The following is a 267,871-nucleotide window of genomic DNA, read 5'->3' as shown; positions in this document are numbered from 1 at the left end:
AAACCTCCCTCCTGCAGGAACGGCACCCATCCCTCCCCACAGGTACAGCGGGGGACAGGGGAGGCTTTGTGCTCCCTCCCCGGCAGGAGCAGCCCTTTGTGTCAGGGATGCTGCAGGATTCCAGTCAATCACTGCTGCTGCATCACCTCCCCCAGCCCCTCAGGACAACGAGGAGATTGCTCTGGCCTCCAGATTGGGTAATATTTTCCTGTTGAGAAATACCCCTCAAATCCTCGCGGTTTAAAGCAGTTCTTAAGGTATTTTTAAGCAGATTTTAAGCAGTTTTTAAGGCGTTTTCCCCCACTGGCTGCAGCGAGGTGCTGCCAGGAACAAAGTTCCCATTCTGCTGCTATTTCTACCCTTTTAATTTTATTTTTTTTTTTAATTTTTTTTTAGGCTTTTCCAATTGGAGCAGCGCCTCAAATCAAAATCAGGCTTTGCATTTTTACAGCTCTTATTCATCCCCCTCTGGGGAAGGGCAGCGAGCGAGGGCACAAATATTTTGTCGAGGTCTCCTGAGCAAGGTTTTGGTTTTTTGGTTTTTTTTTAAATTCAAATTAATGTGCAAACCTGAGAGCCCTGAGTCAATCAGCAGATCCAGGAATAACAGCTGCTTCCCAGGATATTATCCAACACACACACACAAATATTTCTCAAGCGGAATCTCACAGAGATAGCAGCGCTTTGCTTGCCATAAAAATAACTGTGAGAAGCAGAGCTCGGCAGATCCCTGAGCGGCCCCAACACGGATTTGTTTGGTTGGATTTATTGGAATATTCACGGCAATGCCCGAATTGGAGGGGTTTTAGCTAAATATCCATTGTTTTCCATGGAATCTGCACGCTGGGGGAAGGAATATGCGTTTCACTGGCGGTGTTGCTCCGGCTGTGTTTTTCCAGCACGCCCTGGATCACAGCTTTGCTCCTGTCACAGAGCCCTGGATCCATCCCAGGTGCCAAAGGTGGGGCGTTCCCAGCCAAATCCAGCCTGGAAAAGCGGCCCTGGAGCACAACAATTGCTCCCCTGCTCCTTTTCCCCCACCCACCACCCCCAGACGCCTCTTTCCAAAGCGCTCCACAAACAAAACAGCCGAGGCAAAAGCTCTTTTTTTGTCTCCAGGAGCGACATCCTGGGAAGGAGAGCGGCAGATGGGAGAGCCCCGGGAACAATGGGATAATGCTGAAGGGGTGCCAAGGACATGGGGGCAAAGGGGCTGCACGGGGAACGTGGAGAGGAGCTGCTCCAGCTGAGCCAGGATTGGAAAAGAAGGCTTTATTCAGCTGTGCTTTCCAGGTTTTGAGGATGTGGCTGCAAATGCTCGGGTAAGGAGGAGCTGTCTGGCAGGAAAGCAGACCTGAAGGACACCTGAAGCGCTGCTGCCAGCTGCCCTGGTGCCAAAAGTGACTCAAAAACCAGCAGCCACCAGTCAGGGTTCACGCAGGCACCAGTGCCACCCGTTCTGCCAGCTGAACAAATAGGAAATACCACAGCTCCGAATCAGAAAGCAAAAACAAAAAAATAAAATAAAATGAATGAGGCTCTTCAGAAAAAGGATGAGGAGCTCAACGTGGACACCGGAAAACAGCACTAATTTCATTAAGGGATTATCCCTCATTGAGGATTTCCTCTTTGACAAGGTTGAAAAAGTTCCCATCTCTGCCTGAGTTCAGTGGGGACGACCCCAAAGAGCTCCGGAGGGAGTTTTCCAGAGTTTCCCATCCCTGAGCAGAACCTGCAGAGCACTGGGGAACTCGGGAAGGATGGAATCTCTAAATACTACTCGGCAAAGCGTTTAAGCTCCTCAGCTTGCTGCTTTGACAGTAATTCTTAATGCACTGCTTTAAGACCTTCCACTGGCATCAGTGGATAATCAGTCGTGACAAGAAAATGCCTCGAGCATTTCTTGGCCTTCAGGTTTGGGATTCCGACCAAAAAACCTGGGATTTGGTTAAAACAACACAGACACAGTGTTCTGGACAACTCCTTTCTTTAATGGCACAAACCCCTAAAGCTTTCCCTGCTCATCAGGCAGAAGAGCTGGCGGTCTGGATGTTTTGACAAATTATTCTAAACACATAGGTATCACGAAATAAAAGCTGTTTTCTAAATTTGTTAAAAAAAAAACCCAAAACCTTTGGATATAGAAAACCCTAATGGATATAGAAAACCCTAATGGATATAGAAACAGATTTGCATAAACAGAATCTGATTCCAAAGTCTGAACGCTCCCAGATTTTCCCATCAAATGTCTGGACACACTGTCATGTCTAAATAATGCACTGTCAAGAGAAGAAATCTTTACAGGTGAAAAAAAAAACCCATTATTGCTTATTTGAAAACAAACTTCCCTGTCTCCTCCAGGGAAGGATTTTCAGGGCTTTCTCAAGCCCGTCCATTTTGGGTTTGCCAGGTGTCCCAGCTCTCTTCTCGGTGCCCTTCAAGGGGAGGAGAAGGTCCCTCTGCAGATCAAGGCCACATAAAAGGTCCCCATCCCTGGCTGCTGTGGCCACCTCCTCACAGAACTCCTCACAGAACTCCTCACAGAACTCCTCACAGAACTCCTCACAGAACTCCCCTGCAGCGTTTCTTACAAGGTTTGCCCACCCAGCCTAAAAAATAAAAAAAAAATCTCTTTCCTCATCATGCAATCCTTAACAGCAAGTTGGGATGGGAATCCACTGAGGATACAGGAAAACGTGGCTCTTTCTGGACAGAAGAGGCTTAAATTCTTTGCTCCCTAAGCGCAGAGATCACTGTTTTCTTGTTCTGACCTTGGTCTGGCGTTTGGGGAGGGCCAGGCTGTCGCAGAGCTGTCGGCCTGCGAGCGGCACAAAGCGACCTCCCAGTGACCGAGTGGGAGACGCGCAGAGCACGGGGCCACAGGCACGGTCTGGGTGAGAAGGACGAGCTCCAGGAAGGCTCACTCCTACCTGGAGTGCCTCCTCACGTCCTCTGCAAACTCAAAGACCCCCGCAGAAGTTCCTACGACGTCAATGTGGGTGTCATAAGGGAGGAGCAGCACCTCGGGGTGCCGGGCTTTTAGCCTTTCACAGAGCTGTTTGTACCTCTGCTTCTCCGCTCTGCTGCGCTCCTTGAAGCAGATCCTTTCCTTCCGGAGAATCTTCTGGAGCTCCACGGAGGAACTTTCAATCATTCTCTTGGCCCTCAGGGCGTGCTCAGCGCCAGCCTTCCTGCCGGCACCCTCAATGCACACCGTGGTGATGTCGCCGTCGGTGACACCAGAAATGACAACGTCGTTTGCCTGCAGGGTTTTGGGATGAAAGCACTTCATGTAGTGGTAGATATCCGTGTCCAGAACCACCACTTCTGCTTCCCTGTGCGCGTCCCGAAGGGAATTCCTCGCCTCCGTGGCACCTCTGTGCTGCTGCGGCTTCCCCCTCGGTCTCTGATGGGGTTTCCCCTCTCTTTTGTCCTCCTCTGAGAGGGATTTTGCCTTGAACAAGAGGAATTCTCTCAGCTCTCTGAGTGCTGGGAAGGAGCCTCGCACAGCAATTTGCCCGTCGGGCTGCAAAGGCCCGAAATTCAAAGCCGGGCTCTGCTTTTTCATCTCCTCCACCAAATCTTCTAAAAGGAAGTGATCCCGGAAAAGGGCCATGCTGAGGGTGGATGTGACCCGGAGGAACACCTGCAACCGTGAGTTGGAGACGTTAAGGAGCGGTTAAGGAGGCAGGAAGCACAATGAGACGGACTGGGGAGGAGCTCACGTTGTGGCAGAAGCGGGTCACTGTCAGGGGGTAGCGCCTGGACAGCCTCTTGTCCTGCAGGAGATGCTGATCCTTCCTCAGAACACCCTCCACAACTGAAAGCAAACCCAGATTCACTCGCTGAGCAGTGAGACGGCCTCCTCCAGGCCCGCTGGAACCCTTCGTGCACCCACACACACACACGCAGGCCGCTCAGTACTCTCCCCTAATATTTTATGTACTACTCCAAATCGCTCAGAGAGACACCAGCCTGTCTCCTTGGCACACTAATTGGCAGAGATTTACTCCCCAGAGCCCTGGCTACAAAAATAATAAGTTATTCACCGGCATAAATTTGCTCCTGCAAAACAAACACGACGAGGGAGCCGTTACCCCAACGAGCAGAAATAAAATCCCGAAACCTGGCCTGATTACCAGGGAGGCTGCAGCCTCCCAGTTCCATAAAATCCCAATTTAAAATCACCTGGCTGGGGATCAGCACTCTGGGGGTCGTTCTTCAGGGGCTGGCTGCGCTTTGACACGTTAATCTAGAAATACCTTCTTGATCCTCAAAGGTTACGTAGGCGACTCCTTTATCCCGTGTGGGGTACGCGACCTCCTCCACGTCGCCGCCGTTGTTCCGGGACATTTGGAAGTGGATGGTGAGGATGTCAGCCATGACATCGTCCTGCAGGAGGCCGGCCGGGACACCGGCAATGACAATTGTCCTGGTGGATCTGGCAGCTCGGCCCGCGGCCTGCGCGGAGATGGCACACAGGGTGAATGTGGCAGGGAACTCCCGAATTCCCACCCCTGGAGGCGCTCCCATTACTCCCTCGGCAACGTGCATTTAGGGGTTAATTAATCCTGCTCAATCAGCTCTCAGCGCCTGCCAGGCTGCCTCGGGCACCTGGATGACTGTGCGCTAGCAAATGGCTTTAAATGCCGTTTAAACCCTCCCGGTATCTTCTCAGAGCAGTGAAAATGAGCACTAAATTTAGGTTTCTCAGCTGGAAAGTCCCACTGATAACGTGGTTTCCTTTGATCCTAACGCTCAAAATCAGAAGAGGATGACAAATTGCGACTGCACGTGGCGCTCAGCAAGGATTCCTTGCAGAGCGGCAATTCCTTGTTAAATTCAGGAGCGCTGGGACCTCGGGCTGTGCTCTGACTCGGCTCCCTCCATTTATTACACGGATAACCTCGTTAAATTGGGAGAGCACAACCCCAGCCAGCCCAGACTCGCGGAGCACGAAACAACCAACCAAGCACACGATGTCCACCAGAGCCAAACCCCCAGGAGCAAACACCAACCCCATCCCAAACAGGATCTGCATCCGTATCTTGTCAGGAAGAGCAGATTTGCCTCCCACCCTTATTACCCAGACGTAAACAGTAACATTTCACTGGGAATATCACGGCAAATTGCGGAGCACCGACTAAATTTAGTAACGGTTCGCTGCCTTTTTGGAAGAAAGGAGGTAAATTTGGTTTGTCTGCAGGGCAGCAACTGCGGGAGCGAGGTCAGTCACTCCATCTGAATTCTTTAAACTTTTAAGATTTTTTTTTCAGGGCCTGGGCCGCCTAAAACACGCTCCCAGCTCCAGCGCAGAGGGAGTGATGTCCGTCCCAAAATCCTGCGGACCACCACGGCTCTGGAGACAAACCCAGCGAGAGGGTTTTTCTCCTTTTATCCCCCCCCCCCCCCCAAAATCAAATTTCGAGAGCCAGGAGCTTTTAATTAATTACAGTAGCCAATTATCCTGGCGGTGAAGCTCGTGTGAGAGCAAGTAAGGAGGCGGCACGCAGGGAATTACAAACAGGGCGCTTCCAAGAAGCGAGGCGGGATTTTCTCACGCCTGGCACAGCCGGAGCTCGGCTCAGCTGCCAGACAGCCCTCACACCTTCCCAGCTGGTGTTTGGGAGCAACACTCGGGCCCGCTAGTGGGGTTAGGGGGGAAAAAAAAAACAAAAAACCGTCAGGAACACACGGTTTGTGCTGAATCGCTCCCGAGACGCGTCTGTGCCGAGCAGCTGCTGCCGGGCAGCGATGGGCGGGCGTGAGGGCCGGGAATGGGCCGGGAATGAGGGACCGAGGGATGCGGCAGCGGCTCCGGGACAGCGCCGTCCTGCTGTGCCTTCCTAGCAAATCCCACTCTGGCTTCGGCTTGGGAAGGATCTTAAACCTCATCCCATCCCGCCCCTGCCATGGGCAGGGACACCTTCCACCATCCCAGGCTGCTCCGAGCTCCGTCCAGCCCGGCCTTGGACACTTCCAGGGATCCAGGGGCAGCCACAGCTGCTCTGCGAATTCCAGCCCAGCCATGATTTCCTTCCCCATCCCCCAACCATCTCTGGCACTGGGAGCCATTCCCTGTGTCCCGTCCCTCCAGCCCTTGTCCCCCAGTCCCTCTCCAGCTCCCTTTTCCACCCTTTTCCAGCGCTCTTCCCCCAGCTCCTCCCGGCCCTGCCCCTCACGGTGCGCGGCTCCCGCTCCCCCGGCACTTGCCATGGCCGCCGCTCCAACGGGACGGGATCCACCCGGGACGGGATCCACCCGGGACGGGATCCACCCGGGATGGGATCCACTCGGGACGGGATCCACCCGGGACGGGATCCACCCGGGACGGGATCCACCCGGGATGGGATCCACCCGGGACGGGATCCACCCGGGACGGGATCCACCCGGGACGGGATCCACCTGGGATGGGATCCACTCGGGACGGGATCCACCCGGGACGGGATCCACCCGGGAAGGGCCCGGAGCGAGCGGGCCCGGCGGGGAAACGAAAGCGAAAGCGGCGGGGCCGCCTCCAGCCGTGCCCGGACACAGCGCGCCCGGCCCGCCCTTCCCGGCTGGAATTGCGGGAAGGGAACGGGCACCGGGATGGGACACGAGGGGACAGGGACACCTAGAGAGAGGGACAGGCCGCGACGGGGACGTGTACGTGGATAGGGACACCAGGGAGAAGGGCATGCATGGGGCGGGACAGGGACTCACATGGACAGGGATACACAGGGACAGGGACACACATGGAGAGGGATACACGGGGACAGGGACACACATGGAGAGGGATACAAGGGGACAGGGACACACAGAGGGATACACGGGGACAGGGACACACATGGAGAGGGATACACGGGGACAGGGACACACAGAGGGACACGCAGGGACAGGGACACACATGGAGAGGGATACACGGGGACAGGGACACACAGAAGGACACACAGGGACACACATGGAGAGGGACTTGCAGAGACAGGGACACACATGGAGAGGGACACACATGGACAGGGATACAAGGGGACAAGGACACACATGGAGAGGGATACACGGGGACAGGGACACACAGGGACACACATGGAGAGGGACTTGCAGAGACAGGGACACACATGGACAGGGACACACATGGAGAGGGACACACATGGAGAGGGACACACGTGGAGAAGGACATGTGGACCGGGACACATAGGGACAGGGACAAGGACACACATGGAAAGGGACACAAGGGAGAAGGGCACGCATGGAGAGGGACACACATGGACAGGGACACACGTGGAGAAGGATGAGTGGTTTGGGACATGCAGGGACAGGGACACACGTGGACAAGGACACACGTGGAGAAGGATGTGTAGTTTGGGACATGCAGGGACAGGGACACACGTGGACAAGGAACACTCCCAGGGATCCAGGGGCAGCCACAGCTTCTCAGGACCCCCCGTGCCAGGGCCTGCCCACCCTCCCAGCCAGGAATTCCTTCCCAAAATCCCACCTGGGCAGGGACACCGCCATGGCACCCCAAAGGCTGCGCTGGCACAGCTCCCACGGCCCCACACAGCCCCGTGTTTGGCTCCACGCCGACGTTTGGGGTGAAAGCCGCAGCTGGGAATTGTCCCCCTGTGTAATTTGGGATAAAAACCTCCCAGCCCGAGAGAAAGTCGCCCCAGCAGGGAGGAAAAAGGACTCTGACATTTATAGTAACATCACTGACGCTTTATTCTTATTTTCCACCGTTAAAACCAGTCTCCAGCCTTTAAAGCACCACCGCTGCTTTAAAGTTTAACAGGGTAAACACCACAAGCCATAATTCATCAGGGACAAAAGCAAGACATTCACAGACATTGTCTTTAGGATGTAAAGAACCTGATTTATTTTCTGGGCTTTAAAACCTGCAGCTTCTCACTACTCGTTATGAGAATTTTAAGCCTGTTCCTTTATAGGGATTTACTTCTCAGTATTTATCAGTCAGATACAGTTGAAATTCATGGCTTTTTTTTACCTTTCTCAGGTTTTTTCCCCTTTCTTTTCAAGGTGTCTGGTCTCACCAAGTTTTTGAGAGTGCAAAAGTGCACAGTCTCCATTAAATTCTTCAGCACTACTTTGTTTGAAGTAATTATTATTATTGTTTTACAATGATCAGGTAATCAATCCCTGCCTTTGCATGCCCTAAACAGTGAGAGGTGCTGCAGTCCCATGTATCTCACTCGACAGCAAATCCAAAATACACCGTGGTGTTTGCAGCCTTTTAATTTTCCACATTCAGCTTTTATCCTTCGCCAATGAACAGTCTGTCTGGAGTAATAATCCCTGAGGTATTTCTGCAGTGCTCTTCTCAGTGCACCCTCCTTTCCCTGCATATCAAGATCTCAAATAACCTGAAAATAAATTCTTTTCAATGTCAGGCTCATGTTAGTTCGCAGTTAAGATTGTTGGGGCAAAACCATTTCAGCCCCCAAGGGTGGCAAAGGTGCAAAGTCGGAGGAGGATTTGTTTTCCAAGGATGACAGCAGCCAAGAAAAAAACACTCCTCCTTGGAAAATTACTCTCTCCAAGCCCTCGCAGCCCCAGCCTGGGACCATCAGATCCCCCAGGGCTGTTCCCTCAGCATGGTTACAAATCCAGGCACAGCATCAGCTCAATCCTTGACTGCAACAGTTTAAAATAACCAAAATCATGAACAAAAAGGAGGAAAAATTAAATTGCAGAAACAAGTATTAAAATCGAACAATAAAGCTGCTAAAGGCAGCAAATGCCAGGGCATTTCTTAAGTGCAATTTCTTGGTTTTGCTGCCTCCCCATTTTCTATTTTAATTCAGTCATTAATTTGATAAGGTGGCTTTTCTGAAATCACAGGAATCTTTCAGGTGTTTGAGTCCTGGGGGCACTCAGCAACCTCAGCAGGACTGGAGTTGTGTCAGAGCCACCTTCTGAAGCTCCGGAACATCAACAGAGCAGGACTGCGAGGAGGCTTGCCTTGGCATTAAATATTGCTTTTGTATCCAGAATGTATGGAATGATCCACTCATCCCCCTCTGGATTGTTTTAAAATCTGCAAGGTATAAAATATGCAAAGTTCCAGGAGATCTGAGATGCTCCAGGGGCTGCTAAGGCTTGGTCTGTGCCTTTAATCTGCACCACAGGCAGGAAGTTTTGCTGACTCCCTGTGCAAAGTCAGTGCCACGAGACAGAAAGGCAGGGATTCCTCTTTTCCAGTATCGATTTCAGAACACTAAAACACGGCACCTACAAAAATCCCCGTGCCTCTGAGGAACACAACCTCAGAGCCTCACGAGGTGGCACTCTCAGCATCCTCCTCAAAACAAACATAGGCTGCTCCTCTGGAGATGTATTGGATTTTCTCTATCTCCCCCCCGCCGTTGCTCGGCTTTTGGAAGTGAATTTCGATCATGTCCTGCACGGTTTCGTCATCCTCTTCCACCTCTGGGATTCCTTTCAGCAGAATGGTCTTCTCAGAAACCCTGTGGTACAGCTGGGGAGGAAAACAAACCCGGGTTACACAGCAGCTCTGCCTTCAGAGGAACTGCCAGAGATGGGAACTCAGCTCCTGCCTCGCTCACGTGTGGCTGGGATCTTTGAGGAGGTTCAGACTTTAAACAGGGGAAATTTCTCTGGGAAGAGCAGGAATTCTGGATTCACTACAATGAAGGGGCCATGAAGGAGCACTTGGTTTGTTGGAGGAGACTGAGGGGGGCCTCATCCCAGGCTGGAGCTTCCTCCTGAGGGCCAGCTCTGATCTCTCCTCTGGGAGCAGAGGAAGAACAGCTGGAGCCCGGCCAGGGCGGGTTTAGGGTGGATTTTAGGGAAAGGTTCTTCCCCCAGAGGGTGCTGGGCACTGCCCAGGCTCCCCAGGGAGTGGTGACATTCCCAAAGAGCTCCAGGAGCGTTTGGACAGCGCTCCCAGGGTGGGATTTTGGGGTGCCTGTGCAGGGCCAGGAGCTGGATCCGTGATCCCGTGGGTCCCTTCCAGCTCAGGAGATTCTGTGACTCCATGACTGGGATCCCACACCTTAACTGGTGTGTCCTGCACTCCTTACTGCACCCACGCTCTGGATTTGGGGATCCCTGATGGCTCCAGACAGCGCCAGCCCATAAAACCCGTGCCAGGACAGGCCCCACCCTGCTGGGTGCCCTGCACGCCTTAATTACAAAGGCCTAATTAGACACACAGCACTGACCCCGCCACCATCTAGTCACGAAGCAGCAGGCAGCTGGAGGGAGGGGGTGATGAGCCAGCTCCGTGTGGAACGAAGGAGTGAAACCAAGGAATCAAAGTGCAAACGTGGACTCCGGGATCCTGGCAGCTCCCAAAGAGCCCAGCACAGCCACGTGGGGAGTGCTGAGATAATTCCATCAAGGAAAGACAAGCACACCCTTCAAAAATAAATCACAGCTTCCACACTGCAACACTGCGTGAGCCCAGCAGCCTATTTCGCACTCACTCTAAATTCACACAAAAGGAGAGAAAATCCTGCCCATTCTCCAGTTTCCCACCTATCTCCTCTATCAGCCTGGAGTAGATTCTTTTACCTGAAACTTCCTCAAGTGAAAATCAAAATGTGGGGAGACAGAAAGGTTGAACATCCTTCCTTCTGCGTAGAAAGGGTATTTAGTGCATCCCACAAACTTGTTGCTTGCTGGAAGAGAATAAGAAAAAGAAAAAACAAAACCCAGTTAATTATTTAATATAATTAAACCAGTATTTTATAAACATTTCCAAGACCAGACTCATCTTTGTGGATGGAGAAACAGGATGGCACGCTTGTAAATTTTTCGTGTGAATTCTGCAAAAAAGTTTATTCAGCACTTCCAGAGAAAAAAAAGCAGCATTATTAAATGCCCACAAAAGCTCTGAAATAAATCCAAAGCAGCTGCTCTGAGTGGATGTGGCTCCACTGATCATGGAATTCCATCCTCTTGGGCAACAGGAATGCCTGTCCAACTTCACTGCCGTGCAACGGGAGCGAAAATCAAACACGTGTTCCAGATTTTCTGTCTGCAATGAGTGTCTGGCGACGCCGAGGGAAAAAACAAAAACACCCCAGGTTTTTTTGGAAAAGCTCTGAAAGCAAGCTCATGAGCTGGGAGCAGGTTATGTCTGCCCAAAAAGGATGAGGAACTGCTTTATTTGTCCACATCTCTGAGGGATTCATGAACTCCCCGTGGGATGAGTTTGCAACACTCAGTGGTTACCCCGGCATGGAACCCAGGATGGACAATTTGGCCTGAATTTGGGCAAGAAAATATTCCAGACTCTACCTCCAGGTTTGAGGAATGTGATGACAGCTGTCCCAGAGCCCTTGCTGTAGGTCACATCTTCTATTTCTCCTCCTCCTGCTGCCTGCTTAGCTTTGTAGAAATGCAGCTCAAGTTTGTCTCTCACCCAATCTTTAGGAATGGGAAGCTCAGGGATTTCTGAAACGCTGATCTTCTTTCCAGAGACAGTGACATGGAGCTAAAAACATCAAATTTTTGTGCACTTCGTGAGTGAAAAGCACTGAAAAAAAAACCCCAGATGCTAAAGCTTTTAGAGAACTCAGATTTTTAGAGCTGCGTGTTTCAGTTGTTTACCTCGAACTGGAATCCCCTGTCAAGTTCAAAAGGCTTCACGGTCACATTTGCTGTTGTGTTGTCCAGTTTCACACAGTGCTTGCCCATCTTTGTCAGCCTCTGGGCAACTGAGGGAAATCAGAGATGAAAAGCTTTGTTTGATCATTGCAAACCCCAAATTATTCCCCAGTCTCTTAAAAAAAAAAATAATAAATCTCCTTTTGCATCAGTAAAGGAGAAATAAATCCATGTCCATTTCCGTAAAATCTCTGTGGTTTTATGTAGGCCAAATAATACAATAACAAAATATTATATGAACTTTAATAATAACGAACAATAAACGATATTGTTACAATAATATACAATAAATATCGCAAATACAATATTAATTATACATTAAAAAAAGTAGATTTTGAGTGGGAATAGTAAAACTTTTAACCTGTCAAAAGATGCTCTTACTCTATAAAATATTAACACAAGGTTTTTTTTCCTGTTCCATTCAAAATACCCCTGGGGGAGGGAAAAACCACACCACCACCAGGTGAAACGCAGCAGAGACACCAATTTGATAACTGAAACACACATCCTACCTTCCTTATCCTCAAAAGTCAGCAGTGCCTGGTTCTGGTTGAGTCTGAAGGGGATTTCTGTGGCTGCCCCAAAAACACCGCGGGTGTTCATATCCACATCCGCCCCGTCATCCCTCACCTCTTCCAGGTGAGTGAACTTCAGCTGCATTTCTGCCACCTTCTTTTCAATCTCCCATTTTAGAATGCACACGGGAAAAAGAAAGCTTGAAAATTTACCAATGCCATGGGTGGGTTTTTTTTTTTTTATTCCACTGCCTTCCATCTAATCAATGTCTGCGTGTTTTCATTCCTCTCACGCCCTCAGCACCTCTTGGATTTATTCCCATATCCTCTGCCTGCTTCAAATTGTCTTGCCAGTGAAAACAGGAAACTTTCAGACTTATTTTTTATTGAAATTAGTACAGGTTCAAATGCTGAACAAGTCTGGCCCAACAGTCTAAGAGGGATAAATTCATTGGGGAGGCTCAGGTTTCCCAGAAAAGCTGCGTCTGCCCTATCCCTGGAAGTGTCCAAGGCCAGCTTGGACAAGCTTTGGAGCAACCTGGGATAGTGGAAGGTGCCCCTGGGGGTGGAATGAGACGGGATTTAAGGTCACCTCCAACCCAAACCACTCTCCGAAAATAAAAATCTGCCCTCCCAAAAATTTCCAGATATTTCACCCTCTTTACCAGATTATCCTTGGAACTGTGTTCTTCCAGGTCTTCTTTGAGCTTTTCGATCTCTTTCTTCAGCTCAGTTTTTTCTTGGTTTAGCAGAAGGAGTTCTTGCTACAGGCCAAAAACATGAAATGCAAGATTAAACACTTAAAATACAGACAGAAATATATTGCAGCAAAATCTGGGCAGTTTCTGCCATGCTGCTGCTCTTCCCTCTTCGTGTCCTTCTCCTTCCTCCTGTCTGCTGTGTAATAATTCCTCCAGAACAATGAATCCTGCTTGGACACCAAGTTCTGCAACCAAATCCAGGATTTCCTGGACAGGGAATGCGACAGGATGAGAAGGAAACAGAGCAGCCACGATCAGAAGGTGGCTCCTGGAAAGTCAGCAACCACTGGAGACACTTGGACGCTTCCCATCGGCTGAAGGCCAAAGCCTGATGGGGATAATGACCTTTCCTGGGTATAAATCCAAACTTTTACCATTAAAGGACCAAAATCAGCTTTCAGAAAATACTCTCACCAACCTGAGCGGGTGTGTTTAAGCTGTTAATTATATTTTAATACCTTGGAGCCATAATTTCTCCCCAGTGATTTCCCAAAGCTCACTGGAAGCAGCCCCCTGGCAGCCTGTGGGAACTCCTGCTGGTACTGCCTGTGGAATATCGAGGGAATGAACCAAGGGGCTCTGGAACCAAGCAGTTCTAGAAGGAAAAACCCTCTTCAATCAGGCCCTAGCTCACTGGCACTTAGGGAATGCTGATCCTTCGGGTGCCGTGACCTCACACAGCACAGGGAGCTGGCAAAGCAGTGGAATCAACCCACCGAGCTTCATCCACTTCACCCAGACCTGAAACTCACCTGTAGGGGAGAATCTTGGAAGGGGAAGATTGGTTTTGTCAGGTTTCACCCCAAAATAGATCCAGTTTACTGCACTCTTTCTTTGCCCGCCAGTGCAAAACTAAAGCGCAGCAAAAAACAAAAATGTGTGGAACATTCGACCAGCAGAGCCTGAACACGGGTAAAGCCATTGAAACTGGGAATATTCTTCCCATTTTCCTAATCCACACCTCCCTCCCCACCCTCCAAACAACCTCTCCATACCTCAAAGATGAAAATTCTGTCCTTACGCCGTTTCTCTTGCTCCTTCATCTCTGTCAGCTCCTTCTCCGCTCTGTCACACTCTGCATCAGCAGTTAATTTGGCGAGAAGAAGGTTAACTTTGACATTTTCAGCCTCTTCAACTCTTTTCTGGATAGCAAAAAGAAAAAAGATTAAAAAAAAAAATTCATAAAGGTTTATTTCTAGGGGAGCAAACAAAACTTTGAGTAAGCCCTTTGCATTTATTTATTTTTAGCACTTTGGGTAAAAAAATTAAACTTACAAGAGTGGGATCAAGACCAGCACAAAGCATTGAAGAACAGAAAAAATCAAAGGTGTTATAAATGTGGGGGATTCGATCTGATTTTAGAAGGATGCGCTAATCTTTATCTTTTAGCAGGTTTCCACGATTCCATGGGAATTCCAACTTGCCTTCCACATCTTCAGCTCCTCCTTAAGTTTTTCCGTGTCTTCCCTGGATGCTCCAAGTGGATCAGCGGGTACCACGCTCTGCAGAGAGAAGAGGAACACGCTGGTTTTCTCCTCTGCCGGGCAACAACCCCAAAAATATTTTAAAAAGTTAAAAAATTTAAACAAATATTTAAAACATCGTTAACTTAGGTCAAATCATCGAATTATTTTAATGGCTGGACACGACAAAAATCCACGGAAATGTGAATTACTGGCCAGACATTATTATTTTCTAATAATCCAGCTGCTAAAATCCAAGGTTAATATTTAGCTAAATAATAAACCCAGTTTTCTCCACGTTCTTCCACACAGAACGAAGCCCCTCAACCCCACAAAGGTTTAGCTCGGTGCTTTCTCAGCAGTTCTTCCAGGAGGAGGTGTCAATAAAAAAAAATAAAAGTGAAAATGGGATTTTGATCTTCCAAGCTCAGGGAGACCGGATAATAAAAGGTAATATCAAGGAAGGTGATAAAAGAACCATTTCAGAATTGAAGTTCAGGGCAAAAGTTCACGAGGGCAGGGAAAACACAAAGCCCAAGGAGAGAGAAAATCTCTGTTCTGCTTTGTTTCTATGGCTGCAGCGTTCTGCAGAAAAAAAAAAAAATACATAATTCCAAAGAGAACTGCTGAAATATTTTCTCCCTTTTTACTCAAGATTACATAAAGCTTGAATGGGAACCGTGAAATTTAGGCATGGAAAAGGTCTAAATCAGACAATCCATGGAAAAGATCTGAATTAGGTGATCTTGTCAGCTCCCTTGGTAATGCTGGGTATTTCCTAAAAATAATAAAATATGAAGTATTTCTTCCAGTCTCAAATTAAGCAACAGGGAAAAATACCCATCTGTGTCTTAGTTAAAATGGGAAAAATATTCCTTCACTCCAGGGATTGAGGGCAGGGAATAAAGAGGATGCACGTGCCAACAGCTGGAAGATAATTAGAAAAGGGATGGTTTTTTTACTTAAAAAATTGGTTTCACACGACAGTTTCCATCCTCAAAGAAGGAAAAAAAAAAACAAAACCCAAAACCAAGAAAACACAAGAAACACAGGAAAGTCCCATCCAAATCAACTGTGCACTGCTGGAGCCAAATCCCAGGAAAAGGGAAATGCCCCTAAAATCCTCCACAGAGACAGAGGAGCAAAGAGAGGCAGGACAGAGAGTTCTAAGAGGATTTGTGATGCAGAATCTTGGGAATGGGATTCTCCCCATGGAAACAGGAGGTGGAAATGAGGAATTTCCCAAGCATTAATTCTGGAAGAAAGTGAGACAAGCAGCAGCAGTGGTAGCACAAACTTTCAGTCAGAGACACAAAAGTCAAATACAGATTTTATTCCCAGGCAACACATCAGGAAATACTCACAAACCCATTGTCTTGCAGAGATAACGGGGGGCTTGTAACATCCATGGAAACCTGAGGGAACAGGAAAAAAATGACAACGTTGTGTGTAGTGTTTGGGGATTTTTTTGTGCAATAGAACATCAGGAACACCAGAAGCTGTGCTGAGCGGAAAGGATTTTTAAACATAAATGTGTAATTTCATAGGCATTTTATTTCCTTACTAAGAAATAAAAGCCAGAGAGAGACGTGAGGGATTCTGCAGTGCACAGCTCAGCTTTGCTGTTGTGGTAGTTCTGCATTCACCTTTATGCTGCTTTTGTGCTGTTGCACACACGGGAACAGCCTGTAGGTTCTCTGCCTGAGAGCCTGGAGAAAAAGGACCTCAGAGCTCCTTGCAGGACCTGAAGGGGCTCCAGGAGAGCTGGAGAGGGACTGGGGACAAGGGACAGGACACAGGGAATGGCTTCCACTGGGAAAGAGGAGATTTGGGTGGGATATTGGGGAGCAATTCCTGCTGGGAGGGTGAGGAGGGGTGGAATGGAATTCCCAGAGCAGCTGTGGCTGTCTCTGGATCCCTGGAAGAGTCCAAGGCCGGGCTGGATGGAGCTTGGAGCAACCTGGGACAGTGGGAAGTGTCCCTGCCCATGGCAGGGGTGGGGTGGGATGAGTTTTAATGCTCCTTCCAACCCAAACCATTCTGGGAGTCTACGAAACCTGCTTAACACAAATGGGAACGCTTTCACACAGCAGACAATTGAAAATTTGGAATCCGTTGCCACAACATTTTGTGGATGCAGATAAAAAGGAATTTGGGGAAGCGCCCAGGCCACAGACCAGGAGGAGATGCCAAGGTGCAGAGGCTCCCAAGCCAATCTGTGGCTGCCAAGGGAAAAGTTTGATCCCCTAAGGTTTAGGCTGGATACTCCACAGGTCAGATACTCTCTGACCATGAAGTCTCAGCAGGAGCAGCCCAAATTCCGGACCCATCCGGGCAGCTCCGAGCCTCTCACCCGGGAATCTCCCCGTGATTCTCACCCCACGCCGCCGAACTTGTTTCACTCAGAGCCTTGAAACAGAGCTTATGGAATCCCTTTCAGGTTTGGATGAAGCAGCCAAAATTCAGAGACTTCTGTACAGTTTCCTGGGGGGGAAAAAATATAAATAAATAAAGAGGAAAGTGAAAGCACAAAAAACAATAGCTCCCCTTGTTTTATCCGCACTCCTCCTCCGCCGTGAGGTACCCAAAGGGCTCCCTGAGCGCTCACCTCCCGATGGACACGGCCGGGGACGGGCTGGGGGCGAGACCGGGGGCTCCGGCAGCTGCGGGCGGCTCCTCAGACACCTCCCGAGCCCTCCCGGGGCCGCCTTTCGCTTTCGCTTCCCGGCCGCGGAGGAGGGAGGAGCCGCAGCCCGGCCGGCCCCTCACACGGCCGCGGAGCCGCGGCGGAGCCCGCAGCGTTGGCCGAGCGTCTCTCGCTGCCTTCGTGTGGTGTGAGGGAGGAGATGCTGCCCCGGCCGCTCCTCAGCCCAGCCCTGATGAGGCACGAAAGTGGAGAAAACTGGGAAATCCCGGGAAGAGGCTGGGAGCGGAGGGCTGGGAGAGGGAGCTGGAGCAGCGCCCTCAGGGCGGGCGTGAGGGCGGCCATCGCCTCACGGCGGAGCCGCGGCCCGCCCGTGAAACAAAGTGACACAAACTTAGCGGACTCTGCTGAACTTGTTTGTGTATTCGTTTGTTTGTTCGTGTATGTGTTGTATAATTCTCCGGAATCACGTGTTGTGTTAAAAGGAATGTGGTTTCCTTCTGTGTCAAAAAAAAAAAAAAAAAAAAAAAAAAAAAAAAAAAAAAAAGCATCCCGGTCAGAAAGAGCCCTTGCGGGTGGAGGTGCCGCATTCCAAGAAATTAATGTATAGAAGAATTCTGGGGAACCGAGTGTCAGCCTGACACCGAAGTGTGACTTCTGAAGAGGTTTCTGGGGAAAATACACCCACTTTGATTCCAGTGGTGATCATTTTGAGGAAGGGAGAGCGCTGGGTTTTCATCCAAGGGAGGGTAAAAGGCCGGAGAGGGACCGGGGACAGAGGCTGGAGGGACAGGACACAGGGAATGGCTTCCACTGGAAAAGAAGAGATGTGGGTGGGAGATTGGGAAAGAATTCCTAATGCCCAGAGAAGCTGTGGCTGCTGCTGGATCCCTGGAAGTGTCCAAGGTCCAGGTTGGAGCAGCCTGGGACAATGGAAGGTGTCCTTGCCCATGGCAGGGGGTGGAATGGGATCTTTAAGTCCTTTCCAATCCAAACCATTCTATGATTCCACATAGATAACTAAAGGAAAGTGTCCATATCCTAGACCAAGAAGAAAAATGAACTATATTACTTTCAGGTTTCTTTTCAAACTAAGCTGACAGATCTTTTAGCGTTCCCCTCAAAATTGCAAACAGACTTGTACTCACTGGCCAAAGGATTTTGTATGGGCTGCAGTCAAACAGCACTGACTGTTCAAGAAATTAATCCCCAAAAATTCAAAATATGCCAAATAGCTGGGGAAAGCGTAAACGCTGACTTTGTCACTTTGCAGATGTGGAGCCTGCTTTTGGAGAAGAAGCAGACGGAGCTGGATAACAGCGAAGCTCTGTGGTGGAACTGGTTGGGCTCTGTGAGCACACTCGAGGAGATCTGTGCTGGAGCAGCCAGATTAAGGGTTTCAGAATTTTTGTTTTCACTGGCTCCACAAAGGGAATCTTGGATCGCCCCCTGCTTGGATAGCGATCACCTCATGCCACTGAATTCACTGGGAGTTTTACCCGCAGCATGATTGTTAAGGCAGCTTCAAAAGTCCTTATCTGTTTCTCCAGACAAGTGGATGAAACTCTGACCCCGCTTTTGAGGGCTTATTATTGTTTTTGTTATTATTATTTTCCGCCTTGACAATGGCTAACAATGTTTACTATTGCTTTATAAACACAAAGCTGGTTACTAATGAGTAAAAGGGAGAGGTTTGCTGGAGTAGCCAGGGAGGAGGAGGTGGTTCTGTTATGACCTAAGTCCCGCAGATTTTCAGATTTAAATGTCAGGGTGGTGGGCTGCTCTCCAGTGACCGTGGTCATGTTGGGATCTGAAGGAGCTTTGTTTCCCCGAGCTCCAGGGAACGAGCAACGTCAGTCTGGTTACACGGCCAGCTTTGGGATTTGAGCTGAACAATGTGTTTGTGCTTGTTTGGTAAAGGGAATTTATTGGAGATGCTGACCTGGGCCAAGTTCCTTCACTGACATGGGGTTGACTTGGAGTTGATCGCTTAGTGGATTTCTGGGTGTTGTGGATTTATGGTGTTGACCACATGTGAAGCAGAGCAAAGGGAAAAGCGTGGATTTCATAACTCTCAGGAGTTTAGCTAAAGGGGGAAATCGAGGGGTAAAATATAGCATGGAGTACAAGAAGCTTTTCAACTCTCTGGGCTGCCTGCATTGATTCCAAACCTGCTCTTCAGGAGCCCGAAAAACTCTGGCCGAGCCCAGGAAGCTGAACTGCAAACCTGAAAAGAAAATCATGCTTAGGACTCATCTCCAACAAGAAATATTCTGATTAAGCTCGAGGAACTTTCACAGCCATACCTTTTGTTGCTGCCAAAACTGCTTGACCATAGCTCAGTTAAGAATCTCATGGCATTACCTTCAGAGGGGGAAAATCTGGGCTCTTGTAAAGTTAGAACAGATTCCAAGAGGGAAGTAAATGGGAATTAGATGCCTGGGAATTAGTGGTGTCTTCCCTGCTCATCTCCAGGATTTCCAGAGTCTGGAAAATGGGCTGTGCTTTTTTGGTTTATTAGTACCTGGGGAAAAAGGAAATGAATTTCCAGGTTCTTCTTTGAAGAGCTCCACGTTATCACACAAGCAGGACACAATCATGGTGACTGCTGCACCACCTCCCATCCTCAGGAACCCCTACTAAATTACTGAGAAAAAAAAAAAAAACCTACAGACCTCAGGCAAACAAAGAAATCTTTCTGTCCTTGGTGCCTTGCCAATGTTGAGGAGCGGATTGGGATCTCACATTTCTTGTGTTCTCAGGATCTGTGATAACTTTGGCTTCAAAAAACAGCGTCAAAATCCATCAGGACAAGAGTTCTCACTGCTGAGGCACCAAAATGTGGAGTTATCAGACCCTGATTGTCAACGAGACTCCAAGAACACGTGGATCCCTCAAGAAGTTTCCTATCCTTCAATTCCCTGCTTCTCCTGAGTACTCACGCGGCCAATCCAGGCTGGGAAATGAACCAGCTTCAAAATGAGCCCAGAATAAAGCTGGGTTTAGAATAAAGCTGGGTTCAGAATAAAGCTGGGTTCAGAATAAAGCTGGGTTTCTCCCCTCCAGCTCACCCTGGGCCACCCCGGGGGGGTGACGTGCAGCAGGGTCAGCTCGGTGAGGGTGAAGGGTAACTTGGCGCAGGGTGACAGGGCTTCAGTCTCCTCTGATGAGGGACAGGGGACCCCAGCACAGGCTCCAGGTTGTGTTTTAAGGGGCCAGCATTGGAGGCAGCACAAACCCAGTCCTGCTCTCAGCATTTTTTTTTTTTTCCTAACAAGGCAAAGGAGGAAAACCTGACAAGGAGCATCGGACACCCTGAGTTTAGGTGTTAAATACCTGCCTCACATAAAAGTGCAATTCCCTTCCCAACACAAGCAGAAGGGTGAAATGAATGTTGTCTCCCAGTCTCCATCCCTCCCAGGAAGGATTCTGAAACGCATCCAGCAGGAGCTGGGGATGTTCCAGCTTCCCTGGGCTGTGTGTCCCGGGAAGCAGCGCTATGAGGCAATGCCCTGGGCTGGGAATTAATCCCAGCACGGCTGCTGGAAGCAAACAATGCAGAAGGAATCTTCTGAGATGCACATTGGCAGGCCTGAATCCCACTCCTGTTCTTCGGAAAATCACTCCCTGTTAATGAAATCACAAACTAATGAATTTAAACTCATGGCAAATGGCATTGTTGGTGTTCCAGAATCTTCTGAGATGCACATTGGCAGGCCTGAATCCCGCTCCTGTTCTTCGGAAAATCACTCCCTGTTAATGAAATCACAAAGTAATGAATTTAAACTCATGGCGAATGGCACTGTTGGTGTTCCAGGGAGGATTAGTGGTTTATTGAGGCAGAGTAAATTCCAAGTGCAGCCCATTTTGTGCTGGGAAGATGTAAATGAGAGGGCAGGGAAAGCAGGAGGGCAGGTGTGGAGGTGTGCCTGACAAAAGTATTATTCTATGGGACACCGGGAATGGCTGGATGGGAGATTGGGAAGGAATTCCTGGCTGGGAGGGTGGCAGGCCCTGGCACAGGGTGCCCAGAGAAGCTGTGGCTGCCCCTGGATCCCTGGAAGTGTCCCAGGCCAGGCTGGACAGGGCTTGGAGCAGCCTGGGATAGTAAAAGGTGTCCCTGCCCATGGGCTTTAATGTCCCTTCCAACCCAAACCACTCTGGAATTCCATGATCTTATTAAAAAAACAAAAAACAAACAAACAAAAAAAACCAAACAACAACAACAAGCACCTTTTCTGTTTCCTGTCAAATTTTGTAGTCAGCAGGACTTCTGAAAGAATACAACTCTGAATGAAAACTACCGAGATAATATTTTTGCTAATATTTAAATAAGTGCCTCAGTCTCTAGAAATAATTTTTTTGAAAGCAGTTATGACACTTCCCCTCCTTTTTTTTTTTTATTCCCCAGAATTATTTTATACAATCCATTCTTCTTGAAAGAAACACTTAACTGAGTGTCAAACAAAGTCTTAAGAGTCTTAAATAGAAATCCATGGTGCAGCTGAGATGAATTAAAAAGCGAATAAGTGCAAGTTAAAACCTGGAAATTGCTCATGTAGATATTTCTAGGAAGGAGGAGAGGGATCCCAGTGTTCTAGAGCTTTGGCCTTGACACATTCCTGGCAAAACTGAGTGGTGAGGACAGGTCATTCCTGGGAAGCTGTTAATGGCAGCTGAGTGTGTTGGGGTTGGTTCATCCACACCCCTGCTTTAGTTCATCCCGCTCCCCAATCCTGCCAAACCCTGGGATCTCATCCCCTTAGCCTGGCATCCCAGACCTTTATCTCCCACTTTACCAAACCTCACTGGGAGCAGAGCCGCCGGGAAGCTCCCGTGTCCGGGGAATGCAGCTTCTCCTTGCAGCCCGAGCCTGAAGGGTCTGGCAGGGGGGAGCTGGGAATGTCCATTTCACATCCTTTGTCTGCCCGGCTTGTGCTGGGAGGCCCAGGGAAGCCAAGGATTGATGGAGGAGGGATTCCTTCCTTCCTTCCTTCCTGTGGGAATCACACTTCCTTCTCCATGGGGACACCTCCGCTGACAGGCAGGAATACAGGAGATTGCAGGGGAAGTACAGGAGATTGCAGGGGTTGTGTTTCCTTTTCCTTCTCCTTTTCCTTTTTCCCTCTTACTTCTCCTTTCCCTTTCCTTTTTTCCTTTTTCTTTTCATCTTCCTTTTAATTTTCCCTTTCCCTTTCCCTTTCCCTTTCGCACTTCTCCTCCTTTCCCTTTCCCTTTCCCTTTCCCTTTCCCTTTCACACTTCTCCTCCTTTTTCTTTTTCTTTCTCTTTCCCTTTTTCCCTTTTTCCCTTTTCCTTCTCCTTTCCCTTTCCCTTTCCCTTTCCCTTTCCCTTTCGCACTTCTCCTCCTTTTTCTTTTTCTTTCTCTTTCCCTTTTTCCCTTTTCCTTCTCCTTTCCCTTTCCCTTTCCCTTTCCCTTTCCCTTTCCCTTTCCCTTTCCCTTTCCCTTTCCCTTTCCCTTTCGCACTTCTCCTCCTTTTTCTTTTTCTTTCTCTTTCCCTTTTCCCCTTTTCCTTCTCCTTTCCCTTTCCTTTATCCATCTCTTTTCCCTTTCCATTTTCTCCTTTCCCTTTTTCCCTTTCCCTTTTATGTTTTTCCATTTTTTCCCAAAATAACCCAGAGCTGATTTGTTTTGGAATGCACTCATATTTCAGTTTCTTCCTTCACGCTTGTACGCAAAGCACCTTCTCAGCCCAGCTCATTTCCAAGTGTTACCAACTCCTAAGAACTGTTTTGTTTTTACAGGAATTCTTTAAATTCTGTTTTTTATGACACTGATTCTGGCTGAAGGTACTTTCCTGTGTCCAGCTCTAAAAGAAGCGGCTCCCAATCCTGAATTTTCCGGTTTAGATCTGACAAGCTTCGTGTTAATCCAACATTAAATGTCTACTCTGATGCTATTCACGGCCTTAAGATTCACTGAATGAATTTGTGTTTTTATTATTTCACCACACAAAACTGAGTGAGTTTTAGGGAGGAGAAGACTTTTTTTAAAAACTTGGGTAAAAAGCAGTTATGGAAAGAAAGAAAATATATTGAATTCCTCGGGAATTACCTTTCCCAGGATGAGTGTACTGGCGGGAAGAGTCCAGCTTCAACGCCTCGGATATTCCACAGACAGGAAATTTTGGTAAATTTGTATCACCAGCTTTTGGGGAAAGATGATTCATTGTGCTTTCATCACCCTGCTCTAAATTCGGGATATCGATTTATTTAATGGGATGCAGCTGCTACTATTCAGGGACAAGAGAGGACGGAGTTTCTGGGATGACGCTGCCGGCTTGGGAGCTCTGAAAATCTGCTCAAGCTGGGCTGGGATTCCTGGAAAAGACCTGGATCTGGTCTGCAAACCTCTGCATATCAAACTCCACACATGTTCCACCAGGATGGAAGCACGAACATTAAAAAAAAAATAAAAAATTGGAAAAGTGGAATAGAACAGAAGGAAACAAAAAATAATCTAAATTTCATTAGGGGAATCCATTGCGGCAATGATGCCAAGGAAAGCTTTGATCATCAGTTTTTCTAAGGCTGAATTTGAATATTTTGAGGTCATGGAATCAGAGGAAAGCTTGGGTTGGAATGGACATTAAAGATCCTCTCGTTCCAAGATACCAAATTCAGCCTGAAGTTTCCTCCTGCTTCTGGCCTGGATGCAAATCCCAGTTTGTCCCTTGAATTGGCCACTTTGGGTCTGTGACAGCGCAAAGTTTCCCTAAAACTGTGAACTCACGGATATCCATCTCTAAATGCACTAGTTCATACCCCACCAGGGCACTTTGGTGCTGTTTAAAAACTCCTCGCACTGAGAAAAGAAATCTTTTTCACTTATTTTGCGAGAGCTGCAAGGATTCTTGTTTTACCTTTTCATCTTCAAGTGGCAAGAAATATAATTTTCCATTTATTATCCCACTGTTATTATTTTTCCTTAGTGCCTGGAGTGAGCGGTGCTTAATAATATTTACCCTTGGGCAAGATAAATATCAGAGGAATATTAATCAATTCTCCAGTGAATAACAGGGAATTGTGTTTTCCAATCACAAGCTGCTGAAGGCTCAGAGTGACTGGGAATGTTTAAGAGCAATTAGCTGGGTTATTTTGATCCATTTTTGACACTTTGGATGTGGTGTTGATTTAAAAGAACTCGAGTCCGTGGATGTGTTTGTACAGTGGGATTAATCTCCCTGAAGGGGATTGGTTTGCCTTTGGAATTGTTATTTAGGGGTGGAGTGTCCTAACGGCCCTCAAGCTGGCAAGATTAGGAGAAGCACAGGCAGAGCATGAAAAATAAAGACAAATTAATACTATAAAAATAAAATGCGATCAGTCACAACCCGCCAAGTGTGTGAACAAAGCAAAGGGGAATTTTAATAAATGCGTAAAGAGGAGGTTGAGGCCACAGTCACGTAAAAAATGACTTCAATGGAGTGATGTTACCGTGGGATAGGATATTCCATTTTATTCCATAATCAGGAAGATAAGAGAGAAGATAGACTTTAAAAAAAGAAGTAAAGGGAGGAGAATTCCAGCTCCATAAAAAACGCACGCACACCAGGATAGTCTGGGAAGGAGACAGTGGCTCACAGGAGATGAAGAAACATCTGAAGCACAGGATGATTGGAGAGGAAAGTGTGAGTTACCCACGGCAGATAATTTACTCAGTATTTACATCAGGCTGAAAAGCTGGGATCGCCTCCTTTGGAAGCCCAGACTTCCAGCAGGTCGTTCCTTAGGGAAGATGCTGATTGGGACCGCCTAGAGGAGAAATTCCAAGCGTTATTTCCGAAGAAGGTGGAATGATCCGTACTTTATAAACCCAATTCCAGCCCAGTTGTGCAAGCAGGAATTTCCAGGATTAGGAGGCAACGCCAGGAGCATGAGCTGGCACCAGGCTGGATGCTGCAATCGTGGAATTCCGTGTGTGAGGCCACTCCAGAGACAGCAGCTGCCTTATCCCGAGCCCACAGGATGGGAACTGTGCCCGTGGATATGAGCAAACCCACAGCCCAACCCTTCACAGAAGTGAGGAAACGGGAGTGACGGAGATCTCACACATCACACTAAAATAAATACATTAAAATACCAAAGAAAAGCTGATAAAATCTTGAGTCATTAGGAAAAGACAGAAAGTTCATTTCCTCAGCAGCTGGAGCAGACAGCGGGACGGAGGAGAGAAAAATCCAGGGGCAGGGGGTAGGAAATGAGAGCTGCAGACGTGGAGGGACACCTTCAGCAGTGCCTGCTGGGACTGGTCCCAGTGTGACATCACCAAATCCACCTCGCTGGGATTCAGGGGGAATTCACCCTCAAACTGCAAACACATCCGTGAGTACGCTCCGGTTTTGTGGAGCTGGAGGTTCTGTCCTTGAGCTGACCTTGTACAAGCACAGGTTCCACCACCACCATACCAGTGTCCATGGTGATATCTGGATTATCCCTGTGGAGAATCCCTGCATTCAGCTACAAACTTTGGAATACCACAGAGAGTGAGGAGTGGGGGAACCTGGTGACGATCTCCTGGAGGACCAGCCCAGGACATGGCACAGGGAGGGTGTTACCCTGGTTTTTCTGAGTTTCTTTATTAGCCTTTTGATTTTCATAAATGGAGTCAGATCTTTTAGTTACTGTACAATATTAGAGCAGTTTTTCTACCTTTCCCACAGAAGTAATATAAACAAATCCTTTGTTTTTCATTCTCTGTCCTTTGTTTGCACATTTCTAACCTGAAAACAATTGTAACTGACAATTGGTCTGGCCACTGAGGCTGAGGGGTGGAAACCCCAAAAAGCCAATCTTCTGCTAGACCCACAAATGTATAAAAGTAAAAGAATAAACAAAGGGGTCTCTTCTCTCCGCCCTTTCAGCTGGAACCTGGATCAGAAGAACCTCTGCAGAAATCTCTTGTCTTCGTGTGATTTCTTTGTGTTTCACGGTGACAGGAGGGGTTTGTCCTGAGCTGTGAACATCCTTTGAAATGAGAGCTGCAGACGTGGAGGGACATCTTCAGCAGTGCCTGCTGGGACTGGTCCCAGTGTGACATCACCAAATCCACCTCGCTGGGATTCAGGGGGAATTCACCCTCAAACTGCACAGCAGATGAGTCTGGTGATGGTTTTCATGAAGCCAGAGGTCCTTGTCTGACCAAGGACGGATTCCGCCACCGCCACATCCGTGCCCAGGGTGATGAGGTGATATCTGGATTATCCCTGTGGAGAATCCCTGCATTCAGCTACAAACTTTGGAATACCACACAAAACACGGAGTGAGGGAACCTGGTGACGATCTCCTGGAGGACCAGCCCAGGACATGGCACAGGGAGAGGTTTTTCCTCGTGATCATCCTTTTCCAGGCCTAGGTGACCATTGTCCAGCTGGGATTCACAGCGTGGGTGGACACCTTGTCCCACGGTGGGCACAGGAAGAGGACAGCAGGTCTCAGCCTGGTTTTTGGGGAAGGAGCTGCTGGCAGGGCTGGAATTCTACATCCCAAGGCATTGGAAGGAATTAAGATCAAGGAATCCTGAGGAAAAAACTGGCAGAGAGAGCCTGAACAGGCAGCTCCTGGAGATGCAGGGATTTTCCCTTTTCCCTGCACTCCAGACTCTTTCTGTGTTTTCCACGGCTCTATTTTTATGGTTGGACTGGATGATCCTAAAGGTTTCCTCCAACCTTGGTGATTCTGGATTGCTCTGGAAAAAACAACCAAGGAGATCAGTGCCCTCCAGCTTTTCCAAAGGAATGTTGGGCTATCCAATTCCATCCTGGGGCTAAGAAATTCCTTTTTTAATCCATCTACCGGGAATATCCATCAGGAACAACACATCAAGAACACGGAGCAGGAGACGTTTGGATGATGGCTAAAACGACCAACTTTCCCAAAGTATTCATGGACCTGTCTAAATCTTCCCAGTTTTCATTGCCAAAAATATAATTTTCTCAGTTTCTCATTCCCAAACTCATGGCAGTATTTTGCTTCTGAAAACTCCCAACCTGCCTATGCACAGCTTAGGGGATGAAAGGAATGGTTATTATTCCGTTCTCAGAAGTAATTATTCCTTTTTAGGCATAAATAATTATCTCTACTATTCCACGCATGGGAGGATTTCTTAGAGTTCCTAATTTTTAAACCTTGGGAGCCTGCAGGGATGTTTATTCCCCCAAACTGCTTGAACAGAGAGTCCTTTTCCCAAAAGATTTTCTCCACGAGCTTGAACGGTCACCAGTGATCCAACTCCAACCTTCCTTTCACCACCGTGAAAATAATGAACATAAAATGCCTTGAAAATTCCTGCAGTGCAAATCCCAGATGTTTCATGTACGTCTGCCAGGCAGTAATATTTTTATTTCTATATCTATAAAAACATAATATATGGTATATAAATATATATTACGTTAGGCCTGCCAAATCCGAATTTTGGATGCATTTTGCTGCTTAAGGCGTCGTCTTGTCAAAGCCATTTTAAGTGAAAGAGGTGTTTGAAAAACCTGACTTATTTCTAAAGGACACTTCCTCCAGCAGCAAATAAAAATCCACAATATAATATTTTTACAGACAGATGACACGTAAAGGGAGAAATGATATCTAACACATATTGTGAAAGGACATAATTTTTAAACCTCTGATCCTTCGGTGTGGATTTAACGCCCAGGGAGCAAATCCCACATCTCCCACCTGTGCTCCTAAAGGCCTGCCCTCCGTTCATCTGACCCTTGGCATACATTCACTTTACACTTGAACATTCGTGTTTTCACAAAACCCCCCACGAAACTGTTGCGGTTGGCTTTGCCCTGGCCGGAGCTGAAGGTTGTTTTTGATTTTCGGAGTTTCTTGGCAACACTTGGAGGCTGTTTGTCTTGGCACCCCCCTGCCCCATTACCTATTCCTCAGTCCCACAGGCCGGACGCTCTGTTTACAGCGCTTTGTGCTTTTCGACCGCATTTCTGCAGTTTTAAAAAGGAAAAACAGAAGGACCCCGCCCCCCCCCCGAGACATTTGTTAATTTTACATCTGTTTTAATACCTGTCCAATATATACGTCTTAAATGTCGATAGGTTCAGCTCTTTTCTCCGGAGCAACCGTCACTATCGGGCTTCAAATATTTGCGCTTGGCAAGCGTTCAGGCGTTTTTTATGAGTGGGTCCATTCTTCTCCGCTCACATCTGCTCTTAATAATCCCAAATGTTTGGGGTTTGTCCGGCTTTCACATGAAGGGTTTTGTTTGCTTTTTTCTCGACCGCTCCACACAATGGTCGATTCTTGTCTCTCATTGATGGTGCCGATAATAAACGGGAATCGGCTTGAAGGAGGATTCGGCCGCAAAGACAAAGGAGAGGAGGTTTAAAAAATATTTACTTCTGAGAGAAAATGTTCTCTGGAAGCTTAACGTAACTCTGGGGCAATAAATAGCAACATCGTTGGCCAAGAAGTTCTCACGTTATCAAATTCTTCTAAAATTGCATCATCTGAAGCCTATAAGGGAGAGAAAAAGTTGGGAAGTGACATAAAAAATTCTCCTGTCTTTCCTTAAGTCCAACAAATGTTGTGAAAATTTTAGAAATCTGGTGTCTAGACAACAAATATCTATAGGACAAGACCTTTTCCAACAAGAAATCCATAAATAGTGATTTTTCTTGCTAGTCTGAACCATAAACGTAAACATTTCATCAATTCTTTCCCCAAAAAACACCACTTCTGCATCACTCTTGGCCTTCACTCAAGCACAAGGCTTCCAAGCAAAGAGACCTTGGAAAAGCAGGTGGATAAATCCAGGCAGGGCTGCCAGACTTCATGGGATGCTTTCACTCTGGATGCGTTTTCCTGCTTAGAGCATCTTCTTCTCCAAGGGGAACCAAAAAAAAAAAAAAAAAAAAAAGGTGTTTTAAAAACCTGATTTGCTGGTTTTGGGGGGAATTTCAGCGGCAGCAAACGTCGTCTGGAGCAGACGTGACTCAGCCCTGTCCCGACAGGGCCCAGCCTTTGGTTGGAGCTCCGTGTTCCACCCTTGGCATGGCCCTTCCAGAGGGATGCAGGACACCCGGGGAAGTGTTACCCTGGTTTTTCTGAGTTTTTCTGAGCCTTTTGATTTTCTTAAATGGAGTCAGATCTTTTTAGTTATTGTACAATATTAAGAGCAGTTTTCTACCTTTTCCCACAGATGTAACATAAACAATTCCTTTGTTTTTCATTCTCTGTCCTTTGTTTGCATATTTCTAACCTGAAAACAATTGTAACTGACAATTGGTCTGGCCACTGAGGCTGAGGGGTGGAAACCCCAAAAAGCCAATCTTCTGCTAGACCCACAAATGTATAAAAAGTAAGAAATAAACAAAGGGATCTCTTCTCTCGGCTCTCTCAGCTGGGAGCTGGTTCGGAAGCACCTCTGTGAAAATCTCTTGTCTGCGTGTGACTGCTCTGTGTGTCTTGGTGACAGGGCAGGAACTGGAACGATCCCAGAGTCCGGAAAACGTGAGCTGCAGGAAGGATGGAAAGAGCAGCCTGGTTGGTCGTTTTTAAGGAGACAGTTAAAACGAGAGGCGATTAAAAGTTGCGACATCATTCTCCCGCTGTGAAGAGGCACTAAAAAAAAAACTTTTGTTAAATTGCTAAAGAGAAAAAGAAATAAGCTGAAGTTGCAGCAGGACAGATTGAGTTAATTCCAGATGTTCTGGGGAAGGAAGGTTTGAGTATCCAGCAGGAGTAATTCATGTAATGATCATTATTTCTGCCATTTGGTTGGGATCTGAGGGCTCTTAAATTCTCCCTGGAGGTCCCGGTACAAGTCTTCAACTTGTGCCTTGTACCTCAGTTTACCAAAAAAATAATAGTTTAAAATAAAATCAGATTGGTTTTAAATGGGATAAAGATAGAAAAGTGGAAGTGGCCTTTTTTTAGAGCACACCAAGTCCAAGTTCCTCCTCAAATATTCAGAATAAATCAGGTGTTCTTCTTGTTTGGCTGTTCTAAAACTTATTCTCAACTTCTGGTTTGAAATTATCTTTGGCTTTTCAGCCTAAATTTAACTCTCAGTGGGATGGGGGTGATTTTATTGTCGGGCTTTTTCCTCTCTTTAGTTTAAATACCTCTTCCTCCATTCCCAGGTTTCCCCCCAATGTAAATTCAAAAGGTAAATTCAATTCACAGCAGCTATTTTTAGGGTTTTTTTTTGTTTGTTTTTTTCTTTTTCTCATAAGAAAGAACTTAACCTTAGTTCTCCCACTCCCTCCTTTCCCTGCACTCCTTTTCCTACACTTCCCTCCAAGTGATTTTTTTCTGAATGGGAATACAGTTTCTTAAAAAAAAAAAAAAAATCCCAATGAAAGGCTTTTCACTGCATTCCTTCCATTTAAATCCATCATTCTTGGGATTGTTCTCAGGATCATTCTCAAAGCCATAAACGACTTAATTGAAATATATCCTATACCACCAACAATAAGATACGAATACAAAATCTAAAAGCTATACTTCACTATAAATACTCTCCCCTGTGTATATAAATAGAAGAAAAGTTTAGGTGCTTGATGTTTAAATTAATGCAAAGAAATTCGTGACCCACATACACAAATTTTTAAAGAATTCCTTCATTCATTAAGCTCCTGTGTGGTTTTTTTTCCTCCCTTTCATCACCGTGGGGATCACACCAGTTTGGGAGTCACCAAGCTCAGGGTTCACTTGGAGCGCTGGTGAAACCCGGAGGAGAGCTTTCAGACTATTTCTTGATGAGGAAAGAGTTAAGGTGTCACCGAGACACCCAAAGCAGCCGCACGCAGACAAGCGGTTTCGCAGAGCAGAGGTTTCTCCGTCCACCTCGAAGCTGAGACAGGGCGGAGAGAGACCTCTTTGTTTATTTCTTACTTTTTATACATTTGTGGGTCTAGCAGAAGATTGGCTTCTGGGGTTTTTCACCCCTCAGCCTCAGTGGCCAGACCAATTGTCAGTTACAATTGTTTTCAGGTTAGAAATATGCAAACAAAGGACAGAGAATGAAAAACAAAGGATTTGTTTATGTTACATCTGTGGGAAAAAGGTAGAACTGCTCTTAATATTGTACAGTAATTAAAAAGATCTGACTCCATTTATGAAAATCAAAAAGACTATAAAAAACTCAGAAAAACTAGGGTAACATCAAGGAAGAAAGTCAAGGGAAGAGTTAACGAAGCCACCTCTCCCCCTCCAACTTCTGTAAGATTTGTCTGGGATTTATTTAAAAGTGGGAAACTTGGAAGCAAGCCGAAGAACGTCGGCTGGAGGCTGCGTCCGGCTGCGGGACGTCTTCCTGGTGGTGAGAGGTTCCGCTGGGATTTGCAGGTAGGAGCTTTCCTTCACAGCTCCCACCGGCTCTGCAGAGCACCCAAAACCTGTGCTGAGCCCTGCAGGGCTTTTCCTGGAGTCCCGGCATCACCGAGGCTGGGAAATCCCTCCAGGATCATCCCGGCTGTGCCCCATGCCCACCCTGTGGGCACTGAGTGCCACCTCCGGGTGTTGCCTTGTTCCCGACCTGGAAGTGAAATTCGGGATAATTTTAGTGAGGAGAGAAAAGATAGAATAGAAAAGTGGATTTTTATTTGAAGGCCTTCAGGGGGCAGTTGTGGAAGGATGCCCGCAAAAGCCGTTTGGTAGGTTTTTATGGGTTTTTAGGAAATTAGCATAATTGATTAAAAAAATCAATTAGTCTATCAAGGGAATGAACTTCACCTCTGAGTGTAACAAATCTCTCAGCAGCTCCCTGACAGGAGGTTGGCAACGAGGGACAGGAGGAGAGGGAACGGCCTCAGGCTGGGCCAGGGGAGCTCAGGGTGGGCAGCAGCAGGAATTTCCCCATGGAAAGGGAGCTCAGGGCTTGGAAGTGCCCAGGGGGGTTTGGGGTGCCCATCCCTGGAGGTGTCCCAGGAATTCCTGGAGGTGGCACTCAGGGCTCTGGGTGGGGACAAGGTGGGATTGGGCACAGCTGGGACTCCATGGGCTGAGAGGACTTTTCCAACCTCAGTAATCTTGGGATCCTGCAGAGCAGAAAACAAGTGCAGATAAATCACCAACCCTGGCTGCTCAGCATTCACCTCTCGAGGGCTGGAGCGATGAAGAACCCTCCTCAGTGGAACAGTCATGGGTGCTAAAATATGCGCGAGAATGCACAGACACCTCCGTGCTAAAATATCCGTGAGGAGGCGCAGACACCTCCACCCTTCCCTTCCCTTCCCTTCCCTTCCCTTCCCTTCCCTTCCCTTCCCTTCCCTTCCCTTCCCTTCCCTTCCCTTCCCTTCCCTTCCCTTCCCTTCCCTTCCCTTCCCTTCCCTTCCCTTCCCTTCCCTTCCCTTCCCTTCCCTTCCCTTCCCTTCCCTTCCCTTCCCTTCCCTTCCCTTCCCTTCCCTTCCCTTCCCTTCCCTTCCCTTCCCAGGGATCTCCTTTGATCCTCACATGCCCACCAGCACATCCCTGTCCGCAGCTCCTGACTCAGAAGTGAACCCCGGCTATCAGCGGTGCGGGGCAGATTTTTCCAAGCGCCGCTGCCCGCCGTGGAGCCCCGGACCATTTTTCCATGCCCTCATCTCTCCCCCTTTCCCCTCTCCCACTCATCCAGCTGCGGGGTTCGCTCGCAGCCAGAAGGGAAGGCGGGCAGACAGCTGTCACACCGTGAATCAGGCCTTCAGCTGCGGTCTGGAGGGGAAGCTCGGAGCTCGGTTTTCCCACTTGCAGGACAAAGAGCAGCTGCCTTTGACACTTGCAGCTCCGTGCCGACGCGGGAGTTTGATTTGCGGTCGCGGATCCCGATTCAAGCAACCGGTGCAAAACACTCCCTTGCAGGCTTCTTTTCATTGATCAAAAACGAGCCCGCCGCGAAAATAAACCCGAGTTCTCGGCGACAGGAGAGAATGTTTAACCGAGGATCGGGGGCGTGCGGGATCTCCTGGATGCTGTGAGGCTCCCAGCGCACAGGCCGGCTCCCGGTTTGATTGCACGGCCCCCGAAAGGCAGCGAGCGCTGAGGAACGAGCGGAGCTTGGCTCGGGCAGGGTCCGTGCGCGCTGCGGCGCCCGGGGACGCGGTGGATTCTCGGCCAGGCTGGGAAGGAGCAGAGCCAGCCGTGAGTCACATGGGCCACGGCAGACACCGTAGCAGCTGGGCAAAGGAGAGCGGCGGCACAATTGGAGCAGCCCCGCTGACCTCACAGCCCCGCTCGCTATTTAAGGTCTGGCTCCCAGATGTTGCGGGAGGATCCAGCCAGCTGCAGAGCCAGCCTGGAGTGTGAGAGCCGGGAATATTCCCAGCCCCTCGCTGCTCCGGAGAGGAGATGATCGCGCTGCTCTTCTTCTCTGCGCTGCTGTGGGGCGAGGCTGGAGCCTGGGGCTTCAAGGATGGGGTGCTGCACAACTCCATCTGGCTAGGTAAGAGATACCTTCCTTATCACCCGATCGTTCGCCGCGTTTGTCCGGCGGGGGAAGGATGAGGCGCCCAGCGCCGCCGAACCGAGCTGCGCGTCGGTATCGGCCAAATTCTGCACGGAAATTTATAGAAATCCCTTTTCCCGGGTAGTGCCCGTCCCTTTTCACGAGCTTGCCGTGCGTACAGTCCCACCGAGCCGCAGGAAAAGGCGATTGCAGAGCATTTCATCTGAACGTACTTTCCTGCAGCTGGGGGTAAAGAGAAAACTGCGCTGGTTAAATAACGGCGGCTTTGTTTTGAGGCAAAACGAGCCTGAAAAGAAACTTTTTTTTTTTTTCTTTTTTTTTTTTTAACCAAAGCGATGAATTACTTTCTGCCTGGGGTCCTGCATGTGAAAGTCAATGACCTGGAAATAATAGCGCTGATATTTCCCGGCTTTCTGGAAAGGTGCAGGAAAAAACCGGGGATGTCTGAGCCGCGGGTTTGTTCGCATCATCCAGCAGCACAGAGGAGATCTCAAAAGGGGAAGGCAGAAACGCTGCGGGAAGGGTTTCTCCTGCCTCGAGTGGCTTTCGGGGGCTCTTTTACAGCTCGTTATAATTCTGACTGACTCAGGGCAGAGCCTCGCGGAGGATGCCAAAATAAAGGCACCGAGCGCTCCGCTTCCCGAATACTCACAGATCCTTCATCCCCTGTAGAGTGCTGCGTGCTTCCCTGAGGATTTTCAGGAATCCCTGGAGCTCGGGGCTCTGCTCAGGTGTCTCATGAGCCACCACGTGGCTCCAGCCCCTGTCAGAGGAGGCTGCAGAGCGCCAGGACACAAACGAGGCACGGAAATGAACTTTTCCATTTGGCTGCGCGTTTTTAATTGATTTCTCCTTCCCCCAACCCCCCAAACCTCGGGCCGTGCCTGTTGTGCCTCACAATTCCCGAGGGTGCTCAGGTGGGGAGAGAACAGCTTGGCAGCTCCAGGATCCGCCTCTGCTGTTCAAAAATTTGGGATGACGGCGATCATTTGAGCAGATTCGTGAATTGGAGTCCGGTGGGAGAAAAAAAAAAAATCTTTTAAATGCTTCAAAATGGAGCAACTGTGTGCTAATTGGGATGCATCATAAAATTCCGTTTGGCTGCACCTCTGAGCATTTACCAGGGGAGTAAATAAAAATAAACCAGGGGTAAAAAAAACCTGATGGCTTTCTCTGAATAAACAGACCAAAATAGAGATGCACCGTCTCGTGTAAGCAGAGCAATAACACGACTGAAATGGACCTCAGAGCGCAGTTAATTGAATTACCAGTGGAATTCAGTGCCTCTGTATGTAAGTGAAGATAAATTTGGCAAATTCGCAGCCATCCAGTTCACGCTTCTTTGCATGATGTAAAATAAAATAGCTTGAACAGTAGAAGAAGTCGCTCCAATCTCAGCCTCAGTGTGCTGGAGCGTCAGTGGGGTAAAACCTGGGGATGCACCGTGACACCTGAGCTTTGCTTTTCTCCTCTTCTGGTAAAGAGCCAAACCCAAAATTCTGGAAAATTTCCCTTTTATCTTTTCCCTCCACAAACCCTTAGCACACACACATATATATAGATATATAAAATCTTGAATTGCTGTCACTAACACTCCCAGCCTTTACCTTTTTCCTCATCACAAACCCTCTCCTGCTCCTCAGCCAGTGCTGCTGCAGCTGCCTCTGCTTCCTTGGGAATGCGTTCCTGGTGCCAATGGGATTTTAGGGATTTTAGTGCTGCTCATTTTTGCCCCCAGCACGTTGTCACCAGGGGTTTATTGTCACCTCTGAGGGGAGGTTGGCACAGTCCCGCCCAGATTTGCTCACAGGCTCCTTCCAGTGCCGTGGGGTTTTCCAGGACAGCTGCTGCGCTCTGTTCACAATTCCAATCCCTCTCCCATTCCCACTCCCTGTGTCAGGGGGGGTTTGGTGAAGTTCTCTGAGTAGCAGAGGCCCGTGCCAGGAGCTCCACATGGTCACCCTCTGCTTAAAAGTGAAATATTCCTCTTCATTCAGCCTTTCGCAGCATATTTCGTGCATATTGCAGGTATTTTATCAGCCAAGTTTCATGCTGCTCGTGTTTGTGCAGCAGAGCTCGGCTGCATTTCACCACCTCCTGCTGCTGAGGGGGAGCTGAGGGTCACTGTCCTGGCAGGATCCCGCTGTCTCTGGGCTCCAAGGGGGCATTTTAGGAAGTGGGAGCTGGAACAAACCTGTCCTGTCAGCCGTGGAACCCACGGCCCTGTGGCAGGTGCTGGTGCTTGCCAGAAAAAATCAACGTTTCCCGCAGGTTTACCGACAGGGCCGCGAGCTCACCTCCACAAACAGCAACTCGTGTGCATTTCCCTGCGGAGATGCACGTGGAAGTGTGTGCAGAGACATAAATATGTAAATGAAGAGTTAACCCCTAGCCCTGGGTTTGATGGTGAGTTTATCTGCACAGCCCCACGTGGAACTGAGGAGCGAGGGAGGGGAAAAAGCTGCCAGTGCAAGATCCCATCAGTTAATTAGGATTTTCTGTCAGGGGATGCTGTGTCTCCAGCTGCGACACCCAGGGCCAGCAGCAGCTCTCAGAGCTGGGGGAGGACGTGTGTGTGTGGTCTGTTTTTCCAGAGGCTGTTTTCCCGTCCTGCAGAGGAATAAAAGAGATGGAACCATGGGGTGGTGCTGCTCTCGGTCTCAGCCTCGCAGACCCTGTGAAGAGCTGACCTTCCCAGCAATATTCTGCCAAATCTGGTGCCTGTCCATAGGGACAATCCAGCAATAACTTTAGAGGGATAAGATCTGCAAATAACATTGCCAGGTGAAAAAAAAAACAACAGTTAAAAATGGAGAGTTTTTAGTGGCGGCTCTGTGAGCTCAAGGAATACCATCAGGGGTTTCCAACCTCCTTCCAGCCCCACTGGGATCTGCAGGGATCACTAATGTGGATTCCAGGCTGTCCCCTGAGCTTCAGGCAGGCCCAGCTCTGTGCTGGTTCCTCAGGGATTTTCCAGCCTTGCATTCCCAATCCAACCCAACGCTCCCAGCTCTGCACACTGAGCCGATTGAGCTTGATTTCTCATCAGCTTAGCCACGACAGACTACTGAGTGACTGAAGAGTAACACCTCCTAGGAATAGATCCTTAATTAAAAAAGAGTTTTTGTAATAGAACGCGCCACCATCCCCCAGCTGTGGGTTGTTCTGGCCAATGGAACCGGCTCCTTCAGGAAGATTTTTCCCTGGAGGAGCTCTTATCCCGTGGCAGTGGCAGTGATACTCCCAGGGAGGCTGCAGAGAGAGGATCTCCCTCTCCAGAGACCGTTGTCAGCATTATAATTTATTTCTCTGGGCACAAGGCCAGCGGCTGCAGGTCCAAAAACCGCCCTGGCAAACGTCATCGTGTGTCTGTTAAGGGCTCTCCCCATTCCCAACCACGATTCAGTGGCTTTTTAAAAAACCTCCCCATACCCAGCCAAAAGCGCTGGCTCCAAGCGCGTCCCTAGAAAACACATTCTTTATTTTTCCTGCTACAAATAACTACAGTAAAAACAAAAAAAAACCACCAACCAAAACCGCTCCCTGCTTCCCATCTTCTCTCCGTCACGTTGGCTGGGCAGAGCTGCGAACAGCCATTCCTCTCAGATTATGCTGAATTTCAGCGAGACCTAAACAAAAAGCCCCTTCAGATTAGAAATGCAGATTGCCGCCGAGACAGATTTCCGTCCATATGGCACCAGCCAAGTGCAGCACGCAGGGATTATAAAACTTGCAGCAGCGCCGGCAGTTTCTAGGTTTCCTTGGAAAGCTGTTTCATCTCGGGATTGCCGCGGCGAAGCAAAGAAAAAAATAACGAAGAAAGCGCTTTAATTTTCCGCGGAGCGGAAATGTCGGCCGGCGATTGTTCTGCTCCTGCCCTTCGTGACACACGCTCAGATATTTTTATTTCATATTTTTTTTCCCCCCTCCCACCTTTAATTCCTGCCTCGCCTCTATCCAAGTAGCTGTGATTTCACTTCTCCGGAGAGTCAAAACAAAGCTCTGATTCATCTTCCAAAGGCTCGCGGAGTTACAGCCAAAGGGATGCAGTGGTGGGGCTCCAGAAGGAGCTTCCCCCGAGCCAGGCGGGATTCGCAGAGCTCGGGATGCCCAACTCCGCAGCGCTCCCGTAACCACTGCCCTCCGAGTCATCCCGGGGAGCCCTCCCAGCTTCTCTGGGTCTTCTGTTGTCCCCATCTGTGCCTGTTTGCCCCTGTTTGCCCCCATTTGTCCCCATTTGTCCCCATCTGTGCCTGTTTGCCCCCGTTTGTCCCCGTTTGTCCCTGTTTGCCCCTGTTTGTCCCCATCTGTGCCTGTTTGTCCCTGTTTGTCCCTGTTTGCCCCCGTTTGTCCCTGTTTGTCCCTGTTTGCCCCTGTTTGTCCCCATCTGTGCCCGTTTGTCCCTGTTTGTCCCCATTTGTCCCCATCTGTGCCTGTTTGTCCCTGTTTGTCCCTGTTTGCCCCCGTTTGTCCCCGTTTGTCCCTGTTTGCCCCGTTTGTCCCTGTTTGTCCCCATTTGTCCCCATCTGTGCCTGTTTGTCCCCATTTGTCCCTGTTTGCCCCGTTTGTCCCTGTTTGTCCCCATTTGTCCCCATCTGTCCCTGTTTGCCCCCGTTTGTCCCCATCTGTGCCTGTTTGTCCCCGTTTGTCCCCGTTTGTCCCTGTTTGCCCCCGTTTGTCCCTGTTTGTCCTCATTTGTCCCCATCTGTGCCATTTGTCCCCGTTTGTCCCCGTTTGTCCCTGTTTGTCCCTGTTTGTCCCCATCTGTGCCTGTTTGTCCCTGTTTGTCCTCATTTGTCCTCATCTGTGCCTGTTTGTCCCCGTTTGTCCCCGTTTGTCCCTGTTTGTCCCCATTTGTCCCCATTTGCCCCCGTTTGCCCCCATTTGTCCCTGTTTGTCCCCGTTTGTCCCTGTTTGTCCCCATTTGTCCCCATCTGTCTCCATTTGTCCCCGTTTGTCCACATCTGTCCCCGTTTGTCCCCGTTTGTCCCCATCTGTGCCGTTTGCCCCCATTTGCCCCATCTGTGCAGTTTGTCCCCGTTTGTCCCCGTTTGTCCCCGTTTGTCCCCATTTGTCCCTATCTGTCCCCGTTTGTCCCTGTTTGCCCCCGTTTGTCCCCATTTGTCCCTATCTGTCCCCATCTGTCCCTGTTTGTCCCCGTTTGTCCCCATCTGTGCCGTTTGTCCCCGTTTGTCCCTGTTTGCCCCCGTTTGTCCCCATCTGTGCCGTTTGTCCCCGTTTGTCCCCGTTTGTCCCCGTTTGTCCCTGTTTGTCCCCATTGTTTGTCCCCATCTGTGCCATTTGTCCCCGTTTGTCCCCATTTGTCCCCATCTGTGCCGTTTGTCCCCGTTTGCCCCCGTTTGTCCCCATCTGTGCCGTTTGTCCCCGTTTGTCCCCGTTTGTCCCCGTTTGTCCCCATTTGCCCCCATCTGTGCCGTTTGTCCCCGCAGAGCGAGCAGCCGGCGTGTATCACCGCGAGGCGCGCTCGGGCAAGTACCGCCTCACCTACGCCGAGGCCAAGGCCGTGTGCGAGTACGAGGGAGGACACCTGGCCACGTACCAGCAGCTGGAGGCCGCTCGGAAAATAGGTCTGGGGAAAGCCGGGGCGCTCTGCTCCTCCCGGGGCTCCTTCTGAGGGTGGCTGCTCCTGTGGTGTGTCCGTTGTGAGCTCTGGGGCGGAGAGATTTGTAAAAAAATGTTGGGGTTTTTTGGTGGATTTTTGTTTAAGATGCTTACTTGGTAACTGAGCACGATGGGTGTCAGGGTGTCCCAGTCCTCCCAGGCAGGAATTCCCAGTTCCCAGTCTCCCACCCATCCCTGCCCTCTGGCAGTGGGAGCCATTCCCTGTGTCCTGTCCCTCCATTCCTTGTCCCCAGCCCCTCTCCAGCTCTCCTGGAGCCCCTCCAGGAGCTCGGAGCTCTGCCTGGATCCTTCCCTTCTCCAGGGGAATATTCCCAGCTCTCCCAGCCTGGCTCCAGCCCTGGAGCATCTCCCTGAGCTCCTCTGGGCTCACTCCAACCACTCAGCGTCTTTTGATTTCATCAAGGTATTTTCCATGCAAGGGAGTGAGCGAGAAGTGGAGCTGAGTGAGGGGTGCCCTGTATTTCCAGCTGATTCCTAATAGGTTCCTCATTCATTCAGAGCACTGGGAAAACAATGGAAAATATCCTCCACTCCAGACATTTTTTCACTCAGCTGTTGAGTCAGAAGCTGGCTCCCAGCACCAGCACATGTGAAAAGGGCACTTTTGTTTCTTCAGAGCCCCAGGATGCCACAAATATGTTCCAGTTCCTCTCCATGAAAACATTGGATGGGTCTCCACCAGAGGGTGAACAACATTGCGTTCTTTGGCTCTTGGTGTTAAGTTCTCAGCCACAAAATGCATTAACGGGATCTTTTTTTTGTTTGGCAAAGAAATCCTTGAGGCATTTCAGGTGTTTAAATTTAAACCGAAAGTGTTTTAAGCGAACACTTGGGGATTTTAGCTGTCTGTAGTATTTGCCTGTAGTATTTTATGTATTTTTAGAACTTAATGCTGAGAACTCTTGAGACAGGATTGAGTAAATTTGTGTGACTTCAAAAGGGAAACAGAGAACACCCTTGGAAAACTCATCCAGTGGATAATCTGATTACAAGTGCTGGTGGAGCACTTAAAACTGACTGTGCAGTCCATCTGCGTTTGATTTGGGCTTTCAGATGAAGAACCAGCAACCACACTGCGGAGAACACAGTTCAGTTTTATCCCCTGCATTTAAAATTATCCTCTCAAGGCTCCCGTGTAGCTCCTTTCCTATCGGGCCAATTACACCCAGGCCACTGAGCCATCAGACTTTGCTGCATAAGAGCAGCCCAGGACTGATCAAACCCACGCCTCGTTCTCCCCCTGCCGCAGGTTTCCACGTGTGTGCTGCTGGCTGGATGGCAAAGGGCAGAGTTGGTTATCCCATAGTGAAAGCCGGAGCCAACTGCGGCTTCGGCAAGACGGGAATTGTTGACTACGGAATTCGCCTCAACAGGAGCGAGAGGTGGGACGCCTACTGCTACAACCCCAACGGTGAGGAGCAACTGCCACGGGGGCTGTCCTCTTCTGTCCCCTTTCGTCCTCTTTTGTCCCCTTTTGTCCTCTTCTGTCCTCTTCTGTCTTCTTCTGTCCCCTTTTGTCCTCTTCTGTCCCCTTTCATCCTCTTTTGTCCCCTTTTGTCCTCTTCTGTCCCCTTCTGTCCCCTTTCGTCCTCTTTTGTCCCCTTTTGTCCTCTTCTGTCCTCTTCTGTCCCCTTCTGTCCTCTTCTGTCCCCTTCTGTCCTCTTCTGTACCCTTTTGTCCTCTTCTGTCCCCTTTCATCCTCTTTTGTCCCCTTTTGTCCTCTTCTGTCCCCTTCTGTCCTCTTCTGTCCCCTTTCATCCTCTTTTGTCCCCTTTTGTCCCCTTTTGTCCTCTTCTGTCCTCTTCTGTCCCCTTCTGTCCTCTTCTGTCCCCTTTAGTCTTCTTCTGTCCCCTTCTGTCCTATTCTGTCCCCTTTTGTCCCCTTTTGTCCCCTTTTGTCCTCTTTTGTCCTCTTCTGTCCCCTTTAGTCCTCTTTTGTCCCCTTTTGTCCTCTTCTGTCCCCTTTAGTCCTCTTTTGTCCCCTTCTGTCCTCTTCTGTCCCCTTTTGTCCTCTTTTGTCCCCTTTTGTCCTCTTCTGTCCTCTTCTGTCCCCTTTTGTCCTCTTTTGTCCCCTTTTGTCCTATTCTGTCCCCTTTTGTCCTTTTCTGTCCTCTTCTGTCCTCTTCTCTCCTCTTCTGGCCCCTTCTCTCCTCTTTTGTCCCCTTTTGCACTTAGCCCACAGTTTATCTGAATGATCTGAGGGCTTTCTGCCCGAAATATGAGGCATGCTGCCTGCAACAGGCTGAATTTAGTGTCAACCCTTCTCTTTTTGTGTCTGAGACAGAACAGCTCTGAAAATGAACGTCCTGTCTGGGACTGGCATTCTGAGGAGCTTGTCCTAGGGAGGAATTGTTCCCTCAGAGGGTGGGGAGGGGCTGGGATGGAATTCCCAGAGAAGCTGTGGCTGCCCCTGGATCCCTGGAAGTGTCCAAAGCCAGGCTGGAGTACCCTGGGACTGTGGGAGGTGTCCCTGCCTTGGCAGGGATGGGATGGGATGAGCTTTAACCTCCCTTCCCATCCAAACCATCCCATAATTCTACCATTCTATGGGTGAAACTCCCACCAGCCCCCAGCAGTGCTTTGTGTGCACAATTAGACGAGGAAAGGTGGATCTCCAGAGCAGATCAGAGTTCCAACACGACTGGCAAGGACCTCAGCAGAGACACCTCCCCATCCCCTCCACGCTGCAGGCAACACCCACGTCCGTGGCTGTCCCTTCACGGAGCAGGGGGCACGGAAAACCTGGCACCAGGAAGGGAAGCAAAGCTGAGCTTGTCCCTGCTGCTGCTGCCTGGCAGAGCCGGACTCAGGCTCGTCCATGCCGTCTGCACAGCTGTGCGCGTTCCGTTTGTGCTCCCAGGCACGGGGCTTGTTTGTGCCCATCGGATAGCTCCGTGGGGCGGGGGCCGTTCCCAGATGTTCCATGCACAAGGAGAGCTGCAGGGAGCCTCCTGCCCTGGGAGTTTCTGCACGGGACCGAGTCCTCTGTCAGCCTCTCCTCTGGGACACGGGGAGCCGCTGCCCAGCTTGGTCAGGGCACAAAAGGAAAGCAGAGCTGCGGAAACCGCGTGGACACGAGTCTCCAGAGCTGCGGGGATTTGTGTTCCGTGGAGCCGGGCAGGGCTGTCTGCAGCCGGGACAGGAATGAGCCTGTGCTCCCCTCCAGGTGGCCAAAGACGGGCAGAGGAGCTTGTGGAACTCTTGGGGTGTCTGAAGTGTTCACCCCACCGAGCAGTGATCGTGGAATGATGGAAGCATGGAATGGGTTGGGTTGGGAGGGATCCTGAAGCCCATCCAGTGCCACCCCTTCCAGTGTCCCAGGGTGCTCCAACCTGGCCTTGGGCACTGCCACGGATCCAGGGGCAGCCACAGCTTCTCTGGGAATTCCTTCCCAATCTCCCACCCATCCCTGCCCTCTGGCAGTGGGAGCCATTCCCTGTGTCCTGTCCCTCCAGCCCTTGTCCCCAGTCCCTCTCCAGCTCTCCTGGAGCCCCTCAGGAGCTCTGAGCTCTGCCTGGATCCTTCCCTGCTCCAGGGGAACATTCCCAGCTCTCCCAGCCTGGCTCCAGAGAGGCTCCAGCCCTGGAGCAGCCCCATGGACTCCTCTGGACTCCTCATCTCTCTGGAGCTGCAGCCCCTGAGCTGGAGCCGGCTCTCCAGGTGCTGCAGCGGAGCTGAGCTGGGAAGTTCTGGGCTCATGGACAATGGACAAGCTCAGGGGATTGATCCATCTTGGTGCTCCTGACTCCTGCGCCCTGAATACCCTGACACAGCACCTCCCTCTCCCCAGCTCTCAGCTGGGATAAATCCTAAATTCGGGCAGGAATTCCCAATTTGGTCAGCCCCACCGCCAGGGAGCTGGCAAAGTCCAAATGGCCACGGATCAAACCAGGAGTGTTTTTATCCCAAAGGGAATCCAGAGCAGCAGGAACAGCAGGAGTACAACAGCAGGTACGTGATCACGAGCTGGTTTTGGTAGAAGACGAAGAGGTTTTTGAAGAAGAAAGGATGAATCTGAGCGCCAGCATGACTTGTACAGCTGTAAAACTTGGGAGAGGCGGAGATCCCAAATGCCTTTTACACAAAACACAGCTCTGGCCCCAAATCCACCCAAGGCTTTTCCTGTGAATTCAGTGAGGTTTGGATCACGCCTCTTGCTTCCAAAACATCTCCTTCCAAAAGCTGGGAACGACTGCCATCCACCGAGTGAATCCGCGCAAACTTCGTCACTCTGGATGTCCCTGTGTCCCCCCCTACACATCTCCAGGTCAAACCACGGCCAGAATTCACACCTAAAACTCCTCCCGGTTGTCTTCCTCCCTTAGGAAAAGAGTGTGGAGGAGTGTTCACGGATTCCAAGCACGTTTTCAAGTCCCCGGGCTACCCAAACGAGTACGAGAACGAGCAGATCTGCTACTGGCACATCCGCGTCAGGTACGGGCAGCGCATCCACCTGCAGTTCCTGGAGTTCGATGTGGAGGACGACACCGCCTGCCTGGCTGACTTCCTGGAAGTCTACGACAGCTACGACGACATCAACGGATTCGTGGGCAGGTAGAGCCGAGTTAATGTGCAAACGCAGGATTAATTTGTCCCCCCTCGGAAGAACGCTGTTTTTACGAATGATAAAATACGCTTACATGAATAACTTCTTTTTTGTAGAATACTGTGAAAATCTGAAGGATTCACTGCTAGCAAAATTTGTTAAAAAAACAAATGATTTTTCCATATAAACTTCTCCTCATTTCTTGCACCCATTTGAACAAACTGCTTGTGCGATTGTTCTGATTATTTCGGAATTTAACGGGCTCTTCTCTCCTTATTTTCCTTGATTTCCCCCCCTCAGAAGAGCTTTACCCAATTATCAGCGCTGAGGTGCCCCCAATTCCTGCAGCAATATTCCCTGATTTGTCTTTTCTGGTAATTTAATGTCATTAACACAGAGCTGGTAGGGGTTTCGGGGAACTGAGCTTTGCCTTTTTCTGCTTTGTTAAGTGAGATGAAAGGAAGCTGAAAAAGTTTTTAGCTCTCTGCTCATCCCAGTTCTCCAGGAAGAACCCCTGGCAGTCTCAAACATTTGTATTTTTTTTTTGAAAGGAGAGGGGTGTGAAACTGTGAACAGAAAAATACATATTTAATTTAAGTTGCTCCCTGCTAAAGTTGTTTTCTAACAGTACCAGAACAAGGGTTACATTTCATCTCTCCTATTATTAATTCTCACTTTCTTTTCTCGGGTGTTATTGTTTTACTCACCCTTTTTCAGCCATGTTTTGGCATGAAGTAATAATTGGAATTATCTGGAATTTGGAATGTGGAATTATCCCATCATTCGGAATGAAAATTAAAGTAATACTTTCCAGAAGAAAAAAACAAAGCAGAAAAAGTGATAAAAACCGAATCCCTGCCACTTTTCGCACCCTCTCTGCAAATCCTGTGCAGCAAAGCAAGGATTCAGTCCATTTTTGCTTTTCCAGATAATTTAAATGGGATTATTTTGCAATGATGTTCCTCTCTTAGCCCTGCCTCGCTCTTCTTTTCCTTAACCCCTCGAGAAATTGCCTTTTTTCCCTTGTTTTGCACCATTTACTTCCTGCAGATACTGAAAACTGGTTCCTCCCCTCAATCTCACCATGGGATGACGACAAAAACTTCCAGGCAATGGCTTTAACACGGAATTCCAAACACTGAGGAGCAAAAACCAATTTATCCCCTCGAGCCCCACGGAGCAGGGCTATGCCATAATTCCCATGTCCTTTAACCATCACCATTTCCCTTTTTTCCCAGGTTTTGTGGGGATGAGCTGCCAGATGACATCATTAGCACAGGTAATTTATTCGCACTCTTCGTGGGAGATCAAAAAAGCCAATTAATTCTCTTCTAAATAAACGTAAATCAGCTTAATTAGAGGGAAGCGTTCCCTGAAAAGAACACCTTAAAACTCCCAAAAATATATCTGGAAAAAAACCCCTTAAAACTCAAAAAACTATATCTGAAAAACCCCTTAAAACTAAAAAAAAAAAAAATCTGAAAAACCCCTTAAAACTCAAAAAAATATATTAGAAAAAGAGTTAAAACCCCCAAAGCATATGTGAGAAAACTTAAAATCCCAAAAGTATATCTGAAAAAAAATCCCCTTAAAACTCAAAAAAATATATCTGAAAAAAGTTAAAACCCCAAAAAATATATATCTGAAAAAAAATCAAACCCCAGAAAATGTATCTGAAAAAAGCCTTAAAAGTCAATACATCTGAAAACCTTAAAACCCCCAAAAATATATCTGAAAAAAAAAGTAAAAAACAAAAAACAACCCCCCCAATATCTGAAAAAAAAACCAATTTAAACCCCCAAAAATATATCTGAAAAAAATGTAAAAACCAAAATATATCTGAAAAAAACCCTTAAAACACAAAAAATATATCTAAAAACAGTAAAAAGCCCCAAAAATATATCTGCAATAAAACCCCTTAAACTTAAACCCCCCAAAATATATCTGAAAAACACTTAAACCTCAAAAAAATATACCTGAAAAAAGGTAAAAAAACCCCAAAAATATATCTGCAAAAAAATCCCCCCAAAATATATCTGAAAAACACTTAAACCTCAAAAAAATATGCCTGAAAAAAGGTAAAAAACACCAAAATATATCTGCAAAAAAATCCTCCCAAAATATATCTAAAAAACACTTAAACCTCAAGAAAATATGCCTGAAAAAAGGTAAAAACCCCCAAAAATATATCTGCAAAAAAATCCCCCCAAAATATATCTGAAAAACACTTAAACCTCAAGAAAATATGCCTGAAAAAAGGTAAAAAACACCAAAAATATATCTGAAAAAAAATCCCCCCAAAATATATCTGAAAAACACTAAAACCTCAAAAAAATATGCCTGAAAAAAGGTAAAAAACCCCCGAAAATATATCTGCAAAAAAATCCCCCAAAACTTAAACCCCCAAAAATACATCTGAAAAACACTTAAACCTCAAAACAATCTGAAAAAACACCCCCAAAATATATCTGAAAAACACTTAAAAACCCCAAAATACATCTTTAAAAAAAACCCCAAAACACATCTAAAAAAACCCCTTAAACCCCCCCAAATACCCCATTTTTACGGCACCTGAAGCCCTGCTCCCCTTTCTCCTGGCGCAGGGAACGTGATGACGCTGAAGTTCCTGACGGACGCCTCGGTGACCGCGGGAGGGTTCCAGATCAGATATTCCACCCTGGACGCGCCGGCCAAGGCAGGCGACGGCAGGAATTCCACGTCCCAAGGGAAAACCAACTTCTTCTCCGGAAAATTTGGGATTCTGTGAGCAGGGCGCACGAAGGGTTTTGTGGTTTTTTTGTTTTTTTGGTTTTTTTACACTGATCCCCCGATTTAGATATTTGCATCTTCAGATATTTTTTTCCCCCCCTCTCCTCCATCTCTTTCTGAGTTTTTCTCTTCCATTTTTCTATGTTTTGGTAAGAAACCTCACTGGGGAATAAATTATAAAATAGGCTTAGGTGGGTAATAGAAAGCTATTTTCAGAATACGAGTACTGTAAAAACCTGCAGAATTCATTGCTACCAAAGACTTAAAAATTATTTTTCTATATAAGCCGCTCCTTCTCCTCATTTCTTGCCTCACTTTGAACAAACTTTTTGTGCGACTGTTCCGATTATTTTTAAACTTAACAGGCTCCTCTCTCCTTGTTTCCCTTGATCTCCACGTATTTATTTTTTAGACTACTGCTGCTTTTTTTTTTTCCCCCCTGTTCTCCACACAGTATTTTCTTTTTTCATTGATTTTCTTGACCTCTGAGGGCCTTCAGTGCGCGCTCCTTTTTAAGACACAAAGATTCATCTCGTGGACGGCCGTGAAGGTTGGGAAGCAGCGCGGAGAGCGCGGGGTCAGCCGGATCCACACTTTAATTTTACCGTCAGATTAATCAGGATGGATCCTGTCAGGGTTTCCTCTGTGGAAGTCACTTCTCTCAGCACAGAATTAAAGGAATGGCTTCGTACTGAGAACAAGACTGGTGAGACGAAGCAGCAGGAGGAACTTCTCACTTCTCGCCGTGTCACGAGGCACCGCCGAGCTGTTGGACGTTGTTTACACGGGTTTAAGACTGTCCTAGTTTAAATCGCTGAACTTAAAAATCCTTCTCCAGATGTTTTTTTTAACTGAAGCAGCATTAAAGCTACCTCTGTTCTAACCACGCCAAGTTCGCAGCGAGTTTTCGTTTCTTGCCAGAGTTCCAGACTTCGGCACGTTTTAGTAGTTTAAAGGAGTAAATAAGTTTTGTTTCTGAGTGTTTTCTTGAGGCCAGATCTGCTGAAATCTGACGCCCACTAAGAATTTTCCCGTGAATTGTACATTTTGTTTGGAGCATTTGCGTTCCTCATCGCCCGAATTCATCGGGAACGGTTTTGCAGAAGAATGGAAGATCGTAAGCTAATCAGCCCCATTTTTGCTTTATTTCTTCTAGCTCTCCATTGTTTAAATTTAATTTCATTTCTGAGCTGTTATTGTAATTTCACCGGGAATATTATCCCCTTTCCTGGCTGTAGCTCCTCTCCTGGTTATTTCCAACACTTCACCCGTGCTCCACGAAACAAGTTCACATCACCACATTTACGGGATTTAACTCTATGTAAAATGTGCTTTTTAATCCTGCCACCTTGTGTCCACGGTGCCTGTCGTACAGCAGCATTCCCGCTTCCCAAAATCAGCAACAGCGCTTGTCCATAGGGAAGAGAATAAGGAAAAGCACGAGGAGAATGTTAATATTTTATATATGACCTCGGGGCGGGGATTTTTGTTGTTGATGTTCTTTAACTGGAGAGCGACAGGTCTTGGGTTGGTATGGATGAGAACCGGGGAACACCTGGAATCCCCGGTGGGATATTTTTTGGGAAGAGACCCTTCCCAGGCCAGGCACTCCGGTGGCACAGGGAACCCAGGAGGTGACAAAGCCTCAGCCACGGCCTGGCTCTAGCCCGGACATCCCAGGGTTTTCCAACACTTGGGATTCGCTGCCGGGATTTCCTATTTCAGCCCTGCATCCCGCCAGCTGGGACACCCCACACGGGGCGCTCAGGGAATTCCGGCTTGTGCCGGCAGTTCCTAGGGAGCTGGAGGTTAATTCCCAGTCATTAATTAGGGGTTTGACCTGACGTGAGCTGACCTACAGCTTCCTCCCGAGGAGCAGCTCCGCTCTCTGTTCTCTGTGACCAAGGACAGGAGCCAGGGAACGGCTGGAGCTGTGTCAGGGCACGTTTAGGTGGGAAATCAGGGAAAGGTTCCTCCATCCAGCAGAGGGTAGTCTGGCACTGACCACGCTCGCCACGGCATGGTCCCGGCCCCAAGGCTCGGGGAGAGCTCGGACAGCGCTCTCAGGGATGCCCAGGGCGGGGCTGTCGGCCGGGGCCAGGAGCCGGACGTGGATGATCCTCCCTTTTCCGCCGCTATTCCCCGAGCCCAGCGTTCGGGGGACCCGGGCCCGGCTCGGACCGAGCGCCCTCAGCGCCGGCTCGGCCCCGCCCCCCGCGCGCCCCGCCCTTCCCGCCGCGCCTCCGCCAATCAGCGGCGAGGGGCGGGGCCGCCGCGGGGCGCGGGAATCTCCGCGCCGCGCTCCCATTGGCCGGGGCCCGCGCGCCGCCGGGCCCGCGCGCGCCGCCATCTTAACGCGGGAGGCGCGCGGGGCTGAGGGGCGGCCGCGCTGAGGGGGAGGCGGCGGCGGCGCCGCCATGAGCGCTCCCGGCCCCGGCCCCGGTCCCGCTGCACCCGATCCCGGTCCCGCCGCTGCTGGTCCCCATCCCTCCGCGCCCGCCGCCGGCTTCAGCCTCGGCCCGCTGCTCCAAACCCTAGGGGACCCGGCCGCCCCGCCGGGAGAGCTGACGGACGCGCACCTCACCATCATCAGGTGAGCGCGTGGCGGGGACGCGCAGGCTGCCGGAGGGGAGCGGAGGTTCCCTGAGGAGCCTGAGGGCTCGGGCCCGGCCGGGAGGGCGGTGGGAGCGGGGAGGCGCTGCCCGGGCTGGGGGCGGCGTGGCCGCGGGGAGGCCGCGGGAGACACGCGGGGCTGGGGGCAGGGAGAGCGGGGAGGAGCAGGGAAGTGAGGGAAGGAAGGAGAGGAAGAGGAGGGAGGAAGGAGCGCTTCTTCCCAGGGTCTGAGCATCCCAGAGCCTCCCCACTCTCTAGGATCCCTTGGGGGATCATCAGAGGTGGGTGAAGAACGCTGGGAAATAATAACTTTAATGACAGAGCCTTGCAGCTTCATGATTGGAAGCGTGAAGCTTGTTGGTTGCGTTCTTCGTTCGGGTTTTGGAGGGATCGTGCCTTGTTTTAACTGCATTTCTTTTTGGAGGGTGCTTCTTCCCAGTGAGGTTGCGCCTTTACCTGCATCTTTCCGATTTTACCATGTGCAAAGGCACGATCTCTTTCTCTCAGTCACTCCTTTCAGTTCTGCAGCGACTTTTAAAGCTGTAACTACTCAGAAACCAGGTTTTACAGGTTTCTAGAAATAGCAGACAGCAAAAAACCAAAAAGTCCTGATGCTGATGTAAGTATTTAGCAGCGAGTTGTCCTCAGGTTGTCCCTGGATGACTGAGCTTAGCACGGTTTGGGTTCTGCAGTGAGAAACTGATGATTAACGTTTTATGGGATAATTGCAGCTTTCCTGCAGGGATGTTCCTCGCATATGTCCAAAGTCATCCTTGCTGCTTGTCAAACCAGGATTTTCCTGCCTCCTGGAACTGCTCTGAACTTTCCTCTGCTTACGAGGAAAGTGCTTTTTCAGCTCCCGCGTTTCTGGTTTTCTGATTTGCAGCAAGTCGTTTAAAGTTTGCTTGCTGAATTTGAACGTTTTTATAGAAGCTGACCGAAAAAAATAGTATATTTTGCATTAATATTTTAATAAATGTCCTTTAGGCAGAAAATGAGCCATTACTCATTTTGTACTACAGCACAGGGTTTTGCTCCTGGGCCAGACCTCGTGGTGGCATTTTTGCTCTTTAGCTCCTTCAGTGTTGCGTCGATTTCCTTCAAGAAAATACACTGCTGCGTCTGTGTCAGAAATTTTAAGTTTAGTCAGTTGCGATGTGTTTCACTTGTAAATACTGTTTGTTCTCCCTCCTGCTCCTTGCAGTCGCTTGACCGGTGAAGGAGGCAAAGCGTTCACTGCAGATATCAGGAAACACTTCCCTCAGCTCTGCAAGGTGTTCAAGGTATGGTTTTTCCATTCAGTTCTCTTACACTTCAGTGAACAAAAATATGTTTTGGTGGGCAAGGTGAGTGGGCTTTGAAAGACTCACATTTGAGTTCATTCAGGGAGTCCCAGAATCATTAACGTTGGAAAAGACCTCTGGGATCATGGAAGCTAACCTTTAACAGGAATATGCAGGGTAGTGACAGAGCAGGAAGGGGGTTTTTTTGGCAAAATAGATATTTCTTGTGATGGGGAATTAGTGCAGAAAAAAAAATAAATTAAATGCTGGGTCTTGGATGTGTTCAGGCAGCATCGCACAGTCAAATCTAATCTTCCAGCCAGAAGAGATAGTGTGCTGTGGCTGCCTTAGAAACACTTCACAATTCAGAATATGCAATAAATGCCAAGGTTTTTGGAGGATTAGTGTAAAGGTTGTTCTCAGCCGCTTTTTCCTTCTGTTTTAGAGGCTTAAAAACAATTGGAGAATCAAGTGAGAGAACATAACATACACAGCCAGAGTGAAAGACTTGGGGTGTTTGGGATTTATTTCATGAAAGATGTTTTAATTACAGAGAGCAGTAAGTTCCTTCAGCACCTCAGGTTGTTGCATTGGTTTGGTGTGTACAGAACTCAGGGAGGGTTTCCTGCATTGGGTGCATTTTTCACCAGCTGTTTGCTTTTGACATCTTCCCAGCAGTGTTGGTATTCAGCCAATAAAGTCAGCCTTCCTCGGTTACTTTTCTGACCTGAGATCCTGTGGATTTGCTTTGTTTTTGTTTTTCCAGGCACACATTTCCAGTCCAAACGTGGAGCTCAGTAATGCAGCGTTGCAGGCCTTGGGATTCTGCACTTTTAATTCAAATAACACAGCTGAATTATCTGGTGAGCAAACAAACTGTGAGCACGAGTGTATGCATCAGAGCTCGCTCTTTATGCTTGTCTTAGCATTTATTGAAATTTTGACCTGGTTTTATCTGTAATGGGAGCGGTGTGATCAGTTCTTTAGTTACATCTTGTACACAAGTGTGGGGGTAATTTTTCATGCTGTTGCACTAATTCTGTTTTACTAAATTCTGGTTTCGTTAAATGCTTTGGTAGCAGTGAGTATAGTGATTAGTTGTGTGAAATTAGTGATGAATAAAAAATATTCTTGTGGGAAAGGAGTGAAGAACCTATTTGTAAGATTTGGGGATGCGCAGTAGGGCTTTTCCACGTTTTCCAGGTTTTTCGTGGAGATTTCTTTGTTCCATCAAATCATGGAGTGCTTTGAGTTGGAAGAGACCGTTAAAGGTCATCTTGTCCAGCCCCAGATATTTCAAATTAATCTAAAGTAATCCAAAATCCTGTGAGCTGCATTCCTAGAAAGTGCTGAATCCTTTTCACAAAAGGTTTTGGTTTTGAGAACTTGAGGCTTTGTCTCAAGGTGCAACCACAGGTTTTCCTGTTTGAAATTGCTGCTTTTGCTTCTTCTCCTCAATTTTTTCCGTGTCTTCTGCTTTCCTATTATGCAAAATTTCCCCTGATTCCCTGTGAGAATGAGGCATTTCTGATAATGTCTTTGTGGGATCTTGCTTTCCTCTCACAGCTCATTTTTTTCTAACCTGTTGGTAGATGACAGTTTTGTTAGAGAACGTCAGGCTCCATAAATCACAAAGCCCTGGAAACAATGGGGAGCTCAAGAAGGAGAGAGGACAAGCAGCCCCTGTACCTCTGGGTGTGCTTTTGAGCGGGGGAGAGGGGTGCAAGTGTCCTTCCATTCCTCTGATTGGGAGGCTGTTCACCCACAGAAGTGCAGATTTGCAATAAAATCAGACTTTCTACCCTTGAATTTTAAAGGAACACGTGATTTCTCCGTCTGTGTTCTTGGCTGGATCTAAGTCCTATATTAACCTTATTAATTTCTAAGTAATGAGATACAATTTTACCGCTTTAATAACAAAAACCTCTTGTAGGCTCCAATATAAATTTATGCCGATTTATGACCAAAATGCTGCTAAATTCGCTTAAAATCCAAGCAGTTTTGAATAATTAAATATTTGATCTTTAGCCCAGGTGTATTTAACCAAAGCTGTCTTCCAATTTTATGGATTCTTACAAGGGTAATATAAAGGCACTGCATTATTAGTAGTTGTATATTAATACATTTTCAGCTTTTTGCCTACTTTGGTAGGAGAGAAGCTGCTCCAAAGCGATGCTTAAGGCAATAAATCATCAGGACTTGCAGCTGAATGGATCCTGGGCAAATCTAAGTGAGCAGAATGACCTGGAACGTGTTGGGACAGGATTTTGAGGGTTTGTGTGTTGTGCTTTCAGCCACTGAAATCCAGGACTTGCTGGCAGCAGTGAACGGCGTCGCTGTGAAATCCTCAGACAAAAACACTCGCACTCGGGCACTTTGGGTCATCTCGAAGCAGGCATTTCCTCCAGAAATTGTTAAAAAGGAGGTGAGTTCCTTCACTTCTCTTTTGGTGGCCCTGTTTCTCACAGAGGGGGGGCCTCAGAAATGGTTAAAAAGGTGAGTTTCTTCACTTTTCATTTTGGTGCTGTCCTTTCCTGGGGAGAGGAGGCAAATTCTTTGTCGCTCTCCACCCAGTGGCTTTTGAATCTGAAGGTTGTTTCCCATCAATTCTTGGAACTGATCAGTTCAATTCTGAGAACCAATTCTGAGCCAGAAATGATCGCTGTCCTTGAGGGGAAAGCTGCAATGTGAGCAGTTCCATCAGAAAGCAATGAAATATCACAGGGGAGAGGAAGGTTGTGAATATTCCAGTTTAAAACAAGACCTGGCATAATCCTGGAAAACGAAATGTCACAGTTCCTCGTGGAATTATTTGCATCTAGGTGCTCACTGTGCTGTTCTCCTGTTTCCTCAGGTCTCCAATATTCTCTCTGCCCTGGAAACAATCCTGACTAAAGGAGAAGTTCAGTCTGTTGTGGTTGAATATGAAGCACTTAATGTCATTATACGGTGAGTGCTCTGCAATATTCAGTTGTCATCCTTTATTTAAAGGGGGAGGAAACTCTTCATACAAACCCTTAGTGGCACTAAAAGCACTGAAGGAAAAAATCTTTAATTCTTCTTGAGCTGTTTATTATGTTAAGGATTGTTTTCCTCCAGTGCTGCCCCGGTTTTGGCTGGGCTAGAGGCGATTGCTGGGTGCTGTGGGTTGGATTTGGGATGGGAATTTTCTTGTTAACACCAGGGCTGTTGTAGTTAATGCTGAGCAGTGTTTGCTCTAAGCCAAGGAGTTGGCAGCTCCTCTCCCCACCCCTGGGCACACTGGGACAGCTGATCCCACCTGAGCAGGGGATATTCCATGGAATTGTGCCCAGGTGTGAACTGGGGAGCTGCTGGGCAGTGAGTGGGAGCAGCTGCACTGTGCACCGCTTCTTCTGTGTGTTACCGTTACTAAATATTACCTTAATAATAATCATTCTGACGGGGAAATTAGACAGCACAGCTTTTGTTTTTAGTGGCTTTTTAGGAATTATTTCCCACCTCTCACCTGTGCTTCCCAAGTCATATTCTTGCATTTTGTTTCCAGAGCCTGCCTGCTTGAGAAATTCTCTGCCTTTATTTGGGGGTTTATTTAAAAATATCCCCTTGGCAACACATTTTCCTGTAACTGTCGAAATTCCTGTTTAATTGTGAAGGTGATTTTTTAGGACCATCTCTGTGAGCCCATTGTTCTGGTCAGCAGAACTCAAATATTCAGACTTTATCTTTACTTAGTGTTCGTTTAATTTCTGTATTAGTAAAGACATTGGGCTTGTACCTTTAGTATTTTTTCAAGTTTTCTCTTAAACTTTTGGCATCTGGTTTGAACTGCAAATCCATTTTAAGTAGTTCCTTTAAACATTTCTTGTCCTCTGGCTTTAATAAAATTACTTGAAAGGCAGAACTTTTCCTTAGCAAATTCTCCATAAACTGTAGGGATGGGGGAATTTGACTTTCCTGGGGGAAAGGGAGGCTCGACAAAATTCCAGGCTTTCTGGATCCAGGCTAGCTTGAATGTGTGCCAGATATTCCCATTTCTGCACGTTTTTGGGGTGTGTGGGATGGTGGAAATGTGTGGAATTTTGTCATGCTGTGCTCTAACGTAAGACTAAGAAGATAGAATCAGAACTCGGTGTTTACAGAGTAAACCTGGCTTGGGATTTTTCCAAAAGCTGCTGGGAGTTGTTCCCAGCTGTGTGGGAGCTGCCTGGGCTCCTGGGAACTCCCAGGGGTGGTTCATGGCCAAACTTCCCTTGGGCATTGTGCATTCGTGCCAGGCTCTCAGCTCCTTTGCCCAAATGGTTGTGATAAAACAGAAAGGACAGCTCCTCCAGTCAGGCTGTTCTGCTTTGGGAGGGGTTTATCTGAAATAACGCTTGAACTTTGCAGTTTGGATACAATCTCAGAATACAACAGATGAGAAAAGTTGGGAATGGTTTCTCTAAATCACAGATTGAATCGGAGCATTTATTGATGATATAAAGATAACTGGAGTGGTTTCTTCTAAATCACAGATTAATTAGAGTGTTTATTGATGATATAGATAGAACTGGAATGGTTTCTTCTAAATCACAGATTAATTAGAGCATTTATTGACGATACAAAGACAACTTGAGTGCCTGAGCTGTCTGTTGGAGATCTAATCCCTGGTTTTTTGTGGGTTTTTTTTTTTTTGGAATCCTGTCTGTTGGAGATCTAATCCCTGGTTTTTGTGGGGTTTCTTTTTGAAATCCTGTCTGTTGGAGATCTAATCCCTGTTTTTTGTGGTTTTTTGTTTTTTTTTTTTTTTTGGAATCCAGCTTAATGGAGCAGACTCCAGCCCAGATGGGAGAAGAGGCTGTGAGGTGGGCAAAGCTGATCATCCCTCTGGTTGTCCACTCTGCTCACAAAGTGCAGTTAAGAGGTGCCACCGCCCTGGAGATGGGGATGCCGCTGCTGCTGCAGAAGCAGCAGGAGGTGGCAGCTGTCACCGAGCACCTGATGACCACAGTGAGTGACAGCGCTGCGCCTTTGGTCAGCGGGGAGCGCTCGGGGAGTGGTTTTTAATGTTCAAAATGTGCGGAAATGGAAAGATAGAACCGCTGCAAAAAGGGTGCCCAGCTGCAAAGGGGATGGGAGATGGAATTTGGAGGCCTGAGAGCGGAGATGCAGGCAGGGCAGCGGAGCAGGGGGTGGGAGATGGAAATTGGAGTCCTGAGAGCGGAGATGGAGGCAGGGCAGCGGGGCAGGGGGTGGGAGATGGAATTTGGAGGCCTGAGAGCGGAGATGCAGGCATGGCAGCGGAGCAGGGGGTGAGAGATGGAATTTGGAGGCCTGAGAGCGGAGATGGAGGCAGGGCAGCAGAGCAGGGGGTGGGAGATGGAAATTGGAGTCCTGAGAGCGGAGATGGAGGCAGGGCAGCGGAGCAGGGGGTGGGAGATGGAAATTGGAGTCCTGAGAGCGGAGATGGAGGCAGGGCAGCGGAGCAGGGGGTGGGAGATGGAATTTGGAGTCCTGAGAGCGGAGATGCAGGCAGGGCAGCGGAGCAGGGGGTGGGAGATGGAATTTGGAGGCCTGAGAGCGGAGATGGAGGCAGGGCAGCAGAGCAGGGGGTGGGAGATGGAATTTGGAGGCCTGAGAGCGGAGATGCAGGCAGGGCAGCAGAACAGGGGGTGGGAGATGGAATTTGGAGGCCTGAGAGCGGAGATGCAGGCAGGGCAGCGGAGCAGGGGGTGGGAGATGGAATTTGGAGGCCTGAGAGCGGAGATGGAGGCAGGGCAGCGGAGCATACTCAGCATTTGCCATGTCCTTTAGGATTCCCCATCCCGTGCAGCAGCAGCCCTTTGGTGGTTTTGATGAAGCTTTTCATGTTCCCCTTCGCTTCCAGGACTGGGCTTACTCAGCTTATTTATTTTACCTCCTTTTTTGCTGAAAAACCCAACCAAACAAGGTGGTGTTTGGGGTCAGGGTGTGTTTTGGCTTTAGAGTTGGAAGAAATGCGAATATTTGAAGAAATGGATTTTGCTCTGTTGGTTGCCACTGTCAGAATAATACCAATTTCAGCTAAAAAAGAGAATGAGGTGGTATCAAATGCTGTGTGGTGCGGAGTGAAAGCCCTCTGAAGTAGGAACAGCCTGCTTGTGTCCCCAGCCATTGGTATGTGTCGTTTTTTTGATATTTTAAATCCATTTCTTGTAGAAAATTCTCTTTCCTTCTGCCTGCAGAAACTAATTTCCGAACTTCAGAAATTGTTCTCGGCAAAAAACGAGACCTTCGTGTTGAAGCTGTGGCCCCTGTTTGTCAGACTGCTCGGAAAGGTAAGCATCGAGGCACCGAATCTCCAAAAAAAAAAAAAGGAGTTTTTAACAGCAGGAACCTCTTTAATTGTGAATTTCTCCCTGCTCAGACTCTGCATCGCAGCGGCAGCTTCATCAACTCCCTGCTGCAGCTGGAGGAGCTGGGGTTCCGCAGCAGCTCCCCGGTGGTGAAGAAAATTGCCTTCATTGCGTGGAAGAGCCTCATTGATAATTTTGCTCTGAATCCAGGTAGGTTTAAAAAAAAATACATAAATACTTACCCTTGTTTTGCCTCCTGTGATACATAACTGGGAAAAAAAAAGAATCTGTTAATATTCAATGCACGATTTGTGTACCACTGGATATCCAATTCGTTGTGTGTAGGCAGAAATTGGAAGTTCTTTGGTTTCTTTGTTGGTTTTCTTCTTGTTTTGTTTTCTTTTTGAGGGGATTGAAGTTTTTCTGTTTCTTTGTTGTTTTTTTTTTTTTTCTTGTTGAGGCAAGGGGGTGGTTTGATCGTTTGTTCTGTCCTGGTTTTTCTGCTGGGAGTGCTAGAAATAGAATAAAATCAGGAAGTCACGTTTTGTAGTGCTGTAATTGATCCAAACAGCATTGAAATAAGAGAGTAAAACATTTGGTATGTTTTATTTTGGATGGTGTGGTTTAACTGGAGAAAGGCAACGCTTCAGGACTCCAGAGGTGGTAAAAAAAAAGCTGTTTAAAGGTGTAACCTAGATCTGGACACGTTTTTAGTCTACTCTGTGTTAAAATACAATATTTTTTAGCTTGACTGTGCTTCTCTGTGTTGTGAAGAGGAATCTCAGTGTTTGATTTTCCGTTCCCTGGAGCAGATGGGACCTAAGGGAGCAAGCAAGAGGGAATTTCTTGTGTTTACCACAGAATCCCCAAATGGGCCGGGTTGGGTCCAACCTCCCTTCTCAAGCAGGGTCGGAATTCAGAGAATTGAGTTTTAATCTTGGCATTGAAGAGAAATACTCAATTTTCCCAGAGTTGTTCTAGGCAATAATTGGAGCAGTAAGAGAATTTGAAAGGTTGGTGTGGTCGAGTTTTGCGAATTACCGGGGATTGAATTCAAAGCTCAAATATATTAGGGAAAAAAAAAAAAAACCCATAACGGTTTAATCAGATTTTGTTTTGAGCTGAGATTTAACAGTTGGTGTTGTTTAAAATGCACCTTTTCCTCCCAGACATCCTGTGCAGTGCTAAAAGGCTGAAGCTGCTGATGCAGCCCCTGAGCTCCATCCACGTGAGGACAGAGGCCCTGGCGCTGACCAAGCTGGAGGTGTGGTGGTATTTGCTGATGAGGCTGGGGCCTCACCTGCCCTCCAACTTTGAACAGGTAACACAGGTGACAACAGTCCTCATCCCTGGGCAGCTCCGGCCCCTCGGAGCCCCGTCACATATCCCTGCTCCGTCCCTTCGTGCTTTGCGGCTGAAATCAAACTCCCTCCAGGAACCAGCTTGTCCTCGTGTGTGGCTTCCAGATTGTGTAAAAGGAATATTTGGGACTGACAACCCCAAAAGATTAGAGAGTCTGTGGGAGTGATCTCTGAAGATCTCCCCTGGGTGCGCTCATGGGTTATAAATGTGAAATAAAGGCTCTTTTCTCCTTTCACCGAGGAGGTGTGGGCTTGGAAAAGGCTGCCGCAGGAAAAGTGATGGAAAGACCAGAAATATTTAGGAAGATAGAAAAATGATGCAGGTGTTTTCATTTCTAGCCACGTTGTAAGTGGAATGAACCTGTTTCTATTCAACACCTGGATTGCATGAAATTAATCTTCAAGATGGGAGTAAAGGGAGGGAAAAGTATTTTCTTAGGGTTATTAAAACACATTGTATCCAGCAGGATTTTTTGTTTGATGAGACATTTCTAATTCATTATAAACACCCAGAAACTCTGATTTGTGAGCGCCAGCCCAGTCTGTGACATTCAAAATGAGGTTTTTATACCTTGTATGTGTCATAGCTGTTGCTGGCATCATACAATTAACCAGAAATTCTGATTTGTGAGCACCAGCCCGGCCTGTGATGTTTGAAATGAGGATTTTTTTGCCTTGCACGTGTCGTAGCTGTTGCTGGGATCCTACAAATACCCAGAAACTCTGATCTGTGAGCACCAGCCCAGCCCGTGACGTTTGAAATGAGGTTTTTATACCTTGCATGTGTCGTAGCTGTTGCTGGGATCCTACAAATACCCAGAAACTCTGATTTGTGACACCAGCCCTGTCTGTGACATTCAGAATGAGGTTTTTTTGCCTTGCATGTGTGGTAGCTGTTGCTGGGATCATACAAATACCCAGAAACTCTGATTTGTGACACCAGCCCAGCCTGTGACATTCAGAATGAGGGTTTTTTGCCTTGCACGTGTCGTAGCTGTTGCTGGGATCCTACAAATACCCAGAAACTCTGATTTGTGAGCACCAGCCCAGCCAGTGACATTTGAAATGAGGTTTTCATACCTTGCATGTGTGGTAGCTGTTGCTGGGATCATACAAATACCCAGAAACTGATTTGTGACACCAGCCCAGCCTGTGACATTCAGAATGAGGTTTTTTTGCCTTGCACGTGTGGTAGCTGTTGCTGGGATCATACAAATACCCAGAAACTGATCTGTGAGCACCAGCCCAGTCTGTGACATTCAGAATGAGGGTTTTTTGCCTTGCACGTGTGGTAGCTGTTGCTCCCTTTGCAGGTTTGTGTCCCGTTGATCCAGAGTACCCTGAGTGTGGATGCTGCCGCTGCGTTCCCGGGAACGCCCTCACGCCCCAACAACTCCAGCCTGGGCTCAGCAACCCCTGGGCAGAAATCAGGTACTGCTGAAATTTCCAGCTGCATTTCACGTGCAGACGCTCGTCTCTTCTGTTTGTCATGTTTCTGCTTTTTCACTGCTAGTTACCGTCCTCGAAAATGATTTTTCTGCATGGTCGCTGCAGGGCTCAGAGGGCATGGTTTAGATTGGATAAAATGAGGCTGTTGAAGTCATTTAAAGTTTAAAAACTTGTGCCAATCACAGTTTGAGGACCAGTTTTTAATGCCCTGAATTGTGTTCTCTGTTGCAAGGGAGCTGTGGTTCGAAATCTTAATTTTCATGTATTAATGTATGTGGTATTTATATGTGCCCTTCTATTTCTGTAGCATTTTTAGTTTCTGCCTGAATAGTAGAGAATCTTGGAATGGTTTGGCTTGGAAAGGACCTCAAAGTTCACCCAGGGATGAGCTTAAAGCTCATCCCAATATCCCAGGTTGCTCCAAAGCCTGTCCAGCCTGGCCTTGGGCACTGCCAGGGATCCAGGGGCAGCCACAGCTGCTCTGGGCACCCTGTGCCAGGGCCTGCCCACTCTTCCAGCCAGGAATTCCTTCCCTGTCTCCCATCTATCCCTGCCCAGTGATGGTGATCCAGCAGGAATTTTCATACTTTAACCACATGTGAAACCACATCTATTTGAGCTTTATATCTAAGTATCCAATAAAGAACTCCTGGTTTTTCTTCCCTTTCTGGAAGCCTGGCATCCGTGGCTTGTGCCATTCTGTTCTGCTGTGATTAGGAACCTCAGGGATGTCCTGCATTTGGGGAGTTTCCCGTGTTCCCTTCTTTTAAAAGTTCATCTTAGACCTGTGAGATCACAGCTGATTTGGTCAAAATACTTTGGCAAGACCTTAAATTTGTGTTCCAGGTGACGATTTCCAATGGAAAATATTTTGTACCGGCACATTTATCCAACAGCAGTTCAGTGATGTGTAACCACAGCTTCCATGGAGATCTGTGTGACCAAAATAAAATTTTGCTGTCTGGGGCAGATATTTAAACGTGAGAAAAATGCCGCTGTGATGGCAAACCCCACTTAGAGAAAGCTGGCTGTCTCAGAGGTGCCTTTCAGCCAGCACCACTCCACGATTTCTCCTTTTCTCGAGGAATTTGGGGGTTTTCCCTGGGCTCTGAGGTTTGATTGGTGTCTATCCCCCAGGTCCTTTCCCGTTCGTGAGCCCGGGCACGCCCAGGATGGCCCTGAACAGCAGCACGGCGGGAGCGGTGCCGTTCCCTTCCATCCAGCTGCTGGGGATCGAGATGCTGCTCCACTTCCTCATGGGACCACAAGTGGTGGATTTTGCTAAGCAGAACAAACTCGTGCTCAGTTTAGGTACACAGATTTTATATGTATTTTATGTATATTCAGCTTTAAAACGTGTGTTTGCGTAATCTCAAACTTTGCCGTATCGGAATGAAGCGATTTAAAGTTTCAAGTGTAAAATGATTCGAGGTGTTGTCACCTTCAAGATGTTTTTGTGTTAAAAGTGCTATAAATACACCAATACTTGAGTGTTTTGAAGGCTTATTTTCCCAGTGAACTGCGAAGTACCAGGCTTGTGGAGTGATTTTTGTTTGTTTGCTCTTGCAGAGCCTCTCCAGCACCCACTGATCAGCAGCCCTTCTTTTTTTTGTAAGCACGCCAGCACTCTGATAAATGCTGTTCAGGATGGCTTTGTTGCGATTGGAAAAGAAGTTCCAGGTAAGAATTCGGTGATGAAATTCAAACATCTTCTGGGAAGTCAAGTGGGCGAGGGAAACACAAGAAAGCAGCACTTGGTGTGATCTCTATCCTGAGGTTATAAAAGCAGAACTGCTCTGACTTGCAGTGAAAGCTGAGTTCTGGCTTAAATCAAACTGTCCTTCAACACAATTTGTATTTTAGCTGCAGTTTTGTTAAATGGTTTTATTGCAGACTTAACAAAAGCCTTGTTGCCTTGCAGATTGCTTGCTGAATGTTATCTGGAAGGACGTAAATGGATACGTAAAAACAGCAATTGAAGCAGGTAAAAAGGGTTGTTTTCTTTAATTTGGCACTGCTCACCGGTCAGAGGTGGTTTAGTTTTAAACCAGACCATAAATTGTTGGTGCTTCATTGCTTGGGTTTAGTCTGAATCAATAATTCTGTTTCCTTTTAAAGCAATTTCAAAAGAAAAACAACCCCTCCTCGAGTCTTTAGTGTTGAGGAATGGAGACAAAAATTAAAGTTTTTGGTGCCTTTTTTCCTTCACTGAAATTCTGTTCCATAGTAAACTGTAGTGTCTGCAGATGGAGAAAAGTTCTTTCCTATTTTAAAAATGTCCTTTAGTCAAGGAAAGTCCAGAATATTCCTAATAATGGGAACTTTTCTCTTGAAAATCAAACAGAAAGTGAAGAAGCTTTCATTGGATGAATACAAAATTCCACAACTTCCATGTATCAAAATTCAAATCCTTAATGAAACAAAGGTGTCTCCATTTCCTAATTAAGCTTGGAGGTTTTTATTTGAACTTTGAAATTTCAGTTACGTTACGAGCAGAACTGAATCTTTGAAGTATTTGGTACATTTTTACAGATTCACACAGAATTTTTTTGCTTTTGCACCGCAAGTTGGAGTGATGCTGGGAGTGCCCGTTCTGCTCTGACTGGAAATGTTCTTTATTCCAGGAAATAAGAAAGAGAAGCAGGGCTCGGAAATTCTGACCATGTTACTCCAGGCCTTAAAAAACACTGTGAGATCAAATTCTCTGCCTGTGCAGAAAATACTGGTGAGTTTTCCTTGAAAAGCATTTTCAGATTTAGCAGCAGGATTGGGTGCTTCAAAAAAAAAAAAACCAACACTTTGAACACTTTGGAGACATTCTTGATGGATTTTTTTTTTATTATTTTTTCTATTTTAACTGAAGGGATTTGCTTCAACTTTGCTTTTATTTGTGGTGTTGCTTAAAATGTTGGAACCCTCAGAGAAAAAGATATTTAAGTGTATTTTTTTTCTTCTTCTCCTTAGTCTCTCATTGATATCACTGTCAAGGAGTTGCCTCCAAAAGTATTGGGATCCCCAGCTTATCAAGTTGCTGATATGGATCTTTTAAATGTAAGTCTGAATTAATTCTGGGACTTTATTCATGCTGAAAGGGATTGGGAAGTGAGATTATTCAGTGTTCCGGAGTGCAGGCTTGGTTTGCAGGCCTCGCTTCTGTGGAGTAATTAAACTGTCCCTAATTAATGGAATTGCTGCAGAAAAAGGGCTGAGAGTCCTTAGTGAATATTGTTCTGTGTGCTGCATCAGAAGGGAGGAACAGATAATCAAATATTTAGAAAATAATCCCAAAAGAACCTGTGAAAAAAAGCTGAAATGCTGCTGAATTTGGGGGATTTTGGTTTGGAGAGGAGCAGGCTCATTAGGAAGGAGTGTGCGAAGTTTTAATTGGCAGATGTTAAATACATTGTGTTAAATACTCTGGACATTAGCAAACCTGAAATATTTGTGATGGGTTTGAACAGAAATTGCCCAGAAGATCTCTTGCTGTAACCTGGGAATGAGCAAATCCCAGGCTGTGGCAGCATCTCAGGTTTCCAGTTTTCCCTCTTATTCTTACAATTCCAGGTGTTAGAATTGACAATTTTGGACAACTTTTAACCATTGCCAGTTTCTGGCTGGGAGTTAAATCCAACACAGAAATACCTGTGGAGGTGAGGCTGCCTTTTCATTTGCTCAGGGTTGTTTTAACCTCTCCAATTTCTCTCCCAAGGGAACTCCAGCTCTGTTCCTAATCCAGCTGCCTTTCCATAATAATCTCTTGGAATGCTGCGTGACAGACGAGAGGTACGTGGAGCTTGGAGCACCCCTTAGAAAATACCACGCAGCTTCATTTTTTTCCCCTTTTAATTTCAGCTGGAAAAATAAAAATCTCTTACCTGTGGCATTTCCATCCCCAGGTTCTTTGTGATTCTGGAAACTCTGGTGGGTTTTGCGCTGTCTGGGCCCACCTCAGCGCTGGCTTTCAGCGAGTCTGTGCTCTGTGTCATTGATCAGAGCGCAGGGCAGGTGGGCAACAAGGAGCACCTCTGGAGGATGTGGAGTATCGTAGTGCATCCTCTGACGGAGTGGATTAATCAGGTAATTCATTCATTCATTTATCCAGCAGCGGCTTTTGCTTCTCCTCCCCACCCCCAGAGCCTCCCAGGAGAACTTTGCTCAGCATTTATCTTAATTTTTTTCTTAGGAATTCCATGCCTTGAAGTGATACTGAAATTAGATGCTTTGGCATAATCCTGCTGGTAAAAGCCATGGGAAGCTTCCCTCCAGGAGCTGATAACTTTTAAATACCGTGGGTTGGTTTCCTTGGTGTGAAAATGAAATAAATCCCAGACTGGGATGTTCAGGGTGTAATCAAACCAGAGTTTTACTCATGTTAGGCATCTTTAGTGTAATAAAAGCCATGTAAATGATAATGTTTAAGAGATTTAGCAGCTTGTTTCCTAGAAATGCATTGATGAAGCTTTGCCTTCCTGAAATCTGAATTATTGATCAGCAAATGTAAAATTTGGTGTCCAGGATGTAAAATGTCCATGAAGGTGATTCCTGCTTCGAGTTCTGTTATCCAGATTTTCAGAGTGCACAATGAGGTAAATTTGGCTGTGGCCAAGTCAGAGCCTGATCCCAAACTGGAGCAACAAGAACTGACTTAAAAATTAATTACAACCTCATTAACAACAACCTGATTAACAGCCACTTCTTTCTGAAATAAGTGAGAAATACATCAGACATTTCCTGACAGTTTGGCTGAATCCTTGGAACGTTTTGGCATTTAGAAATAAAAGCTTTTTATCCTTTGCTAGCAGGATCCTCCTGAACTCTTGAGAGTGCAGAATATCTGATGTCAAACTGTATTTGTGGCAGTGAATCAGGAACAGTTTTATTTGTCATCTCAATTCTGCAGCTTCATTAATGTCCCAGGTTGGGACAAAATTTGGGAGGAGACTTCCCCAAGGGGTCTCTTCTAAAAAAGCAGATTTCAGCAGCTCTTCTCCCGGCCAGTTTGGGAGATAATCTTGGAGAAAAGTGGAAAAACCTGTTTATTTAACGAGCAAAGTTTCACAAACATGAAAAATGAATGATACTGAACCATGAAACTGTTTTGCTGTTGCAGAATAACGAGGTGAACCAGGGGGACGCCCTGGAGCACAACTTCAGCGCTGTGTACAGTGCTTTGCTGCTGCCAGTATCCCACATCTTCCCCACTCAGGGATTCCCACAGGTAACACCAAATGAATCAAATTAATTAAAAGCAAAGTGGGCTTTCTAAAATCTCTGAACTCCCAGAGCTGACTTTGGGTTCAGTCAGCTGGGTTTTGGGTTCGGCACGACACCGACATTGTCCCACTGGATTTAGAACCCTAAACCTCCAACTTAAAACCCTAAAGAATCCCCTCTGTTTGGACAGGAGAAGAAAGCATCAAGCAATTTTTTCCTCTGTGCACAGATATTGACGTTTATCCACTTTTTCTCTCTGTTGTTAAAGCCAACTTTGAAATCCTTGTTGCGCTCCTGGTCAGACCTGTATCGCGCTTTCGCTCGCTGCGCTGCTCTGGTTGCAACGGCAGAAGAAAACCTGTGCTGTGAAGAGCTTTGTGCCAAAATAATATCTGGGCTAGAAGGTGAAACTCCAGTAGTGAGTATAAAACACATCATTTAGCAGAACTCTTCTAAATTAGATGTGAGGAACGCTCACATCTGTTGTAAATTCTTGATGTGGCCCTTTCTGCGGCGTGGGGTGGTTTGGGTGAGACTTACGGCTTTAATTTGCTGCCAGGAGTTGGTAGAGAAATGAAAGGAGGGAGTAAAAATAATTACACAGCTTAAATATTCCAATAGTGAAGCAGATTTTGGACTTGGCTTCTAATTAATAGTAACAATTAATGAGCGGTGTGGTGGCGGTAAATGGGATTTGTGCAGGTGAAATGTGTTTATAAATAGCACAAGCACTGCAGTTAGGGAGGAGGAGCATGGAACCATCAGCTTTGTACACTAAAATTTAAGGATTTTATTGCTAAAGCTGTGTAAAAGAGAAAGATTTTGAAAGAAATCTGGTTTTGTTACCTGAGTTGCCTCTTCCCAAACTCAAAAGGGGAGGGAGATGAACATTTAGTTTGGGATGTAAAATCCTTCATGCTCAAAGTTCACTTTGGATATAATACTGTAAAAGAAACAAAAAAATGAAATTTAAAAACCTGGAACTGAGAGGATTGCATCACTGTAACCTGCTGCTGCGTCCTGATAATAAACATCACTTTCAAAAATCAGTGTTTGCTAAACAAGCCGAATTTAATCAATTTAAAAGTTCAGCCTGAAGTTATATTGAAATTTTGTAACTCAAAGTATCAGCGTTCTTTTTAAGGCAAGTTTGGCCTTACTGAGGAGAATTTGGATGGATTGAGAGGGGAAAAAAAAACTTTGATCATTATTTTCTATGCACTGAAAATTAATTTTGCTTTGACTGTTAATGGCAGCTTAACTGTTGTGCCTGTAATCACTTTTCTGCCAACGAGGCTTTGTCCTTGAGCACACAGTGACCCTTAATTTAATTGATTTATCCTAAATGTGACCTCTTCTCCCAGCTGCCTGCCACTGTTTGCTGCTTTAGACACTATTTATGTCTTAATTTTAAAATGGGAAGCTCATCCTCAGTGTGAACATGTATTTAAAATGCAGTTTTTTCAGTCTGACCTGATCATGCAGAACAATTTCACCCACCTTCAATTAAAAGTTGTTTCTTTGCTGTCCTGAGCACCCAGCGTGGGTTTTTCTATCATTGTTGCTCTTTTGAGGATTGAATTTTTGTTTCTGCTGGTTGATTTTTGGGTTTGCTGATTGATTTTTGGTTTTACTTGTTGACTTCTGTTTCTAATGCTTTATTTCTGGTTCTGCTGCTTATTTTCTCTTTCTGCTGACTGATTTCTGGTTCTGCTGATTGATTTCTGTTCCTGCTGGTTGATTTCTCTTTCTCCTGATTGTTTTCTCTTTCTGCTGATTGATTTCTGTTCCTGCTGGTTGATTTCTCTTTCTCCTGATTGTTTTCTCTTTCTGATGATTGATTTCTGATTTTGCTGATTGATTTTTCTTTCTGCTGATTGATTTCTGTTCCTGCTGGTTGATTTCTTGTTCTCCTGATTGTTTTCTCTTTCTGATGATTGATTTCTGATTTTGCTGATTGATTTTTCTTTCTGCTGATTGATTTCTGTTCCTGCTGGTTGATTTCTCTTTCTGATGATTGATTTCTCTTTCTGATGATAGATTTCTGTTCCTGCTGGTTGATTTCCCTTTCTCCTGACTGATTTCTGGTTCTGCTGATCTGTTTCTTGTTCCTCCTCAGGTGTTTTCCATGCTGGAAGGTCTCACCCACCTCGTGTCAGTCATGGTTGACTGCATCAACTTTGCTCCCTACGGCACTAAATTCCAGCCCAAGAACAGATGTAAGGAAATGCTTCAGTTGGGGGGTTTCTGTGTGTGTCTTCAAGAGTTGGTCAAAAATCTGAGTTTCACAGAAGACAAAAGGTCGTTTTGTATAAAATGCTCTTTGTTTTCTTTCCTGTTCCCACTTAAACTGCTAAAGCTGAAGAAAGAATTTCCAAGAAAGTGTAATTCAGTAAAAAAGTAGTTAAAATTTATCTGCCCCAGGGGGATTTGTTAAAGTGGTAAAAAGCAGTGGTGGGCTGCTGAAGGGATGAAATGCTTTAATTGGAATTGTTGATGAGGAAAAAGAGGATGTAAACTTCTATTCCAAATTAATAAACTGATAAAAATTGATATTTCTCCTTTCCTCCTGTTCACTATTCCAGAGTTTGTGTTATCAGGTGGTATCTGAGGAGAGGTGGTTTATTTTCATGTAGGCATTAAAACCTCGAAAGCAGAGTCTGACCAGCCAGAAATAGAAATAAGAACAGAAATCAGATACAATGATGCATTAAAAACGTGTTTAAGTTGTTAAATCATTTTTTGAACTATTTATATATAAGATCTAGTTTGGGAATCAAAGCTCTGCCTCTCACGTAGGCTCGGTGCTCAGCTCCGTTGTCAGGCGTGTCGATTCGGGATAAAACCCACATTTCTAATTGCGTTTTTTAAAATCTCAGCTCCCCAGACACCCACAGACTGGGCCAAGAAGAAAAAGGAGCCCCTTGGCAAGCTGGCCTCTCTCTTCAAGCTCCTGCTGGTGCTCCTGAACTCCTTCCATGAGCTCAGCTGCCAAGAAATCCACGCAGAATCCCTGACTGCCGTGGGCCCTTCCCTGCTGGCTGCTCTGCACACCATCCTCAGCCACATCTCCCTGCCTTCACTCATTGGAGCCACTTTTGCCATTTTTTCCAAGCCCTTGGCGGTGTTTTATGAAAAAACCAAGTGAGTGTTTGAAGGATGGGCGGGAATTTGGGGTGGGGAAAATCTGGAGTCGTCAGGGATGGAGCTCAGGGTTTGCAGGATTTGGAAAAAAGCTCCGTAATTCAAATTTTGATCTCTTCAGAGTGGCTCTCTTGGCATCTCAGCAAGGCTCAGAAGTTTTGTTTCCACCTGCTGTGGAGATATTTATCGCTAGGAGTTGGTTTTCTCATGGCCACTGCATAAAGTTTTGTAGGAAATTAATGATAGTTACTTGATGTACACTGAAACCCTGGAAGTTTCTAGGCAGAAGGAAATACTGAGAAGAACTTGGCTTTGTGCTTTTTTTCCTGAGCGTGGTTTTCCTTGCATTTATTCATAAAAATGGAAAAAGTTAATTTTCTAATTGTTGTTTTTTTTTTTTTAAAGATTTATTACTGAAAAAAGAGAAGTTGGATAAATATTTTTGAAGGAAGCAAATAAAAATTTGGGAGCCTCCTCAGCTTGGAGGTCACAGGTTTATAAAACGAGTTACCAAATGTAAAGTTCCTCACATTTTTCTGGCTAATTGTACCTAAGAATTTTTTTATATATGGCATACATTAATTTCCATGGAATGTATTTATGGAATTGCTTAGTGGTACTTCAGCTTTTTCATGGAAATATTTCACCCTTTTAATGCAAATATTTATGGGCCCTGGGAAATGTGTTTAAGGAGAGCATTGAGAGCGCAATTAAAGTTAATTTATAACAAAAGCTTTAATTTTCAGTTTGTACTAATTACCACTGACTTTTCCATTAATTTCTCTTAAAAGTCAGCATTTTAGCATCCATGGAATTTAAAGGATAATCCAGGAAACTCCATCAGGAAATTGTTTAATCCCCAACTGAGGCTCATTTCACAAAAATGATTCCATCAAGTTACTCACTGAAACGAGCGTGCAGTGCTGGAATTTGTTATCTGTTAAAGTTTTAGGCTTGGGATAAATGAGACAGCAAAATATAAATGATTTGACTGGTTTTTTGGCAGGCTCCCTGAGGTACCCAAAGTCTACAGCAATCTGAACAACAAGGTAAATTCGCTCCAGAAATCTCTGGGGTGGGGGGAGATGTGGAACGGCAGAGTTTTGCCATTTCTTCTGTATTTAAAAATAATAAAATTAAAAATGTGATGAGGGTAGAGATTTAAATTCTTGACTCTTGAAGGCAGGAGCACTCTCAGCTCTTGCGCTGGGATGCGATGTTCCGTTTTGGGCTGTAATAATGTTTCAAATAAAGCTACAATTCGAACGTTGCAGATTTCAGTTGCCAATTTACACTAAAGTCCCCTTTGTTTTGTTCTCCCTGAGCTGGAGAAGCTGCTGTCAGAGGTCCTGCAGTGCCTGCAGTGTCACTGCCCGGGCTCGTGTGACTCGGAGCTGCTGCAGCAGCTCAGCCCCGTGCTGTGCGTGGCCCTGGAGCACAGGAACAAGCAGCTGCGGCAGCAGTGTGCCCAGTTCTGGAACTGCACCTTCGCCAAGGCCTCCTCACTCACCTACCCCCAGGAGCTAAAGTAAGGAACTGCAGTTTACTGTTCACATCTCCACTGGGTGGGTGTTCACATCTCCACACAGCTGGGTGTTCACATCTCCACTGGTTGGGTGTTCACACCTTCACACAGCTGGGTGTTCACATCTCCACTGGGTGGGTGTTCACATCTCCACTGGGTGGGTGTTCACATCTCCACTGGGTGGGTGTTCACATCTCCACTGGGTGGGTGTTCACATCTCCACTGGTTGGGTGTTCACATCTCCACTGGTTGGGTGTTCACATCTCCACTGGGTGGGTGTTCACATCTCCACTGGGTGGGTGTTCACATCTCCACACGGCTGGGTGGGTGTTCACATCTCCACACGGCTGGGTGTTCATGTCTCCACACAGCTGGGTGTTCACATCTCCACTGGCTGGGTGTTCACATCTCCACTGGCTGGGTGTTCACATCTCCTCTGGTTGGGTGTTCACATCTCCTCTGGTTGGGTGTTCACATCTCCTCTGGTTGGGTGTTCACATCTCCACATGGCTGGGTGTTCACATCTCCACTGGGTGGGTGTTCACATCTCCACACGGCTGGGTGGGTGTTCACATCTCCACTGGGTGGGTGTTCACATCTCCACATGGCTGGGTGTTCACATCTCCACTGGGTGGGTGTTCACATCTCCTCTGGCTGGGTGTTCACATCTCCACTGGGTGGGTGTTCACATCTCCTCTGGCTGGGTGTTCACATCTCCACTGGTTGGGTGGTCACATCTCCACACGGCTGGGTGTTCACATCTTTCACACCTTCACTGGTTGGGTGGTCACATCCTCACACAGCTGGGTGTTCACATCTTCACCTTTTGGGCTGTGCCGTTCTGATTCCTCGTGCCAGCTGGGGGTTGGTGGTTTTATATAGAAAAGAGTATAAATAATTTATACATAAATGTGTGTATGTATATGTGTATTAAAATATATACATACGCATATACATACATATACACACACACGTATGTATATAAAAGCTTTGTGTTGGGAGCTGCTGCTTTTCTCCTGAGTAATAAACAGATTTTTATTCACATCTTCACCAGCTGAGTTGTGTCGTTCTGATTTCTTGTGCCAGGAGGGGGTTAGTGGATTTATATAGAAATGTATAGAATATGAGTAATTTATACATATATATATATATTTTTAAAAATTTTAAAAAATTTATATATATATATATAAGCTCTTTGTATTGGGAGCTGCTGCTCTTCTCCTGAATAAGAAACTGATCTTTATTGTTCACGTCTTCACAAGTTGTGTTGAGCTGTTCCAATTCCTTGTGCAAGCTGGGGGTTAGCGTTTTTATATATAAATATATGTAATATAAACAATTTATGCATAAATATATTTTATATGTGTAATAGAAATCATCTATACATAAATATATATATATATATAAAAATAAATAAGTCCTCGTGGGAGCTGGAGCTTAGTGGTTTTCTATAGAAACTAATAGAACATAAATAATTTATACCTAAATATATATATAAAATAAGCCATTAATACATATATATATGTATGTATGTATGTATATGCATATGTGTGTGTGTATGTGTGTGTGTGTATATATATATATATATAAAAGCTTTGTATTGGTAGTTGCTGCTCTTTTCCTTAGTAAGAAACAGATTTTTATTATTCAGAACTTCACAAATTGTGATGTGCCATTCTGATTCCAGCTGGGGTTAGTATTTTTATATATAAGTATATATTGATATATAAATGAGCTATATCTATATATATCCTTATATTTATAAGCTTTGTCTTGTGAGCTGCTGCTCTTTTCCTGCACCTTTCTCTTTCCCATAAATCTAAAATGCTTTTTTTTTTGTTGTTGTTGAGCCAGGTCCGTGTTAAGCCAAGCCAAAAAGAAAATCCCGCTGCTGCTGCCTGGTTTTGAAAGCATTGAGGTGTCCGAGGAGTGCAGTGGCCCCTTCTCTGACACGGTAAACGTTCTGTTGGGATTTCCTGCGAATGGTTCAGCAGGGAGTGAAAGGTCAGCTGGGATTTCTAATCTGATTGACCTGCAGTTGGTTTTCATGTTTAAAATGCTGAATTAGCGCTATCAAAGGACTCAGCTGGTTCTTACCACTTCCTGCATTGTGAATTTTGGCTTCCTGGAATTTATTTGAAATAATTAATTTTTTTTTAAGCAATATTTTTTTTTTTTTTTTGAGCTGTCCTCTACGTAATTTAGAGGGGATTTGTGATTGTGGGATGGTTTTATTCTAGAAATTGCCACAGGGTGGGTTTGTGAGCTTGGGGTTTGTTCCCACGGTGTGGTTTTGTCTGAATAGATGGAAAATTCCCAGCTGGATGCAAAGATAAGTGGAATGGAGGTGAGGGCGGGACAGAAGCGAGATTCAATACTGGCACAGACGAGCGAAGCAAAAAATGACGGCAAAGACAAGTCCAGCAACCTGCAAGCAACACCTGCCAAGGTAAAGTGTTCCAGAGGGGTGTCCTGGAATCAAATCCAGGATCTTCAGGAGTTTGGGGACGCTGAAATGATTTTTCTTTCCAGCTTAGGCTGCCCAGCACAGTCTGATTTAATATTCCTGTCGGAATGCTCTGCTGAGTTTTGGGGAGGGCGGCAGGAACAAACCTCAGTCCTCGCTCTGGCTGGAGGTTGTGACAGATTTGGGGTTTGGTGGATTTGGGGGTTGGCAGATCCCTCACAGAGATAGGTCATGTCCTTCAGGAATTCCTGATCCTCAGTTCCTCCCTTGTTCCTTTCACCTCTCTGCAGTTAAAACTAGAATTTTCATCTCCTAAGACAACAAGTGAGACGCTTCTGGAAGAGGAGAAATCCGCTGATTTTGTGTTCATTCCTCCAGAAACAAAACCAAGAATATTGACAGAACATCAGAAAGAAGTGCTTAGGTCAAAGAGGTCTGTCATTTATTGTTTTAAACTTTATGTGAAATTCCTTGAGTAGCTGAGCTTGACTTAACTTCAGTTTTTGTCTCTCACACCACCACAGGTAATTGAGTCTTGTTTTTCCATACAAATTATTAAGTTTAAAGCTAAGAGAGTTCCTTGCTTTGCAGTTTCAAAGCCACCAATTTATTCTTGCAGTTGCATTTCCTCTTTTGATTAAATACTCTCTCTCTGGTCTCTTAGGACTGTGGGAATTTGGAGTTCAGATTTTTACTTTGTGTCTCACTTGTGGTGTGAAATAAAAGATGTCATTTTTCACAAATCGTGGAAATGAAAGGATTGGGTAAAACAATCTGAGGAGGGGATTTCTTGAGTCTGCAGCACGTCAGGAATTAGGATATTCCCAGGACTTTTTAATGTGGGGAAAATAATATTGGAGCATTTTCTGTGCTTAGGCAGCAAAAGCAGGACTTGTGTGGCAGGAACTCCTCTGGGCTGCGGTGAATTCTTTGCCCAGTGGGACCCCAATCACAGCTTTTATTCCCCATAAAAGAAAGATTTAATGCAGCTGAAAATAATGCCCTTGAAATAAGGAGATAATAAACCCCAAAGGAGAGTCTGACTCCCATTCCTGGCGCTGTTCCAGAGCCGATATTCCTGCCATGTACAACAACCTGGATGCATCCCAGGACACGACCTCGTTCTCCCAGTACACCCAGAGCCAGGAGGATTCTCTGTAAGTAGAAGTGCCCAGCTGTGGTCGTTCCAGGCGTCTCCTTTGGCAGCAGCTCTGATTTCAGTGATTCTCTTGTAGGGAAGTACCACCTTTGGTAGAGGATGCCAAAGAAGACCCTGCAAACCAGCCTCAGGTAATTCCCCGTTGTCTGGTGGTGATTAGAGTCAGAGTTTCTGCCGTAACAACGGAGGTTTGGTGGTTTGTTTTCCATTCTCAGCACCGAGTGAGGGAGGATTTAACACCGCTGCGGGGCTGTGTTCTGCTTTCTGGCATTTATTCCTGACAGGCCCAATCTTTGGGTGTTTGATTTCAAAGTGGGAGGATTTCTGTGAGCGGTTTCGGCTCGCTCGCGCGCCTGTGCTGCCACCACATTTTATTGGGGTAAAGATTGTAAATCCCAAATTCCTTCTGGAGAGGAGTTGGCTGAACAGCTGCTGTGCTCGCTGTAGTGCCAGTCACACCAGCAAGACTTCAAACATTTTTGGAGTTTTTTGTTTTGGGATTAAATGGGTTTTAAAAAGTGTCTTTTACAACAATCAAAACACAGATAATAAATAGTTTAGAGGAAGGGGGGGTTACAAAAACCTCGTGGGTGGTTTTTTTGTATAATTTAAGATAACTGACTGTTATATTACATTCATAGGGCAAGCACAACCATTTCAGTTGATTCCTAGGACAAATCTTTTTGCTGTTGATCTTTTTGGGACAGGAGGAAAAGGCGGGGAGTGAAGGAGAGCGCTCCGAGGAGAGCCCAGCCTGCAACAGCGAGGGGGAGGCCGAAAATGACACAACTGAGACGATCCCAGAGGAAGCATCCCTTGGAGAGGCACCGGAGACGAGTTCTGTGGAAGGAACTTCCCAGGACGTCTCGGCAGGGAAGGAGGACACCTCCAACGTCACCAACAGCTCGAGCTCCAGCGACATCATCTCGGGCACGCCCCAGCCCGTGAGCCGGCGCCAGTCCTTCATCACCCTGGAGAAATTCGGGGCCGCAGGGAGCAGACCCTTCAGCCCAGCCCCGCTGAGCTCGGCGCCGGAGCCGGCCGGGAGCGCTCCCGGGGCGGCCGCGCGGCAGGAGAGCGGCGGCAGGGCGGAGAAACGCGGGCAGGAGAGCAAGAACGCGCCGAAAGCCGAGCCCGAGGCGGGCGCCGCGGCGACGCGCAGGGTGACGCGCCGGCAGAGCAGGATGGAGCTGCAGGGGAGCAGATCCAAGCTCCTGAGCGGGGCGGAGGAGCCCCTGGAGAGCGGCTCCGAGCTGGGCTCCTCCGTGGTGCGGGACGCGGAGCACATCCTGCTGAGCCAGTCGCAGGCTCTGCGCTCCACCGAAGCGGACATCCAGAAAGTGGAGGACGCCATCGCGGAAATGGAAAGGGCCCAGGCGCTGGACACGGACTCGAAGGAAAACACCCCCCCAGAGAGTAGCAGCTGCTCTGAGCAGGCCCCAGGGGATGAGAGCCAGGTGCCACAAGTGTCCTCTCAGCAGAAACAGCTCCGGAGATCCTCCAGGAGACGCTCCGAGACTGCGGAGAGCTCCTCGGGGAGCCAGGACAGGGAGGATGGGCTCCCAAAGAGGGACAGGAGGAAAGAGGAGGAGAAAGCTGGGCAGAAGAAACCGTCCCAGGGGAAAGGCGATGGAGGCCAAAAGCAGAAAGGAATTCCTGGGAAAACGACGGAAAACATGAAAGAGAGCAGCCAAGAGAGAGTGGCGGAGGACTGGAGCTCCAAGGACTCTCCTGCTGGCAGGGGCCTGGATGAGGAGGGCAGCAGGGGAGGCAGGAGGGCAGAGGATCCCCCCAGGCCCGAGGGGGAAGGTCAGGGCAGCCTGAGCACAGCAGGGCAGAAGGCGGAGCGCCCACGGTACCACACCAGGAGATCTTCCCAAGGTTTGCTGTCCAGCATAGAAAACTCGGAGGCTGACAGCTCTGAGGGCAAGGAGGAGAGCACGAGGAAGAAAAAACCCGTGAAAGTGAGGAGCAGGAGCAATTCCCTCGAAGGTAAATTGAAAGAGGGACAGGCGGGGAGCCGGAGCCTTGAGGGATCTTCCCAGGGAGGTGAAACCAAGAGTCCACTGGAGGCAAAGAAGAGTGATCCTGAGGTCAGCACGGGTGCTGCTGAGCCAGCTGGCCTGGAAAAGCAGGAAACCCCTGCAGCTGCTGGAGAAGCTGTGGGGTGTGGCAGCTCTGAGATTGCAGGCGCTCTGCAGGACACCAGCGTGGAGCAGAGCAAGGGCGACACATCCCTGGAACCCCTGGAGCAGAGCAAGGGCGACGCATCCCTGGAACCCCTGGAGCAGAGCAAGGGCGTCGCATCCCTGGAACCCCTGGAGCAGAGCAAGGGCGACGCATCCCTGGAGAAGAGCAAGGGTGATGCATCCATGGAATCCCTGGAGCAGAGCAAGGGTGATGCATCCATGGAATCCCTGGAGCAGAGCAAGAGTGATGCATCCCTGGAGAAGAGCAAGGGCGATGCATCCGTGGAGTCGCTGAGCAGCCCCCGTGTGCCAGAGCAGCATGGCGGAGCAGCAGAGGAGCAGCAAAGCAGCACAGGGGACTGGGCACCAGCAGCAGATGCTTCAGGTGCTGAGCACTCCCCTTTGCAAAGCCCCGAGTGTCACAACAAGAGAAGCAAAAGGGTGAAGAAAATCAAGAGCTGCGATTGCTGCTCTAAAAAGCCAAAGCAGCAGGCGACCGAGTCGAAAAAGGAGAAAGCTGCAGAGCTGGAGGAGCCCAAGCGCACCCCTGGGTCGGTTCAGACACCTGGGAATGGCTCTGCTCACTCGGATTTGGAGGAGAGCTTTGCCCTGGCTCCCTGTGGAACGAGCACTCCATTGCAGCCTCCAAAGGAACCCGGCGCCTTCAGCCTGGAGAGCCAGGGAATGGCTGTGGAAAACCTGCAGGGAAGCAGGGAGGTGGCGATGGAGGAGAGTCCAGAGGGTTCAGCAGCCGAAAGCGCCGAGCCCGTGGAGGAAGGGAAGGAACCTGCTGGGCAGAAGGAGCAGACGGAGCAGCTTCTGCCTGAGGGCGTTCCTGGAGAGGCCAGGGAGAGCTGCCTGGAGTCAGGGGAGCAAGGGGAAGAGCCAGCAGCTGCAGAAAAGGAAGAGATCCGTGAAAATGGCCAGCTGGAAGAGGTGCCTGAGGAGCTGCGTGTGGACAGCAAACCTGAGGAAGAAGAGATTAAGGAGCTAGAAGGAAATCAGGAGGATAAAGGAGAAGCTGAGAGCTCTGCTGGAGAAACTTGTGTTGTTCCAAGAGATGAAGAGATAAAGGAGGAATCGGTGGAAACTGAAATAAAAGTGCCTGAGAACGCGGCCTCGGGCGGTGCGAGTGTGGATTCTCCCCTGAAGGTGGAAGGGAATCCCTCAGTGCAGGTGGCTGAGAGCCCCACCAGCCTCCAGGCCCGCTGCACCTGGTCCCCCTCAGCCTCCCCCTCCACCAGCATCCTCAAGAGAGGGGTCAAAAGGAGCCAGGAGGATGATTCCCTGTCACCTGCCAACAAGGTATTCCCTGGGAATTGTGTGCTGCTCGGTGCAGAACTGGGATGAGGAGCTGTGATCGTTCCAAATCTGCTCATTACTTGTTTCTGTTGTGAATAATCGCACAGGGGAGGTGAGGTTTGGGGTTGGAATGTGCCAGCACTGACAGAGTCACACTGTGAGGAGTTTTTATTTTGAAACAGAGCACTAGAGTCTGTTCTGCTGCCTGGGTTGCTGCAAAACCAGCAGCAGCATCCTCAGAAAATCCTCACAGTCTGTCCTTAGCTGAAACATTCCCTTTGTCATTCATGAACTTCAGTGATTCCGAACTGAATTTGTTTTTGTCTCCTCAGACTGACTGCACCAAGCTGTGCTGGGTCGAGTTCCTGCTCTAAAACCTCTTTCTCTCCTCCCCAGATCCGTCGAGTCTCTTTTGCAAATCCCATTTTCCAGGAGGGCCTGGCGGATGACATCGACAGGAGGAGTCCTGTCATCAGATCCCATTCCTCACCCTCCTCCAGAAGTCTTAAAATCCTCTCTAACATGCAGGTCAGGGTAAATCCTTTCGCAGTGTTCTGTGTGTCCCAAGTATTCGTGTGTTTATCATAAACAGCACGGCTTTGGTGCGTGTTACACACAGTTGTTAGAGCTGAGGATCAGGGGTGTAAGAAACAAAACTTAGCTTTAGCCTGACTCGTTCTGTTACTCTGAACTCAAGGGAACTCTGAGGTTTCAGGGGCTAAAATCTCACTATTAACTGAATTCCTACTGTTAACTGAATTCCTGCCATTAACTGAATTCCTGCCACCCTGAGATATTTTTTTCCTCTTTTTCTATCCAGCACATTACCACTCCAACCAAAGGATTTCTGTCCCCAGGATCTCGTACCCTTAAATTTAAGAGCTCAAAGAAGTGTTTAGTAAGAAGTGCTTTGGTTCATGTTTCTCTTCTATTTATTTTTCCCTCTATTCAGCGTGTGACAGTCACTTTAACACTTTTCCCTGTGTCCTCCCAGATCACAGAAATGGCCAAGGAGTCTCTGCCGTGCCTTACCAAGTTTGTGTATCCTGCCTTGGCTGGCTGCAAAGCCCCCGTGGATGTCATTTTACCTCAGATCACTTCCAACATCTGGTGAGTGGCTCCCTGCTTTTATGAAGGCGACATTTCACTAGAAACTCCAGTCTTTATTGAACCTGAAACCAGAATTTCAGCCAGAATTCTTTAAAGGGATCGGGGTTGGTTGGCTGAGGAAGAGTCTTGACTGTTGGATGACCGAAAAGCTCCCCAAGGACGGGGAGTTTGTGCGTGGCCGGGAGTCGGATTGCTGATCCCGTGGGTCCCTTCCAGCTGGGGATATTCCCTGGTTGTGCACCAGTAACCCATTTTCCCTGTCCTGCTGCAGTGCCAGGGGCCTGGGGCAGCTCATCCGAGCCAAGAACATCAAGACCGTGGGAGACCTGAGCACTCTGACGGCTCTGGAAATCAAAACCCTCCCCATCCGCTCCCCCAAAGTCTCCAACGTCAAAAGAGCTCTGAAGGGATACCACGAGCAGCAGGTAAAGCTGGGTTTTGGCACCCAGGAAGCCAATGTTGATCTGATTGCCTGCAGGAGGAACGATGTGGGTTTTCCTCCGTTAAAAGCAGCGCTTTGAAACCCGATCCCTGCCTGCCTCAGTACCGTGAATTTCAGATGCAGATCATTTGGTTAAACTAGTGTTATTAACCGGAAAAGTGATTGGAGTTATTATGAGGTTGAAATAATATCTCACTGTGTAATTGAATTTTTTTTTTTAATCAATCTGAAAATGTTTTCTCTCCCCCAAAAACACCCAGGTGAAATCTCGAGCGCTGGAGGAAAGCTCTGTGCTGGAAGATGCTGAGAAGCCTGGAAATGAGGTGGAGGAGAAATCTCTGAGTGGAGAGGAGGAAAAACTCGCAGCAGGTACGTGCGGGCAGCTCTTAGCTTTGGCTTTGGAGGGCTCTGCTGGCTCGTCTTCCTTCTCTCCTGGTGGCAGCACCTCATCCTGTGGTTTTCATTTTGGGTTTAGCTTTATTCTTACAACCCTGACCTCACCCCGAGGAGGGGGGCAGGCTGGGAACCTTTCCCATGCAATAGCTACTTGGTAGGCTGCTCAGAGATGGGATTTAGTACAAAACCACCTGGAATCCTGCTTGGATTTTCCTGCACTTGTCTCCTTCCAGATTTGGTCGACGCACCCACCAGCACCACCACCAGCAGCAGCAGCGAGCAGCGCCCGGGGGATCTCCTGGGGCAGATCCAGGCTCTGGCTGCTCAGCTGAGCTCGGAAGATCTGCATGGCTATTCTGGCAGGCAGCTGTTTGAGATGCAGGAGAAGCTGGCCGGGATGGCCTCGTGCATCCTGAGGAACCTGCAGGCCCGCTGGCACTCGCCTCCCCACGCGGGCCCCGAGTAGCTGCGGCGCGCAGCCCAGCCAGCACCGCTCCTGTGCAACACTTCCACTTGCTTTCCTTACTGCTCAGTTACTCCTTCAATCTGCATTTTGTCCTAGAGGATATTTTTTGAGTGCCTCCATGAATTTCTTAACCTTTTTTCCCTTTTTTTTTTTCCTTTTAAAATTTTTTGTTGGTTTGTTTGTTGGTGGTTTTTTTTTTGGTTTTTTTTTTTTTTTTTTGCTCCCCCTTAGCTGTGGGACTCTTTCCTCCCTGGCAGAGGTGTTTCTATAGGATTGCTATGCATCTTTTCTTTCAGGCAGTGAAAGAAAAACCTGATGAAGCTGTGCAATAGCAAAGACTGTGAAAGAAAAACCAAACCAACAGAGTAATTAAATTATTTTGGGGGTTTTTTTTGGTTTTTGTTTGGTTTTTTTTTTCAAATCCAAAGTGTTCTTACTGCTGCAAACTCTTGCTGTGGGGTGAGAGCTGCAGCTCTGCCCCTGCTGGTTCCTTTGGAGCTGCTGCAGCACGTGTGAGGTAAGCTGGGTTTAATTCCTTCCAGCGGGAGCCTGGGATTTGTACTGGATCTATTTTTCCATGTATTTTTGTACGACTCGAGCTAAGGAGTGCTGAGGAAATGTGCTTGGACAGGTGAAAGACTCTGCAGAGCCTCCCAGGCTTTGCCCCGTGGCCTTTGCTGGCAGCAGTTCTCCTTGTGGGAAGATTTTTTTTTTTCCTTTTTTTCCTTTTTTTTTTGTTTTTTTTTCCACGGGGATATGGATGGGTTGGACAAAAGAGCTCTTTGTATATTGTGTACAGACTCACAGCAGATGTTGGGTAATAATTTATGGAGTTTTAATTGCATGGACTGCATTGCTGCTCCTTGGAGACCAGCCAGAATTCCCAGGTTTTCCCTCTGGAGTTCTGATCTGTATATATTGTACTGTTGCTATCCAGATGGATGTTTATTGAAAGGAACTGCTGCAGGTGGTTTTAGAACTTTTACACGGGCAAATAAAAGAGCAAATAGTTCCCAAACCTGCTCGTGGCTTGGTGGTCTCCGGGCTTTTTCTCTCAAATTTGGATTCCCGAGGCTGGGCTGGAGCCTGGGATGCCCTTGGTGCTGGTGGAAGGTGGGAGCAGCTCCTCAAGGACAGGCTGGGATCTGGGCTGCAAGGCTCCCGCTGTTCTTTGCCCTGTTTGTGTCTCGTGGAGGAAAGGGACAGGACAAAGAGCCTGGAGCTCTCTGGGGTTTTCTTGCTGTGCTGAGTTGGTCTGGTTCCAGATCTGCCTCCTTAGCAGGGTTCAGCTTCATGCCCCGTGCCCTGGGCAGGTAAGGATGTTCCTGGCACAGGGAAAGGATCCCAGCTCCCAGTGCCTGCAGCCCTGGGTCCAGCCTTGGGGAAGGAAGGACATTTCCCTCCCAGGCTGGCTGTGCTGGGAATTCCCTCTGAGCTCTGAATTCCTCAGGGGTTCTGCTACAGCCCATGCTCTTAACTTGGATTTAGTCTGTGGCAGACACAGGATCCAGGGATTTTTGTTCCCTGCTTTCCTGTGGAGTGGCTGCACTAGTTGAGGCAAAAAATGATGTTCAGTGTGGAACAACCCCAGCTCTGGGCCCTTCCCTTCCTCAGTGAGGCTGTGGGATGAATTCCCTTGTCCAGCACCACAGAATCCATCCGTACTGCAGAAACCTCAGCTTTATTCATCTCTAATTTACAAGAACTCGCAGCTTTTGCCCCCACAACAGTTGCAGGAGAACACATTCGTGAGAGCTCAGCAAGCAGGAGGAGAGGGGTGATTGCTTTTCCTTCCCCAGGTAAATTGGTTTGAAATACAAAGCTTTAATTGGAAAAAGAAGAGATTCAAACGTTTTAGAACAGCCCAGAAAAACTCTCTCTTTGTGGGAGAATGGTTCACGTAATGTGGCTGTTACCCTTTAGTAACAGGATTTTGGAGATGCTGTGTAGTGTTTTATGTTGTGTGATGAAATATTTGAAATTCCAGATGTTTGGGGAGTGTTTGGCACTGGGAGAAAGGCAGGACGTGCTTCGAGGTACGTGGTGAAAGATTCCAGGTGTGTTTTGCTCTGCAGTTATTTCTGTTGTGGCTGAGATGTTCTACACCCAGGGTGCGATGTTCTACACCCAGGGTGAGATGTCCTACACCCAGGGTGAGATGTCCTACACCCAGGTGAAGTGTCCTACACCCAGGGTGAGATGTCCTACACCCGGGTGAGATGTCCTACACCCAGGGTGAGATGTCCTACACCCAGGTGAGATGTCCTACACCCAGGGTGAGATGTCCTACACCCAGGGTGAGATGTCCTACACCCAGGTGAGATGTCCTACACCCAGGTGAGGTGTCCTACACCCAGGTGAAGTGTCCTACACCCAGGGTGAGATGTCCTACACCCAGGGTGAGATGTTCTACACCAGGGTGAAGTGTTCTACACCAGGGTGAAGTGTCCTACACCCAGGGTGAAGTGTCCTACACCCAGGGTGCGATGTCCTACACCCAGGGTGAGATGTTCTACACCAGGGTGAAGTGTCCTACACCCAGGGTGCGATGTCCTACACCCAGGGTGAAGTGTCCTACACCCAGGGTGAAGTGTCCTACACCCAGGGTGAGATGTCCTACACCCAGGGTGCGATGTCCTACACCCAGGGTGAGATGTTCTACACCCGGGTGAGGTGGCCCAGCCCCGGGGCAGGCTGGGCTCACACGGCCTCCACGTAGTTGGCCGGGAGCATCCCGGTTTTCCCGGTTCTCTGCACGGTGCCGTACATCCAGCCCTCATCGATGGCCTGCACGTTGACAATGGTGTCCCCGTCCTTGAAGGACACCTCGTCCGCGTCCGCCGCCGTGTAGTCGTACATGGCCCGGAACGTCTTCTGTGGGGACACAGGGGACAGGGTCAAAGCCTTACAGGGGACAGGAGGGACAGGGTCACACCCTGACATGGCCCAGAACCTCTTCTGAAGGGACACAGGGGACATGGTCACACCCTGACATGGCACAGAACCTCTTGAAGGGACACAGGGGACATGGTCACACCCTGACATGGCCTGGAATTCTGCAGGGACACCAACGGCCATGGTCAGACCCCAGGAGTTGGGAACTGGTGTCACAGCAGGGTCTGGCTGCTCCTTCCAGTCTGGCCATGGATCCTTCTCCCTCCCTGAGCACCTTGGGTACCAGAGTGCCACACGCCCTGGGTGTGCTGGTGGCACCGAGCAGTGACCTCAGGGCGTTCAAGTGTGGAGTAGGAAGAAGAGCTCATGGAAGGTTCCTGGGTGCCAATTCCGAGTTTCTGGGTGCCAATTCCAAGTTCCCGGGTGCCAGTTCGGATGCCAGCGTTACTCACCCCGGCCGTGGAGGGGTGGGACGGCACCGAGGACACCGTGGTCTGCTGGGTGGCCACCGAGGAGGAGCGCTGCTGGGGCAGCTCAATGGTCTTCACCTGCTTGTAGCCCACTGCAGAGGGAGGAGAGCGGGCGTATTATGGGATGGGGAGGGAGAGGGTCGGGGTGAAGATCGTCCTGTGCGGTTATTATGGGATTGAGATGGAGCTGGTCAGGATATAGATTGTGTGGGGTTATTGTAGTATTGTGACAGAGCTGGTTGGGATAAAGACTTGTGTGGGGTTATTAAGGGATTGCGATGGAGCTGGCTGGGATAAAGATCATTGTGTGGGGTTATTACGGGATTGTGATGGAGCTGGCTGGGATAAAGATCATTGTGTGGGGTTATTACGGGATTGTGATGGAGCTGGCTGGGATATAAAGATCATTGTGTGGGGTTATGATGGGATTGTGATGGAGCTGGCTGGGATAAAGATCATTGTGTGGGGTTATTAAGGGATTGTGATGGAGCTGGCTGGGATAAAGATCATTGTGTGGGGTTATTAAGGGATTGTGATGGAGCTGGCTGGGATATAAAGATCATTGTGTGGGGTTATTAAGGGATTGTGATGGAGCTGGCTGGGATAAAGATCATTGTGTGGGGTTATTATGGGAATGTGATGGAGCTGGCTGGGATATAAAGATCATTGTGTGGGGTTATTACAGGTAAAAATCATTGTGTGGGGTTATGGGATTGAAATGGAGCTGGTCCGGATAAAGATCATTGTATGGGGTTATAATGGGTAAAGATCATTGTGGGGGGGTTATTATGGGATTGTGATGGAGCTGGTTTGGGTAACGATCATTGTGTGAGGTTATTATGGGATTGTGAGGGAGCTGGTTTGGATAAAGATCAGGGACAGGCCCCTGGGATGGGTCAAGATCAGTTTAAAATGCACATTTACAGTTGTTGGTTGTGCACAACTCAGCATTTTGGAGGTGTGTTTGTTCCTGGCTCTGGGAGCTGCTGGCCACGGTGCCAGGAGCAGCTGGGGCCTCGGGGTGTGTCCTGTACCTGTGGCCGTGGTGGTGAAGAAGCCCCCGTTGCTGTAGTAGGACAGGCGCTGGTCGGTGCCGTCCGACGGCTCCGATTTCTCATCGGCCGCGCCGCTGATGCTCAGGGCGCTGGCAGAGCGCGAGTGCTCCCGGCTGCGGCGCTGCGCCTGGACTGGGGGGCAGCAGGGACTGTCACCAACCCTGGGGCTCAGGGCCACCAACCCTGGGGCTCAGAGTCACCAACCCTGGGGCTCTCAGAGCCACCAACCTTGGGGCTCAGAGTCACCATCCCTGGGGCTCTCAGAGTCACCATCCCTGGGGCTCTCAGAGTCACCATCCCTGGGGCTCTCAGAGTCACCATTCCTGGGGCTCTCAGAGTCACCAACCTTGGGGCTCAGAGCCACCATTCCTGGGGCTCTCAGAGTCACCAACCTTGGGGCTCAGAGCCACCAACCTTGGGGCTCAGAGTCACCATCCCTGGGGCTCTCAGAGTCACCAACCTTGGGGCTCAGAGCCACCATTCCTGGGGCTCTCAGATCCACCAACCTTGGGGCTCTCAGAGTCACCATCCCTGGGGCTCTCGGAGTCACCAACCTTGGGGCTCAGAGCCACCATCCCTGGGGCTCTCAGAGTCACCAACCTTGGGGCTCAGAGCCACCAACCTTGGGGCTCAGAGTCACCATCCCTGGGGCTCTCAGAGTCACCAACCTTGGGGCTCAGAGCCACCATCCCTGGGGCTCTCAGAGTCACCAACCTTGGGGCTCAGAGCCACCATCCCTGGGGCTCTCAGAGTCACCAACCTTGGGGCTCAGAGCCACCATCCCTGGGGCTCTCAGAGCCACCAACCCCAGAGCTGAGCCCTCATAAAACCCAGCCCTGCTAAGCTCAGCTTTTCCATGGTCCCAGTGTAGTTTTATGGTTCCATAGTGGGATTTCCCAGTGCTTTTTGAAGTATTCCATGCTGAAGTCCTGATCTCTGATATTCACGGTGTATTTTAGCATTTCTCCAGCCTCTTTCCCCCTTAGTCCTGGCTGCTTCCAAAGTTTTTATTCTAATTATCCTGTGATTTTCTTCCTGACACAGCACTGAGCCATCCCCATAATTTTCTACCATCCGGGTATTTTTCCTCTCAGTTAAAAAGAAGGCCAGTGAGAACAGCCTGTTCAGTAATTCCAAAAGGAAGCACAGGTTGTATCCTGGCAGCTGTGGATCATATAAACAATCCTCCTCCTGCCTCTGTTGGATCATTTTATGAGAGGATGAGCAACAATGTATATTTTGAACACAAGTTACGCTGCTGAGGAGCAGCTACAGCCAATTTCTGCTCTGTCCCCTGTGTCCCCTGTGGTCTCAGCTCTGTTTGGCACTCAGACCACACCCTCACAGGAATTTAAATCCCATTTTTTTTCCCCTGTGGAGCCCATGGGACACACCTGAGATCATGTGCAGGCTCCGGGACTGGATGTTGTCCTCGGCGGGGTCGTAGTCGAAGACGGAGCCGGGGTTGGTTCTCCACACCCGGAGTCCTGCAGGGAAAATGGCATTTCCTGAGGAGAGGCTGAGCAGCACAGCCTGGACAGCAGGACAGGAGTTGTGCCCACCCCAGCCCTGGGAGTGGCCAAGGCCAGGCTGGACATTGGGGCTTGGAGTAACCTGGGAGAGTGGAAAGTGTCCTGCTCATGGCAGGAGCTTTGATGTCCCTCCACCCCAAACCAGTCTGGAATTCTTTGAAAAATCACCCTTATTTTAGAAATCAGTGCCTCTCAATTCTGCAGTGCTGATTAGGGTTATTTACAATCAATCTACAGCGAGTGAAGTTAAAAACAGAAGGACCATAAATGCGGCGTGACATTATCAAGGTGGGGACAGCAGGTCACAGGTCATTCACAGCTGTGGGCAGAGAACATGTTCTAAAAGGACTTGGATGAGAACATCTCCAGGTGATGATGAACTGGAGCTGATGTGGCTGAGTTTAAATGAAACCCCTCCTGTACCAGACGTGCCCAGTCCCCTGACCTGTGAGGTTCTCCTGGTCCTGGTCCACGCGCTTGCGCTCCATCTCCACCACCCTCCTCTGGATGCCCCTGTAGCTGATGTCACTGAAGTCCTGCATGTTCTTCTTCACGCGCTCCGTGATGGGGTCCGTCACCACGGGCGTGAAGCTCCCTTTGCTCTTCTCAAAGTCCTCGTGGTACTTCACCTGCAATTCCAAAGGACTGTGATTCCCGCTTCCCTCGGGGGCAATTCCAGCAGGGAGAGCTCCTGCACTTCGGCTTTCCCAATCCTGAGAGAGCCTAACCCCAAACTTGCTTCAGCATTAAAGCCTGGGTAACCACAGGAGGTAGGACAGGTTGTCCTGGCTGGCAGGCAGGGTTATTTTTATATTTAACTGCCTTCCCAGGGGAAGGACACCTCTGGAAGTGTTCTTACAGTGGAGATGTGTTTCTGGGTCTCCCGCACGCGCCGCATCTCCGGGGTGTCCAGCACGTAGGCGGCTTTTCCTTGGATCTGCTTGCGGAAACTGTCAGAGTAAAGAACCTGCCAGGGGAAGAGGAGGACAGGATTTACCTCTGGAGCACCAGGCCGGCACAGAAGAGCCTGGAGAAGGGCCAGTCCCAGATTTTTATACATTTTTTTTTATAAGTGACCGTAATTTTACACATCACGGAGAGTTACGGCAGCAATTTGAAATTTAACCGCTCAAAAACCCCCAAACCGAACCCAACTCATCACGGAAATACTTGGCTGAGCAGAAAGCTTTCAAGAATTCCCTGTGGTCCCATATCCTTCCGAGGGAGGATCTCGGGGGTGAAATGCTGGAATTCCTTCCTCGTGTTTCACGCACCGAGCTGATGTTCTCCTGGTTGCGTTTGGCTCTCTCCATCTCCGGGGTCAGCGGCGTCGGAGTTCCCTTGGCCATGTGCTCCTTGTACAGCACCTGCAGGGCACAAACACGTGGACACAGCTCGGGGCCGGAGGAATTCCAGCTTTTCCCTGGCTGCGGGGTTAATGTTCAAGCAAACTCAGCCCTGCCAGAGTGGAAAAGATCTCGGGAAACCAAGCGGCTGAAACGTTACTGGCAAAAGGTAAAAAAACCACAAAAATCAGAGGGGAAAACAGGCAAAAATAAGGAAAACTGGGAGCATAAGGCTGAATTAGGTGGAGTTTGGCTGAGGGTGGTTATTTTTGACACAAGGCTGTGTGCTTTCAGTACCGAGCTGATTTGTTCCTGGTTCCGCTTGACTCTCTCCATCTCCGGAGTGACCGGGCTGGGAGTGGCCTTCCCTAAACCTTCCCTGTATGCAACCTACAGACCACAAAGGAACTCAGTCACCAGGGCAGAACTCCACAACTCCGATGTTACTGGGTTTACACTCAACACCAGCCGTTAGGGAAAACAAAAAAAAGTCAGGAAAAATCGTATTAACAAGTTAAATGACCAAAAAAACTCAAAAAAAAAAAAAAAAAAAGTCAGGAAAAATCATATTAACAAGTTAAACGACGAAAAATAATATAAAAAGTCAGGAAAAAATTGTATTAACAAGTTAAACGACCAAAAAAAAAAATCTTTTAAAATTACAGTACTTTGGAAAGAAAAAAATTAGAGGGTTAAATAAAAGCAGGCAGAGTGAGGTTATTCAGAAGAGCTCTAGGCCATCCTCTGGTGTTAAGCAGTGCAGTGGGAGGTTTGGGAAGGGTTTCCCTGCGGGAATACCGAGCTAATCTGCTCCTGGTTGCGTTTGACTCGCTCCATCTCGGGAGTGACGGGCGTGGGGGTCGCCTGCCCCACGTTCTCTCTGTACAACACCTGCGGGACACAGAACAGCCACCCGGGCTCTTAAACATCCCCAAAGCACCAGGGCTGGAACACAAACGAATGCTTTTGTTACCGCGTTTCAAAACCTCAGATGTTTAGTGCTGCCAGGAGGGGCGAGGAGCAGGAGGAGGAGAATTGGGATTTGGGGTTAGGGGCTCTAGCCAGGTGCTGGGTGGTTCCAGAGGCTCAGGAAGTGCCTCTGGCTGTAAAGAGCTGTTTAAGAAATGCTTTATCTGTTGTTTTTGGGGTTTTTTTAATCTATATTTGAAGGGATTCCTGATCTTTTGGGGAGGGAGGTGGAAGTTTCGTTGTCACACTGCCCCAAATAAGGATGTTAGGGAAGGGGGTTTTTCCCTGAAGTCAAATCCACCTGAAATTCCAATGGAGAGGTGAAACAGCAAACACAGAGAAACCTGAATATCCCTGGAAAACCTGGGCTAGTGGAAGGTAAGGGAATGAAACGAGCTCTGTGTCCCTTCCAACCCAAACATTCCCCGATCCCCAACCAAGGGATCCAAACCCTTGTGACGGTCTGGATAGAACCCACAAATTCACAAACCAAGTTGTAAAAAAAGGCCGAAAATTCTGGATCACACCGTTAACACCGAAGTGATTTGGGTTTAGAAGGAGCAATTAATGTGCAGGAAAAAAAAAAAAAAAAAAAAGAAAGAAAGACGTCTCTTTTTAAATTAAAACCAGCTCTGAGTGGGAGTTAGGCTGTTACTTGATTAAGCTGAAGCACAAAGGAAACCCAGAAATCTGTGGACAGGTACCGAGCTAATGATCTCTTGATTGCGTTTGACTCTCTCCATCTCGGGGGTGATGGGGGTCGGGGTCACCTTCCCCACATTCTCCTTGTACAAAACCTACAGGATGCAAGGGAGTGTCCAAACGTCATGGAAAAGGAAAACAAACAAACAAACAAACAAACAAAAAGCAGGACAGACAAACAGCTTTTTTTTTTTTTTTACACTGAGTTAGGGCTGGTGCACGGGAGGAGGAATTGGAGCTTTGCCGTTAATCTGGGACACAGGAACGGGCCCTGGCTGGAATCATCGGCGTCACAGCACAGGTGGAGTACGAAAGGGTTAAAGAAATTCAATCAGGACAACAGCATCCATCCCAAAAAGGGATTTTTTTTGTGTTTTCCCTGGTAAAACCCTGCCTGGTGCAGCGTTAAGGAGAAGCCGGCGCGGTCCGTGTGCGAGCGCGGGGTCTCGGGGCAGGGACGTTTCAGGGGTTAATAAGCACGGCTTGCTGAGGCTCCAGCCGGGTTAAACACTTCACTCCGGTTTTTAGGAACTTTTCCTGTTGGAAGTACCGAGCTAATGATCTCTTGATTGCGTTTGACTCTCTCCATCTCGGGCGTGACAGGGGTGGGAGTGGCTTTCCCTATGTTTTCCTTATACAACACCTGTGGGACGAGAGACAGGAGCCAGAGAAAGCCACAGTCAGTGCCAGCTCTCCCGACACATCCCTTTTAACTCAGATTTAGCTCCCCAGGTGGTTTTAAAGCAGGTCCTGGGCGCTGTTTTAGTAGGGGAGCAGTTTGGCAGCCCGGCTTGGACTGCTGGTGATAAATGGGGTAAGTACTGCAGCAAAGAGCACAAAATCCCACCGGAGGGGCTGAGCGCGGCAGGAAAACCCAGTTAACTGCTTGGAGAGAAACGGCAGCACTGCAGAGAAAAGGACGGGACTTTGAGCGGGTTTAGGATTAGCACAGGACGTTAAAATCACTCTTAAAACCAAGATCAAGTGACCCGAGTTAACATTTCAACCTGAGAAAGCCGCGAGTGAGGGGTGAGCGCTGCTCTGAGCTGCTTGGGAGCAGGGGCAGCAGCGTTATTTTGGGACAAATCCTTCTCCAAACGGTTAAAAAGGGCTTCGAAAGAGCTGAAAGGGTTCAACTCCGGGTTTAAAGAGTTAAAAGGGAAGTTTTGCTCTTGGCAAAGTACCGAGCTGCAAATCTCCTGGTTGCGTTTGACCCTCTCCATCTCGGGGGTGACAGGAGTGGGGGTCCCTGTCCCCACGCTCTCTTTGTACAACACCTGCACAAGAAGAAACCATCCAAACCCGTCAGCAACCTCGGAATCCAGGAAATCCGAAACTCCCTGCGGAATGGGAGCTTTAAACCTGAGAAGTCACACCCTCCCTCAGCCACGGTTAAAGCGAGGCACCAAGAATTGCGCGTATTAAAAAAAAATACAAACCCCCACATACAAAAGTAAGTCAGAACAGGCAACAAAACGGTTAAAAAATGTTTAGAACAACGAAAACGTTCGTAAATAATTCAGAATGACGTCAATATTTGTGAATAATTCCGTCAGCGGAGAAGTGGGAAGTTGGGAAACATGAAGAGGAGGAGAGGAGGCGTTTACGGGGTTGCGTTTATGGGGTTGAGTTTGTGACGATGCGTTTGTGGGGATGCGTTTATGAGTCGATTAGGTGGAACGAGGAGAGGAATTTGGGGTTTTTCAGCAAGGCTGAGGGGTGGAGGTAGAGTGGGGTTAAAGGGCAAACTCCTGGTCCCCACAATACCGAGCTGAGGTGCTCCTGGTTGCGTTTGACGCGCTCCAGCTCGGGAGTGACCGGGATTGGGGTGCCCGTCCCCAGCTCCTCCCGGTACAGAACCTGCGGGAGAACAGGCGGCATCAGGGACGGGGGAAACACCGGGACACAAACTCGGCACGGAAGGGAGAAGGAAATCCCGCTCCCAACAGGAGCCAACCGGGCAACGGAAGCTGTGAAAGCGTCGAGAAACGGCAAAGAAAGCAGCTGCGGTTCCTCTCGCAGCCCACCGAGCACAGCCAGGCCAGGTTTAGTTCTCCGGGATAAAATCGGGAAAAAGTCACTCCGAGGGAACGAAACTGAAGGTGGGATTAAATAGGGAAAACAGGGTGGGGTTTTAAGAGTTAAAAAAAAAAAAAAGAGAAAAAAGGATTGTTGGGGTTAAATAAGGGAAACAGGGTGGGGTCTTAGTTAAAAACCAAAACAAAAAAAACCAAGATTATGGAGACTAAATAAGGAAAATAGGGTGGGTTTTAAGAGTTAACAAAAAAAGATTATTGGGGCTAAATAAGGGAAACAGGGTGGGGTCTTAGTTAAAAACAAAAACAAAAAAACCCAAGATTATGGAGACTAAATAAGGAAAATAGGGTGGGTTTTAAGAGTTAACAAAAAAAGATTATTGGGGCTAAATAAGGAAAACAGGGTGGGGTCTTAGTTAAAAAGAAACAAAAACCAACCAAACAAAAAATAACAAGATTGTTGGGACTAAATACGGAAAATAGGGTGGGTTTTAAAGAGTTTTTAAAAGAAAAGGATCGTTGGGGCTGAAAAAGGAAAACAGGGTGGGGTCTTAGTTAAAAAAAACACAAAAAACACAAAACCCAAGGTTGTTGAGACTAAATAAGGAAAATAGGGTGGGTTTTTAAGAGTTTTTAAAAAAGGACTCAAGACCAAAAAAGAACAGGGTAGACATTTAAGAGTTAACAAAAAAGGATTATTGGGGCTAAATAAGGAAAGCGGTGGATTTTTAAGAATTAAAATAGAATTTCTGGGATTAAATAATAAAACAAGGTGGGTTTTAAGAGTTAAAAAAAAAGGCAATCACACTCCAAAAGGTGGGATTCAATCACTAAAATGATGTAATTAAAAATTAAGGGAATAAGAACGATGTGAGTAACAATTACAAAGGAAAAAAAAAAATTCTGAGAGGGACCAGGATATTATTTTTTGGGTAAGTCGGTTATAGGGAAACAAGAAAATTGTTTTGTTGGTTAAAAAGTATTTTAAATTGATTAAAGGGGATTTTTTAAATTATTTTTGGCGTTTGAAGTCCAAAAATACCGAGCTAAAGTTTTCTTGGTTGCGTTTGACCCTCTCAATCTCGGGGGTGACAGGGGTGGGGGTTCCTGTGCCCAGCTCCTCCTTGTACAACACCTGTGGGGCAAGGGGCGAAAAAACAGATTTAAAGCAGCACCAAAAGCAGCCAGAGCATCAGAGAGGGGCTTCTGACACCTCCTGGGTTTAAAGACACCTGGAAATTAAAAATTACTCATTTATATGACTGAGGCTGAAGGAGGGTGGGTTTGGGTGGGATAGCGGGGAAAAAGGATTTATTTATATATAAATTATTACTATTATGCATTATATATAGTTATTTATAATATATTAATTAGATATTAATCAGTTGATATATACTTTTATATTTTAGTTATTTTTATCTATTATATATTACGTACATATAATTTCTGGTGTCTTTAGTGCCACTTCCCTCACCTTTCCACACATTCCAACAACCCCAGAACACTTCCAGTGCAACCCTGTCACATTTCCCAAAGGAAAAAGGCACCAAATCCAAAGGAACAGGCACCAAACCCAAAGGAAAAGGCACTAAATCCAAAGGAAAAGGCACCAAATCCAAAGGAAAAGGCACTAAATCCAAATCCAAAGGCACCAAACCCAAATCCAAAGGCACCAAACCCAAATCCAAAGGCACCAAACCCAAAGGAACAGGCACCAAACCCAAATCCAAAGGCACCAAACCCAAATCCAAAGGCACAAACCCAAACCCAAAGGCACCAAACCCAAGGCAGGAGGGATCCTGGCAGCAATTCCGGCTGATTTCCCATCTCACCCCCATCCCAGCAGGCTCAGGGATCAGAGCTGAGGGCACAGCCACGGATTTGGGTCAGGAAGGGAAGGGTTTAGATTTTTATAGATGGGGAAATCAAGGGAAATAAAAAATACTCAAGGGTTGAAGTGATTAATAAGAGGAAGAGCAGATCATCAAAAATATGGCAGGAAAGAGATGGGAAGAAGGAATGGAAACTCATTAGCGGGATGGAGCTCATCGGAATAAATCAGTGATTACAAAGGGAAAAATGGCAGAACACGAGGGCTGGGATGTTCTTGTGTCAATCAATTATTTTGGGGTTAAGATTATTTTAAAAAAGGATTAAAGGGGGTTTTTAATTTGGCTTTTGAACTCCAAAAATACCGAGCTAAAGTTTTCTTGGTTGCGTTTGACCCTCTCAATCTCGGGGGTGACAGGGGTGGGGGTTCCTGTGCCCAGCTCCTCCTTGTACAACACCTGTGGGGCAAGGGGCAAAAAAACAGATTTAAAGCAGCACCAAAAGCAGCCAGAGCATCAGAGAGGGGCTTCTGACACCTCCTGGGTTTAAAAACACCTGGAAATTAAAAATTATTCATTTATATGGCTGAGGCTGAAGGAGGGTGGGTTTCGGGGCGGGTAGTAGGGAAAAAGGATTTATTTATATATAAATTATTACTATTATGCATAATACATAGTTATTTATAATATATAAACTAGATATTAATCACTTGATATATACTTTTATATTTTAGTAAGTTTTATCAACTATATATTACGTACATATAACTTCTGGTGTCTTTAGTGCCACTTCCCTCACCTTTCCACACATTCCAACAATCCCAGAACACTTCCAGTGCAACCCTGTCACATTTCCCAATGGAAAAGGCACCAAATCCAAAGGAAAAAGTGCCAAATCCGAAGGAAAAGGGACCAAATCCAAAGGAAAAGGGACCAAATCCAAAGGAAAAGGGACCAAATCCAAAGGAAAAGGGACCAAATCCAAAGGAAAAAGGCACCAAACTCAAAGGAAAAAGGACCAAAACCAAAGTAAAAAGGACAAAATCCAAAGGAAAAGGCACCAAACCCAAAGGAAAAAGGAACCAAACCCAAGGGAAAGGGCACGAATTCCAAAGGAAAAGGCGCCAAACCCAAAGGCACCAAACCCAAATCCAAAGGCACCAAACCCAAATCCAAAGGCACCAAACCCAAATCCAAAGGCACCAAACCCAAATCCAAAGGCACCAAACCCAAGGCAGGAGGGATCCTGGCAGCAATTCCGGCTGATTTCCCATCTCACCCCCATCCCAGCAGGCTCAGGGATCAGAGCTGAGGGCACAGCCACGGATTTGGGTCAGGAAGGGAAGGGTTTAGATTTTTATAGATGGGGAAATCAAGGGAAATAAAAAATACTCCAGGGTTGAAGTGATTAATAAGAGGAAGAGCAGATCATCAAAAATAGGGCAGGAAAAAGATGGGAAGAAGGAATGGAAACTCATTAGCGGGATGGAGCTCATCGGAATAAATCAGTGATTACAAAGGGAAAAATGACAGAACATGAGGACTGGGATGTTCTCGTGTCAATCAATTATTTTGGGGTTAAGATTATATTTAAAAAGGATTAAAGGGGATTTTTAATTTGGCTTTTGAACTCCAAAAATACCGAGCTAAAGTTTTCTTGGTTGCGTTTGACCCTCTCAATCTCGGGGGTGACAGGGGTGGGGGTTCCTGTGCCCAGCTCCTCCTTGTACAACACCTGTGGGGCAAGGGGCAAAAAAACAGATTTAAAGCAGCACCAAAAGCAGCCAGAGCATCAGAGAGGGGCTTCTGACACCTCCTGGGTTTAAAGACACCTGGAAATTAAAAATTATTCATTTATATGGCTGAGGCTGAAGGAGGGTGGGTTTGGGTGGGATAGTGGGGAAAAAGGATTTATGTATACATAAATTATTATTATTATGCATATTATATAATTATTTATAATATATAAATTAGATATTAATCACTTGATATATACTTTTATATTTTAGTTATTTTTATCTATTATATATTACGTACATATAATTTCTGGTGTCTTTAGTGCCACTTCCCTCACCTTTCCACACATTCCAACACCGCAGAACACTTCCAGTGCAACCCTGTCACATTTCCCAAAGGAAAAAGGCACCAATTCCAAAGGAAAAGGCGCCAAACCCAAAGGAAAAGGCACCAAATCCAAAGGAAAAAGGAACCAAACCCAAGGGAAAAGGCACCAAACCCAAATCCAAAGGCACCAAACCCAAATCCAAAGGCACCAAACCCAAACCCAAAGGCACCAAACCCAAATCCAAAGGCGCCAACCCCAAATCCAAAGGCACCAAACCCAAATCCAAAGGCACCAAACCCAAGGCAGGAGGGATCCCGGCAGCAATTCCGGCTGATTTCCCATCTCACCCCCATCCCAGCAGGCTCAGGGATCAGAGCTGAGGGCACAGCCACGGAGTTGGGTCAGGAAGGGAAGGGTTTAGATTTTTATAGATGGGAAAATCAAGGGAAATAAAAAATACTCCAGGGTTGAAGTGATTAATAAGAGGAAGAGCAGATCATCAAAAATAGGGCAGGAAAAAGATGGGAAGAAGGAATGGAAACTCATTAGCGGGATGGAGCTCATCGGAATAAATCAGTGATTACAAAGGGAAAAATGGCAGAACACGAGGACTGGGATGTTCTCGTGTCAATCAATTATTTTGTGGTTAAGATTATATTTAAAAAGGATTAAAGGGGATTTTTAATTTTGGCTTTTGAACTCCAAAAATACCGAGCTAAAGTTTTCTTGGTTGCGTTTGACCCTCTCAATCTCGGGGGTGACAGGGGTGGGGGTTCCTGTGCCCAGCTCCTCCTTGTACAACACCTGTGGGGCAAGGGGCGAAAAAACAGATTTAAAGCAGCACCAAAAGCAGCCAGAGCATCAGAGAGGGGCTTCTGACACCTCCTGGGTTTAAAGACACCTGGAAATTAAAAATTATTCATTTATATGGCTGAGGCTGAAGGAGGGTGGGTTTGGGTGGGATAGCGGGGAAAAAGGATTTATGTATACATAAATTATTATTATTATGCATATAATTATTTATAATATATAAATTAGATATTAATCAATTGATATATACTTTTATATTTTAGTTATTTTTATCTATTATATATTACGTACATATAATTTCTGGTGTATTTAGTGCCACTTCCCTCACCTTTCCACACATTCCAACAACCCCAGAACACTTCCAGTGCAACCCTGTCACATTTCCCAAAGGAAAAAGGCACCAATTCCAAAGGAAAAGGCGCCAAACCCAAAGGAAAAGGTGCCAAATCCAAAGGAAAAAGGCACCAAACTCAAAGGAAAAAGGACCAAAACCAAAGTAAAAAGGACAAAACCCAAAGGAAAAGGCACCAAACCCAAAGGGAAAGGCACCAAATCCAAAGGAAAAGGCACCAAACCCAAAGGAAAAGACACCAAACCCAAAGGAACCAAACCCAAACCCAAAGGCACCAAACCCAAATCCAAAGGCACCAAACCCAAGGCAGGAGGGATCCCGGCAGCAATTCCGGCTGATTTCCCATCTCACCCCCATCCCAGCAGGCTCAGGGATCAGAGCTGAGGGCACAGCCACGGATTTGGGTCAGGAAGGGAAGGGTTTAGATTTTTACACATGGGAAAATCAAGGGAAATAAAAAATACTCAAGGGTTGAAGTGATTAATAAGAGGAAGAGCAGATCATCAAAAATAGGGCAGGAAAAAGATGGGAAGAAGGAATGGAAACTCATTAGCGGGATGGAGCTCATCGGAATAAATCAGTGATTACAAAGGGAAAAATGGCAGAACACGAGGACTGGGATGTTCTTGTGTCAATCAATTATTTTGGGGTTAAGATTATTTTTTAAAAGGATTAAAGGGATTTTTATTTTGGTTTTTGGACTCCAAAAATACCGAGCTAAAGTTTTCTTGGTTGCGTTTGACCCTCTCAATCTCGGGGGTGACAGGGGTGGGGGTTCCTGTGCCCAGCTCCTCCTTGTACAACACCTGTGGGGCAAGGGGCAGTCAAAAAGAGGTAAAAACAACAAAAAAAATTCTGCATTTGATGGAGGGAATTAATGGGATTTAATGCCCATTAAATGTGCTAGGAAGCAGGGAAAATGAGGGAGCATAAATCAGTTATTAATTGTGTAAATTAAAATGTATTACACTCAGCTGGGAAAACAAATCCTACTGCTTGGAGAGGCTCCAGCAGAGGAACAAAGTGTTATAGGAAGGAAATTCAACAAATTATGAAAAAAAAAAAGGGGTTTAAAAATGCGAAAGGGCTTAAACTTCAGGGGAAAATTAATGCACGTGAGACATCCAGGGTTAAATTATAAATGAAATATTTCAAAAAATAAGAACGTGAAATATAGTGCCTAAAAACCTAAGAGCAGAAAGGGGAATTTTTACAAGTTAATTTGGGAGGATTTAAAGTTTGCAGGTGTTAAATAGTTACAGAGAACTGAGGGTTTGTTTTTTTTTCTGAAATGATAAAAATATACCGAGCTAAAATTCTCCTGGTTGCGTTTGACCCTCTCCATCTCAGGAGTGACAGGAACTGGGGTGCCAACCCCCAGCCCCTCCTTGTACAACACCTGTGGGCAGCAGGAGTGGGGGAAATAAAAAATAAAATAAAATAAAATAAAATAAAATAAAATAAAATAAAATAAAATAAAATAAAATAAAATAAAATAAAATATAAAATTAAATTAAATATAAAATGGAATTAAATAAAGTAAATATATATATAAAATTAAATATAAAATGAAATTAAATTAAATATAAAATGAAATAAAATATAAAAGGAAAGAAAATAAAATATAAAATAATATAAAATGAAACAAAAATTAAAATAAAATATAAATTATAAATTTATAATAAAATATAAAATGAAATTAAATAAAAATATGAAAGGAAATAAAATATAAAATATAGAATAAAATAAAATGTAAAATAAAATATAAAATAAAGTAAAATGGAAGGGGGAGGACAGAGAGGAGAAGAGAAATAATTTAATATTGTGAACTTGCAAAGTGTGAATTAAAAAAAGCATTTTGCTTTGGTCAAAGCTCGGCAAAGAACCCTCACGGAGAGTTAGCAGGTGATGATGCTGAAAGCTCACCCAGGGCCAGAGGTGCTGGAACATTCCAGAGCATCTGGAAATTCCCTGGCCAAGGCTTTTCCCTAGGGCAGGGTGGGCAGCGCCTGTCCCTGCCACGACTGGATTCCAGCGGGATCGGGGCAGGGTGACCCAAAGGGGTCACAAATTAAAACCCAACTACAGAACAAAAATTCGGGACGGAATTCAAGGTGGGATCGGGGCGGGGTGGCCCCAAACGGGTCAGAAATTAAAACACAACTACAGAATTAAAATTCAGGACTGAATTCAAGGTGGGAATGGGGCAGGGTGAGCCAAACGGGTCACAAATTAAAACACAACTACATAATTAAACTTCAGGACTGGATTCAAGGTGGGAATGGGGCAGGGTGACCCAAATGGGTCACAAATTAAAATACAACTACATAATTAATATTCAGGACTGGATTCAAGGTGGGAATGGGGCAGGGTGACCCCAAACAGGTCAAAAATTGAAACACAGCTACAGAACAAAGGGGTGGCACGGTGCTCTTCCAAGTGGAAGTGTCAGCAGTGGGAATTCCAGGCAGGAGTTCACTCCTGCAGCGATTTTCCCACCCACACTGGATGTCCCTGATGTCCCCTCCGTGCCGTGGGCTGGGAACGCCAGCGGGGCTCCTCACAAAGACCTTGGGACAGAGCAGAGCCCCGGCAGGGCAGGAACGGGCAGAGACCTGGAGCCTCACTGCTTCCAACCCAAACACTCCCTGTGCTGTGACTCGGGAAGGGTCGAGAGCCCATTTTCCATGGGCAGGGAGGTGTTGGGAGGGTGGGCTGAGCTCCTGAGGAGCAGTGACACCATTCCCACGATGAACATCTCCTTGGGAAGCAAAAGGAGGCCCTGCTCCAGCGCTTCTGCTCCCCAAGTTAAAACCTTCCATCTGCAACAACGGCACGGGTTCAAACGAGGGGGAAATGGAACATCAGGATGCTGCCAGGGCTGCAGGGGTTTGGTGAAGGAAGGGTTGCTCCCGGCACAGCCAAGGATGTGACATTCTGGGGTTAAAGGGTTTGGGAGGGGAGCAGGGGTGCGATCCCTCAGTACCGAGCTGATGTGCTCCTGGTTCCGTCGCACCCGCTCCATCTCCGGCGTCACCGGCGTGGCGGTGCCAGCCCCTAAACCCTCCTTGTACAACACCTGTGAGGGACAAGAGCAGTGCCACAAAAACCCCGCTGAGCACGGGCCAGAGCCGCCAAACCCCGCCGGTGTGGGACCGCGTTTAGCGCTGGGATCGCTCGGGGTTCATCGCACGCTCGCTCCAGAGGCGAGGGCTGAGCAAGAGGCTGTGGGGGATTATTCTGTGAACGGGTCACTGCAGAGAGGAGACGAAGGCTCAGGGTAAAACAAACGTGGGGAGAAACACCACAACTCCACAGGGATGTTCTGCTGCCCAGCTTAGCTCAGGAAATAGCCCGGGATTATTTTCAGACAGGCTTGTTCTTAGAAGAAAAGCATGTGAAGGTGTAAATCCCCCCAAAGCACAAACAGTGGAAGATCAATGAGTTAAAACCCTGCCAGGGCACAGCCAGGACTAAACCCCTGAGGAAGAACAAGGTTAGGGTGTTAGGAGCACCAGGATTATAACAACATCCCGTTGTTATAACTCCTGCAGGGTGGAAATACCGAGCTAATCTGCTCCTGGTTGCGTTTGACTCGCTCCATTTCTGGGGTCACGGGCGTGGGGGTGCCTGTGCCCAGCTCCTCCTTGTACAACACCTGTGGGACACAAGCACCAGCAGGGTCAGATCACCCCTGACCTCTTCTCTGGGGTTACAAACTGGGATTATACAGAAATGACAACACAATTTCCATCCCTCAGGGTCTTTGTCAGCGCGGTCACCAGCTCAGAGGAATTTCCCTTCACCGTGTCTTCGTTTAAAGGACACAAATTAAAATATCCTGCCGAGCCCACCCTGAGAGGGAGATTTCACTTTTCATCTTAGTTTAGGGAACATGACAGAATTACTTTTCAGGCAGTCAGCATTTCTTTATGGGATTAATAAACAGCTCAACCTTTCCTGGAATTGTGCAGTACACAAAGACTTCGTTGTGGGCTTTATTCATTTTCACTTCTGTTTGTTTGCACCACTCTTTTACTTTGGGGAAAATCTTTAGGAAACAAAGCTGAGTGCCACCACTCATGTTATAAGGTTTAATTTAACCTGTAGTTATTTGATTTTTAAAAATTGTATTTTTCACGAAAGGAGATGTTCGTGGAACAACCCCAACCTGACAAGTGCACTCAAAGCTCTTCTTGCAAGCAGCAAAATCCTTGTACCAAAACAAAACTTGCACCAAAACAAACTGACAAAAGAATAAATTTCACTGCTTGCTGTCATTGAAACAAATAAATCAATTACAGCAAAGGAAAACCACTCGTGGGGAAGGTTAGAAAAAACAAGGAATCATTTGGAGAAACAACTCAGTACACCATACGTGAGCTGAGAAATTTCCACTTGACTGGATATGGGAAGGTTTTGTTTTCCCTTATAATTGTCAATACAAAAAGGCTCCAATTGGATTTTTTTTCCCCTCAAAGTTCTGTCTTCCTGATCCTTTTTTTTTTCCCAGTCAAACTTCAACACATAACCTGGGTAATTTTTATTTCTAGCTCTGTGTTCAGAGAAGAAACACAGGCAGCGACTGATCGGGATAATCCCTGTAAAACTCAGATATTTCAATTTCCCGCTGCTGGCCACAGGGGTTTGGGAGAGCTGGAGCTTTCCCAAGAGGAAAAGGCTGGAGCAGGGCCCTGGAGGGGGCAGGGAAGAGGGAATTTGGGAGGTGATGTGCAGGGAACGGGGACATTACCGAGCTGATGTGCTTCTGGGTCTCCTTGACGCGCTTCACCTCTGGCAGGTCGGGAATGGGAGTCCCTTTCCCAATGCTCTCCTTGTACTTCACCTGCAAATCCCGGCACAGGAATTAGGGAAAGGAAAAGGATTTACAGGAAAGCTTTCAAAGGTTCCTAAAGGGCTTTGTCCTGATCTGGTGGAGAGGGAAAGTTTAAAGGACTTCACCTCCTTCCCCTCGCCCTCCCAAGGAATCTGTGACAATTCAGCTCTTGAGTCACTGGGAATGGCACTGCAAGGGTTTTATAAAACCAGAAAAATTCCTTTAAACCTGATACTTTTTGGCCTCTCTACCAAGCAAAGGAGAATTTGGGATGTGTAAGGATCCCTCCCGTTTAACAAAGGTGAGAATCATCACACGACGTTTCAGCAGCGACGGTGCCGTTGCATTTCTGCTTTGCTAACGACAAGAAAAGCCTTTCACAAGAACATTTTTAACATTTTTAGCACATTCTGCACGAACAAACTGGCTGCAGTGTTAGGGCGTGACACTAAATGACACCACCATTCAAAAAAAAAAAAAAAAAACAAAAGTGGAGGAGGTTTAGGAGCCTTGAAATAAAATTCATAGGTAAATCATTCCAATTTTAGAGCGCAGTGACCTTTTAGATAACGCCCAAGTTTGCCAGGACAAAACAAACCAAAAAATCACCACCAGAAAATTCAGTCTGAGCAGATTTTCCTGGGAGACGGCCCCCACCCTGGAACGGGTTGTGGAATCTTTGTCCTGTGGGATCCTCAAAACTCAGCTCATCCTAAAGCTGAGCCACAGGGTTGGAACAGATGATTTCAACACATCCCTTCCCACCTAAATATTTCCTTTTTTTCTGTCCAAACTGTACCTGGGATGAGATCAAATTGACAGCGAGAGCTTTCGTGGTTTAGAAATGGGTTGTGAGTAAGAAATGGAATGTTAATCATTAGAGAAGTTACTGTTAAAGTAACAAGGATGGGCAAAAACTTCCAGAAAGTCACCCTTAACTGGGTGGGTTATTGCCAAACCACTGTTAGCAAGACGTAAAGAAAAGAAAAAAAATATATTAAAAAAAAAAAAATTATTTCAAGTTGAATTAGCAGCGGTAGAGTGAGTATTAAAAACCAATTCTTGTGTACCGAGCTGATATTATCCTGGGTTCGTTTAACTCTCTGCATCTCTGGGGTCTTTTCAATTGTGGTTCCACTTCCAATATCTTCTTTATACAAAATCTTAACGTTTAGAATGAAGACAACAAGGTTAAGCATCCAAAACACAACGTTCTCGCTCCCAGACACCGGATTTGGACACAACAGAACAGCTGAAAGCCCAGAGGATCCACTCTGGGTGCTGCCTCTCTGAAGGTGTCCAAAGTGAGCACCATTTGGGGGAAAAAAAAGAGCTGATTCTTTATATTTAATGCTTTTAAAGTAGAAGGTGATTTATACAATAGATCAAATTATCAAATATGATTCAGTAGAGTATTTCTGGGCTAGTGGAAGGAGTCCCTGCCCATGGTAGGATGGAAGATGATGAGCTTCAGGCCCCTTCCACCCATTCCATAATTCCATAATCAAAACATCTGTGGGCTAATTCTAGGATTGGAGATCATTATTTGCTCTAATTTGATTTATGCAAATATTTCCCACTTTGTTAATGGTGCTGGAGGCAAAATGCCACAGGAGACTTGAGGCACTTGATGGCAACAACTCAGGCACACAGAGCACGAGGGGCAGCAGGACAGGGAGGGACTGGCATGGGAACAGCACAAAGGAAAGGGATAAAAATTGTATTAATTGAATGAGGGATTGTTGAACTCTGTCACAGCTGGGCCTGTGAAAGAGGGCAACCACCCCACAGAAAACAGCAAGAAAAACACTTTATAAAGCCCAGCTAAATCTCTTGGACCTGAAGGAGAAGCACCAAAAAATCGTAATTTTGTTAAAGACATTAAACTCTATTTTTTTGGGCTGAGGAGTGAAGACAGAGGCGACCATACCGAGCTGAAATTCTTCTGGTTTTCCTTCACCCTCAGGATTTCTGGGGTGTCCTGCACCACTGTGACTTTTCCTTTACTGCTCTGTAGGTCTGACTGATACTGAAGCTGTGTAAAGGGAAAATGTTAAATGTTAAATTTATGCTGTACAAATTCCCTCACAGTTTTCTTCAAAAATGAGAAAAATATGGAGGTTTTTTTTATTTATTTCTGGACTTACCATGCTAAAGTTCTTCTGATTCTCTCGGACCCGCTGCATTTCTGGTGTGTCAGCCACGGGCACATAGTGGGGCATGCTCTTCTCTGCATCTTCCTTGTATTTTTTCTGATGGAAAACCCCAAATGGATTAAAATAGAAAACACAAAAGCAGCAAGGAACAAACTGGAGTTATTGGTTGTTGAGTAGTGCCCGTCTTTGTGGAGGTGTGAGTTCTTCTCTGTCTGACAGAAACTGAGATTATGCCTCTGTGCAAGATTTATTTTAGACAGCAGGTTATTGAGGAGTAGAAAGTTAAGAAGAATCTGCTTTAAAAAAGAATTAGCTTTGCAAAGCAAGAGAAATTATTGTGTCACTTGACACAGCAGTAAAATTAATTTGATTATTGCTGTAGGATTCCAGAGCTCTGGAATGATTCCGTTCCCTGGTGCCTCCTGGAGGCTGTGAGAGATGGTTATTTGGGTGTTTAATTAGTATTTCCTGGAGCTCCCACATGAGCAGGATTAATTGCTTCACTCAAGATACCTGGCTGGAAAGGTTCTTGACCTGCTGGGCATGAATAATCTCTGGAGTATCAACAACACTGGTGTAGTTGGCTTTCTCCATTTCTGCCAATTGTTTGTATTTGATCTGTCGGGCAAAGCTCACGTTTAGGGGCCTCGATCGTCTCTGCACAGCAGCTCACCCCGGGTTTGACCAGGAAAATCGGGATTTTCCTTCAGGAGGAGCTCAGTGAGCCGGGGGTGTCACTGACCTGGCTGGCGATGTCGGTGGCGTTCCTGGCCCTGACGAAATCCGGCGTCTCCAGCGCCAGCTCGGTCAGGCCCTTCCCGCGGATCTCCAGCTCCAAGGCTTTCTTGTACTCCTTCTGCAGGGGAACAGAGGGATGGGGCATGGAAATGGGGGCAGCAGCTCCAGGTTCACAGCCACAGACCGGGAATAGCGCCTATCCCAACCGGGAATAGTGCCCATCCTAACCAGGAATAGTACCAGTACCTAACCAGGAATAGTGCCAGTACCTAACCAGGAATAGTGCCTATCCCTAACCAGGAATAGTGCCAGTACCTAACCAGGAATAGTGCCAATCCCACACCAGAAATAGTGCCAATCCCCCACCAGGAATAGTGCCAGTCCCAAACCAGGATCAGTGCCCATCCTAACCAGGAATAGTGCCAATCCCCCACCAGGAATAGTGCCAATCCTAACCAGGAATAGTGCCAGTCCCAAACCAGGAATAGTGCCAGTCCCAAACCAGGAACAGTGCCAATCCCAAACCAGGAATAGTGCCAATCCCAAACCAAACCAGGAATAGTGCCAGTACCAAACCAGGAACAGTGCCAATCCCAAACCAGGAATAGTGCCAGTACCAAACGAGGAATAGTGCCAATCCCAAACCAGGAATACCTCTAATATAAACTCATAATTATGCACACAAATTATATCATTTCAGATTATTCCAGTTTGTGCTTCATGACTTAAATTTTGGTTTAGTCCCTTAATTAATTAGTGAGTCCCTTGAACGAGTGTTGATCCCAGCTCCTGTTTCCCATCTGAATTCCTGACAGGAAATTCCTGATTGCTCAGGAAAGAGCTCACTTAAAAGCCCACTTTGATCCTTATTCCCTTATCCATGTTCTTTCCTGCCCTCTGCTCAAGAGCTTCTAGGGAATGATGAAGTTCACACCAGTCGAAGGGCAGGGCTGGATGGGAGATTGGGAAGGAATTCCTGGCTGGGCTGGAATTCCCAGAGAAGCTGTGGCTGCCCCTGGGTCCCTGGCAGTGCCCAAGGTTGGACACTGGGCTTGGAGCACCCTGGGATGGTGCAGGGTGTCCCTGCCCAGGGTGGCTGGAGGCTGTTCCGTGCCCTCAGGCGTTTTCCAAGCAGCTCTTCCATACCTCGTTCAGGATTTGAGTGGCATTCTTGGCTCTCAGCATGTCTGGGGTCTCCTCTAAGGCTGTCAGTCCTTTCCCTTTGACTCCTTCCTCCAGGTCCTTCCTGTACTCTTTCTGCAGGAGAAGGAGAAGGAAAAACACTGCAAAGCCACACCAAAGGGAGTTTTACACTCTACCAACTTTGTAGGAAAAAAAAAAAAAAAAAAGGGATTCCAAAAGCTCAGAAAGAAAAGAAAGAAAGAAAGGAAAAAAAAGGAAATTTGGAAAACATGAAAGAATATTGTTAGAGGGTTATGGAAGAACTACTCCAACAAAAGATAGGGATTATTGTGGAAGGTAAATTGCCAAGGCACACACACAGGGACCAGTCAGGCTGAGGGAAGTCAGAGAGGGGCAGCAAATGGGAACATGGTTAAAATGAAGAAATGGCTGACAGCACAGAAGGGATGTAAACATGCTCGGTGTGGGTGGGCAGGAGAGGGAGAAGAAGAACTGGGAGTGCTAGAAGTGCTGCAGGAGGCAGAGGAAAGGAGCCCCGAGGAGCTGGTACCTCGCTCGCTATCTTGGTGGCGTATTTGACATGCAAGAGGGATGGTGTGACCTCCAGGCCAGTGAGGTTCCTGCCCTTCATGGACTCTTCGAAGTCCTTCTTATATTCTTTCTAATGAGAGCAAGAAGAAGAAGGGAAAAAAAAAAAAAAAAGGCAAACCAGCAAATATTTATTACAATATTTTCCTTATGTGCAAAGCTGGGAGGTGTCAAAGTCACTGGGTACAGCTGATGCTAAATGAGCTCCGAAATCCACTAAAACTTGTGAAGCAGCTCATTGCTTTCTATGGAATTAAGACCTGATCCTGCCTTTATTTTTCATGTTTCTGCCCATTTATCTGCGCAGAGAAAGCATTCAAAGGTAGCACCAGGACTAATGGCCCTAAAGCTGCTTTACAGCCTCCATCTGAACAGGGCCAGAACAGGAATAAACTTCAAATAAACACAAAAAAACTGCTCAAGAAAAGCAAATGACAGATCAGGGGAAAACCTGCGACAGCAGAGACACACAGGGAATAAAAGAGTTTCTCACAAACAGAGTTCGGAGGTGAAAAAAAAGAAGCAGAGCACTTTGTATGTCCTGTGATAACAAACACTGTGCTGCATTGTAAAAGTGAAATTAATTTTGTACATTTCTTACTCAGTGACACGTTTAAGCTTCATTTACCAACAAAAAATTACAGATAAACTCATCCCAAGACAGGAAAGTTTCATGAATGTTCAGTGCAGCATTTAACAACCATCATAAAGAAATCTGAAATAACGATAATTTTTCAGTCTATCAGCGTACACAAGGTGCAAGTAGAATTGCCTGCTAAATATCCCTAAGTTTAATTTAAAATAGAAATTTTTCAGCTTTTCAGCCTTTCAGTATTGATTTTACCTCGCTCTGCATGAGCTGAGACTCCTTTGCAGTCAGGTATGTGGGAGTTTCAAAGTCCAACATGGGTTTTCCTTTTTCCTTCTCATACTTCTCTCTGTATTTCACCTGTGAAGAACAGACAGAAAGTCACCCTCCCAAATAATCAAAGGCCCAATTACGTGCCTACTGTCAACAGTTCTGTGATAAAAATTGAATGTCTAATGCAGTTTTTCCTTCCTGAAATCTGAGTTATTGATCAGCAAATGTAAAATTTGGTGTCCAGGATGTAAAATGTCCATGAAGGTGATTCCTGCTTCGAGTTCTGTGATCCAGATTTTCAGAGTGCACAATGAGGTAAATTTTGCTGTGGCCAAGTCAGAGCCTGATCCCAAACTGGAGCAACAAGGACTGACTTAAAAATTAATTACAACCTCATTAACAACAACCTGATTAACAGCCATTTCCTCTGCTATGTGACCTTTTTTCCTTTCCATGCCTTGCACATCCCTGGGAGTGTCCAAGGCCAGGCTGGAGCAGCCTGGGACAGTGGGAGGTGTCCCTGTCCAAGGCAGGGGTGGCTCTGGATAATCCCAAATGTCCCCAAACCATCCTGGAATTCTGCACCAGGCACCAGAACAATCAGCTGTGGCCCTTGGTGTTCTTGCAGCAATTCCTCTCTTGCTTTACAGACAATAAATACTTGGAACAGAGAGGATCAGAGACCAAATCAGACTGTGAATTGCTCTGGAGTCATCCAGTGTTTTATTCCAGAGGGAAAAACCTCCAGGCATGTTTATAGTTTATGTTAAAGCCATTTTGGATGCAGGAAAGGACAGCAGAGCTCTCCTCTGGATCACGGAATGGATGAAGCAGTTGGAAATCCACCGTAATCCCCCTGATAAATGTATTGTCCTGTGTGAAAAGATCCACGTGCAGCAGAGGTGAGCAAGGGGGGCTGGCTCTGGAATGAAGGGATCACACGGAGATTTTATCTGTGTATTTGATGTGCTCTGAGCTCGGAAATGTGCAGGTTTTGCTCCCTGGATCCTCCCCCGGGTGTGCAGTGCAGGGGGGGCAGAGAGGCACAGGGAATGTCCCAGCCTGGAGGATTCACTGGGAGGATCTGGATGGAATTTGGAGCTCAGTGAGTTGGGATAACGACAAACACACGTCCAACTTACGTGGCTCTGGAGTTCTGAGGCCTCCCTGAGATGAACCTGCTCAAGATTATCTGGCACCACATGGTAGTGACCCTTACTCTTCTCATATTGCTTCTTGTACTGGTACTGAAGGGAAGGTGTCAAAAATCATCTCAGTCCAGAAAAAAAAAAAAATCCCTCAGCAAATTTACTTCTTAGGTCCAATAAAAGCAACATTTCAACAGAACATCAGAGAGAAATTAGAAATGCAAGAAGTAAAACAAAAAGCAAGAAGTTTAGAATTGATATTGTGGGGTTAAAGATGTGGGGGAATAGTTTTGGTGGGTTTTTTATGGTCGTTTGGATTGCAACAAAGGTTTTATCCAAACCAGGATTAAAAGAAGAAAAAGAAAGAGAAGAGAGAAAACACAGTGAGTAATGAAAAGGCTGCACCAGGAAATAAAGGTTTTGCCTTTCCTCAATATCAATTATTTTGTTAGGCATCATTATGTGGATTTACAACAGGGGAGTGTTAAACAAACATGAAGTAAAAAAAAAAACCCAAAACGCACAAAAAAGAAAAAAATTAAACATAGTAAACAGCAAAGAAAAAGGAAAAAAAATAAAAAAAGGAGTATTTGTTAGTGTAGTGCAATCAGTTAAAAATGGGATCAAGAACCAATCCAGTAAAAATGATCAGAGGATTTAAAACATTAGCAGTTCTGCAATCAGTTAAAACACGACCAAGAACCAATCCAGTAAAAATGGTCAGAGGATTTAAAACTTTAGCAGTTCTGCAAACAGTTAAAAAGGGACCAAGAACCAATCCAGTAAAAATGGTAAAAGGATTTAAAACATTAGCAGCTCTGCAATCAATTAAAAATGGGATCAAGAACCAATCCAGTAAAAATGGTCAGAGGATTTAAAACATTAGCAGTTCTGCAATCAGTTAAAAAGGGACCAAGAACCAATCCAGTAAAAATGGTAAAAGGTTTTAAAACATTAGCAGTTCTGCAATCAGTTAAAACAGGACCAAGAACCAATCCAGTAGAAATGATCAGTGTTTAAAACATCAGCAGTTCTGCAATCAGTTAAAACGGGACCAAGAACCAATCTAGTAGAAATGGTCAGTGTTTACAACATTAGCAGTGGTGATGAAGATTTCCCTTCCCCGGGCACAAAGGCGGGGAAGCCGCGGGTTAAGGGGGAACCATTAGGACACAGAGGAAGAGATCACTACCAGGTGATGCCCATGGAGGTACCAGAGGGAGCAGCTGTTACAGGAGGAGTTAGCAGAGAATTCCCAAGGGAATTCCCACCCCCGGGAGCCGTGGGATCACGCAGAGCTTACAGCACTGGCGAGCTGGCTCGTGCTCAGCACGTGGTTCATGAGCAGCGACTCCTTCATGTCCGTGACAGGCTTGTGCAGCTTCTTCAGGTCTGCCTTGTACTTCACCTGCAGGGAACAGGGGTCAAACCCATCAGGAGAGGGCCCTGCTGGCCCAGCCTGGCCTGGGGGAGGTTCCAACCACACAAAGGAGGGATCTGGGAAAGCAGGATGGGATTTCCTCCCAGGAAAAGCGAACGTACCTCGCTGGCCATGTTGTGGGCGTCCTTCAGGGTCTTGTAGATTTTGGCCTCCTTCAAATCGTACTTTGGCTTTTTACCCAACTCTTTGGCAAAGTTCTCCTTGTATTTCACCTAAACAGAGAACAACCAGGTGTCAGAGCTGCTCTGCAGGACTCATCTGTTTCGGTGGGGCTGGCTGCGAGAAGAACGGAAGTGCAGGAGCTTGAAGGCATCCACTGGAATAAAGATTATGTCAGAAATGACCTGACATGGGAAGAAAATCTACATCTCTTTGACATTTACAAGATACCACCTGGCATTTTTTTCTTCCAGTGCAAAGGTCACACCTCCTCACTGTAAAAATAAAAGAGCCAAGAGAATTGTGTCGCCAAAATTCTGACGCTTGGAGGTGAAGAGTTTTTCACTTGATGGGAACAGTCCATTGATTTAAGGTGTTTCACAAAGACAGAGACAGGTATAATAAGAGTAAAATATAAGGAAACTATATATTATATAATTATTATATAGTATATGTTTATATAGTATATATTTATATAATATATTTTATATTTATATATAATATATCATATAAATTATTATTATACAATATATACAATATAATGATGTAAGAGTATATGAAAGAATGTTTGGAAGAATTTTTTGTACGCTTCTTGGAGAAATAAGAGCTTTAAAAACCACAAGATTTCAGAGCACTGCGGATGTCAATACATCAAATAATTTTCTATCCATTGCTATGCACACAGGATTAAAGGAGGACATTAATGACCACAAACAGAGCAGTGACACAATTAATTACTAATGATAAACAATTAATGAAATTCTACAAGAGTTTTAGTAACATTTCCAAACCACATCAGCTTCAAACACAGCAATGTGAGCCATCAGAATCCAGCACATCCAGCCTGAGGCACAGAAATATTGACAGGAACAAGAGTTTTTTAAACCCAAAAGAAGAGCTGCTCGGAGATCGATGCAAACATTAAAAGCAAGCAAGCCAGACCGACAAAATCCAACAAAAAAAATCAACTGGATAAACAAAGTGGACACGATGCTTTACAGAGTTTATGAGAAGAGATGTCCAAGAGAAGAAACAACTGTTAAAGATGATCCCAACCATTCTTTGCTACCTCACTGCCCCTCCAGCAGCTCATTTTCCCTCAGAACCAAAATTATCTCAGCAAAGAATGCTTAAAAGATCAAGAGTGGAAAAAGAATGAAAAACCAGGATCTCATCACTGAATGGGAACAAACAGAATTTCTTCTTTTTCTTGCAGATTGGTTTAGAGTCGTTGGTTCTCCTGAGGAGATCCTTGGTTTTCCTGCAGACACCATGGAGGACATCCCAACATCCAAACACAGCAGCAGACACAGCCAGACATGGAAAAAAACAAAATCCCTTTTTTTAACACTTGGAAATACGTGTGTAAAACTGAAATGGCACAGACCTGTCCGCTGCCACTTCCAAATGGGCAATCCAGGATCTGGTTTTCTATTTTCCAAAAGTTTTGACGTGGGAAAAAGTCTAGGAATCAACGAGCCCTCAAACCAGTGCAGGCTGCACTTCTCAGTGGGGCTGATTCAGCCAGAGCCTGCTCTTCCATTAGGAAATTCCAGCCAATAAAATAGTTTAATTGAAGTTTAAATGAAGTTTTAATAGAAGTTCGAAGAGTTAAAATGAGGTTCTGGTGACTGTTCACTGAAAATTACCAGCACCGTTGTTCAGGTTGGTCATACACATATATTTACATATTGTATTTCCCTGTTTTTTTATCTCTGGACAATAACAGCTCAAGTTTTAGGTTTTGGGGTGAAAAAGGCGAGTTTTCACATTATGTGAGTGCACTGAAACCTTCCATAAGAAAACCTGGAAGCCCCAAAGCCATTATGAAGGGCACAATGACACGTGGTGCTGCAGAACTGCAAGATAATTATGCCAGCAAGAGACAGACGCACAACAATGGCAGTTAATTAAAATTCTCTTACATGACTACTTAGCATATTTGCTTTCTTAAAGGTTCTCATCCAGGGGGTGTCATAGGAAGCAGCTCCGTGGCCTCTCATGTGTTGTTTGAGGTACTCTGCCTACAAGCAGCAGCAAGAAAGCAAGGTCAGAAAGGCAGAAATCCAGAATTCAAACATGAAGGGGTGAGAAAGAACCAAGAGGGGCTGAGGTCCTGACACAAGAGTCTTTTAAAGATACAAAGAAGGAAGAAAGAAAGAAACCAAGTGTCTGTTCAAAGGATGGAAAATAAAGTCAGGTAAAGGCTGGTTCTGGTAAAGCCAATACCCCAAAGAGCTAAAAAAGAACAAAGCAAACACTTCAGCTTCAGTATTTATGTCACAGCATCATCTTAAGAAGGTTTTACATCTCCATCAATGACAGTAGAAAAGCTTAACAAAGAAATACTCTGTATTGGTATTTAATTTTTATTTCACCACATCCCCTTCCTTTCCCTTTTCCCCTAATTAGGAAATCATTTCAATTATAATCATGACATCACTCTGTCAATAAATTTTATGTCTCGTTTCTCTCGCTGCTTTGAGCTTCACCAAGTTTTCATTCTGCCCTTACCTGGCTGGTGAGTTTGGACACCTCCTTGGCCAGCTCGATGTCTGGACGTCCCAGCATGGTCACACCCACACCTGCTGCGCCACGCTTCTTATATTCGATCTAAAATACAAAATAAATCCTTCAGGAGCGAGGAAACCCCCTTTTAATTACTCTGCTGGATTTTGTCATTAAATTAATGCTAAAGGATTATACAGAAGGCTGAAAACCACTCACATTGCTGATTAACTTGGCAGCCTGAGTCGCTTTCTTAATATCTGGTCGATCTGCTATAGGTGTGTAGTGGAGTTTGGATTTGGCATCTTTCTTGTATTCAATCTAATCCACGGAAAAAGACAGAGGAAAGAAAATTAATGAGGTTTGTTCATTGGGAATACACCCATTAAAGACTCGGCATCGCTGCTGAGAAAGTGCGTGGACTTGTTTTGGAAATCAGTTCACAAGGAATGGATCTGGGAATCCGGTTTTGCAAGTTGTCCACATATAAATAAATATGGGAAACTGTCTGTGCCTGAAGGGTTGAAAAAAATTATCAGATGTGATTTCCACCAGATTACTTGAAATCCTACAATGGGATTTAAATACAAATCCCTGATTTCCGTGCAAGTTCATATTTGTAAATATTTGTACATTTATCTTTCAAAATTACACCTGAACATGGAGGAAATTCAGAAATCCATGAAGTCGTGTTTTTCCCAGCTGAATTTGCTTACATAACCTACTAAATGATTGGAAAAAGGAGGCAAACTTACCGTGCTCTGGTTTTTAGCAACTTCCATGGCATGTTTCACCTCGGGAGGCTCCAGCATGACAGAATAATTGGATTTGCCTTTCTCCTTCACAAACTTCTTCTTGTAGTTTGTCTGTCAAGAACAGCGAGGGCCACGTGTGAGTTTTTAATGTCGCACGGAGGGAAATGCTACAGAAACTTGGGAAAAAGGCTCCTTGAAACTGCTGTAGGTGGATGAAGAGGAAATCACCTCGTTCCCACAATGTGTTGGGTGCAGAGTTTGGAGTTTGGGTTAGAAAAGCTCAGCTTTGGAGGTGATGAGCTGAGGTTGAACTCACCTCGCTGACGTTCTTGGTGACCTCCTTCACGTGGACGGTGTCCCTGGTCTCGGGCAGGGTGGTGAAAGAGCCATGGGGCAGCTGCTTCTTGCTCTGCTCTTTGTACTTGTTCTGCCAGCACAGGGGAAAAACAGGTAAAACCCAGCAGCCCCAGGATGGAATTGAATGAAATTAATTAATAAATGGATGGGTTTTTACCTCAGACACCAGAGAGCTGACGTTCTTAGCCAGCAGGATCTGAGGGGTGTCGGGAACAACGTGGTAAGTCCCACGGGCTTTGTTGTGCTTCTCTTTGTATTTTATCTAGCAGGAAGGAAAGATATCGGTTTAAGTAATGTGCATTTCATCTTCTGGCAGAATAAAAAGTCATTAGTAGAGTTGTGTTTGCTTGTTAGTGCAAAATTTTGCAGAAAATCCCATATTTTGACATTTTACAGCCTAATCCATACATTCCTATGGCTCTCACTTGGGATTTCTTTTAATACACTGAATATTAACATACTGTTAATACTAAAGATATTTTGTGCTATTTTTAAAGATATTTTGTGCTATTACCAGATATTTTCTCCAGACACTCCCATTCCAATATCAGGAATGCAGAGATGCACCTGGGTATAAGGTCAAGGGGCATTCAGGCCGTGTTCACTTTGAATATTAATTTAATCCATGAACTAGACCAGTGGCTTTTACAAGAGCAGATTTATTCAAATTAATTCAGTCAATTTGTTAATTCAATAAATCAATTAACGGAGTGAGACTGAGAACAACTGTTCAAAGCCTCGTTAATGCAGTTCTATTTGCAACAGAACAGTTAAGTAGTGAGTGAAGTGGTAGTAGAGAACTTGGAGAGGAAAGGTGAACTCAGGGCTTACATCACTGGCCAGGATGGCATTATTCAGGGCCAACACTGTGTTTTTATCATCTGTGACAGAGAGTTTGCACCCCTTGAGGAATTCCCGGTCCAGTTTGTATTCGTACTGCAGGAAGAAAAAATAAAAGCTGAAGTAAGAGAGTCTCTGAACTGCAATCTTTAAAAAATTCTGAATAGAAGGGATGGGAAAATGGAATATTCAGCATGTTCTGGTTTTCTTACATCACTCTGCTGCAGAGAGGACTTGGCTGCTTGCACAAAGTCAGGCCTGTCAGCGATCAGGTGCCAGTGGGCTTTGGCTGCTTCGTATTTCTTCTTATAATCCAGCTGTGCACAGGGAAAAACCAAAGAGGAGGAGTTCATTGGGAACTGGGTACACGACACAAAGAGGACAATTCTCTTTTGGTCTGTGAGAAGAGGTAAGGAAATGTATCTACACCAGATCAGGGCTTTTCTCTAGGTCAGGCACAGTCCAGTCACTGCAGGGGTAACACTGCTACGTGGAGAAAGGGATATAAAGGTGGAGAAAGGAATATGAAGGTGGAGGAAGGAATATAAAGGTGGAGAAAGGGAGAGGAAGGTGGAGAAAGGAATATAAAGGTGCAGAAAGGGATATAAAGGTGCAGAAAGGGATATAAAGGTGGAGAAAGGAATATAAAGGTGCAGAAAGGGATATAAAGGTGCAGAAAGGGATATAAAGGTGGAGAAAGGAATATAAAGGTGGAGAAAGGAATAGGAAGGTGGAGAAAGGAAGGTAAAGGTGGAGAAAGGAATATAAAGGTGGAGAAAGGAATATAAAGGTGGAGAAAGGAAGGTAAAGGTGGAGAAAGGAATAAGAAGGCGGAGGAAGGAATATGAAGGACTGAAATTATGTCCCGACTTTGGAGAAGGGGAGAGCTTTCAAATCTTTTCTCCTGAAATGGGTGTAGAGCACCAATTTCAGGAAAAAAAGGGAAATTTTCCACGAAGCTTTGTTTTGCCTCCAAGAGCATCTTCCCACTGAATTCCTTGGACAGTTGTGTCTCTGCCAGGAAACCAGAGGACAACTGGAAGAATGGGATGTGTGACACACAAGAACCTCAAGGACAACTCACCAGAGTGAGCACTTCAGGAAGAAATAAATTAAATCAGGTTTTATTCCAGCAGCGTAAGGATGAGAGGCGATGTCCAAAGAATTCAGTGGAATTTAATTTCTTGTGGAGTTATTTCTTGTGGAAACAACCCCTGGTGGCTTCCACCGCCAGTTCCCAACACCCTCCAGAATAAAATTAAAACATGAACAGGACAGAACTCACGTTGCTGTTCAGTTTGTAGGCGTGTCTGGGAGTTTTGATGTGAACTGAGTCTGCCACGACGTTGCAGCGAGATTTGCTCCTCTCATACATTTCTTTGTATTTCAGCTAAGGAAAGACAAAGATGTAAAAACGTTTACAAAGATCACATCAGCATCAACAAGAAAAGCATCCAAATACAGAAAACCTTAATTAAAATTGCTCCTGTCAGGATAAAATCTTAATAGGAGAAAATGACTGGAGGCGGCACTCGGGGTTCTGGGCTGGGGATGAGGTGAGGGTTGGGCACAGCTTGGATTAGATGGTCTTGGAGGGCTTTTCCAACCTAAATAATTCTGGGACTCCATGAAAAAGAAATTCTATGGATACAACTTGATATCAAGCACCTGCCTGGAGGAGGGTCCTCTCCAGCAGCACTTTTCTTTATATAGACAACGTGGCAGTTTTAACTCACCACAAGGCACAGAGTGAGATTAAGCAAAATCAATTCATGACAAGTAATTCTGAATATTTCTGGGTTTTTTTTTTTTTTTTCAGCCAAAAGAAATGCTTTGAAGAAACTTATTTTCTGATAGTTACACTAACTGAAAACTCCTTCAGAGGATCTCAGCACTCAGTTTGGAACTTAAAAAATGTCTTTCAATTTCTGACTCTCAATGATCCACTTCAGTATCTGGATAAAAATTATTACTTTTCCTCCTGGATTTACTAATTATGCAGAAATCCATGGAGCATCTGGATGAGATTCAGGCTGCTTATTCTGACAGTACTACACTGAGTTTCAGAAGTTTCAGTATCCTCGTTTATGGATACCTAAGGAACAACAAAACAAAGGACAGAGAGAAAGCACAGGAGAAGGAATCAGGAGCAGGAGTCCTAAATTCTTTATTATTCTCTCCACTCCCTCTTCCTTTCTCTCCCCTTCTTACTTTCCTATTGCCCCCAGAATCAAAACATATTTATTTTGTATCAGAATATTTACCTCACATATTCTCAGTATCCATATAAGAAATTAATAAGCACAGTAATACATGACATATTTTATTCTAGCCTTAAAAAAAAGCCACGAGAGGAAGAAAAACTGGAAAAAAACTCCCCAAAATAATGACTTAGAGACCACTTCCAGCTCATGGCTTTTATTTCTACTGAGGGGTGGTTTGTCCCAGAAAAAAAAAATATATATATTCCAAGATCTCCAAAAGAAAATTCTATGGAAAACTTCCTGAATAAACAGATTTTGGAAAAGCACCGAATGCAGATAGAGTTCTACAGGCCAATATGGACTAAGAAGGTGATGATTCTCACTGACAGCGTTACCTAGGAGTTACAAACCTTGGCTATCAGGTTAAAAAGCTATTTCTGTGTGCTTTTGATGCCCCAGAGGGTTTACTCACATCGCTGATCCTGTCCTTGACCTTGCGCACGTGCAGCAGCATCGGCGTGTCCTGGATGGTGGTGTAGCCCTTGGGCTTGGCTTTGTTGTATTCCAGCTTGTAAATAATCTGAAGGGACAAATTGGGGGTTGGATTATTTCTTGGAACCCTCGGTGCAGGTTGGAAGTTCCCTGGGGGTGATGATCCCATCCCAAAGGATCCACACTTACGTCACTGATCTGTTTGTTGACCTTTGAGGTCCGTAAATATTCTGGAGTGTCCAGAACTGTGGTGTATTTGCCCTTCTTCTTCTCATAGTCCTTCTTGTACTGAATCTGGAGATGGGGAAAGGATCTAAGTTAACCAGAGCAGGACAAAACCTCTTCCAGAGGTGGGATTATATCTGTGGATAAAATTGCAAAACCCTCCCACAAAGCCAAAGGAAGCGGAACATGCACCATGAGCTGAATTGCAAACCCCTTCCTTGCCTGGGAGGCTGCCTGTTTGTTTGTCTGATTAATTTTGTGCTTATTTCAAGCTAAAATCTCCAGGACTGAGCTATAAAAACCCCAGTCCTTGCAGACTAGAAAATTTTAAATTTCATGATGGACAATATCTCCTTTTTAAATATTCATATCCAATGGAAACTTGGACTTGGTGATCTTGGAGGTGTTTTCCAACCGGAATGATTCTGTGATCAGAGTGAAGAGAAATGTAAATCATCTCACACAGCAGGAGATAAAAACATCACCAATTATGTCACAATGGCAGGATATTTTCAAGGCTTTGGCAGCAGGATTTGTGCCTTGGCAATGATTTTCTCACAGATCACCTCGCTCTGCTCGGGTTTCTAAACCTTTTTTCACAGAGTTCAGTGAGAACAATTTCACCAAAAATGGGAATTCATTGTAGGCAGCCTCAAGGCAGCTGGAAAAGCTCAGAACACATTTTTTAAAAGAGAATTTTCATGCTCTATCCTTTATCAGAAAACAAAACCATGCATTTGAAATGGGACTGCGACAGACAAAATATGAAAAATGATGAACAGATAATCGATGATAACACAAAGAGAACTCGGGGGGACATGCAGGTCAGACATTTCTTTTTTGAACTCAAACACACTCAAAGTTACCTGCGAGGAGTTTTTAGTGAAAGAATAGAAATCCACAGAAAAACTGAACAAAAATGTCTGAACGACCTTCAGTAATTTATTACTGAGGAATGCCACTATTGGCACAGGGAACAACAACGAATTACGATTCCCTCTGACAGAATTGTTTCCCACTGTTGCATTTCCTGTCTATCATTTATATTCCAGTTCACGACCAGGAACGACTTTTCCCCCGGCAAAGGGTGAGCTGACTGCCAGCAGCTGTGATTTCAGAGCAGAAACAACTGTTCTGTGTCTGACACCATTCCGGGCACAGAGGGAGATAAACGTTGGAATCTCCCTGGAAAATCCATCATCTTCCTCTTGAATTGAGGAACTGTGGTTATCAAAGGTGGCCAGGCCAAGAAATGGTGTCAGAATGAGAACTGGGTTAGGGAGATAACAGGAAGAGGTAACATCCAATATCTGAAATGTACGGAAAATGGCTTTTTTGTACAAATACGCGAAATACATACCAATTGTTTATTTCGAAAGCAGGAAATGGGGACAAGCTCATCCTGTTTCAGATATTCTGTTTCATTTTACCGCAGCCAGCAATAAGCACATTGAGGAAGCTTTGGGGTCTGAAGCCCATGGAAATAGGGGGAGCAGTAAATATGCCAAGTCCAAGCAGCTACAGTGGGTGTCTAAGGTGCCGCAGAGCAGCAGCTCTGCAGATTACCTGGCTCCACAGGTATGTGTTGTAGAGTGCTGTCAGCATATCTGGCCTCAGAATTTCATTGCATCCGTGCTGCAGGAGCATCTTGGCAAGGGATTTATAGCTTTTCTGTCCATGCAAATGGCAACCAAGGACAAGAGAGACCCATGAACAACATGAACAACGACACAGCTCTAGATCCCAGGCACTTGGAGAGTGGAGAGATTTAGGCAAGATGCTGTATGTATTCATCCACATGTGCATACAATTCACATCTGAGTATTTAACACTGCCAAGAGTAAATATTAACACATTTTCCTGCTCTCACGTTAAGGAAATTATGAATTATTTTAGGGGGGAGATGAGAGTAAATTAGAGATTAAGGCAAATGTGTCCCTGTAGCTTTATCTAGAAATGAGTAAGACGATTTGAAAAGAGAGGCAATAAAACATAAAGGCTTGATAAATGCAGATTTTTTTAAACCTCTCCAGTGGCTTCAGGAGGGCTGTGATTCCCGATGTCCATTGATGCACAATAACGGAAGTACATACAGGACAGATGGACAGAGCGGCTCACACAAAAAGTGGCTCCTTTTTGGGTGGCAGGATGGAGAGATTGAGTGACCAAGTGAAGAAGCACCACAATTTCACAGGGCCGTGACACTGCTGGGAGTGAAGGTGGCACGCAGGGCTGCTCCAGGTGCCCCCACAGTACCTGACTGCTCAGAGTGCTGCCCCACTTGGCCAGCAGATTCCTGGGATCATCCACAATAACGCTGTACCTATCTTTGAGCTTCTCATAGGCTGCTTTATATAATTTCTGCTCAGAATAGCACAACACAGTGTGACAAGAGAGAGTTAAGATACAGAGAGATCACTGGTGCAACCTTTTTACAGGCTGGGGTTGAAGGTCATGTCCAAAAGAGAAAAATAAATTAAAAATATGAACAAAAACAGAAACCAAAAAAAAAACCCCCAAACCAACCAACCAAAGAAAACAAAACAAAAAAAAGAAAAAAACCATACAAAAACATACAAAAAAAACCCCCAAACCCAAACACCCCTCTGTCCTAGTTACCCTAGGACACCCTCCAAAACAAAAAAACATTTAAAAAGTAAAAAAATAATAATTAAAAAAGAAGAATAATATGCATTTCTAAATTGCCTCTGGAAGGCCTACAGTTTAAGGATGTCTCTATTCCATCCTTTCAATAAGCAATTTTACGACTGATTTTCTCCATGAAAAGTAACTGCAGAAGCAACTCTGTGTTGTAGATTCCTGAGTTGAGTCCAAAGAGAACACAATGAGATGTTATTAAAAACCATCACTCACATAACAGAAGATATTTAGGCAAGGTTATTTCAATATATGGATAAAATTTTACTCATTTATTATTTCTGATATTGATTTTTCCCTTATTTGCTCTATGAACAATAATAAGGCTCAACAATCTTCATAAAAACTCTGGTATTTGTTGTGAAACAGCTTTTCTTACCTAGAAGTGGTAATACAGTAATAAACTTACTGACAGGCAATGATATAACACAATGGCTGGTGAAAAAGAATGAAATATTAAGATCTAAACCTCAATATCTGCTTCTTTAATGAAAAGCATCAGACTTTGATGTGCTGTTCCATCTCTAAGCTGATGGGAATCAACCTGAACCTGATGTTTTCCACATCCTGGGCAGTAGAGCACTAATCCTACAAACTCCAGGAGTGATTTGAATTTTAAACCCAGGGGTGTTTGTTCATTAATTATTAGGTTGTGTCAATTGTTTCTTTAGCCCTACAGGAGGAAAATAAGAAAATGTGGAGTTTTAGAGTGGAAAAATTCCAGGCAAAAATCATTGAAATTAAACGAGCCGTGGCAACTTTAGACGTAACTCTGTCATCCTAACACCAAGAAAGATTTTATCAATGTTTTAGGAAAGCAATTGGAATTCTCTCTACACCTTTTTGAGATGGAAACCAACACTCAGGGTTCCTGCACCAGCAGCATGATTTAAGTCAGCGAAGGAAAAGTTTCTTTGCCATGAGAAATTAATGAACAGGGGTGGGAATTTAACTTTCTAGGCTCTGCAAACCTGTTCTGTCCTAATAATCAGAAGAACAACAACCTCATTTCTCATGACTTTAGTCTGATCTTAAAGCATCTTTAAGCCTGATTGTAAGGAAGGACAACCTTCAACTCTGCATTTACTCACAGACCAACTGCTTGAGCCTGAGCCTACAGAAATCTTTACTTACCCCATCCATCAGCTGAGTTGCGTATTTAAAATGTTCATTGATTGGAGAGTCGGCCACGTACTTGAACTTGGACTTGGTCTTCTCAAAATTCTCCTTGTACTTACACTGGAGCCAGAGAAAAGCAAACACACAAAACCCAGCCCATGTTAATCCAAAGAAGGGTAAGGCAATGAAAACATGATTTTAGAGAGAACTCGGGGCAAAAAAAATTGGTGGAATTATTTGTGAGTTTAACTCACAATGGAAACACCTGTGAGTTTAACTTTTCCACCAACAACAAATTGTTGTAAATGGACAGCAACTGTCCAAAAGCATGCAGCAACAATTCAGAGTGTTTCACTCACCCCACTGTAGAGCACTTTATTCTGCTCTGCCAGGACAAAAGTTGGAGTATCCCACACATAGCAGCCAGTGCCTTTCAGCCATTCCAGGTCTTCCTTGTATTTAACCTTTAGAAAAGAAGTGAAAAGATTCAGTTTTAAGCAGAAAATCAGTGCTGAAATGAGCCTCAGCTCAAGGTGTGGCAAAGAGAGTTACATTCATTATAAAATAAATTAGTTCCTCCTATTTTTGTGATGGACTCAGTTTATTCACACACACAATCTATCACTGGCTGTTGGAGTTCCTGTGTGGATTAAAAGTAATGTAAGGGGTTAATGTGTATGGACAGAAATGTAAAGTTAAAGGTTGTTACAGGGCTAAAGAAATCTGAGCAAATACAAGTGCAATTAATTAAGACTGTCTGTTAATGTGGCAAGGGGACGTGCTGCAATTTTAGCCATCAGATTCCATCAGCTCCCAGATCTACCAGGGCAAATTCCAAATCACTGAAAAATTTCAGCTGCCTTGCCTTTGTTGAGCAAGAAGGTTTGTGTGCATTATGGAAACCACTTTTAACTCCCAGCCTGTGCCATGCAGGAGCTGTTTGAACTCACATCACTGATGGCATCCGTGACCAGGCGGTGGTGGAAGTGCTCAGGCCGGTCTGGGATGGATCTCCAGATTCCCAGCTGGCTCATGTAATTTTCCTTATATTTGATCTGCAGAGAAAATCGAAGAATTGAGTAAAAAAATTGAAGAGAACACTCCAGACCACACAAAAGTTTTGGGGTTTTTTTCCCCCCCATAACTGCAGAACTAAAAGAGTGGAAATGAGATTAACTTGTAACATCAACAGCAACCAATATTGCAGAGAAAGAAAGAAATCAACACCGATAACGCTGATATTTTCCTAATTATTTGACATACTGAAATGGAACAAAAGGCTAAACGGCTCATTTTAGGTCATTAAGAGTCAAACACTAATTAGGAATGAAGAGGTTGTACGTACACTGCTGATGTCATCGGTGACCTTCCTGTGGTAGACAATGTCCAGAGCATCCTTCACTGTGTGGTATTTGCCCTTGGTGTTCTCAAAGGTTTCTTTGTAGCGCAGCTGGGAAGCGGAAAAAAAAAAAAAAAACACAAAAGAACGGATTAATGTGCCAGGAGTTGTTTCAGTTAAATTTCTCACTTCTCAGGAGTGATATCCAGGGATATGTTGCTGTCTGACACCCCAGTGTAAGCCCTGAGGAATTTTAGGAGGCTGCAGTTCCCTACAATCAGTTGTAATTTCACCAAGATTGGTGAAAATTACAGAGAATTTCACCCAATTCGCTTTCAGACTGAGGATAGCACATCCCTGCACCACAGGAATGCTCTCTAGAACAGCACAGGTGCCACTTCTGGCATAAAAATCTATTTATCCCTTCTTCCCTGTCCTCTAGAGGAAAGCAGGAAGATCATCCCAGTCTGTGGAGAAAGACTTTCTCAGAGGAGAAATTCCCATGTGCAGAAGAGCTGGGATGTTCCTTGGCAGTGTTTAAAAATCACTCTTGGAGCAGTAAGACTAAATAAACCCTAGAACAAAGGACCAGCCCTGCACATGTCCTCTCACATGCTGCTGGTTCTGAAATAGATGGAAAAGGCCCTCACAAACGAGGATTTTAAAATTGCCTTAAATCACAAATAACTATTCCACGCTTGAAAAAAATCAATTTCACCCTAACAACCTCCTGTGCAGCAGCTCAGGCAATTTTTCTCTCTAATCTACTTCTGAATTAAAAAATGAACACATTCCCAGTGACAGGGCAGTTTACTTCTAACACAAAACGGAGATGAAAAAGCTGATAAAAGTTACTCTATCCTGGCCCCAGCATCAATCACTTCCCCCCAGTCTGCTCTGTTTGGAGACTCGATGTGTAAGCAAATCATTTGAAATCTGGTTTTACTTCTTTGTACAGCCGCACTTCAGTGCAATGAGAAATAAAAATGAATTCTAATAACTGGAAAAGGAAAAAGGCCTCACAGCAGAATCCAATCAAAACAGAATAATGTTCCTAACTTTAAATGGATGTGCAAATAAGGGGACTTCCTTGATGGGGGACACTGAGATATTCTATCTCTGCTCCCCACTGATCTTTTTCTTGTTCTTTTCACAGGATCCGAGGAGAAGCAGCAGCTCCTGGAGTACTCACGTCGCTGGCGTTCAGGTAGGCTCTCTTGGCTCTGATCAGCACTGGCGTGTCAGGGACAGGGGTGTATTTGTCCTTCATCTTCTCATACTGGGTTTTGTACTTTTTCTAAGAGACACAGCAAAAGGCAAAGAGTCACCGCTGCAATTTTAGAAGCGTTTGCAAACTTCAAAAAAAGTTTGTCATATAAAATCCTAAAACATGTTTTCAGAATGTTTTATTTCACCATAACTTACAAAGGAAATGTGGAACTTAAGAACAAGAGAGAGAAAAATAAATGAAGGCTCAACAGATTTGAGCTTTGGAATGGCCACTAAAATTAGAAACAAAACTTCTGAAGAGTTCAGCAGAGTGGCAGCAAATTAGAAAAAAAGATTTTACCTCGCTGATCATGTCCTTGACATTCCTGGCATGTGTAAAGGCTTGAGTCTGACCATCAGCATGATGGTGGGGCCTCTCCTTTGTGGCAAGTTCCACGTACAAGTACTGCAGCAAGAAGAAAATAATCAAACACCCCACACTTCTACTAAATTCTACTTCATGTCTCTGCAAAACAGCTGTAAATTCACAATATAAACATAACCACCAATTTCTAGGAATTTTACATTTGAAATGGCCCGGAAAGCTTTTGCTGTACTTTAACAATATATTCAGAAAGATCCCCTGATTGATTTTTATATCAGCACAATTTTTTTCACCTGGCTCTGGATTTTTTGTCCTGTCTTGGCTCTAATGAAGTCGGGTGTATCAAGGACAGAAGTGTATTTGGTCTTCAGCTCATTGCCTGCAGCTCTGTAAACCAGCTGGAAAAAGACAGGTCCAGGAATTATTTCCTCTGCTATTATTTAGAAGCTGCACAATCACAGCTTTGCAATGGTAACATCTCATCTTTTCCAGTAAAAAACACAGGGAGGGCTTAATTACAGCTACAAAATTGTGCAGAAATAACAGAATTTACCTCACTCAGATGGGTTTTTAGTTCCTGCACTGCTCTGTATCCAGGAGTATCCAACACCACCTTGACTTTAGGCCACATTTTCTTGGCAGTACTTGTGTAGATATAATTAGACTGGAAAGGAAAAGCGCTATTAATAAAGGAAATTTTAGAGCATAACCCAACGGTGCTTTGAAACAACGAATTGGCTGCACGGCACAAAATCCTCTCATTCTTTGCTCACATTCAAGTGTTTCACTTCCTGCACGCACAGAGATAGATCAGTTTTTGTCATGCTCAGCTCCCAGAGGAAAAGTCTTACCCAGAGCTTGCGGAGCTCGCGGGCACGGACCATGTCAGGAGTGTCGTACAGGAAGCAACCCAAGCCCTTCAACCACCTCAGGTCCTCTTTGTATTTATTCTACGAGAGAAATCAAAACCGACAGTCGGCTTTCGGGACAATATCAACCATCAGTCCCTTAAACACAGTGAGGAAGCTTTTTTTTTTTTTTTTTGGTTACAGAATAGAAATACAGAATAGAAGTGAGAGAAACCCAATCCCACTGCCAGCAGAGAGGTTTTGGAGCTCCCAGCCGGAGCGTGAGCAGCAGCTGCTTACGTCACTGGTGATGTCCCCAACGTAGCGACAGTGCAGCACGTGAGGGGTGTAGGGCAGGGAGATCAGGTGGCCCTGCATCTTGAAGAAATCTGACTTGTAGATCAGCTGAAAGAGAAGGAACAAGCCAGCATTTCACGCGTTTGCTCAGGGAATAACCTCAGTCTCTTCGGCGGCTCTGCGAGGAAGGCACCTACATCACTGACAGCCTCCTGGGTGGCTCTGACTTGGCGGATTTCGGGCGTGTCGGGGGTGGTGTGGATCTTGTCCTTGTTCTTGTGGTAGGTCGCCCTGTACAGCCTCTGTCACGAGAGACAACATTCTGCATTGGAACACAGCTTAAAACCTTGAAACGGCAAAGAAGTTCAGAGCAGCGTAAGCGCTTCTTGCACAAATGGCTGCTTTCTACCCAGGTGAAGATTTTTCCGTTAATAGTTTCCAATAAATTCTGGAAATCTCAGACTCTAAAGCTAAAAACATGTAAATAAATATCTTTAATTTTCATGCTATTAAAGCCAGTGATCAAACAAGTGAGGTGTGTGTAGATATATACACACACACACACATATATATATGTAATATATATATTTATATATACCAAATATACAAAAACCCTAAAACTACTGCGGCCCAATTTTATACAGATGCCATAATTTCTGTTCAACGTTAATCACAGCTAATAAAATTAGGCTGCAATTTCATATTATGGTAACAGTTTCAGCCTGGATCAATGATCCCTCACCATTCTTGATGGATACTTCTCTAAATGAATTTTTGTTCTTAAAAACCTCAAAGGAGAGGGATCCTACAACTTGCCAGTCAGTGCACTCTCACTATGCATATTTTGGGCACTGCAAATACAGCTGAAAGCAAACACATATATTTACTGTACCTCGTTAATGACTTGATTGACTTTCCTCACATTTTCAAAGCCAACATCTTTAGGTCCCAGAGTGTAGCCCTTGGCTTTCATATGCTCATAAGCTTCTTTATATTTCAGCTGTGAGAAGTACAAAACCACACAGAAACTAAATTTGATTATGATTCTGGCTACACTGCAGCTGTGACAGCAATTTAAGCTCTATAAAAAGACAGATTTTTAGAGATAAACAAGTGAGGCGTAGCTGTAGCAGAGTTAAATACACCACGCATCATAATTATTTCTCCCTTTATCACACGGCCCAAAATCAATAAATAAAATAAATTCTTCTTGCATCTAATAAGGTATTTGCGTAATGCTGGGGATATTTATATTTAGATAGCAAAGGCCCAAGCTGAGAGCCCCTTATGTGGGCCTGCTGATCGTTCCCGTGGTGCAGGAGGATTTAGCCCCTGACTTACATCACTGCCGATGTGCTGCACGTGTTTGGCATGCTGGAAGTTGGGAGTGTCCGTGGGAAGGCTGTATCCAGTGGGCAGAGCATTCACACCAGCCCAGCGATACAAATTCTGCAAGGGGAGAGAGAAGGGCTCTGTACGACTGTCAGCAACATCTGAGGGGGAAATCCCTCAGTCTCGGAAATCTCTCGATCACAACTGGCAAAATATTTCCCCTAGATCTGGGGGGAAAAGGCCTTAAAATGCATTTTTTTAGCTCAAATGAGGATATTTTCCCACTTTCATTTCAGAGCAGTGACATGCAGCTTCACCTGAAAAGCTAAAACCAGACAATTTGATTTTTCAGTATCACAAACTCTGTGGAGGCCAAAGTTTTGCACTTACCTCACTCTGTATTTTGTTTGCATTATACGCCCGCTCCAAGTCCACTGTTTTATCAGTAGGGATGTTCTTGCCTTGGACATTCTGCCTGTAATCACCACGATAGACAGCCTGCGGAAGAGAAAAAGTCATAATTGTCACGTTGCCTCAGAGTATGTTTTGTTTGCATACAATGGGAATTGTTCCTAAAAACATGGACTAAAGATTTTTGTCTTCAGGCAATTAATGATTTTAGTGATTCTGTCTACAATGAGGTGTAGATAACCAACGATGAGTAAAATTAAATTATTAAAAACATATTAAAATTCCCATTTCTAAAGCTGGTGAGGTAATAGCATTTGGAATATTGGCTGGAAGGTGAGAGAAACACTTACTTCACTTAAATTCAAGGCGCTGAGCACATTCTGGACATAGACAGGAGTGTCCGTGACCACAGTGAAGTCCTTCTTCATTTTTTCTGCCTTAGACTTGTACTTAATCTGCAGAGAGAAAGCAAGATCTCTAATTACTAATGCTAGTAATTGTTAATTTAATTTATTGATTTATCATATTTACTATATTTACTATTTATTTCATCACTGAGCTATTTTATTAGTGAACCAGCATTGAAACAGAAAGCATATAGGAACTATGGTTTGTTATTTAATGACTCCTTCAATCAAGAAGGATAAATAACATTTTCCAGACTACACCTGGAGCGGAATAAAGCTACAGTGGAGTGAAAAAAAAGACTAATAAGCAAACCCAGAGTTATCCACTCACATCACTGCGAAGGTCATAGGCTTGCTTGGCATGGAGGATTTCAGGAGTGTCCCAGACAAAGCAGCCAATGCCTTTCAGCCAGTTCAGATCATCCTTGTAGATCACCTAAGGAAGCAGAGAAGGAACCTGTTACGAATTCCATCAGGATCTAACCCCTTATTTCTAAATCACTCCAAAACACAACTGTCAAATGACAGCAAGGAAGGTTTCTACTACTTTGATATTTTTTGTTGTTTGAGAAAATCAAAATAATTCCTTCTGGAACTTATTTAAGTTTTTGTTCAATGTGCTTCAATTTGGGCAATAAATTAAAAATCTAATGATTTTTTTAAAAAAACTAGCTGCACATCCCACTGGGCACTGATTTACTGAAAAATCCTACTCCTGGGCTGACCTGCTCAAGGCAAGTGTGTACAAGCTTTGCCCAACCAGGATTTTCTCAGACTTCCAAAGCTTCCACACCTCATGCAGCCAAATAAAAGAGAATTTACAGACAGGGTAGAAGTGTAATGTTATCACCCAAATGCCTACACTATTAATACTGAAATTATTGAAATTGTTGCACAGAGGTTGTGGACTCGCCATCCCTGGAAGTGTCCAAGGCCAGGCTGGATGAGGCTTGGAACAACCTGGGATAGTGGAAGGTGTCCCACGGCAGGGAGTGGAGCTGGATGAGCTTTCAGGTCCTTTCCAACCCAAACCATTCTGGGATTTTCTGACTCTATTCAACTGAGCCCCATCTCAATGACCCATTTATTGCCACATGTCACAACAATGATGTCAAGCGGCAACTTCAGAGCGCTCCAGCGACATTTGTGCTAGATCATTCCCTCCAACGGAGCACAAACGAAGGGATGCTCCCAAACGTGCTCCAGGAACAAGCGATTTGGGGACTTACATCGCTGACTTGGTCGGTGACTCTTCGCACGTGGGTGTTGACCTGCAGGTCAGGCAGACAGATCCAGTCGTGGAGCCGCGTGCGATAATCGACCTCGCTGACCTTCTTCTGGGCATCCTTGGCTGAGATGATGTCCACCATGTCTGGGACAATGTGGACCTTGGCTTTGGTCTTCTCATAGGCTTCTTTGTACAGACGCTGTGGAGTTAATGTTTTAGTAAAGCTGAAGCGTAAATTGCTGATAAATTTGGAGGAAACCATTGCTATTTTCAGGGGATGTCAGTGGGAGAGCGATCACTTTGGCCGTGACTAAAATTTACATCTGGCCTGCTCTAAAAATGATTTGCAGAACCTCAACAAGGGAGGTAAAATGTGATTTTTTTAATTTTCGTTGTGCTGATGAGCTAAAAGGAGGCAGACGATGATTTGACCCATACTATACTAAAGGCAGTGCAGTAATTGAGTTAAAACTTAAATTTATGGTTGCATTCTAGAATTTAGCAAATGTTGCCTGCTGCCAAACACACGTGGGAATGGGATGTCTGGATCCAGGCATGTGGATTCTTTAGGTGGCTTCTGAGATAAGCGTGGCTTCATCAGGAAAACACAGACCCAGAACCAACACTTACATCGATGTTGAGCTTCCCAACTCTGAGGCACCTTTCCGTATTGGGATCATCCTCAACACCCCTGGGGAGGGTGTACAGGGCTTTGAACTTGTCATACTCCTCACGGTATTTGACCTGAGCAAAAGCAAAGAAACGCAACCATTAACTGACTCCAATGAGTCAACCGTCGGTTTGGAACAAAATTCATCATCGTTAAGGAAAAAGTTGAGTCCAACAAGTAGAGAAATGCTTTAAAGCAGGATTTTAGTTTTCTGTTTTGTCTTAAATGGCAAAGAAAGCACACCATAACAATCAAGTTGTAAAACAACAGCTGCCTAGAGGATTTTTAAAATAAATAGGTATAGAATAAGGCATTATTGTTCCAGCTGTTTCATTTAAAGAGTTCTGTGGTGTGGTCTCTCTTAATTCCAACTTCAGTAAAGCATAAGATGTTTTCTATACTTAGTAAGCATCATTTAAAGATTTTTGGTGTTTTTCTGACCTGGATACTCATGAAACTTAGACTAGAAAAACTCTAACATTTTCAGTTTGGATTATTATAAAAACTGATTTTTTTTTTTTTTTTCCATGACAAGAAACCACAGAAACTATCAAAGAAAAATTATTATCTACAGATACATATTATATCTCAATTAAAAAGGGGAGGTAGATTAAAGTTTAAAAAATATTTATACCTATAGTAGGTGCAAGGCATGAAGGATTTAATTGTTAGAATTGATGGTCTCATTTAAAAAAATAAAGAATTTAATTCACTCACTATGCTTGCATTGTGCTTCAGTTCTTTGGCACGTGCCAAGGCTACAGTGTCCGAGGGCAGTGCATAGCTGGTGGCCTTCACTTTATCCCAGGCCTTCTTGTAGAGATTCTGTGGGGAAATAGAAAGTTTGTGTGAGTGGAAAAATTAATTCTTGTAAATAATTACCAACAACCAATAGAATTCAAAAGCCCTCTTGCTTTTATTTAAACACCACATATTATAAAGATATTAAGCGATACTTAATATCAAGTGCATGTAAAGGGTTATAAAAATCTTTTCTAATTATTTATATCTGTTCCCATACAAGGTTTTAATTTTGTTCAGGTATAATTTTATTCAGGGAATCCATTTATTAATTCAGGTGTTTTGCCAAGACAGGCATAACAGTTGGAAATACAGCCCCTGCCTGAAATACAACATCTCCCCCAAGCTCGAGTAGTGCAGAGGGCCAGCACTGGTTTGAGAAGCTCCTGGTTTGGATATTTATCTTCAAACAGAGTGAACAAACAAGATAAAACAAAAATCCCACATTAAAGGTCCTTAAGAGAAAAAAAAAAAAGATTATAAACACTTACATCACTATAGAGATGTTTCAAACTCTGAACCCTTTCTGAATCCACTGTGTCAGTCACAGTTGTGTACTTGTCCTTAGTTTTCTGGAATTCCTCCTTGTACTTCACCTGGAAGATGAAAGCTGGGTTTAGTGCATTGTTTCAATGCTCAGAAGGACAATCCCGAGCAGAGAGGGTGGGGATTCACCTCACTGGCGTTGGCAGCACTTTGCAGAGCAGTCACATAGACTGGGGTGTCTGTAACCACACTGAAGTTCTGGAAGTTCTCCTTCCCTGCAGAGGTGTATTTTATCTAAGGATAAAACCAACACAGAACCAACAAAACACTCGTTAGTGCTGAAAATGACCTGGAAATCCCGTGCCAGCTTCCTTTAAAATCACATCCATAAAATAAAAATACTTAATATACAGCCAGTATGAACTAAGAAATAATGAAATTAAAATCCACAGCTGTCTTTACATTCTTCTAAGTTTTCTCCTCCTCTAGTAACACAAGTGATGTCTCTACAGAAGCAGCTCCAAGGCTGTACTTTCACAGTTTAAACAAAATACTTCTGACGTAACAGGGATTACTTTGTTCTGCTCTGGACTAGGACGTGTCAGCCCCAGCGAATCATAAATGGAAGAAAAAGCACATGAAATTTTATTTATTTAAGGAAAACTTACCTGGCTCTGCAGGTCATAGGATTTCTTAGCCTGCAGGATTTGTGGAGTATCCCAGACATAACATCCAAGCCCCTTCAGCCAATTTAAGTCATCTTTATACACATTCTACATGGAAGTGAACACAACATCAGGTTAGGAAGAAATTTGCCTTCTGCCAATTAAATCAAGGAATTCTGCATCCTACTAAGGAAGGCAATTAACACACCCTCAGATTTTCTTGGGAAGGCCCAAGCTGAGACACCACTGACTGCAGACTGTGAGCACCACTCTCTCAGCTGTGGGCTGATATAACCCCAACAAACAAGGGGAATTCTTTTCCAGACCCAGTGGATCCAGAAGGAAACTGGATGCTGTCCTGGCCCCTGTGCTAATTCCAGCACTTTCAGTTACAACAGATAAGGATCACTGCAGTGATTGGTACTAAGCATCTCAAGCCACGGTTATTAATTTCATATTTAAATATTATGGAAGATACTTGGGAAAAAATGATGTGAAAGGCTGCTGTAATGTCAAACAAACGGGTTCAGTAAGCTCACATAAGTTCAGAAGGGTTTGGACAATGCCCTCAGGCTCCTGGTGGGATTTTTGGGGTGTCCTGTGCAGGGCCAGGAGTTGGACTGGATGACCTTGATGGGTCCCTTCCAAGCCAGCCTATCTTATGGTAAATGAAATAAATGATAAACGTACATCACTCAGAATCTCCTGGGCTTTCCTGGCGTGAATAACATCGTTTTCTTCAGGTGAACAACTCCACTGGTGGAAGTACGTGCGGTATTCCAGGTCACTGAGGATGTACTGGCACTTCTTGGCCAGGACGTGGTTCATCATGTCAGTTGGAATATGGACGTTTTTCTTGGTGTCTTCATAATTCTTTCTGTAGGCCAGCTGAAAAGCAAAGATTGGGGGAAAGGGGAGAGGAAATAAGAGGGTTTTCCTGTTTAACTTTGGATTTTGGACTAAAAGGTGACAGCATAATCTGAGATGTGTTTCCTGGATTTAGCAGCTAAACTCCCATGGGATTCAACAGGATAGAAATCTTAACTTGGATGTTAATCTGCTTCTATTTTGACAAAGTTCTGGAAGGACAATTCCCTTCACTTGCAGTTTTAACAGCTGATGAGAAAACTAGTAAGTCCTCAGAATTAAAAACTTCATGCTTCACACACGGTTTTCATCTAATCAAAGATAGAATATTTGGGATTACACGGATTTTATGCCCTGCATGATAAGTTGTGTGTGCAGTGCTGACAACAGCAGCACACCAAATGTGCATTTACTTTTCCAGTTCTTAAATTCCTATTTCGACTCAAAATCCATACTTTTATTTGTAAAGGAAATTAATTCCATGTGGTATTTTTATTGCTCAGATTCTTAGACTGAAACAGGAAAAAAGATTTTTTTCCTTGTTGTAGTATTTTGAATCGCTAAACAAATCCATTCTCAATCTCCTAAATAATTTTAAATTCAATTATTCAACCCATGTATAAAATAAGCATTCAGGAAACATAAACATTTTACTGACATTATTGTGGATTTATGTTAAGGTTGGACTTGATCTTGGGAGTCTTTTCCAACCTTAATGATCTTGTGATTCTACAGTTCTATTAAGCTTCGCATTATTTATGTTTAAGTAATGAAATAGTGAATTTCATCAGCGAAATAAATGGTGAAATAAAACAAATGGAAAATATTCCAGACTCGTTCATCCCTTACCGCGCTCCTCATTTTCTGGAATTCCAGGGAGTGAATGACACTGGGGAAATCACCAATATCCTTCCCAGCCAGGTAATGGCCTTTCAGCTTCTCATGTATTTCCTTATATTTAAGCTGAAAAATATTCATGTGGAAATTTTAACGTTCATTCTAACAGCATATCCGGAGGAAAAAAGGGAAAGGATGGGGAGATCCCTGCTGACCTCACTGTTGATGTAGTTTGCATGTTTGGCTCCCACAAGCGGAACGTATTTCTCATCCAGAGTGTATCCAATGGGCTTGCTCAGTTCCCAAGCCTTCTTGTAATGTTTCTAGATAAAAAAAAAGCACATACAGATTTTGAGGGAAAAAATCCATTATAATTCCCACTTATACACACATGGGATATGACATGGAATACAGAATATTTTTACAGCGTGGTTCCCAGTAAATGAAATGGAGAATGATACATTTTGAACAGTCATTCTGTATAACAGGACAAGTGTTCACCTGAAGCTACCTGAGCACAAATTTGAGCTGATTTTTGTTTTCTTTATTATATTTATACCAGAAGAGTAATAAAAATATCCAAAATATAGATATGAACTCTGGTTTAAAAGTGCAGTATAGAATGGAGATTGATCATTTTATAGATGATCAAAATTGTGAAAAATCTTCAAGAAATATTGAAGTTTATGAAAGAAATATTGGTATCAATGGCACTTTCCTAATACTTATTTTGTTAAATATTAAGTATATTCACCTTCAGATTAAATTATGAAGTGCCTACTCATATGAATGAGTAATCACTTACATTTTAAAAAAATAGAGGTTTCTCATTAAAATCAGTGAGACTACTCAAAAGTAACTGCTTAATAATGTCAATATCTAGAGTTTTAATTTCTTATAAAAAACTAAATGTAACATTTATCAGTAGGCTCAGAAGATATTATTGGATGGAATTATAGTTGGTTTTATCACACTATTATGACTTCCAAGCACCACCCAGCTGCCCTTTGAGATCACTTCAATAAGGAAAGACATCATCCTGATTCCAATGATCCAAATGGGAAAGCTGAAGGAAAAAGGGATTAAAAAACCTTCCCAGGGGCACTACTGAGAGTAGAACAGTTCATTAGGTCCACCCCACCTTCTGCTGCTTTCAGAGGTTGGTATTCACGGGATCTCACCTCACTGTGGAGCAAGGACATGTCTTTGGCGTGGTGCAGAGCAGGAGTATCATCAGACCCGATATATTGGCCTTTCTCCTGGTTAAACGTCTCTTTGTATTTTAGCTACAAAAGAAAACAAACACGGTGTTGATTCCACAGGAGAAAGACATTATTCCCATTAGTCCATCCATTAGTAGTAGACATTAATTTTCTCTTGTGTCATAATGTAATAATGCTGTGTAGGACATCCCAACCATTGTAATACAAAGGCAAATGTGACTGGGTCACCGCAAAATCCACATGGTACTCTTGAAAAATTTAAGATGTTGCTCAGCAAATACAGTTTAGCAACACTAGGAACTCCATGAACTGCTCATCAAGAACAGGATTCAGTTTTCAACTACTGTAAGAAAAATCTATGCAAACTCTAAGTCAGGGACACACCACGTTCTTCTACAGGAAAATGCTAAATTATTTGGACAGCAATATTGTGTTGTTCATTCATATCACTTCTTACTGAACTTGTTTACCCCAGGAAAGCCTGTTATTAATGAGGTGCACACACAAATAGCTAAGGCTGAAACTAGTATAGTTAGCAAAAGCAGTTAAATCAACCACTAACTCTTCTATATGAGTTTTTATTATAAGAAAAGGTACGTACATCACTCTGATTGACAGAGTTCATCTTCGCCAAAGTGATCTCAGGAGTGTCAACCACGCTGGTGTAGTTGGAAAAGTTATCCAGGGCTTCTTTTGTGTATGCTCTCTGCAAAAAGGTGAAATAATGTTTTAAACTCTGAGCATGAGAACAAAGTGCTAATTGTGGAATTGTTGAAGTATTTCCTCTTACCTTGTTTATCAGTTCTTGTGCATTCTTAACTTTCTTATGCTCCACTGAATCGAGAGGGATCCAACCACAGCCACGAAGCCACTCCAAATCAGATTTATAGATGTTCTAAATCAGAAAGAAAATGCAACAGGACAGAAATTACCAAACTCAGGATGGATTATGCGCTGTGGACAGTATCCTTAGGCCAGACCACGTGGAAAGGATCTCGTAGGGCTGCACCATCACTCACGTCGCTCTGCAGGTCGTAGGCCTGCCGTGCGTGGATCACGTCGTTCTGGTCAGGAAGGCAGGTCCACTGGTGCAGGTACTGGCGATAATCAACGTCGCTGACCAAGTTCTGGCCCTCCTTTGCTGCCACAACTGCCATGGCGTCCGAAGGCATGTGGATTTTGGACTTGGTTTTGTTGTAGTCCGCTTTGTACAGCCTGTCGTTCTGGATCTCGCCCGCGTGCTCGTACCACACCAGCTTGGGGTCATCCCTCATCTTGGCAACTCCCACGTAGTGACCTCTCTGCTTGACGTACTCAGCTTTGTATTTCAGCTGATGGCAGAAGTACAGAGAAAATCAGCACTGGCTGCACCCACTCTGGTTTTAACCTGGGAACAGCTTCAGGTTTGTCAGCACAAAGAGCAGATGAGACAGGCAGCCGTCAAATGCAGCCTTAGGTTTTCGGTAAACGACCAGATAAAAATCCGGTCACAAACAATAATTTTACTTTGTATAGGCCTTTCAGTTCAAAAGGTAGCATTTTCTAGTCTAATATACTCCCAATTTTCAGTAAAAGGTATCGTTAACACAAGAGGAAAGACTTGCTAGAAAATGTTCTCTAACAAGCGCATTTAGTCTCATTTTGGCAACAAATTATTTGAGAGTGTGTAGTGGTTTCACTGAAGAGTGGATGCTTATTTACACTATTTACATCACACTGTTTTGACAAAATGTTTATTCCAAATAAGAGTCATTTAATAATTTCAAGATCCATGATGCAAATGTTTAAAACGTCAAATGTGTACTGGCCTACAGGTTTTGATAGGCCAAAAAGTGAAATCAGAGCCATATATGTTATAACCATAGTATCACTTCTATTACTTAACACAAATAAAATACGGAAGTGCAGCTTAGTTGATTTTGAAAGGATTGTTTCTGGAGAGTATGAATGTGGAAGGAGTCTGACCTTCAGCTCTGGTATCTACAAATCCCATAAACAAAGAGATGGCTGAATTATTCGGAGGACAGTGGAATTAATTTTTTCTAATGAGAAAAATCATTACCTCACTTTGGACATCACTCGAGTGCTTGGCATGAGAGATCTGCACTGTGTCAGGAGGCAGGAGGTAACCAGTGGCTTTTTCTTTCTCCCAGCTTTCCTTGTATAAATTCTGTGGGAAATAAAAGTGATTAGGAACTAAATTACAATGACTACAATGATAACGGCTACTGTAGGTATGTAATTTATACAGAAGTACAAGGATAACAAATCCTGCCTTCACGTTGTTATCAACAAGGCAGATTTTCTAAATACCTAAAAAATGTGCGTATAAGCTGCCAAGGATGGACCACGTACCTGATTCAGAATTCTGGCTGCCTCTCGGGCCATATCCAGCTGTGGTGTATCTGTGAGAGTATAATTTGTCTTGGCCTCGTTCCATTCCTTGTGGTATTTAATCTAGGAGACAGAAAGAAATGTCTGCCTTGTAGCACCACCACAGAACTGGGAAAACACCGTAATTTACGCATGAAATAATGAACCAGCCCCTGAATTTGCAAAGGCCTTAGAGAAAGCACATTAAACACAGAATCATAGAAATCAAATGTAGCCCAGACACTGAGAGGAAACTTACATCACTGAGGATTTCGGTGCTATTCTTTGCTGTGACATAATCAACTCTGTCGGCCACGGGAGTGAACGGGAGAGTTTCGGCTTTTGTGCGGTACTTTTTCTGTACAAGGAAAACAAGAACAGATCACCCTGGAATATTTGATGACTAACACAGCAATTCTGAATAGATACACAAGACAAGGAAGTTCTCATGGAGAAAAACCTCTCTGTACACAATGAATGTTGTGAAAATACTGCAGCTGCATTTTTCCTTTGGAAAAAAAATTCATTGTTTAAACCACTTAAAATACTTAAGGTGACAAACATCCCTGAAGAAAATTTTAGTACTGAAAAACATTTGTTTACCTCACTCAGGAGATCTCCAGCATATTTGACGTGCTTGACTCCAAGGGAATCATTTGGCAACCATCCGATTCCCCGCAGCCACTCCAAATCAGCTTTATAAACAACCTGGGAAAACAAAATAGGGTCCATGCTCTCAGCTACACTTCCCTGTACAATCCAGCAAGATTCATAAATAACAGAATGTACTTCCAGTGGTTAAAAGGGGAGCAGTAACTCCAACATGAGCACCACATCTGAATTTATCAGCCTTCAAACATGGCAATTTATAAGCGGCCTATATTTTGCAAAGAGCAAGGTGAGTTCCCTGAATTCAGGGGAAGACTCCCACTCCTTAGAGCTGAAGCAGAGAAAGAAGAGGCAGTACAGGACTATGTTAAGGGGTGTTTTCAGGTGAACTCACATCGCTCTGGAGGTCGTAGGCTTGCTTGGCGTGGATCACGTCGTTCTGGTCGGGGAGGCAGATCCACTGGTGCAGGTAGTGCCGGTAATCGGTGTCGCTCACCAGGGCCTGCCCGTGCTTGGCTGACACAATGGACATCATGTCCACTGGCAGGTGGCACTGGGTCTTCAGCTTGGCAAAGTACTTCTTGTACTCTCGTTCGCTCTGGACTTTGGCTACGTCCAGGGCAAACTGGATTTTGGAATCTCCCTTTGCGTTCGGCACTCCCACGTAGTGTCCTTTCTGCTTCTCGTGCTCCAGCTTGTATTTGTACTGGGGGAAGAGCAGAGGTCACCATCAGTAACAGCTAGCATGGAAGAGCTCTTGGAGCATGGGAGATGCCTCTGTTGGCACTTACATCACTGGCAATCTCTCTAGAGGCCTTGGCTGTCTTGATTGGAATTGCATCTGCTCTCAAATCGTAGCTAATCTTCAGCTCATCCCAAGCTCCTTTATACTGTTTCTGAAAAGACAGATAAAACACCACACACATGCTGAATGCTCTGGCATTTGCCATTATAGAAACAGAGTTTCCAGCCATTCATTTGCTGAAATACCATGAAATTTTTTCAAGCATTACTACTCCTGCTCCTAACCATAAATGTACCTGCCTCTGAAACATGCAATACCTGTTGTACAACCTATAAAGCACAGAAGGGTGTTTGTAAAAGTGTAGAAAACATCTATATGCTTTGGATTATCATATATTTTGATAAAACACTCCCTCAGTGGGGCATGATATCAATATTTTTTAAATAGCTGAATGCAAGTATTTCTTTTAAAATGGCTGAACACTTTAAGGAACTTCAGTAGAGGGAGGGGAATGTCACAGGCCCTGTATGAGGACAGACTTCAGTGAGATTCAACATCTTAAAATTATATAATTTACATACTATTTCAGAGAAAACAGAATGATAAACATACCTGGCTGTAATTAACAGCATTAGCCTTGGCTAGGTTGATTTCAGGTGTGTCTGGCATGATGTGGATCATAGTCTTGTCCTTTTCCCAGGCTTCTTTATATTTTGGCTGTTAAAACAGTCATTTAACAATATCATCAGAATTATGGAATTTCACTTATCAACAACATAAAACCCCAAAAATCTCTCCCATCATCTCCAAAGAATAAAATGTTTGGAAATGCATTAAACTTAAAACACTACTGATCAGTTTTATATCTTAGCAGTGAGATTTCCCTTTAGCTTTAGTTTCTAGCCTGGAAGCAGCCTTGAGGAGGTTGGAACGTACAATGCTGATCTGCTCAGCGTTGGTTTTGGCCAGAACAACATCTGGGGAATCCACAACACTGGTGTATTTCACTTTGTCAATGGGGGTCCGATACACGTTGTCACTCAGGAGATCCTGGGCATTCTTCACCCTCTTAACTTCCGGAGACTCATTGGGCAACCAGCCAATTCCACGGAGCCACTCTAGGTCTGACCTATACACAGCCTGGGTGAGATGGTCAGAAAAGGAAAACATTGTTTAAAATTACTGTCTTAATTATTTTAAGCTAGGCAAAGAAGATTATGATTTATAAACCTAGCTAGAGTCAGATGAATCCTTTTCATATACAGGAGATGATCAGTGTTGTAAGTAAAATTAAATCTGGCAACAAGGTTTCAAGGAGTTCTGTTCTTAAACAGCACATTCTAAACCTTGTAAGAAGAAAAAACTGAAAGGAGTTGCAGTTGATGATGAATAGAAGAGTCTTCCTGTTCCCTTCAAAACTCTTAATCCTCTAGTAATTTCAGCAATTTACAAGTCCTAAGAAAACCCAAAGCTGCCTACCAGGAAAACTGACAAAAAGCAAAAAACCTGATTTCTAAGGTTTGCAATTGATACAATGGAAGAGGAACTGACAAGCAGCAAAGCCAGGTCAGGAAATCAGCTGCACTGACTCCTTCTGCCTTGCAATCAGTCACTAGAACCACTTACTGGCTGCCTCACAGAGTTTTCTTCCAACTAAATAAATTTCCAAGCAGACTTAAGCAAACAGAAAAACAAAAGCCACCTGATTCCAAGGCAGTAAACAGCTGTTATTCCTAAGCCTAACCAAAGCAAGAAAGACAAATCCTTCAGCCTCTCCAAATCACACCTGTCCAAAAACATTATGTAACACATTATCACCTAAAGTTTTATAAAATCTAGAGATAAAACCAATGCTTTTTAAGAGAGTAAAAGAGTACATAAGAGCAATAAAAAAAAAATTGAAGAAAACAGTCTAAATATAAATCTGTCTTGACTGTATAGCATGGAATGATCAGAATAAGGCTATAATCTGATAAATAATAGGAGTAAAACTACATATCTCTGTGGGTACTCACGTCGCTCTGCAGGTCGTAGGCCTGCCGTGCGTGGATCACGTCGTTCTGGTCAGGAAGGCAGGTCCACTGGTGCAGGTACTGCCTGTAGTCAATGTCACTGACCAGGGTCTGGCACTCCTTGGCTGCCTGCACCGACATGGCATCCACTGGGATGTGGATCTGGGTCTTGGAATCATTGTAGGCCTTCTTGTAGAGGCGGTCGTTCTGCAGGGCCATGGCGCGCGCGGCCCACGCCAGCTTGGGGTCCTCCTTGGCACTGGGGCACCCGATGTAGTGGCCTTTCTCCTTCTCGTGGGTTTCTTTGTACTTGTACTGGAAATGCAGAGAGAACAGAAGGTGTGTTGTTCACCTGGACACCAGACAAACGGCTTCCAGCTCCCCCGGCTGTCAGCCTGAGCTTCACCCAGTTCCGCTGAGACACAAGCACCGCACGAAGAGAAGGCTGTACCTCACTGGCAATGTCTCTGGAGGCCTTGGCTTGTTTGATGGGGATGGCATCAGCTCTCAGGTCATAGCTTTTTGCCTTGGCCTCATCCCAGGCCTTCTGGTAATGTTTCTGTAAAGAAAATTAATCACCTTCGTTAAACATAGTGAAATGCCTTCTCTAAAAACCTACTTGCTTGGAATGACGAGCTTGGGAGCCCTGTTTGCTTTCTATAACTGAGTTACAATAATGATCCTGGCAAGCGTCTCAACAGAAAACTCACGACTTAAAGTAGGTGCAAGATTGAAACACAAAGAGGTAGCAGAAATATTCCTGAAGACAGACCACTATGTCTGCAAACTCCAACACCTCCTGTGTGGAACGTATTTAGGAGGTTTTGCCAAAGGGAGCAGGAGTTGTGTGGAATTGCACGCTGAGCTTGGGAGTTTGTTCATGAACATACAACCTGTTGATAGGCTGAGAGGTGATAAAAAGCCTCCGCATGTAATTTCCTGTTTACAGCACTTTAGAAGGTGGGTTTGTACACCACCATTTACAGCAAAAACTGGAAGAACAATTGCCAGCCTTGATTTTCTATCACTTCACAAATATTTCATGTTGTTCTCTTACATTGCTGATGTTGAGAGCATTGACTTTGGACTGCAGCATGACAGGAGTGTCCGAAGGGAGGGAAATCTGGGTCTTGTCTTTATCCCAGGCTTCACGATACAGACGCTGAGGAGAAAGGAAGAACAATGGCAATTCAGTATGGTGAGAAAAAGACACCGAGAGAAATCCTTTAGTAATTCCATTTTGCAAAACTTCCCAACTCCTCATTCCCACCGCGGAAATTCTACTCTCCACCAGAACGAAAAGAAATGTCATCCCACAAGTGAAAGGTGAGCTTACATCACTGAGCTGCATGGCGTTGTTCTTGGCCAGGACGACGTCTGGGGAGTCAGTGATGCTGGTGAACTTCAGCTGCTCCGGCCGCGTGCGGTACAAGCGGTCGTTGAGGAGCTCCTGGGCTTTCTTGGCTTTGACCACGTCCACAGAACCTTCTGTCAGCCAGCCAATGCCTCGCAGCCACTCCAGGTCGGACTTGTACACGTTCTGCGAACAAACCAAGAGGCATTGCAGAGACACTCCTTAGCCCAGAGAGCTGGTGGACTCTCAGTCCCTGGAGGTGTTCGAGACCAGTCTGGATGAGGCTCTGATTAACCAGGTCTAGTGGAAGGTGTCCCTTGCACCTTGGGGTTGGAATAAGATGATCTCTTCCAACCCAAACCATTTTGGGATTCTGTAGTTCTAACTGTAAGTGCAAGAAGGTTTTTTATAAGCCTTTCCCCAACTTCTTCTCATACTCTTAACACAACAAGCAGCCAGTGACGTTGTGTTGTATCAGGCCCTTTCTAGATGCAGCACCCCTGATTTGCACAGAAACAATGATACTTTTAAGACACTGCATTCAAACCAAGGGCATAATCTACAAGTAGTCCGCAAGCAAACATTCTAGAGCAGACCAAGAAAACATGGCTTCCTTATGAACCGCCCCAAATACTTCTGGCACCCAGGCTGAAATCCTTTGGAAAGGATAAAATAAACATACCAGGACCGACCACAGGATTATTAATGTGCATTTGAAAGTACATTTGCCAGTCACTAACAAACAGAGCCTCACACAGCTGCCCTGAAGCTTTCCCGCAGTGATTGTCACTCACGTCGCTCTGCAGGTCGTAGGCCTGCCGTGCGTGGATCACGTCGTTCTGGTCAGGAAGGCAGGTCCACTGGTGCAGGTACTGCCTGTAGTCAATGTCACTGACCAGGGTCTGGCACTCCTTGGCTGCCTGCACCGACATGGCATCCACTGGGATGTGGATCTGGGTCTTGGAATCATTGTAGGCCTTCTTGTAGAGGCGGTCGTTCTGCAGGGCCATGGCGCGCGCGGCCCACGCCAGCTTGGGGTCCTCCTTGGCACTGGGGCACCCGATGTAGTGGCCTTTCTCCTTCTCGTGGGTTTCTTTGTACTTGTACTAGCAATACAAAAAGAATTGAATTTGGGATGAAGGTCCTAATAATTTCCTATCCTAAATAGGATAATTTCCTATCGCTACCATACAATAGTATTCTTGCTCGTAAGGTAACTGAAAACAAAGGTAAAGGAAGAACATACGTCACTCGCAATATCTCTTGATGCTTTTGCAGTTTTGATTGGAATTGCATCAGCTCTCATGTCATAACCCTTCTTTTTGGCCTCCTCCCAAGCTTTGACATAAAGTTTCTATATAAAAAGAAGACAGAAAACGGCTTATCAATCTTCTGAAAGATGGGATTTCCACATTTCATAATTGTCTCTCAAAATTTTCATGAATGCATGTTTTAGAACTTCTTTATGAATAAAGAAATGCTGATTTAACTCTGAATTTCCACTAATTTAGTAAATGTTTAAATGTCCTTACATGGCTGACGTTGGCAGCGTTGGCCTTTGCTAGCAGAATGTCTGGTGTGTCAGGCATGACATGGATGGACTTCTTGTCTGCATCCCAGGCTTCCGTGTACAAGCGCTACGAGAGAGGAAAACAGCCTTTTACAAACAGGGCCTTATGAAATTATTTCACAATTAAAATTATTTTACAAGCTGCTAGGGTAGTTCCAGTAAGCGCTAATACCCTGACTCAACAAAGCTTCTCTCTGAACTTCAGCTCAAGAAGAAAACTTTGTCCCTCCTCATTATTTCTCAGGTTAAGCTTATGCAGCAGTTGATAGGATTGTGGAGAAACAGCTATAGGAGTAAAAGTGTATTAATTATTCTGTATAATTCTGTTTGATTATATTTGTTATAAAGGAGGAGGTACTTAGTGACTTTCACCCTCCAGATCTGAGGTACATTGCAGCATGGGTATTTATTTCCTCACCACTTGTTCATCATGCAGTATTACTCCTGGAAAATCTGTGATTTAAGGGACTTTTTAATGTAGATTTTTACCAACTGCTCGCTTCAGGCTGAGCCATGAGAGAACAGTACAATGTTCTGTTCTGTTCAATGTTCAAGTTTCCTGTACAATGGCTGAATTTGGGCATCAATTTTCTCTTAAATCCTCAAGATTTTAGTTTTATTTTGTATTTTGAATTTTTCACCTCATGAACAAGTCCTGTCGACTGGAAATACCACCCTCACCTTGTTCATGATCTCAGCATTTTGCTTGGCTAAGACCATGGCCAAGGAATCAGTCACACTGGTAAATTTGATTTTGTCTGCAGGTTGCCGATACTTCCTGTCGCTGAGGATTTCTCCAGCTTTCTTGGCTTTCTCAACTTCCAAGGAACCAATGGGAACCCATCCAATGCCTCTCAGCCATTCCAGGTCTGATTTGTAAACAGCCTGAAAAAAATTCAAAAGTTTGTTATATATGTGCAAGTGTGATATTAAACTTAATATAAACAAGCACATCCTATATGAACAACTGGGTAAGTTTCAGAGGATATGGTTCTGAAAACAATTGTAGTTTTCAAAAATTAAGTAAAATAATTATTATTTAAGAAAAATAAAAGAGGTATTGGAGCACAATGCTAGCATCAAGGTAACATACAAATTACACCGCAGGTTAAGAACCAGAAAAATAAGATTAAACATAAATTTGATTAAAGAATTGAAAGCATGAAAGAATAAAAACATCTCAACAAGTCCGATGCAAGCTACTAAAGCTTAAAATCTGTACTTTAAAAAATCAGAGTCTACAGGACCCAGAGTATTTAATGATATGTTGGAAATGTAAGAACTCACATCACTCTGGAGGTCGTAGGCTTGCTTGGCGTGGATCACGTCGTTCTGGTCGGGCAGGCAGATCCACTGGTGCAGGTAGTGCCGGTAGTCAATGTCACTGACCAGCCCCTGGCATTTCTTGGCCAGCACAATTCCCAGCATGTCCACGGGGCTGCTGAACCTCGTCTTGGACTTCTCAAAGTCCTTCTTGTACTCCCTGTCACTCTGGATCTTGGCCACGTGCATCGACCACATCATCTTGGGGTCATCCTCGATGTTCCTGGCCCCAATGTGGTGGCCCAGCTGTTTGCGATACCCTTCCTTGTACTTGTACTGCAGGAAAAAAATCCATATATATATATATTTATATATTTTATCCTTTTTTATAAAGCACTTAAAGCATTTAAATAGATTTCTTGCTTAAAAAACATGAAGCATAAAAATCTGTTATCCTCTGTCTCTAAGTGATATGGCCTCATCCTTGAAACAAAACCTGTCCCAGTCGCTGCAAAGTTTTTCTCCTGGTTTTGTAAACCAACATTTTGGATTTCAATGTGACACTGAAGCAGATTTATTTCTTTCCTCCAGAATAGACAAGCATTTTAACTTTTAGAATTTATTTACTTACATATCTCTTTCGGGGACAGATTTTAAAGACATATTGAATCAGGAATTATTTGACAACTATTCAGAAATTAGCTTAACAAACTGTAGCACAGACTCCTACATCTTTTAGTTCATCCTACGTGAACAGCCATGGATGGCAATGGGGGGCATATCAATAATCTTCACTTTATTATATTTATTCATTACTGTGATAGATAACTCATGCAAGAAATACTGGCTATCCATTATTTCTGTGTAATAAAGGCAAGTGGTAGAATGACTATGAAAACAGATTTCTATAATATCTATTTTATGAAATATGACATTAGCAAACAACTGAAGGTTTTGATTCTTTTCCATTACCAGATCCATGGAGGAATGAGAACAAAGCCCGCTCACCTCGCTGGCAATCTCCCTGGAGGCTTTGGCAGACTGGATGGGAATGGCATCATAACGCAAATCATAGCCCTTCTTCTTCGACTCCTCCAAGGCCAGTTTGTACATTTTCTGTGAGAAAATAATTCACAACTTAGTTAAAAAAAAAAACCCAAAATTCAAAATTGCATTTCAGTTCAGCAAACTGTGCAGCAAAACAAATGAAGTCCCTAACCAATACCGCTCATCTTCAGAAAATTTAAATACCATTCTCTAGGAAAAAAAAGCAGATTTCAAAGACCTTGCAATTTTATTATAGATGTTTGGAAAATGGAAATCATATAGGGAAGGCAAAGACTGGAACATTTAAAAAATTAAATTACATATTTCCCCAGCTTGCTGTAGAAATGATTTCTTATTTATGGCAGAAAATATATCTTGAAAGAAAATATATTTTTGTGAAAGAACAACTCTGATTTCAGTACTGGAACTGGCCATGTATGAAAATAAACAACCCAACAATATTTCACTGTTAATTAAAAAATCAAAGATGACAAAAGTGTACTTATCAGAAACTCTTTAATGGTCCCAGATTTCAGCTGCACTCACCTCACTGTAGTTCACTCTGTTTTGTTTGGCCAGCAGGATTTCTGGGGTGTCAGTCATGACGTGAATCGTGGTCTTGTCTTTGTTCCACGCTTCAGTGTACAAACGCTAAGAAGGAAAACAACAAGAGATTTATAGGACATTCCAAACCAGGTTAATATCTCAATAATCATGGAAAACACATTAATTAAAATGATAGGAACCTGGTCTAGCAGAAATTGTTCAATTCCCATGGCAGGGAGCTGGAATAAAATGATCTTTAATGTCCCTTCTAACCCAAATCATTTTATGACACTATAAAATATAACATGGACATACAGTTATTTAAATCTGGTAAAAGTAATATCAACAAAAGGAGAATTTATCTGAGGGAGTTTACAAACATTAAGGAAAATGCCACACTGCTTCAGAATAATGAATAAACCAAAGCATTTAACACACAAGCCAAGGAAAAGATTTAAATGTATAATGCAGAATATTACACAAATTTGAGTCTTCCATTACCTGGCCTAAGAGTTTTGAGTGAAAGAAGAGTATCTGATTGAAAATGCATCATGTCTGACCTGCAGCATTGCTTGTGCTCAGTTCACGCCCAGTCCTGCCTGCTGGGGTGAGGCAGAGACCCCTGATGTGTCACCCAGCGGGGTCAGGACTCACCTTGTTCATGGTGTCTGCGTTCTGCTTGGCCAACACCATCTCCAGGGAATCCGGCACACTGGTGAACTTGATGGTGTCCGGATGCTGGCGGTAAATTTTGTCACTCAGGATCTCCCCTGCTCTCTTGGCTTTCTCAACTTCCAAGGAACCAATTGGGACCCAGCCAACTCCCCGCAGCCATTCCAGGTCAGACTTGTAACAGTTCTGTAACAAGAAAAAATTGTGCAAGTTATTTTAATAAAATAATCATAATAATCTATGTTACACTATGCATATTTACCAATGGAAATAACTTTTCTATCAATTCTTCATTCAAACAAATTCAAAACTGTAGAGCAAACTGTAGAAAAAATGACAGCATTTTGCCTACATTAAGAATGTAACCATTATCCATGCTTCACAGAATGGTAAATGATAAATACTCCAGGTCCTGGAATTACAGGATTTCATTCAAATATCAATTAGCTAATATAACCTATAGGAGATCTGAGCATCAATTAACTGCGAAACTTAAAAGTAAATCTCGAGAAGTTGGTTCTACCACATCAGAACAAGACGGCCTGATCCAGTTATGTCAAATAAACTCATTCCTCAGCAAAAATCAAACGCCAGAGAACTCACATCGCTCTGGAGCTCGTAGGCTTGCTTGGCGTGGATCACGTCGTTCTGGTCAGGCAGGCAGATCCACTGGTGCAGGTAGTGCCGGTAGTCAATGTCACTGACCAACCCTTGGCATTTCTTGGCCAGCACAATTCCCAGCATGTCCACGGGGCTGCTGAACCTCGTCTTGGACTTCTCAAAGTCCTTCTTGTACTCCCTGTCACTCTGGATCTTGGCCACGTGCATCGACCACATCATCTTGGGGTCATCCTCGATGTTCCTGGCCCCAATGTGGTGGCCCAGCTGTTTGCGATACCCTTCCTTGTACTTGTACTGAAACAGAAGAGATGTAAAGTTACTTGGTGTATTGACAAATTAACAAATGACTGTTTAACATACTCATTATTTTGTAAAGATAAAAATATGATGTAAATCTTTCTGCTCTTGGATTAATTTTCACATAAGAAGCATTTTTATTAGATATAATTATCTTAGAGTTTTTATATAAGACACTTTCAATTTGCTAAACATTTACTGTCACATTCTAACAAGTCTGATATTTCACATTCTTTTACCATAAGGATTAAATTGTAAATATTAACTTTAAAATTTTTTTACAAAACTCCTTGATTAAGACCATATGATCTGATCTTGATGCAAAGAGCTGAAGTATCAAACTTGATAGAAAATAAGGAGCATAAAAATCTGTTATCTTCCATCTCTAAGTGATGCTGCCTCATCCCAGAAGCAAAAGCTATCATAGCCATTGTATAGTTTATCCCTGGTTTTAAGTTCAGACTTCTTGGATTTCATTATGACACTTGAACAGAAATACAGTTTGAATCAGAAATTACCCTGACAAACTCTACCATTGGTTCATAACACCTTTTTGATCATGCTGCTTCAATATCCATGGACATCAACAGAAGTATTGCAGGGGGCATATCAATAATCTTCACATTATTATATTTATTTATTAGAGTGGTATATTCATCACAATGAAAATACTGGCTAGCCCTTTCTTCCATGGCAATGTAATGGAATCATTAAAAAGAACCACTATGAAAATAGATTTCAATATTACCAATTCTATGAGGCATGACAATAGCAAACATTTTGATTCTTTTCCATTACCAGATCCATGGAGGAATGAGAACAAAGCCTGCTCACCTCGCTGGCTATCTCCCTGGAGGCTTTGGCAGACTGGATGGGAATGGCATCATAACGCAAATCATAGCCCTTCTTCTTCGACTCCTCCAAGGCCAGTTTGTACATTTTCTGTGAGAAAATAATTCACAATTTAGTTAAAAAAACAAAACAGCTTTTCAGTTCAGCACATCTGAGTAATAAAACTATTCATGTCCCTACACAATATTGTTGATTTTCAGGCAACTTAAACATCTTCAGCCCAGCTCTACGTTCACTAGAAAATAAAAACCTGCAGATTTCAAAGACCTTGTAAATCTATTGTAGATGTTTGGAAAATGGAAATCATTTAGGGAAAGCAAGGCAAAACAAGTTATTTTCATGCCTTGCTGTAGAAATTATTTCTTTTTTTACAGGGGACAATATATATTTTAATAGCCCAATTAGATATCCAGGAGGTCAGTTCCTGGAACAACTCTGATTTCAGCACAACAACAGACCATTTGTGAAAATAAACAACCTGACAATATTTTAATGTTAACTAAAAGTCAGAAATGACAAAAGTGTACTTGTCAGAAGTACAAGTTAATGGTCTCAGATTTCAGCTGCACTCACCTCACTGTAGTTCACTCTGTTTTGTTTGGCCAGCAGGATTTCTGGGGTGTCAGGCATGACGTGAATCGTGGTCTTGTCTTTGTTCCACGCTTCAGTGTACAAACGCTAAAAAAGAAATCAGGAAGAGATTGATAAGGCATTCCAAACCAGGTTAATATTTCAATAATCATGGAAAACACAGACCACACCAGATAAAAAATATAGGAAATGTAACATGAATAATCAGTTAGGCAATTAGGAAGAGACAGTATTAACAAAAGGAGGATTGACTTGTGGACATGTAAAACACTTTAAAAACACCACATTGATTATGGAGAAGGAATAAACCAATGAGTGTTTCTTGTGCTCAGTTCATTCCCAGTCCTGCCTGCTGGGGTGAGGCAGTGACCTCTGATGTGTCACCCAGCGGGGTCAGGACTCACCTTGTTCATGGTGTCTGCGTTCTGCTTGGCCAACACCATCTCCAGGGAATCCGGCACACTGGTGAACTTGATGGTGTCCGGATGCTGGCGGTAAATTTTGTCACTCAGGATCTCCCCTGCTCTCTTGGCTTTCTCAACTTCCAAGGAACCAATTGGGACCCAGCCAACTCCCCGCAGCCATTCCAGGTCAGACTTGTAGCAGTTCTGTTAAAAATATAAAAAAAGAAAATCACCCCCACGGGTTATCCTATCAATCATAACAATAATGCAACTTACATGGTGAATAGTTCACCAGTAAATCACCTCACTATCAACTTAACAAGTAATTTAAGTAAATTCAAAGCACAAGAGAAAATATAGAAAAAACAGCTTCATTTCTACGACATTAAGAGTGAAACCATTATCCAAGTTTCACAGAACGGTACACGATAGATAGCAATTCTGGAATTAGAGGATTTCCTTGAAGTATCAGTTAGTTAACACATCCTGTTGGAGAGCTCAGTTTGAGGCAGCCACAAAATTTAAAAATAAATCTCGAGACGTTGGTTCTGCCACATCATAACAAGACGGCCTGATCCAGTTATGTAAAATATCAAATACATTCCTCAGCAAAATCCAAACGCCAGAGAACTCACATCGCTCTGGAGGTCGTAGGCTTGCTTGGCGTGGATCACATCGTTCTGGTCGGGCAGGCAGATCCACTGGTGCAGGTAGTGCCGGTAGTCAATGTCACTGACCAACCCTTGGCATTTCTTGGCCAGCACAATTCCCAGCATGTCCACAGGGCTGCTGAACCTCGTCTTGGACTTCTCAAAGTCCTTCTTGTACTCCCTGTCACTCTGGATCTTGGCCACGTGCATCGACCACATCATCTTGGGGTCATCTTCGATGTTCCTGGCCCCGATGTGGTGGCCCAGCTGTTTGCGATACCCTTCCTTGTACTTGTACTGAAACACAAACCAAGAAATTACATTTCTGTATCACCCATAAATATCAGTGACTCATATTAAATATTTCTAACAATAACCTTTACAAACTTATCTATAACCTACGGTTGAAAAAAACCCCAAAGGGTCAAATCAGTTCCTATGCTAATAATATTCTAGGATTCTAGGACTAAAGATTTTTGCCATTTGAGTTAAAACAACTAAACAGAAATTTTTTATCATTTTACTTTTTGAAGAAATGTGCTTTACTAATATCAGTGACAAATAATCCTGATCCTCTTAAATGCATGTAATCCTTATTATATATAATAATGATATACATACTGTAAATACTTATTTACATATATAGGCTTATGAGCTATATGGTTATCATGATAGTAGCATTATATTGTTCTTATAATTATAAACATTTTTTTTTTAAACATACATGATCATTCACTTGCAAAAATCTATTACTTAAGGTCACAGTTAAACTACAGTGCCTTTTACAGAGTTCAGCTGATAATTTACAGGTTGCAGAGGAGAGATGTCAACACAGAAAGAAACAAAAAAGTAGATTCTTACATCACTGGCAATTTGCCTGGATGCTTTGGCCGCTTGGATGGGGATGGCATCAGCTCTCAAATCATAGCCTTTCTTCTTTGAATCCTCCATGGCCTGTCTGTATTGTTTCTAGATGAAGAATTAAACAATGGCAATCATATAAGTTCCATATATTATATTCAATGCAAAACAAATTGCTTGGAAGTAGATCTAATAATTGTGTTTAGACTTATTATACCCAGTTTTATCTACCTTTAACTCAAAAACCCCACATCACTAGCTGATACAAATTCATGTCAAAGGAAGACCTTTGCTAAATACAATTGTTAACTAGTTATTATTTTACTGCTTTAAATAATGTAACATTGAATACAATTTAGAGCTAAACTTTTCTTCTGTACAAATGGAGCAAAATTACTTTTTAAAACTGCTGATGTGGCTTGCTGATGTGAACCTGTTTGCCTAAAATAATGCTGAACACTGGCATCACACCTTTTCATAATTATGCTAGTAATTCATTTTCTGGTATTAATTTTTGCCTTCCCAACATTATGCACACTAGCAGAAATGACTCCCCAAAAATTCAGTGGAAGCACACAACTTGTGCAGAATTTATGGAATTTCTTCTCAGCAGTGCTCACTGTTCTATGTATGCACTACCACAAATATACAAACAATGTTTTTAAAGTCACAATTTTTTTGATAAATATGGGAGTTACTTAAGGAAACTGGTAGTGTCACCTCTAGAAGGCTTCCCAGAACATTCCAGACCCAGCCATGACACAGAGCAGTTACATTTGGAGAGCTCCCACACTCACCAGGCTGTAGTTTTTCCTGTTCTCTCTTGCCAGTGTGATTTCAGGCGTGTCAGGCATGATGTGGATTTGTGTCTTGTCTTTATCCCAGGCCTCAGTATACAATCGCTGCAGGAGACACAGAGCAGAGAATTTGGAAACATTCACAATCGATAATTGTGACAAATTAACTTAGTAATTATCTCGGAAGATATTATTAAATCAACTCTTGATGAAAATGTTTCCCATTGATTACCAAGAATGGAACTTACATTTTTACAGCCTTACTGGGCTGAAATCTCACAGGTCTGTGGTCCTAGTCCTGTCTCAGGGGTTTAGGCAGAGAATGTGGATGTGTTAACCTGATCAAAACCAGACTCACCTTGTTCATGGTGTCTGCGTTCTGCTTGGCTAAGACCATCGGGAGAGAATCTGGGATGCTGGTGAACTTGATGGTGTCTGGATGCTGGCGGTAAATTTTATCACTCAGGATCTCCCCAGCCTTTTTGGCCTTCTCAACTTCCAAGGACCCAATTGGGACCCAGCCAATGCCCCGCAGCCATTGCAGGTCAGACTTGTAGCAGTTCTGTTACAAAATATAAAGGTAGCAGTTAAAAATTTGCCCTCTTTATCAGAATAAGCACTTAAATTTATTAAAATTCCCTATTATGAAGGATTTTATGGACCTAATTCTGCCATTTGGCTCTATGTAAACCTTCATAAGGCCCTTATATTCAGATCCCTTCAATCCTCAAAATATAATGACCTTGCTTGGAACAGGCAAAGAACAGGCAAATTACGACTCTGTTTGGAATAGGAGGGGAAAAAAAACAACACAGTGAGAAAAAATACTATAAGAGAGCAACTAGTCTAGTTTATATTCCAAGGAATCTACAAATATTTCAGTAGTGCAGAGCTTATCAGCAAATACTCACATCACTCTGGAGGTCGTAGGCTTCCCTAGCATGGATCACATCATTCTGGTCAGGCAGACAAGTCCATTCATGCAGGTAGTGCCGGTAATCGGTATCACTGACCAGCTCCTGGCACTTCTTGGCCAGCACCACTCCCAGCATGTCCACGGGGCTGCTGAACCTCGTCTTGGACTTCTCAAAGTCCTTCTTGTACTCCCTGTCACTCTGGATCTTGGCCACGTGCATCGACCACATCATCTTGGGGTCATCCTCGATGTTCCTGGCCCCAATGTGGTGGCCCAGCTGTTTGCGATACCCTTCCTTGTACTTGTACTATGGACAAAAAAAATGTTCACTGAGTGTTAGTTTAGGGGTTTTTATGTCACCAAGACACCTGTGCCCCACCTTCAGAAAACAAAGCAGCTGAAGCCACAGAGATTTCAAAGAAAGATAAGACTCAGCCCCAGCATGTGCCACAAGGGCTCCTGTGCACTCACATCACTGGCAATGTCCCGGGAAGCTTTGGCAGATGTGATGGGAATGGCATCAGCCCGCATGTCGTAGCCCTTCTTCTTCTCCTCCTCCATCGCCTGCTTGTACAGTTTCTGAAACAGACACCACCACACCCTCAGACAACGCTGCTGCTGGCACACGGCAGGGGCCAGGGACAGACCCTGCGGCCACAACAACCACCCACCTCGCTGAAGTTCACTTTGTTCTGCTGCGCCAGCAGGATCCCAGGCGTGTCCGGCATGATGTGAATGCTGGTTTTGTCCTTCTCCCAGGCTGCGATGTACGAGCGCTGCAAAACAAGGAGGACAGCAAACAACGTCACACAGGCTCAGGGAAACAAACTCACCTCAGCTCCTTGAACCAAAGCAAGGGGGCTCTGCTGTGCACTGACACAGAAAATCCAGCCCTTTCCCCAAAACTTTCTAATGCTTCACCCTTTTCTTTTCCACACTGTACCCCATTACTGCTCTAACCATGCAAACAAAAACTTCATCTTGAACAAGGAACATAAATCCCTGAGACAAGAGGACCCAACATTCCCCTTGCACAAACTGGGCCATGGAAGGACATTGAACAACATCCAGGGAAAGAAGGTGCCCATTTGATCCAGGATACAAATGCGAGTAAATCTCACCTGGTTCATGATTTCAGAGTTATGCTTTGCCAGCACCATGGGCATCGAGTCAGGAAGGCTCGTGAATTTGATGGTGTCTGGGTGCTGCCGGTACTTCTTGTCACTCAGGATCTCGCTCGCCCTCTTGTTCTTCTCAGCGTCCAGTGATCCAATTGGGGACCAGCCAATGCCCCTCAGCCACTGCAGGTCAGACTTGTACACGTTCTGCAGGGACAGGAACAGGTACAAACAGCTCAGCAACCTCCTCACTCCAACCAACCTCCTCAGTCCAACAACTTCATCTCCTATGATAGGAAACTCCGCTTAATGGAGCACGTTCCCATGGGTCAACCCACCAGCCTGTTCCACAAAAGTGACTTCAGGTAAGCTCAGCTCGCAAAAACTTGTCTCCCCACTCTTGCAACACCACAAGAGGCTATAAAGCAACCCACAAATCTTCCCCCTCTATCTTCTTGGTACTGCCAATAAAGACCTACACCATTTGGCCATCTGCAACCTGCAGACATATTGGAAGAGCCTTTTCTTTCATCTCCTAAGGCTCTTCAGACCATTCTCAGGAGCGCAATTTCTTGCCTTTGCCAACTCTTGGTTCTCCAGAAAAAAAAGGGATTTGAATTCCCTTGACCTTCCCTTGACACACAGACTCCTCCAGCAGAAGAATAAACCCAAGGCTGTCACACAGCCTGCAGAGAACAACTCACATCACTCTGCAGGTCGTACACTGTCTTGGCATGGACAACGTCGCTCTGGTCCGGCAGGCACGTCCAGCGGTGCAGGGGGTGACGGTAATCCACATCACTGACCAGCTCCTGGCACTTCTTGGCCAGCACCACTCCCAGCATGTCCACAGGGCTGCTGAAGTGGGTCTTGGACTTTTCAAAGGCTTTCTTGTACTCCCTGTCACTCTGGATCTTGGCCACGTGCATCGACCACATCATTTTGGGGTCATCCTCGATGTTCCTGGCCCCAATGTGGTGGCCCAGCTGTTTGCGATACCCTTCCTTGTACTTGTACTATGGACAAAAATAATGTTCACTGAGTGTTAGTTTAGGGGTTTTTATGTCACCAAGACACCTGTGGCCCCAACTTCAGAAAACAAAGCAGCTGAAGCCACAGAGATTTCAAAGAAAGATAAGACTCAGCCCCAGCACGTGCCATAAAGGCTCCTGTGCACTCACATCACTGGCAATGTCCCGGGAAGCTTTGGCAGATGTGATGGGAATGGCATCAGCCCGCATGTCGTAGCCCTTCTTCTTCTCCTCCTCCATCGCCTGCTTGTACAGTTTCTGAAACAGACACCACCACACCCTCAGACAACGCTGCTGCTGGCACACGGCAGGGCCCAGGGACAGACCCTGCAGCCACAACAACCACCCACCTCGCTGAAGTTCACTTTGTTCTGCTGGGCCAGCAGGATCCCAGGCGTGTCCGGCATGATGTGAATGCTGGTTTTGTCCTTCTCCCAGGCTGCGATGTACGAGCGCTGCAAAACGAGGAGGACAGAGGGAGGCATGATCATACAGGCTTAATGAACAAATCAGGTCCATGAACCAAAGCAAGAGGGCTCTACTTTGAACAGACCCAGGAACACCTTTCCTTTCCCCCAATGTTTCCAATGCTTCACTCTTTTCTTTTCCACTGCTCTACCTCATTACTGCTCCAACCACACGAAACAAGAGTTTTCTCTCAAATAAGGAACACAAATCCCAGAGGCAAGAGAGATTTCTCTGTCCTTGCACAACCTGGGCCTTGGAAGGACATAGACCAAGATTCTCAGAAAGGAAGGTGCTCATTTCCTTCAGGATACAAATGCGAGGAAATCTCACCTGGTCCATGATTTTGGAGTTGTGCTTTGCCAGCACCATGGGCATCGAGTCAGGAAGGCTCGTGAATTTGATGGTGTCTGGGTGCTGCCGATACTTCTTGTCACTCAGGATCTCGCTCGCCCTCTTGTTCTTCTCAGCGTCCAGTGATCCAATTGGGGACCAGCCAATGCCCCTCAGCCACTGCAGGTCAGACTTGTACACGTTCTGCAGGGACAGGAGCGGGTACAAACAGCTCAGCAACCTCCTCACTCCAAGCAACCTCATACCACAGGAAGTTCTACCAAATGGAACATTTTTCCCTGCGTCAACCCACCGTACACCGGGAATGGGACTCCTGTTAAGATCTACACCAGACACCTGGCTCCCCTCTCTTCCGACAGCCCAAGCATCTGCCAAGGAACCCACCACCCTCCCTCTCCATCTTAGTAACCCCAGCAAAGACCTGCCCCATTTTACATTCTGCAGCTGGCAGTGGCATGGAAGGTGCCTTACACCTCCCAAGACCTTTTGTACCATCCACCACTGCACCCAGAGCTTGCCGTTGCCACTGTTGGTCCTCAAATTGCAAATATTTGACTCTGTTACCTGAGTTAAATATTCCCCTGCCTTACTGTAGCAAAGATCCCAACCACAACTCTCCCCATAAAATGTTCATGGCAAGAAAGGATTCATTGTGACCATGACCTATGAGGACACTAAAATATCATCGCAGACTGACCATGACAAGAAGTGCCACAACAAACCCTCAGTCCCACAGAGTCAGCCAACAATTATTATCCCCACCTGCCCCTCTCCCAGCAGAGGAACAGAACACAAGAGAGACTTGTGGTTGCAACACAGCCAGCAGAGAACAACTCACATCGCTCTGCAGGTCGTACACTGTCTTGGCATGGACAACGTCGCTCTGGTCCGGCAGGCACGTCCAGCGGTGCAGGGGGTGACGGTAATCCACATCACTGACCAGCTCCTGGCACTTCTTGGCCAGCACCACTCCCAGCATGTCCACAGGGCTGCTGAAGTGGGTCTTGGACTTTTCAAAGGCTTTCTTGTACTCCCTGTCACTCTGGATCTTGGCCACGTGCATCGACCACATCATCTTGGGGTCATCCTCGATGTTCCTGGCCCCAATGTGGTGGCCCAGCTGTTTGCGATACCCTTCCTTGTACTTGTACTATGGACAAAAAAAATGTTCACTGAGTGTTTGGTTGGAGTTTTTTATGTCACCAAGACACCTGTAGTGCCACCTCCAGAAAACACAGCAATTGAAGCCACAGAGAGTTTAGAGTAACAAAACACTCAGCCCCAGCATGTGCCATAAAGGCTCCTGTGCACTCACATCACTGGCAATGTCCCGGGAAGCTTTGGCAGATGTGATGGGAATGGCATCAGCCCGCATGTCGTAGCCCTTCTTCTTCTCCTCCTCCATCGCCTGCTTGTACAGTTTCTGAAACAGACACCACCACACCCTCAGACAACGCTGCTGCTGGCACACGGCAGGGCCCAGGGACAGACCCTGCAGCCACAACAACCACCCACCTCGCTGAAGTTCACTTTGTTCTGCTGCGCCAGCAGGATCCCAGGCGTGTCCGGCATGATGTGAATGCTGGTTTTGTCCTTCTCCCAGGCTGCGATGTACGAGCGCTGCAAAACGAGGAGGACAGCAAACCATGTCACACAGGCTCAGGGAAACAAACTCAATGAGCAAATCAGGCCCATGGACCAATGCAAGAGGCCTCTACTTTGCACAGACCCAGGAACACCTTTCCTTTCCCCAACGTTTCCAATGCTTCCCCCTTTTCCACACTGTACCCCATTACAGCTTCAAAAGAGAGTTTTCTCTCAAACAAGGAACACAAATCCCTGAGACAAGAGGATGAAGCCTCCCCCTTGAATAACCGAGACCATGCAAGGACAAAGAACAACGCCCATGGAAAGGAAGGTGCTCATTTCCTTCAGGATGCAAACATGAGGAAACCTCACCTGGTCCATGATTTTGGAGTTGTGCTTTGCCAGCACCATGGGCATCGAGTCAGGAAGGCTCGTGAATTTGATGGTGTCTGGGTGCTGCCGATACTTCTTGTCACTCAGGATCTCGCTCGCCCTCTTGTTCTTCTCAGCATCCAGTGATCCAATTGGGGACCAGCCAATGCCCCTCAGCCACTGCAGGTCAGACTTGTACACATTCTGCAGGGACAGGAACAGGTACAAACAGCTCAGCAACCTCCTCACTCCAACCAACCTCATCTCATACCACGGGAAACTCTGCTTAATGGAGCACATTCCACTGGGTCACCCCACCAGCCACCCAGGCTGTACCCATCTCCTAGGGCTTTTCATACCATATCCATCTGCACCCAAGACTTTCCAACTCTTGCTCTCCAGAAGACAAGGATTTCATCCTGTTGCTCTTCCCCCGACACACAGGCCCCTCCTCCAACAGTAGAAAAAACACAGCAGTAGAATAAACCCAAGGCTGTCACACAGCCAGCAGAGAACAACTCACATCGCTCTGCAGGTCGTACACTGTCTTGGCATGGACAACGTCGCTCTGGTCCGGCAGGCACGTCCAGCGGTGCAGGGGGTGACGGTAATCCACATCACTGACCAGCTCCTGGCACTTCTTGGCCAGCACCACTCCCAGCATGTCCACAGGGCTGCTGAAGTGGGTCTTGGACTTTTCAAAGGCTTTCTTGTACTCCCTGTCACTCTGGATCTTGGCCACGTGCATCGACCACATCATCTTGGGGTCATCCTCGATGTTCCTGGCCCCGATGTGGTGGCCCAGCTGTTTGCGATACCCTTCCTTGTACTTGTACTGTAGGAAAAAACAGTATGCAGTGAGTATTATTTTAGGCTTTTTTACATTCTTAGCAACCCCTGTGGCATCACCTCCAACCAATTTATCAGCTGAAACCACAGAGATTTTACAGTGTGAGTGCTCAGCTGATGACCTACTGTGTACAGCTAGAAAAGAATCCACACATTATTCTTCTGATAAAACACATTTTCCAAGACTCATCCTGGCCTATATATTAAGAGCTACTGCTTAGTAACTGAGAGGAAGAAAAGTCTCTGAATCATGAAAGCTATACCAAAGACCTGAAGTTCAATAAATACCCTGTACATAAAGAATCATTTACTGATCTCCAAGCACAATGGCCAAATCAACTCTTACTCAAACTACTGAGGTAATAAAATGTAACTACACAGACCTGCTGGGAAGATTAAATAAAGACAGCTAACACATACAGAAATGCAATTTTATATTAAAACCTAAGAGTTAAAAAAAATTACGCTTTTTTATATAGCTTTAATTCTTAAATGTAAACTTGGTTTGGGTTTTCTTTCGTCATGCACAGCTCAGCTGTGTGGCTGCAGAGTGAGGGCCACACAGACAGGCAGTGCTGAGGGCTGCCTAACACCTCAGAACTCCAGCTTGTTGCACAAGGAGATGCACTCACGAGCCCATGAGGGACTCTGCTTCGGGCTATGTCCATCACCCGGCTCCCACAGCTACTCTCCCACATCACCCAGGCCTTCCCTTGCAGCAGTGCACACCCATAACTTGCAGGGACAGCGACAGCTGTACAGAGCAGAACAAAAACATCGAAGGATAGCTGAGTGGCAGTAACAGGTAATGGATTTATTGCCTCCATTTGGCTCAGTTGCAAACCCTGGGTTCAACCGCTGTCATGTGGCACCCGTGTGACAGCGTGTGCCACAAAGGCTCCTGTGCACTCACATCACTGGCAATGTCCCGGGAAGCTTTGGCAGATGTGATGGGAATGGCATCAGCCCGCATGTCGTAGCCCTTCTTCTTCTCCTCCTCCATCGCCTGCTTGTACAGTTTCTGAAACAGACACCACCACACCCTCAGACAACGCTGCTGCTGGCACACGGCAGGGCCCAGGGACAGACCTTGCAGCCACAACAACCACCCACCTCGCTGAAGTTCACTTTGTTCTGCTGCGCCAGCAGGATCCCAGGCGTGTCCGGCATGATGTGAATGCTGGTTTTGTCCTTCTCCCAGGCTGCGATGTACGAGCGCTGCAAAACGAGGAGGACAGCAAACAACGTCACACAGGCTCAGGGAAACAACTCAGCTCAGCTCCTTGAACCAATGCAAGGGGGCTCTACTTTGCACTGACACAGAAAATCCTGCCCTTTCCCCAAAACTTTCTAATGCTTCACCCTTTTCCACACTGTACCCCATTTCTGCTCCAACCACACAAAAGAGAGTTTTCTCTCAAACAAGGAACACAAATCCCTGAGGCAAGAGAAGCCAACATTCCCCTTGTACAAACTGGGCCATGGAAGGACCGACATCTTGACTAGGGAAAGCGTCTGTTTCCTTCAGGATGCAAATATGAGGAAACGTCACCTGGTCCATGATTTTGGAGTTGTGCTTTGCCAGCACCATGGGCATTGAGTCAGGAAGGCTCGTGAATTTGATGGTGTCTGGGTGTTGCCGATACTTCTTGTCACTCAGGATCTCGCTCGCCCTCTTGTTCTTCTCAACATCCAGTGATCCAATTGGGGACCAGCCAATGCCCCTCAGCCACTGCAGGTCAGACTTGTACACGTTCTGCAGGGACAGGAAAGGAAAAGATCAGCTCAGCAACCTCCTCACTCCAACCAACCTCATCTCATACCACGGGAAACTCTGCTTAATGGAGCACATTCCACTGGGTCAACTCACCAGCCACTCATTCAGTGTTTGCACCCATCCCCTAAGGCTCTCCATACCATTCTCCACTGCCCTCAGGGTTTGTCTTTGCCAGCTGCTGGTTCTTCATAAAAAAACACTTGTCCCCATTGCTCTTTCCCTGCCACACAGGCCCCTCCTCCAACAGTAGAAAAAACACAGCACAGACAACAGAAGGCTGTGACACAGCCAGCAGAGAACAACTCACATCGCTCTGCAGGTCGTACACTGTCTTGGCATGGACAACGTCGCTCTGGTCCGGCAGGCACGTCCAGCGGTGCAGGGGGTGACGGTAATCCACATCACTGACCAGCTCCTGGCACTTCTTGGCCAGCACCACTCCCAGCATGTCCACAGGGCTGCTGAAGTGGGTCTTGGACTTTTCAAAGGCTTTCTTGTACTCCCTGTCACTCTGGATCTTGGCCACGTGCATCGACCACATCATCTTGGGGTCATCCTCGATGTTCCTGGCCCCGATGTGGTGGCCCAGCTGTTTTCTGTATGCGGTTTTGTATTTGTACTAATGGAACACAGAAGCAACAATTACCACTTGTTTCCAAACTGCCATTTCAGTTTCTCTTGTCAATACACAAATCAATCATTTTGAATCTAACATATTTTAATTTGCTTGTGTTTTTTCCCAAAATTTTTAGTATTTGTTATAATGTCTCTGAGATATTACGGGATTTCTCATAGCTCTATAATATAATCTTTAAATTATTGTATTTAATTTAATTAATTACACCATTAAGAATTACACAACCTTTGAGGTGGACAGCAATACAACAGTGGTAAAATTTTACATATCTCCTCCTGTTAAATATAAACCTTTTTTATCCAAGATTATGTGCCCCACTCTCATTTTCCCTCTGCAAGACCCACCTCACTGGCTATGTCTCGGGATGCCTTGGCTGTCTGGAGAGGGATGGCATCAGGAGGGAGGTCGTAGCCTTTCTTCTTCAGCTCCTCATATCCTACTTTGTAACATTTCTGTTGGAGAAGGATTCAAAGGAATTAACGCAGGTAAAGCTCTCTAGAGAGTTTTTCAATACTACAGCTTCCCGCCTCTGACTATTGAAAAGAAAGCACAGGTTTCCAAAAACAGTTTAAATTATTAAATTAAACTCCATGCCTTGTTATTAATGACATGTATTTTGTAACCTTGGATATAAAATATTTTTAAATCACTGTTTAAATGTTTTCTGATTATTTCACTGAAGATCAAAATTTTCTTTCAGGAAATATATTAACCTGAATTATTCCCACAGCTTTCTGTGGAGGTGAGTAATACAACCCTGTGATTCTCTATGCCCAGTTTCAAATGCACACTTACATCGCTTGTGTTAATCAAGTTTGATTTAGCCAGCAAAATTTCAGGTGTATCAGGCATGATGTGAACTTTAGTCTTGTCCTTGTTCCAAGCTTCCTTGTAGAGTATCTGAAAGACACACGAACAAAAAGCTGGTCTGATCCAAGAATCACCTGCACAGCGGTAATTTCAGTTCACCTTTTCTCTGCATTAGCAAAGCAAAGATGTACTAAGCAAGAACTGGGGATGTAAACAAGACAAGACATCAAAATGAAACAATACAATGACTTCTTACTGAAATACAACCTTTTTTTCTGCTTTAAACCCATGTAATGCCAAGGAATCGGCATTAAAACTGTATATTTATACACTGCCTACTAAAGGTCTTGTTTATAGTTATACCGAGTAAATTATCAGCTCTCAAGATCTTCATCTTCTGAACAAGGCACAAAGAACAGTGAGGCCCTGACTACAAACTCCTGCTGTCTGTATATTTTAAGTGCATGTTCTGAACCAGAGATCCTTTTAAAAACGTATAATAATGTATTCACTTACTGAACCCCACGTTCTGTCTCTAGAGGCAACTTACATCACTCCTATTTTTGGCATTAGATTTTGCCAAGACGACATCCATGGCATCTGGGATACTTGTGAACTTAACAGTGTCTGGGTGCTGCCTGTACTTCTTCTCACTCAGTATTTCAGAAGCTTTCTTGTTCTTTTCAGCTTCCAGAGATCCCAAAGGACTCCATCCAATGCCTCTGAGCCACTGCAGATCTGACTTATACAGGTTCTGTTAAGGATGAAAATCAAAACCACAGCAGATTATTTCGGTGTTCATTGATAAAACCCAATGAAAAGTCTAACTGGCAGTTTCGCTCCAATCCGATCTATACTGATATCAAAAGCGAGTCATCAAAGATACTTTCCAACCAGCAGTGATTATTTTACATGGAAATAAGGGAATTAAACCCAGAGGGAGCTTACATCACTCTGCAGCTCGTTGACCCTCTTTGCCTCGGCGACATCGACCTGGTCTGGCAGACAAGTCCAGCGGTGCAGTATCCGTTTGTAGTCCACGTCACTGACCAGCTCCTGACACTTCTTAGCCAGAAGGAAGCCCAGCATATCCACGGGCATATTGAACTTGGTCTTCCACTTTTCAAAGTCTTTCTTGTACTCCCTCTCACTCTGCATTTTAGCTACTTGCATGGACCACAGCATCTTGGGGTCATCCTGCAAGCTGCGGAAGCCGATGTGATGTCCCTGCTGCTTGCGGTACCCTTCTTTGTACTTGAACTGCAATGGCAAAGGAAGTACCACTCAAATCACAGCGACAAACGTCTAAGGGTAAAATATACAAGCAAAACACCAATATATTCCCTTCATCTTAATGTTCCTCATGAAATTACCCCTGGGAGTGTCCAAAGCCAGGCTGGATGGGGCTTGGAGCAACCTGGGATAGTGGAGTGTGGCCTCACCCACAGAAAAGGCGGAACCATCCCTTCCAACCCAAATAATTTTGTGATTCTATGATTCTATAAAAAAGCAACTTGTTATGGCAACTTGTAAAGTTTTAGCAGCCCCTTGACTGATGTGCATGACTTGGTGCCAGTGAATGCTCTCCCTGGGAAAGAAAGAGTCTCTGGAAAGGAAGAGAGCATGGCAACAGGAATGGTTTCCTGTGCCACCTGATTCACACGCTCACTCTGCTCAGAACTCCCTAATATTGACACACTGAAATATTCTGATGAATAACATCGTCAAGAATGAAAAATTATGAAATACAAAGATACTTAATCTCAGGAGACATTTCCTAATGATTAATAAAATCTCTTCCACAAATGCAGGAGTTGTATTTGTACCAAGTTATGGTAACAGCAGCCCATGCGTCACCACATCCGTTTCAGAGTTGTAATGAGGATTTCTCTGGGCTCAGCCAATTGGACCATATTTGCTGCTGCTCTGAAAATGAAGCAGCCAAAAGAGCATAAAACTGCTCCCTTTTTATGACCAGCAGTGTCATGAATGGACCAAACTTTGGACTTGTTAAGATGCCAGAGAAACCCTTGTTAAATTGGACAAAAACAGCTCAGGAAGGAGTTTGGTCAGCAATGTTGGCTTTGACTCCAAGAAACAGCTTAGCAGAGAGGTGTATTCCAATTTACTGTGACTCTGTAGGTCATAACAACCAGATCAATGCGTGGCACACTGAGGTAAAAATGCTGCTTACATCACTTGCAATGTCCCTCGAAGCTTTGGCAGCCTTCACTGACATGGCTTCAGGTGTGAGGTCATAGCCTTTCTTTATCATTTCCTCCCAGCCAAGCTTGTAGAGTTTCTAAAATTAAAAACAATATTAATTAAAAGCAGTAATACGTATGTCACCTGCTATTTAGATACACTAATGATCCAAATTCTGGTCACCTCACGGGCTTCAGTTATGAGAGAAGGGCTGCTAGAATGGGAACTGAAAAATGGGAAACTGATAAACAAGGAATGCTGCTCTTCCAAGGCTTAGGACATGGACTAAATAGTTGTTCACTATTTAGCAGCTTCCTACTATAGCTTACCTTTATTTGAAACACATCTGGAGAATTTGAAACACATACATCTGAGATAACTGAACACTTTTTGATTGGCTTAACAGATTTTAATAAGATTTGCATGAAGCCATTCAACAGTCAATCAGTTTGTGCTCAGTTGACTTTAAGTACAGGCTTTCTTAAGTCAAAGATTTGCCCCTAAGCAATGATGCAAAGCAAAACCTGAGTGTTTTCCACTGGCATAATTGTTAATTTCTCCTACCTGAAAGCTGAGAGAAAAGCTGGAATCACCATATCTACTTTTTCCCATAGGTTAGGTTAAAAATATACACAATTAACTTGTAATTTTATAGCAAGGAATTTTTAACATGGCTTAATTCTATGCTAAGCATAGAGTACAGACTGTGCCCTTCTGGACTTCAAAAGCAGGACTTATATTTTCCATACATTATAATGCAATTTAGTCTGTTACCTTGCTAGCCTGAAGCTGGTATTTATTTTACTCTGAAAATATTACCCACGTGAAATTCTTGCCTGTGTTCTAAATCTCCAGTAGATATTAATTTAAAATATAGATAGGATGTATCAAAATACTCTACCTGACTGTAGTTTGTCTTGTTCTGTTTGGCCTGTAGAATGTCTGGTGTGTCTGGCATCACGTGGACCTGTGTTTTATCCTTCTCCCAGGCTTGGGTATAAGCATGCTGTGGACAGAAAGTTACATCAGATGTGTTAATATAAATGACAAAGAAAGTTTTTTCCAGGGTTTTCACCTTTCCATTTGGATATGGATGAGTAACAAGGTGAAGGTGCTGACTCAGACTTATTTTACTGCGTAATGATCTAATCCAGAATCAGCTGAATTACTGCCCAGTGTTGCTTCTAATCAAACCAAACTATCAAGATTTTCAGGACCAGTAATTTCTATATTAGAATGGGATGAATACAGGTTGCAGAAGAATGAGAAGAGATTTCTTTAACCAGTGCTGTTTATCAAGAACAGTTTCAGTGAGAAAAAAAAAAAAAAATTAAAAAAGAGGAGCCCGTGAAAGTTGTTTTTCCCAGGGGAACACTGCCACATAAAGGTGTGACAGAGATTTACAGAGTGGTCATTGGAATGGATGATACGTGAATGCCTGCCTGGCTTTTCCCCTAAATACTCACTTTGTTCATGATGTTTGCATTCTGCTTTGCAAGGACCAGGTCCATGGCATCGTTCTGTTTGGTGAAGGGGAACGTGCTGGGGTGCTGCCGGTACTTCCGATCGCTCGCAATCTCCGTGGCTTTCTTTGATTTCTCCACGTCCAGAGAACCAATGGGACTCCAACCAATCCCCCTGAACCACTCCTTGTAATCCTGCTTGTACTCATTCTGCCAAACAGGAGACAAAAGCAAAGTTTACCATGCACAAACAGCTCATGCAGATTAATCCAGTTCTTTCCGAAACACAGCCATGACGGAGAAACGAAAGCCACAAAAAGAAGGACAGCTCGTAAAAAATAATCCCGCTCTTTCCAAACTGCAGCCACGATGTAAAAACAGAGGCCGCAAAAAGAAAACTTACATCGCTTTGGATCTGATTCATGTTCCTGTACAGCTCCAAACTCATGGCATCTGGCAGGAGCATGTACTGGTGGATCAGGCGTTTGTAGCCGGTGTTGGTGACACGGTCCTGGGCCTCCTTGGCTGCCACCACGCTGAGGGCATCAGAAGGTGTCTGGTAGTGAGTCTTGCTCGTCTCATAGGCCTTCTTGTACTCCCTGTCCGACTGCATCTTGGCCACTTGCATGCAATGGACAAGTTTGGGATCATCCTGGAGGCTGCGGAAGCCGACGAGTTTCCCCTTGTCCTGTTCGTACCCTAATTTGTATTTATACTGGAAAAGAACAGAAACAGAGACTTGAATTCATTTAGATTTGAAATTAAGGAAAAAATTCTCCCCTGTGAGGGTGCTGAGGCCCTAACACACATTGCCCAGAGCAGCTGTGGCTGCCCCTGGATTCCTGGAAGTGTCCAAGGCCAGGCTGGAGCACCCTGGGACAGCAGAAGCTGTCTCTGCCCACATTTTCTCCCAAGAACTTACATCACTTGCAATATCCCTGGAAGCTTTGGCAGCTTTGACAGGAATAGCATCAGCCCTGAGATCATATCCTTTCTTCCTGGTTTCTTCAAATGAAGATCTGTACATTTTCTGCAAAAGGAAAAAGAAACATCTTTTAAAAACCCAAAAATTTACACGTATTTCACATGCACAAATATCAGTGAAAAGTTACATCTGTAAGGATGTCAACTTAAAAAAATAAAGAGAATAAAATATTTATTTCTGCCCACATTTCAGGTGTGCTTAATCACAAGCAATACTTTATTTAGCATATGCAGATTTAAAAATTGGCCACCAAAACCCGTCTATAATGTCATCTTTTACCAAAAAGCCAGGTGCTACCTGCATTTTGAACCCTGTACAAAACCCTGCGAATGGGGAAATAAAAAAATCAATAATAAAATAATAAATACAGTAGCAAACATGAACAGTACTCAAAGCCTACTGTATTTTGTTAATAACTGTTATATTCTAACGGTCTTCATGAACAGTTCACAACCTGACTATAAACATGGCTTTTCATTGGCAATTCTGGGTATCTAATTTCGGGGAAGGAAGCAGGGAAAAGGAAAATTAGTAGGTTTTGTGAAATTACTACAGGTTAGCAAGGTGAGACCTTTGCATGCTCTCATCTCACTTACTCCTAATCAAAAAATAAGAGCAAGATCATGGCCTTACAAACAATACTCACTTCACTTAAATTGAATGCATTTGCTTTTGCTAAAACAATCTGTGGAATATCTGGAGTGATGTGAATTTTCTTTTTGTCTTCTTCCCAGGCTTCTTTGTACTTGTGCTGGAAGGATTAAAAAAAAATAGATACCTCAAAATCTGATATTATTAAGTAAAACAATTTAAAATACCGTTTGCCACTTGAAATCCAAACTGCCTTGACAATGATGTGCTACTACCACGGGAGGAACATTTATCTTTTTATTTTAGCACTTAAAGCACATTCATTTGCTACAAAATTAAATCACGTTTTCTAAAGCACTGCATACCATAGGGTCGACTATTAAATCAGATGTAGATTGTTGCCCACTTCTGCAAGCTTAAACGAATTCTGATGAGCAATTTCTTACCTCATCCATGATTTTGGCATTATTTAAAGCCAAGACCATGTTCATGGAATCCATAGGAACAGAGTACTTCAACTTGTCTGGATGCTGGCGATACTTCTTCTCACTCACAATTTCCATGGCTTTTTTGTTCTTCTCAGCTTCCAGGGAGCCCAGTGGGACCCACCCAACACCCTTCATAGTTTCATCATACTCTGCTTTGTATTGATTCTGCAGGCAGAAAGTAGATAAAAACCAATATGAAGAATAAAATAGTTCATAAATTTGGAAGTACAAGACAAAATGCATTAAGGAAAAGTGAAGTTTTTCCTGTCTTGGTCTGCACGTAACTGTTGCTCCTGAAGATCCAGATGGGACATGTAAGGACTAAATATTTATAAAATTGCTTATTTCTAAGCTCAAGGATATTAATTTAATATTTCAGAGTCTAGGAAAAATAAAACGCCTGTAATTGTTGAAAAACTTGTATAATTTACTACACTTTTGTGGACACCTGACCTAATTTCACTACGAAAATAATGCTATTTATCTTACAGAGTTTTTCATAAACTAAGCAGCTCAGCATCCACAGTTCAAAGGCTGAAGAACCTCTTACTTACATCACTTTGCAACTGCATCATGTTTTTGGCCAATTCAATGCTCATAGCATCGGGCAGGACGTTGTAGGTGTGGATTAAGTTCTTGTAGTTTGCATTGGTGGCCACTTCCTGAGCTTTCTTGGCTGCCACCACGCTGACCATGTCAACTGGAGTGTGGAAATTAGTCTTGGCCTTCTCATAATCCTTTTTGTACTCCCTGTCAGACTGCATCTTGGCCACCTGCATGAAGTGCACCAGCTTGGGGTCGTCCTCCAGGCTGCGGAAGCCGATGTGCTTCCCTTTGGCCTTCTCGTAGGCCTGCTTGTATTTATACTGGGAGCAGGAAAGAGAAAGAACAGCAAAAAACTCAGCGGAAAAAAATGCATTGTTAAGCTCTGTTTTATCACTGAAAAAATAGATCACAAGATCTCAGCTTTAGTCAATTAATTGAAATAAAGTCACGGAATGGTTTCACAAAACCAGACTCACGTCGCTCGCGATGTCTCTGGAGCTTTTGGCTGCTTTTATGGGAATTGCATCTGGCTGCAAGTCGTAACCCTTCTTCTTGTCCTCCTCCCATCCAGCTTTGTAAAGTTTCTAAGTTCAGATGTGAAAGAGAGCAGGTGTCACGAAGGCAGAACCCTGAAGTTAAACGCTTTCACACAAGGCATTGAAATGGCAGCGGGGCACTGAACGCCCACCGCCAGCACAGCGACTCACGTCACTCATTGTCATCTGGTTCACTTTGCACTGCAGGATCTCTGGGGTGTCTGGCATCACATGAATGCTGGTCTTCTCTTTGTTCCATTTATCTGTGTACAGCCTCTGCAATTACAAAGGAATTTTTAGCATTGAAAAGGTACTGAACTCATAAAATAAGAGTTTGCTTTTGTTCTGCTCATTTGCAATAAATAATATTTCCTCGGAATGTTATTAGCACCAGAAATAACCTTCACAGAGCTGCTGAGGAACAACATTATCTTCCTCTTTTCTTTAGTATTGTGAGAAATATGCAAAGTATGTTTTGATAATTAATAAATATTGAAGCAGGAAGTTTCCAACCTGTGTTCTTCCCTGCATTAATGGAAAGCAAAATTTATTTTCACAAACATTCTTTCCATGGAAAACAAGAAATAAGGATTAGTGGTATCCTGGATAACTAGAGGCAAGTGTAAAGAACACCATTTTCCAGTAAACTTGTACAAAACTGACAGAATTCCAGGTTTTCTGTAGTTCACTTATTGTGAATACATCCTACAGAAAAAGGAGTATCAAAGTATTATAAATCTGGAGAAGAAATCTTTAGAAACAGAAAAAGAAACTCCTTTAATTACGAGCAGTCAGAGGCTTACCATGATCTCTCAGTGTCCAGTCTTAACCAAGGAACCACCACACCCATTGGAAATTCTAATAATTCCAGTGGGAATGCACCTTGCCCCACAGCTTTGCGAGACAAAGGCCCAAACTTTGGGTCAATCCAACAACTCCCCACCTTGTTCATGGTCTTGGCATTTTGCTTGGCCAGCACTTGTTCCATGGCATCCATGGGGATGGAGAACTTGAGCTGGTCGGGATGCTGGCGGTACTTCTTCTCACTGAGAATATCCGTGGCTTTCTTGGCCTTTTCTACATCCAGTGACTGAATTGGGACCCAGCCAACTCCTCTCAGCCAGTTGTTGAAGTCAGATTTGTACAGATTCTTTCCAAAAACAAACAAGAAAAACACAGTGAGGCAAGAAAAATTAGCGTCTATATATATATATATAAAACAGGTAAAGCATAAAAACTTATCCTGGTCCTTCACTTTGGAGAGGCAATTTAGATTTAATTAAAATTTAAGTATGATAGAGTCATTATTTAGGAGAAATAAAACTGCAATAATTAAAATCTGACGACAAAGATACGCTAATTAGTAAACTATGCTCATTTCTTGGGAATATGCCAAATAGGGAGAGACATAAAAAAGTTGTTACTTGCTAGATAAGTTTCCTAGAACTTAATAGTTGCACATAATTCTGATAACGTTTGAAAAATAAATGGTTCCAGACCAATCACTTACATCCCAAGCTACTGTTAATCCTATACAATATATATTGGATTATATAGACTAATTTTTTAGCCTTAAAAGACTAATGATGTCACACAGTCCTGATGAGAATTAAAAACGGAGCTGATTATCGATGACATACATCACTCTGAAGCTGCATCACGTTTCTGGACAGCTCCAGGTTCATGGAATCAGGCAGGAGGGTGTAATTGTGGATTGGCTGCTTATAGCCAGCGTTTGTCACCACTTCCTGGGCTTTCTTGGCAGCTGTCACGCTGAACATATCCAGAGGAGTGTGATATTTGGTCTTGGTAACTTCATAATCCTTCTTGTATTCCCGATCCGACTGGAGTTTGGCCACGTTCATGTAGTGAACAAGTTTGGGGTCGTCCTGCAGGCTCCGGTACCCGACCTGTTTGCCTTTGTCTTTCTCGTAGGATTCCTTGTATTTGTACTAGAGACAAAGGAAAAACAGCTTTACCCACTTGGGGAAGAGAAAACACACTTTGGATGGGTTTAAAACACTGAGTTCCAAAGCACTAATGCTGCAGTTCACTCTACAACCTCATAAATGTTTTTTATGACAGCACAGGATTATTTAGGTCAAAAAAAGAAGAGGATTATTGGATTTTTCAGCTTGTCTTGACACCTGGTACATATCTCAACCCACATTTGTAGCTAAAAGCCCTCCCTCACCATTGTCATTGATGCAGGCCTGCAACTCCCAGGGACATTCAGCTTTTAATTAAGACTATAATAATAATAATAAATTACTGAACAGCCTCAGTAAACACTTCAATACACAAATATTTACCTGGAGATGTTTAAGAGAGGAATGAGGAGTCACTTTTAACCTTTTGCTAAAGAAGGAATAGAGGTCTCCAGCACAGGTAAATAATAATAAATAACAAAATGCAGGAGGGGTATGTGTTCCACTGGATGTAAATCCTACTTACATCGCTTGCAATATTCCGAGAAGCTTTAGCGGCAATAATTGGAATGGCATCTGGTTTCAGATCATAGCCTTTGGCAAGGGTTTTCTTCCAGTCTGCTTTGTAGTTAGCCTTGGAGGCAAAAAAGGGAAGAGTTTGCAGTGTCAGGAATAGCAATTCTAATAAAGAGTTTAAGCCCATCTTTTTGTTATAGGAGATTTTATTACAGGAATTAAAATATCCAGTTTAGTTCATGTAATCTCAAGGAAAAAATGTTAACCTGTACACAAACTACAGTTCTATTATAATACATAAATCTACTTCAAAGATAATCACGAATTCCACAAGAATTTTTGCACTTTTTATTTAGAACAACTCTATCAGGGGCATTCTTGCCCATTCTTATGAGAAACTCTTTTTCACTTGATTGAACTTCCCGGATTTTTTTTCCTGTTAGCTTCTAGACTCAGGCTTTGTGCTCTAAAGGGACTGGAAAAGCAGCCTGGCTGATATTTTTTATCAGCCTGGCCAGACTATTAAAATTCCAAGGCTGTTAAGGGAGATGTCAGTTTTTATCTCATTCCTGGATAATGCCTGATAATAAAGGCTGATAAAGGCATAAAGGCTGATAATGCCTCCGAAAAGTTTAATATCACAAAGGCAATAAAATTGATACCATCACTGGAGAGCTTCACGGTGCCGAAATTCAAAATATACTCACATCACTGATGTTGTAGGCATTAACTCTAGCCTGGATGAACTGGGGCACATCAGGAGGGAGGTGGTACTTGTGAATAATTTCTTCCCCTTTGGATTTATACAATATCTACAAAGAAAAATAAAGGAAGATATTTAGCAGCCCAATTTATAGACCGCAAATTGAAAAACTATTTTTAAAAATCCGATATCCAGGTGATGTCCTGCTGGAATAAAATTGTGAATGCACACAGTCACCTACACAATTATTTCAGGAGTGCTCTTAAAGCTGGAGGACGAAGTGAAGGTGGGCACAGGGCAGAAATTGGGAATGTCAGAGTGTTCCCAACGTTTACTTACATCACTCAGCTGCTTGCTGTTGATCTCTGCTTGCTTCTGTACTGGAGAGTCAGTCACTGAAGTGAATTTGGTTTGATCAGGATGCTTTTTGTAGGTGTACTGAAAGAAGATTAAAAAACATTTGTAGAAAACGCATATAAAGTATTTTTCCAAGTGTTGATAAAATAAATAAATTAACTTAATTACTTTTAAAGTATTAATTTAAAAAAAAATATTGATTTAATCAGGTGAATGCTGGAGGTTCATTTTGGTACTACTGTTCTCATTTTATGGGTTGTTAAAAAAAGGATTGTGCTATAACTGTTTTGATCACTAGATGTCACAAAAGGCCTGAAATACAGATGAAGATAGTTTTGTTTGGTTTTTTTTTTAAAGTCACATATGGCAGTGAGGCCAAACTCAGAATCACTGATGTTCTCAGGGAACACTCAGTGAATTTTTCTGTGGTGAACAACTGCTGTCCTGTACTCACATCTTTACATTGCTCCAACTTCTTGATCGCTTCATACTCTTGAGTTATGGTCTGAGGGAAGTAGCACTTTGTCTTTTCCTCCTCATAATCTGCTTTGTAATTTTTCTAGGAACAAGAGCAACATTCAGTAAGGAACCACAACTGAGCTTTGTCTAAGCTGCCAGAGTGATGGGGAAAACAGAACCATTGCCACACTCACATCACTCTTCATGGCTTCAACCTTCATGCAGTGGATCTGATGTGGGTCCTCAAAGCTGCCCAAGTAGTGCCCCAGAATATTCTTCTGATATGCATCTTTATATTTTACCTGCCAATATAACCGCGAGTTGAGAAGCAAAAGCAATCAAGAGGGTCGGTACTGAAGGATAAACCCCAAGAGAAATACCTACATCACTAAAGTTCTTCAGAGCAGCATCAGTCTGGAACTTGGGTGTCTCACAGTAATTCATCCTGTTTCCTTTGGACTGTTCATAGGCTTCTTTGTATAATTTCTGCAAATGAAATAAAACCAGATCACGCAGGAGATTTCACTGCAAGTCACCCCCGCGATGTTAAAAATGACAAGAGTAAAACAGAGAAACGTTTCCAAAGAAAAGCTTTCCCACAGGATTGAGAAACAGATGGCACTGTTTTCCCAATGGTCTTTCAAAATAACTTTTTTTAGGTGTGTAAGGGAAGATAGAAAGGTCTGACTAATGGGTTTTGAACTTCTGACACTGAGAAATATTCCATCACTTCACATACAAATGAAAGAGGAATTAAGAGCATTACAGAGAATAACCAAAATATAATATAAAAATATGTAAAAGCACCACATATATTATCATTATCAGCTGAAATTCCTTAATACAGTAAGGGAAGAACTGTCCTCTCGTGATTCATTATCCACAAGAATCTAAATGAACTGCCCACTAATTAGCCATCCATGTGCCACTGCTGCTGCTACACTTATCTGTGGAGAATTCATCCTTTACCTGAATTGCTCTGGCTGATGCTATCTCATGACAAACATGTGTCTACAAAACTAAAAATACTACAAGAGGCAAAGGAGAAGCCTTGGGAAGAAATGGTGAGTGTGGTTTCTGGTACATGACTGAAAATGACATAGCTGCACATTGATAATACTCACATCACTCAGAATATTTCCTGCAGTTTTTAATTGCTTCAGCAGTGGGTTCTCCGTAGCAGGGAGCACATTATAATCTGCAATAGCTTTTTTCTTTTCATAGTCTGCTCTGTATTTGAACTTAAAAGAATAAAAAAAAAAGAGGTTTTATAACTCAGTATTAAAAGCCAAATGCTCACTAACCTGTGTGATTGCCCAGAGAAGGAAGCTGTGGCTGCCCCTGGGTCCCTGGAAATGCTCAGAGCTGGGTTGGATGGGACCTGGAGCACCCTGGGATAGTGGAAGGTGTCCCTGCCCATGGCAGGGGTGGCACTGGGTGATCTTGAGGGTCCCTTCCCACCCAAACCCTTTTGTGATATGAATCTGTTCTATGATATAATCTTCAACATCCCAGGAGAAAATGCCCCTGTTATTCAACTTATGGAGGCAAAGCACCGTGAAAGGTCTTGCCAAAGCAATTTCAGCACAAACTCGTGTGAGCTCAGAGCTGCTCCCAAGCTGAAGAGGTGGCACACGGCTCCCTCACCTTGCTGACGTTTTCTGAAGCTCGTTTGTTGGCTTCATATTCTGGAGTTTCAGTCTGCATGAAGTAGATTTGGTCTTTCATGTTTTCAAAGTCTTCCTGGTATTTCCTCTGTTAGGAATAGAGACAGACAGAAAACAACACATCATCTAATTGTAAAGTAGACATCCACAACAGGGATTATCTAGGAAATAAGCAATGCCACAAATGGGGACTTAGTATTTTCCAAATGAACACAAACAGGGATAAAGCTGCTGAAGAATTTCTGCAGGATTCACTCACCATACTTAGATTTTCTGCGTTCATTTTTGCAACTGCCACGTCATAGCACGGAGTTTGACTCCACTTGCCTTTGATTTTGTTTTTATAGTCTTCATGGTAAATAACCTAAAAGGAAACAAAACAATAAAATTGAATCCCCAAGACACAGCTCCATTTTCACTTGACAGATTCATTTTTCAAAGCTGTCTTTTTAAAGCTGCTTCATACTTGACACCTGCCTTATAACTATTTTAGGAGTTATGGTCAAAGACACCTTAAATATGATTTGGCCAAACCATTTCAGTGTCATTTCTCTTAGTACCTTCCATGACCTAAAAAGGATAAATAAATCACCTCTAACATATTCCTTTAGTTCTGTTTTCTCCCTGGTCACATAATACTAGGATATTGCCCATTAAGTAAGAATTTACTGGTATTACTGCTGAAACTGGTTATAAGAAAACCCTTTTATCACCTGCTATTTGTGATTTCTATTATTTATTCATTCAAGCTCACAGAAATCAAGTATTAAAAGTTTAAAGAGTTCTTCTAACAACAGAACACCTGCCTGAGTTCTGACTCAGTGTTCCAGGTGCATTTTCAGCCACAGTAGCATTATTTACCATAAAAAATAAAACTCCCCCAAAGCTTTTTTAACATTGCTAAAGAATTTGTATGCCAAGAATAATCTTTAAAAAAAAATCTCTATTTTATAGTTTTGGAGATACCTACAAAGCTTATTACTTTATTCATTTCAAAGAATTATGGTGCTGAACCTTCTTTTACATGTTACAAAATTTTCTTGATGACAATTTAGCTTTTAAGCAGTGGAAATATACGATTAGAGAAATTTTCTCAGAATTAATTATTTTACCTTACGAACAGGTTCAGTGCAGTTTTCTCAGTGGTTTCTCCACCATGAGCGAATACTGCAATTCTCTAATCTTAAAATGCAGATATTTTTCAATACACAATAAAATATTTTTTTTAAAAAAAAAGAATAATAGTTAAATTCTGAATGGAGCTAAACCCCTACTTCTGCATTACAAGATGATGCAACCTGGTCCCAATTTCTCCAGCTAAAGTTGGTCTTCCTGAGTGTTTCTCCTTTTCCTTCCCTTTCCTTAGGTGCCTTTTTGCCTCTGTGTCTGCAGGAGTGGGGTTTGGGCAGGGGTTCTACTCACATCACTCAGCTGCCGTGACACCTTCCTGGCCTGTTCCACTTCAGGGGGGTCTGGCAGAGAGGTGAATTTCGCTTTCCTTTCGTCGTGCCCCTTCTTGTAGACAATCTGAAAGGATGGAAGAAATAAACATTTGAGCATGACAGCATCAAACTCCTCTACCACCACATTAACAGATGAAGTTCTGCCCACAGCCCCTGAAGAAGGAATTCCTTAATCTGTGTACTACCAGGGAACTTCTGAACACCTGGAAAACTCACTGAAATCTTCAAGTGAGAGCTGAAACCCCCTGTTGAGGAGTTCTGTGTATCTAAATATCAGCAAATCCCAGTCCCACCAATCCCTGACTTTCCTTATCACTGTTTTAGAGGCAGTGGCTTTGCAGACCCACAAGAGTGAACTGGACTTGGAGACAACCCTGAGAGCTTCTGCACCTGGGGAGATACTCGAGGTCTTCTTACCCCCTTAATACATTAATTATTTCACTCATTCCTAATCCAGCATCAAATTGCCCATGGATTTATACTCCAATATTGCTCTACTTTGTACTCTAACATCATGTACACATTGTTCTATGAAATGCCACTACTATCAGAGCTTACTTAACACACTTTTATTTTCTGTTCCATTGTGAAGCTTTTATACCTAACCAAAGTCCATGGAATGTCCCAGGTTACACCACAACCCAACAGCCCTTGGAACCTGCATGCAAATCCCTGCTTTGATACTCACATCACTCAGAGTCTTCTGAGCCTGTGCCACCCTTCTGAGCTCGGGACTGTCGTTGTAGGGATAAAACAATGTTTTGTCAGCATCCCACTCCTCAGTGTAGAGTTTCTACAGGAAAAATGCCAGAATGCTCATTATTAATTAATTTCTGGCTTTGAAAGCTTATTTTACTTCAGCTGCTGAGATCTGTGGTTAGTTTTTGTTACCTTGCTGAACAATGCTGAGTTTTTTACTGCGTTCACAAGCTCTGGAGCATCAGGGGGAAGCAGGTACTTGTCCTTATTCTCCTCCCAGTTCTGTTTATATAATACCTGGAAGGAAAGATAAGCAAGTTGGTCACTCTATCATCAAGAAAAATATTTACCTCTGTGAATAAACTGCCGGCTTTAAAGATTTTTTTTCTGAAATCAAAGTCTCAGAGCAGTAACATCTGAAGAGAGCAACTGGAAATATTTAAGATTATATTTATATTTGCTTTACCAACTTCTCTGCTATCCCTCCCAGGGTTTCTAAACTGTTGCATAAACGTTGCTTTAGCACCCTGAGCTCAAAACTTTCTTCTTATCAGTAACCTCAGGATGCACCAGTGTTGGGAAAGTCAGAAGTTACCCACCTTGCTCACTTGCTGTGACACTTTCTTTGCATGTTCTATATCCTTGGCCTTTTCATCCACGTGGCAAATGGTTCTGGCAACTTGCCCAGCCATGCGGTATTTAACCTGGAACAGCGCACAAAATTCATTGATTCTACAGCAAAACTGACTGATTAAAAAACAACAAAAAAATCAGAATAATGACATTTTCACCCATCATATGAACATCCAGAACCTGGATGAACCTACAAATGAAGTGTTACCCACCTCACTAAGCTGGTCCTGCACTTTCTTGATCCTCCGGATTTCTGGGGTATCAATTGTGGAAGCATATGGCTTTCCTTTTTCTTTTCTAAATTTTTCTTTGTACTTGTTCTGGAAGAACGTAATGATAAAAATGATTAAGACATATCCCCGAGCCCTGGCAGAACTGTACTAGCAATTATTGCCATATTTATCTGGTTAGGACAGGAATTTGGGGCAGATTATTCAACAATACAAACTAAAATTATTCAACTACATTTGCATTTCTGCTTATTTTAGCCAACTGAGTTCATTCCATCTGACACAACAGGAAAAAATTCATCTCTAACTTGGATCACCTCTAATTTATTATATTCCCCCCACGAGCTTAGTATTGCTAAACCCAGTTATTTGCACTAAAACTATCAAGCAGTCCCTGCAAAACCTTTTTAAAGCTGGTGTTCCTCAAGAAATAAGAGGCACGGGACAACCTACCTCGCTGAATAGGTCCTTCATTTTATTGCTGTGTTCCAGGTAAGGCGTCAAAAACTTGGATGGGTCCACTTTTGTCCGGATTGTCCTCTTCCTGACGGGAGGAGCTGCATCCTCCCGGGAGGGTTGGGTGTGCTCAGCTGTGTACGTGGTGGTCGTGGTGGTCTGAGGTCGCGAGTAGTCCGTGCTGATGGTCTCAGTGATCTCAGTGACCACCTGGGGATTAAAATAATTCAAGAATCACTTGTTTTATAGCTGGAAAAGTTCATTATCATAAGTGTTTTTCACCGCCCTGAGCTGGGTGTGCTCAGGTCTGTGGGTGGTTGTGGTGGTCTGAGGGCCTGAGCAGTCCGTGCTGATGGTCTCAGTGATCTCAGTGACCACCTGGGGATTAAAATAATTCAAGAATCACTTGTTTTATAGCTAGAAAAGTTCATTATCATAAGTGTTTTTCACCGCCCTGAGCTGGGTGTGCTCAGGTCTGTGGGTGGTTGTGGTGGTCTCAGGGCCTGAGCAGTCCGTGCTGATGGTCTCAGTGATCTCAGTGACCACCTTGGGACTAAAATAATTCAGGAATCACTTGTTTTACAGCTGGAAAAGTTCATTAGGATAAGGGTTTGCACAGCCCTGAGCTGGTGAAAGCTGGCTCTGCTCTCATCCAGATCCACAATGAGACAGAAAATCAGGGACACTTTTCCTACTGGGGATACTGTTGTGCTCCCTGTATGTCACCCACCCTAAAAAAGCCCACAGGTAATGAACTCTGGCTGGTTCCAGCATCAAACTCATGGAATTATTCTCCAGAGGGTCTGGGAGAGTGGGGCTCCAGCTGCCTCTGCTCTACATGCTTTAATTTCCAATCAATTTAAATACCGTATACACTTGTTTATCAGCATGGTCATGCTGCAAGCAGTAATTTTAATACTAAGATTCCAAGGAGAAGCATTTAAAAATAATTATCACAACTAAAAAATGTGCTCCAAAGCCACCCAAATAAGTGTCAGGTTTTATTTCATATCAATTAGCTTTAGAAAAATTGCCTTTTAACTGAGAGTTATTTACATCAATGAGACAGAGCTGAAAATGCACCAAGAATTACACAATTAATAACTTCTGTTTATGCATAAGCCCGTGCCATAAAGAATAGTTCATGATAACACAGCAGAGAGTTGGGTTGCAGCTGTTTTAGAAGTAGAATTTCAAATTATGGCAGTCACTCCTTGGTGACCCAAACACTTGTTACCAGTGACACGATGAAAAATCTGCAAAACTGTAATTTTTCAGTGAAATTACACAAGGAACAGAACTGATACATGTAAACTGATCTTAGATCATCACGCAGCAGGGAATTGAAGCAAAAATAAAGTATTAAGCAGCAGTGGTTCACTGGTATTTGTGTGTTTAACGTGAAAAATTAAACCTCAGAATACAAAAAGCTGCTAATTTAGTGTTTCATGTTAATTACAGGCATTTATGTGCTACATTCAGCATAACAGGGACCTTTACCTCGTGTGGCTCACCCTCCTCAATAACTGTCTCCTCAATGTAGTACTTTGGAAAAAAAAAGAGAAAAAACATCATTGTTAGGTCAGATCAGCAAACTGTAGCTTCTGTGAAGCTGTTTTAAAACACATTTCTGGAGAAAGAGGATTTTAGTTCACAGGTGCTTATGGAGTCATTTGGGAACTCTGAATATCTGTTCACGTTTTTCATTAATGACTGGGTTTTTATTCCATACATTCCCCAACTAATAATCATCCAAATAATTAATGAAAGATTGTTAGCTAATTTTACCCACAAGAGGGAAGACATTGATGGCCACATTAAAAGAATCAGCATTTAAACCCTAGGATCTTCCTGGGTTTTATCTGGTGACACCCATGACTGTTGTCCTCAGGGCTGTTCCTACGAGGACACCAATAATTTCTGGCTGCCGGTTAAACTTTGTTGCTGATCACAACTCTGAGCCTGCCGATTTTTCACCCATTTTACTGCCCATTATCCCCCCACATCTCATAAATCTGGGGATAAAACTACAATGGGAGGTGTCCCTAAAGCAGACCACATACTCAACCTCCACTGGTCTCCCCTTGTCCACAGCAGCTGTGAACCCATTAAAAAAATTAATGAGGTTCATCAGCCATAGATTGCTCTTGATAACCCAGTGCTCACTTCTCCACATGACCTTCATGTATTTAAAAATAGCTTCTCAAAGGATTTGCTGCACAGCCCTCCCAAAGAACGAAGCAAGGTTGACCAGCCTGTAGCTCCCTGGATCTTCTTTCTTGAAGACCAAATCCAGCTGAACATTGCCCATGGCTGTAGGAATGGAGTTTGCGATGTTTTAAATCTTTACGTTTCTCCCAAGTTGTCTGCTCCTGCTTCCACCGTCAGTGTATTTATTTTTGTGTGTGTGTCATTTTCCTCAGCCAGGAGCTCTGTGTTCCTCCATTCCATCCTTCTGCCGTTTGATTCCCGCACTTTGGGCTGAGCTGTGTGCTCAGGGAAAATCATGCCGGAGGATCACCCAGCTACCCTGGGTGCCTTTGCTGGATTTTCCCTGAACATCCCCAATTCTGCTCCTCCAAAGTCTGGGATAATTCCGTTTGTTTTGCTCACTGTATCTTCAGCTCCATTGTCCCGTGGTGGTTGCAGCCCTTGATTTTTCCATTTTCCACCAGTTCTGGCTTGTTTGTGAGCACCGCGTCCAGAGAAGCATTTTTTCCAGCCGGGACTAAAGAGTTGGGAAAGGATGTGGAGGCCAGGAGCGCCTGAGGGAGCGGGGGAAGGAGCTCAACCCGGAGAAAAGGAGGCTCAGGGGGGAGCCTCTTTCTCTGCACAACTCCCTGACAGGAGGGACAGCCGGGTCGGGCTTTGCTCCCGGGGAATAATCGGCAGGACAACGGGAAACACCCTCGGGTTGTGCCGGGGGAGTTTGGTATTTTTAATCGGATTTCGAGGAAAATCTCTTTGCCGGCCGCCATCTCCCGGCCGCGGCCGCGCGGTGGCGCCGTCCCGCGAAAATGGCGGCCGCGCTGAGGGGAGCGCGGGGCCTCGGCCTCCGGCACCTGCCCCGCTCAGAAATAACGGGAAAAAAGCTTTTAAAGACCTTGCTGCGGGAACGGCACGCGCTGTGTGCGCGATGTGCTTCACCTGCACGGGGAGAAAATGGGAAAATGCGGGTTTCCTGTTGGAAAAATCTTCTCCGAGCCATAATTGCTTGGGGGTCGCCTGCCGCAGCTGCGGGAATGGAAAACTCTTCGAACCTAAAAAATTTCTCGTTAAAATTTAAGCCCGTTTCTGAGAGCTGTTCCTCAGAATTAGTTCACACAACCAAGTGGTATTTCCAAACCTGCAACATATTGGGCTGTTCTGAGGTGATTTCCATGCTGATTTCCACCTTTGACCTCACCTTCCAGAAACTTCCCACAAAACCTTCACCAGACTTTCCACAAAACCTTTCACAAGCTTTCTACAAAATCTTCCACAAAACCCTCTGCAAAATCTCCCACAAACTTTCCACAAAATCCCCCTGCAAAATCTTCCACAAAGTTTATACAAAACCTTCCAAAAAACCTCAAGTAACTCGGCAGCAAATGTTTGTGTCGCTCACTGCAGGTTTTTTGCACATCCCAGGACAGCTACAACATCAAGTAACGGCTCGTAATTCCAGAAAAAGTTTAAAAATAGCATCTTAAAATCTTTGGTGATGGCTCAGGCGCTCAATATTCAACGACGGTGTCCTTCTTTTCAGAAGATTAATTTCTGGTAGAACTCAGAGTTTCAAAATCATGGCCTAACATCAGAATTAAGAATATTCTGGAAAGGCCTGAAATTGTACCAGATGCTGTTGTTCCTCTTTTATTTAGCATCTCACCACGAGTATCCCAAGGGAAGCTGCTAAAGCAGTGCCTCCTCAGCCCAAGGGATGTGGTTACAGCAGGGCGGTCATTGAAAATCAAAAAACAAAGGATGGAATGGGGCTGTGGGAACAAAAAGCCCAAAATACCATAACTCCTGCTGGAATAAATAAACAATGGGAGCAAATAAATAGCCATTACAGAGAGCACACAATGCACAGGAAACAAGTTACAAGTAACTTGGGAATAAGAAATCTAATGAGGGGTTGGTGTCGTTTACTACCTATTTAGCTAGGTAGTAAAATGTCTTTAAAATCGACTTTATGAGTGGTGGCACCTATTTTGCAAAACGCATTTAACTACTCTGACTGGCAAATCATTTGGCTTCACTTCATTTATTATTTGAAATATATAAAGCTGGCAGTGCCCTCACACCATCTGAAGTCAACAGTCCACTGAACAGTGCGGTGGCAATGACTTGTAGGATGTTTACATTTATACTCTTGTTCTTTTCCTCAAACACCCAGTGATTTTTTTTTTTTTTTTAAACATGACTTTGTGTATTTCATAGCGCATAAGTCAATTTCAGAGTAGTAGCAATGCAACAAGTAAGACCACACTGTTAATTTCGTGTGCTGTTTCAATAACAAAGTCATTGAGGTGGCTCCAGCTCCTGGGGAATTTTTTATTCGGTTTCCCGAGACTAAATAATTCAGCATCTAACTGTGAGTTTAAATGACCTACTGGCAAATTAATCCATGAATGCCCCTCCATGGACATAGAATGACAGAATGCCCTGGGTTGGAAGGAGCCCTAAAGATCCTCTATTCCACCCCCTGCCATGGGCAGGGACACCTCCACTATCCCAGGTTGCTCCAGCCTGGCCTTGGACTCTTCCAGGGATCCAGCCACACCTTCTCTGGGCAACCTTGTGCCACGGCCTCCCCACCTTCCCAGGGAAGGAATTCTTCCTGACACCTAATTGAAATCTACCCTCTGTCCATTTCAGGTCCTTCCCCCTCGCCCTGGCACTTAAACCTGCCTCCATCTCTGCCATGACTCAGGTTAAATCAGTTTGTGATCCCCTGGTGGCACAAAGCTGCTGCATTTCTGCAGGGGCAGGGCTAGAAAGGGGCTCCCAAAGTCATCTTCTCCAGCATGGATTGGGTGACAGAGGGCAAGCCAGGAGGGAAAAGAGCTGGCCCAGTGCATCTATAATTACACAGGGAGTAACCAGAAAACCTCGCACTGTGAGTGTGGGATGGTTCCAGTTCTTATTTAAACTGAGAAACTATGACAGGAACCAGGGGACTTTGCTCCAGCGAGAGCAACTGTTGTTGTTGTTGTTGTTTTACTGATGAAGCCATTTAATAGATATCTAATCATCCCTAATCTTCAGAGAGCAAACAGCAACCTCTGCTCCTGAGCAGCATCTCAGTAAGGTGATTCATGTATTCAGCCACAAGGCAGGAAACAAACATTTCTACTCTCACATTTTCTCCTTACCTCCACAACTTCCTCATATTCTTCTTCCTCCATTCTGAGGGTTTGCTTCGGTCTCTCCCCCACTCACTGGTCACGCAGCAGGTGAAAATGTGAATAAACAGTATTAGCCCATGACTGAAAGTACTGTGAGAAGGCACAAGTCAAGCTCATAAAGCACTTGGGGTCATGGTTAGCAACTACTCAGACCCTAAATAAGGCTAGGATCTAGCATTACCTCGATTGTTAGGGAAAAACATTGGATTAAGTTTCAAATATACTGATATAAATTTTGGATTTATAATTTTCAAGCATACTGATATAAAATTTTGGAAAAATACCTCATTCCAATTATAACATCAACACTGGATCCAATGGAAATAAAATAAAAGAGATAAATAAAAGAGAAAATAAAAAAGAGATCTCTTGAAACACAATGTGATATTTTCATTACAACAGAATTATTGGAAGTGTTTTTCTTTTCTCTGTTACTGTTCTATGCTATTTCATTATACCATTCAAGCTCCTGTTTGAATGGGAGATTTATATTCTATTATACTATATTCATTCCTAAGTAAGAGCATAATGTAGAAAAATATTGTAAATATTTTTTTAAGTGACCTTAGGTTAATGAGGCAATTTCTGTCTTCCCAGCATCAGCCTACAGAGAAGCTCTGGGATTTTTTTTTTAAGCTCTTGTGGGTTTTTTCTCTCTATTTCTTCAGACCTGGAAAAGATGAGAATCCATAGAGCTGGCTGAAGTACAAAGCACAGATTAGTGTCAGAACCTTTGAACGAATTAATTAACACACTGATTTTGCTGTGAGGCAAAGCTACAATTTTCCACCAGAGTCTGCAGCCCTGTTTCTAATGCTGGGAAGGGATGAGGCTTTGGAACAGCTGCTCCTGAGTCCAGGGATATTTGCCGTGTAAGCTAATCCTGCCAACTGATGGGGCAGTTGGGTTGAGCTGGCTAAACTGCAATTCCTTCTGAGGCAAGGGAAGTCAAGTCATGCAGGTTAAATATAGGAACACAGAATACTGGACCTTTTTAGTGCCAACGGGCTGAGAAAAACGGCCGAAAAATTAATTGGGAAAACCGCCTTGTTAACTATTAAAATAAATAATAAAAAACTCAAATAGCGAGTGACAGGTCACGTGAAACAGTAGGCCGAGGTGTGTGAATGAACTCAAGAAGTGAGGTTTGCATATAAACACAATCTCTTCAGCCTGTCACTGCTACAGCCTCCAGCCTCACTTCCAAACCCCATTCCAGGTCTTTTCCTCCTCCTCCAATCTGCAGCCAGTTACTCAGACAGAAAACCTGACTTCCACTGGCAAAACACGAGTATTCCCAAAAAACTACACAGTGGGGAAACAGCCCAAGATCCTCTTGTAAGGAAAAGAAGTGAAATGCACTTAAAATGTTCTTACCAGCGACATCCAGTAAATATCCTTTGGAGCAAAGGCTCTCCAGTCTTCCCTCCTGAGCAGCACTGGGCGAGAGCGAGGGGCTTCGGCGGCTCCCGGTGACGCGTGTGGCCCACGCAGCCAATCTGGCTCCAGCCCGCTCGAGTTTCATCCCTAAATATACCCGGTGACCCCCAGGGAGGCCACCTGTTCTCAGCAGCATCAGGGGAAGGGAGCTGGGCACCTCCGAGCTCCTCAGGAAACCCAAAACACACCAGAGCTTGGCCGGAGCTCGCCAGGGCTCGGTGAGATGGAGCGCCAGGCAAACCCGAGGGAGTGCTCCAATGGAAAAATGTAAATATCAGAGTTGATAAGAACACTGAATTTCAGTTGATGGAGGCAATTTCATTCCTATAATGTGCCTGAATAAACACCATCCAAATTCTAGAATCTCTGAACTTCAGGAGTCTACACTGCAAACTAAATTTTAGTATAAATATGTCTTTAATTTCGCCCCATAAGTGTGCTCAAAGTGCTTTTTTCACCTTGATGCAAATGGTGCGTCAATATCTTTATCGCTTATGAAATGTTTCGTAGCTGAAGACGCAGACCCAGGAACATGTGAAAAGCGACTGTGTGCAAGGAAGGAACCCAACGAACAGCCAACACCCCTGGTGAAGGAAGCCCAAGAAGAGTTGATAAACAGATTAAGTGACAGGGGAGCAGCCCTGGTATTTTGGAAGGTCAGGAATGCTGTGATGTATGGAGCAGGACCAGGGTGATGATAACAGACATGACTTCTTAGGGGATCTCTCGATGACAAATAGCGTTGACTTTGGTTCTTCAAGGAGGTGCATCCAAAAGCCAGTATCAACAATGATCCCTTCCATGTGCTAGATCACATAATTCTATAAATGATTGTCAGGAGCCCTTGGGAGACATCTTTTTCCTTAACTCTTTCCAGAAGTTCATATTTATATCCAGATGAAATATCATATCTCATTCACTACTGCCAAGTACTTTAGACTCTGCCCAGAGCTGCAGACCCCTCCCTGTCTCCTTTGGCCGAGGCATTTTCAATTACTCTGCATTTTGCTTTACTAGGCAGCCTTTCCCCTTTTTAATCTGATTTCTGTTTATTTAACATTCTTAACATCTTTTGGAATCGTTCAGAAATTAACACAGCGTGTTGGTGGAGTCTCTGGAGAGCAACCTCAGCGTAACCTGCTGCTCTCTCATCCTGATGCTCCGTGTGTGCGTTCCAGAAATGCTCACAGCCCCCTTTTCCTCCCGAGGGCTGCCTCTCAGTAGATTGGAGGCAGAGCGGGACATCTTCATTATCCATAACAAACCTTAATGGAGCGAAGGGCCAGCTTTCCTTATTGAACACGTAATTCATTATTGTCATTCCAGCTCAGTCCTGGAAGTTCTTGCAGAGAACTTCTCCCTCAGCGATACACTGCAAGCCCTGTGCTACTGGAACATCACCTTCAGACCATTTTACACTGCTTGTTTGATGTCTTGTTTAGAAAGACACCAAACAAGGCTAAAATTACACTCAGGATGCCAGCACCTCTTTTTCTGCCTCTGAAATACAGGTGTCTATAGTGTGAAACATGACAGATCTTCAGCAGCACAGCTCAGGGCTGGAAAAAAGCATGGAATAACCCATGGAAATTACAGAAGGGGGCTAAGAACCAAAAGCTTTATTGGTGAAATGAAAATTAGGCTGAACATAAGATTTTTTTTGTTCTGGCATCAGAGCATGAAGAGGGGAGGAGGGTGCTCTTGGGTCACTTGAGAAAATATTTCAATTCCTGCGTTTTGCAGCTTTGCTCCGGCTCCAAAACTCAAGGAACAGCTCTGACAAAACTATTGCCATTGCATGGGCAAGGAGAATCCCAGGATCACTGAGGCTGGAAAAGTCCTCTCAGCCTATGGGGTCCCAGCTGTGCCTGATGTCCCCCTTGTCCCCAGAGCTCTGAGTGCCACCTCCAGGAATTCCTGGGACACCTCCAGGGATGGAGATTCCAAACATCCCTGTTCAAAACATGTATGAAGTAAAGGGACAACTAATGGTTAATATTCCTTTTTTCTTTTCCATGTTTTGTTGTGAAAATTTATGTCTGACTCTATTTCTGATGGAAGAGTCACAAAACCATAGAATCGTTATGGCTGGAAAAGACCTCCAAGATCATCAAGTCCAGCTTTTAACTTTGTTGTGAGAATATGAACTTGACTTTCTGGGGGACAAATATTTCAAAAGCATTAACTGTGCCCTAGCTTGAGCCTGGCAGCTCAGCCCCAGGTTAACACACCAGGCCAGATTTATCCACGGCACATAAATGAGCACGTGCTCAGCAGTTCTGAACTAAAGACAGAATGCTGCAAAACTGCTTAGGCAGAAGAAGATGTTGTTTTGCATTTCAATCACAACGATTTAAAGCAAAAAAAACAAAAAAAAAATTTGCTTGTACTTGATGTATTTAAATATTGAGTTGAATCAGTCCTGCTTATCCAACAGGAGCCACTCAGTGCATGATGGATAAATGTCCTGACACCCCAGGTGCTATATTTAACCTCCTGACGTACCTGGCCTTAACAAGCATTGTATCATTGGAAAAGGACATTTAAATACATATTTGTGCCACCGTGTCTATTTTTAACCCACCACCAGCGAGTTCCTTCTCATTCTTTTCACCGTTCCCCACAGTGAGGCTCCTCTGCCCCAGAACCTTTTGGTTTAACGTATGGAAATACTGCGGAGAGCATTTTCCCCCAAAATTAGGAAGGGCTTGGTTGGACAAATGCAAAGGTTTGTCTTCAAATTAAATATACATCTATTTCTCTGTCCCCTCCGTTTTTACAGCTGGCCAGTCTTTTTTCTTCTGGATGAAACCAGGCTGGGAGCACAGGCTTTGTCAGGGATCTGATCTCGGCTTACAAACCAAAAGGTTTTGAGGAAAGGACATGTGCTCTAACAAGAATTCCACTTTCACTTCAGTGCTGCTCATCCTCTTTCTCAAAGCATTATAGAAAGTAATAGATCATACCAAATAATACTCTTGGGGGCAGTGAATCCAAGTGCTGTGAGTAGATCACCTCCAGTGTGTTATCTTCAGGTTTATTTGTGTCATTGTGCTGCTGTGACTCAAAAAGACTTTGCTGGAAGAGGAGGAATAAAGGAATACTGATATGATTGATATGGAACCAAAAATCATTTTATGCTTCCCAGTGTTACTGGACAGAGAAAGAACTGTGGCCTCATCGATCAAATTGGGTATCGGTCCAAAATTTTAATATTGAAATTGTCCCACCAGAATATTTAAAGACTGAATCAAAAGATGATTCAAAGTGAGGAAAAAATCCAAGCAAACCCAAACTGAAAAGAAGAAGAAGAAGGTGCCCAGTATTGGTTAAATTTTCATGATAAGATTTGATAAAGCACAGAGAAATCGCATGAACAAACACCCCTCCAGCTGGTTGTAGACACTTAAAAATGAAGTTAATATTTAAAACCTCCAACACTGAGGATATAAAATCAGAGTGTAAAAGATCCTGTGCATCGACACAAGACATTCAGTGGGGCCACTGGCACGGGGAGAGTTCTCCTCACATGACAGCATCTGTCACAGCCTCCCCTGTTCTTTACTTAGGGCCTTTGAGAATCCTAAAAGAAAATATTTATCCACAAGATGATGTCAAACAGCCTAATTTATCTCCCCTGCTAATGCTCCCAAGACAGACACAAGGTCTGAGACACGGGTGCTCATCAGAAAGAAGATATAGCAAAGGCAAATGTCCTCAAGAATCCAAAGTCAGCTCTGAGTGTATTGATCAGATTTCCTAATGGGAGCTGCTGAGGGAAGCTGAGATAGAGCACCCAACTCAACATATCCAGATTCTGGAATATTAATATCAGTTACTATCAACTAGGAAAGGAAGGTTCTTCTCGAATCTTTTCTTCTTCCCGCTATTTATAAGACAAATAAACTTCTATATTTTTAGAACAGAGGTACAAATACCAGCTGCAAATGCCAATGAAAAGCCCTGATGGGCAGCCAGAGCTTCAGCTCATACCCTGCCTCCCACACTTGTCCCTTTGGACAAGCCTCTGCCTCACTACTCCGCAATAAAAGAACACAGCTCTTTTATCTTTTAAAGACAAACCTTTTCATTATTATCACCATTTTGCGAATCATTACAGTAACTACGGTGAGGATTGCTACTGTAGAAGCAGATTGATCTGTTTAGGACTGTCCCATCCACGGGAGTGGCCAGGCCAGGTTGGATGGGGCTGGGAGCAGCCTGGTCACTGCACCTGCTGCACTGATGGTGCTTTCCCCTCCCCAGGGTGGGTTATTGCTGAGGAAATACAATTCCTTCTTGGAATGTTCCTTCTCGGTGCTCTCCCTCAGGTGCCCACACACGACCGTCCCACCCCAGCAGCCCAAGTGCTGCTGCCATGAGGACACGTCCCAGTTTTCTCACAACGTGCCAGCCTCGAATTTCACCTCAGGTTTTCAAACCTACTGGTTTCCATATCCTTCCTCCTTCCCCTGGCTCCTCACTGAGCCCCTTGCAGTGAATTTAGAGCAGAGTTGTTTCTTACAGAACCGAGTTGAAACACTTTATGCAGTAACCATAACCCAGAGCACACTCAGATCGTTTCATAAGTCTTCACATTTCTACCAAAGCTCGGCAGCAGGAAGGTTTCACGTGGGGTTGTACAGCCCTGCCAACTTTCCACATGACCCCAAGAGCCACCAACAAAGGCACGGATTAACAGAGCTACGACACAGAGGCATTCCATGCTGTAAATCCCCTGGGATGGAGGGACGGAGCTGCACGCTTCCTCTGACACCGTGAGCAGAGCATCACCTTCATTCTGCAATTCCCTCTGCTGCTTTTGCAGTTCAACCATTGCCCTGATACTGCTGAAAGCTGTTCGTGCCCTGTGTGAGAACAGAAGGAGGAAATCCAGTATTTGCTCCCTAGGCCTCCACACCTTTTTTCATGCTTTCATTCCAAGAGGGAACAAACTCTGAATGCAAAAGGCGTGATTGGGGTAAAATTGTGACTGAGTCCTTCTCACCTTTTTTCTCCTTGGGCAAAAGGAGGAAAAATGTTAATATCACTGTTCCCCATTCCGAGGGTTTTCCAATTAGCACAGATTCATTTGTGAAATGGCCTCATGATCCTCCCTGCCTCTGGATCCCTCTCCCTCCAAGCCCCTCTGACTCCCCTACACTGCAGAGCAGTTCCCACAGTCTGTGGAAAATCAGTTCATGGGCTGTGACAAGAGTTGTCCACAGATCACAGAAGCTGCTGCAAAAGAAGGTCAAGATTCAGATCAGAGCTCAATGAATCTACTCAAGGAGTCCCAGAATAACCAGATCTTCCAGTGACGGACAATCCACGCACCTTCAGCCTCCTCACCCTGAAGGATGCTGAACCAGAGCCCACATGTCCGACATCACGGCTTCTAGCAAACTGCAACCTGTGTCTGAGACTGACTTTTGAAATATTCTGTCTCACTCTGCTGATTTAAAAGGAACATATTTATATGAAAGGTTCAAACACCTCTGACTGTAAAACGAGGGGGGAAAAGGCAACGTGCTTCACATTCCTGACTGGCATTGCTGGGCTGGTATCTCATACCCTGAAATACAACCTGCAGTACTCCATGAAATATTAAGACTGCTCGCTGGCCGTGGCCAGGAATACTCTGCAGCAGCAGTTCCCAGGGGCAGAATGCGCTGTGAAAGGTCACTAACACAGCACTGAGGTCACCAGCACAACAGCCACCAGGAGTAATTCTTCTCTGCACTATTATTAACAGCGCTGAGCAGCCACAAGGAATCTGCTGGGCTCCCACCGCTCTGCAACGGCTCCAGAGCATAAAACCCAGAAAATAAAACTTCATTACTGTGCCAAGAAAGGGACATTTAATCACTTTAAGGAATGATAACATCACAAATTACCTCCCCTCATCACTTGGCACCGGGCCGTGCTCTCCTAGGGGACACCTCCTCGGTGGGGTAACCTGCAGGAGCTCCTGAGCCAGCAGGAACCTCTGAACTGAACTGACCCCACTGGTGTCCCACCAGCGACACGAATGGGGATCCTACCTGGATAACTCACACCAGGGACAGCTGGAGCCGGGCTGGGAGAGCTGGGAATGTTCCCCTGGAGAAGGGAAGGATCCAAGCAGAGCTCAGAGCCCCTGGAGGGGCTCCAGGAGAGCTGGAGAGGGGCTAGGGACAAGGGCTGGAGGGACAGGACACAGGGAATGGCTCCCACTGCCAGAGGGCAGGGATGGGTGGGAGATTGGGAATTGGGAATTCCTGGCTGGGATGGAATTCCCAGAGCAGCTGTGGCTGCCCCTGGATCCCTGGGAGTGCCCAAGGCCAGGCTGGAGCAGCCTGGGATATGGGAGATGTCCCTGCCTGTGGATGATCAATCTGGACATCTCTGGGTCCCTTTGAACCCAAACCATTCTGCGATCCCGTGATTCTGAGATTAACTCTAGACCTTTGCCAAGGAAAGCTGTGGTCCTGCCCTCACCCCAGAGAGGCTGGAGGTGCCCCCCAGCCCCCCACACCTCTGTGCACGCCTCACCCAGTGCCACACACAGAGCTTTTCACCTTTGTCTCCCTCCTTCAGCTGTCCAAAATCATCCAGGCTTCTTAACGCACTTTTTCTCTGCAGTGAGGGATCGAGGGGGAAGAAAGCTTTCTTCCTTAAACACTTTTCACTTCCAAGAGTCTGGCAGACTTTCAGCTCTTTGAAAACCATTCCACGGGATGCTGAACTCCTGATGACTTCATGGGGCTTTTTATAAAGCGAGATAATGACAGTGGAGGGACAGAAGCAGCTGCACAATTCCCTGGCTGTGGCAGAGATGGCCCAAGCACCGCAGCCTTCAGCAAATCCATCACCCCACGGACGCCAGGAACGAGGCGCTCACGGACAAGCAGGTTTCCAGGGAAGGAGGGAATGTCCTGTGACAGATCTCGAGCACATCCTCGCTCTCTGCTCATCAGGGCTGCTGAAGATGGGATGGTTTCATGCAATAATTCCCTTCACAGCCTGAAAGTTCAGTGTTGATCTAACACCACGCTGAACCTTTTCAGTGCTGGAGATTCCCCGGCAGGAAGATCTTGGCTGAAAAGCACAGTAAAGATTAAAAACCCGACCTGACTCTTGCAGAAGTGGTGTTAATCCACAGATTTCTGAGCAACAAACATGGAACAAATATTTCTGTGTACTGAATATTTTTTTGGCTGCGAAGCTGCAAATCAAGTAAATAATTTTCAGGTTTGAATGGAATTGTTCCTACAATGACACAGTTTTCCTGCTGTTGACAGCCAACAAAACGTTCTGTGTAAAAACAACCCATCCCTTCGCCATGGAGAAAGAGCAGAAAACACAAAAATGTCAGATTTACTGAAGGAGCATTTTTTTAAAAAAGCAGAAACAGGATAGACTAAGGCAAGACTAAAGCTAGGCTTGGTCTGAGGAGCCCGGTGAAACAGCATGAAATTGCTGTGACTGTGATAAAAGCTCATCCTAAAAGATAAAAACTAAATTTAGCGGTTTCCTGGTCTGTGAAACAGATCATTAAATGACTCAAGCTTGCCAGGGGCAGGTCAGGCTGGATATCAGGGAAAATTCCTTCATGGATAGGGCTGTCCAGCCCAGGCAGCACAATCCCCACCCCTGGGGGGATTCCACAGCCCTGTGGATGTGGCACTTGGGGACACGGGGCACTGCTGGCCTGGGCAGTGCTGGGCAGGGTTGGACTCTGCGATCTTGGAGGGTTTTTCCCAGCCCCAGTGATTCTGCGGTTCCTTGTTCCACACACAAAGTTTTCCCTTGTTTGCCTTGTGCAACAGCAGTTCTATGACAATTATTTCCCCAAGCTCCACCCAAGTGATTGTGGTACTGCAGGGAGGGAGGGGGGCAGGGGATTTCTTTTGGTGGCTGCACTGGCCTGAAGAATTTCATTCCCTCAGATATAGCAAAATAAAACTCTTCACTTGAAGTATTTGCTAATAAAAAGGAGGATCCTGCCCCCGTCTGGCCTCCCTGGAAGGGAGCAGCCTGAGGGGGAGCTGGAGCAAGAAATCCCAGATTCAGAGAGCTTCAGATCCTGCTTTGGAAGGGACTCACAGGGATCATCAAATCCAGCTCCTGGCCCTGCACAGGACAGCCACCAGAACCCTTCCCAGCATCTCTGGGAGCGCTGGCAGGATGGGAGCACTGACTGCCCAGCCTCTCTCTGTGCTCAGAAACAGACTTATTCCAGGTTTGGACGCAGGGTGGGGGGCAGGGAAGTGGAGCGAATTACACCCTTCCTGGAGCAGCTCCAGTCCTGCCTGACTGGGATGCAGATGGCTCCGCCTGTGCCCTGGGAACATCGGCCCTGCCATCTGCCAGGGCATGGGAAGGGACCACAGTGCCCTCAGCAAAGCTGTGCCCACCACCAGGAAACACACCGACAGTGGTTTCATTCCCTTCGCCTCCCTAAATCCCTGCCACACCAGATTCCGTGTCACTGCCAGGCTGAGACACCTTCTGACAAAACGACCCAGCCTCAGAGCTGGCCTGTCTCTTCCCCAGGGCTGGGAGGAGGAAAGGGGAGGAAAAAACCCCAATGGTCAAAATCCTGAGGGGTTCTTCTTGCTTTCAGAAAAGCAGAAATAAGGTTTCATTTCAAATCTCCAAGTAGCTGAAGCCCAGAAATCCTCCAAGCCCTTCCCCCTCTCCCTGCTCCAGCCACCCTGTCATTCCTTCGCTGGGCTCAGCATGGAACAGTGGCTGCTGCTGCTCCTGGCAGGAAAATCCTGCAAGAGTGGGATTTACCCATCTTATCTCAGTTAAAAGAGTTAAGGTGGGAACTTACCAATATGCACAGTTTAGGCATTATCCCAGTGCTCTCTGAAAACCGCCAGGAATGGTCTCAACAGGTGGTGGAAAACTTGTGCTTGGATTCAGGCTGCCCTTGTCCACAGGACGGCAAAGAGGGGCTGTTTGTCCCTGTTCCTGTCCCCCCGGGGAACAGTCCACACTGAGGAACTCTGCCAGCGCTCCGGGATTTTATCCTGGAGAAAAGGAAGCTCAGGGGACACCTTATTTTTATCTACAACTTACCTGAGAGGAGGGTGCAGCCAGCTGGGGCTCAGGATCTGCTCCCAGGGAGCAAGGGACAGGATGAGAGGGAACGGCCTCCAGCTGTGCCAGGGGAGGGTTAAACGGATATTAGGGAAAAATTGCGCCTGGAAAGGGCTGCCCAGGCAGTGGGGGAGTGCCCATCCCTGTAGGACAATTCAGACACTGGGATTTCCCAGGAAGATTTGCACATCAACCAAACTTCAGGATTTTCCTCCACTCATCACCTAAACCTGTTCACTGCAGCACCTTTGGCATCCCAGGCACAGTGGATCTCCAAGAAATTCCCCGGCCAGCTCCACGCAGACAGTTTGGTTTATTTGCTGCTTACACAGCTCTGATTTCCACTCATTAACTCAGGTTTCAAAGCCAAACTCGCGGGAAACGACACAACGTCTGTGAGGATCCCACAGCAGATGGCCCTCCCTCAGAACTCTCCAACATTTACACTAAATCTTTTTTTCTGTACAAAACTTTGGACAGTTTTCACTGTTCCCAAGGAAATTTGCCCGACCTTTTTGCATGACCTCTTTACATGACCCCACGAGTTGCCTACACATATATACACACACACACATATGTATTTGAAAAAGGAAAAAACCCTTCCAGTTCTGAAGAGTGAAGGTAAAAACTATCAGAACTGAAAAATTAATGACTGGAATTAACTGTCTTTATTGTCAATACTGTTGACTGTTCTGTAGCTTTACACGTATTTCATCCCCATGTTATGATAAAAACATATTCTGAATAACTCAATACAGACCGTGCAACGAGAGTAGCGACAGTAATTTAAAAAGCGGTAATGGCATCAAGAAAGTATTGATTATTAAATTAATTTTAAATGTATTCTTTTAAAAACAACAATGAAGGAGAACTCAGCAGTCTTAGCTTTTACGCACTCAAGAAAAAGAGCCAAAAAAGTAACATTTTCTGTAAAAAAGCCTATTCACATTTCCATACACCGGGTGCAAAGGCCTGAGGAATGCACAGCTGAGCTATACCAGACAAAAATAATGTGTGAGAATGGTGGCTTCTCTTTTAATCACCTAATACTTAACTGGATTCCAAGGAAAACTATCAGCGGTATCCAGAAGTTACGTCACGGTCAAGGAATCATGGAGTTAAGAGGAACAGGACCTGGCTTTAAGGCAGCTCAGCATTGCTTCACCAATGTCCCAGGGGAATCACGGAATCCCAGACTCGTTGGGGCTGGAAGGGACCTTAAAGATCATTTAATTCCAACTCCTTGCCACGGGCAGGGACATCTCCCCCATCCCAGGCTGCTCCAAGCCCTGTCCAGCCTGGCCTGGGACACTGCCAGGGGTCCAGGGGCAGCCACAGCCGCTCCGGGCAGCGGAGCAGCAGCACCGGGCAGGAACTGGAGGCAGAGCCCACCCTGCTGGGAAAAGCGCGTCCCAAAGGAAGCAGCTCCAGGCAGCACGGCTAAAAGCGGAGGTGGAAGGATAAGGAATGTGGAAAGGCATTTTGCCATCTCCTACACCATCCTAACGGGGGGAGGGGTTGCTGCAATTCCTCATTCCTCAGAACTGCGAGAACTCCGTTTGTCTGTGCGTTATTTACATTGAGGTTATTCCATGGGATCACCCCATGGATAGAGCTCCTGCAGCTGGAAGGGACCCAAGGAGGTTATTCCATGGGATCACCCCATGGATACAGCTCCTGCAGCTGGAAGGGACCCATGGAGCCCCAGATCCCAGGGCTGGTGTGGCTGCAGAGCCGGACAGGAACAGCCTTTACACAACCCTGGGATCACCACGGCTGGAAAATCCCCCCAAGGTCACCCAGTCCAACCTGTGCCCGACCCCCCTTGGCACCCAGACCCGAGCACCGAGTGCCACATCCAGCCCATGAATACAAAACTGGGGGTTTGATCTCCTCAGCCAGCTCTGGCTCCATCTCTTGTGCTGCTGGAGAAGTTTCCTGCAGCGCCCCAGCACTCACGGGTACCTGTGTGTGTGATGTGTGGCTGTGGAAGAGGGGCACATCCCTGGGATTCAGCATTTCTGACAGGAAAACAACATTTCACGCTCATTTTAATTCCCGCTCCTGACACCAGCCAGCACAGACTTATCACCAAACTCACCCCGAACAAAGCTCCCCAAACAAACCCCCCATCACAGGCTGGGCAGAACAGCCCATTTCACCCCAAAACAGCTGAACAGCCCCAAAACCCAGGTCAGAAATCACATATCTGCATGAAAACTCTCACTGCAACTCCCACACACAAAGTTTAATGCAAACAGGCACATTTTGACAAGTGTTTTCAACTTCAAATCATAAATACTGGTAGGTTTTAAAGAATCAGCAATTGACATCATCTACAAACGCATAAAAATGATGGTACAGAGCTCCCCAGCCCAAATTTGTATTTGCTCCACTTCAACAAGAATTAAGAGAAAGGAACCAGTTCCCTTCAGCTGCGTGAAAACCAGAGTTTGAAAGACAGAAAGCGGCAAAGGGGGAACAATTCAAGGAATGCTCTGATCGAATTTCAGGGGGGGGAAAAAACGTTGCTTAATAGAATCCCATTTTCCTTTACCGTAATAAACAGCTGTATAAAATATTTTGGCTAAATGACTTTAATACCCACGCGTGAGTGCAGGCACAGGAGCGCTCCAGCTGGGAGCTGCCAGCCCTCCCAAGGCCGGGGGTTAATCTGAAGCCATCGTTTTATACATTCTGAAATGCAATTTTCTCGCACTTAGCCACGTCCTGGCCGCGTTTGGTTGGTGTTTTTTGTTTTTTTTTTGTTTTTTTTCCGGGAAGATGACAAAGTCTGGAGAGAGAGAGAAGTACAAAGGATCAAAGGAAACCTGAGCCCGCTGCGGGGATCGCTGCGAACACCAGGCGGGACACGGAGCAGCAGCCGGAGTTTAGCAGCAGCCAAGGACTGCAGGGGAGCGCTCCGACCCTGCGGCGGCCACTGCGACACCGGGGCTGTCCCCATCCCTCGCTCACACCCCAGTCCCACCCACGGGCCCCCCCAGCCTGAGCTGGGTTTATTTTTTAAATTCTCCAAAGAATCCAGCTTTTCTTGGCGCCCTCCCCAGCTAGACAAGGAGAACGCTGAGCTGAAGATGTCCAAGGAAGGATTCCCAGCCTCCCAGGTAAAGCAGCATTTTCTGGCTTCATCCAGTCTCAGCTGAGTGTTGTACATTTACAAATAGGAAATGCTTAAAAACCCCACCCAGCTCTGTCCTTACCCAAAATCTGGCTTAAAAGGCTCAGGGTGGTAAAGTGACGCCACTGTGGATAAAGCTGCAATAGAAAAACTCACTGCTAAGGCCCTCTTAAGGCAAGGAGAGAGCTCCTGCTCGTGATTCCCACACATGGAATAAAAAGATACAGCAGCAGCCCCTGGGAATTCATCATTTTTGGCCACTTCATGCACTCACCACAAGGTTATAAAGTCACATCTGGATTGATAACCTGGCCACATCTGGAGCATCACACGAGGGCAAAGACATTTCCCCTCCTCGGTGCCACTCTTGGTGCCACTCACGGGATCATCGCTGCCCTGCCCAGGGCTGCTCAGCACATCCATCTCAATTAGCTGAAAACGACTTTTCAGCCCTAATTAATCTGACAGTGACAAGCCCCGTGTTCCACCAGCCAGCGAGGAGGAGGGAGCCGCTGCCACCAGGAGCTTTCCAAGGCCAAGGATTCCTGGATTGAGCTATCGAAACGGTCCCTTGACAGGAATTCCAGCCAACCACCCTGACACAAGGACAAATTCGGTATTTCCTGTCCCAAAGCAAACGCAGTGGTGCCCGATAAATGGAAAAGTGCCTGGAATGGCAGGGATAGGAGAACTGTAACAAATGTATCACTAATCCTGTTAAAACTTGGGCGTGGGGAGGGGAAAACCCACTCATTTCCACACACTGGGAGGCTTTTATAGATAGATATCTCTATTTTAAGGGAGTGGGAATCGTAGCATAGGAAATAAAGCTGATTATGGAATTAGTTTTAGGCACTTGAGCTGCAGAGTTGTGGAAGGTGCATTTACCATTCACACACCTACACAATGCTCAGCAGAGCAGCTACTCAGCCTCCCAAAAAGAAAAGAAAAAAAACCTAAAAAATGAAGCTGTTCACACTCCCCAAGTTTATTTTCCACCTCTCCTCACAATTAAAGACCTGTACAATTCCCAGATGCCAGAAGCAGCATATTCCAGAGATGATTCCCCAAAGTGATCATCTTCTAAACAGAAAGAAACGTTTGATTATTGAAATATGACTCTTTTTTTTTTTTTTTTGCTACTAAAATGCCATTTTGCAGCATTACTTCAATAACCGTTTTTAAGGCCCCTCCCTTTTCCTAAGAATGAATTTCATGTAGAACAAAGGCAAAGCTTGAGCTTCAGCTGGAAGCCAAGGCAGCAGAATCCCAAGGGTGAAACAACAGCATCACACCCCAAGGTCATGGCTCAGGGTAAAACAATCCCTGCCCAACAATCCCCGAGTGGAGCAGCACTGATGCAAAGTTCCCTGGCTTCTCTGATGACAGAACTGGGAGAAAAACGGGAATTCCCCTGCAGGGAAAAAAGCTGTCAACAAGGAGCACTTGCACAAAACACAAAAGGGTCTAGAGATCAAAAGTTTGGCTGCTCTTCTCAGTGACATGAATTTAAAACATTCCTAAGCTCACACACGTGCACTTCAAAGCACCATCACAGCAAATACTCCAGGTGAGAGTCTGGAAATGATCACAGAGCCTGGAATTGATCACAGCAAATACTCCAGGTGAGAGTCTGGAAATGATCAGAGTCTGGAATTGATTACAGCAAATACTCCAGGTGAGAGTGTGGAAATGATCAGAGTCTGGAATTGATCACAGCAAATACTCCAGGTCAGAGTCTGGAATTGATCAGTCTGGAAATGATCACAGAGTCTGGAACTGATCACAGCAAATACTCCAGGTGAGAGTCTGGAATTGATCAGAGTCTGGAATTGCTCACAGCAACCATTCCAGGTGAGTCTGGAACTGTCACCTCTGCTGACAAACCCCACCATCCCCACAGACTGAAACTCAGCATTTAAACCCCCAAAGCCCTGGACAGCAGCACAATGTGTCAGGAAACATCAGCCACCACTGAATTCTGGCTACGTCTGCCCTCAGAAATGCAGAATACACAGAAAGCTCACAGTGAGCCATGCCACGTTTGCAGTCAGGTTAACACTGGCCTGCTCACTGACCAACACACAGAAAACAACTGAATGTTTGCACTGCAAACCTTTCCTCAGGGCACAGAAACCCCTGTCTGACAGCCGGTCCTGAGGTGTGCAGTCACTCCCAGCCCTGCTGGGCTCTCTGGGCACCGGGGAAACCAAGACAAGGTGAACCTCAGAGGCCACAGCAAGGGGAAGTGGCACGGGGAGGAAAGAGTAAAACCAACTGAAGTGATGTGTAAACACGGAGTATCTGCTTACATCACAACCCGCACCTGCAGCCACCACCACACCTGCACCCTCTGACAGAGAGTTCCTACAAATGCACGACCGAAAAAGCAGCAGAAATCCCAACACTGCTCCACCACCAACAGCAACAACTCCTTTTCTTACCAACCGACCCCCAGCTCACCCAGCCTGTGTGGATTCAGCCCAGGGAAGACATAAGACTCAAAAACCAAACACTGGGGTTTAGAAGCAAGTCTGCTTTTTCTTTTGTTTTTTTTTTAGACTAGAAAATGTACAATTCCATTTCAAATGCAAGTGTGCACAGAGCTCGTTGCTTGTAGATACTGTCAGAGAAACCGAGAGAGTCTTTGCATTAAATTGTTAATTCTTCAAACATTGATACATTTTGCAATACACCAGTTAAATACCAAGATCTATGTGCATGCACTAGAGATATATGCATGTACACCTTAATGTTTAACAAAGACAGCAGATCCCCCAGCCAGGGAGAGCCTCGGAGATACCAAAAATAGATTAAAAAGTTAAATTCTTTACCTGCCTTTGTTAAATACAGACTTTGAGATCGCCTCCCCTCCTTTTCCCCAGGATTCCCGTGCTCCCAGGGAGGCAGGTGGGCAGGAAGGCAGGAGCTGACCAGATTATCCCAGAACCAAAGAGAAGCACCTTAAAAAGTTCAAACTAAGCTTTAAAATGTCTTTAAAATGCCTTTTCCATCCTTACCAGACACGGGGGGGGGGGGGGCTCAGAAAGGGAAGAAGGTTTCAGACGGTTTTGTTTCCTTTTGCCCAGCTCCCAGCGCATCTCCCACAGAGCAGCCTGACATTTCCAACCACCCCCTGCCTTCCCAACTGCCTGGATGCTCTGAAGTGGCGGCTGTGACCCCCCCCCTGCCCGGGACAGCCATCCCAGCAGGGGCTGCAGCAGGGAAAGCTGATCCCAGGTGTTCTCACACCGCCTGGGGACCACGCCAGGGAGTTCTGCTCTCGAGCAGCTCTGCCCTGGAACTCGTGGGGGTCACCTGGAGCTTTTCAAGTAGTGTCATCTGCTTTGTCCCCCCCTAGGCCCCTCCACTGCATATTGATACATCTGCACATTTTCGTATCTGCACGTTTTCTGTGGCACAGAGAGGGTTCTCCTCTGAAAAACGCTTCATTAGAGTCTGACTTGTACAACAATGACGCTTTCAAACATACTTTTGTGCCTCTTCTTTGGTTAAGAAAAAAAAAGATACTTTTCCCTTTTTGACAGCTAAAGGTACTTCTGCCAGACCTGAATCAACCAGCAGAGCAGAGAAGGAGAGCAGTGGGCAGGACCTGCAGCATCACCCGATCCAATGATGACCACGATAAAAGAGGAAAATCCGTTTCATTTGAACCTCTCTGGCAAATCTGTTCTGTTTGCCAACGCTGGAATTCGAAGCTCAATCCGCGTGCCTCGATCCATTCCAGCCTCCTCCCTAATCAAAAAAAAATCACGTGGCAAACCAAGCAATGGGCCGAAGAGAGAGTTTGTTTGTTTGTTTGTTTGTCAGGTTGTGTGATTGACGTTACAGCGTTCGGACAGAGGGACGGGACCGGCGACACGAGCCGTGTCACAGATTAGTGCTACTGCCAGCAGACTGATTCAGCTTCACACTGCTCCGAGCAGATTGCAATTAACCTAGGACTGAGGTATAAATATACACAAATATGTACAGTACACATACAGGAAAAGAGTTCTGCGTTTGTAACGCGGGCAGCCTTCGGAATACTGGAGAGCCGATAACGCGCGCCGGCGATTCGCTCGCCGATTTACCGGAATAACGAAGCCAACAACTTCCACTAGAGAGGGCTACAGTGGGACTATAAAACTCGAAATTAAAAGCTCCCTCCTCTCTCTCCATCCTCCCCACGCCCAAGGCCGGACTGTTGCGAGGGGCAGCTTGAAAAGAAGGTTGGTCACAGCTTTGAACGCGTCCTCCGAGGAACCCGAACCAAAGTGGAGGCCAAAGCGCTCCTCTGCTCTTGTGCCTGCTCCCGATTCCCGTCCGTGTGTTTGTGTGTGTGTGTGTGCAGCTACGTAGAAAATACAGTTGCCATCAGTTCGGTATAAATACATCCACCCCACCGATCTGCCACCGGAACAGCTCTGCTGCAGCAATGTCTGTGCAAAGAGGGCATTAACAATCATCTGATCTTCAGCCGGGACATCATCCACTCCAGTCCTTGGCACAGTCTGGGAACACAAGAGAGGACATTCAGGGAATGCAGTTATCCTGGGGTAACTCCAGAGGTGACTCCACAGCATCAATTTCAATTCCTCCCAAGAACTCGAAATCGTTTCTGGAAACTCTTCACTCCCTGCACGGCACTTCCTAGATCTTATTATGTCATCTATGCTGAGAGAGTTCAGATCCCAGCTCTTCAAGACATGAAGTTCTCTCTAATTAGGATCATTCTTAATAAACCAGATTTCTGTTTGCCCTCACCCCACCCTCCTTAAGGCCAAGTGGTATCAAATCTCATCCCTGAGGTGACACGGTGGGTTTGATGCAAAGCTGGTGTTCTGAGCCCAAAAATCTTGTAAGTATTGAGATTATGAAGCGATGAGGCCCTGGCACAGGGGGCCCAGAGAAGCTGTGGCTGCCCCTGGCAGTGCCCCAGGCCAGGTTGGACAGGGCTTGGAACACCCTGGGAAGGTGGAAGGTGTCCCTGCCATGGCAGGGGTGGGATGGGATGATTTAAGGTCCTTTCCAACCCAAACCATTCTGGGATTCTGTCACTCTTATGGACAGGGGAGGAATGTGCGTTAAACCCAAATACCACAATAAAACCCCCGAGTAATTCCAGATTCCATGGACACAATCCCTCTTACCCCTCCCCAGTGAGAGCACAGCAGGCCTGAATGTGCCACTGGTGATCCTTAATTGAAGTCAGCTTCAGGAACTGGGAGATCTCAGCTACTGTCATGCACTCCTTCACATCCTGCTTGTTAGCAAAGATCAGCAATCCTGCCTTCTTCAAGTCCTAGGGAGAAAGGAGAGGAGATAACGACAGAGCAGCCCTCGGAGGCAAAGGATGGGACACCAAAGCAGGGAGGCCAGAGCCCCAGCCAACAATCCTGCAGAACAAAGTGCTGCAGGCTGACAGGAACTGCAGGAAATCCTCTGATCCTGACACCAAACAGCCAATTCCCGCCATGGATGAGGAGTAAAAAACTCCTGACAACGTTCTGCTGACGGATCTGCAGGAAATCCTCTGATCCTGCACACCAAACAGCCAATTCCCGCCATGGATGAGGAGTAAAAAACTCAGGACAACGTTCTGCTGACGGATCTGCAGGAAATCCTCTGATCCTGACACCAAACAGCCAATTCCCGCCATGGATGAGGAGTAAAAAACTCAGGACAACGTTCTGCTGTGCTCCACGAGGATCAGAGCCCTGTGTACCCCTGTACCTGAGCAGCACTGACAATTTGGGGACACTGACTCCAGGGATAAGCTTTTTTTACCTGAAATTGCTTGGAACTCCCTCAGGGCAGGGGTGTACTGTTGAGAATCTCTCCCTTGGAAAGCAAGAAGGCGTTCCCAGGAAGCACTGAGCTGCCCATCAGCTGCCCATCCCGTTCACAAGCAGCAAAATTAATTCCCAAACAAATCAACTGCTCCAGAAAGCAGCTGGAACTGAGCTGCACGAGTCAACTCTGCCTTAACAGCAACTCCATGGAACCGGTTAGGAGAAAGAAAAGATTTTTCAAGGAGCAAAGAAAAGCGATTTAAAATCAATATTTGACTTTCATTGCTGCTCTCTCCCGACGTCACAGCCACGTCTGGAGAGGGAGCCTGGGAACATCCTGCCGGGCAACAAAGGGCACATTCACTGCGAGGTGGCTCCCAAATCGCCTCCATTCTGCCTGGAATTCCAGACTTTCCCTGCGGCAAAATCAGCTCGTTAACAACTTCATCTTCCTTTAGAGACCAGGAAACAGAAGATTCGGGTTTTTTGCAACAGCCTGGAGAGCCCAGCTCTGAAATCCTAATCCTGGGGGAGCAGCACCGAACCCCTCCGTGCCACATTTCACACTGCACAGCCTGACCTGCTCTATTAGAATTTACTTGGTTAAACGTTATTTAAATTACACATCAAAAATTCAAAAAATAATCTTTTTTTTTAAAAAATTAAAACTCCGGAGATCCTATGCAAAGCCCTTGTTTTTCCTCAAAGGAAATCCAGAGGCAGGCTGTGCCCCTCCTGCAGGCTCCCAGACTGTGGCTATGGGTTAAATGTAGGTGTCATATTTTAGGCTGTCATGCCATCATTTTTATGCACATTTTTTTTTTTTTTATCCTGACACTTAAATTTGGAAGCTCGGTGTCAGCTCACACACCCTGATCCAGTTTGCATTCAGGTCGTGCCACAGCTCAGGTTTAGGCCTGACCCAGGGCTCAGGTTTAAGGAGAGTCTTTTACAATTTAGCAACTTCCACTCTGGAATTCCAAACACCCACAGGGCAGTGGCTGCTGCAGCCACGGGAGGAAGTTCCTTCGGTTTTAGAGCTGGGTGCTCTGACACACATTGTAAAGGTTGTAAAACCTCAGGCAGCCATGAAGACATCAATAATTATTAAATTATTGCAGGAAACCGTGGGGTTTTAAAGGCTCTAATTCAGATATTAAAATGGATTGAAGTCTAAAACCCACAGATGTCTCTGACAGGTCCCAACTGCTCTTTCACTGGAGCACTCTGACAGGCTACTTCTGTAATTCAGTATTAATTAACAGCTTTACTGGGAGGTTCACAGAAGACAGTGCAGCAGGGACAAGGCAGTTCAGGGTGTAAATCTGCTTCCCTTGGCGTGTATCAGCCAGATCATTAAAATAAAGATTAAAGAAGACACAGGGTGCACTCACCTCGTGTGCTAACATTTTATAGAGCTCTTCTTTAGTCACAGAAATTCTCTCTCTGTCTGTGCTGTCCACCACAACTATCACAAACTGCAAAAAGGGAGAGTTATTAGGCAGAGAAGCTCCTGCAGTTCCCACTCCCACCCCGTTATCCAGCTGGATCATCAGACACCGTCCCGTTCCCAAACCCTCCCTCCAGCCCCAGGCATGCCACAGGCCTGGGGTTATTCCCATTCCTGCTGTGCTTTGGGTGCAAAGGCAGCTCCGACACAACCCTTCACTTTCTGTTCCCCACTTTTCAGTGAAAAACTCATACTGAAAGCCAGGAAATCCTCTGCAGACCCAGATCTGGTTCTGTTCTTTGCTTGGTGTAACTGAGGCACCGCACAGATCCCTCAAATTATTTGTTGCAGCCTTTAAAACAAAGTGCATCAGCTTTCTCTGTCTAGGTCAAGAGCTGACATGCAAATGGATATTTGCAGGGGATTAAAAAAGTGCTGAAGCTCCAAACTCCAAGAGCACACTCCCAGCTTCATTTAGGCTGGAAAAGATTTAAGGAATCACAGCACCTCATAGGGATGAGCTAGAGAACAAAGAAAATTATTGTGACAGTTGTATTAAACAACGTAAAACGTGATATATATATAATATAAACAACTGTATTTAAATTGTATTTGATAACACATAGGAAACCTTGGTAAGGTTTAAAGCATTAGTAAGATTTAAAATAATAAATTAAGATTATTTTTATGAAGTGGAGTGCTTGGTAAAATTTATATACATATACATATTTTATATACATATGCAGGTATATATTTTTATATACATGTGTGTGTGCACGGCAACTGCACCTCTAAAGAGTTCTGAAAACTCTTGGGGGAGTTTAAGCTGGTGATGACAGGAGCCTGTGGGACAGAGCTGCTGAGGTTTTGGAGGAAAACCTTTGGGCTGTCAGGCAGGTTTTGGCAAGAGGGAGACAGCAAGGGGGGAATCTGCAATTCCCAGGTGAGGTGAGAGTGACAAAGGCCAGCCCCAAACGCGGAGCAGAGCGGCCCCGAACGCGGAGCAGAGCGGCCCCGAACGCGGAGCAGAGCGGCCCCGAACGCGGAGCAGAGCGGCCCCGAACGCCGAGCAGAGCGGCCCCAAACACCAACCAGAGCGGCCCCAAACACCAACCAGAGCGGCCCCGAACGCGGAGCAGAGCGGCCCCGAACGCGGAGCAGAGCGGCCCCGAACGCGGAGCAGAGCGGCCCCGAACGCCGAGCAGAGCGGCCCCGAACGCCGAGCAGAGCGGCCCCGAACGCCGAGCAGAGCGGCCCCGAACGCCGAGCAGAGCGGCCCCGAACGCCGAGCAGAGCGGCCCCGAACGCCGAGCAGAGCGGCCCCAAACGCCGAGCAGAGCGGCCCCGAACGCGGAGCAGAGCGGCCCCGAACGCGGAGCAGAGCGGCCCCGAACGCGGAGCAGAGCGGCCCCGAACGCGGAGCAGAGCGGCCCCGAACGCGGAGCAGAGCGGCCCCGAACGCCGAGCAGAGCGGCCCCAAACGCGGAGCAGAGCGGCCCCAAACGCCGAGCAGAGCGGCCCCAAACGCGGAGCAGAGCGGCCCCAAACGCCGAGCAGAGCGGCCCCGAACGCGGAGCAGAGCGGCCCCGAACGTGAGCAGAGCGGCCCCGAACGCCGAGCAGAGCGGCCCCGAACGCCGAGCAGAGCGGCCCCGAACGCGGAGCAGAGCGGCCCCGAACGCCGAGCAGAGCGGCCCCAAACGCGGAGCAGAGCGGCCCCAAACGCCGAGCAGAGCGGCCCCAAACGCGGAGCAGAGCGGCCCCAAACGCCGAGCAGAGCGGCCCCAAACGCGGAGCAGAGCGGCCACAAACGCCGAGCAGAGCGGCCCCAAACGCCGAGCAGAGCGGCCCCGAACGCGGGGCAGAGCGGCCCCAAACGCCAACCAGAGCGGCCCCAAACGCCGAGCAGAGCGGCCCCAAACGCCAACCAGAGCGGCCCCAAACGCCGAGCAGAGCGGCCCCAAACGCCGAGCAGAGCGGCCCCAAACGCCGAGCAGAGCGGCCCCAAACGCCGAGCAGAGCGGCCCCAAACGCCGAGCAGAGCGGCCCCAGCCCCCTGCCAAGGCTCTCACCTCGGTGTTGGTGTAGTAGGTGTTCCAGGAGGAGCGCAGGGACTCCTGGCCGCCGATGTCCCACATCAGGAAGCGCGTGTTGTTCACCACGATCTCCTCCACGTTGCTGCCGATGGTGGGAGAGGTGTGAACCACCTCGTTCATGGAGCTGCGCGAGGAACAGGGACAGGGAGGTCACCCAGGGGCGGCCAGGAGACTGCACCTCAGGGTGCTCCCATCAAACACCCTCGGCAAATTCCCCCCGGGCAGCCAAGACCAGGTCTGATGGTGGAAGGTGCAGAAACGTAAACAAAAACAGCAATAAAAAGGACTCGGTGAACTATGTAATCATCAAATTACAGAGCTGAGAGAGCACTCGTGAACAAAATGTGTTGTAATTAATTAAATCACGGAGCTGAGAGAATTTTTGCTTCAGAAGCTGTTGGGAGCACTCAGCTCCTCTTTCTCCAGGCCCGTTTTGGCTCGCATGGGACAGAGCAGTTGTTTTGCTTCAAGAATGCGGTTAAGCCACAGGATTTCCAAGGTTTCAGGAAAACAACAACTCATCCTCCAGCTCCACCAGAAACGCTTCACCCGCTCCATCCCAGGGCAGGCCACTAAAACCAGATTTTCTTCCCCATGCTTTATGTCCTGACTTCCTCCTCTTCTCCCCTCAGCACAGCCCAATACACAACTTTTTGGAGACAACTGCAGCCGTTAAATATTTCAAATGTATTGTTTGGAGATAACTGAGCGTGACTTTGTCTCTAAGAACACCACTTTCACATCAAACACCCAAACGTGTGCTCTGGAGTCTCCTAAAGTTCAGCCTATTTAAGCTCTGCTGCAACAGGCAAAAAAATTAAGAGCAGCTCCAAGGCAAACCGTCTGTGTTCAAAAGAACTTTATTTTTTTATTCTTCTGATCATCTTGATATAGCTTTTCATTTTGTATGAACCTTTTTGAAGTTCCAGCAGAGCTTTTAGTTACAGTGACAGCAATTTGAGACTTGTAATGGTGCCGGAATATCTCCTGAAGAGGATACAGAGAGCCAAGGAGATAAAGGGATGGTGCAGTGCTCTGAAAAGCAATCCCAGTTACCCTGGGCCAGTGCAAGGAGGGCTGGGCATGAGAATGAGAGAAAAGGAACCGTCTGGAAGAGGAAAAATGGGGTAGGGCCAAGGAGAAGTAAAGCAGGAGAAGAAGAGGGCTGGGAAAGTCCTGTGGAGTTAAAGTGGACACAAAGAAAAAGGAGACAGAAGGAAAACACTGAAACTGCAGAAATAAGGGGAAGAACTGCGAGACATTTGCAGAGGAAGTGGAATACAAAGCACCAAGGATGGCCCTCGGCCGCAGCAGTTCCCAGTCTTAAGAAATACCCTTCATTCTGTTTGTGCTTTCAAACACCTCTCACTCCTTCCACAAACCACCATCACCTTCACCCCTTCACTCTCCCTGCAGCGCGGCAGGGCCCGAGCAGCCAGAAATGCTCTGGAAAAGGCAAAGCAGGTCGGAATGTGACAAACCCCAACCGCTTGCAGAAAGCCAGTCTTAAATGTGGGATTGGAGCAGCACAGCCACATGGATTAACAGGAATTATTCCTGACTCAGGAACGCTCCCCGGTGCCACAGCCCCGCACGTGGGAAAGGGCCAATCTGTGCCCAGCACAAACAGACCTTGAGCTGCTTGTGCCACCCCGCAGCTCCCAAGCCTGTGGACAGATCGGGGTCCTCTTATCAAACTGCAGCTGAGGAACTGAGATAGGGAGCTCGTTCCAGCTCCATGTAAACCAGGAGCAAGGTTAATGCAAGGCAAACACAAATCAATGCTGCTGTTGAAGGCAGGAGGCGCAGGACAGCAGGGAGATGTCCCGGGTTTGTGCTGCTATCAGCCTTCCTCCTTCACCCCATCCCATAAACGGCACCCAATCCATCTCGGCACTGGGGCGCAAGGCAGGGCAGGCAGAGGTGCTCTGCCACTCACAGAACGATCAGTGTGCAGTTTAAATCTGTGGCGTGGATCAGTTCTGCACCAGGGTCCCGTGGCCAGCACTCACTACAATCACATTTCACAGGGCTGGCAAAGAGCCGAGGCCGCGGCACCGAGGGCGGCCGGGAGCGCGTGGTCACAGCAGGTGATGCCATCCCAAACCCTCTGAACAAAACCTCATTCATCCAGCAGGCACAGCAGAGCCCTTTCCAAACCCGCAAAGCTGGGAGCGAAGCCACCCAGGGCCACGTAACACACCTGGAAATGCCCCCCGCCTCCCCGCGGGTCCTACTTACAATTGGTACAGAATGGTCGTTTTCCCTGCATTGTCCAGGCCCACAATGATCACTTTGTGCTCTGCAATGAGAACAGCATTGGTAAGTCACAGCTGCGGGTCTGCATCAAGGTTAGTGCCACGTCTGCCGCCGGTTCCCCGAGCCAGCAGTGCCCAGCTCCAGGTGCCGTGGCCAGGTGTGCTCGTGGGCCAGCCCAGGAAGTTTGTGTGGGCAGCTGCTGCTCGGGGCAGGGAAGGGACTGGCAATTTCTGCCCATTCCTGAGAGATTTCAGAAGGATGTTTTCCGTCTCTGACTGCCAGTGTCGCTCTGGGATCCTCTCCCAAGCTCCTGCCTGTACCAAACTCCATCCCTCCGGCCAGGACAGCTCTCAGCTCCACTTTCCCTTCAGCCAGGCAGTTTCTTGACGTCTTTGCAAAGAAGGGGTAAAACCCCACCCAGGCTGGTCTGCAGTGTGATCCCTGTGCCCTGCTTTCCTCCTGGGGAGCAGGACATGTTCCTCGAACACTTCACAGGACACATGCACCCAGCTTGGCGTCGGACCAGCCACCAGGTGCTCCACAACCCTCTTCTGACATTCTGGGGCTCAACGCCCCAATCAATTCTTGCTTCCCTTCAGCAGCTCCTCCTCTCCTGTGCATCACAAAAGTCACTGGGAGCTCTTCAACCGGTGGTGCCAAGCACACCCAAATGCACGATTTCCAGTTTGGGTGAGCACAGCCAGCTCTCAGCTCTCTTACACAACTTCCACTTGCACAACCGAGCAGGACCAGTCACGTAAAAGCTTGGGGAGAAGGGGGTTTCTCCCCTCCTTCCCCGTGTTCCTCAAGGGCAGCTAAAAGCCATTAAAAACATCAGACACTGAGATCAACCCCTGCCAGCAAGCTGCACTCACACTGATTGATCCCAGAGGAGAGGGAGGGGACGGGGGTCAGGTAAGTGGGAGTTTCTCAGGTCTGATTTTATCAATATTGTGTGGTTTTGCTGAGTTGTCTTTTATGCTGTCCGACAGAAATTCCAGCTTTAGTAACTCTGCATAACTGCACAATATTGTAAAAGTGTCTGCTTACCTGACCCCACATTAACTAGGAACTTTTGTTTCAGGTGGGATGCTGCCAGCATAGTGGATGTTAGGAAATCGGTTGGAACAGAAGGTCTGAGGTGGGGCTGGATGCTACAAGACAAAAACCTTTTGTTGTATTTGCACTCTGTATTAAAGGGGACATAACTGGGACACTCAACGAGCAGGTGTGAGAGTACTGAGGTTCACTCAAAATCGAATTCCACGGACTTCAGAAACACAGAAAGAGCATCAGCAGGTGTTTTGCAGCTAAAGTTACAACTCCCATGAACACCTTGCTGCAAGGAGAGAGGTGCTAAAAATCCCAGAATCCCGGAATGGTTTGGGTTGGAAGAGAAATTAAGGATCATCCAGTGCCACCGCCCTGCCACGGGCAGGGACACCTTCCACTGTCCCAGGGTGCCGCAAGCCCCAGTGTCCAACCTGGCCTTGGGCACTTCCAGGGATCCAGGGGAAGCCACAACCGAAGCTATAAATAACATTTGCTCCATGAACGAGCCAGATATCGAGGTTTGCCACCTAAACCCACGCTCTGCCTACAGCGAGACGAGCCCACCCGCCACGCCGCGCCACGGCCGTGCTCCTCCGGCACACGTTAATAATTTAACAGGCGGCTGTCAGGAAACGAGCACTCCAGTAATTGAAAGAAGGGAAAAAAAAAAAAAAAAAAAAAAAAAGGTTGAAGCCCCGACTTCCAGGAGCCCGCGCGGCCGCCCCGGAGCGGGTGTGGGTCCCTCCCGGCTCGCCCCCGGGCCTCACCCTGGTGGTTGAAGAGCCTCCATATCCTGGTGAAGAGGATCCCCATCCTCGGCCGGGCGCTCCGGGCCTCGCCGGCCGCGGCTCTGCGGGGCCGCGGGCGCTCAGGGCCCGGCGCAGCGCCCCGAGTGCCGGCTGGGGCCGCGCCGGGGCCGCTGCCGCTCGGACATCGCCGCGGGGTCGGGACGGGGCTCGGGACGGGGCTCGGGAGCGGTACCGGGGCGGCGGCAGCAGCGGCGGCGGCGGCGGGAGCGGAGCAGCGCCCGCGGCCCGCCTCACGGACGGGCCGGGCCGGGCCGGGCGCGCTGCGCTGACGCGCGGGGGCGGCACCGCGGCCGCCATTACACGGCGCCGCCTCAGCGCGCCCGGCTGCGCGGGCCGCCCGCCCCGCGGAGCCCCGACCGCCCAGGGCTTTGGGCACGGGGGAGCCCCGAGCCATCGAGGGCTTTGGGCACGGGGGAGCCCCGAGCCACCGAGGGCTTTGGGCACGGGGGAGCCCCGAGCCACCGAGGGCTTTGGGCACGAGGGAGCCCGGAGCCATCGAGGGCTTTGGGCACGGGGGAACCCCGAGCCACAGAGTTTTGGGCATGAGGGAGCCTGGAGCCCCCCAGGGCTTTAGGCATGAGGGACTCCCGAGCCCCCCGAGGGCTTTGGGCGTGAGGGACTCCTGAGCCATCGAGGGCTCTGGGCACGGGGGAGCCCGGAGCCCCCGAGGGCTTTAGGCATGAGGGACTCCCGAGCCCCCGCGGACCTTGGCATGAGGGACTCCCGAGCCCCCGCGGACCTTGGCATGAGGGACTCCCGAGCCTCCGCGGGCTTTCGGCATGAGGGACTCCCGAGCCCCCCGAGGGCTTTGGGCGTGAGGGAGCCCGGAGCCCATCCCGCCCCACCCCGCTGCCACGGGCGCCTCCCGCCTCACAGCTGCTCCCGGTAACAGTGCCGGGGCATCTCCGCCCTCACAGCGAGGGATTTCTCCCCAGCGCCGCATCGAGATCACCCCCTCCCCTCAGGTTTAAACCGTTCCTCCATGTGCTGTCTCTCCATCCCTTGTCCCCAGTCCCCCTCCAGCTCTCCTGGAGCCCCTTTAGGCACTGGAAGGTTTTCCCCGGAGCCTTCTCTTCCCCAGGTGAACACCCCGAGCCCTCCCAGCCTGGCTGCAGTTTATGAGGAAACTACGGTCACTTTGCCCTACTAAAACTTGGTGCTCTGAGGAAAACTTGGGAATAACGTGGGTGAAGTTGTTCCCCAGTAGCTGGGGGTGAGTTTGCACAAGAGCACTTCTGGCACTCTAAGATTTGCCCAGAGCCTTCTCCAAGATAAATTTCTCTGTCCAAACCCTCCAATGAGTTTAAATCCTCAGAGATTTGAAATTCCCAGGCAATAATTAGGTTGTGCACAGCTGTGTTACTGCCTGAGACAACTCAGGTGGTATTTGCCCTCTCATTTGTCCTGTCCTGACACCTAATTCCTTCCCCTGCCATGGCAGGGACACCTTCCACTGTGCCAGGGTGCTCCAAGCCCCGTCCAGCCTGGCCTGGGACACTGCCAGGGAAGGGACATGAAATCTCCTTTCTCATTCCAGAGGTTTTTCATCTTTCCCTCAAGCAGCTTTTATTCCCACAGCAGCGTCTTGCATTTAATTTTCCCTGCTGGTCCAAAACCAAAGCAGCAAGGCCAGAGTAATCTGCGATTTTCTGTGTCCGGAGACTTTTGTGTTTCCTGTCGTTCTGGAGGGGAATTTATGGCCCTGAACAGTTAAAGAAGAGAAATATCCTGATGTAATCCACTGTGCCGGTCCAGCCCTGGGACCGCGTGTAACCCGCAGGGAAACGAAGCAGCTCCTCCGGTGTTAAAACCTTCCCCAAGTTCAGCATCCAGCCTGCAGTGGCATTAATTATTCATCAGCTGTCAATTATCCCCCTTCCTGCCGGTCCTCAGCTTGGAATTTCAGAAGCACTCGGGGTTCTTTTCTGTTCTCAGCTCTCTTGGGCTCGGGGCAGGGTTCGGTGGCTGCACAGCTGTGGGAGAGCTACCAGAGTTCAACAAAACCATTTATTTTGATTATTTAAATTTTAAAAACAGCCTCTGCGGTTTCCCCCCGTGTCATTTTTGTTCGCGTTTTTTTTTTTCCTGCGGCAGCCTGGTTGAACCTGGACCGTACTGCTGGTTTCTATGGGCTAAGCTGGGCTTCCCAGTGCTGCTGGAAGCTTTCTAGGGAAGCGTTCCAGTGGGCAGGGCCGGGCACAGCCTCGCAATTCCCTCCTGGAAATCTGGGAGGGCTTTTCCAGGTCGTGTTTTGTTCCAGGCAGCTGTAACACAGGCAGGGTCAGGGAGGCTGCGCTGGGGAAGTGCTTCGGATGCCGAGGGAAGGATTGCACCACGGAAATGCTTCTGTGCAGGGAAAGAAAAACAGCAGAGAGACTATGGGATGGCTTAGGTTGGAAAAGGCTCCAAGATATTTGAGTCCAGCCATTTCCCACGTCCCCAAGCGCCACATCCACTTTGGAATCCCTGCAGGGGTGGGGATTCACCTGGGCACCTTTTCCATGAAGGAATTGTTCCCAAAATCCACCCTGAGCTCCCCTGGCCCAGCCTGAGGCCGTTCCCTCTCCTCCTGTCCCTGTTCCCTGGAGCAGATCCCAAATCCCCCCGGCTGTCCCCTCCTGTCAGGGAATTGCAGAGAGGGAAAAGATCCCTCTGCATCCTCCTTTTCTCCAGGCTGAGCCCCTTCCCAGCTCCCTCAGGAATTCTCCAGCCCCTTCCCAGCTCCCTCAGGAATTCTCCAGCCCCTTCCCAGCTCCCTCAGGAATTCTCCAGCCCCTTCCCAGCTCCCTCAGGAATTCTCCAGCCCCTTCCCAGCTCCCTCAGGAATTCTCCAGCCCCTTCCCCAGGATGCAGACAACTTAAGCAGCTTAAGAAACTTTAATCCCTAGGATCATGTGAAAACACTTTTTTTTTTTTTTTTTTTTTTTTTGACCACACAGCCAAGAAAATCGCATGAAGCAGAATTTCAGGGGCTTTGGATCTGCCTGAGGGGTGCAAATGCAGGGAGCAGCTCACCCGGCCCATGTGCTCCTGTCCCTCCAAGGCAGGCTGCTGGCTCCTGTTACGCATTTCTGGGGAGAGGAGGCTGGAACTCTCTGCCAGAGGCAGCATCTTCCAGTGCTTTCAGTTTTCCAAGGTACCAAAAATGGCTGGAGGTGGCACTCAGGGCTCTGGGCTGGGGACAAGCTGGGGATCAGTCACAGTTGGACTCGATGGCCTTGGAGGTCTTTTCTGACCTTCATTATTCTGTGATAAACCTTTAATTATCTTTTATTAATATAATCCTTTATCCCCCCCACCCTGATTCTGCTCCTTGTTCCTGCCTAGGAACCAATTCTAACCGAGTGGGAGATCCCACCAAGGACCAGCTCCAAACCCCTGAACATCCCCAAGAATCCTTCAAAGGAGCAGTTGGCTGCAAGTACCTCATTCCCTGCTGGATCAGAAGGAATTATCTGTATTTTTGTACTTCTGGGTCGCAGCTATTTAAGCTCGTTACAAAAATAAACATAATTTATTTCGCAGACCAGATGCATCTCCTTCTTCAGAACCTCATTAAATTTCCCTAAAAATGTAACACGTGAGGCTGCTGCCAAAAACCATTGGCAAACAACAAAAATGCCACAGGACTCCAGGCTTCTCCCGACTGTCTCGAGCATTTTCCCAATCTTAGTGCGGGACACGAAGAGACTGGACAGACTTTTAAACGCTTGGTAGTTTTGTTCATTTATTGTAGAAAAGTTATTGTAATGCAGTTCATCTTTGTACATCTAAATTCCAGAAAAACGAATCCATAGAAATGAGGATACTATGGGCATGCAGTCTGCATGATCCTGGTCACAAAAATAACACCACTTTCTTTTTTTTTTTTTCCTTTTTTTTTTTTTCCCCTTTTTTGTTTTGTTTTTTTTTTTTTTTTATTTTTGTCGTTTTCTTTGAAAGCCACTAAAAGCAGAGGAGAGCAGAGCATGCACCACTGTACACATTGCATAGTATATGGTACCCACATGCCTGGTCGGGTGCTACACACACAGGGTCTAGAGGGCCAAACGAAGGGAAAATGGGCAGAAAACACAAATTTGGGGTGGCTCTGTCCCAGTAAAGGCAGCAAAGTCTTCACCAGCGTGGCTCTGAGCCGGCTCCCAGCCAGGCAGCGCTGCCAGGCTCTCCCTGGGCACCAGCTGGGCTGAGGAGCAGAGACTCTCCGGGATGTGAGAAGCCCAGGGCTGATCCCCGCGTCCTCCCCGCTCTGCTCGCACACAGCCTGCGCTTGGGTTTCCCGCTCTCCCTGTCTGCACCAGGAGGGAACGGCTCAGCTGTGTCCCCATCCCAGACGCACCTGGGCCCACGCACGCGTTCCTGAAGCTCGCCTCCCTTCGGGTTTGCAGTTCTTGGGAATCCGGGGCACTGTGCCTCTTCCCTCTCCCACCTCCAAGCTCTGGATCCCCACAAACATTTACTGGGAGCGTTTCATTCCCGACCTTGGGCTGCTGATGGATTCACCAGTCACGTCCCAGATCTAGGCACTGGCCAAAATTAAAGTGAGTCGTGTGATTTCAGCTTCCAGGGGGAAATCAGCAGAAATGAATGCAGCGGGCTTTGTGATTTGAAAAGGTTCTTTTTGCTGCCATTCATTAATTAATACGGAAGGGATACAGGTTATTGAAAGATCGATCCCATGTGCAAAATGCCAGAATCAACTGCTGAAGTAGCAGGCAGCGAGTAAACAGATCAAAAACGCAATAAATCCACTGATGCTGGGTCAGGAATCTCCCCCTCGGTTCCAAAAGCACGACGCCGGCCGCAGGAGTGGAATTATTGTCAGTTTGTGCTCTTACAAATGTGCTTCTTTTCCCTTGCTCTGTTTCCACACCGCTGGCAAGAGAGGGAGTTTTGAGCTCTGTGGATCCCACGCTGCAGAGCAGATTTAACAGAAAATCGCAGCTTGCTTTTCAGGAAATATTGATAAGGCAGGGGCTGATCTGGGGGTGCCGTTCTTGAGCAGACCTTGTCTTGGGCAAGACAGGAGTTGTGTCACTGCCAAGGAATCTGGTTTCCCAAATTCCTGAGGCAGGCCCACAAATCATCCTGAGACCAAGCCAAGGCTGCTCCCAGCTTTGAGGGAATAAAGGAGTGACGCTCGTCAGCATTTGAAATGATTTCCTCCTCCTCCCCAAATCCTCTGGACGGATTTAATCACAATATTCCTCCTGACTCCTTGAGTGGATTCCACGCACAATGGAAGAAATCTGAAATTTCACTCCGAAGTAGCATCGTCACCTCTTTCTCCGAGTTAATTCCTTACATAATATTTTACAATTTGATTAAAATGTCGTCCCCCCCCCCCCCCTTTTTTTTTTTTTTTTAAAGGATATGCCTTTATTTTTTCTATATAAAATAAACTGGGCTCGGTAACAACCTCACCAAGGTCATTCAGATGCCTCTTAAAATGACACCACACTCTCTTTTAGGATCATTTTAACTCCATTTCCCCAGAGTTAAGCTTGGCTGCATGACAGGGTCCTTTGTAGGACTAATATTTGAGGGAACGAGAGGCAACTCCAACAAAATACACGGCAGCAGAATCCCATGGATCCAGACCTGGACTGGCACCAACAGGGGGAACAGAACTTGATTTTAAAATGCACATTTTTAGGGGCAAACCCAGGTTTGTAAAAATGGCATTTTATCAAATATGCATCTGATTTTGCCATGTGTAGTCTCCAATTATTTTCTCTTTAAAAAAAAAAATCAGGAATGTGGGATCAAGGAGAAGTTTCAGAAGCACTGAACTCGTGAAAGAAAAGCAGCAGAGGACACATTTAATGGGTTATTAAAGGAAAAAGGAGTGTCAGAACCCCTGACTTACCCAAATCACTGTGCTGTGAACAACAGGAATAACAACATTATTTTGGAGCGGTGAAGTCAGTAAAGACAGGGGAGTCTGGATGCTCCAGGGGATTCTGTGGTGTTGAGACCAAACTGAATTCAGGAAGATCTGGCATCCAGCTGAAGTTACAAACATCAGCAGCTGTGAGTTGCACGTCCCATGGGAGAAATGTTTGGCATCGGGAGAACAATCTGCACGTGTTAAATACAACTCCAGGGAGAGAGCGTTTGAAATTCAAAGGTTAACAATTAAAGTCATCGATTCCCAGACATAAGAATGTGCTGAATTTTCTCTTTAGAGTTATTGTTATCACCTTGATTGGTTAAATCCTCGTTAATCCCAAAGTGTCCCGAATGAGAAACTTGGATAACAACAAAACTTGTAAAAATCCCTGTTTTATAAGCATTTCTAAACCCTCTGTCTCTGCCAGAGCTCAGAACAGAGCTCTGGTCTTTAGTATTATTTTACCAACAAGAAGTGATGTGAGGACTGGAGAATGAGGCTGGATTGCTTCGGTCAGGAACACACGAACTCCACAATTTCATCTAAACCACAAGAGAGCTGCTCAGCGGTGCTGGGATCCCGCCGGGAATTGCCAATCCCGATCCCCAGCACGGCTTTCACTCCTGACTGTGTCCTCAGCAGAAATCCCTTTTCCAAACAGTAGTTTGGAATACTCTGCCCATAGTATCTGCAGTAAATGAAGAGTCTCCCAGCAGGGTTGGTGTATCTGTACTTGAAGAGGATCTCTGTTCAAAGAATTTAACACCCCAGCAAGGCGGGAGACCTGCAGGGCCCCTGGTTCCTTCTGTTACCGTGGGATGGGCTCTGGGAGAAACTCAGGACACGCAGGAGTCAAGGCAGCTCAAGCCCATGGAATGCAGGACCTCTGGCCCATCCCTGACTTCCCTCAGAGGTTTGTTTTTGTCCAGCCCAAGTGGTTTTGGCACTTGAGACCTTCGGGTGATGGGCTGTGGCGGCTGGGGATCCTTCCCCGGCCCCGGGTGACCTGGAAGACTTCAAACAAGGCTCTAGGAAATCTCTGTGCTTTGCAGCGACTGCAGATATGCAAATATGCAAATCTCCTCAAGCAGTGAATGAGCTGATCCCTAACCTAGTGCGGAATAAAGAGAAGCAGCTGCTGCCCAGGGTTCCACAGCTCCCCTGCCATCAGGACAAGGAAAGCTCCGAGAATGAGGGGTCGCCCAAGGCCTCCTTTCTCATGCAGGTCTGTGCGCTGTACATGGAAAAAGGGCTGGAAAACTTCCTGGAGGATGCTCCACTGTGCTGCAGCACGGAATCCCGGAGGAGCTGCCGGTCCCAGGCCAGGTCCTGCCGCGTCCCCTCAGCCTCAGAGCCCCTCTGGCATCCGCAGCCAGAGGAAATGGGGCAGGATCAGGTCTGGCAGATCCACCCAGAACTCTGGGACCGCAGTGGATGCACAGATTTCCACATCTTCCTTGGTAACTGGTCCATTGGGATCACCCAGCGGTGCTGGAGCTGCCTGTTAGGCAGTGGGGGGTCATTAAAATGATTAATTAGTCAGGTGTCTGCCACCTTTTAATGGTGCTGGAGATGGGGGTGAGTTTGGGCGTCCCACAAAGGACATGGACTGCTTTTCCCAGTAACTTCAAGAGGATGATCGGACTCCAGGACGCTGGAAACACCAGTGGTCTTTGCCAACTGGTCCAGGAAGTGGAAGAAACTGGAATATTCCAGAAATTCCTTTAGTGCTACATGCTTTCAAAGCCTGGGTTCTGCAGGCTTTGGGAGGAAAACAAGCAAATAAAAGAAGTTCATGATCCTTATTTTGGGGAAAAAGAAACAGTACGTGCATAAACAAACGCCTGTTCAGCACAGTTGTGTCGATTCCGGGGGACGCGTGCGGTGGGGAATTTCGGGAGGCTCTGCTGGAAGATGTCAGTGGTTGTACAAAACGGGCAGTGAGGGTCAACTCGCAATCCCATGGGATCTAAGGCTTCACTGACGGTGTAAAACACAAGGTCCAACCACAGAAATTCATCTCCTGGAAGGAACTCAAGACTCGGTAGGTGAAAGAAATGATTGGAAGGAAGTAAGGCAGCAAAATCTCCAAGGATTCATCATAGCTCTTAGAATCCAAAGCTCGGAATCAGCTCCACGACTTTCCTGGGAGCAGATTTTCGTCTGGTGTTCCCTTTTTTATTGCAATTCTGACCGAGATGTTGTTTGAAATGTTCGCCACTGATGACGGCTCAAGCCCACTCCCTCCCCTGGGATTTCATGGCTGGAATGGATCTTCTGGAGAGTTCTTGTGCGCCGCTGGAATCGTCAGACATTCAGAGGTGCCTCTGGGAAGATGGAACACGTGGGCAGCTACTCGGGGTACTGGGGTGTAGGTACTCTGCGCACAGGAGGGGATTGCTTTCCATTTCAAAAGCAGGAGAAAAATGGGAGAAAAATCTGATGTCTCTATACTCCTGTTCTAGCTGTAGTCAGGTAAAAGAGTGGGGGAAAAAAAAAAATCCTATTCCCAACCTCCAAGCACACAAACGATGGAGTTTGTTCCTTTTCCTGTCCCCGTTTCCCGTCTCCTGTCGCAGTTCCTCCCTGCTGGTCCCGACAAAGCCGTCAGGACTGGCTGAACTCAAGAATCGTTTGGCTGCAACATTCATGCCAGGTCTAAAAATAATTCCAAACTGGAAAGTGTTTTGTAACTGCTGCAATAATTTGGGGTATTTGGCACTCTCGAGAGTTTACATTTGGTTTGTCTGAAAAAGCCATTCTGGAAAGAAATCATTAGAATAAATCCTTTTATTCTAACCTGAAATGGAAACTGAGCTCCCAGCAAACAAATACCGGAGCTGACTTTCTGACTTTCAGTGGTTTGTAATTTTCAGATTGTTCTTTGTATTTTTTGGTTTTGGTTTTTTTTTTCCCAACATGCTCACGTCGACTTTCCAGTCAATTCACCCAAATTCCAACAGGAATTGGTTTATAAATTGGTTCCAACTGGAACTGGTCATTTGGAATTTCCAGCACAGGAAATCATTTTATAAGTGCCTCGATAAGTACCCAAAATTACAAACGGATGTGTCTAATACCTAAGGACGAGAAAAAAATATGGCTATAAATGCAAATGCTGTATTAAACCCAAAAATAATCCCAAAAACAACCTCTATGATCGGGCAGAAACGGAAGGGCCGGGCTGGGTTTCGCTGCCCCCTAATTAAACATCAACGACAGCAGAGCGCGACCGCGGCGTCACCCGTCACACCCGCCAAATTAACATGATCTAATCGTTATTTCTAGCTACGTTATGGCCAGGTATCGACGGACGGATCCCGGTTTTCCCCAGTCCCCGGGCTCAGAGCCGGTGCCGCGAGTCGTGGCCGTATCCGCCGGGGGAGCCGCGGTTCCGGTGGGGTTTGTACAAGTCCTGGTAGGGGTCGGGGTATTCCTCTTCCACGAGGGGATAGTGGTCTCGGCTGTGCTGGGAACTGGAAGACAAGCGGTTCCTGCTCTTCCGAGCCCTCTCGCTGTGGTAATTCTCGTCGGAGGCGACGAGGCCGCGCCGCTCGACGGGAGAGTTCTCCGTGGAGTGGCCGCCGTGCCTCCCGCGCTGGCTCTGCGGGGGCCAAACAACGCCAGCGTTAATACCCGCGCCCGGGGGCCGCCCCGCCGCAGCTCCTGCCCAGCCCCGTGCGACGCCTTCCTGCAGCCTCGTGGCTCCCACTTCCCAGCCAAGCCCGGCTGCCGCAGCGCCGGGAGCGCGCCAGCTCTGGTTCCTGGAGCGGGAAGCTCGCCCTGCTGAATATTACATCGAGCATGAAAAGTGAGCTGATGTAGTCAGCATTTATCACTTTTCTCTGATCAGGAACAGAACATTCACGCTGCCACTCTGCTTAGGGAATTGTCTAAGTGTCCGTTTCTGTGGTTTTGGAAAACATCTGGAGATGTTCGGGTTGTTGTTAAAGGCGCGGTTCTGAGCCTTGGTTTAAACCCCTCCTATGGCCAAACCAATGAGGGGCTGCTCAGCAGGCAGCCGAGGGGGGGCCAAAATCAATGGATACTAAATTCTTTCAAGTGAAACATAGTATTTAAATATGCTGACAGGAAATCCCTTCCTAAGCTAACTCGTTAATTAGAAGCCTTTGCTCTCCTCACGTTCCCATGATGACAATGCCCATCATTTGTCACATGAACAAACTGAGTTCGTATTTTTTTGCCGGTTAACGGCAGGATGAGGAAATAGCCTAAAAGAAGTATTCTGTTTGCTTTCAGCACACATCAAACCTCTCGGGAGTATCAGCACCCATCTCTCAGGACAAACTTCGTGCTGGGGATATGAAACCTCCCTCCTGCAGCTACAGCCTCTGCCTGGCGACTGTCTTCCTGAATAATTTATATCCAAGGCTGGGGCAGGGCTGGAGCGGGGGGTGTGTGGTTACAGCTCCGGGTTGGTGCTGCCAGGGAGGCTCCTGGACAGGGCCCTGAACGAGGGGCCCCTCTGCAACCTCACCCCCAGAAACTGGGGAGAACTCCAGCCAGGGGATCCCCAGTTCTCCTCAGAGCACCAGGATTTAGTGGGGATTATGGCAAAGTGCTTCAGAAATTAAAGGCAGGCTGGGAGAGCTGGGGGTGTTCACCTGGAGAAGGCTCCAGGGAGAGTGAGAGCCTGGAGGGGCTCCAGGAGAGCTGGAGAGGGACTGGGGACAAGGAATGGAGGGACAGGACACAGGGAATGGCTCCCACTGCCAGAGGGCAGGGATGGGTGGGAGATTGGGAACTGGGAATTCCTGCCTAGGAAGGTGGAGAGGCCCTGGCACAGGGTGCCCAGAGCAGCTGTGGCTGCCCCTGGATCCCTGGCAGTGCCCAAGGCCAGGCTGGACACTGGGGCTTGGAGCACCCTGGGACAGTGGGAAGGTGTCCCTGCCCAAGGATGGGCTTTAAGGTCCCTTTGAACCCAAACCATTCTTGGCTTCCATGATTCCAAGATGAATTGTCCCAGTGTTTATCTGACACAAAGGCAGTGTGGATGTATAATCCCCTCATCAACTGCAGCTTTAACTCTGCTCACCCTCTGCCTTCCCTGTGCTAATTCACCTCTCAGGCTGCATCCTGCTGCTTCCCTAAAACCCTCCTGCTTTCCTGAAACTCTCCTGCTTTCCTGAAACCCTCCTGCTTTTCTGAAACCCTCCTGCTTTCCTGAAACCTTCCTGCTTTCCTGAAACCCTCCTGCTTTCCTGAAACTCTCCTGCTTTTCTGAAACCCTCCTGCTTTTCTGAAACCCTCCTGCTTTTCTGAAACCCTCCTGCTTTTCTGAAACCCTCCTGCTTTCATTAACCCTCCTGCTTTCCTGAAACCCTCCTGCTTTCCTGAAACCTTCCTGCTTTCCTGAAACCCTCCTGCTTTCCTGAAACCCTCCTGCTTCCCTGGGCTGTGCTCACCCCAGGGCTGGTGCTGAGCTCCCACGTGTCAGCATGGGACACACCTGTGGTTACACGTGGGATAACGGCCCAGGTAACTTTTGATCCTGCTGTGACTGGAATGACTATGTGCAGGAATGGACGTAAACCCCAATCCCCTGGAGGCCAAGGAACATCTCCCCAAAACCTGAGCTCTGGGATTTGAATCCATGCACTGAATTTAGGCTAGACTGTGTTCAGAGCTAGCCAGTCACAGAGGCAAACGGCCGGTTCTGAGGAGTTCGAGAATGCCAGGATGGTTTGGGTTAGAGGGAAATCAGGGATCACCTAATTCCTTCCCCTACCACGGGCAGGGACACCTCCCCCTATCCCCTGTCCAGCCTGGCTGGGGACACTCACAGGGATGGGACAGCCACAGCTGCTTGGAGCAATAAATATTTTTCTACACAAAGATGAATTTTACTCTTCCCCCTCAGCTCGGCATCGGGCTCTTCCTTTAAGGAAGGCAATTCCCAAGGATCAGGTGTGGCAGACCCAGCAGTGCCACCTGTGCCCTCTCTGGATCTGTGCCACAGAATGTCACCCTCGTGACCTCTGTGAGTCAGGAGTTGAGTCAGAACTTTCAGTTCTCAGTAAACCAAAGTCCAGGCCACAGCCAGTTCAAAGTGGGAGCCTCCCAAATCTGGATTTGGTGAAGCAGGGACAGCCTGTCCCACGCTCACTGCTACGTGAGCCTCTGGGCTTTTGCTTCTCTGTCCCCGAGGTACCAAGGGCACAAGGAATAAACAATCTTCCTGCACCACGAGCACCTTTGCTAGTTTAATTAGCCTGAGTGCCTTTTAATTACCACACACATCGGAACAGTGAAAGCTGATGCAAATCCTTCAAAGGTTTTGAAGGAGTACAAAACCTCCTGGTGGATAACAGGGATGGTGGAAGATCTTACTGTGAGACACCCACGGAAAACACCAGGGCCTTGAACCCTCCTGGCACGGAAAACCTGCAGCCTCTGGTTGGGCATCGATCACTCCAGGAGAAATTTACCCCTCTGCAGAGCACCAGCACCATTGATCCCACCGAAACCCTTTGGAATTCGGGTGAAGTGGGGATTAAGTGATGCATACCTTCAGCCAGCCCACTGCACAGGGGTGATTTTCATCTTCAGTGTGAGTTTTCCCTAAGTAAATGGAGCAACATTTCACAGTTATTGCTGGTGTCCATTGATCAGAGAGAAATAAATGCCTGAAAAAAATTCCGTGGATAGACCCAGTTCTCAAAATGAAACTGAAGAGGTGAAAGTTCTGCAGATGGTATTTTATTGGCATGAAGGGATGGAAAACTGAAATTTTAAGGCAAGTGGAAAATGGAAACAACAGTTTACATGTGCACGTTATCATTAGTAACAGAACAGTGCTTGTGCGTTCAGCCACTCGGGAGACAGTGACTTGCTGGTCCCAATAAAACCAAGCAGGGCTTTGGAAAGGTGAGTGCAGGAATTAAGCACCTTCAGGGAAGTGCAGCTCACTCAGAGCAAAACCAGCTGGATGTTAACTGAAAACACCAAACAGCAGTCATGTCCTCCAAAGCTGTTACCTGCTTCCAGACACTCCACAAGCAGAGCAGACGTTACGTTTGTCAGGTGAATTATTCATTAAGTGTCATTTGTTGGGTTCTATTTCTGCCGTACATTAGCAAGTGACACTCCTGGAGTCCCACACGCACTGAAACTCGCAGGGTTTAAAGCTCCCTGCAATCCTGAGCCCCTCAAGCATTCCCAGCCATTAGCCCCAAACATTTCTGGTTTCAAACTTAATAAAGCACGTACTTCTCATTAAGGACTATTTACATGCCACGATTGAGGTGTCAAAGTTCAGCCGAGTCTGAGCTATCCCTGTGGAAAAAAAGGGTCACAATTTTTTTTTTTCTCCGATGGATTAGAAAAAAAAAAAACCCAAAAAAAAGTCTTTTATTCACACTCAAAGAACAAGCTTTTTCCACCCAAAAGGGAACGTTCGGTGACGTTACGAGAATAAAAGGGATCCTGACAGAAGCTGGCTCCTGGCTAGGAAACTGAGGGGTTATTTTACTTCCCGCTAAAGGCAGAGCATTCCCAGTTTTCGGCACCGGGCCGCTCCCAGCCCCGGGCTGCCATGGGCAGCGGCGGCGCCTCACGAGCGCGGCCCCGGCAGAGCGCAGGGCCCCGGCCGCTCCGCTCTGCCCGCGCCTCCGGGGGCTTTTCCTACCTGCAGGCCCGAGATGGCGGCGGGGTACGGGGACAGGGCGCTGGATCCCAGGTTCCTGCCCAGCAGCGGGGTCACGGGCGCGGCGCTGGACGCGTGCGTGGCTCTCCAGTAGGCCTCCAGGTACTCGGCCAGGTGCTCGCAGGCGTCCTCCAGCTGGTTCTCGTCCAGGATCACGTCGAACATGTCCTGGGCACGGGGACACGGGGCGGTCACGGCCGTGCGGCGACGCGCGGCCGGCGGACACGGCGCCTCGGAATCGCGCGAGGAACGGGAACCCGAGCGGGGAGAGGGGATTCCTACGACGGCGTGGAGTGCCGGGGGACGGATTCGCACTGAAACACGGCACAGATGGGAATTTGGGAAGGAATTCCTGGCTGGGAGGGAGGGGAGGCCCTGGCACAGAGTGCCCAGAGAAGCTGTGGCTGCCCCTGGATCCCTGAAGTGTCCAGGTTGGACACTGGGCTTGGAGCAGCCTGGCACACCTTCCCTGCCACGGCAGGGCTGGCACTGCCTGAGGTTTGAGGTCCCTTCCAACCCAAACCGTTCCATGATTCTGTGGCTGGAAAGGAAAATGGTAGAGGTGGGTTCAGAGGGTCACCAAGAGCCAGAGGCCTCAGGAGTCACTGGACATTGTCCCTGGGTGTTGCATGAGCCCTGTTTTGTTCCTGGATACAAAACTCTTCAATTTATTTCTTTCTTTCCAGTGCTGATGGCCCTAAAACCATTCCCACAGCAGTGAAGGCAGCAGGCAATCCTGACAGCAGCAGCATTCCTGCCTCAGGGAATTCTCCAGACACCACCTCCATCCCTGCCTGTCCTGCAGCCTGCCAGAACCAGCAGAGCCCCTCGAGACAAACACAACCCTGTTCTCAGCAGTTCAACTTCCTATCTCATCTCTAATCTTAACTTTGCAAAACACTGCGAGAACAGCACAGGAAATGGAAAATAAGTGCAGGTGCTGTGGGGGTAAAGGGCAACCAACACCAACCACAGGCTGCTCTCTTCCACCTGTTTTTACAGCTCTCAGAATAAGATTTAAAATAATAAAGCGTGTTTTTTCTTTTTTTAATTTATTCTCTCTTCTCAGCAAGGCAGAGAAGAGTTTCTCCTCTGCCAGCAAGGAGGAGTTTCCTCCTAATCAGAATATTTCTCCTCTGCCAGCAAGGAGGAGTTTCCTCCTAATCAGAATATTCGTAATGCTGCATCCCTGGGTCCAGTTCAGTGTTCACTGCTCTTCTTTTGCTCCTCTCTTTAATTTACTGCTTTTACTCTTCTGCTATTCACCCAGATGTTGATGCACCACACATTCCAGTCTTATCACTCACTTGTGGAAGAAGTTCTCAATTAAAACACAGTTAAATTAGAAAATAAAAGAATGTGGTTTGCTTACACACGCTGTGCTTTGGAAAAGATTGAAATTAAACACTTGGGAGCGTAACATGTTTTCTTAAATAAGAATTAAACTGGATTTAGGACCCTTTACCAATGGTCACCCTTTGGGGAGCCTCTCAGGCTGTGCCTGGAGCTCACCTGCAGGGTCTGACACTGACAATAAACGACAGAGAATAAAACACTCAGGTTTTCTCTTGCATTGAAGAGCTCTGCTCATCCCTCAGCTGGGTTTGTTCTGTTTCCATGTATTTGGCAGAAAATCCTCCTTCAGGGGTCATGGAGTAAAGCAGAGAATCTGCACGATTTTCTCTCTCTCACAGAAGTTACCAAGGAGCATTCCCAGCTCCTGGTGACTCTCTAGTGATACAAGGGGCCTTTCCTGAGGAGTACACCAGTGCCCACTGTCCTCTGTTACTTCTTTTGGTTTGCTGTAGGACCACTGTGCACCTGAGAGGAGGAAGAATTCCAACTTGTAGATGTTACCCTGGCTTTTCTGAGTTTTTTATAGCCTTTTGAATTTTCATAAATGGAGTCAGATTTTTAGTTACTGCATGATATTAAGAGCAGTTTTCTAACTTTTCCCACAGATGTAATATAAACAAATCCTTTGTTTTTCATTCTCTGTCCTTTGTTTGCATATTTCTAACCTGAAAACAATTGTAACTGACGGCTGGTCTGGCCAGTTGGCTTGAGAGGTGAAAACTCTAAAAGCCAATCTTCTGCTAGACCCACAAACGTATAAAAAGTAAGAAATAAAACAAAGAGGCTCTCTCTCCGCCCTGTCTCAGCTTTGAGCTGGATCGGAGAAGGACCTCTGCTCTGCGAAAATCTCTTGTCTCGTGTGACTGCTTTGTGTATGTAGAGATAGCCTAATTATATTTTAATTAACCAACGCACTTTAATTCTGCTGCAGCATAATTCTAGGTAACTTTTTAAGTTGTGTCAAACAGACCAGAGGGGTTTGTACCCTCTCTTAGCATGGACAAAGTTTTAAAAAATAACAACCATAATGAACTGTGGATTTAAGGATGTGCAGTTTGTGTTTCCTTGAGCTCTGTTGTGTTCCTGCAGTGGAGTTCCTGGAGCCCTGCATTATTCCTGGGGTCCTGCAATAATCCTGGAGCCCTGCAATATTCCTGGAGCCCTGCAATATTCCTGGGGTCCTGCAATAATCCTGGGGCCCTGCAATACTCCTGGAGCCCTGCAATATTCCTGGGGTCCTGCAATACTCCTGGGGCCCTGCAATATTCCTGGAAGCCCTGCAATATTCCTGGAGCCCTGCAATATTCCTGGGGCCCTGCAATATTCCTGGGGCCCTGCAATACTCCTGGGGCCCTGCAATATTCCTAGAGCCCTGCAATATTCCTGGAGCCCTGCAATATTCCTAGAGCCCTGCAATATTCCTGGAGCCCTGCAATATTCCTAGAGCCCTGCAATATTCCTGGAGCCCTGCAATATTCCTAGAGCCCTGCAATATTCCTGGAGCCCTGCAATATTCCTGGGGCCCTGCAATATTCCTGGGGCCCTGCAATATTCCTGGGGCCCTGCAATATTCCTGGAGCCCTGCAATATTCCCAGAAGCCCTGCAATACTCCTGGGGCCCTGCAATATTCCTGGAGCCCTGCAATATTCCTGGAGTCCTGCAATATTCCTGGAGCCCTGCAATACTCCTGGGGCCCTGCCAATATTCCTGGAGCCCTGCAATATTCCTGGAGCCTTGCAATATTCCTGGAGCCCTGCAATATTCCTGGAGCCCTGCATTATTCCTGGAGCCCTGCAATATTCCTGGGGCCCTGCAATATTCCTGGAGCCCTGCAATATTCCTGGGGCCCTGCAATATTCCTGGAGCCCTGCAATACTCCTGGGGCCCTGCCAATATTCCTGGAGCCCTGCAATATTCCTGGAGCCCTGCAATATTCCTGGAGCCCTGCAATATTCCTGGGGTCCTGCAATATTCCTGGAAGCCCTGCAATATTCCTGGGGCCCTGCAATATTCCTGGAGCCCTGCAATACTCCTGGGGCCCTGCAATATTCCTGGAAGCCCTGCAATATTCCTGGAGCCCTGCAATATTCCTGGAAGCCCTGCAATATTCCTGGGGTCCTGCAATACTCCTGGAGCCCTGCAATATTCCTGGAGCCCTGCAATACTCCTGGACCCCTGCAATATTCCTGGGGCCCTGCAATATTCCTGGAGCCCTGCAATACTCCTGGAGCCCTGCAGTATTCCTGGGGTCCTGCAATACTCCTGGAGCCCTGCAATATTCCTGGAGCCTTGCAATATTCCTGGAGCCCTGCAATATTCCTGGAGCCCTGCAATATTCCTGGAGCCCTGCAATACTCCTGGACCCCTGCAATATTCCTGGGGCCCTGCAATATTCCTGGAGCCCTGCAATATTCCTGGAGCCCTGCAATACTCCTGGACCCCTGCAATATTCCTGGGGCCCTGCAATATTCCTGGAGCCCTGCAATACTCCTGGACCCCTGCAATATTCCTGGAACACTGCAATATTCCTGGGGTCCTGCAATATTCCTGGAAGCCCTGCAATATTCCTGGAGCCCTGCAATATTCCTGGGGCCCTGCAATATTCCTGGAGCCCTGCAATATTCCTGGGGCCCTGCAATATTCCTGGAGCCCTGCAATATTCCTGGGGCCCTGCATTATTCCTGGGGCCCTGCAATATTCCTGGGGCCCTGCAATATTCCTGGAGCCCTGCAATAATCCTGGGGCCCTGCAATATTCCTGGAGCCCTGCAATATTCCTGGAGCCCTGCAATATTCCTGGAGCCCTGCAATAATCCTGGAGCCCTGCAATATTCCCAGAAGCCCTGCAATATTCCTGGAGCCCTGCAATATTCCTGGGGCCCTGCATTATTCCTGGGCTCCTGCAGTGCCCAACGCCGGCTGGAGCAGTGTCAGGGGCAGATCAGCAAGGAATTAATAATGAAAGCAGTTCCTGAGCTCAGATATGCCCAAAGAGAGCTATTTTTACAGTGTCTAGACATGCAGCACAGCTCATTCCTGATGGCTGGGCTCTCTCTCAGCAAAGGAACCCAGTGAGGATTGCACCCTTCGCAAGGACCTTCCCTTCAAACACCCCAAATTCTCCTCCTGCAGGAATCTGAGCTGCAAAAGGGATGAGGCAGGAGAGAGGGAGCAGTGCCTCTGCTCTTAGCAATGTACTTTTAGTTAACAAAATCATGGGCCAGCTTTAATTTCGAGCCAAGCCAGACCGTCAGCTCCCTGGGAGAGCTTGAGGGCAGCAATCACTTCCTTCCCATCACCAGTGCAAAGTGCTGAGCTGCTCTGTGAGCAGCTCCTGGGCAGGGCAGGGTAGGTTCAAGGCTGAAACCTGGGACTCTGACATTTGGAGAGGCTTTTCTGATCCAGCCTTCAGCACTGCAATGCAATTCCAGGACTGGCTGTTGAGGCAGAGTTTAGTAAAGCTGGGGCTGTCACAATGCACCCAACGAGCAGCGGCAGCACACGGATCATTCCATGGAATCTGGGAATCCCCACGGGCTGGAAGGGACCTAAACCATCTCATCCACCCCCTGCCATGGGCAGGAACACCTTCCAGTGTCCCAGAGTGCTCCAAGCCCTGTCCAGCCTGGCCTGGGACACTGCAGAGGCAGCCACAGCTGCTCTGGTGACTGCTCTCATTTCAGCTGATGTGAGCACAGTGGAGCTGAGTAAGAGGAACTCACCGTACAAAGAGCACAGCAAGGCTGTGAAACTGCCCAGGGCTCTGTGTGCAGGTGCCAGAGGAAACACCTTTCACACAGGACACTGTGCAGAGGGCTGTTCCGTGCGTGAGCTCGGGGCAAACACCACCAACCACCCCAAGAGGGGCAGCTGCAGCGCCAGCGCCTCGGCTCACACCCACCGGGAGCTGGGATGTGTTTTAGGGGGATCAGTTTGTTCTCCGGGACAGTTACAGTTCTGGAGGGGTTAGTGGGACCTGGATGGCTCACAGGAATAACCCATCAGCGTTTTAAGAGATGACAGCTCAGTAAAAAAATCCATGTGAGAGGTGTAACACAGCTGAGCTCTCCAGAACAGAGAAGCTGTCCCTGCCCCGGTACCCAGAGGGGTCTCTGCACTCCCATCCCAATATCCCACTCAGATCCGACACAAAGCCACAGCCAAGTCCATTTCCTCTGCCTCTGTCCCACAAACCCGGTGTGGCTTTCTGAACTAAAATTTGAGCTGCCCTGTCCAAACCCCTGCAGAGCCTCTCCCACAGCCCTGGCCATGAGCCCTGCAGACCTCTGCTCTGCCAGCAGCACTCAGGATTCCAGGAAAGGGGCAGGATCGTTGATCAGGAGGTGGGAGAGCAGCGCTGTGCTGTGCTGAGGTGGCTGGGATGGATCAGGATCAGGATCAGGATCAGGATCAGGATCAGGATCAGGATCAGGGCTCACATGCCTGCTCACACCCATTTCCCTTTCCCCTTCCCTGTGCAGTGAGGGGAGGCCTCTGCAGCCTCCTCTCCTAACTCAGACTTTGTCCCTCTGGGACCTGGAGCTGCACAAATTACATAACTTGCAAATGAAGAGATCTGTTGTCCCCTCCACGTCACTCCTGCCCTGTCACCCTGCCAAAGACCAAAACAAACCCGGGCCAGGAGATAACCAGGATGAAAGTCTGCAGCACTGCGTGTCTCACGAGTGCGGGGCTGCGTGAGCAGCAGGGAGCGATAATGGATGGACCCAGCCCTGCACAGGGATCAGCACAGCAGGAATCATCACAATTCCACAAAGCAGCAGCTCTTCAGCCTCTCCTCTGTACTTACTGGTGGGCATTGTGCAAGTTTATCAGCTGCCACCAACTGGACATTCAAGTGTTTGCTTTGCGACTTCCCTCTGGACTTGATCAGTCGCTGCAAAACCTGACAGGAGGAAAGGGTAAAAGGTGAGTTTGAGGATTATTTATCCCCCTAAAGCTCAGCCTGACATCGCCCTGAGGGATTACCAAGGGCAGAAGCTCTCCATGAAATATTGCCCTTGAATATCCCAAACCTTTCTGATAACTCCTCTGAGAACTGGGTACATTTCCCTCTGGATCACGTTTGATCCCTTGAAAAATTTCAAATGCGTTTTTGCTTTATCCTGCTTTAAGTCCTGAGTTATTTCTGATAACAGAGAAGCACAAAAATTATATTTATACAGAATTATGTGGATTGCTGGATGCACTGTAGCACACCAGCAGTACATTATGTCACTCTTTCCCCTCTCCAGGTGCAGATTCCACGCTGCCCATTCCCACCCTGCCCTCCAGGACCCTCCTGGATTCTCAGGTGAGGGATTACCTTTGGAGAGGACACCTTGACATGGACAATAATTGGTGCTAGAGATGTCTTGATAAGCTGTGCAGGGTGGTTTATAGTGTCTGCATCCAGGACAACCAGCTGTAAGGACCTGGCCAGCTCAAAGATTCTTTCAATCTCACTCTGCACTTCGGCTGCAAAGGAAAACAAAGCCGGTGAAAGCACTGAACCCCAGGGCACTGGGATAAAAACATCCTCACCCACTTTCTGTCACAGCAAACACATGTGAACTGATGGCGCTGCCACCAAACAACCTGTTACCTGTGCCTCTAGTGCAGGCAGTCAGGATGGCACAGATTTGGAATTTGGGGTTGTTTTTTAACCAAACCCAGCTCCTCTTAGTTCCTGGGATGGTGTCCCAGAGAGCAGGATATTGGGATGCACGTGATACACACAAATTTCCACCCTTGTGCAAGAAAGAATCACACCATCACAGAACCACCAAGGCTGGAAAAGACCTCCAAGATCGTGGAGTCCAAATAAAAATTCTTCAGGCCACTGTTCCCCAGGAGTGCTGACACTGAGGAGAGGGGCAGGACCCAAAGTCTCACAGCCAGACAGCAAAATTCAGCTGTAACTGCTCAACATGAAACACAAAACCGGTCCCAGGGTCAGCAATGACATTTCCTTGGCCGTACAAGTGAAAGCTCTTCGGCTCCTTGTGACGTGGAATGAAAAGCACAGGGCTGGGGAGGAGGAGGAGCACTCGGGATTCTGCAGTAAAATGCTGTGGACACATGTAAATCTGCACAACTGATGTGATCCTGGGAATGGCTGGAGCTGTGCCAGGGCAGGGTCAGCGTGGATTTCAGGGAAAGGTTCTCCCCCCAGAGGGTGCGGGGAATGGTGACATTCCCGAGGCTGCCAGAGCTCCAGGAGCGTTTGGACAGCGCTGCCAGGGATGCCAGGGAGGGATTTTGGGGTGTCTGTGCGGGGCCAGGAGCTGGATCCGTGCTCCTGTGGGCCCCTTCCAGCTCAGACTCCAGGATGTGGAAGGCTGGAACCGTGTCCCTTTCCTGCGTGCGCACAGCCCGCGTTCCAGCGCGCCTCACCTAGGCTGGACCTGGTGTTGGAGCGCTCGATGATGGCCCTCTTGCTGGGGTTGTTGAGCACAGACCTCTTGGCCAGGGAGATGTCAGCTGTCACCCTGGTTATGGATATCCTGGGAGGAGAGCACAGCACACACACACAGCAGTGGGATTTCCAGCCACAGCCCATTCCAAAGGGCACACACGCTCAGACGCGTTTCCGGATGAGCGATGGCATCATTAAAGAACAACTGAAGAGAAGTGCTGGGTAACTGGGAAGCACTTCCTATTCCCTGAGCTCTGGGACGGAGTTCCTGCTATTCCCCTTCGTGCTTTAATGAACTTTTCTCCTTCCCAGCTCGCTCGTCTCCTGCACGGATTTACACAGTGCCAGAAACGCGAGGCTTTGGGGCACTCAGAACAAGGAGCTGCAGTGTAGCAGCACCTCCTCTCCCCTCAGAGTTCCAGCAGAGTAAACCCAGCCCAGCTGACAGGGAGCTGTGCCAGGGGCTGGGACGAGCAGCAGAGAAGGAAGTGGAGCTCTCTGGGCTGCTTGAACTCAAGTTTAATTTCACTGCACCTCTTTAACTTAAGGCAGGTGATTTATTTACTTCGTCCGTCAGCGAGTTAGAAAGACACCAAATGTTAACGAAGCAAAGACCACACAATCCCTTGGTGTGAAATCCACTGAGGAGGCCTGGGATGAGCCAAGGAGCCAGGAAAAAGTGGAAAGAAAGCGAGGTGGGAGTGATCAGCAGCTTTAGCACAGAACTTGAGAGTTACGCAGCTCTAAGTGGCATTTTCAGCTGCAGGGTTAACAAGAAGGGCAGTTATTTTTCTGTATAATTCATAAATAAATGCATTGCCAGCAAATACAGTAGAGGCCAAAAGTAAAAATAAGTTTGAAATAGAAATGAACGGATTGTGGGTCTTTGGCTCACTGGCCAGCAGGGGAAGTTGCAGTTACAAAGGAAGGAGCTGGAACTCAGGCAGGGAAGGAGTCAGGTCTCTCTGATGCCTTTGGAAAGGCTCTTCCCTGGACACCCAGCTCCTTTCTTGGGAACGTGGGCCTCTCCCAGAACTGCAGAAAGGATGGGAAGAAAGAAAGAAAAAAGAAAAGGGAGGGAGGAGAGGGACCACAAAGCCACGAAAGTTGGCAGAAGGACCAAGAAGCAGCTTTTTCCTGAGCTCCTCAGAGCTAAAATCAATGGTCTCAGGCAGCTGGTGGCACCGAGCTCCCCAGTGCTGGAATTTCATACTCCCACCTGATCCAGCTGCCGGCACTGCTGATGGAATTGGCATTTCCAGAAAATCACTTGAGCTGGGCAGCTCAGAACAGGGCAGCAGAGGAGATACTTTGCACAGAGGTTGATCATTAAATGTTCTCTCTGAGCTGCTTAGGGATCAGCTCAGCACTGCCACCTCCTCACTCCTAAAATCCATAACTCCTCCAGCTCTTCTACAGAACATCATTTTCCCTGCCCCGCTGCCCTTGCTTTGGGTATTTCAAACCTGACTTGGTGTGGAGCATTACAGAACAGCTTCTTTTCCCAGCTGGAGTATCCTGAACGAACTGGGGAGGGCAGAACATCCCTAAGATGCAGCAGACACCTCCAGGACTGAGGTGCTGCCATGGACCAAGGCAATGCTCCTCGCAAGGAAATCCAAATTATCCTCCACAGCTCACCAGGAAACGCTCCAGCTGAGCTCCAGCCCTCCTTACAATTCTTTTTCTGTGTTTCATTCCTCAGCGTTTCCTTTTTCCAACCAACCTTTTCAGTATTTCTGCCTACTTAAGGCAGTCAAAATAAAATCTTACATAAGGAATATTTGAGAGGTGATTTTTTCTTAGGTGTTGGGAGGACACTGAGACAGAATTCTTGTGTTAAACTAAGAAATCCTAGCCCAGCCATGGCAGAAATGCAGACATGTGCACCCCTAGTAACACATGAGCCGTGTCCCACCCTTCAGTGGTGACACAAAGCCAGAAAATCAGCTTGGATCATGCAGCAAACCCTCTGGCATTAAAAAAAAGAAATAAAATAAAATAAAATAAAATAATTCACTGAAATGTTAGTAACACATGGGCAAAGCAGCATGAGAAGGACAGAGTTTCTCACCTCCCATCAAACCTGTGCTTCAGGAAGTCAAAGAGAGCTTTCTGCATCATGTCTGTCACCTTGGCAGAGGGGAGAGGATTGAGCAGGGGGATGGACAGGGAGAGAAAGAAGCCAAAAGGAAGGAGAGGTGAGTAGAAGGCAGGGACACAGCCAAGAACCAACACCCTTGCTGGGCAGAAGCCTCCCAGTGCTCAGTAACAAATCCATGGGGGTTTCCTGACTCGCTGCTCCGAGTGCAGAGCTGTCAGTGTGTGTGCTCCTGTCCTGACCTGCACTGAGCATTCCTCACCCCTTCCACACCCAGCACCATTCCCAGAGCTCCCCAACACGCCACAGCCACGGGGGGTTTGTTGGGCAGATCACCTGGGCTTTTCTACTCAGCCCTGTTACAGCGGGGTTCAGACTGCAGGGGTGAGCTCTGTCGTGCTGGGGGACTGCTCTCAGAGAGAGAGAACTGCACAGAAATGGGATGTTCCCACTGCTGGACATGGGAACACACCCCAAGAGCTGTCACCTCTGCCATCTGATTTATTGAGCAGCTCCCTGTCCTGTCCAGGACAACTCAGGCTGACAATTGTTATCTGCCAGGTCAGGCAGGAGCTTCATCAAACCTCCCCCAGGCCTCTCTGCCAGTTGATTTCTCTCCTTCCAACCGATTCCTCCAGCTTTTAGCCAGAAAAAAAATAGTCAAAATAATTCCCCCCAAGTAAGATGAGGCATTTTGGTTATTGAAATGAATGTTCTGTGTTACCATTTCCACACATTTGTATGTTCAAGGTGCTGTGTTTAGCGTAGTTTTCTTTAAAAGAAAGAGACAGGGTGGCAGACTTGGAGAGGTTTTTATGGACAAACAGCCTCTCGCCCCTCCAAACTCGAGAGGTGAATTATCTGTGGTGCAGCACAGAGGGAATTTACTCCTGTCCAAAAACTTCTCCATCAAATGAAAAGGCAGGGAGCAGAACATGAAGCACCTGCTCTGCTGAGCTGCACCTTCAGTCACTCTCACAGAGCAACAACACTGCATTATGCCAAAAAGAACCACTCCAATATGCTTAATAATATCCTGTAAATGACTGACAACGTTAATTAAGCTTAATGAAGTGTATCTTTGATTTCCTGTTCGTTTAGTTCCCGGTTCAGCACTTCCCAGATGGCTGAGCTCCACAAACTGCCCTGCTAAAAGTCAATGTTCACTTGAACCTGCAGCAGCCTAAAAAAGGCTGTCCTGGATATCTGGGCACGTCATCCTGCCCTCTTCCACCTCTTTCAGGAGGGTTAAAGGTTTCTTTGCAAAAAAAATTGAATTTATTAATGAAGCGAAACAAGGAGAACAACTAGGAAGCTCCTTCAGATGTTTTGCTAATTAAGTTCAAAGCACGGGCTGGTTTGATGAATGTTTTTCATGTGTGGAGCCTAGCTCGTTAATTTGACTGCTTGTAGCAGACACAAATTCCCTTTTTTACTTGATTTAATCAGGAGTGAGTGCACTGAAAAGAACGGATTTGCACTGTGCTTAAGACAGTTTGAGTTTGGAAGTAACTCTAAGCTCTTACAGAACATTTTGGTAATTATTTAAGCTAAATCACTTGAAATCATCATAAGCCAGTTGCACTGAGCCACACGGGGAATTACTGAGGATGATCAGAGATAATAAAAGCTGAATTAATTGCAAACACCTCAGTCCATACCTCATAGCCTTTGAGTGATGGGCCCACCAACACCACAGGCCTCATGGACGGCACCACATCATAGGGGGGAATATGTTCTGTCTAGAGGGGAAAAAAACAACCCTTGAGATCATCACTCAACCAACACCCACAGGGAAATCCTGGGAATCAGGAATCAGAAGGAACGAGCATGGCAACAAAAGCATTACTTACCACCTTCTGTTTCTGTTTTGCTAGAAGACCAAATGAGAACTTGGTTAAAACACACCCAGGCAACCAGAAATCCCTCGGCCAAAGCACTTCGATTTCTCTCTGTGCACCTCCCTCTGCTCAGGCCTGACTAAACTGGGCATTCTGTGCATTAAACTGGGCATTCTGTACATAAAACCGGACATTCTATACATTAAAATGGACATTCTATGCATTAAACTGGGCATTTTATACAATCAACTGGGCATTTTATACAATCAGCTGGGCATTCTGTACATAAAACTGGACATTCTAGACACTAAACTGGGCATTTTATACATTAAACTGGGCATTTTATACATTAAACTGGGCATTCTGTGCATTAAACTGGGCAATCTGTACCTAAAACTGGACATCCATTAAACTGGGCATTCTGGGGCAGCTGCCACTGTTCCCAAGGTTTTTTCCCAGCCTTTAGCAACTCCTGCATGGCTGGACATGGATGTTCTCCTGCCCTGCGCAGGCAGACGCTGCTGGAAAACATCGCAGGAGCTCAGCAAAGGGGGAAAGCTGCGTTCCTCACGTGGGGTCTTTAAACAATTCTTAGCAAGGGTTTCCTTCAATCAGTGCTGTCTCACCTGTGGCTGTAGGTGTGGCTCGAAATGTGCCAGAAACCATCTCTCCAAGGCTTGAAGAGGAGTTGCCACTGGATTTCCTAGGGCAGCAGAAAGAGCCCCATGAGCACCAGGCACCCCAAAATGTGTGAGGTTTTGGGGAGGATTTGTTCCATGGGGAATCACAAGGTCATCCAAACATGAATGACTGTAACTAACAAAGCCAAGAATTAACTGGTTTATCATTATGATATGGAATTTTATCATACAAATCCAGGAGCATCTCACTGAACTCGGTCATTTCTCTGTAGACTGAGACCCACTGGCTGCCTCTGAGGCTGTGTCAAAAAAAATTTTAGAGGAAATTTGGATGCTGTTCAACCATTCTGAAAGCATTTCCCAGGTTTATCTCCCAGACCTTTCTCCAGGGATTGGCAATCTCCAGGTCTGGCAGGGTGGAGACTCAGAAACCTCAGGCTGGGAGACGAAGAATAAAGGGTGACAAAGCTGATCTTACAAAGTTTGACAAGTCTGGTTTGGGCCGAAATGGAGAGAAAAGAAAAAAGGGAAGGAAAAAAACCCCACAACCTAAGAAAAGCTGGGCAAAACCCTAGAGACTCTGAGCACCAAGTTGACTTTAAGGCCACACAAAACTCTCAGGAATTCCTGTCATTATCCCTCACTGCTCTTTCCTGAAATCAAACACATTTTTCGTTTCTCATCGCCCGCTCTCCGCAAATCCGTCCTTCCACTGGGGAATCCCGACTCCAGCCCCGTGAACGCCCCGCGATAAAAGCAGCAGCAGCAGGTGACCTTTGCAGCTACTGCCCGGCCTGAGGAGGGATTTGCAGAGATTTGCAAAGCTCAGGGCGCGCTCACCCTCCGTGGAAGCGGCCCCTCTTCTGCTCCTGCTGGATGCGGATGTTCTCCAGGCGCAGCGGGCTGGGGATGAAGCCGATCTCGCAGCCCTCCTTCACCAGCCTCCCTATCCACCAGTCGTTGTTGTATTTCTGCAACACAGGAGGGTTCCTGGCTCTGCAGCTCCCAAATCCCCTCCCTCTGTCACCCACGTGCGAGCCCGGAGCGCCGAGGCCGTTTCCCCTCGTCCTGGCCCTTGCTGATTTCATTTCAAGGTTGATTTGATGAGCAGAACTAGTTTCTTTGAGCTGAGGCCACCAAGCTGCCTCCCACCAGCAAACATAAAAATAACACCTTCAGCTTCCCATCAAATATTGCTCGTCAGATTTAATGGTCTAGAGGAAATATCACCACATTCCCTTCCTCCTTCCCAGGTTATCTGTAGGGATGTTATTAACAGGTTGTGACAGATTAAGAAAGATTCACCTTTAGGAAGAAACTTTAATATATACCTGAAGCATAGCATTTTATCATTGACCTTTAGTAACACGTATTCTTCTGCTTTATTGAAAGTCTGGCCTGTCCCTAATGATGGCAAGATGGAAAGCAGGATCCGGGTGGATATTGGAGTGGAAAAGGATTTGTTGTAGCTGCTGCCAGCAGAGCTTTTGAAGAAAAGTATCTGAAAAGCCTCTCCTCTGTTCTGCTTCATTAGGCAGCTCAGCGTTCAAAAGAAACATTGCTTTTCACAACTGCCTCTGGAGTCATTAGGAGCAGCACGAGTGAATGGGTTTTGTTTGCCTGCCTCGAGGAAAAAGCCATCACAGAGATCCCATCTTCGGGATCATCCCTGCTCCACATTTGCACTTAAGCTCCTGCAGGAACACAGGAACACCGAGTCCCTGCTGTCAAAGGTGCAGCAGTGCCTGGTGATGACTCTGAAACACAGAGCCGCACCGCTGAAACACGAATGGGATTTTATCAACCCAGATATTTGAACATCGAGCCAATCTTAAATACTAACGTATAATAAAAGGGAATGCAATCCTCATACCCTGAAAAACCACTTTATCCTCTTTTATATATTTAGGCAAGAGGTTCCTTTATTTTATCATTCCTACTAAGTGTTTATTCCTCCTGCTGTTCCGACCTTGATTCAGACAATGGCGGTGAGCAAAGCTTTATTTGAAGTGTGTTAAATTACAGAACTACTTCCAGCCTGTGAACCAGACAAATCCTTCAGGAATCAGCCCCCTGCTGTTGGGAATGAGTGAACTGAGAGGCTGTGTGGTCCCTGTCCCTGGCAGTGTCCCAGGCCAGGCTGGACAGGGCCTGGAGCACTCTGGGACAGTGGGAGCTGTCCCTGTGGCTCTGGATGGGCTTTAAGGTCCCTCCCAACCCAAACCAGCCTGACTCTACAAAACCAATCCCTGCAAAACCTGAGTTCCAAGGGCACTGCCTGCTCCATTGCAGCTCTAAAGGTCCAGCCTGACCATGGGAATGTTTCTTCATGGAGCTCTGGGCGATGCCTGTAGACATGGGATCAGAACCACTCTGGGGAGGGTCTGGGACAAGGGCTGGAGGGACAGGACACAGGGAGTGGCTTCCAGTGCCAGAGGGCAGGGCTGGATGGGAGACTGGGAGGGAATTGTCCCCTGGGAGGGTGGAGAGGCCCTGGCAGAGGCTCCCAGAGAAGCCGTGGCTGCCCCTGGATCCCTGGAAATGTCCCAGGCCAGGCTGGACAGGGCTCGGAGCAGCCTGGGACGGTGGAAATGTCCCTGTCCATTTAGGGTCCCTGCCATCCCAAACCAGTGTGGGCTCTGCTGAGAGGCTCTGAACACACAGCTGCCAAGGCTGCAGTGAGGAGCACAGATTGATCTGCATTAGGTCATTCCTCCCCCGTGTTACTGTGTGTGTGGGAGGAGCACACTCCCTCCCGTGGTTGCCATGCCCGTGGCTCCTTCTGCTCTGTCAGGAATCGTTGCCATTTCATCCTTTCAGCCAGCACACAATGTATGGTTTGGAGGAGACACACAGGACAGGGCCTCAAAACAGCAGCTCCTCACTCACTGCCAGAGGGTGCCCTGACTTTGTACCCAGCTTAGCAACATTCCAAAACCTGGAACCATTGTTCTGGTCCAGATCTCGGAACAACAAATCCCACAAAGCCTCTCTGCGGCATGGGGAGCCATTCCCCAAATCCTACTGAGTTACAGCTCCAGGCAGGCTGAGCTGACAAACACCAGTAAGCCAAATGCTTTACAGCTTAGTGGCAGTGTGATCCCGGGTTTTTAGACCTTGGGAGACAACTCATGGAATGCCAAGACATGGATTTGGGACACTTGTCTGGAAAAAAAGGTCCCAGGCAGCATGACAGGAGCTTAGAGGGTGTAACTCAATCAGTGCCCTGACAATAAAGGTGGCCACATCCAGGAAAACCGAGATTAAAAACTGGAAAAAGGGAATTGACTGCCTTTCCCTACCAGGGGAGGGGATGTGAAGCAACTCCCTGTTCCAGCACCAGAGGAGGGGCTGCAGCAGGTGTTTTCCTCCTGAATGTGCTCTGTCTAAGGGAGATCAGTGCTCTGGAGCGATGACGAACACGTGTTCAAAGAAAGGCACAGATGAGCACTGAACACCCCAAAATAAACCCAAAATGCAGAGATGAAAAAGTGCTTTTGCAAGCTGCAAGCCTCTGTACCAATCCACAGCACAACAGGGGGTTATGCAAATGTGGAGGGCTCACTTCAGATAAAAAATTGCAGAAAATATGCTCAGCATGCAATAAAATGCAATTTTCTCTACCAAAGCCATACTCAGGGCTCATTTATTCCCATTTTTTCCCTTATTTTGCATCTGTGCTCTTCAGGATTTTCTTTGCTTACTGTATTATCCTAAGTGTTACTTCCTCTCTGGAAGGGAGCCTATCTGGTGGTTTTTTGAAGACCTGGTGTGACCTGGTGCTGCTCCATGGAATCATTCCTCTGTGCTCCATGGGATCCCTTTCTACTGCACCATCTCTGATCCATCACAAACTCGTTCTGACGAGAGGGATCTGAACCCACCACTTTTAAGGGAATTGTTTCCTTCCCAACATGCTGGTGACACCTAAAGGGTGCAGGAGCTCCACGAGGGATGAAGAACCACCTCATCCTCACTGTGCCCTCCTGCCCCCTCTCAGCTGTTCAAATCAAAGCTCTTGGCCTGTAAAAAGATCCCCTTTTCCTTGCTTTTACCTCTTTGATGTGGAGGAAGTCCTTGGCATCGAAGGAGATGGCAGTGCTCGGGACAGGAACATCTTCATCCAGAGCCCCGCAGTAACTCACGTTGGTCTTGACAGCAAACGCCACTGGTTTGGACTACAGACAGGAAACCACATCAAAAACACTGGGAACACTTCATCCCTGAAAACTCAGCCCTAATCCTTCCACAGCCAGGCCAGCAGAGTTCAGCTGCCTGGAGAACATCCCCGTTTAGAGGAGAATACTGACACCAAATTCCCCCAACATTTCTGCAGATGCTCTGACTCGACCGCCCAAGTGTTTCAGAAGCAGGAGTGAATTTTAACAGCAGGCAGAAGGTAAAAGTGGCACATGGCAGTGACAGGAACACACCTTGGCCCTCTCAAGCTGGATGGCTGCTTGCTGCTCCCTTTCCTGGCGGATTGCTTCCCTGTCCTCTTCCAAAGAGACATCAGAGTCTGAGGGTCTGCTCGTGTACGAATCTGCTGAGCCCTGAAAGGAAATCCAGGTCACTAAGAAAACACAGGCAAGGAACAGAAATCCTGCCCCCAGTCAAATTTAAAAAACACTTTTAAAAACATTTATTTCTTCTTTGGTCTTTTTTTTTTTTTTTTTTTTTTTTTTTTTTGTGGGGTTTTCCAAAGACAAAAATCTCCTTCTCTTTGTTACTGACACGGTGAAATCCAGCTCAGCTGTGGGCACGGGCCAAAGGTCTTTATAATATTCATATCCTGTTTGACAAGCTCAGACTCAGGATTGTCAAGGGTTAGGTCACATCAAACATAATTAAGGAATTGTAAAGCTTGGTTTGAATCATCCCTCCCCGTGAACACGTTCCATTGTGTAAGGGCTTTGTTCCCGTGCACGCAGAGCTTTGTTCTGGGCTTCCAGGGGGGAAAAGTGGCAAAAAAATGACATTATTAAAGCTGCTCAACAGCTCTGTATTGATATGACACACGAAACCAGCACGTTCAGGCAGCAGCAGAGAGCATCAGCCTGTGAGGGAGGATAGAAGGCGCTGCCACAGTCGGATTTTTGGCCATTTTGGGGACATTTTTTCAGGATTCCAGGCAACCCCTGAAGTGTGCAGTGGCTTCTCTCTTTGCAGAGACCAGGCTGACACCAGCACCTCACACACCAGGTCTGTGTGTGTGTGGGGCCAGTGGAAAAACAGGGCTCTAACCTTGCACAAAGGGAATGCTGACTCCTGATCAATCTGTGACATAACTTTGTGTGCTTACTCTTATTTTGGTTTTCCTCACATTGATTTATACCCAGCAGCACAGGCACTGTCCAATCAGTATTCTTACTGTCCATGTAAAGTCACATATTCCTAAATATTGCTGGGAATACATGGCCATCCCTGTGGGTCCCTGGCCATCCCTGTGGATCCCTGTCCGTCCCTGTGGATCCACCTCCATCCCTGTGGGTCCCTGTCCATCCCTGTGGATCCACCTCCATCCCTGTGGATCCATCTCCATCCCTGTGGATCCCTGTCCATCCCTGTGGATCCACCTCCATCCCTGTGGATCCATCTCCATCCCTGTGGATCCCTGTCCGTCCCTGTGGATCCACCTCCATCCCTGTGGATCCATCTCCATCCCTGTGGATCCCTGTCCGTCCCTGTGGATCCACCTCCATCCCTGTGGATCCATCTCCATCCCTGTGGGTCCCTGTGGATCCCTGTCCATCCCTGTGTGTCCCTGTCCATCCCTGTGGATCCATCTCCATCCCTGTGGGTCCCTGTCCATCCCTGTGGGTCCCTGTCCATCCCTGTGGATCCACCTCCATCCCTGTGGATCCATCTCCATCCCTGTGGGTCCCTGTCCATCCCTGTGGATCCCTGTCCGTCCCTGTGGATCCACCTCCATCCCTGTGGATCCATCTCCATCCCTGTGGGTCCCTGTCCATCCCTGTGGATCCATCTCCATCCCTGTGGGTCCCTGTCCATCCCTGTGGATCCATCTCCATCCCTGTCCATCCCTGTGGATCCATCTCCATCCCCGTGGATCCATCACCATCCCTGTGGATCCCTGTGGATCCATCTCCATCAGAAGACTTCTGGCTCAGAACCACTGCTGGTCCAGTTCTCTTTCCCCGTCCCATGCTCCCGTCATTGTGAAAGGCAGACTTCCTCCAGGCCAAGAACAGATTTGCCAACAGGAGCTTCACCCACAGCTGTGATTTTAAACACACCAGAAAATTCCTTCCAGAATCTGTGGAGAGCTGGGAAGAGCTGGGAAGACACAGGAGCTCAGGGTGCTGAGCTGGAACACGTGGAGCACCCCCAGGCTGAACACTGGCATTGGAGGCTGGCAGCAGCTCAGCCTTTCCCAGCTGGGAGCTGCACATCCTGCTCTTCCTTCTGCTTCCTCTGGGATGGAGCAGAGCAGGGAACTCAGCACAGACACCCCTCAATGCCTGAGCTCCCTTTCCATGGGGAAATTCCTGCTGCTGCCCACCCTGAGCTCCCCTGGCCCAGCCTGAGGCCATTCCCTCTCCTCCTGTCCCTGTTCCCTGGAGCAGATCCCAAATCCCCCCGGCTGTCCCCTCCTGTCAGGGAATTGCAGAGAGGGAAAAGATCCCTCTGCATCCTCCTTTTCTCCAGGCTGAGCCCCTTCCCAGCTCCCTCAGGAATTCTCCAGCCCCTTCCCAGCTCCCTCAGGAATTCTCCAGCCCCTTCCCAGCTCCCTCAGGAATTCTCCAGCCCCTTCCCAGCTCCCTCAGGAATTCTCCAGCCCCTTCCCAGCTCCCTCAGGAATTCTCCAGCCCCTTTCCCAGGTCTCTCAGGAATTCTCCAGCCCTTTCCCAGCTCCCTCAGGAATTCTCCAGCCCCTTTCCCAGGTCTCTCAGGAATTCTCCAGCCCCTTTCCCAGGTCTCTCAGGAATTCTCCAGCCCCTTTCCCAGCTCCCTCAGGAATTCTCCAGCCCTTTCCCAGCTCCCTCAGGAATTCTCCAGCCCCTTCCCAGCTCCCTCAGGAATTCTCCAGCCCTTTCCCAGCTCCCTCAGGAATTCTCCAGCCCTTTCCCAGCTCCCTTCCCCTCCCTGGCCACGCTCCAGCCCCTCCGTGTCCCCTTGTCGCAGAGCTGTCCCCGGCGCTGGCGGTGCCCCGGCAGTGCCAGCACAGGGACGGGCCCTGCCTTGGGCTGTGTCACAGCGGGGCTGGCACAGCCCAGGGGCCTCTCGCCCACCTGGGCACCCCTGGGGCACTGCTGGTTGCTCATTCCCTCAGGTCTGATGCGATCCAGAGTAGCTCGGTGAGGGAATTCACCAGGAGCAGACCCACACAGCGCCCATACTGGTTTTTACTGGTGTGTGTTTGAACAGTGACTTATTTGCTGCTGTCAGAACGAGCCAGCCTGAGGCAGGGCAGCTGCTGTGCCAGGCTGAGCAGTGCCCGTGTGCCAAGCGACGGGGATTGGTACAATCACAGCCGCATGATCCCGGCTCTCCCAGGCCCTTCCCAACAGGCAGTGGCTTATCTGGAAGATGCAGCCCCAGGACTGTGACTCACGCGGCGCTGAGCTGCAGCATCACGCTGCAAACAGCAGCAAAAGGAGCCAGACTTGTGGGGAGTTTTGGGTTCTGCTTGAAATGTTTGATTGAAGATCAGAATTATGGCCAGAAATATTGTGGGATATTGACAGAATATTGCCCAACAATCCAGCACAAACACTGCTGTCTGCTCAGCACCAAGCGCAGTGAGCTCGGCTCTGACTGCTCCTGCTTGCTGAAACTGCAGTAGGGAGTGAGAGGAAAAGAAAGAGGAAAGTCATTGTCCACCTTTTTTTGTACACCAAGATGTTCCTAGAGGAAGAATTTCTTCCTGGAAAGGGTGGTCAGACACTGAAGGGGCTCCCCAGGGAATGGTGTCCAGGGAGGGACTGGATGTGACACTCAGTGCTCTGGGCTGGGGACAAGGGGAGGGTTTGGGTATAGCTTGGACTCGATCCTGGAGGGCTTTTCCAACCTTGGTGACCCTGGGATTCTGTAAAAAATCCCTTTAACTTCTTTATTTTCACACTGCTCAGAGCAGCAGCCTGGTCCTTTGGGATATCACCTGCACCCACGGTTTCACACATAATATTTGAGGACCATTTATCAACCCCCCCTTACCTAACCCCAATCCCACGACCCTCTGGGAGACAGAGGAACTTTGTCAAGTGGGGCTTCAGTGAGTTCAAGTGACACCAGCTCTGACAGTTTGAAAGAAACAGGCTTTTCTAGATAATGACATGACAGACTTGTTGCTTACTTCACAGCCTTTACACTTTGGGCTCCCGTGAATTCATTTTTTGTGCGATTTCTTATTTATTTTCTCCCTCTCCCATCAACTAATGTAACTCAGCTTAGCTAAAGACAGGGAGGTCTGAAGCAATCCCAAAACTGCCAGGGAGAAGGGTAAAGCAGAAAGAACAGGGGGTCTGTTTGTTTTTATTCTCCTGCTCCCTGACTGGGAGGACACAATATTCCTGGCAAATGGGGATGCTCCAGCATTTCAGGGAGGAAGAGGTGACGTGAATCCTCTTCCTGGACACTACCACGTCCAGCCTTTGTGTTTGCTGAAGGAATGATCAACCTTTAGCCATTATAGCTAAAAAATAACCCTATTGAGCTTGCAAATAATTTTTCCCCAAGTGCCATAAATCCACAGCTCCGGATTGCTCTGCCTCCATCCCTAAGGAATGCTCTGTCACTCTGCTCATGCAATTAAAGCAGCAATCCATTAGCAGCTCCAATCAGCCAGATGACAGGCAGCCTCTCCTGAAAAGATTTAGGGTGCTGAGGGGTCCATCCCGACCCAGAGAGGCTCTGGGAAAACATCTCTGCTGACAAAGAGCTGCTGCCTGCCCCGTTAGTGCCCCACGGCAGCACTCCTGTCCCCAGGATCACTCCTGCAGTGTCTGCCCCGTTAGTGCCCCATGGCAGCACTCCTGTCCCCAGGATCACTCCTGCAGTGTCTGCCCCGTTAGTGCCCCATGGCAGCACTCCTGTCCCCAGGATCACTGGGATCACTCCTGCAGTGTCTGCCCCGTTAGTGCCCCATGGCAGCACTCCTGTCCCCAGGATCACTGGGATCACTCCTGCAGTGCCTGCCCCGTTAGTGCCCCATGGCAGCACTCCTGTCCCCAGGATCACTGGGATCACTCCTGCAGTGTCTGCCCCGTTAGTGCCCCATGGCAGCACTCCTGTCCCCAGGATCACTGGGATCACTCCTGCAGTGCCTGCCCCGTTAGCGCCCCACGGCAGCACTCCTGTCCCCAGGATCACTGGGATCACTCCTGCAGTGCCTGCCCCGTTAGTGCCCCATGGCAGCACTCCTGTCCCCAGGATCACTGGGATCACTCCTGCAGTGTCTGCCCCGTTAGTGCCCCATGGCAGCACTCCTGTCCCCAGGATCACTGGGATCACTCCTGCAGTGCCTGCCCCGTTAGTGCCCCATGGCAGCACTCCTGTCCCCAGGATCACTGGGATCACTCCTGCAGTGTCTGCCCCGTTAGTGCCCCATGGCAGCACTCCTGTCCCCAGGATCACTGGGATCACTCCTGCAGTGCCTGCCCCGTTAGCGCCCCACGGCAGCACTCCTGTCCCCAGGATCACTGGGATCACTCCTGCAGTGTCTGCCCCGTTAGTGCCCCACGGCAGCACTCCTGTCCCCAGGATCACTGGGATCACTCCTGCAGTGTCTGCCCCGTTAGTGCCCCATGGCAGCACTCCTGTCCCCAGGATCACTCCTGCAGTGTCTGCCCCGTTAGTGCCCCATGGCAGCACTCCTGTCCCCAGGATCACTGGGATCACTCCTGCAGTGTCTGCCCCGTTAGTGCCCCATGGCAGCACTCCTGTCCCCAGGATCACTGGGATCACTCCTGCAGTGTCTGCCCCGTTAGTGCCCCATGGCAGCACTCCTGTCCCCAGGATCACTCCGGCAGTGCCTGCCCCGTTAGTGCCCCATGGCAGCACTCCTGTCCCCAGGATCACTCCGGCAGTGTCTGCCCCGTTAGTGCCCCACGGCAGCACTCCTGTCCCCAGGATCACTGGGATCACTCCTGCAGTGTCTGCCCCGTTAGTGCCCCATGGCAGCACTCCTGTCCCCAGGATCACTGGGATCACTCCTGCAGTGTCTGCCCCGTTAGTGCCCCACGGCAGCACTCCTGTCCCCAGGATCACTCCTGCAGTGTCTGCCCCGTTAGTGCCCCATGGCAGCACTCCTGTCCCCAGGATCACTGGGATCACTCCTGCAGTGTCTGCCCCGTTAGTGCCCCATGGCAGCACTCCTGTCCCCAGGATCACTGGGATCACTCCTGCAGTGTCTGCCCCGTTAGTGCCCCATGGCAGCACTCCTGTCCCCAGGATCACTGGGATCACTCCTGCAGTGTCTGCCCCGTTAGTGCCCCACGGCAGCACTCCTGTCCCCAGGATCACTCCTGCAGTGCCTGCCCCGTTAGTGCCCCATGGCAGCACTCCTGTCCCCAGGATCACTCCGGCAGTGTCTGCCCCGTTAGTGCCCCATGGCAGCACTCCTGTCCCCAGGATCACTCCGGCAGTGTCTGCCCCGTTAGTGCCCCATGGCAGCACTCCTGTCCCCAGGATCACTCCTGCAGTGTCTGCCCCGTTAGTGCCCATGGCAGCACTCCTGTCCCCAGGATCACTGGGATCACTCTGGCAGTGTCTGCCCCAATCCCACCTGGCACCTCCCAGCTTCCCAGCAGCTTTTGGGACACTCAAGGCAGTCTCATCCTGCAAGACACAGGGAGCCAAATTCCCAAAGATCCCAAGGTCTCCTGAACTTAGGAGACCAAAGACCTGAACCAGAGGTGGCTCCAATGCTTTTAAACTGGTCAGAAGCTCAACTGAACATATTTCAGACATGGAATCATGAAATCATGGAATCCCAGACTGGTTTGGGCTGGAAGGGACCTTACAGCTCATCTCCTTCCAGGCCAGGGACACCTTCCACAAGCCCAGGGTGCTCCAAGCCCCATCCAACCTGGCCTTGGACACTTCCAGGGATCCAGGGGCAGCCACAGCTTTGCTGGGAAACCTGTGCCAGGACCTCATCACCTTCGCAGAAAACAATTCCTTCCCAATCTCCCAGCCAAATCTCTTTCCCAGTGGAAGCATTCCCTGTGTCCTGTCCCTTGTCCCCAGTCCCTCTCCAGCTCTCCTGGAGCCCCTTCAGGCCCTGGAAGGTCTCTCCAGAGCCTTCTCTTCCTCGGGCTGAACCCCCCCAGCTCCCCCAGCCCTTTCACTGGCAGGAAGCTTCCACCAGCCCATCCTCCCTTTCCCCCAAGACAAACTCATCACAAACTGGAGCCTCAACTCGAAAAAAGCCCGAGTGTCCTCAGCAAGTTCCCGGGAGAATCGAGGCCACATCTCTCCCTGACGAGTTCCCAGAGCCCTGACAGAGCTCCTGACACAGCACAAGGAGAAAAAACAGGCACAGGCATGGCTGCAGGGCCATATGCTGCCATATGCCACCGGTGTTCCAGAAATCACTTTAAAAACCCCACAAAACCCACAGGAGAGTTGTTCCTCGGGGAAGCAGCTCACTCTGAGCCCCAACACCAAGATCTCCCAGGTCCAGGTGCACAAGAGCAGGTTTAACTCACAGGTTACTACTAGAAGTTTGTCATGGAGATGGGGGTCACAGAAAGTAAGCATTAACTCATTTTTACATGAAAACAAGAACCAGAAGCTGAGGATTTAAGAAACCCCCACGTTTTAAACACCAGTGGCCACCACAGTTGGTGCTCATCTCATCCCAGCACTGAGGGTGGGCAGCTAAATTTAATTACCGGGCAGGTGATGTAATTAATTAAAAGGCAAATACAAAACAGCGGGGATCTCTTGGTCTGGCGTGAAAAGCTCGCTGTGCTGCAATGGAAACCGGGGCCAGGAAAATCTGAGTGTGCCCAGTGAAATACCGCAGAGCCCTACCCCGCACCGGAGGGAGCATTCCATGGGAGCTGCAGGCAGGAGCAGCCCCCCCGTGCAGCAGGGAAAGCAATGCACTTATTCCCACGTGGAAAAGGTGCAGAGATGGCAGCACAGCCTCTAGTTTGATTCAACATCCTCTGGAATCATGAACACCCCCCTCAAATGACAAAAGCCATTCCAGCTACTGCAGTGTTAAATAGGGAGGTCCAGGAGCAAAGAGGTGCAGTGGGACTTTTCCCCAAATTCCCACTGGAAGCCCAACCAGGACAAGGCTCAGTTCCCAAATTTTCTTGCTGAATCCCCAACACACACAAGGCAGCTGCACAAGAGCTTGGCATTGAGTTGTGATTTCAGAATCCAATTCTCGGCACTTATTTCCTTCCATACGTTTGGTAAATTTAGTGAAGACAACTCATTAGGTGTCTCAGCAAATTGGGAATTACTAGGTAGTTAGAACATGTTTTTTTCTTTGGGAATACTAATTGTTGGAAAATAGGGCAATTCTTCCAACATTTCCCGATCTCTTTTATTTTTTTTTTTTACCCTGGATTTCAAATCTTGCAGTCTATCTCCTTTCTCCAGCTGCCTTCAGTTCAGCACAGATTGTGTTGCTACATTTAAGAAACAGAGTTTGAAAAAACTACTGGTAATATATATCTCTATTTACTGCCAAAATACTCCCATCTCTTTTGGTAATGTTCAAATGAACACGAGAGGCACAAGCTTTTGCTTAGCAGGCATTGCAGGTCCACACAAAGCCCGAGGGAGTGGTTAGAGAATAGATGAGCTGCTCTGAACTTTTCCTTTCCACAGGTTAAAAATTCAGATCTTTCTCCACAAAAGAACACCCAAAGCACTTTTCCTGCAGTCTCAGAGCCAGGGGAAAGGTGAGGATCACAAACAGAGGGATGGCGACAGGCTCGGGTGCTTTTCACCCAGCAGAGCGTTCAAAATTTCAACACACAAACCTTTCAAATTCCAGGTTTTTGCTCGGCCACAAAGCAGCAAAGATCTGCCCGGGAATGCTCTGATCTGTGCTTTATTCCAAATGCAGGTTGTGAGACCTGGGACTGAATCAACACCTCAACACCTCCAGCTGAATTTTGCTTCACCCTCTGCAGCTGGTCGCTCTTTTTCAGGAAAGCTATTCAGCAGTCCCAGGAGAGAAAAAAAAAAGGTGCTATTTTTCCATGATAAAAGGCACCAAACTAAAGCTGCAACGGCACAGAGACACTGCTTTATTTTTTCTAATTGCTTCAGCTCTTGAAAGCATTGAATGATCTTCCCAAGGCTCTGGGGAAGCTGCTGCTGTTGGGTTTGATGAAACCTGATAATAAAAGTGCACCTGGTGTCCTAAACGAGCTCTCCTGTGAGGAGGATGCTCTGTGCCTGTCCCACATAACACATTCTGAAGTCAAGAATGTTCCATAAATCTCCAGGAAAAAAAAAAATATTACAAACACTGCCCCCAAACTGAAGTTAATCATCCTCCCAACTACACAGGCATCTGTGGCTGCCATATGTGGTCTGCCACAGCATTCCCTCAGACGTGCAGGCTACAGCCAGGAAGTGCAGGAATAACGTGGTGTATTCCTAAACCACCCCCCAGTCACCCTCCTGTGCTGGGAAGGAGAGCTCCTGCTGACAGGGCTGGATCACCTTCAAAAAAAATAATCACACCTCCACCTAGCTCCTTGTTACTGCAACAGGGACAGTTAACTTGGGATCTGCAAGAGGATGAGCTCCCATTTCTCCTCTCATTTCACCCTGCTGCAGTTTATCCCGATTTCCCTTTGGGTTTCACGTAGCTTAGCTTGGTTTGCTCCCCATGGGTCACCTTTGGGAGAACCAGGCTGTGCCAAGCTGGGCCTGCTCATCTCCTGTCCTGGGACTGCTCTCAGACATCCCAGAATCCCAAAATGGTTTGGGAGGGACCTTAAATCCCATCCTGTGCCACCCCTGCCATGGCAGGGACACCTCCCACTGTCCCAGGGTGCCCCAGTGTCCAACCTTGGGCACTGCCAGGGATCCACAGCTGCTCTGGGAATTCCATCCCAGGCAGGAATTCCCAGTTCCCAGTCTCCCACCCATCCCTGCCCTCTGGCAGTGGGAGCCATTCCCTGTGTCCTGTCCCCAGTCCCTCTCCCTCCTCACTTTTATAATCCCCATCAGGGGACTGGAAGGCCACAGAGAGCTGTCCCCGAAGCCTTTTCTTCTCCAGGCTGAACAAAGGCAAAAAATCCGTTTATTTTCCTGGAGAGCTGTTCAGCAGCACCCATTCATTAGCTTAAATGATTTTTCAACTTCCCAACAAATAAAACCAGTCCATCTCTTTCAAACACACAGGGAACACTTCAGTGTGTGTTTATTGTATTGTTCAGTATATCCAATGCAGGGATGTGCAGTACAATAATTTTCAGGGTATTCCACGTGTGAGGAACAAAGTGGAATTTTCCTCAGTGTTGAGAAGATCCTTTCCAGATCCTGTCTGCCTTCACTGCGTGCTCTTCCTAATTCCAACAGCTAATTTAAAGAATACCCATCTTTTTTTTAAGGATTTTGATGATTACAGTGGCCTGATTTTCTTCTAGAGCGGTGTCACCACTTCCCACACCATCAGGCTTTACACAACCAAAATAACCCTGAATAGTTATTTTACTTTTTTTTTCAAGAGAACTGCTTTAGAATGTCACAGAATCCCAGAACCAGACTCCCATCTCCCCCAGCATTAGAGGAAAATCACTTTGTTTAAAATGTTCACGCTGGGTAGTGAATGGGAAGGAATTGTTGAAATGAATTTCACGCTGCTTAATTTAAGCCAAGCAACTGATGGAGTTTGGGCCTAGGCTGGTGATGTTGTGTTATGTTATGCTTTTAATTAGCTCCTTCCTTCCAAAAGCTTCCAAACCAGGAGCTTTAGAAGTTGCTTTAAACACTGATAAATGAGGCTTACAAACAGAGCATTTTCATTTTTATTTTTTTTTCCATTTTCTACTCTTTTTTTGTACTTTCTTTCTTTTTTTTTTTTTTTCCTCCGAGGAGCTGCCACGATCTCCGATTACTTTTCTTGCAGCAAACCCTGAAATCACCCGACTGCTGAACCTACCAGAAGCTCTTATGGACTGCCAGGAATATCTTAGGAAGAAAAAGCCCTAATTTTCCAAGTGCTGTTCTGGCTGTAAATAGCAACTCCTTCCCCCGAGCCCTTGCAATCGAAAAACTTGACGTGCTGAGAGCAAAATACAAGAGAAAAGAGATTTTGCTGGCACCTGCTGAGGTAATATTTGAGCGACACTTCATGGTCCTTAATTGCTGTAATTAACCAGGGAGCCCAAGGACTTTCTAGGACTTTGCTGCCCACTGGGAATTCACAGGGAAAGGGCTGGGAATTCAGTGGGCCAATTCCAGCAGCTCTGCCCTAATCCTGCAGATCTGAGAGCGCTCTGAGCTCACCTACTCTCCCCAAAACTGGTTGGGTTTTATCATCACTGCATAGGATGGGGGGGAAATATCCCCCACTGACAATTTTGTTGTTTCCATGTGCGCTCCTGCTTGGATATTGCTCCACACGCTGAAAACAAAGCACTGCTGTGAGAGGGACTTGTTGTCATCAGGTATTCCCAGGGGGTTTGTGAGGACCAGCAAAACACAGGACAAACAAAAAACCAACCAGCCGACGGTGATTTTGGGAAATGAGAAGCAGGAACAAATAAACACCCCAAGATTTAAAAAAAAACCTGGGGATGCTGCTAGCAAAATAGTCTCTCCATGTATTCCCTGTGGGGATAAATGGGAAGGTAGCAACGATAGGTGGAAATGCAAAATCCAGGAGGAGGGAACAACCAGAACTTTGTGCTACACCCCAACTCCAGCCACCATCTTTTTTTTGAACATGGTGTGAACGTGTTTTCCCAAATTCTTATCGCTATCTGGTCATCAGGTCCCTCAAACCCAGCCCATTCTGGGATTTAACGGCTGACAGTAATCTAGAGAATTAAACATTAAAAATTCAGAGACCATCCTTTTAGTTTTTAATAACTGCCTCCAGTTTTATATCAAAGTGGATTCTTAATGAAATATCTTAGGAGAAACAATAGTTTAATATTCCTTCTTGCTAGCAACCAACAAGCATTCCAATCAAGAAAAAAAATCCCTTAGGAATCACTATCTTACAACCCTTTTAATTTGGCACAGGCAGTAACTGAGAAAGACCCTGACGGTCTCACTCTGTAAAAACTCCTCCATCAAAGTTCTCGTATGCACCAGTAAACACAAATCTGCAGGAGCAAACAGGGCAACTTTCAACACCTGGATATTGTTTTTTGCTGAAAGAAAGTTTAAAAAAAAGCCTTGTCAAGAGCAGAATCTGTCAATCTTGACAAGATTTAAAACCTTTCCAAATGCTTTGCCAGTATTTTGGGATACTGTAGCAGAGGTGTATCCTCTCTAAAAGGAAATGTCAATGGTTCTGTTGGTACCTTATAAATCTGTACTGAAATGCAATCAGAAAGGCAGGGAATGGGGACGATGAGTGAAGAGTCTGCTCAAAGGTACAGAAAAACATCCAGGAGGAAGAAGGAAAACATTCCAAGATGAGCAGCCAGAGAACCAAAGTCCCGAGTAAGGAACTGACTCCCAGGATGGAAGGTGGTGGCTGACAGTGAGCTCCCCCTGCACAGGGAAGTGCCTCTGACGCTGGATGCAAAGCCACCCCTCGCATTTCCAAACAAAGAGAAGGATGAGAGGGAAGGACGTCAGTCAAAAGCAGGCTGAAGCTCCCGAATTCCCTTTCTGCCCGCCGTACCACCGGGGCGCCCTCCCCTGGCACTGCCGCTGCCGGAGCAGAGACCGTGAGGATGCGACACTGATCCAGGCACACAAACACCCACATTCAGGCGGGCACAGGCACAGGTTGTGCGGCGGCGCTTCCCTGGCACTGCTGCAGGAGACACGGCCAGGAGAGCTCCGCGCTCCGGAATCATGCCCGTGCCCCGGGCCGGCAGGAAGGGCCGGCTGCTGTTCAACTCCCATTTCTCCGGTGCGTTTTAGCACCAACCGTTTGTTATTCCCTCCCTGCCGCGCGTTCCCCGCGCCAGGAGCTCTGCCCTGGAAGCTGTAGCGCTGATGGCTCCCGCGGGATCAGGGCTGCGTTCAGCCGCAGCGGCTGCCGTGCGCACCCCGCTTCCCACAGCACGGCCCCGCAGGATGATCCAGCCCCGACAGCGCCGTCCCTGCTCCGCTCCGGAACCCCTCCAGCGTGAGCAGGGCGCAGCTCCTGCGCTCCACTGCCGGAGCAGCTCCCCGCCGTGCCCAGCATCCCCTCCCTGGGCACGGCAGGCGGGAGCGCTGCCACGGAGCAGGCAGCGAGGGGAGCAGCGCAGGGGGGGAGGAGGCGCCACACCGGCTCCGGCAGCACCTTCCATCCCGCAGCAGCCCCGGAGCACGGCCAGGGGATGGATGGATGGGCCACCGCTCCTCCCGTGCCCGCCTCTCCCGTGGGAACAGCCAAACAGCCAAACAGCCAAACAGGGCGAGCGAGGGGACAGCGCACCCGCTCCGTCCCCAGCACGGGCTGCATGGAAGGACAAGGTGAGGTTCGGGAACCCAGACTCACCTTCCATCCCCAAAGGAGGATTTTTCCCCGGCCCTACACACAGCAAAGTACAAAATCCCAGGCTCCCCTCTCATGTCCCTCCTCTCCAGGGAGACTGCTGTGGCTGCCCCATCCCTGGAGAGTGCAAGGCCACGTTCGATAGAGCTTGGAGGGGAAGTGGACACTGCCCGTGGCAGGGGGAGGAAGGAGAAGAGCTTTGAGGTCCCTTCCAAGCCAGGCCATTCCATGATTCCTGCATTCCTGTTAAGTTCCTGCACACCTTTTCCAGCACGGAATGCAGAGTGGGCACAGAGAACCACAGGCACAGGCAGGATCCGAGCTGGCTCCCGCTGACATCTGTGTCTGTAGCGTGGGGCTGCCCTGACACAGCCCCTTCCCCACCTCCATCCTGCAGCTCATCCCAAAACGGGCGAAGACCCGTGCAAGGCGCGCTGCTCACACCCCCAAATTAGCTAAGGGACACGAATAAAGGAGAGGACAAACGCGCTGAGCCTGCGGGAGGAGGGGCAGCAGCTCCCTCGGATCTGCCGGCAGCAAAACCGGAGAGGAGCAGACGTGGCTCATTGCTCCCCTCCGGCAGCACCGCTACAATTCCTGGCACACAGGGACCTGCCCTAAGAGAAATGAGCGAAAAAAACCCGAACAAATCCCCCCCAAGTCCCTCAGCTCTCCAGGGATCGCAGCAGGACCCACTCGGGCAATCGCTTTGCTGACTGCCTTCCTGAAATGCTGTGATGGGAGAAAGCTGCTCCAGCTCCCAGCTGCCGGGAAGCGGCTTTTTCTCCAAATTTTTTTTTTTTTTTTAAATCTTTGCAAGTAATGCAGCAACTGCACTTGGGTGAAAAGGCAAAGGGAGGAATTATTTAACAGCTGAAAGAAACGTGCACCCATCAGGACTTTTGGGCGGCACTTCATTGAAATACATCGGTGCAGCTCCTCTGAAAACCTACGTTTGGTTTTACCCCTCTGTTCAGTTCTGGCCCCAAATTTCAGATTTAAAGGCACATGCATTTCTGTTTTAGACTGCTTTGAAAATGTTCAGCAAAACCAGCCTGAAAAGCTGTGATGCCTTTGGAGAGATCTCTTCACTGATCAGTTCTCAGCAAAACAACACTGCGGTGTTTGTATTTATTTGCATTGTTGTGGTTGTTACTCCGAGGATACAACTGGGGTTTCATTACCTGTACGAGATCAGACCATCCCGAAGAAAGGCAGACAAGCTTTATGAATAATTACATGTTGTTGTGGAATGTAAAACACTCAGTTCTGATACCAAAGAGATCTCGTGCATCTTTTATAAATTAAATTCTTGCTTGTGAAGGAAGACACCAAATATCTGCGCAAAGTTACATCCCTTTGAAGGCGCCTTCCCCCTCAGCAGGTACCACCTGCACGCAGAGAACCTGAACAAGAAATCACAGGACAGAAGCTTCCTCCTGCAGACAACACAGAGTCTGTGGAGTCTGATGGGTTTGTGTGTTGTATCCAAGCACCAGGGGCTGCTGAGAGGAACTGTGGCTGTCCTGTCTCTGGAAGGGTCCAAGGCCGGGTTGGACAGGGCTCTGGGATAGTGGAAGATGTCCCAGCCCATGGAACTGGATGGGTTTATGGTCCTGTTCAACACAAACCAACCTGGGATTCTAAGGAAGCCAACAAAAAGGAAAGATCCCTCTGTGATATATTCAGTACAGAGCAGTGAAGCTAAACATTTAACAAGGTTCCTAAACAGTCTAACAGCCAAAACATCTCCAGAACCGGCACTGAAAAGACATCCAGTGGAAAGTCTGAAGGCCTAAGCCAACTTCTCCAAACAGCTTCTATGTGGCCAGCAGCAGTGTAAGAATTCTGAACGTGTAACAGGAAATATTGCAGCGCGTGGCTCCTTTCCTCCCAGACTCCCACTCAGGCTCTGTGTTTACATTGATCTATTAAAGGGAAACATCACTTAATGCGTTCCAGAAAGGAATCCACTCCAGGAGCTACTCAGCAATGTACTCCTGCACTTAGCACCACTCTGCTCCTTGGGGCAGCAAGTGAAAGTCAACAGACAGCCGTAATTAGCATGGAAAAAGGGAGGGAGGCAAAGTAAAACTCATTTGTCTGTTTTTCCATCTGTCAATACCCCGTTCATTTTCCAGTAAGAGATCGATAACAAGTGCAGAGCTCCAACATTCCTGGTTTATGGCATACGAAAACATCTTAAGAACATTTTAACCGGAACAAGCATCACAGAGGGGATAAAGCTACTTCTCTTACTTGTCAGAAACTGTGGAAATAAATACACTTTGAAGCAGTTTTGCCCACTCTTCTTGTCCGGCGGCACGTTTTCGTTCAAGTAACGTTGCTCACAGAACATGAGCTGGCAGCGTGGGTGTGTCCCACACTGCAGAAACCTTCCCTGAATCCAGCTGGAGCCTCGTGGGCAGGTGAGCACAGGCACAGCCTGCAGAACCCCAGCCAATCCTTGCAGCGTGGCGTCCCCTGGACACCGATTTCTGTGGGATCTGTGGCCCCTGGAGCGTGGCAGCTTTGCTCCTGAGCTTTATCACACAGCGCAGGATGGAGCCCTCGGTGCCAGGAGCTGCTCTGAGGTCTCTCACAGCTGCCAGAGGCAGGGCCAAGCTGCCACCGGCTTTTTTTCCTCGGTGAGATTTTCCAGTTATTGGTCGTAATTGAAACATCCCTGCCTAAGTGTTACGCTGGGGCTTGTTTTGTCAGGACCTGATGAGCTCACCACTAATTGTCCTGGAACATAAAATTTTATCACGGTATCTCATGACCTATATATCACAGATTAACCGATGACTTGTCAGAACACATCATTTTCCCAAACAAGAGAGAGCTATTCTTCAGGGAATCCACCAGCCACAGTGGGAATGGGGGTTAAAATATTGCCAAGAAATCCTGCATGGAAAGGAGATGTTCATGAAGCAGCAGCACAGGGGAGTAACCATTAGAAACATGATTTTATTCTTATTCTAAGAGATGAAAGGCTGTGATAAAGTTTGAACTGTTAGGCTGGGGGTATTCAGGTTGCACCCAGCAGAAAGCACAAAGCAGCTGAGCAGAGGCCGTTTGCAGGGAAATGTCCCAGCACAGGAAAAACCAAGGGAGGACTCCCAGGGAAAATAGATCTGGTATAAGCAGAATTCTCTCAAAAGAGAAAGGCTTGTGAAGTTTTATAGGAAGCGTTAGCAGCTCCTTCAAACACACTTCACCACTCCAGTACTCAGCACGATGATAGGGAGTGTTTTTTCCTCATGATTTCTCCCTTGCTGCTGTAATAAATCAAATCCCCGCCAGGCTGCATTCCCCATGCTGGTGAAGCAGCACAACCCAACAGCTCCATTTCCGTAACTTATGGAGCCTTTGTCCTGCGTGACTTTTTAGGGAAAGAAAACCCAAACAAACTGAAGAGCAGCCCCTCATCCTCCTCTCCTGGGGTTTTCTTGCTCTCCCCTGCCCTTGTGAAAATTAAAACCCTCCTGAGGAGCACAGCAGAGCCTGAAGCCATCACTGCCCTTTCTGAGTCCTCTCCTCAGGACATTTCAAACCTCTTCTGACAAGGCTTTAGAGAGAAACAGAAAAAGCAGATTTACATCCTGTGCTGTGCATTCACCAATTCAGGCACTGCTGCCTTCCTCCAGCTCTCTGTGCTGGTGGAAAAGCTTGGCTGGCTCTGGACATTGGGATATCCTCCAAATCCAAAATCCACTTTACCTGATCAGCACGGTGGGGCAGGCAAACAAAGCCGCTCGCTGTGCTCCACACATTGCACCTGAATGGATCTTTATGCTGAGATATGGAAAGAAGGAAAGGGCTTGGCAAAAGAAGACACTCTGGGACCGAAACCAGTTCAGTGCTGGCACGAAAACCAGTGACAAAGCACTGTGGAAAAATACAAACCAGGAGCTGAGGAGAGGCTGCAAGCAAATCCTGCCACCACCTGCGATCCCTACGGAACTCAGCGCTCCGCCAGCTAAATGACATTTTGGAATTAATTGCTGGATTCCAAATGACCACGAGCAGTTGTCCTGTTTGTAAAGCAATCTGCTGTTGGGTAAAGTGCTGATTTGGAAGATCAGGCTCTCCTATCTCTACAAACGCATGCTCCAAGGGAAAACATCCAACAGCTCAGGGTCTCCCAAGCAGAGCATGTTTTGGGGAGATAGGGAAGCAAGCCATGGCACCAACAAATCCTAGGTTAAGCTTCTCCCCTTGTTATTTATTGTTTCTATGATATGCTCCTTCAGCACCGAGAGCCACACTCCTCCCTCCAATGCCCTTGAGCCCGGGGAGAGCTGCTCCCACTTCCCAGCAGCAGCATTTCCTTAAGCACTGGGCAATTTGGAGAGCAAGCTGCAATCCAGGAGCAGCACAGCGCTGAGAGGGCCCTGTGGGTTTGGCTGCACTCCACAGCCAGTCAGGAGCTCAGCGGAAGGAATCCAAAAGCAGGATAAAGCCACAGTTAACCACACACCTTAGTGCTCCATATGAACTCACAGTTTTAGCAAGCACACCCTGTCCCATCAGCTGAGCTCTGACCTGCAGCTGGAACTGAAAACACAAAATTATCTAGTTCTGTTACCTTCTCCTCATTATGTGTCTCGTTCAGATGACTTGAAGCTTTTCTCTCTGGTTTGTTTTTTTTTCCTCCCATTTCAATGTATTTCTGGTATTCTGGTATAAAAAAAGCACCTCTATGGAAACAGCAAGCAGCAATTTATAAAAATGACTTATGATTCTTACTGAGTGCTTTATTTGACTACTATACTATCAAATCACAATGTGGCATTTAACGAACAGAAGATCTGAGTCAGACAGAAAACCATCCTCACAAGAGCACAAAACAAGGCAAGCATAGCTAATGCTGTAGTAGTAGAACTTTGGATATTTTAGGAGGAAAACCTAAGCACAACCACCCCAGCAAACCCCCAAACAAACCACCTTCCAGCCCTCTCAGGCAGCCCTTTCCACACGAGATAAATATCAGGCAGCTGATGATTCATTAGTCAAGGCAGTCTATTAAGGGCTAATAGAAACGAAAACAGATTTGAAACTGTCAAAAACACACAAAAGCTTTGACCATGGAAAAGCCAAATTTCAATGAGAATTCAGGAGACATAATGGGCAGAGGAAAGATCTCTTCTTGTCAGAAAATATTGATTATTGTCCCAATCAAGGCGGAGCTTAGCACACATTTGAAACTAAAAATCCTACATAAACAAGCAGCAAGTAGGTAAGTGGTTAGGCAGAAGATCCTGCTTGCCTAGGTCCTGGCATCACTCAGCCTTTTGGGATGAAACATTAGAAACTGCGCTAATTGAAATGGGCAAGCTAAGAACAGTTAAGCTCAAAGAGAAGCTGGGTGTCTCCAGCCAACCAAGGGCACTGCCAACACTTCTCCCAAACCCTTCCCCTGGGAGGCTGTGGCTGCTCCATCCCCAGAAATGTTCAAAGCCAGGTTGGACAGGGCTTGGAGCAACCTGCGATACAGCAAGGTGTCCCTGCCTGCAAAATCCACCCAGACACGTCAAAAGACCATCAGATCTCAACTACCAACCTTCAGCTTGACGTGATACACCCCATAACCACTGAAACCTTTCTAACCAACCCCACTGAAGTCCCCGGTTTTATTTGGCAGCTGGATACAGCCTCTCCTCGGTCTCGGCTGCCTGTTGTACAAAGATGTCCTACAGAAGGAACTGAGCGTTGCAAAACCCAGCCCATGATCACTGAAGAGACAGCATGAAAATCACTTCAAAATTTACATTCTGATTGTAACTCAACCCACAACAACTGAGATGTAGAGAGCAAGCACAGCTTTAGCGACCAGAGAGGCACCAGGCACAAATCCAATCAATATTTGGATATGAACTTCCCCACCAAGGTCTGTTTTTCTAGAATCACTTTTTCTGCTTGGGCAGCGCACGGAGATCTTCTTGTCTCGGGTGCCATGGGAAAAGCGTACGCTGGCAGCAGAAGGAATGCCAGGTTTGAGGAATAATGGCACTGAAAAAGCAGGGGAGCACAGTGTCCTCAAAACACCGCGCTGACCATTCACATGGTGAAAGCAATGTGTCCCTCCACTGTTCCCAACACCTTTTTCCTAAAAACTCTCAGCAATGCTCTCAAGAGCTGCGTGGAGTTAACTGGAGACAAACCCTAGGACAACGCAGCACCACACACAGTCCTGCTCAGGGCCCTTTTTAGGGCAAACTGGGACCATTAATTACCAGGGTCGATCTCACTGGCGCTCAGTCCCTATGAACACCGCAGGACTTTCAGAGTCTAAAACACTTCTGTGGGCACGAATCCCACCACAAGTGTTCGTCTAACTCTTGGTGACAGTCTGAGCCTGCACAGAAGGGCATCACCCTGGCGTACACAGCAGTACAGGAAAACCCTGCGTCCCTGGAGAGCTGAGAGCCTGCTCTGCTACCAGCACTAGGAGGGAGGCTGTGCATGCAGGGATGGGAATTGCCAGGGGAAGCCAGGCAGGGTTAGATGCAGGTCAAACAGCTGGAAGAGGTCTAGGAAAGAAGGCACAGGAGAGGAGGATATGCTGGGGAAAGAGCAAAGTAGTAAAAGAAGTTACTGAAAAAATTCACTACAGCAGGGATACACAGTGCAAGGAAAGCCACCTTTCCCTCTCCTTTAGGGATCAGAGGCACCACATGGAAATCCAATCATTCCTCAGTAGGAACTTCCCTACCAAAATCCCGGGTGGAAGATGAAGGCATGACAGAAACGCCTTTTTTCAATGGCTGGGACAGGAGGAGGCAGAGCTGCCCTGCCTGGGAAGCACTGGAAAAGGCACAGGGCTGTCACTGGCTCCTGGGGCTGTCACCGGCCCCTGGGGGCTGTCACCGGCCCCTGGGGGCTGTCACTAGCTCCTGGGACTGTCACCGGTCTATAGGGTTGTCACTGGCCCCTGGGTGCTGTCACTGGCTCCCTCCCTCAATTCCTGGCCCTGCCCGTGCCAGCCCCTCGCTGACCCCACCCCAGCCCCACGCTGACCCCACACTCCAGCCCCTCGCTGACCCCACACCCCAGCCCCTCACTGACCCCACCCCAGCCCCTCTCTAACCCCACACTCCAGCCCCTCGCTGACCCCACACCCCAGCCCCACGCTGACCCCACACCCCAGCCCCACTCTGACCCCACACCCCAGCCCCTCACTGACCCCACCCCAGCCCCTCTCTAACCCCACACTCCAGCCCCTCGCTGACCCCACACTCCAGCCCCTCGCTGACCCCACACCCCAGCCCCTCGCTGACCCCACACTCCAGCCCCTCGCTGACCCCACACTCCAGCCCCACGCTGACCCCACACTCCAGCCCCACGCTGACCCCACACTCCAGCCCCACGCTGACCCCACACCCCAGCCCCTCGCTGACCCCACACCCCAGCCCCATGCTGACCCCACACTCCAGCCCCTCGCTGACCCCACACTCCAGCCCCTCACTAACCCCACACCCCAGACCCTCGCTGACCCCACACTCCAGCCCCACACTGACCCCACACTCCAGCCACACTCTGACCCCACACCCCAGCCCCTCACTGACCCCACACTCCAGCCCCACACTGACCCCACACCCCAGCCCCACGCTGACCCCACACCCCAGCCCCACGCTGACCCCACACCCCAGCCCCACGCTGACCCCACACTCCAGCCCCACTCTGACCCCACACTCCAGCCCCTCGCTGACCCCACCCCAGCCCCTCTCTAACCCCACACTCCAGCCCCTCGCTGACCCCACACCCCAGCCCTTGCTGATCCCACACCCCAGCCCCACACTGACCCCACACTCCAGCCCCACGCTGACCCCACACTCCAGCCCCTCGCTGACCCCACACTCCAGCCCCACACTGACCCCACACCCCAGCCCCACTCTGACCCCACACCCCAGCCCCACTCTGACCCCACACCCCAGCCCCTCGCTGACCCCACACCCCAGCCCCTCCCTGACCCCACACCCCAGCCCCACTCTGACCCCACACTCCAGCCCCTCGCTGACCCCACACTCCAGCCCCACTCTGACCCCACACCCCAGCCCTACTCTGACCCCACACCCCAGCCCCTCACTGACCCCACACCCCAGCCCCTCACTGACCCCACACCCCAGCCCCTCGCTGACCCCACACCCCAGCCCCACTCTGACCCCACACTCCAGCCCCACACTGACCCCACACTCCAGCCCCACGCTGACCCCACACTCCAGCCCCACTCTGACCCCACACCCCAGCCCCACTCTGACCCCACACTCCAGCCCCACACTGACCCCACACCCCAGCCACCCCTGCCTGACACAGAGCCAAGCCAAACTTCCCAATCCCGGGCAGCTGGTCCCGATAAGGCACTGAAGTACCCCAGACGAACCTCTCACGTGCTGACAAGCCTTAAACTGACAGCCCGAGAGCTGAGGAAAGGTGTTTCACGTGCTCAGGTGCTGTTCTGAAGGGATAAACCACCCAGGTTTTATTCCTGGAGCTAGGATGGACTTTGTATCACCGGGGAGTTGTTGCTAACTCCTGTGGATAATTTTTAAATGAAATGCTGCCTTAATGGAAATGTAATTTTACAGAAGGAAAAAGTGATTTCTTATGGGAAGGTTTCATGGGAGCTTGTTTCTGAAAAAGGTGGAGTCTTTACTGAAATAAAAGAAAAACTCTGGAGTGCATTCCAATGGAGCAGCATTCCAATCTCTCCCCACCACAGACACACCACAGTGAGTTCCCAGCTGTGAAAGGTAAAACAAGATTCATTTATTATTTGCTTACCCAGGGGATCTCACTGCCTCAAGCCCCAGTGCTAATGGGCTTTTACATCCTCTTATGATGAGGAATGTGAAATACTTCCCTACAAGGCAAACAAGCTTTAATTCCCAAAAGCGTGACCCTGTTTAGAACTACTCAAAGAATTTTTAAAAAGGCCTAAAAATCAAAAAAATCACAAAGCAGGGCAACAAGCAAGGCAAAAATCTTCAGGGGGCAGATGCTTCTCCCTACGGTGATGCACTCCCCACCCTTCTGTGCTCCTGATGACACATTTGTGCCTGCAGAACTTGTTCACTTCCAGATCCCTGCACCTCTCTTCCGAAATGTGGAAATCACTTTTTACCTACAATCACTGGGAGTTTTTCTCAGCTTCAGCAGTGTAATTTTCCTCCTCCAAAAAGCCTCACACCAGCTACTGCATCATCTACTTCACGTTAATCATCACAGCTGGTAATGGACTGTAATACCGTGCACACGCTCATTTCTTTGTATATCCATCAATAAAAATGGTATTTCTGCATGGTTTATATATATGTACGCACACAAACACATTATAATAAGAGTCGCTGTTACAAAAATCACGGAAATATCTGCTCACAGTTAAAAAAATATGTTTGTTGCTGGTTTTAACAAGAAAAATTCACCTGCACGCTTCTCCTGGCGTTCTCTGAGCAGTGAATCAGGAGAAATTAGGTATCAATTTTATAGCACCTTTCCAAAAGCGGGCAGAAGCGGGGATAAGTGCCACTCACTGCCCATTCACTTCTGCCTTTACTGCAAATCCAAGCTGCACTCTGCAGGCACGGCTGTATGGGTTTTATGAGGGCAAGTGCCCACTCTCAGGCAGACGTTCCCGTGCTAGTGACTCATGTGCCCGTGGTTTATTCCGTGCTGGAAGCGCTGCAATTAGCACCAGCGCTCCCTCCCCGCTCCCCGTGCTTCAGGGGAGGAAGGAGGATCCAAGCCCGGGGCTGCTCCAGCTCTCTGAGCCTTCCAGGTCCTCAACCAGAACAATGCAGAGGCCCTGCTTTCATCTCCGCACGCTCACAGTTGTTTGCTCTTCGCCGCAGGGAACCAGAATTCCACCGCAATTCTTTTTCCAGCGTCTCAGTTCTCTCCCTCGCTTCTCCCTGGCCAGAAAGTGGCACTCATGTGACCCATCCCCGCTACCTGTTTGCCAGGATATTGTCTCAGCAGGCATTCCCAGTCCCTGAGTCAGGAGCTAAAATAATAAGGTTTAATGTTTTAAGCAAGTGGTTCAGGAGCATAAAGCAAACAGACGCTCGGGGAATTTTAACTGCTTTGTGACTGAGCCTTTGGGGTTTATGGCCTGCAGTTTTTCCATACACCTGGGAGATCCGGATTGCTTTTAGGGTTTGGGGTGTTTTTATTAAGGAGAGAGAGGTTCTCACATATTCCTGTGATTCTGGAAATTAGGTCTATCAAAAGCATTCTCAATTACAGAGAGGCTGTAAAATTTAAAAAGCTGTAAAATTGCATTATCATAAACTGCTTAAGAGAGTATTAAGGAGTCTGGAAATGACTTCTTCGTGCCAATCCTTGAAAGTGGACACCTAAAGACTGAGTTCCTCTTGTCTATAAACACAATTCTTCCAGCACAAATCCTAACCCAGATGTTTGTGCAACAGGTAAGTCTCTGCTGCCATTAAAGCTGCTTTTCCCAAATAACGTTTTTGGAAGGGATCACTTGGCTTTACTGAAATGTGAACTAAACCACAAGAAATTCCATCCCAACATGAGAAAGCTTCTCTCCATGGAGGGTGGCCAAGCCCTGGAACTCTGTCCAGGGAGGGTGTGGGGTCTCCTTCTGCAGAGACATGCCAGACCCACCTGGAGGCATTCCTGTGTCACCAACTGCAGGTGACCCTGCCTTGGCAGGGGGCTGGACTGGGTCATCTCCAGAGGTCCCTTCCAATCCCCTGGGATTCTGGGAATGCACGGAGTTGAGCATCTCAGAAGCACCTTTAAACCCACCACACGTTCACACCTGCATTCTCTGATGAACTTCTATAAGCAACGCTTTTCTTCTACACCAGCCACTACCCAGCAACTCAGTTTTCTCTTGAGCTCTTTTCTCTTTGCACTTTTAAGTTGCGTCCTTAAGAGCATGGTTAGAGTTTGCTGAAAGACATTAAACCAGCACAAGACAGGCTGGGGATGGAGAACAGCTCCCAAGGACTCACGCTTTGCCTGCTTTACAGAAACATCCAGCTGGGTCCCAAAACACATCCCTGAAGGAACCAACACACTCATCTGCACTTGGCCGGACAGCTTGTGAGCAGCAGCGAGAGAGAACTCAAAGGAAAAGTTAACACATGCATACCAGACGGGCAGGAATTTCTAAATTGACCCAAAAGTGTTTCCTCGTCCCTGGAAGTGTCCAAGGCCAGGCTGGACAGGGCTTGGAGTGACCTGGGATAGTGGAAGGTCTCCCTGGCTGTGAGAAGAGCTTTAAACCCTTCCAAGCCAAACCATTCCAGGCTTCTAAGCAGCACAGCTTTGAAATAATTCAAATACCCAGTTCAGAAGGATTCCAATACACAGTATTTTCTCTCAACATGGTGCACTGCATTAATGTCAATTTTGCACAGTTGTTGTCCCCCTATCCCTGAAAAAAAGGGATGCTAAAACAAGTGAGGCAACACTTAAGAGGGACCGCACTTCCAGACCAACACTGACACAGGCAGGAAAAAATTCCTCATCCGAAGCCCTTACAGGACCCATCCATTCTCCTGAGGACACCACATCATACCATACATACGTCTGCATTGACGTACACTCTATATTATGTTGTTATCTGTGTATTTTATGAGCTGTCCACAACGCCTTATGTAACGGATCCCTGTTTAATATGGAACGCCGTGTCCATCGCCGCGGCGAGCCCGGCCATTCTCCCGGGCGGCGAAAAACACCCACGGGGACCCCGGTGGGGAACGCTCCTAAACCCGGCCGTCTGAGCACGGCACCGGGGGGCTCCTTGCTGCCGGAGAACCATTTTGCGAGAGATGCCGGGGAGGGATAATTCCCTAGGGAACCGCGGCAGCCCGACCCGGCATCTTTGGGGCAGCGCAGGGTCACCCCCCGGCGCCTCGCCCGCAGCACGGACACCCAGCCCGTCCGTGCGGCTCCGCGCGTCCCTCGCCCCGCTGCCGCGGCACTCACCGCCTCCGAGTCTTCAAACCCATGCAGGTACAAGTTGTCGTACATGGAGAGCCGGTGCGGGGGCCGGTGCGGGGCCGGAGGGCCGGGGAGCGCGGCGGCGGAGCGCGGTGAGGCGGCGGGGCCGAGCTCCCTGAGCGCTGCGGCGGCGCCGCCTCCCCCCCGCCCGCCCCGCCGCTTCCCGCCCGCCGCGCCGCCGCCTCCCATTGGCCGAGACGCGCGGCCGCCGCCGCGCCATTGGCCGGAACGCGCGGCCGCCGCCGCGCCATTGGCTGGGACGCGCGGCCGCCGCCGCGCCATTGGCTGAGACGCGCCGGCCGCGAGCGGCGCTGCGCGCGGGCGCCGCCTCACGGCGCCTCACGGGCGGATGGCGGCGGCCAGCAAGGCTGCGGTGCCTTCTTATTCGTAATAAAACTGCTTTGCAATAAAACAATACCGTATAGTGTAGAGAAGGCGGAGGTGAGTTCTCATTAATGCATATAAATATCTCCAAAATATGCTGGTGCCAGGCTCGGTTCAGTTGTGTCAGTGACAGGCTGAGGAGCAATGGCCATAAAATAAAACACAAGTTCCAGCTCAACATGAGGAAAACCATCTTCCCATGAGGGTGAAAGAGCACTGGAACTGCTGCCCAGAGTCCTTCCAACAGCTGGACACATTCCTGTGCCACCGGCTCCAGGTGACCCTGGTTGGACTGGATGGTCTCCAGAGGTCCCTTCCAGCCCAATTCTGGGATTTATTTACAATAAAATACAGCCTTTCTTCTTCAAGATTCCAGAGAACAGCAGGTGGTTTCCATGGAAAACCATCTGTCCACCCCCCAACAATATTTGGAAACAATTAAACCCTGAATACACTAAGACTGAACACTAAGAATTAACAGAAAACTCACACACACACAGTATCTGGAAGCAAGAAAACCAAATCCTAAACACCAAGAATTAGAAGAACAGGAGTTTGAACCTGATTTACAACTAAATTAAGAAACAAAACCTCTAAGCAGGTGCCTCCTGGAGCTCTACAAATTAAACGTCTGGCGTAACACTACGTGATTAAAAAGTCAATAAATAATTAAACACTAATGACAGAACTAATTTACAATTTACTTCCCATCCTTATTAAAACAATTACTTAAAATCTCATCTTCAACAACGCTGCCGTTTCACAGACGCTTCCTATTTGTGTTTTCCATTTGCTCCATCCACTTTTCCTTCCAAAAGCTTCCTTCGGTTCTGCAAATTGCCACTAATCCCATGGGAAGTGTCCAACAGGCACATGAAGCAAAGCCAAAGGTGCTGTGAATATTCCCACATTCACAGTTTCTTACAAATTCAATTGAAGATTCCCCAAAGAATTTACTAATTCTCATGGAGCAGGATCTCAGCTTCCAAGATGATCTTTAAAATGTTCATAAAACTCCCAATCCGGGAGTTAATTTTTATAGCCTGTTCTACAGAGTTCTTGAAGACCTGTGATGTTCCAGATTGAAAGAATCAACTACGAGAATCATTGGTCAGCTCAAAATTTAAAAAAAAAAAAAAAAAAAAAGGCTGTGAAATCACAAGATGAAGGGGGAAAAAAGTGAACTTCACACAGATTCTTAATAAAACAACTTAATTCGGAAGGCAGGGGAATCACTATTTGATTTCCAGACCTTACATTTCACACTGTCCTTTTAAGAGGTTATTAAAAATATATATTTAATGACTCAACTCAAAAGGCCCCTAAAAGATGCTATAAAAATACAAATCCCTGTAATACAGAGGAATTCTAAATCAAAGGCTGCTTTGAATATTACGAGGTAATTTATCCAAGAAACACACACCGAGGTGAGGGAGGAAGACACCCAGCTCTTTTAAGTTGACTGGGAATATACAAATATACTAAGTAATATATAAAAATAGAAATACAATAAATATGCTGAGGGAACAGGGGGCTGAATGGAGCTGGTATTATCCAGCAGGGAATTTCACCGTTCAGGCCGCTGGCCAACACTACAGAAACGATCTGGAATGGGTAAAGACCTGAAATGGGCCTTGTTAAAGTCTAAACTTCAAAAAAACGGCGTTTTTTGAATGGCTTCAGTTGCTGCATTATTCATTTTTTTAAATAGCATTCATTGACGATGGTAATCGGAGCCCACAACTCCACGTTTCCAAGGGCACAGGAGATTTTGAAGGAGATGTAAATGAAGACCACGACTCATCCAAAACTTTTAATGCCCAACAAGTCACTGAGGATATAAACCAGACTAAAATATCTTCAGGTTGGAGGTGGTGGGAAGAGAAGGGCTCGGAAGTCAGAACACTTTGAGTATTCAGTCCTCCAAAATTCTTGGCTTCCTCCAAATCCTCTGCTGCCATTAGAGATTATTCACATCCTCTTTATTTTTAATTAGAGTACAAAGGAAATCTCTCCGAGACGTGCATCCACCTATCCCAAAATATCCATTATTCAGTCAGCCCTGAGCTACCCAAACGTGGGAACACTGGGGGCTGTTTTTTTCCGAGGGCGTGAATACAGAACCAGAGGAAATTTTCTTTCCAGCCCGATCTAATGATTCCTCAATCAAATGCCAGCACTCGTGCGGCTCTTTCAGGAGCTGGAGCAATGAACTATTTGCATAAACACACTGAAGTGCTGCTGGAATAAATAAACGCGCAGGATCCAGATTGCCAAGGCAAGGGAACGCCTCGGCACCGCACTGCGCCAAGCCGGGATGGGAGTCAGCAACTTCTCCCTTCTCCCGACTTCAACAAATTCCACTTCCACCTGGGATTTGGCGGAGTGGAGCAGCGGCACTGCCTCTTTTCCTGAAGCAGCAGAACCCCGAGGCCAACACAGCCGAGTCCTTTACGGCCTCTCCCCACGCTCACATCAAGTCCTGGTCCCGGATTCCTGACATTACTTTGGGATAATGAGGCAGAACCCCCCCAGAAGGCGAGGGCACATTAACAAAGAGCATTTGTGGTTGCGTTAAAAGCAGGCTTGGATATGGAGCCGCTCCTTCCAGCTCACAGAGGGCTCCAAAATCCACAGTCTCCATCAGCACCCTCCTCACAAACACTGACTTTGGGTTCCATCTTCCCCCGCCTGGATTCCGGGGCGTGCTGAGGAAAATTGCTCTCCCCTCTGGGAAGCTGCTTCTTGTTGACCTCAGCAGAAGAGCCCAGGGATGGATTTCATTAATGGGAAGGGAAAGGACGGTCAGCCATCTCCAGCAATCCACCTCGCTTCCATCCGTGGGAAGGAGGCCAGTTCCTCACTCCCCTAAATTACCTGGCACAGCCCCACTCCCTGCCCCTTCTCCCTCTAAAGCAATTTCTCTGCCTCTCTCCCTCCTCCTCTGTTTTATAGGAGAGACTAGGTAAGAATCTGGTGCAGTGACAGCAGCTTCTGCCTTGGGTGGAGGCACGGCCAGGAGAACCTCCTGAGATCCCCTCTAACCCTGTTTTCCAGCAGAATGGGATGGCGTCTGTGGGACTTGGAAGTCCTTGAAGCCACCAGAGGAATGGGGACGTATTTCTGCTTCGAAAGAGAGGAGGATTGTGCTGTTTGGGATATATCCTGGCACAGAGGATTCGGTGAAATTTCAGGTTTTATTCGAACAGACTGGGTGGACGGCGTGCTATTTAATCCTTGGAATTTCAAGTAATAAATTAGTCTGGTCTAATTTGACAGTTCTTCTGGAGGAAGCGAGGTGCCACCTATCCTAAAACACATTTACCCGACACTGTTATATAAAGGCTGCTATAATTAAAGAGTGTGAAGGCTGGGTTGTCACTTCCTCTTGGTTGGAAGCACCTCCAGTGAGAGGTAACTGGGCTACACTTGTAGGTACCCTCTATATTTAACGAGCTGTGAAATGCCTCTTTCCCACGTGGAGATCTGCAGGAAGCCGAGCTGCAGGGCAGCCAGGGCCTTCCAGAGGGTTTTTCATCGGGAAGAGTGGATGATGCCCAGCCCCTGAGGCAGGCACGGATGTGCTCCAAGGGTTCAACAACTCCAAACAGCTCCAACTGGCGTGCAGGATTGAGCGGAGCAAATCCCAGATCACCTCAGGAACTGTGCAGGAACGGCCCTGTGTGAGCACAGGCATCCCTCTGGAGCTTGGAATGAAGGATCTACACGGATCCACGGGCAATCACAGGGATAGCCCCGGACACCGACCACAGCGATCTCCCTCCAGCAGCTCCCGCTGTCCTCCAGGCTGCTGAGAAGGTCCAAAATATAGAGTCACGCCCCAGGCACCACTCCAAAAAGCCAGAGTGGATTTGTGGCTGGAGTTGTGTCAGATTTCCTTGCTGGAAGGGAGATTTGGGGGGGGAGTTCTGTTTTTAGGGAAGATCCACATTTTTATCTGCCGTGCCAAAAACCATCTGGGCCAAAGGATTAAGCACTTGTTTTATTCCTTATTTTAAGCTCCTCCGCTTTCCTTATGAATGTTAATCAATCTCCTTAGCTGCCATAAGTGCTGATGCCGAGTTTCTTTAGCCTGCAACTGTTGGAATGATGGGAAACGCTCTCTAAAAGCCAATTACAAACTTTATGGGAAGCTGCTGCTGTTTCACCCGAGCAGGAAAAGGCATCCTGGAAACCCCATCAATACTGGAACACCCCCACCAGGGCTGCAGTCATCCCCCTGGGACT

General features: G+C 46.8%; 7 protein-coding genes across 39 annotated transcripts in view; 2 read left to right on the top strand and 5 right to left on the bottom strand.

The window, feature by feature from the left end:
- Positions 1-1,972: 1,972 nt before the first annotated feature.
- RBM43 (RNA binding motif protein 43) lies at positions 1,973-6,547 on the bottom strand. The gene is made up of 4 exons (XM_040070056.2): positions 6,214-6,547; positions 4,263-4,461; positions 3,726-3,820; positions 1,973-3,646 (listed from the first exon to the last, which is right to left on the bottom strand). Exons 1-4 carry the CDS (start codon positions 6,214-6,216, stop codon positions 2,927-2,929), a joined length of 1,017 nt encoding a protein of 338 aa, XP_039925990.1. The 5' UTR covers positions 6,217-6,547; the 3' UTR covers positions 1,973-2,926.
- A 1,133-nt stretch (positions 6,548-7,680) lies between these two features.
- Positions 7,681-17,102, bottom strand: NMI (N-myc and STAT interactor). Of its 3 annotated transcripts, none has more exons than XM_040070055.2 (11): positions 16,979-17,102; positions 16,724-16,854; positions 15,735-15,785; positions 14,332-14,409; positions 13,903-14,049; positions 12,812-12,910; positions 12,144-12,312; positions 11,575-11,681; positions 11,263-11,458; positions 10,534-10,640; positions 7,681-9,475 (listed from the first exon to the last, which is right to left on the bottom strand). In XM_040070055.2, the coding sequence occupies exons 3-11, from the start codon at positions 15,777-15,779 to the stop codon at positions 9,272-9,274; spliced, it is 1,152 nt and encodes a 383-aa protein (XP_039925989.1). In that variant the 5' UTR covers positions 15,780-15,785; positions 16,724-16,854; positions 16,979-17,102; the 3' UTR covers positions 7,681-9,271. The 3 variants fall into 3 exon arrangements, with proteins under 3 accessions (XP_039925989.1, XP_039925987.1, XP_039925988.1); XM_040070053.2 differs by having other exon boundaries at positions 16,749-16,854; XM_040070054.2 differs by lacking the exon at positions 16,724-16,854.
- A 16,091-nt stretch (positions 17,103-33,193) lies between these two features.
- On the top strand, positions 33,194-47,346 carry TNFAIP6 (TNF alpha induced protein 6). The gene is made up of 6 exons (XM_040069860.2): positions 33,194-33,412; positions 38,887-39,024; positions 40,329-40,490; positions 43,404-43,632; positions 44,863-44,903; positions 46,228-47,346. Exons 1-6 carry the CDS (start codon positions 33,319-33,321, stop codon positions 46,389-46,391), a joined length of 828 nt encoding a protein of 275 aa, XP_039925794.1. The 5' UTR covers positions 33,194-33,318; the 3' UTR covers positions 46,392-47,346.
- A 1,464-nt stretch (positions 47,347-48,810) lies between these two features.
- On the top strand, positions 48,811-79,815 carry RIF1 (replication timing regulatory factor 1). Its single transcript, XM_040069516.2, has 35 exons — positions 48,811-48,986; positions 50,211-50,289; positions 51,056-51,152; positions 52,584-52,714; positions 53,144-53,238; positions 55,068-55,257; positions 56,472-56,564; positions 56,654-56,792; positions 57,752-57,903; positions 59,257-59,374; positions 60,530-60,703; positions 60,962-61,072; positions 61,314-61,376; positions 62,017-62,117; positions 62,357-62,443; positions 63,102-63,175; positions 63,289-63,469; positions 64,503-64,610; positions 64,875-65,024; positions 66,726-66,825; positions 67,486-67,750; positions 68,757-68,799; positions 69,076-69,278; positions 71,130-71,229; positions 71,581-71,724; positions 72,033-72,175; positions 72,810-72,899; positions 72,978-73,032; positions 73,609-76,395; positions 76,789-76,920; positions 77,213-77,290; positions 77,387-77,502; positions 77,774-77,927; positions 78,205-78,313; positions 78,574-79,815. The coding sequence occupies exons 1-35, from the start codon at positions 48,811-48,813 to the stop codon at positions 78,804-78,806; spliced, it is 7,071 nt and encodes a 2,356-aa protein (XP_039925450.1). The 3' UTR covers positions 78,807-79,815.
- A 656-nt stretch (positions 79,816-80,471) lies between these two features.
- Positions 80,472-182,078, bottom strand: NEB (nebulin). 24 transcript variants are annotated; one of them, XM_058421418.1, is made up of 148 exons: positions 181,978-182,078; positions 180,568-180,633; positions 176,708-176,752; positions 175,205-175,417; positions 174,734-174,841; positions 174,488-174,592; positions 174,081-174,185; positions 173,878-173,982; positions 173,149-173,253; positions 171,986-172,090; positions 171,707-171,814; positions 171,184-171,300; positions 170,444-170,545; positions 170,254-170,361; positions 170,055-170,159; positions 169,583-169,681; positions 169,248-169,352; positions 168,551-168,658; positions 167,737-168,048; positions 167,040-167,246; positions 166,268-166,372; positions 166,037-166,144; positions 165,569-165,880; positions 164,973-165,179; positions 164,582-164,686; positions 163,873-163,980; positions 163,354-163,665; positions 162,954-163,160; positions 162,389-162,493; positions 161,477-161,584; positions 160,231-160,542; positions 159,833-160,036; positions 159,268-159,372; positions 158,817-158,924; positions 158,143-158,454; positions 157,611-157,814; positions 157,172-157,276; positions 156,972-157,079; positions 155,733-156,044; positions 155,210-155,413; positions 154,766-154,870; positions 154,566-154,673; positions 154,089-154,400; positions 153,230-153,433; positions 152,782-152,886; positions 152,582-152,689; positions 152,105-152,416; positions 151,404-151,607; positions 150,954-151,058; positions 150,754-150,861; positions 150,278-150,589; positions 149,725-149,928; positions 149,367-149,471; positions 148,570-148,677; positions 147,694-148,005; positions 147,059-147,262; positions 146,637-146,741; positions 146,046-146,153; positions 144,897-145,208; positions 144,276-144,479; positions 143,622-143,726; positions 143,037-143,144; positions 142,053-142,364; positions 141,447-141,650; positions 140,728-140,832; positions 140,442-140,549; positions 139,990-140,301; positions 139,178-139,381; positions 138,899-139,003; positions 138,293-138,400; positions 137,845-138,156; positions 136,766-136,969; positions 136,442-136,546; positions 135,876-135,980; positions 135,479-135,790; positions 135,079-135,183; positions 134,735-134,833; positions 134,458-134,559; positions 134,165-134,272; positions 133,122-133,433; positions 132,893-132,997; positions 132,704-132,808; positions 132,061-132,165; positions 131,095-131,202; positions 130,892-131,005; positions 129,866-130,063; positions 129,179-129,283; positions 128,700-128,804; positions 128,516-128,620; positions 127,941-128,048; positions 127,184-127,297; positions 126,555-126,752; positions 125,657-125,761; positions 125,269-125,373; positions 124,898-125,005; positions 124,517-124,624; positions 124,068-124,175; positions 123,373-123,477; positions 123,179-123,283; positions 122,882-122,980; positions 122,584-122,694; positions 122,324-122,428; positions 122,007-122,111; positions 121,629-121,733; positions 120,443-120,547; positions 120,048-120,152; positions 119,457-119,561; positions 119,113-119,217; positions 116,887-116,991; positions 115,285-115,389; positions 115,076-115,183; positions 113,685-113,789; positions 112,612-112,716; positions 112,391-112,495; positions 111,717-111,821; positions 111,519-111,629; positions 111,203-111,313; positions 110,667-110,768; positions 110,454-110,552; positions 107,882-107,992; positions 107,643-107,747; positions 106,334-106,438; positions 105,174-105,278; positions 104,292-104,402; positions 103,745-103,855; positions 102,603-102,716; positions 102,374-102,478; positions 101,852-101,956; positions 101,635-101,739; positions 100,775-100,867; positions 99,621-99,713; positions 95,581-95,673; positions 94,417-94,509; positions 93,283-93,375; positions 92,007-92,099; positions 90,854-90,946; positions 89,543-89,635; positions 88,960-89,052; positions 88,326-88,418; positions 87,778-87,870; positions 86,903-86,995; positions 86,033-86,125; positions 85,618-85,725; positions 85,204-85,387; positions 84,621-84,713; positions 83,206-83,358; positions 82,154-82,263; positions 80,472-81,680 (listed from the first exon to the last, which is right to left on the bottom strand). In XM_058421418.1, exons 2-148 carry the CDS (start codon positions 180,598-180,600, stop codon positions 81,507-81,509), a joined length of 20,454 nt encoding a protein of 6,817 aa, XP_058277401.1. In that variant the 5' UTR covers positions 180,601-180,633; positions 181,978-182,078; the 3' UTR covers positions 80,472-81,506. The 24 variants fall into 24 exon arrangements, with proteins under 24 accessions (XP_058277401.1, XP_039926410.1, XP_058277396.1 ...); XM_040070476.2 differs by lacking the exons at positions 90,854-90,946; positions 92,007-92,099; positions 93,283-93,375; positions 94,417-94,509; positions 95,581-95,673 and adding exons at positions 86,402-86,494; positions 97,854-97,946; positions 98,433-98,525; positions 181,165-181,270 and having other exon boundaries at positions 181,978-182,073; XM_058421413.1 differs by lacking the exons at positions 89,543-89,635; positions 90,854-90,946; positions 92,007-92,099; ... (1 more) ...; positions 94,417-94,509; positions 95,581-95,673 and adding exons at positions 86,402-86,494; positions 96,174-96,266; positions 97,854-97,946; positions 98,433-98,525.
- Positions 182,079-191,548: 9,470 nt separating this feature from the next.
- ARL5A (ADP ribosylation factor like GTPase 5A) lies at positions 191,549-207,797 on the bottom strand. The gene is made up of 6 exons (XM_040069421.2): positions 207,689-207,797; positions 205,851-205,911; positions 203,586-203,733; positions 201,459-201,542; positions 199,423-199,574; positions 191,549-198,783 (listed from the first exon to the last, which is right to left on the bottom strand). The coding sequence occupies exons 1-6, from the start codon at positions 207,732-207,734 to the stop codon at positions 198,735-198,737; spliced, it is 540 nt and encodes a 179-aa protein (XP_039925355.1). The 5' UTR covers positions 207,735-207,797; the 3' UTR covers positions 191,549-198,734.
- A 5,276-nt stretch (positions 207,798-213,073) lies between these two features.
- CACNB4 (calcium voltage-gated channel auxiliary subunit beta 4) overlaps positions 213,074-267,871 on the bottom strand; it is an 82,352-nt gene continuing 27,554 nt past the window's right edge. Inside the window, exons 1-13 of one of the 8 annotated variants that reach the window (XM_058421285.1) lie at positions 263,225-263,346; positions 238,080-238,199; positions 237,702-237,824; positions 234,487-234,617; positions 233,632-233,708; positions 233,018-233,037; positions 232,826-232,906; positions 231,138-231,196; positions 229,042-229,151; positions 227,972-228,123; positions 227,456-227,551; positions 221,272-221,457; positions 213,074-217,227 (exon numbers count right to left, since the gene is read on the bottom strand). In XM_058421285.1, coding sequence (XP_058277268.1) covers positions 216,967-217,227; positions 221,272-221,457; positions 227,456-227,551; positions 227,972-228,123; positions 229,042-229,151; positions 231,138-231,196; positions 232,826-232,906; positions 233,018-233,037; positions 233,632-233,708; positions 234,487-234,617; positions 237,702-237,824; positions 238,080-238,199; positions 263,225-263,269 — 1,461 coding nt within the window. In that variant the 5' untranslated portion in view covers positions 263,270-263,346 and the 3' untranslated portion in view covers positions 213,074-216,966. Of the gene's footprint in view, positions 217,228-217,314; positions 220,920-221,271; positions 221,458-227,455; positions 227,552-227,971; positions 228,124-229,041; positions 229,152-231,137; positions 231,197-232,825; positions 232,907-233,017; positions 233,038-233,631; positions 233,709-234,486; positions 234,618-237,701; positions 237,825-238,079; positions 238,200-263,224; positions 263,347-267,871 lie in introns of those variants that run through there. The other 7 variants (XM_040069253.2, XR_009208024.1, XR_009208023.1 and 4 more) reach the window with 7 other exon arrangements.

Source organism: Hirundo rustica, chromosome 7 (genome assembly GCF_015227805.2).
Source record: "Hirundo rustica isolate bHirRus1 chromosome 7, bHirRus1.pri.v3, whole genome shotgun sequence".
NCBI lineage: Eukaryota > Metazoa > Chordata > Aves > Passeriformes > Hirundinidae > Hirundo > Hirundo rustica.
Note: the sequence above shows the minus strand (reverse complement) of the source record. Positions and strands in the feature narration are given on the sequence as shown.

Excerpts from the sequence above, each read along its gene's own strand:
- RBM43 (XM_040070056.2), bottom strand. Across the intron at positions 3,821-4,262 it reads AACCTTTGAGGATCAAGAAG|TTGTGGAGGGTGTTCTGAGG; the intron begins GTATTTCTAGAT and ends GTTTGCTTTCAG. Across the intron at positions 3,647-3,725 it reads TGACCCGCTTCTGCCACAAC|GTGTTCCTCCGGGTCACATC; the intron begins GTGAGCTCCTCC and ends TCACGGTTGCAG.
- TNFAIP6 (XM_040069860.2), top strand. The coding sequence starts at position 33,319 with ATGATCGCGCTGCTCTTCTTCTCTGCGCTGCTGTGGGGCGAGGCTGGA. Across the intron at positions 33,413-38,886 it reads GCACAACTCCATCTGGCTAG|AGCGAGCAGCCGGCGTGTAT; the intron begins GTAAGAGATACC and ends TTGTCCCCGCAG. Across the intron at positions 44,904-46,227 it reads AGATGACATCATTAGCACAG|GGAACGTGATGACGCTGAAG; the intron begins GTAATTTATTCG and ends CTCCTGGCGCAG.
- NMI (XM_040070055.2), bottom strand. The coding sequence starts at position 15,779 with ATGGATGTTACAAGCCCCCCGTTATCTCTGCAAGACAATGGGTTT. Across the intron at positions 14,410-15,734 it reads CTCTGCAAGACAATGGGTTT|AGCGTGGTACCCGCTGATCC; the intron begins GTGAGTATTTCC and ends TTCTCTCTGCAG. Across the intron at positions 11,682-12,143 it reads GACTTTTGAGGATAAGGAAG|TTGCCCAGAGGCTGACAAAG; the intron begins GTAGGATGTGTG and ends GATTTCCCTCAG.
- ARL5A (XM_040069421.2), bottom strand. The coding sequence starts at position 207,734 with ATGGGGATCCTCTTCACCAGGATATGGAGGCTCTTCAACCACCAGG. Across the intron at positions 203,734-205,850 it reads ACGACCATTCTGTACCAATT|CTCCATGAACGAGGTGGTTC; the intron begins GTAAGTAGGACC and ends TTCCTCGCGCAG. Across the intron at positions 199,575-201,458 it reads ATAAAATGTTAGCACACGAG|GACTTGAAGAAGGCAGGATT; the intron begins GTGAGTGCACCC and ends CTTTCTCCCTAG.
- RIF1 (XM_040069516.2), top strand. The coding sequence starts at position 48,811 with ATGAGCGCTCCCGGCCCCGGCCCCGGTCCCGCTGCACCCGATCCCGGT. Across the intron at positions 57,904-59,256 it reads TGCCCTCCAACTTTGAACAG|GTTTGTGTCCCGTTGATCCA; the intron begins GTAACACAGGTG and ends CTCCCTTTGCAG. Across the intron at positions 63,176-63,288 it reads TGCTGCGTGACAGACGAGAG|GTTCTTTGTGATTCTGGAAA; the intron begins GTACGTGGAGCT and ends TTCCATCCCCAG.
- NEB (XM_058421418.1), bottom strand. The coding sequence starts at position 180,600 with ATGGAGGAAGAAGAATATGAGGAAGTTGTGGAG. Across the intron at positions 152,690-152,781 it reads ACAAAGTGAACTTCAGCGAG|AAACTGTACAAGCAGGCGAT; the intron begins GTGGGTGGTTGT and ends TGTCTGTTTCAG. Across the intron at positions 104,403-105,173 it reads CTCAGCTCATGCAGAGCGAG|AAAGAATATAAGAAGGACTT; the intron begins GTAAAATCAATA and ends TGCTCTCATTAG.